Here is a 288358-nt window from a genome sequence, read left to right on the forward strand (position 1 = left end):
TCAACTTACTACAAGGGCCAAATTCACTGCTGGTGACAAGCTCTCCTCACTGCAAGTGCCAAATACACATGTTTCAAGGTGTTTTCCTACTGTCAGAGAGGTGGTATTGAGTGTGTAAAGTGTGTAGTTGTTAGGCTGTGATGTTGGGGTAATAGAGGGTCTTTGGTGTGTTAGATGCCCCCAGACATGCTTCCCCTGCTGTCCCAGTGTCATTCCAGAGGTGTTGGCATCATTTCCTGGGTTGTCTTAGTGGACTTGGTGACCCTCCAGACACGGATTTGGGTTTCCCCCTTAACGAGTATCTGTTCCCCATAGACTATAATGGGGTTCGAAACCCGTTCGAACACACGAACATTGAGCGGCTGTTCGAATCGAATTTCGAACCTCGAACATTTTAGTGTTCGCTCATCTCTATTCCTTACTGAAAAGTCATAAGTCCCCAACTTACAAATCCAGGAGAGAAGGTACACCTGGCGGGGATGGGTGGTCTCCACGTGAACCTAAGGGGAGTTGGAGGGGGGGGTTAGGAAATAACGAACAGAGGAATCAAATAAAAGCAAAACTTGGGGGAGAAGGAAGGGGGTGGGGAAAGGGGGGGTTGCAAGGTGGAAAATGAACAACAAAAAAAAACGGGCAAACGCTCTGGCGCAGCAGAGCTGAGAAACGAAGCATATGCAAAAACCTCAGAACATATGGATATCAATTATCAGAGGAAATAGGGATAAGTTGAACAGACAAAACGCACAGGGGGACATTACACAGGGGACACAGAAGGGAAGAGGGAACGGAAGTCGGCAGAATAATAAAAATGGTTCCAGAGGAGCCAAGTCTGTTGATGTTTGGTATCGTCTTGGCGGAGCTCAGCTACCAGGGTCTCCATCGTTCGAAGAGCTAGAACCTCATTCAACCAGCAAATGAGCGAGGGAGGGGTTGTGGACTTCCATAACCTGGGGATGACAGAGCGAGCTGCCACCAACAAAAATCCAAGAAGTCTACGGGTAGGTTTACGAAACGTCCGTGTTATGTCAGTCCAGGTAGCTGCAACGGGGCTAAGGAATAGCAGTAGGAAATCTCGCCCTGCACTACTCCCACTAGCTAACCCGGTCCCTGCCTCACGGGTGTGGGTCGGCTGTTCTCAGGCTAAGCCTGACCCCGACAGCTCCTCTCTCACTGATACCGTAGGCCTAGAGGGAAGTGGGAGAAGGAATGCCCTATAAGATTTCTAGGGACTGGAGACTAAAAGGGGGTCACCCCTAACGAAGAAGTGAAGCTGCTACTGACAGGGACTGACAAGGGTGTGCGCTGACTAACAACACAAGCAGCACACAGGAAAAATGTGGGAAAGGATTCCCCCAAACCAATATGGGAAGGAACCTTACACTAGGAAACAAACAAAGGGAAACTGAGTAGAAATCAAAGGATAAGGCAATTCACTCACACAGTCAATTACACACAGAGGGAGGATTGGTGAACACAGAAGGGAAAACACACAAACCAACTTGTTCACCCAAACCTCCCAAAAACCAACCACGGAACTTCCTCTATCCCAGATAACCACCTACTCCTCCTGCTAAGGCCTAGCTCTGTAAAAGCGACACTCAGCACAGAACCATGGGAGGCATGGGTTTAAATACAGAGTAGAGACCACTCCTCCCAGGTGCAAATGGGAGGACAGACTAATCAACCAGGAAATAAAGCTGCCTACCAACAGTGCGCGCGTGCAAGTCAGAAGGTGTGCACCACAATACCCACGACAGGACAACCCCGCAGCGCCAGGATGCCACCCCAGACACCGCGCAGCCAAAAACTCCCCAGGTAAGAAAAATAGAAAGCAATGAACCAAAATACTCCTAACAGTCCAGGAGAACAGGGAAAGAAGTATCATCCTCCAAGTCAATCCCCGTCACCTGCCGAATAACCTGTCTGACCCCAGTGCAAAAGGGGCGTAGGAGAGGACATCCCCACCAAACATGGGCCATCGTGCCGCGGTCGCAGAGACATCTCCAGCATCTATCAGAGGTGGAGGGGTAAATATCATGCAGGAGGGCTGGAACCCTATACCATCTGGAAAGAATCTTGAAATTGGTCTCCTGCGCCCTACATGATATGGAGAAAGTATGACATGCACGAAAGGCCGAAGACCACACATCAGGAGGGAATGAGACCCCCAACTCCCTTTCCCACCCGCTAGTAAATGACGGAAGCGAATCCTCAGCCCCATCCATCAAAAGACCATACAGAAGGGAGACAGTGTGAGGGGGAGGGGAGGAAGAGATACAGAGACGTTCGAACAGCGACAAGGGTCTATGAAGGTCCCGAGAGGGCCGTAGAGAGGAGTAGAAATGAGAAAGCTGGGAGTATTGCCAAGAAAAGAGTGGTGTATCTGAACAGGAGGTTTGGGTCAGAATCTCAGAACGGGAAAGAAGTGAGGAAGCTGAAGTGACCTGCTTGAAGCGAAAGGTGGGAGAACCCACACGATAAGATAAGAAGGAAGAGCCCAACGCTGCAGGAAAGTCCGGGTTACCCGATATGGGAGTCATGGGGCCATCATTTGTGTAGAGAAGGCGCATAGCACTATATCTGCGACACACTCCCATAGTCTGGCGCGCTACATAGGGAAGCGAACACCGTTTATCATCGGTCCAATATTTCTCATGGAGCCAGGGAAGTGCAGTGAGGGGGACAGGGCTCAACGAGTCCTCAAGGGAAACCCAGAGCTTAGTCTTAGCCGAGTGATGCCAGTCAAGAATGCGCGTAGCGACCGCCGCTAAATAGTATTTCACGCAGTCCGGGGCCACCAGGCCTCCTCTCCGTTTGGATCGGGCTAGCGTATTGCGGGCAACACGGGGGGGGGGGGGGGGGGGTTTCGATGCCCAAACAAATTTGGTAAAGGTTTTGTTAACCACCGAGAAAAAACATGAAGGCAAGATCACCGGGACAGTCTGAAAGAGATACAGCAACCTAGGGAGGATATTCATTTTCAATAAATTGATGCGTCCCAGCCACAAGAGGCCCTTGGTATCCCAGCGCTCAAGATCAGACCGCAAAGTGCGGAGTATGGGGAGAGAATTTAGTGTGTAGGTATCCCCCAGATTACGGGGCAGCTGCACTCCCAGATACTTAATAGATCTGGGAGACCACGAAAATGGAAAGGAAGAACGCAAGGAACCAAGGGTCGATGGCAGCAGTGAAACATCTAAGGCTGTGCTTTTCGTCAGATTGATCTTATAATTACTAAAAAAGCTATAAGTGCTAATCTCCTTAATAATGGACGGGAGTGAAGTAAGCGGGCTAGTGATAAACAGGAGAACGTCATCTGCAAAAGCAGACACCTAGATTTGGATATTTTTTACCCATAATCCCTAGTGGAGCAGGAATGACTTGTAAGTCTCCGTACTGCCTATGTAGGCACACACTCTCCCTGATGTGGATGAGTGTCCCCTGACCCCAATTAATGGTAGACAATGGAAAATCTGCCACTTCAGAAGTCTAAAATCTAATGTGTATAAGTCAGGTTTAGGGGTAAAGAAATATCTCTCATAAACAGAGTAAGCAAAGCCAAAAGCAGAGACTCTGAACATTGTGGAATTGTTCCACTGAGAGGCCTAGAGCATTATGGTTTGTTTTTTCCTTTATGGTTGCACAATGGCAACCTCTCATTTAATAAGTTCTGAAGGACATTTTTAGGACAGGTCATATTTAGGGGACTCCAAAGTTTCAGTTTGTTTTAAATCCCCCTCCCCAACCCTGATCAATAAAAATGACCCACACTCAGTGCTATCAGAGTTAGCAGTGGAAAGTGGCAGTCTTCATCACATGGTTATTTTGTGCTTCAGCATTGTGTTCAGCATTTTTAATTCTTACGGGCCCAAAACATAAACCTAAACCCTTTTTATGCTCATCTGACCTCTGAAACACTTTCTGATAGAGAACTACATAAGATTTTGAGGGATTTTAATTCAGCAATAGGGTGATTCAGAGGATAGGTCACAGCCAAGACCCCCCTTTTTTGGAACCATGAATCATACATGACAGAATTTGGGCTGGCTACTCAACTAATAGACAGTTGGAGACTTTGTGTTCTCATAGCAGAGACTATACACATTATTCAAACCACACAATTTGTGGTTGGGGATAGATTATATTTTCCATAGTAATGCTCGAGTGCCCAGGCTCCAAGTGACCAGTACTAAAGATTTGGTCATACTACATCACACACCGATGTTGATACAACTTTTAGACCCAGTCCCCAGGGGCACAGAAGCTATCTGGATATTATCAAGCCATCTATCTCAAGACAACAACTTTAGATATCTGCTGATGGGTGATGGCGGGAAACTAACCAGGAACATTTACAACACCCATATCTGTTCTCATAAATGATTAAGGTTGTACTATGGTGTAGATTAATAACATATGTTGCTGGAATGCGTAGAGCTATGGAACAGCAGTTCATTAAGACAAGCTTGGTGATACAGTAGGCATATATGGCTGTTCTCTCCTCCACGACCCAGGATTAGAAACACCAATAGCTGGTAGAAATAAAGTCATTTGAGCTCGCAGAGGAGGAAGAACTTTATTCATTCCCAACAAAGGGTAAATTTATATAATTTTAGAGATAAGGCGAGCTGTCTTCTGGCCAATTTATCCAGGGCAAGAGAGTGGTTCATCCCATTCAGAAAATTAAAATGACCAAAGGGAATGTCACTAATGACCCTAGAGCAGAGGTTCTGAAACTTATTTTGTCTACCGCCCACTTCGAGAATTAATTATTTTCTAGCGCCCCCCCCAATTTTTTTTACTTTACTACATCTTAAGAATCGCAATCGCAGTCATTATGTTAATAATTAAATTATGTGTGAAATGTGAAAATAAAACTTTCTGATGAGGGTAATGTAAAGAATCGAGTATTAAAAACTTGCTAATGACACCACTCACAATATTCACCACCGCACGTACAGCACTTTACCTAGTCGCTAAATTCACTTGTTTTCGTAATATCGTCGAATGACATGACTGGCTGTGACATGATGGCGCGTGCGCTATTATATGAGGCAGCGGGCGGGCCTAGTACTTTCGAGAATGAACTAGAAACTTCTCGCTTCGCATTGGAGCTTACCGCCATCTATGGTACAGTTTGACAACTTTTGGACAGGAAATAGTTACTGTCTAGTCCCCTAGATGGCGTTACACGAGGAAAGTTTGTGTTAAAAGCAAAAAAACTATTTTAAAGGGGTAGCCTCATGAAGCTTGATCTGCCTTCTAAGCTGCCTAAAAATCTTCTTCCTGTTTGCTCGCGTCAATTAGCCCCACCCCCAAATTAGCGTGTAGCTCCACCCACCACATAGCGTGATCCTATGGGATGACTGAAGGGCCTGTGATGTCATTGATGTCATCAAAAGGTCCTGTAGACTTGGATTTACCTTGTACGGAGTTTCCTAAAGGACCTGGCTCCTCTGCCCACTAGCAGCCTGCTCTATATAATAAAGCTTTATCCTAGTGAACAGAGAGACCAGGTCCTTTAGCCCAGTAGGATTTAGACTGCTTTATATAAGAAAGCAGCACTTATTCCACCCCCCCCCCCTCTATCTCACAGCAGGGAGCTAGGTGATGTGTATGTGATGTGTATTTGTGGTGCAGACACAGGCTGGCTCCGTACACTCAGCCCCCCCCTCTCTCCCCCCACACAGCAGGGAGCTACGTCATGTGGCTCCCTCAGCAATGAGCAGGGGGCCAGGTGCTAGTGTCCATAATGAAGTGAATAAAGTACGATAGTGGACAAACAAAGCAGTTTTGTTGAAGCAATGTATTTAGGAAAAGTCTTAAATCCACATTAACAAGCAGTATAGATAGAATCATTGTTATGATACCACCCCTTTAAATTAGCCATCGCCCCCCTAAACCGCTTCAACGCCCCCCAATCTTCTCTGTGCCCTTTACTGCCCCCCTATAGGCCTCCAGCGCCCACAAGGGGGCGTTATCGCCCACTTTGAGAAAGACTGCCCTAGAGAGATAATCAATATGCTAAGATATCAATTACCTAAGTTATATTGAGACGTTACCTAGAACGGGACAGTCTCCTTCACTAAGCCATCAGAAGTACAACTCAGAGTACTGAATTCTCCTATCACCACTTAGGAGATTCAGGATATTATTAAATAGATGCTAGTGGAGAAGGCACCAGGGCCCAACAGATGCACAGGGGAGTTTTATAAAGCTGACACTAGTACTTACTGGTTGGTTTAACAAGATTTTCTGGAGCTTTTTCCCAAAGTGAACTTGGAACATATAAAATTTATATCGATAAAAGGGCATGGTCCTGAGCTTATGGCATCATTCTGCCCCATAATGATTATCTATAAAAATCTTAAAATCCTGTAGAAACTCATGACAAACAGACCGGCAACCAAACCAGGTAGGATTTGTTAAAGGTTGCTCCACAATTACCAATATTTGACAAGCTTATTGGCGCTGGACACGGCAGCAGGGTGAGAGGGAGCCTGCCAGGGTCACTATAGAAGCTAATAAGGAATTTGCTAATGTCAGGTTGGGTTGATGGGGCAGGTTCTCAATGCAATGGGTTTTTCCATGACTATTTCATATCATTTATTTTTCATATCATTCTATCATCAGCATCTGCATACTCATTTGGAGACTATTCTCCTAAACTACTGCTACATTGACATTTTCTTTTCTTTTTTTGTTCTTCTTGCATGGCAATCCGGGTCTGATGAAGGTCTAATATAGACCGAAAGATGGTTCACCCTATTTTATTGGATTGCATATTTCCTTGCATATTTCCTTAATAAAGCTCAACTGCACAACTGTTCTGCACAACTAAAGAATTCTGGTTGATTTTGAGTGCCAGATATGTTTTTCCAAATAAGTCTGGGGTGAAACCCTATCACGTGAACCAGCTAAGTTATTAGGAGTGCTGTAGTTTTTTCAAACGTAATGTGATTGAAGTCACCAATAGTGATACCTTGGATACAGGAGGAGTGAGTGGGGGTTTCCATTACCAGTATAAAGAGGGCCTGGGACAAGGGGTAACCCTGATGGGTACCAATATTAATATTGTGAGGACTCTGAGAGAGAACCATAGACCTTGACATATACAGTGGGGCAGGTGAAGAGTGAAAAAAATAACTGTAATAAATTCCAAATTTTTCCAACACTGCTTTCATAAATGCCCAACTGACCCTGTCAAATGCTTACTTGACGTCGGTACCCAAAAGAACAAGAGGGATGTTTCTACTTTTTGCCAAAAGGTGAATTAGCCGAGAGGTGTTGAATTTTTCCTCCGTCCCAAGCGTGAACCCTATCTGTTCTGGGCCTATTAAGAATTGGAGGAGCTTAGAAACCCTGTGGGCGAGCAATTTGGTCTACCATTTCAGATCGAATTAAGCAAGGATATAGGGTGATAACTTTAGCATAACTTCAAGTTCTTACCCTCCTTGGGTATAATAGAGACTAGAGATGAGCGAACACTAAAATGTTCGAGGTTCGAAATTCGATTCGAACAGCCGCTCAATGTTCGTGTGTTCGAACGGGTTTCGAACCCCATTATAGTCTATGGGGAACAGATACTCGTTAAGGGGGAAACCCAAATCCGTGTCTGGAGGGTCACCAAGTCCACTATGACACCCCAGGAAATGATGCCAACACCTCTGGAATGACACTGGGACAGCAGGGGAAGCATGCCTGGGGGCATCTAACACACCAAAGACCCTCTATTACCCCAACATCACTGCCTAACAACTACACACTTTCCACATTCAAAAAAACCTCTATCAAAGTGGGAAAATACCTGGAAACCTTCTTTACTCCCCAAATGGATGGACACAAACCCCAGTTTAAGCTCAACAAACAGTAACAACCACCCCTTTAAATCACGTTCCCCATGACAACCACAAATGGAATAGGCAATGGGAATTCCAAAAGCCCTCACCCTTAACTGTCATTTTGAGTGTGTGTGTGTGTGTGTGTGTGTGTGTGTGTGTGTGTGTGTGTGTGTGATGTGGTAAGACCTTCCAAAATTCACTTTTCTAGCCCTTAACATGAGCCCTTCCAAACAAAGTTACATGACCTTAAGCTGAGCTACCAGCAGAGATTGAGGCCCTTGGCATGAGTAGAGCCTTGCACCAGCAGTGTTTTTGGCACTTAGGGTGAGTTGAGCCTTGTACCAGCGTGTGTCCCTTAACATCAGGCGGGCCCTAAGTTCTGCGCTTTGCACAAAAGTTCCACATTAACTAGGCTGAATGGTACAAAGATTAGTAGGCCCGAGAACCAGGAACAGGTCTTGCAATGGCTGTCGGATAACGCTTAAAGCACATTGTCCACCAGCCAGTCAGCCTCTACCTCCTCTTACCCAACAGTCTTGTCCTCCTTCCACCCAAAATTCCCAATCTTCTCAGAACAATAACCCCAACTGTCCCTGCTCCCCAGAGCTGTTCTCCCTTCCTTTGACTGTACCGCAACCTGCCCCTCCATTTCGCGATTCCACGGACCTAACAGACGAGTATCTGTGTCCAGATGCTCAAACACTAGAGTCTCCTCCATTCCATCTCCGGTCGATTTGGTGGCGGATGACCAGCAACCCACCCTCATCGACGACGATGAGACGCAGTTGCTGTCAGGGCAGCCAGTTGACATGCGCATTGTGCAGGAGGAGGAGGCGAGACAGGAGTTGGAAGAGGAGGTGGTGGACGACGAGGACACCGACCCCACCTGGACAAGGCAGATGTCAAGCTGGGAAAGTAGTGTGGATGTTGAGGCAGGTGCAGCACCAAAAAGGGTAGCTAGAGGCAGAGACATGTCCAGAGGCAGAGGTCAGCTGCTTTGCCGAAGCCAGGCCAGACCCGGAATGTCCGAAGATGTTCCCTTTTGTACCCAGCCCAGAAAAACTCCCCCATCGAGGGCACATTTCTTGAAGGTGTAGAGTTTTTTCAAGGAATGCGCCGAGGACAGATATAGTGTCGTCTACACAATTTGCCTCTCGAAATCGAGTAGGGGCCCTGAGAAGAGCAACCTGTCCACCACTTCAATGCACCGTCATTTGGAATCCAAGCAATGGAATCAGTGGCAGGCAGCAACGGCAGGACAAACGTCGCCCGCCGTTCATGCCACTGCCTCTGCTCACAGTGCTGGCGATGCACTCCAGAGGACGAGCCAGGACATCACTTCATCTGCCTCCGCCACTTTGTTGACTTCTCCCTCATCCTCCCCTGTTTCTGTCTTATCTCCTTCTCCTGCACCATCAAAGGCACCATCAGGCGCTTCTTTACAACAACCCACCATCTCTCAGACATTGGAGCGCCGGCAGAAATACACCGCTAACCACCCACCCACGCAAGCCTAGAACGCCAACATCGCTAAACTGCTGGCCCAGGAGAGGTTGGCGTTCCGGCTTGTTGAAACTCCCGCCTTCCCGGACCTGATGGCAACTGTGGCACCTCACTATGCCGTCCCTAGCCGTCTCAACTTCTCCCGGTGTGGCGTCCCCGCCTTGCACCAGCACGTGTCACTCAACATCAGGTGGGCCCTTAGTTCCGCGCTTTGCTGCAAGGTCCACTTGACCACCGACACTTGGACAAGCGCCTGTGGTCAGGGATGCTGCAGTGCTTATCTTTAATGACAGGCAGGGTGAATGTGGTGGAGTCTGTTCCCCGGGTGCAAACTGGGGTGGCCTATCTCCTCTCCCAGGCCAAAATTCATGGCAGGAGTAGACTGAAACCCTACGACGCTGCAACCTCCACCACAGCTACTAGCGGCAAACGCTAAAACACTGGTGTGGGGAGACGTCAGCAGGCGGTGCTGAAGCTCATCAGCTTGGGGGACAGACAGCACAGTGCCTCCGAGGTCAGGGATGCCATCCTGGCTGAGATGGCATTTTTTTTTCCCTGCTACACCTGGGGCCTGGCATTTTTACGCCTGTGATAATGGCTGGAACCTGGTAGCGGCTCTGGAGCTTGCCAGCCTCCAACACGTTCCATGTTTGGCCCACGTCTAACCTAGTGGTGCAAAGTTTTTTAAAAACATACCCAAATGTACCGAAGCTACTGTTGAAAATGCGGCGCTTGTGCGCCCACTTTTGCAAGTGCACAGGAGTCGCTGCTAGCCTAAAAACACTCTAGCAAGGCCTACATCTGTCCAAACACAGGCTGTTGTCCGTCATTCACACACGCTGAAACCCTACAATACCATATCTTGAGCAGGGTGTGTGAGCTGCACAGACCTTTGATGGAGTTCCATCTACAAAACCCAAGGGTTCCTCAAAGTCAGCAACCAAAGTTTCTGCACCATGAGTTTCCAGGGGTGGCAGAGTTATGGCTAGGGGAAGAGGCATGGATAGGGATGATGTCTAGGGGCAAAAGCAGTGTGGATGTGGAGGCAAGCTAAGCAGGAAAAACTGGGGGTACAAGCTAAGGCATGGACTGGGGTGATGTCTAGGGGCAAAAGCAGTGTGGATGTGGAGGCAAGCTAAGCAGGAAAAACTGGGGATACAAGCTAAGGCATGGACTGGGGTGATGTCTAGGGGCAAAAGCAGTGTGGATGTGGAGGCAAGCTAAGCAGGAAAAACTGGGGGTACAAGCTAAGGCATGGACTGGGGTGATGTCTAGGGGCAAAAGCAGTGTGGATGTGGAGGCAAGCTAAGCAGGAAAAACTGGGGGTACAAGCTAAGGCATGGACTGGGGTGATGTCTAGGGGCAAAAGCAGTGTGGATGTGGAGGCAAGCTAAGCAGGAAAAACTGGGGGTACAAGCTAAGGCATGGACTGGGGTGATGTCTAGGGGCAAAAGCAGTGTGGATGTGGAGGCAAGCAAAGCAGGGAAAATGATGGCTAGAGGCAAAGGGATGTCCATAGGCAGCAAGGGCAAAGATGCAAAACTCTCCCGTTTCAAGAATTTTCCTGACTTGTTTCCCCACAAAACATTCCTGGGAGGAGGGCTGAAACACCACCCTCCTCCTCCTCCGCTGTTAGATTTACCCCAGCTACGAGCTGAAAACGCTGCAACACTGGTGTGGGGAGACGTCAGTAGGCTGGGCTGAAGCTCATCAGCTTGGGAGACGGACAGCACACTGCCTCTGAGGTCAGGGATGCCATCCTGGATGAGATGGCAATTTGTTTATCCCCGCTGCCCCTGGGGCCAGGTTTTTTAGCTTGTTGGAGGGCTCTGGAGCTTGCCAGCCTCCAACACGTTCCATGCCTGGCCCACATGTTCAATGTAGTGGTGCAATGATTTTTAAAAACATACCCCAAATTAGCTGAGCTAAGGGTGAAAGTGCGGCACTTGGACACCCACTTTCCCAAGTCTACAGTACCTGGAGCTAGCCGCAATACACTCCAGCAAGGCCTACATCTGCCTGAAGCAGCTACTGTTGTGCGAGGTCACCACACGCTCTAACCCTAGATACCGTATGTTCAGCAGGGTGTGTGAGCAGCAGAGACCTTTGATGGAGTACCAGCTACAAAACCCAAGGGTTCCTCAGAGTCAGCTCCCTCACTTTCTGCACCATGAGTTTCCATGGGTGGCAGACTTATGGCTAGAGGCACAGGCATGGATAGGGGTGATGTGTAGGGGCAAAAGCAGTGTGGATGTGGAGGCAAGCTAAGCAGCAAAAACTGGGGGTACAAGCAGCCGGTGACATCATCACTGACAAGCACAGCTGTCTGTCAGCTGACAGGCTGACTTTCACCAAAATGAACAGACAATGGATAGACTCATCATATACATGTCAGTTACATGACAAATTTAGTGCAATTTGCAAGTCCAAGATGGTTTGGAGATCTGCGGAGAGGAATCTCACCACCTCTTGCGGGTGCCATCATTTGGAAGGCAAGCCCTGGGCTCAGTGGGTGAGAGCAAGCGCAGGATAATCGTCGTTTGGCCTGGCGGCCACTGCCTCTTCCACTGTTGACAGGGCTGGCGCTGCAGTCCAGACCAGGAGCCAGGACACCTCCACATCTGCCTCTGACACTTTGGGGAGTTCACCCTTATCCTCACCTTTTCCTGCCATTTCTCCTTTTGCCCGCGCCATCATGCACCTCTTCCCAGCAACTCCCCATCTCCCAAGCCTTTCATTTCATGCTAAAGTACAGCGCAACCCACCCACATGCCCAAGGCTTCAACGGCCTCATCTCAAGAAATCTGGCCCAGGAGATGTTGGAATCCCGGCTGGGGGACACTCTGCCCTTTTTGGGCAGAGTGTCTACTGCGCCACCGCACTGTGCCGTCCACACCAGCACTTTCCCCCAAACATGAGGCGGTCCCTAAATTCAGCGCTTAGCCCTAAAGTTCCATGTGACCAGTTACGAATGGACAAGTGCATGCGGACAGGGACGCTACCTTTCAATTTGGGCACAGTGGTTGAATGTAGTTGAGGCGTGGACCGGGTCGCAAAATGTGGTGGCCTGACTTGTCTCCCCACACAACATTCCTGGGAGGAGGGCTGAAACACCACCCTCCTCCGCTGTTAAATTGACCCCAGCTACGAGCTGGAAACGCTGCAACACTGGTGTGGGGAGACGTCAGCGGGCCGTGCTGAAGCTCATCAGCTTGGGGGCCAGACAGCACACTGCCTACAAAGTGAGTCATGCCATCCTCGATGAGACGGCAATGTGGTTTTTGCCACTGCACCTGGGCCCAGGCATGTTGTCATGTGTGATAATGGCCGTAACCTGGGATTGGCTCTGTAGCTTGGCAGCCTGCAACATATTCCATGCCTGGGCCACGTTTTTAACTCATTGCTGCTAATCTTTTGAAAAAGGTACCCCAATGTTCCTGAGCTACTGGTGAAAGTGTGGCGCTTGTGCGGATAGTTTTTAAAGTGTATAGTTGCCGCTGCTAGCCTCTATGCACTCCTACAACGCCTGTACCTGCTGGAACAACGGCTGTTGTGCGACGTCTCCACACTGCTGGCACTAAACATATCATGTGTTGAGCAGAGTGTGTGAGCAGCACAGACCTTTGATGTAGTTCCAACTCCAAAACCCTCGGGTTCGTCAAAGTCAACTCCCTCAGTTGCTCAACCATGAGTGGCCATGGGTGGCAGACTTATGTGAAATCCCATCCCATCCATTGCACTGGACACGAAACATTAGCATGCGCTCAGCACAACTTCGGATATGGCAGATGCGTTAAGCAGGGTGCAGGGTACAACACAGACCAGGCCCGAGCACCAGGAACAGGTGTTAGAAATACTGCAGCATCTGCCATTTCCTTCCAATTTTGGGGTTTTGGACCCGCCACCGACTTGTCTGGACCTAAGTGGGGATCATGAGACACAGTTGCCATCAAGGCAAGCTGTGGTCATGTGCGGTTTGCAGTAAGGGGGCAGTGCGCAATTGGAAGAGGAGTTGGTGGATGACGAGGCCACCGACCCCACATGGACAGGGGTGATGTCTAGGGGCTAAAGCAGTGTAGATGTAGAGGGAAGCTAAATCAACAAAAAACCTGGGTAGAAGCAAAGGCATAAACTGGGGTGATGTTTAGGGGTGAAAGCAGAGTAGATGTGGAGGGAAGCTAAGCAGCAAAAACAGTGGGTAGAAGCAAAGGCATGCAAAACTCTACCCTGTTGGAAGACTTATTCCTAGGTCTGGAACACGTTAATGGCCCCCCTGGACAAATTACTGCCACTCAGGGGCCTAGTGTCACCAGGAGGGACAAGTATAGGCGCATGTTGTGGGAATACCTGGCCGACACCAGCTCTGTCCTCTCCGATCCCTCTGTGCTCTACAGCCTAAACTTATTTTCTCATCTTTTTTTCTGAACTGCACATCTCTTGCCTGCTTCCTTTGGGATCTTAGAAATGGTGGTCCACTTCCACAGATGGTAACTTCAATAGACAGTGTAACGGGAGTAGCTGAGGGATCGCTGTCTTAACCACTTTTTGGCACAAAATTAACTTCCAAAGCCAAATATGGTGCAAGTATATGATGCAAGGACACCTACACACCTATCTCTGACACATTGGGGAGTTCACCCTCATGCGCCCTTTTGGCCTGCACCATCATGCGCCTCTTCCCAGCCACTCCACATTTCCCAAGCTTTTCATTGCAGGCAGAAGTACAATACAACCCACCCCCATGCCCAAGCCTGTAACAGCCTCATCGATAAACTGCTGGCCCTGGAGATGTTGGTGTTTGTTTATGCTTCTGGAGACCCAGGCCTTCCGTCAGCAGATGGCAGCTGGGGCACCTCCCTATGCTGGGCCTAGCCGTTACTACTTCTCTTGGTGTGCTGTCTCTGCCTTGCGCCTGCATGTGTCCCATAACATCAGTCGGGCCCAGAGCTCTGCGCTTTGCTGCAAGGTCCACTTGACCACCGACACATGGACAAGCGCCTGTGGTCAGGGATGCTGCAGTGCTTATCTTTAATGACAGGCAGGGTGAATGTGGTGGAGTCTGTTCCCCGGGTGCAAACTGGGGTGGCCTATCTCCTCTCCCAGGCCAAAATTCATGGCAGGAGTAGACTGAAACCCTACGAAGCTGCAACCTCCACCCCAGCTACTAGCGGAAAACACTGTAACACTGGCATGGGGAGATGTCAGTAGGCCGTGCTGAAACTGATCAGCTTGGGGGACAGACAGCACAGTGCCTCCGAGGTCAGGGATGCCATCCTGGCTGAGATGGCATTTTTTTTTCCCTGCTACACCTGGGGCCTGGCATTTTTGCGCCTGTGATAATGGCTGGAACCTGGTAGCAGATCTGGAGCTTGCCAGACTCAAACACGGTCCACGCATGGCCCACGTTTTCCAACTTGTTGGTGCCTTGTTTCTTTGAAACCTACACCATTGTGCCTGATATACAGGTCAAAGTGGGGCCATTTTCGTAAGTGAGAACTAGCCTCTGCTAGGCAGAAAACATTCAGAGCACACTCCTCTCATCTTCGCACCGTTGGCTGGCGGAGGAAGACGAGGGGGTTGGAGTGGCATCTGATGTCCCTATCCCACACGAGGCTAGAGGGTGCACTTCAGTGCATCCCATTGCTTCACCACAAATGGTGTGAAGGGGAGTGGAAAATGGAGGAAATGGAGAGTGACCCTTACAGTTGGGGCCAGCAAAGGCATGCCAAGTAACACACTGGCACACATGGCTGACTTCATCTTGGGTTGCTTTTCAACACATATTTCACATCATGAAGAACAAATAATACTGGATTTTTTCAAGCCTCGAACCCCGGTCTAGGTCTAATGTCTGTTCCTTTCTTATATTAGGGGAGAGGGAAAAAAAATTACTTCAGTGATACGTTTAGCGTACATAGACTGACTATTAATGTGTATCCCACTTAGTGTTGTTAGGGTTACACACCGTCACAACCTGGCTAAAGCTTCTATAGCTGTTAATAAAGTCAACATAACTTTACGGTATCCAAAAAGACAGCTGGTACCGACAGAGAGCAAGACAAATGTCACCCAAAGCTGTGAGCTCTGAACACCCACAGTGACTTTGGCGTCATCATCATTATAAGGGAGCGGGTGGTAATAAATAACTTGGCAGTGCCTAAAACCCAAAAAGCTTATACAACTATATTTACATTAAGATACACAAATGAAACTTTTCAGTAGCATGTCATGAGACAAGCTGATAAGCTCTTCCTTTGTGCAGTGCTATTTGAAAGTTAAACGCTGCCTTTATTTTAATTCTGGAGAAGGTGCAGACATTAGATTTAGAACATGTTGTCTTCATTGTCCAAATCCTCTATATAGGTAACGTGTTTTTCGGGCCGAGCTGTCTGGGAACGAGCTGGTGCAGCACTGACAACCTGGGTGAATATGGCAAGAGCCTGAGATGTAGGGTGAATGAATCCCCAAATTATTTGTGGAATTCCCAGTGAGACAATGGCACTGTATACCAGTAGCAAAAATTGTGGGTGCACGTAACCCCCATATATTCTTTGAATTCCCAGTCAGACAATGGCACTGTATACCAGTAGTAAAAATTGTGGGTGCACATAACCCCCATATATTCTTTGAATTCCCAGTCAGACAATGGCACTGTATACCAGTATTAAAAATTGTGGGTGCACATAACCCCCATATATTCTTTGAATTCCCAGTCAGACAATGGAACTGTATAGCAGTAGCAAAAATTGTGGGTGCACATAACCCCCATATATTCTTTGAATTCCCAGTGAGACAAAGGAACTGTATAGCAGTATTAAAAATTGTGGGTGCACGTAACCCCCATATATTCTTTGAATTCCCAGTCAGACAATGGCACTGTATACCAGTAGTAAAAATTGTGGGTGCACATAACCCCAATATATTCTTTGAATTCCCAGTCAGACAATGGCACTGTATACCAGTAGTAAAAATTGTGGGTGCACATAACCCCCATATATTCTTTGAATTCCCAGTGAGACAAAGGAACTGTATAGCAGTATTAAAAATTGTGGGTGCACGTAACCCCCATATATTCTTTGAATTCCCAGTCAGACAATGGCACTGTATACCAGTAGTAAAAATTGTGGGTGCACATAACCCCAATATATTCTTTGAATTCCCAGTCAGACAATGGCACTGTATACCAGTAGTAAAAATTGTGGGTGCACATAACCCCCATATATTCTTTGAATTCCCAGTGAGACAAAGGAACTGTATACCAGTATTAAAAATTGTGGGTGCACGTAACCCCCATATATTCTTTGAATTCCCAGTCAGACAATGGCACTGTATACCAGTAGTAAAAATTGTGGGTGCACATAACCCCAATATATTCTTTGAATTCCCAGTCAGACAATGGCACTGTATACCAGTAGTAAAAATTGTGGGTGCACATAACCCCCATATATTCTTTGAATTCCCAGTGAGACAAAGGAACTGTATAGCAGTATTAAAAATTGTGGGTGCACATAACCCCCATATATTCTTTGAATTCCCAGTGAGACAAAGGAACTGTATAGCAGTATTAAAAATTGTGGGTGCACGTAACCCCCATATATTCTTTGAATTCCCAGTCAGACAATGGCACTGTATACCAGTAGTAAAAATTGTGGGTGCACATAACCCCCATATATTCTTTGAATTCCCAGTCAGACAATGGCACTATATACCAGTAGTAAAAATTGTGGGTGCACATAACCCCAATATATTCTTTGAATTCCCAGTCAGACAATGGCACTGTATACCAGTAGTAAAAATTGTGGGTGCACATAACCCCCATATATTCTTTGAATTCCCAGTGAGACAAAGGAACTGTATAGCAGTATTAAAAATTGTGGGTGCACGTAACCCCCATATATTCTTTGAATTCCCAGTCAGACAATGGCACTGTATACCAGTATTAAAAATTGTGGGTGCACATAACCCCCATATATTCTTTGAATTCCCAGTCAGACAATGGCACTATATACCAGTAGTAAAAATTGTGGGTGCACATAACCCCAATATATTCTTTGAATTCCCAGTCAGACAATGGCACTGTATACCAGTATTAAAAATTGTGGGTGCACATAACCCCCATATATTCTTTGAATTCCCAGTCAGACAATGGCACTATATACCAGTAGTAAAAATTGTGGGTGCACATAACCCCAATATATTCTTTGAATTCCCAGTCAGACAATGGCACTGTATACCAGTATTAAAAATTGTGGGTGCACATAACCCCCATATATTCTTTGAATTCCCAGTCAGACAATGGCACTAAATACCAGTAGTAAAAATTGTGGGTGCACATAACCCCAATATATTCTTTGAATTCCCAGTCAGACAATGGCACTGTATACCAGTATTAAAAATTGTGGGTGCACATAACCCCCATATATTCTTTGAATTCCCAGTCAGACAATGGCACTGTATACCAGTATTAAAAATTGTGGGTGCACATAACCCCCATATATTCTTTGAATTCCCAGTCAGACAATGGCACTGTATACCAGTATTAAAAATTGTGGGTGCACATAACCCCCATATATTCTTTGAATTCCCAGTGAGACAAAGGAACTGTATAGCAGTATTAAAAATTGTGGGTGCACGTAACCCCCATATATTCTTTGAATTCCCAGTCAGACAATGGCACTGTATACCAGTATTAAAAATTGTGGGTGCACATAACCCCCATATATTCTTTGAATTCCCAGTGAGACAATGGCACTGTATACCAGTAGTAAAAATTGTGGGTGCACGTAACCCCCATATATTCTTTGAATTCCCAGTCAGACAATGGCACTATATACCAGTATTAAAAATTGTGGGTGCACATAACCCCCATATATTCTTTGAATTCCCAGTGAGACAAAGGAACTGTATAGCAGTATTAAAAATTGTGGGTGCACGTAACCCCCATATATTCTTTGAATTCCCAGTCAGACAATGGCACTGTATACCAGTATTAAAAATTGTGGGTGCACATAACCCCCATATATTCTTTGAATTCCCAGTCAGACAATGGCACTATATACCAGTAGTAAAAATTGTGGGTGCACATAACCCCAATATATTCTTTGAATTCCCAGTCAGACAATGGCACTGTATACCAGTATTAAAAATTGTGGGTGCACATAACCCCCATATATTCTTTGAATTCCCAGTCAGACAATGGCACTATATACCAGTAGTAAAAATTGTGGGTGCACATAACCCCAATATATTCTTTGAATTCCCAGTCAGACAATGGCACTGTATACCAGTATTAAAAATTGTGGGTGCACATAACCCCCATATATTCTTTGAATTCCCAGTCAGACAATGGCACTATATACCAGTAGTAAAAATTGTGGGTGCACATAACCCCAATATATTCTTTGAATTCCCAGTCAGACAATGGCACTGTATACCAGTATTAAAAATTGTGGGTGCACATAACCCCCATATATTCTTTGAATTCCCAGTCAGACAATGGCACTGTATACCAGTATTAAAAATTGTGGGTGCACATAACCCCCATATATTCTTTGAATTCCCAGTCAGACAATGGCACTGTATACCAGTATTAAAAATTGTGGGTGCACGTAACCCCCATATATTCTTTGAATTCCCAGTCAGACAATGGCACTGTATACCAGTATTAAAAATTGTGGGTGCACATAACCCCCATATATTCTTTGAATTCCCAGTGAGACAATGGCACTGTATACCAGTAGTAAAAATTGTGGGTGCACGTAACCCCCATATATTCTTTGAATTCCCAGTCAGACAATGGCACTATATACCAGTATTAAAAATTGTGGGTGCACATAACCCCCATATATTCTTTGAATTCCCAGTCAGACAATGGCACTGTATACCAGTAGTAAAAATTGTGGGTGCACATAACCCCCATATATTCTTTGAATTCCCAGTCAGACAATGGCACTGTATACCAGTATTAAAAATTGTGGGTGCACATAACCCCCATATATTCTTTGAATTCCCAGTGAGACAAAGGAACTGTATAGCAGTATTAAAAATTGTGGGTGCACGTAACCCCCATATATTCTTTGAATTCCCAGTCAGACAATGGCACTGTATAGCAGTATTAAAAATTGTGGGTGCACGTAACCCCCATATATTCTTTGAATTCCCAGTCAGACAATGGCACTGTATACCAGTATTAAAAATTGTGGGTGCACATAACCCCCATATATTCTTTGAATTCCCAGTGAGACAATGGCACTGTATAGCAGTAGCAAAAATTGTGGGTGCACGTCACCCCAATATATTCTTTGAATTCCCAGTCAGACAATGGCACTATATACCAGTAGCAAAAATTGTGGGTGTATATAGCCCCAATTCTATTGCTAGGGGACTTGCAGGGTATTTCTGAGGTGAAGGTGGGGGGGCACACCGTTGGAACGGGGATTTGGGGTGTATATATGGGGTATACGGGAATACACTGTCAGTGTGTTCCATTCAGGATCCTGGGAAAGCTGGGTTGCGGCGATTGAGCCCGTCAGTGCCACGTTACACTGACAAGCTTCTCCCTGGAATTGAAGTTATATGTAAGCCCAATATATTCTTTGAATTCCCAGTGAGACAATGGCACTATATGGCAGTAGCAAAAATAGTGGGTGTATATAGCCCCAATCCTATTGCTAGGGGACTTGCAGGGTATTTCTGGGGTGAAGGTGGGGGGGCACACCGTTGGAACGGGTATCGGGGGTATATATCGGGTATACGGGAATACACTGACAGTGTATTCCATTCAGGATCCTGGGAAAGCTGGGTTGCGGCGATTGAGCCCGTCAGTGCCACGTTACACTGACAAGCTTCTCCCTGGAATTTAGCTCTTATAAGAGCTGTTGGTTGTCTTCTCCTTCCTATCCTAGCCTGTCCCTGCCTACCCAGAATCTAACCCCTAGCTAGCTGGACGGAAACCTCCGTCCTCGGTGAATTGCAAGCTCAGAATGACGCGAAGCTGGGCGGCGCTGTTCTTTTAAATTAGAGGTCACATGTTTTCGGCAGCCAATGGGTTTTGCCTACTTTTTTCAACGTCACCGGTGTCGTAGTTCCTGTCCCACCTACCCTGTGCTGTTATTGGAGCAAAAAAGGCGCCAGGGAAGGTGGGAGGGGAATCGAGTAATGGCGCACTTTACCACGCGGTGTTCGATTCGATTCGAACATGCCGAACAGCCTAATATCCGATCGAACATGAGTTCGATAGAACACTGTTCGCTCATCTCTAATAGAGACATGCGCCTCAAGGGATTGTGCAGACCAAGACACCCCAACAGTAGGGAGTTAATAAATCGAGGAACTTAGGGAGTAAGATAACTTGAAGGTTTTTTTTATAGTAAGAAATAGGGAACCTGTCAGGGCCAGGGCTCTTGCTAGAGGGAAAGGACCTTTCTCAATTCTTGCTCAGTGAAAGGGGAGGTTAAGACTGGTATCTGAGTCAGAGTTGCGGGAGATGCAGGGAGTCTAGGAAGTCGTGTATCAAGGAGGAGTTGTCTATATTAGAGGAGAGGGAGTCCAGATTGTATAGGGAGTGGTAGTAGTTCTGGAACTGATTAGTGGTGGTAGTATAAGATCAGGAGCTATTGCGGGCTAAAAAAAAGAGGGAATGAACACTTTAGCCTTCTGTTGTCTATAAGCAGGGGCACCGTGAGCCTGGAGCCTCTGTCACCGTGGACATATTGTTTATGTCGGCAGGATTTGAGGGCCTTAGCCTCCTTGATTTTAAGAAGGATCATTGAGTTACTCTCTAAGAGAAGACAACTCCTCCTGCTTAGCCTGAGAAGAGGTAAGTTTGGCTGAATATTAGACAGTAGATCGGACATATGGGTTTCACGCTGCTTTTTAAGTCTAGAGCAGAGGTTAATGATAGTCTCCTTCATAATGGCTTTGTAGGATTCCTACAATATAGGTAAGGAGTCGTCCGGGATATCGTTAAGGGCAAAGAAGTATAATAGGGAGGACCTAATTTCATTCAGGGTGGTGGGGTTACATAGGACTGTTTCATTTAGTGTTCACATGAAGGGCCTGCAAGGAAGGGAGTTTAGATGTAGTGAGGCGGAGGTTGGAGTGTAATCGGGCACAGTAATGCTACCAATGTCTGCGTCAGTTAAGGTAGGAAGCAGAAGTTCAGAAAAATATAGGCAAGTCTACAGTAGGATTGGTGTCTGTGTGAAAAAAATTTAAAGTCCTTCGAGCAGGGTTGAGGGTCATACAGCTGTCTAGAAGGTGCAACTTTGAGCGGTCATGGCACAGCAAAGCAGAGGAGAAGTCTGACCGTCCAGAGAAGGAGTCAATCAACATATTTTCTCATTAATTAGCACTTGAGAGACCAAGATCTGGCTACACAATATAGACTTTAATGGCCAGGGTAAAAATTGCAGGATTTTAGTGTTTCTTAAAAATATAGATCTTGACAAGGAAAGTTTAAATAAATAAATATATATATATATATATATATATATATATATATATATATATATATATATCAGACCTTAAAACCTGAGAAAGCTTTCTTGCTTTAATGTAGATAATTTTTTTTTAGGAAACTGAGAGGATCAACGATGGGTATGTCATCCAATTAAGTATTGTGATTATATGATGTGCCTTGCAAAGGGTAAACATGCTGTAGTCCATGCCTCCCTTCAGTGAGAGTAGCATAAAAGATTCTGGTGTTCAAATTGTATTTTAATGTTCCAAGTAATAAAATTCTCGTCTGAAAGACCTTAATTAAGAGTGTTCATGAAAGCAGAACTAAAAAGATGGCAATTGCATGGCTTTGTATTACAATAGATCAAGGATAGACAACCTTCGGCAGTCTAGCTGTTGCAAAACTACAACTCCCAGCATGCATACTGGCTCTGCTGTTCTTGGAATTCCCAAGGAAGTGAGTGGAGAATGATGGGAGTTGTAGTTTTACAGTAACTGGAGAGCCGAAAGGATGCTAACCCCTGCAATAGATAGCATTTAGGCCAGTCTCGCCCTTGTATTCACAACAGCATTGTTTATAATGTAAAGGAATTCTCTAGCACATATGAATAGTATACATCGGATCCAGTAGTAGGTAGCCGTAGACACATTTACCCAATTATTCTGGTTTGCATTTCTGCATCACTGAAGCTGGAGGCAGTTTTGTTTCTGACAGCGCATTACTGACCTGCCATGCCAGTTCGCTTCTAACCATACAGAAACAGTGAAAGCTATGTATTTCTATTCGCAGCATAGGATTTTCTGCAGTATTCCATCTGATTAAAAAAAAAAAATCTTGAGTCTGTTTCCATGTGGTCGCCAAGCAGTCTGCATGTCCTTCCTTGAAATCAATAAATAATTTGCCGAGAGACATTTTACAAGCAAGCAAGATATTTGCTTGTGTTTTTTATTTTTTTTTCCAAAGGAACATTTATTTTTATTCTACAGGTTTATTTTTTCGGTGTTTCATAAATAAGAAAATGGAAGTCTCAATCAATAGTGAGGCCAAAGAATAGCGAATTCCTGGAGTAAATAAGGCCCTTCTGATCTCCAAGAAGCTACTGTTAAGTGTGACAGCAAAGCGAAATTTGCTTGGGGATTTGAGCTCTACTGAAAGAATCTGAAATCATAGCAGGAGCCGAAGAAAATCCAGAATAGATACAGCAGCTAAGCATGTGAACATGCAGCAATGGGAAGATACCAAGAGCATACAGAAAGACTCAGGGCAGGTGCACATATTATAGAAGGCTGAACTGAGATAAGTTAACTTCATTTTGTCTTAGCCTCATTCTGATGTCTGTCGCCTGCACATGAGGCAATTGCCTTTAAGGGAACCTTAAAATAACAGCTCTGCCTGAGAGATGTGATGAATGTAACAGGTGCAGAGATTATTTCCAGGCCATGTGTGTGCGTCTGTGTGTAACAGCAAGAGGGGGAGAGCGAAAGCAGAAAAGGAGAGAGCACATTGATGTCCCTGCTGCGTCTCTGTAGCCTGTGAAACTTACAGCAGATTGCCTCTGAGCGACCTAAATACTAAGGAAAAAGAGAGACCAGATCATAGAAGAGGAAAGGGTGTACCCCTAAAGGGCTATTTACATCAATTCTCGCAGTTGAAGAAAAAAAACCTCACTACACAAATGATGTGGCCTAATTTTTTCATGCAAGAGGAGGAGCAGCGATTCTCGGGAAGAGGTAGAGGACAACGTGGAAAAGGCTTGACTGATGCACAAGAGGGCAAGATCAAATTGGCCTTTTTTGTGGCCCTTGTGGGGGTAACACTGTCTGTCCTGGCAGTTGGGACAGAGTTTTGGGTAGAGGTGAATACCTATAAACAGAATCACAGTATGACATGTGAAGCTGCTCATTTTGGGCTATGGAAGTTTTGCTACAAAAAACTGTGGATCTCGGATGTGGATGAATATCGTGCAACCTGTGGCCCCGCAGAGCTGCCTGGAGGTATAGTACTTTCATTATACATTGTAGTTGTTCTGTTTGTATTCACAAAAAAAAAAAGAACTTACAACTTGCTTCAGGGCATATCAAAGTTTGGAGTTGAGTAGATGACTACAGAAGTAACAAAGGCAAACATTCAGCATTACAGATATTCATAACTAAGCAAAATAGTCCATAAGGAAAATCAAGATTTTAATGTTGTTTTTATTGTATATATTCTATGGCTGTGTCTTTTATACGTTGGATTTCAGACAGATTTTAAACTGTATACTGGATACTGTTATTAAGACTGGATTTAATGTAGTTATTAAAGAAACTGCAAGCTTTATAAAATATCATTAGATTAAATATCATCATATTAACACAATCTATAAAATATCATTCAGCCAATATTAAAAAAATGTTATTTTGCATACACAAAATATAGCAGAACGCCTGTTGTTATTCTTCTGCAATATAGTTATCCATAGAGTGTTTCTTTGCTTCAAATACTTATTTTTAGCAACCGACACCATTATAAGTGATGAATTTCTAAAAGTGTTATCCTACACCAGTCATCAAAAATTGAAAATGTATTGATTGACTCTGATCTTCCTGAATATAAACTGACTTACACAGCCAGAGTTACCCTAGACCATTTCATGCAAATTTAGGATCCTTAGATAAATGCACAGACAGCCATTTCCCTGTTGCTGTCTTACATCCTTCAAACCAGAGAGATGTGCAAGTGTGAATGTGTTTATATGTTAGTGGCGCCATCATCTTCTACAAACTCAGGTAATAACTTCAGCAACCCTATCTACTTGATATGATCAGGTTATTCTGCTGCTGATGCGAATATATTGTCTACATATTATTTTTACTGCTTTCTGTTATTCCTCTTTTTTTCTAGTTCTGGGAGCTTGTATGGTGTCTTATGTTATTTGTATTATTATTTTATTTTAAAAATGCTAAATAAATACTACCTGCGTAGGTGTCTTAGCCTGTGTTCACAAGGAGGAATTTGCCGCGGATTTGGGCATGGATTTCACCCCCAAATCTGGAGAATATTCCTCCCCGAATCCGCCTCCTATTGTTTTAAATGGGAGGCATACATCGCAGCAGGTTGCAGAAAAAAGAAGTCGTTCGAGACTTCCTCTTGACTAGGCCCATTCATCCGGGCCTACTCAGGAGCGGGATGCCGCGACGGAATGTTGGTGCACTGCATTGGCATGCTGTTGCAGATAGACTGTGGTGGAAAATTTTCCTTAAAAATGGAACAAACACTGTATTGCTTACAAGTTGCTCATTTGTTTTCTGCATAAAGCTACATTAAATAGCTTAAAGGGGTATTCTCATCTCAAAAATCCTATCAATACCGCTACCTTCAATTCAAGAGTTTTCCTAAATATATTGCTTTAGAAATACTGCTTTGTTTGCCTGAAATGGGAAATTATTTCCATTGTTTACCCAATGCTGTCAAGACACCTGGCCCTTTATCTGATCCAAGACAGATGAAATGACTCCCTACTCTCTGGAAGAGAGGGGGGCTGAGTTTTTAGAATCACACTTCTGTTCAGAGCTGTTATCTCCTGCTCTTTCCTTAGAGCAGTCAGTTCAGCTAATACTGCTATCGCCTATATGTAAAGACCAAGATAACATTGAGTTTATGGCAAGTTTATTGTCAGTTGTGGCAGCATGTATATTTTGTTTCTCCCAACCTGTGTAATTTAATATACATGTGATCTGAATTATTATAGATTGCTAGTAATCATAATAAATAATCGCTCATGGTAAAGGCAATGTCTATATTTTACTGAGGTACTTCATGGTATCCTGTCCATCAAACAAAGCCTATCAATCAGCTTATTTAGGATAGCAGGGAATGAGAAGCATAAACAGCAGAAAAAGTTGGTAAGGGGAGGGAAAACCCCTTTAGGCTAAGGCCCCACATATCGAGCCACATCTAAAAAGTGATATGGAAAAAAATGCATCGGAAGTGCATCACATTTTTTTCCACAGCATTTTTCAGTTTTCCTCTCCAGCCTTACTGCTTCTATTATAACTATATGGAAAATGCCAGAATTTGCAGCATTTCCACTGCAGGTTTTTTTTTTTTTGCAATGTGTGGATGGAATTAGTTAGAATCCCCTTCACTATGCAAGTACTGTAATATGGCTCAAATTTGTAACACGAGCTTCAGCCTTAACATGTTTTCACCCAGATGTGCAACGTATGCATAACATGGAGCAGCATAAACCCTGGCAAATGTGTTTAGAAAGGCCTCGAATATGTTTATGTCATCTTCAAAGCAGCATAGCACTAGGGGGTTCTGGTAAAATCTTAGGATCATAGCAACCACAATACAGCTTCAATTTTCCATGTGGAAAAAGGGTCTTTGCCACCATCAAGAAAAAAAAATAACATGATCACAAGAACATTTGCAATTTGTTTCTTTAAAGAAATACTAAAATTAGGTTGCAGCCACAATATTCAGTGATGACATTATTTCATTGTGACTCACAAGTAATGCTGTCTAGCTTTTAGTTTTTAGACAAACAAATGGAAAATCATTCTACAAAATGTTGTTTTTACTGTGCGAAATTACAAATGCAAATGTAATTGTGCAGTATCTTTCGGTGATTTAGTGGTTAGCACTGTTGTCCTCGAGTCCTGGCTCTGATTCTGACCAAGAACAACATCTGCAAGGAGTTTATATGTTCTTACCATATTGGGTACTCCAGTTTCCGACCACACTCCAAAGATGTACTGATAGGGAATGTAAGTTGTGAGCCCTATATGGAACAGTGACTTAAGCCTCTTTCACATGGTATACGGGAGGTAAGATCTGTACACAAATGAATTAGGTAGGGATAGGGGAAATATGCTCTAATTTTTCAATCAACGTTTGTTGATTGGTTAATAAGCTGCAAAAAAGACAACTAGTGCCAATCCGGTTCCTGGAAAATCCTCCAAGGAGTTGTACACTCACCGGCCACTTTATTAGGTACACCTGTCCAACTGCTCGTTAACACTTAATTTCTAATCAGCCAATCACATGGCGGCAACTCAATGCATTTAGGCATGTAGACATGGTCAAGACAATCTCCTGCAGTTCAAACCGAGCATCAGTATGGGGAAGAAAGATGATTTGAGTGCCTTTGAACGTGGCATGGTTGTTGGTGCCAGAAGGGCTGGTCTGAGTATTTCAGAAACTGCTGATCTACTGGCATTTTCACGCACAACCATCTCTAGGGTTTACAGAGAATGGTCCAAAAAAGAAAAAACATCCAGTGAGCGGCAGTTCTGTGGGCGGAAATGCGTTGTTGATGCCAGAGGTCAGAGGAGAATGGCCAGACTGGTTCGAGCTGATAGAAAGGCAACAGTGACTCAAATAGCCACCCGTTACAACCAAGGTAGCCAGAAGAGCATCTCTGAATGCACAGTACGTCGAACTTTGAGGCAGATGGGCTACAGCAGCAGAAGACCACACCGGGTGCCACTCCTTTCAGCGAAGAACAGGAAACTGAGGCTACAATTTGCACAAGCTCATCGAAATTGGACAATTGAAGATTGGAAAAACGTTGCCTGGTCTGATGAGTCTCGATTTCTGCTGCGACATTCGGATGGTAGGGTCAGAATTTGGCGTCAACAACATGAAAGCATGGATCCATCCTGCCTTGTATCAACGGTTCAGGCTGGTGGTGGTGGTGTCATGGTGTGGGGAATATTTTCTTGGCACTCTTTGGGCCCCTTGGTACCAATTGAGCATCGTTGCAATGCCAAAGCCTACCTGAGTATTGCTGCTGACCATGTCCATCCCTTTATGACCACAATGTACCCAACATCTGATGGCTACTTTCAGCAGGATAATGCGCCATGTCATAAAGCTGGAATCATCTCAGACTGGTTTCTTGAACATGACAATGAGTTCACTGTACTCCAATGGCCTCCACAGTCACCAGATCTCAATCCAATAGAGCATCTTTGGGATGTGGTGGAACGGGAGATTCGCATCATGGATGTGCAGCCGACAAATCTGCAGCAACTGTGTGATGCCATCATGTCAATATGGACCAAAATCTCTGAGGAATGCTTCCAGCACCTTGTTGAATCTATGCCACGAAGAATTGAGGCAGTTCTGAAGGCAAAAGGGGGTTCAACCCGTTACTAGCATGGTGTACCTAATAAAGTGGCCGGTGAGTGTAGTTTCTCATTACCTGGAAAGCAACATACTGCACACTACTGCTGTGTTTAATACTTTTATGTATCTAAGCTACTAGTAGTAAGATTATTGGGATGGAAATACTTTTTAGCATTTCAGATGGTGTATAGTTTTTCTTACAAAACGTTTTTTGTGAGCAATAGTTTTGTGTAGAAGCTCAATATTATAATTGAACTACCGTAATTGGTGAATAACTTAAGAGCAGGAACAGAAAAAAACCCATTAGGCCTTATCCATCCATATCTATGTTTTTGACTGCTCTAATGACCATTTTACATCATTTTTTTGTATGTTCCATTCTTTTGATTTCAGTTGTTAGTCTATCTATTTTCCCCTTTCATGTGCAGGGCCAGTTTTAGACAAAGTGGGGCCCAGTGGCGTAATTACCGTGGTAGCAGGGGTAGCTACTACAGGACCCGGGACATTAGGGGCCCGGCAACAGCCACTACCCCTGTGCGTTTTTTTCCTTAATAGGCCATTACCGACTGGAGATACTGGAGCGGGGGGGGGGGGGGGGATGGTTGGGGCAAGCTGAGCAATTTCCCAGGGTCCCCACACCCTCAGGGGCCTCATACTTTCCCTACCATAAGGAGAAGATTGGCAGCAGAGAAATCATGGGCTGCCCCTCCTCAGCATTGGAGTGTGAGGGGAGAAGTCGATGTGGCTGCTCTCTTTACTGCCAGGCAGAGCTGCACAGAAGTTTCCTCCATGTCCTGGACACCTGGCCATTCAGCAAAATGTAAGTGAATTTTTGGGTAAAATATGTATAGATGTGTATATGTGTTTACATTATGTGTGCTACATACTGTGTGAGTCCTGTATGTGTGTAGATAGGTGTGTGTATATGTTGTATATGACTGTATGTGTGTGAATAGATGTGTATATGTGTACGTATATACAGCATATCAATGTCTATCTGTTTATCTATCTGTATTTGCTTTTATACATGTCTACCGTTATACCGTATTTTTCGGACTATAAGACGCACTTTTTTTCCTCCAAATATAGGAGGAAAAAGGGGGTGCGTCTTATAGTCCGAATGCAGCGTCTGTGTCCCGTCTATGTGAAGCAAAAAGAGGTTCCGTAACAGCAAAGAAACGGTACAGCCGGCACAGGCAGAAGAAAGCCTGCGGCACCTGGACTTGTTTATGATGCCCCCCCCACACACACACACACTCCAGCCCCTTCCTGACATCTGCCGTTTCAATACGGTAGATGTCGGGTCTGAAAGATTGCTGCCACTCCTGCAGAGCGGGAGTACAGGAGACCCGATAGCTATGGCACTCGCTCTACAAGAGCGGCCACAAGTCTTAAGAGCTAATGCCTGTAATCAGGCATTACTACTACCGGAGTTAACCCTCCCTCCCCACCTTCCCCTAGAAAGTTAAGAAACAGCCCCTGGTACCTGTGCTGTTGCAGGCCAGCTCCCGCAGGGCAAGATTGCAGGAGCTGACCTGTTCCTGTGCCACGCGGGAGCCTTATGAAGGCTCCCCTGGCTTGTCATAGGGTTATTAGTATTGGTCTATGTCCAGCATATAGAGCATCTCCCATAGACTGCAATACAGTTGTATTGCAGTCTATGGGACTTGCAATCAACTTGCAAGTTCAAACCCCCTAGGAGGGGGCAAATAAAATATAAAGAAAAAATAAAAATTTATATATATGTGTGTGTATATATGTTCAAATCACCCCCATATCCCTAGAATATATATAAAACAAAAACATTACTGTGAAACGCATACACATTAGGTATCCCTGTGTACCCCCAGTTCTATTTACATTGGTGAAATATTATATTATTATGTTAATAAATATTTTACAATTTTTTTGCTTCAAATTTTTTTTTCCTATTTTCGTCCTTAGTGCGTCTTATGGTCCGAAAAATACGGTACATACTAGAATTGTATGTTATAATGTGATGCTTAGGCCCTGTTCACGTCTGTGCTCAGGTTTCCGTTCGTGGAGTCTGCTTGGGACCCCCCAAACGGAAACCTATATGCATTAAAAAGCGGTTACTTTCAGGGTCTCCAATTATTATGCTCTGGGGTCCCGAAAAGACCCTAGAGTATAATAATTGTTCATGGGTGTTCATTATGGGGCATAATGGTGTGTGCAGGGGCCACTATGGGACATAATAATGCAGCGGGGGGGTCGGTCCATCAAGGTCTTTGGTGTCGGTCAGGAAGGGGGGGGGGGGCCATGTCAAAAGTTCGCCACGGGCCTCGCCATTCCTAGTTATGCCACTGGTGGGGCCCTGGGCAAAATTAAATGTGAGGGCTCTAATGTTGAAATATTATATTTACTACATAATCATATTCTGTTAATTCCATGTGCTGCAGTGCCTATCATTGTTACTTACATGGGTGTTCCTAAGTTATTCATGGCCAGGACCCCACATTGGCAAAATGCTAAATTTTGTCCATGGCAAAAACACTGTGGCAAGAAAATGATGTATTTTACAGTGCTTGCAAGGTGGATGGGATTCTGGCTAATCTCATCCAAACATTTCATAAAAAAATCTGCAGTTGAAATGCTGCGATTTATAAAGGGTTTTTGAAAGTTGCATCATGTCATTTATACCTACGGAAATGCTGGCGTATAATATGTGCAGAGGATATCCGCAGAGGAAAACTCTGAGATTGCAATGAAAAACGCTACAAAAAATTGATGAGTTTCAAGCAGTATTTTTTCCACAGCATGAAGCCTAAGCCTAAAGAGTTGTCTCATATGTATGTACATTTTTTTGCATAGCCAAACTAGTTGCTTATTACCCTTCAAAAATTAGTTTCACAAACCACAAGGCATATGTCTTTCCTGCACACAATCAAATATTTATATACATACAGAATTATTAAATAGGACTGCTATACCAGGACTAAATACTGTCACGTCTCCCGCTGACTGCTATACCAGGACTAAATACTGTCACGTCTCCCGCTGACTGCTATACCAGGACTAAATACTGTCACGTCTCCCGCTGACTGCTATACCAGGACTAAATACTGCTATGTCAGCCACTTACTGTCAAATTCCCCTCTGACCTCATAGAATAATCCACAAATTGCTGCTTTTACTGTGTAATGTTCCCCTCATAGAGTCAAACACTTCTCTACTATCAGAGTTTCCTTCATTCCCCATATTGAGAATACAACTAGCCTCCTTTTATTTGCAGATGGTCCCCATCATGATGCCAGCGGCCAACTTACTTCTTCTTGCACTAATAGTATGCTGCAGTAAGTGGTTTGTTCCTAGGAGCCATGTAGTACTCACTGGTGTGTGCTGACGCCTTCAATGACATACACTGAAGTTTGATCAATAAGTAGTTTATTGTAAAAAGATTAAACTACTTGTTGATCAAACATCAATTCATAGAACATCATTTACCTCTGAGTGAGTACGGAACCAGTTTTTTCTGTTAGAATCCCTCCAATACTCAACTGTGTGTATACTAAGTCGACCTTGTGTTTTATACTGGTAGACGCTGCCATCCCCACTCGGCTACCCAGATGCACAAAGGTGCATTTGTGAAGTTTATTGTATTTTTGCAAGTTAACTAAGGTCTTGGAGAAGCGTGGTCACTCTTGTTTACCCCGTTTGTATCATGCCATGTTCTTTTGTCTCAATGGATCAGTGTTCATGCACATTGCCATTCCATTCAAAGTCTATGGGACAGATCAGTTCCATACACTTTGTACACAACAGCAGTGTACTCACTCACCCACCAAACTATTGACACCTGACCTTGTGACACAGTATTTGGTTATAAATTTGAATTATCAAAAAAAAAATTCCTTTAAAGGGTTATTCCCATCTCAAGGATCCTATCTATGCTGGCAGCTTATGTAAATTGAAGACTTTTCCTAAATATATTGCTTTAGAAATGCTGCCTTGTTTTCTTTTATGTGAAATTATTCCTCCCATTGTTTACTCAACGTTTCCATTATGCCGGACCTGTGTGAAAGGACACTGTTATCTACAATGCTGGCAGGACAATCAGTTAATTACAATTTGCTGATAAAGCCTGGTCTGTTATCTCTCTATGTAAACACACAGATAACACTGAGTCCATTCTGTACAAGAATCTGCATAATATCTGACCTGCATAAGTATTGTGATACTTCATAGTGTCCCTTTCAGCAAGCTTAAATTTCTTCTACTACTACCTTCTACTCAATCCACTCCTGACATTGGCTAAAAAAATTGCAGTAAAATCTGCAACAAAAAGCTATTTTCCCGTAATGTGAAACACAGTGATTACGGCAGTTGCAGAAATGAGCCAGCAAAGTGAATAAAATGTAAGCATTTAATCTCATCCACAGTATGATAATTTTAGCTGCAGAATCGCAAGCATTTCCACATATATTTAATAGGGGAAGAAAATGCATCTAAAGCTCAATGAAAAACACTGTGGGGGGAAAAAAAACAATGTGTTGCTGCTTTTTTCTCTCTAGTGTTTTTTAGCTGCATTTCACTGTGTTGGGCCTAATCTTAAAGGGGCTCTATCAGCAAAATCATGCTGATAGAGCCCCACATATGCGTGAATAGCCTTTAAAAAGACTATTCAGGCACCGGTAAAGTTGTATTAAACTACAACCCCCCCCCCCCCTTCCCCGTTTTAAAATAAAACCCTAAAACAGAATATGTTCAACTTACCAAATGTGTATGGGTCGTGGGCATTCAGGGACATCTTCAGCCACACCTCCTCTTCCAGCGATGTCCTCGGGTCCCGTCTAACTCACGAACTGACATTGATAAAAAATGGTGAGGGCGCATGCGCAGTAGTAGAAGCAGCATGCTACTTCGCATGCACCCGTGCCATTTTTTATCAATGTCAGTTCGCGAGTTAGATGAGACCCGGGGACAACGCTGAAAGAGGAAGCATGGCTGAAGATGACGTCAGACCCTGAATGAGCGCCACCCGTGCACGTTCGGTAAGTTGAACATATTCTGTTTTAGGGTTTTATTTTAAAAAGGGGGGGGGGTTAATATAACTTTACTGGTGTCTGAATAGCCTTATTCATGCATATGTGGGGCTCTTACAGTATAATTTTGCTGATAGAGCCCCTTTAAAAGAGGTTGTTCATGAATTTCAGGTTTCTGTAAGCAGTCCGGGTAAGGGAAGAAAACCAACACTCTCCTGTCCCTGGTCCTCCCACCCCTGTCCAGTTCAGCAGCACCCCAGGGTTCCAGTGGCAGTCCTCTGTAAGGGTTGGTTCACATCTGTGTTGGTATTCTGTTCGGGGGAATCCGCATATGAACCCCCCCCCCCAAACGGAATTTTTTTGTGAACTTATCCTTTTTATTCTTTATAAAGCTAGGACCCAATGTTGTGGGATTACATTATTGACATGGGGCCCTCCCGACACCGAAGATCTCGACCGAGTCCCTCCTACGCATTCCTGCACGCTCTATTATGACCAATAGTGGACCATGCACACAGTATTATGTCCCATAGTGGCCCCTGCACACAGTATTATGTCCCTTAGAGGCCCCTGCACACAGTATTATATCCCTCAGTAGCCCCTGCACACAGTATTATGTCCCATAGTGGCCCCTGTATACAGTATTATACCCAATAGTGGCCACTGCACACAGTATTATGTCCCTTAGTGGCCCCTACAGGACTAAATACTGTCACGTCACCGCTGACCGCTATACCAGGACAATTGTGCATAAAAAAATCTGGTCATGTGCATTACAATTTAGTAACTCCATGTGCCTCATATTAATAGCAGTTAACCCCATCATGTCCCTCACATTAACCCTTGTGTACCTCACATAAGAGTTACTGATATGTGAGAGACATGGAGGTAATAATAAAGTATCTTCAATATTATTACCCCCATATGTCTCACATATCAGTAACTCTTATGGTGAGGCACACAGGGGTTAATGTGAGGGACATGATAGGGTTAACTGCTATTAATATGAGGCACATGGAGTTACTAAAACAAAAGTAATCACCCCAAATGCCTGATATTAATAAGCCTAGTAACCCCAGTATGTACCTGTGTACCTGATATTAATAAGTATAGTAACCCCAGTATGTACCTGTGTACCTGATATTAATAAGTATAGTAACCCCAGTATGTACCTGTGTATCTTTAGTTTCATTTTCCTGGAGCAGCTTCTTCTTCTTCTCCTCTTGAGTGCAGGACGGCAGAAGCTCGGCAGGGATAAGCCCCGCCTCCTGGGCTCTCCTCAGCCCTCTCATTGGTGGGCAGAGGACAGGCAGAGAAAGGGAGGGGGGAGAGAGGGGAAATGTCCTAAAGCGCTGAGAGGAGCCAGACCTGCAGCTCCTGTGTGTCAGCCATTGCTGCAGCTTCGGGGCCCCCTGTTGGTGGAAAGTAATCTATTAACAGGGGGCCCCGATCATTATACTCGAGGGTCCGAAAAGACCTCCGAGAATAATGATAGCAGCGGTAGCAGCTGTCACCGGGCCCCTAATGTCCCGGGCCCTGTGGCAGCTGCCTCTGCTGCCTCCGTGGTAGTTACGCCACTGTTCTATATATTTAGAGTTGCTTTATTCATTCGTGATCTCGCTGTATCCTGAGGAGCCCACTTCAGTATATGGCTCAGGGTTGGTTCACATCTGCGTTTGTATTCCGTCTGCGGGTGTCCGCATGAGGACCCCCCAAACGGTATATGAAACGCAATTGCAAGCGCTGTGCAGTAAAAGCACACGGACCCCATACACTATAATGGGGTCCGTGTGCTTGCCACCAGATCTCCACACAGAACATGCAGACAGGAAAGTAGTTCACAATCTACTTTCCTGTCTGTATGATTCGTGCGGGCATTTTATCTCTGCTACAGTCAATAATGTTAATCCCGCAACATAGGGTCCTAGCTTTACAAAGGATAAAAAGGATAAGTTCACAAAAAAATTCCAAGGATAGCAATAAAATCAAAGAAAGTCTGATGACATAAAGTCTTCTACATGCGAAAAGATACTGTTAACCCCTTAAGGACCAGGCCATTTTTTGGTTTCGCATTTTCGTTTTTCCCTCCTCACATTTCAAGAGCCATAACTTTTTCATTTTTCAGTTCACAGAGTCACATGATGGCTTATTGTTTGCGGGACAAATTGTACTTTGTAATGGCACCATTCAATATGCTGTGCAATGTACTGGGAAGCTGGAAAAAAATTCAGAATGAGGTGCAATTGGAGAAAAAATGCATTTGCGCCATTTTCTTATGGGTTTAATTTTTATAGCGTTCACGGTTTGGTACAAATGACATGTTACCTGTGTTCTACGTGTCAGTACGAACGCGGTGATACCAAATTTATATAGTATTTGAAATGTTTTGATACTTTTAAAAAAATGATAAACTTTGCAAAATAGAAAAAAAAATTTGTGTCATCATGTTCTAACACCTGTAACTTTTTCATATTTTCATGTATGGAGCTGGTTGTGGTGTCTTTTTATGCGGGACAAGATGACGTTTCTATTGATACCATTTGGGGAAAGATCTGATGGTTTGATCACTTTTTATTCAATTTTTTATAGGAGGCAAAGTGTTGAAAAAAACGCTTTTTGGCTGTTTTTATTTTTTTGCTGCTACGCCATTCGCAGTACGGGATAAATGTTTTAATATTCTAATAGTTCGGGCATTTTGGAGCGCGGGGATACCTAATATGTTTATGTTTAATGTTCTTTAATTACTTTTATAGCTAATCTAGGGAAAGGGGGGTGATTTGAACTTTTATATATTTTTTTATTTTTTTAATACTTTTAAAAACTTTTTTTTTTCTTCTGTTACATTTATGATCAGACCCCTTAGGTACCTTGAAACCTAGGGGGTCTGATCGCTCATACTATTCACTGCAATACTACAGTATTTCAGTGAATAGCAAAATCGCAGCACTTCTATTAGACGATGCCTCTGGCATCGTCTAATAGATCTGGTGCAGAGACAAGCCTGGAAGCCTTCAATAGGCTTCCGGCTGTCATAGCAACCGATCACCGCCCTCATGTGACGTTCAGGAGGGCGGCGATCGGCAAAACATGGCGGCGCCCATGCCGCCGGCGCCGTTTACACACTGCGGTCACGTTTGACCGCAGTGTGTAAAGGGTTAACAGCAGCGATCGGCTCGGGCACCGACCGCTGCTGTTATTGGCAGGTCCTGGCTGTATGATACAGCCGGCATCTGCCGTGTATGGAGCGAGCTCAGCGTGTGAGCTCGCTCCATACAGCCCCATGCGACCCATGACGTAGAGTTACGTCAAGGGTCGCTAAGGGGTTAAAGAAAATTTATTTCAACTAGAAGAATATAGATTTTTACACTGCTGCAGTAATGTGCATGCAAGATATGAATATGCAGCAGTTCTCTTTGGCCCTAGCTTACACATTCATAACACCCTAAAATTAGCCCATTTGACCAGAGTACTTTTGGCTTGATAGGGACCTTGTTGTGCTTTAGTACACCCTCTGCCAACTGATGGACACCTGAAATTAGAAACTTTGTACTATATCTTATTTCCTTATGTCTCCTCCTCTACTTATTAAACTGTCTTCCTGCTTCTTATCTTCAATCTGGCTTCTTGTTTACATGGTACCTTATTCAAATAAGCATAAGGAGAGAGGGGGATTTGAATTGGAGTCTCCTATTGGGTAGTTAATTGATTTATTGCCTCATTCTGTGTATTCCTAGTCTCTTATCTATAAGCTAGCAGTGTTAAAAAAAGAAATGGATAGGAGGTCAACAGCAGCTATGATTTGAGTATCTTTTCTATCTCCCTCCTCTCTTCATTGACTACTATAGAGAAAGTAACTGCCTGAACAGGATAGAAGACAACATATGTCTTTAATAAGATATACTACAAAGTTTCTATAAACCTTATGTAACATCTCTGCCTGTTGTGGTCTCTGCGCCACCCTCTGCTCGAATGCTGCGGCGCAGGAGGCGTGTGCAGTTTGATAACTTACTTAGAGTTTTTGGTTGCATTGTCTGAACACTGTCCTATCCCTTCACCTTGTTAATTGATTTTCCACGACACCTGTCTCCTTCACTTTTATTTCCCTCTGCTCCTCTAAGAGTTAAGTTGTGTTTTGCCCTGTGATTGACATCCTGCCTTCCTATCAGGTTCAGGGCGGGTTCTTGCTCCCTATTTATTCTTGGTTGGCATTCACATTGTTGCTTGCTATTGCTTTGTGCGTGCTGGCCTTTTCTCTTGCTGCTAATTCTTGTATTCTGACTCTTGACCTTTGACTTTCCCTATTGACTACTCTTTTGGATATCGATTTTGACTCTGCATTGCTCGACTGTTACCGAACTCTGGCTAGCTGACCTCCCTTTGTTGTTGTTTGTCTTGTCTGCGTTTTGTGTTTCACGTACATAGGAAGGCATCGTCTCCAAGTTGCCGCCTATTACATAGGATAGGACTAGGCAAGCAGGAAGGGACAGTGGGGGGTTTCAGCTTAGGGCTCATTGTCTCTTGTGCCCCTTCCCAGGGTTTCCAGGGTTTCCAGAAGCTACTGGGGAATTGCACCTTAACTATTAATTTATGAAGCAAAATGCTGATAAAAAACATTGTGGAGTAAAAAATTTAAAAAAATTAGATTTGCTGTGTTTTTCTACATTTTTTCTCTATTAGAACTATAGGGAAAATGCTTGTGATTGCGCATGTACAATTAAAGGAGAAGAAGAAAGTGTTACTAAAGGCATGAAATGCTTGGTATGTGAATGAATGAACATAACTGACTACTTTTATGTGTGTTGTTTACATTTCCTGGTTGTGGGAGTGTCAGTGCTTTTCCAGGTATCCTTCCCCAGCATTTGCCAATTGCACTTCCTAGCAGATTTTCATTCATGCACAGTACAACCTCCTCACATTCTCTTTCCCCATCCAGTACACCCCCTGATGATGTGAGGCACTCTCCCTTGTCTTTCTAATATATATATAGATATATGGGTGTACTTACATAGGGTGTACTGAGCATGGATGAAAAACTGCTAAAAAGTGCAGTCAGACAAAGGACACTGATATAATTCAAAAAAATATTTAGCTAAATAATCATTGATAACATTGGGGTGATCCATTACAGTCTTGTAGGGCCACATGTAATGCCTCTGCCTCTTGCCAGGTTCGCCAGAAGGTTTATCCTGGTTTATCCCCATAACGTCTGAATTCCGCATCCATATAGGATCTGAAAAATATTTCCCTTTGTTTCACCACAGGTGTCAAAGGATTGTTTCATTACCTGGCAGTCCAACTTCGTTTGTGCCTTAGCAGCATCACAAAATCTTGTATATGCTGTTCTTAAGTTAGCACTGGCCCTATCAAAATCGGCAGAGGTGGTTTTATTTAAAGTGCTAACATTAGATATGATTCTGCCCTGCAAAACGAATTTTGCAGCCTTTCAAATTAGTTGGGGGTCTTGGCTATGTTCTTGATTGATCCCACTACCACCCTCTCAGGAGTTTGATAGAATTCTCATTGTGCATTAGATGAGATGGGATATAATTGTAAGGATTGGAGTCAGGGTCAGGCAGTGCAAAGTGACACAGCTGGGAAAGCAACACTGTGCAACTAATGACAAAAGGGGTCGTAGGCCCTGCAGCTATAACTATGCTGTAATATCTGAGATGAGGCAGACCCATGCACTTCCTAATTGAAGTGCGCCTACCAAGGCTCCTGACACTTCTATCCGGCGGCTAGGATAAGGGGAGAGGAGGCCCTGAAAGTCCTAGGGACTGGAGTCACGGGGGTCACACCTAAACAGAAAGCACAGTGTAACTGCAATGCAAAACAAAAGACTAAAACAGCATGGAACCAGGGAGGACCACAAGTCCCAGCAAGACACAGAAGAGAAGGCGAGGTCAGACGAGCAAGAGGTCGAGCCAGGAGATATAATAAAGGTACCAAATCAAAAGCACACCCAATAGAACTCCTAACACGTCTCCCAGGGAGACGCCGCGCAGCAAGGAGACCGCGGCGACTCCGTATCCTGACAGTACCCCCCCCTTTGAGGAGGGGCCTCCGGACCCTCAAGAGGACCCCCTGGCTTAGTAGGGCAAGAACGGAAAAACTTCTCCACCAATCTAGGAGCGTGAAGGTCTCTGGCTGCCACCCAAACACGCTCCTCCGGTCCATACCCCTTCCAATGTATAAGGCACTGAAGGGAATTCCGCACTCTGCGTGAATCAATGACCCGTTCCACCTCATACTCTAGTTCCCCCTGGACGATCACTACAACCCAAATTACCGATTTCCCTTTAGAGGAAGGGAGATCAGTAATAAAATCCATGGAGATGTGTGACCAGGGTCTATTGGGTAGCGGGAGTGGATGTAAAACACCCGCTGGAAGTTGATGGGGCATCTTAGATCTGGCACAGGTCTCGCAAGAATGAACAAAACTTTTAACATCCCGTTGCCAAGATGGCCACCAATACGTACGTGATAACAGATTCCCAGTACCAGTAATGCCTGGATGACCTGCCAGAACATAGGAGTGGATCTCCTCTAAGAGCTCCAAGCGGAGGTGACTAGGGACAAACAATTTACCTGGCGGTAGCGCACTAGGGGCAGCATCCTGAGTGTTGAGAATACGGGTTTCAAGATCCGAGGTCACAACTGCCACTACCACCCCAGGAGCAAGTATATTTTCAGGTTCCCCATCAGAACTACCACTAAGACCAAAACTTCTAGACAAGGCATCTGCCTTAGTATTCCTTGAGCCGGGACGATAGGTAATTACAAAGTGGAACCTAGGGAAAAATAGAGCCCACCTGGCTTGACGGGGATTTAATCTTTTCGCCTTGTCTAAATATAATAAGTTTTTGTGGTCAGTCAGTACAGTAATTTTATGTCTGGCCCCCTCCAGGAAGTGTCTCCACTCTTCAAAAGCCCACTTAATCGCCAGAAGCTCTCTATTGCCAACATCATAATTGGCCTCGGTAGTGGAGAACCTCCTGGAAAAGTAGGCGATAGGTTGGAGGTTGGTAAATGGTTCAGTGCCCTGAGACAAGACGGCTCCTACACCTACTTCTGAAGCGTCAACCTCTACAATAAAGGGCAATTCAGGATCAGGATGGACCAGGACTGGGGCAGAAGTAAAGAGTTGTTTTAAGGTGGCGAACGCTACCTCCGTCTCTGGTGTCCAGGAGGCAGGATCCACCCCCTTTTTGGTCAAATCGGTGAGAGGTTTAACAATAGAAGAAAAATTTCGGATAAATTTTCGGTAATAGTTGGCGAAACCTAGAAACCTTTGAACTTCTTTTAAGGTAGTAGGTTTCTCCCATTCAAGTACTGCAGATACCTTTCTGGGATCCATACCAATGGTACCAGGAGTAAGGATGTATCCCAAAAAACCTATCTCCTGGACTCCAAATTGACACTTGGATAACTTAGCACAGAGGTGGTTTGGCGTAGCCTAAGAAGAACCTCTTTTACATGTTGCTGATGTGACTCCCAATCCGGTGGGAATATGAGGATGTCATCTAAATAAATTACTAGATATCTACCTAACAGATCCCTAAAAATGTCATTCACAAAACGTTGAAATACCGCCGGAGCATTACTCAAACCAAAAGGCATAACTAGGTATTCAAAATGACCTTCAGGGGTATTAAATGCGGTTTTCCATTCATCCCCGTCTCTTATCCGAATCAAGTTGTAAGCTCCGCGGAGGTCAATTTTAGAAAACCATCGAGCCCCCACCACCTGGTTAAAAAGATCCGGAATGAGTGGCAGAGGATGTTGGTCTTTGACCGTAATCTTATTCAACTCCCTGTAGTCAATACAAGGTCGGAGGCCACCATCTTTTTTTTCAACGAAGAAAAACCCCGCCCCCACAGGAGAAACTGAAGGTCGGATATGTCCTTTAGATAGGCTCTCTTTAATGTACTGGTGCATGGACTCGCGCTCAGGAGCTGAAAGGTTAAAAATGCGACCTTTGGGTAGTTTAGCTCCAGGAACCAAATCAATTGCGCAGTCATAAGGTCGATGTGGAGGCAAGGCCTCCGCATTGAGCTCGTCAAAGACGTCTTTGAACTCGGTAATAAATTCCGGAATTTTGATATCATTTTTGATAGTACAAACAGTATTAATATGAGAAGTACAGGAATCTCCCCATCTAACCAACTCCAAAGTTTCCCCATTAAACACTGGATTATGTACACGCAACCAGGGTAAACCAAGAATAACGTCTGCAGCAAGTTTTTTCATAACAAAAAATGACACTTTTTCAACATGTAAACTGCCAACAAAAAACTGCACCTCAGCAGTACGGGCTAAGATTTTCCCTTCAGACAAAGGGGTTAGATCTGCTCCAGATACCTGAAATGGGTATTTCAAGGGAATTAATTCAATTCCTAGAGCTTGCGCCACCACTTCATGGATGAAGTTCATGGCGGCACCTGAATCCACCATCGCCTGACATGCAAAAGTTTTATTACCATTAACAAGAATAGCAGGGAGTAAACATTTCTCAATATTATTAGGAGGTACCTGTGTGCCTGAGTGAACCTCCTGGAAATCACTCAGGCATTGGCGTTTCCCGGCGGTGGTTTAGGTCTGGTTGGACAGTTTCTCAGGATATGTCCAGGTTTGCCGCAATACAGACACAGAGCGTTTTCTAGGCGATACTTTCTCCTGGAGGTGGTTGTGGACCCCAATATCATTGGTTCTTCTTTAGGTATAGGACTAGAGGTAGGGACAGCAAAAGGAGGTATAGGTTCCGAAAGGACAGAACAGGATTTAGCTGAGGACCCAGGTTTGCTTAATTTCTCTCTACGCCTTTCCCTAAGCCTCCTATCAATAGAAATAGCCAAGGACATAAAGTCTCCTAGATTTTCAGGGACTGGATGACTTACTAGAGCATCTTTTACAGAATCAGATAAGCCTTGTCTAAAAAGGGTTAACAAAGGTCTGTCTGTCCACCCTGACTGAGAGCTCCATTGACGAAACTCAGTACAATAGTCCTCAGCAGTTCTAACTCCCTGCTGAATAGACAACAGATGGGACTCGGCCAAGGCAACTCTATTAGGGTCATCATAAATCTGACCTAAAGTTTGAAAAAACTTATTTAATGAATTCCATTCAGGAGCTCCAGCAGGTAGAGCCAAGGCCCAGTCTTGTGGTGACCCTCTTAGAAGGGACACCACCAGCGCCACCTGCTCTGCTTCAGAAGAAAGGAAATTAAAACGAAAAAATAAATGGCAAGATTCCCGAAATGTTCGGAATCTGTCTGGTTTACTGTCAAAACGGTCAGGCAAGAGCATTTTAGGATCCTGACGGGTATTCAATGTGGGAAAAACTGGTGATTGAATAGAAGCACCTGCAGCGGCTGATGCTGGATCAGGCAAAGCCTCCAGACGCTGCGAGACTTGGTTAATTAACCCAGCCATGCCCTGCACCTGCCTTGACAGTTCGTCCAGTCGGTCAGTTACGGAATGTTCGGCATCCACACTAAACCGCCGGGCGGCCTGCCTAGGGTAAGGGCCAGCCATTATGTAAGGATTGGAGTCAGGGTCAGGCAGTGCAAAGTGACACAGCTGGGAAAGCAACACTGTGCAACTAATGACAAAAGGGGTCGTAGGCCCTGCAGCTATAACTATGCTGTAATATCTGAGATGAGGCAGACCCATGCACTTCCTAATTGAAGTGTGCCTACCAAGGCTCCTGACACTTCTATCTGGTGGCTAGGATAAGGAGAGAGGAGGCCCTGAAAGTCCTAAGGACTGGAGTCACGGGGGTCACACCTAAACAGAAAGCACAGTGTAACTGCAATGCAAAACAAAAGACTAAAACAGCATGGAACCAGGGAGGACCACAAGTCCCAGCAAGACACAGAAGAGAAGGCGAGGTCAGACGAGCAAGAGGTCGAGCCAGGAGATATAATAAAGGTACCAAATCAAAAGACAAGGGATAGTCAAAAATACAAGCCGGGCAGATTAACCAAGAAAACAGACCGAATATAAACAGACAGGGAATCAGACTGAGCAGGGGGACCAGGAAACCCAAAGTGAATGGCTGGCAAGGATCCATGCCTGGGTGGAGTTTAAATAGCAGCAGAGAACACACCTGATGGCTAATGACATGGAGACTGAGAGCAAGGAAAAGATTAACCCTTAATGACCTAAGCACACCCAATAGAACTCCTAACACGTCTCCCAGGGAGACGCCGCGCAGCAAGGAGACCGCGGCGACTCCGTATCCTGACAATAATATATTGCAATATATATGTACTTTTGGGCTGAAAACAGGTACCATATATACTCAAGTATAAGCCGACCTGAATATAAGCCGAGACCCCTAATTTTATCACAAAAAACTGGGAAAACTTATTGACTCGAGTATAAGCCAAGGGGGGGAAATCCACCATTATAGATAAAAAGTCTGGTCATGTGCATTACAGCTTAGTAACTCCATGGGGATCATAGTAATAGTAGTTAACCCCATCATGTCCCTCACATTAACCCCCTGTGTGCCTCACATAATAGTTACTGATATGTGGGACATATGGAGGTAATAATTAGGTATCTTCATAAATAAGGTCCTTCATTAGTACCCTCATGTGTCTCACATATTAGTAACGCTTATATGGGGCATATAGGGGTTAATATGAGGGACATGATGGGGTTAACTGTTATTAATGTGAGGCACATGGAGTTACTGAAACTAAATGAATAACCCCACATGCCTGACAGTAATAGGCAGAGTAACTAAAGGAAGGTACATGTGTGTGTCACTTTACTGTAGCTTCCTCTCCTCCATACAACAGACATCTTCCATAAGACACAATGAATCCTGGCCACTCATCTGCAGGGTAGATGCTAAATCTTAGTGTGCTAAAGGACCTCTGATGATGTTATGACCATGTGATCGGACTCTGGTGTGGGCTGTTAGACTCAACCTTATCTGCAAATGTTACATAATAGTGGCTACAGGACCTTTGATGACATCATAGTAACGTGACCTCATGACAAGCCAATCACAGATCAGCAGCACTAAAGGACCTCCCCCTTCCAGGTCCTTCCAGTTTTCTGTGCTCCATGGACCCTGACTCGTGTATAAGCTGAGGAGAGCTTTTTCAGCATGAAAAACGCGGCGTAATCACGCACCGTAAAAAAACGCGGCGTACACGCGCGGTAAACGCGCCACAATGCGCGGAGCGTTTACTCCGTGTGAAGGGGCCCTAAGGATACCAGGGAGTGGTCTGATATAATCATATCCTCTATGGTAACCTGCCTGGACAACAAAGCTGAGCTCATGCAGAGACCATCTATACGAGACCATGAATCATGTGCAGGCGAGTAATGGATGAAAGGGTCTCTGATTAATGTTTGGTGCATAAATGTTGTAAAGACTGTTAGAAGAACCAGCATATGTCAGGGCCATGTGGTGTATCATACCCTCTGTATCCTTAGATACTGATTTCAGATCTTGTCTGCAAAATTCTTGGCGAGCCATAAACCTTACCTACCCACGGTTTGTGCGTGCGGGGGAAATCAGCCTCTGTGAGAAGAGTTTCCTGCAACATAGCTATGTAAGCTGTAAGATGTTTCAAATTCCACAGTATCATCATTCTTTTATGGGGCTATTGCAACCCCTTCACATTCTATATGACAGCTACTGGCATGATGGTTAAGGTGGAAGTTGATCTCTAATGCCTAGATGGTTCACTGTAACTTTTCCCTGCCTCCACGTGTAAGTGAACAGTAGTGTAACCGCTTACCATTTGTTATTATGGAGATGCTCATGTAATTTATGTGTAAAACAACCTGATCTACTGGACCCAGTATACAGTATTAGTCCTTGGGGTGCTCTGCAGCCAATCTCCCCTATCAGATGCCCTGTATATGGGAGAGTAGGATCTATAGGTTTAGCATATAGCAAAGGATAAAGGGAAGTTTTTATGGTGGTCAAGGATCAGCCAAGTTTTGTGAATTCCAAGATCTGAGTTGATGTAAGAGTATAGCTATATAAGTACGCTAGAAGATTAGGCACTTTCATACCTCCTCTAAGCCAGTTAGCACATAAGATTGAGGTTGTTATTCTTAGTTTGCATAGGATGCATAGTAGGAAGCAAAACAGGTTGCAATATCAATTGGGTGAGTTAGCATGATATTGGTGGATTTCATGTTCAATATATAAGGAGCAGGGGTCTTAGTCCTTTAATAGACATGTAGGTTTGTGGTGGGTATAAATACTTTTCTTTAGATCTGTAATATGCTTGTCATAATCAGCCATTAAGGTCACTTATTGTTATTGACATAAGGCAATAGGTTTGTCATGTGTCTATTGGTATAGAGAAACTTTGAACTGAGAATAGGGTTGAGCGATTGGGATCTTTTCAGGCGGGATCGAGATCGGAGGTTATTTCCCACAATGCTTGGCTACTGGCCAATCATTGTGGAAAAAGCTTAGCACCCACAGGAATGAATGGAAGCGGCCGGCCGCTTAACCCCCTGCATGCAGGCTGCGTCCATTCATTTCTATAGATTTACCGTAGCCTGCCACTCTTCTGCTTCATCCCTGTTTTACTATACACTCAGCTGAATATTTTTGGACTACATGCTGTGTAGTGAATAGGATCGTTTTTAAAATCCGATCTTCGATTATTAAAAAAATCCCATTGACTTGCATTGGGATCGGAATTGGGATTGGGATCAGGTTCGAATGGAAAATGATCGGAAATCGGGTTTTAAAAACGATCCTGAAATTTCAAGATCGGCTCAACCCTAACCGAGAACCATTTGCAAATAAATCGGGGAGTAGTCAAACCAGGTGGTATCTCCTACAGATGAAGTGGACATCAAGGGCAGAGTTCCTCTATTAAAAATAATTAAATTAAAAATAAATCTATAATAGAGGAGGATTTATGATGAGGTGAATAAGAGGTATTTTCTTTGGAGAATGAGTTTAAGCATTAAAAGTTTGTAAAGGCTTTACCTGTGTAGCCATGTTAAAAGTGATGAAGTATTCCTTCTATGAAATCTCCACAGAATACTACTTTACCCTCACATACCTTGCGGACATGTTTCATAAGTTTGTTAAGGAATAGAGATGAGCGAACAGTGTTCTATCGAACACATGTTCGATCGGATATCAGGGTGTTCGCCATGTTCGAATCGAATCGAACACCGCGTGGTAAAGTGCGCCAAAATTCGATTCCCCTCCCACCTTCCCTGGCGCCTTTTTTGCACCAATAACAGCGCAGGGGAGGTGGGACAGGAACTACGACACTGGGGGCATTGAAAAAAATTGGAAAAAGTCATTGGCTGCCGAAATCAGGTGACCTCCATTTTAGACGAATAGTGGATTTCAAATCCGGGTCATATGAGAATGTGAACTTTGTGACTATGAGACAGGGATAGCTGTACAGGCAGGGATAGCTAGGGATAACCTTTATTTAGGGGGGAATGTTATTAAAAATAACTTTTTGGGGCTCTATCGGGTGTGTAATTGTGATTTTTGTGAGATAAACTTTTTCCCATAGGGATGCATTGGCCAGCGCTGATTGGCCGAATTCCGTACTCTGGCCAATCAGTGCTGGCCAATGCATTCTATTAGCTTGATGAAGCAGAGTGTGCACAAGGGTTCAAGCGCACCCTCGGCTCTGATGTAGCAGAGCTGAGGCTGCACAAGGGTTCAAGCGCACCCTCGGCTCTGATGTAGGAGAGCCGAGGGTGCACTTGAACCCTTGTGCACCCTCGGCTCTGCTACATCAAAGCCGAGGGTGCGCTTGAACCCTTGTGCACACTCTGCTTCATCAAGCTAATAGAATGCATTGGCCAGCGCTGATTGGCCAATGCATTCTATTAGCCCGATGAAGTAGAGCTGAATGTGTGTGCTAAGCACACACATTCAGCTCTACTTCATCGGGCTAATAGAATGCATTGGCCAGCGCTGATTGGCCAGAGTACGGAATTCGGCCAATCAGCGCTGGCTCTGCTGGAGGAGGCGGAGTCTAAGATCGCTCCACACCAGTCTCCATTCAGGTCCGACCTTAGACTCCGCCTCCTCCAGCAGAGCCAGCGCTGATTGGCCGAATTCCGTACTCTGGCCAATCAGCACTGGCTAATGCATTGTATTGGCGTGATGAAGCAGTGCTGAATGTGTGTGCTTAACACACACATTCAGCTCTACTTCATCGGGCTAATAGAATGCATTGGCCAATCAGCGCTGGCCAATGCATTCTATTAGCGTGAACTGAGTTTGCACAGGGGTTCTAGTGCACCCTCGGCTCTGCTACATCAGATTGCTACATCTGATGTAGCAGTGCCGAGTGTGCATCAGATGTGTAGTTGAGCAAAACTGACTCAGCACTGCTAAGTCTCTGCATTCGCATAGGAATGCATTGGCCAGCCTTCGGCCAATCAGCGCTGGCTCTGCCGGAGGAGGCGGAGTCTAAGGTCGGACCTGAATGGAGACTGGTGTGGAGCGATCTTAGACTCCGCCTCCTCCAGCAGAGCCAGCGCTGATTGGTCGAGTTCCGTACTCTGGCCAATCAGCACTGGCCAATGCATTTCTATGGGGAAAAGTTAGCTTGCGAAAATCGCAAACTGACAGGGATTTCCATGAAATAAAGTGACTTTTATGCCCCCAGACATGCTTCCCCTGCTGTCCCAGTGTCATTCCAGGGTGTTGGTATCATTTCCTGGGGTGTCATAGTGGACTTGGTGACCCTCCAGACACGAATTTGGGTTTCCCCCTTAACGAGTTTATGTTCCCCATAGACTATAATGGGGTTCGAAACCCATTCGAACACTCGAACAGTGAGCGGCTGTTCGAATCGAATTTCGAACCTCGAACATTTTAGTGTTCGCTCATCTCTATTAAGGAACCTTAATTCCATTTTGTTTCCTGCATTTAAATTGACTTTAGTGAATACTACAAAATCAATAAGACATATCAAAATTAATTATCTACCATTTATCATCAGAAATAAGTTTCTTGAGTGTAAAGATTGCAGTATCTTTCAGTATAACAGGACTCCAGCTCTTTTCTTATCAGAATTTACCTTGTAAATAGTCAGGTACTTATGAGTACAATGTGGGGGAAAGTAATTTGCAAAAGGAGTCTCTTGGACACAGATTACACATAAATGAGGAATACTTCAGCATTCAGCAACATAATCATTTATTTACTATGGTTACTTATATAGCGACATCATATTCCACGGTGCTTTACAGTCATTGTCCCATATAGAGCTCACAATCTACATTCCTTATCAGTATGTCTTTGGAGTGTGGGAGGAAACCCACATATTTATTACTCTTACTTATATAGCGCCATAATATTCCGCAGCGCTTTAAAGATATTGTCAGTCACTGTCCCATATAGGGCTCACAATCTACATTCCCTATCAGTATGTCTTTGGTGTGTGGGAGGAAACCGGTGTACCCGGAGGAAACCCACGCAAACATGGGGAGAACATACAAACTCCTTGCAGATGTTGCCCTTGGCAGGATTTGAACCTAGGACTCCAGAGGCACCATGCTGCCATAAACACATAAATACAGGGAAAACATAGAAACTTCTTGCAGATGTTGTGTCTTGGCAGGGTTTGAACCCAGTACTCCAGTACTGCAAGGCCACTATGCTACCCATAATCATATAGTGACAAGAGCTAGCAGTGGCGGGGGTCCTAGAACGTTCCTGAGAAACAAAACCTACCTTCTATCGTTCGTATACATGCATCATAGGGGTGGATAAGGTAAAGTCAGAAACAGTGTAAACCAAAATTGTCTAGGAATGATAGCCATATTCTGTAAGTGAGTATGATTACAGCAAACAAACAAGTAGTACTTTTTTTTTAATGTTTTCCTATTTTTATACAACAAACACTTTTTTGAAAAAAATAATTTACTTTTGAATTGCATCTTGTAAAAGTCATACTATATTTATTTTTCTACTGACAAAGCTAGTAGAGACCTTATTGTTCGCAAGATATTGTGTACTTTCTATGGTACAACTTTGGTGTACGTATAATCTTTTGATCCATTTTTATGCAAAGTTAGCAAAGTACAGCATCTCTGGTGTATTATTTAGATTTATTTTAATAATTGAGTTCATATTGTGGGATAAATAATGAATTACATTTAGACAAGTGATTTATATTTAGATGTTGTAAGTTTGGTTACTTTTATGCAATTGAAACCCTTTGTTGAAAAAAGTCATTGGTTTTTGCATAACCATACTCTAGAATACATAACCTTTTAATTTGTCCACTGACGGAGATAGTTCAAGGGAGTCTGTCAGCACAAAACTGAGATATAAACTAATCATAGTACCTTGTAGAGCTTTCAGAACAGTTTACAACTAGAGACGAGTGAGTAGTATTCGATTGAATAGGTATTCGATCGAATGCTACAGTATTCGAAATACTCGTACTTGATCGAGTACCACTTGCTATTCGAATGGAAAAGTTCGATGCAGAACCAGAATTGATTGGCCGAATGCTATACAGTGGGCCAATCAACGCTGGTTCTTCTCCTACCTTTAGAAGTCTTCTCCGTGCAGCTTCCCTGCGGCGTCTTCCGGCTCTTCATTCACTCTGCCAGGCATCGGGCCTGGGCAGAGCCGACTGCGCATGCCCGCTTGTAGTGCGGACATGCGCAGTTGGCTCTGCCCAGGCCCGATGCCTGGCAGAGTGAATTCAGAGCCAGAAGATGCCGCGGGCACGCTGCACGGAGAAGACTTCTCAGAGGATCCAGCCCGACCCTCATTCGTGGACTTGGTAAGTATAATTTGATCGAATGTTGCCTACCCCTGAAACGAGCATTTTCCCCCCATAGACTATAATGGGGTTCGATATTCGATTTGAGTAGTCGAATATTGAGGGGCTACTCGAAATGAATCTCGAACATGTTACTGTTCTCTCATCTCTATTTACAACATTTTTATTCAGGACCGTTGCTCCGTTCTTGTAAAAAAAAAAGTCCTTTTATCCTTTTGAAAATGAGCAGAAAAAGGCTTTAGGGGTATTGCTTTCCTTCAATGAGCTTAACTATTGGCTGCTGCTAACTGCTTCCGCTAGTTGACTACTACCTGTACTGTGCATGTCTGATGACGACACCCTTATCTAAAGCCAGCTTCCTTCATTTCCATCTGCATCATCAGACATGCACAATACAGCTAGTACTGTGTGATGAGCCTGAGGAGAGATGTCAGTCAACTAGTGGGGCTGAGCAACAGTTAATAGCAGCAAATAGTGAAGCCCATTCATTGGAAAGCAATGCCCCTAAAGCCCTTTTCTGCTTATTTGTATAGGGATGAAGAAACAAAGATAAAGATATAAGAATGGAGCATAAGAATAAGCAATAACTCTTCTGACAACTCTACAAGATACTGTGATTAGTTTATATGCAAATTTTGTGCTGATAGGCTCCCTTTTAATTTTCTATTATTTTTGTGATTAACTGTACGTTTTACTGGTTCCATTCTGCTGTATTTGCAACAGCAAAAGACAGTATTTCTCCTGTAATTCTTGAAAAACTTTTTTTTTTTTTTCCAGTAGGGAACTGGACTGAGTGATCTTCTGATCACTCATTTAAAACTCTGCAGTACCCTTATGCTGACAGACATGCTATTAGAATTTAGTACAGGGTTAAAAATGACAATGTCAGAGGCCTTAATCAGACCCAAAGGTATCATGGAAATGCACTGGTTCCAACAGAACCATGACATCTCAGGGTGTTATTGCAATTGTAGTTATTTCTGGTTCTGGGTGTTGTAGCAAGGTGTCAGCTGACACTCACTGCTACTGGTGTAAGCTAAGTTGCTGAGCAGGCACCATGCCCTTGATGTAATTGATGTCATGCACTAACCTGCTACTTTAATATAAATTTAAAATGTATAATATTTGTATTGTAATGGACCAGGAACCCTGAAATTACTAACATCCAAGGTCTGTCTTAATCAAGACGAGAGATGAGCAGCTCTTCGGAAAAATGTAAAGTTTTGTATAAGAGAACGGGCTCTTCCTTTCAGGGCAGAATATGCCTCAATATCACATAAAACAGTAAATTATAATGGGGCATATTCTGTGATATTCTATGATGACAATTATAGGACACACATCATTTTTTATCTAGGCCAGTTTCATTTCTATGTTTGTTTTTTTTAACATCTTATTTTCATTAGTTGATTTTCAGTAAAAAAAAAATTCACTTAAAAAAAAAGTATAAGATTTGTAAGGGGGTTAAGACATATGTATTGTAACAATGCAGATAAAAAATGAGCGTCCTTTTTAATCCATGAAGGGCTTGATTACATAAAAAATTTCTAAAAGCTGTGATTTTACTCAAACTTTAGTCCAACTTGTAGTTTTTCCATTTGTCCACACCATGATTTTTTTTTTTTACCTATTGTTTGGAAAATATCCATTCAAAAATGCCTTTTAGTTGTTAACTGGTAATGAACACGTGGTTTTACTAGTTTACCCTCAAAGATGTACAGGGAATTTTCTACGATACAGAAGTCAATGTGAAAACCCTTTAACTTTTTGGTGCCTCATTATTGCTCCTTGACTTTGTCTCAACCTCTTTATGGGACCATATCCTAACTTCACTAACAATTCACAAATTCCACATAGCCAATGCTTACTAGTTTAATTCACTACTTTTCATGGCACATGTATCGGGAAGGCAGTCACACACCTGTGCGTTACTGGATATCATATCTCACTGGAGCCTGGGCACTCACTCAAAGTTATGACAGCCCTCTCAATTTTCCTTCTTCTTTTCCATTCTCAAATACTACAGATAAGACTACAGATAGGGCTACATATCCACCATGTTACCAATTCAATCGTTAAATTTCTTTCCCCTGCAAGGTACAGTCACTAGATCAGTGACTACTAGACCCTAAAGGTCTCTATGACGGATAAAATTCTAAATGGAGCAAAGTAGGTCGGCGTCCAATTACAAAATTTTGTGCTATGGCCCCAGGAGCTTTAACCACATCTGTATTGCACGTTGGTTATTTCCATCCATCAGGGATCAGAGACTGTTAGAGCTGCTGGGTCTAGAGGGTCAGTGTAAAAAATAAATAAATAACTAATGGAAAAGTAAAAAATGAAAATTTAAGTAATGACTTAAGTAATAATCATGTCCCAAACATCACCCTCCAAAACACAGACAACCTGTTGTGTCACACAAAGGAAAAATGTAAAAAACAGCAACTTACCAAAACCATCTTCTGTCTTGGACTTAAATTATTATTGGCTACAAACCCCTTATGTTACATCCATACTCATTGCATCTCTTCCCTAGTTTTTGATAACCAACCTAATAGGACTACACAGAGTTTGTGATGAGATACATAGATTTACATAGAAACTACATAGATTTTCTATCATGACTATATACAAAGATAAATAATAAAAGTAAAAGTGTGCATAAACAGATTCCCCACAATGGCGCCTCCGAAATATGCAGTACAAACCTTCAGTGGGGTATTGTCAATAGCCTAGGAGGTAACTGAAATGTTCCTTGTGGTGGATGTCGTAAACTGCAGCTCTCCCTAGGACCACTTGTCTGAAGGTCAGTGATAAAAGTACATATATATTCTGGTTGGCCTGATGAAGACACACTGTTAGTGTCTGTTAGTTGCCTTTTTGCTGGAATAAAAGCTATTTGAATCACAACTGTTCTTCTGCTCATCATTACAATTTCTGCATATTCCATCTAGATACAGCAGCGCTCAACTAGTCCCTACCCTTTTTTTATCCATATATATATATATATATATATATATATATATATATATATACACCTAAAGAAGACAGCAGTGGTGTGTAGTGAAGTAGAGCATATCAATACTATGAAGTTATTTACTCCATTTATAAAGGTAGCTATATTACTGTGTCTTAGTAGAATTATAAAGTAACAGCACCAGGACTTCCGAAAGATGTGGATAAAAGTGAATGATGTTTCAGTTCAACACATATCGTTTTCGATAAACCATCGTTTTCGATAAGCCATCTTTTGTCTACATATATCATAAGTCCTGGTACTGTTATTCCTCGATGGAGAGTTAATCGACGAATTGATGCATCCTTGAGAATGTGAATATGACCTGATTTTCAGAATTGTGAAGTGCAGCATTCTTTAAGTTGTCTCTGACATAATTTACAATGTATTGAATCTCAGGATAATTGTGTAGATATGACCTTCCTATAACTGTCAAAAGAAAAAAAGTAGCTTATATGGGCATCAAGGATAATTTTTTAGTTTCTTAAAGTCCCATAGGGTGCATGAGCAGTTCATGGCTGTGGCAATCATAAGTCTGTCACATGATGAACGTGTGTGTATGGGCTCTAAAATTATATTTTGCTTTTCCAGAAATTTAAGTGCATTGGTGTAGTTTGTCAGGTCATTTAATGACTGTTATGAATGCCTTGTAAAGAAAAGATGGAACAGTTCATGCCAAAACTACTCAATCCCTACATTGTAGTCATGGTTTGTGTGGTGTGTTGTAATTGCAGGCAAGCAAACTCACTCTGACATATTGTAGCAATCAGAATTTGTAGTTTATTTCAGCAAGTTTGGATACATACATACATTGTAGTCTTTAAGTGCAAAAGCATCTCTCAGTGTCCATTTATGATTATTATCTTAATTTAATAGTGCAGATGTGAACCGGGCCTAATAGTATATCGTTGGAATGTGAGAGGAAAGTCCAACAGAGGAAACACAGAGGAAACCTACGCAAGTACAGGGAGAAGGTACAAACTCCTTGCAAATGTTGCCTTTAGGCTGAATTCAAACCTAGGACTCCAGCATTGTAAGGCAACATTGGCAAAATTGCTGTGACAGGTGATTCTGCAAACTGTAGTAGTCCATTGAGAGTGTGCTCTTCAGTTTCATCTTTGTGGTTTCAGACAGGGCAAAGCAGTGCAACAGAAAGGAACCCATGGAAGGAAGATTCACTGACGGAGTTCAACAGAACAGTTTACTGTAATGTATAAATGTATAGGAAGGATTAGTTCATTAATGACACATTAATACTAAATTCCCAAAAAAGCTACAAATACTAGATCTCATTATAAACAATGAATTGATAGATCTTATGATATGTTGCATGTTTATGTCACTGGTAGAATACTTACACAGCTTTACAACCCTTAGGAGGGTGAAATGAGAAAGGGTGAACTGGTTTTAAGTTTAGTAACATGCGACACTTCCCCAGTGCCTCCTACATATTGCTGATCAACAACCTCCTCGGGTAACAAGCAAGATTCTTACACTGAGAAGTAGGAGTCAAGTTCACTGCTGAACTTATATTCATAAAAAAATAACTCACATGCTGCATGTAAAGACTAGATGAGTCTATTTACTGCATTACAGTAACCACAGTATTATAAATACTCTTACTCAAGTAGCTCCACTTTGGATACAAAATTACTGGCTTTATTCCAGGAGGGAAACAGAAAGTGGCAACAACCCCAACAAATATGGGGTTATCTAGTTGAGAGAAAAAGACATCTACTGAGAGATCTAATCACAATGTACAAATACATAAATGGACCGTACAAAGTCCTTTCTAATGGTCTTCTAACTCCTAGGCTGGTGACATTGACAAGGGATCAGCTTCTATGCCTGGAAGAGAAAATATTTCACCATCATCATATGATGAGTATTCTTTACTCTAAGAGCAGTGAGGCTATGGAACACAATGTCACAAGATGCTGTGATGGTGGATTCATTGGTTCAAAAAGGACCTGGATGCCTTTCTTGAACAAAAAAATATTACAGGTCAAATCCAATCAAATAGGCTTTATTGGCACGTCCGAATGGATATTTGGCATTGCCAAAGCTTGTAAAGTGTGTGTGTGTGTGGGGGGGGGGGGGTGGAGTTGGAGTCGAGCGGGACAGGTTTTACATTTTTGGTAAATTTATAGAACAAAAGGCCACCTCTTCATACGCTAGGTCCCCCAGGTAAACCCCAGTAAATGAACATATCCTAGGGTCTTGTTCTGCATATGGATGTAGTGAGGAAATGTTTACATTAAAACTAGAGCAGCTCAGGGTACACCCACAAGTTTAGAAGAAGGGACAGCAAAATTGAGCTCCCAGAATACCCCCAGATCCTTGGAGTTAGTGAGAAAATAGTGTGAGATTTGCTGGACCCACTACTAAACCAAGGTTATCACCTACATGTGGACAACTTCTACACCAGCATCCCACTCTTTAGGTGCCTCAGGAACTGCAGCTTCTGGGGCATTACACAGAAATCATGGACCCAGATTGTGCAACGCCTCAGAAGGGATGAGAGTGGGGTGGTCTGTAATGAGAGTATGATGTTGGTTAAGTATAAGGACAAGTGGGATGTCCCTTGATAAAAAATGTTAAGGGGTGTAATTTCTAAATTGTGATTACTTGTTGGTGGTTTCCACTGTTCTAGTTGTTCAGGTGCTCAGTGCATGAGACATTGTACCTCAAAACTATTACAGCAAAACTCCCCACCGAGTATTGTTCTGTCCCACTGTGTGATCCTAGAGTATACGTACATATGGGACATTAGTTTAGTCAGGAAATGCTTTTTCTCCTTTAACCACTCATTTAACCCTTTAAAATGAGAAATGTGTAGCTAAAGTGATGTTTTATTAGGAAATAAGTTTTTCATTTTCATATCCCAGTAGTAAAAAAAAAGCTTTGGGGTCAAAGTGCTCATTATACCTCCTTATAGGATAAATTCATTGAATGGACTAGTTTCCAAAATGTTTTTTTTTGGGGGGGGTGGGCGGGGTTCCACTGTTCTGGCACTTCAGGGTCTCTACAAATGCAGCATGGTGCCTTGATAAAAATTCCAGCAAAATCTGTTCCAATAGTGCTCCTCTGTACCTGGGAGAAAATTGTGGGTGTATTTTCTCCTTTAACGCTTTGTGGAAATGCAAAAATGGAGGAAATGTTGGAAATATTCTTGAATATGTGGAAAATTACTATTTGACTTGTAAGCCTTATAATAGCTGAAAAAATAAAAGAGTGATTTAAGTTTGATGCTAGCATAAAGTAGAGATATGGTAAATTTAATTTCTGAAGTAATTTTGGCAGAATGACATGTAATTTCAAAGTTTGAAATCTGCATTTTGTTTCCAAATTTTCACCAAATCACTTTGATAAGTTAAACCATCTCAAAGTTATTACCATATAAAGTGACACATGTCAGATTTGAAAAATGAGGCCTGGTCCTTCAAGGGGTTTTCCGGGCAAGAAAAAAAAAATAAAAAAAATATATATATATATATATATATATATATATATACAGGGTCGGACTGGGGTGCCTAGGGCCCACCAGTGGGATTATTTCCAGGGGCCCACCCTACTGCCATATGTAATATCGCCCGTCCAGTTTTTGCCATTATACACGTTTAAAGTGCATTTTCACGCACAATACAGTGTGCAAAACAGCTATGGCTACACTACTACTTCCTTCATGCAACCAAAGATCGCAGTGTCCCTTTGGGACTCTTTCACATTAGTGAATGGAGTCGCATTGGGTCCCTCAGGTTGCAATGTGACTCCATTCACTAACATGAGTGAAAGAATCATAGGGCGACATCTTTGGTTGTATGACAAAAGTTATAGTGTAGCCATAGCCTTATGCTAGGTTCACAACAGTGGCAAGCTCTCCGTCATACAGGTCCACAATGGGACCAGAATGACGGAGAGGTGGACTATCAAAATGGCGGTTACACACAGACAGTGGCAGACCTCATTAACATAATGAAGTCCGCCAGGTGTCAGCCATTTTCAGGCAGATAAGGGTATGTTCACACATCAGTATGCCATCCGTCCGTTTGAATTCAGTTTGACACTTCAAAACGGACTGAGGCACATACTGATTGTATACTGATAGCAAACGCTCTCCGACCCCTAGAGGACAGATAAGGGGATTAAAAGTAGCAATTGTAACCAGAGTAGAGATCAGTATGTGTATCAGTCCGTTTTGAAGTGTCAAACTGAATTCAAACGGACGGATGGCATACTGATGTGTGAACATACCCTAAGTCCTCAGCGTTTCTGAAACTTGGATATTGTTATGCTGGAGCTCTAGAAAAGGGCACCAGCATAACAATAGAGTAGGACATTATCTATGGGGTGGGTGGACTACAACTCTCAACAGTTCCAGGGCATCTGGAGCTGCTGGGAGTTGTAGTAATTGAAAGATTTGGGGGCATCTCTCGATTGTCCACCTCAGACAGCGGGGGGATTGGGGGTGCTAGCAGTACCATTACAATAAATCACAACATTACAATAAATACAATGCAGTCATATTTTGTGCAGTAATACTCACAGGAGACGTCTTCCCACATTTCCCGTCTCTTCCCTTTGGACCGCCATGACCACTTCTTCCAGCTGTGACTTGACTCTGTAAAGTTTGAAACACAGACATCTTTGACTCCTCACTTCTCCACACATCCACACCCTATATATATATATATATATATATATATATATATATATATATATATATATATATATATATATAGTAATATATATATATATATATATATATACAGTAATATATATATATATATATATATATATATATATATATATATATATCACAGCAGCCCCTGCAGCCTATATTATGCCCCACGGTGGCACAATAGACTGTGGGGCATAATAGAGGTTGCAGGGGGGCCACTGTAGGGCATAATAGAGGTTACAGGGGCCACAGTGGACCTTTCAAGCTCTATTATGCCCCACAGTTGCACACCCATGAACTATTATTATACTCGGGGGTCTTTTCAGACCCTGAGTATAATAATCGGAGCCCCAGGAGAGGTGAGAGAACATAATAAACACTGTTACTCACCTCTCCGGGATCTGATGTTACTCCTAGCAGGCTTCGGGCCTATATGGTAATGTGTCAGACGTCACGTGGTCTGGGATATTACCATATAGGCCCAAAGCCTGAGCTAGCAGTAACATATAGGCCCAAAGCCTGTGGTAGCAGTAACAGCCTGTTACCATACAGGCCCAAAGCCTGTGCTCGCAGTAACAGGCTATTGCTACTACCACAGGCTTCGGGCCTATATGTTACTGCTAGAACAGGCTTCGGGCCTATATGTTACTTCTAGAACAGGCTTCGGGCCTATATGGTAATATTCCAGACCACGTGACGTCTGGGCATTAACATATAGCCCCGAAGCCAGCTAGGAGTAACACCGGATCCCGGAGAGGTGAGTAACACTGTTTATTATGTTCCCTCACCTCCCCTGGGGCCCCGATTATTATACTCGGGGGTCTGAAAAGACCCCTGAGTATAATATTAGCGGCAGTGGGATCGCGGCCTGGCCCGGGCCTATTCACTACTGCCCGCCGCGGCCTAAAGTACAAGGGGAAGCGGGGGCGGCAGTGAGCAGGTCCGGGTTGGTAAATAGGCCGCTGCCTGCTGGTAGATACTCCAGCAGGCAGCGGCCTATTATAAAACAAAAAAAAAAAGTTATTATACTTACCGTCAGACCGCGCTCTGCTGCTCCCGCTGCTGCCGCATCCTCTTCTGTCAGACGTCTGTGTATCAGCGTAGGCGGCGTGATGACGTGATGACGCCGCCTACGCTGATACGTAGATGGCTGAACAAGCGCAAGGAGATCAGTAGCTCTCCTTGCGCTGGTTCTTAGGATTAGGGGAGGCGCCCTAAGCGCCTCCCCTAATCCTCCTCTGACATGGGCAGGGGCCCGATTGAAATCATTTTAGCATAGGCAGGGGCCCGATCGGGCCCCTGCCTATGCTAAAATGATTAGCAGTATAGTCCGGGCCCGGGGGCCCACCGGGGGATTCCCCGGTGCTCCGGCGGGCCAGTCCGACCCTGTATATATATATATATATATATATATATATATATATATATATATATATATAATATATGTATATATATATATATATATATATTTTTTTTAAAAAAAGGTCTGTTAGTGCTATTAATGGGGTGATAAACCATTACCAAATACCTTTAGCAATGTTTTGTGTGATTTCTGGGTTTCTCTATGAGCTCCTGGCATCTTTTGCTTCTGTTACATGGGTAGCTTCCTGTTTTGTTTTCCTACAACTACCATGATGCATTGCTCCTCACTCATATATGCCTCTCAGTTCCTCCCCCACCCTCTGTCACTCTCTTGCACCTCCTCTCTGTTTCCTTTGGTAGCCCACAAACTGCTAGCCCTACCTAACTAACTCAGTCGACACTCCAGTTCTATTGTGCAGGTGTGGGAGGCCAGCTTCTTTGAAGGAAGTGACGTTTCCTGCACAGAAGATCCCGACATGTCATCAATATTACTATTCCAATTCTGTAAAGATAGAAACGTAACGTAACTGGAAAATCTGAAAAAATGTCTGGGGGGGGGGGGGGTTACATTTTTTATAAAGTAAGTTAGAAGTTAGGCTGAGGGAGGGTTTTTGAGTTTTGTTTAGTGCTAAAGTATCATTTTATCCTGGACAACCCCTTTAAGGTACTGTTAGGCCAGGCACTGAAAGTGGATGGGATTTTAGTGAATTCCATCCAAACATTGCAGAAAAATACATGCAGCAGAAACGCTATGGTTTCCAAAAATGTTGCACTCTATTATACCCGTTGAAATGTATTATACCTATAGATATAACAAAAAGGAAGCGAGTTGCCCTTTCTTCAGGCAGATTTCGCGGATCGCTGAGCCGCAGCTTCTGCCTGGCGGCAGCAACCTCCGGTGCCGGCCCATTCATTTGAGCCGACTCCGGAGGGGGATGCCGTGACCGCGAAGTTCGTGGCAGGCGGGTTTTGACCCGAGAGTGACCCAGCTCCCTGTGTCACTTTCAGTGCCAAAATCCACCCCACCGCTCCCCATGTGAACGAGTCCAAAGGGGTTAAATCTATACATAAAATACTTGCAATTCCTCAGCTAAAATTTACATGTTGCTTTTCCGCAGCTTTTGTTTCTAATGATGTGTGGATGATATTATCCAAAATCTCATTCACTTTGCTGGTACTGAAAAACACAGTGTTGTTTTCTGCTGTATGTAGCAGCCAACAATGCTGCATTTCTGCAATGTTGGTAATTAGTTTAATACAGCTTTGTTTATTATACTGCAATTAAGTGCTTAGTTACTAAAGAAAATCTATAGTAAATTGACATATTGCACTAAATCAACAGTAGCACACTGCCATTAAATATTCATTTTTTAGATACACAGATTTCAACACTAAATTGGCATAAGTGCTAAAACATCAGTCAAGTTTGACCTGAATATTCCAAATTATTTGTAACAAAACCAAAACTTTGCCATTTGGCTTGGATAAACTAAAATCGCGACCGCAACTTTCACTGTGCAGTGAAAATACAGAAGAGACATTTGTTACCAGTGTCATGGTGTTACCAGACATCACCTGACATCCTCTCAGTCAAATGTTAGTAGTAGGTGGACACCTTACAATGCTTATATCACATACAGTATATAAGATGCTGTGTGCAGGAACATGAGGGATTTTAGGGATGGTGAAATTAGAGGATAGATGTATTATTCTTCATTGCGTGATCCAAATAATTTACTCCATTTTTTTTTCTGAAATAAACTGCACTAACAGCAATAAAACTTGCAATAGAGCCATAAAAACATGAGTTGCCAACACTACTGGACCCGGTGGGGTACGGGGCCTGGAGCCAGCTGGAGATGACCAGGACCTTGGACCACCATCATTGTAGTTGGAGAAAGCCTGGTTCCCTGACCGTTATACATCTCCTTACTGGAAAAGGGCTTGACTTTATGTGATGTATGTACATGCAACTGGGTCTCTTTCCAATAGTAGCCTGCCCAGGGAAGGTGATTAGGTGATTAAACATAACTAATACTTAGGGTATACTCACCTGTCAATTATACCTACGGAAATGTGGGTGGCTTTCCTATAGCTATAATTGAAGCAGAAAAGTCTGCAGAGGAAAACTCTGTTTTTCTCACAGTGTTTTTTTGCTGCAAAACACTATATGGGGCCTTAGCCTTAAATGTTTTTTTTTTTTTTTTTTTTTTTTTTCACTTCACCTTGTAAACAGTTTTACAGCCTGTGATGCATCCAATCTCCATTTGTTAGGCTGGGACTCCAAAACAATGCATTTGACATTACCTGCAAAGTGTGTTTATGTAAATCACAGCATGTCCATTATACAGATGGAAACACTAGCATTTTCCATATAGGTATATTAAAGCAGAAAGTCTGCTTAGGCCTTAGCCCTAAAGAGTTTTTTCTTCACTCAGTAAAAGTTTCACAGCCTGCGCTAATCTGGAAAAATTTCTGCTTATTAACACAAGCAGACTGATATTAAAGGGATCCTATCATTCAATCACATTTTTTTCTCATTAATTAAGAAAGGCCTCGGACATAGGGCAAGCCGACTGGAAAGCCACAAGAAAATAGTTGCTTACAATACTGTGCAAGTGGCCATTTTTCTTGTGGCCGCGGGCATGCTTTGCCCTAGGCCCGAGGCCTACAAGTTACAAGCCACCACCGGAAGAAGACGCGGTGAAGACCTAGTTCCAGAAGAAGATGGAGGCGGCGCTGGAGGGTTGTCTGGCAGCATTGGGGATGCCCCCAGAGCTCTGCGTTAACTCATTTACATACCAACAAAAAACGGATTTTCAAGCGAACGGCGGCATGGAGAAGAATAGCCTTTCTTAAGGCTATTCTGGCGTGCTAATGAGAAAAAAAATGTGATTGAATGACAGAATCCCTTTAATAGTCTAATACTCACTTTCCAGGTCACCCTTTTAGTGCTTTGCTATTTTTCTTGAAAGTTTTTTCTAAAAAAAAAAAAAAAAAAACAGCAAAAAAATACATACAGGATGGATAAAAGTATCAAACAGAATTTTGGTTGGTCAAGAGATTGTAAAAACTTAGTAATACTAATTTATGAGGGTTGGGTGTGGATGTGTTGATTTGTTGATACATAGGAATTCATAATATGTTTTAAATTGTTGGACAATAATGCTAGGGTCATTTATTTTATTTTATCTTGCGGTTCAGCAAATGGCATTTAGTGTAGATCTGTTTGACATTCCTAGCTAGAAATGAGCCTACTTTATTGTTATGTAAATTGGTCTGCAGTTTAAGGTTCAATTTATTTATTGTTTATTTTGGGAGCAAAGTTTAATAAACATTCCTTGTTCTGGAATTGCCTGAAGGTAATTCCCAATAATAGCTGTTAGGGGAAGGGAAGACAGACATAGTAAGTACAGATGAGCGAACACTGTTCGGAACAGCCGTTCCGAACAGCACGCTCACAGCACGCTCCCATAGAAATGAATGGAAGCGGCCGGCACGCGGGGGGTTAAGCGGCCGGCCGCCGGCAAAGTCTGAGTGCCAGGTGCTTCCATTCATTTCTATGGGAGCGTGCTGTTCGGATCGGCTGATCCGAACAGTGTTCGCTCATCTCTAATAGTAAGCGGTAAACCTAGGCCCACCCCGTGTCCCTACCTATTTGCTGCAACTGTCCTAATGACAGGGACAACTGGATGACAAACCCTACTCTTGATAAGTGGTATACAGAACAGCAGAAGACAACACAACACAGAAGAGAAGTCAGCAAGCCAAGGTCAGACCAGAGAGACAAACAGTACAAAATCGCAATCCAAAAGAATAGTCAAAAGCCAAAAATCAGTTAGTGAATATTCTGTGAAGCTCTCAAAATTCCAGTTATGTCATATTGATGTGTGTTTGGCTATACTATGTTTGGTATAGCCATTGTGGACATTTGAGGTCATCCCAGCGGTTTTACTTAGACATTAATGTCCCTATCGGTGCGCTGTAAATACAGCATGTTGCTCCCCGCGGTCATCGCTAGTGCGCATGCGGGAATTGAATTAAGTTCTGTCAACACCATTGCGTGTATTCATTATTTATATTCAGTGAACTCAGGGCACCCGGCGCCTGGTTATATCTTGTGATCACACATAGTATGTTGACACTTTGTGAAGCCACGCATGCACAGTCTAAAGGAAAGAATGGAGCAAGCAAGTGCTTGCCGTTTGGAAACACAAGTGACATCACTCTTAGTTTGTAAGTACATAATCAAGTTGTTTTACTTTAACCAATCTTCATCAAACATTGGTTGACCGTTAATTATGAGTTTTTATGTTTATTTCTATGTATTTGTTTTCACTAATTTACTCATTGTAGACACACCCTCAGGGGAACTGACATCACTAATTTATGCATTGTAGACACTCCTTCAGGGGAAGTGACATCACTCTAGTTTTAGATATATGAACTGGCAAGCTAACAACATGTTTTTATGCTCCTGTAAATTGTGCACTTGAGAAGGGGGTAAGGGAACCCAAAAAAACGGTGTGTTGTGCTGCTTTAACAAATAAATGATGTGCCTTCATCTGACTGGTTGGAGTGTGTGGAATTTATATCCTTTGGAGTGTTTCTCCAATGTATATTTGGATCCCTTGAAAATGCTGCTATATATAAGTAATATGAAAGTAAACACAAGTAGTAATAGAGCTATTTTCACATGTGTCATAAGTGGTGTCTAAAAATGTATTTCTTGATCTGGACTTTAGATATCTGTTTTTAATAGTAACTAAGGAGTAGAATCTTGTGCTTATGTCATGAATTCTGTACCGGTTCATTGTTTTGAGCCAGTACTACCAACTCTTCCCTTGTGTTCCCTGTACTCAAAATATAGTCTTATTATAAATTAAGAAGATGAAGATGATCAGATAGAATGGTTTCCACATTTGTAAAGGTAGAAATCATAAAATTTCAATGGTGACATATTTTATCAATAGTAAATCTGTAAAGCATTTCTGCAAAAAACACTTTTTCCCATATTTGATGATGCAGGATTGTTTCTATATTGCCTTGAAGGACTACACTCTCTAAGGCTAAGGCCCCACGTTGTGGAAGCGCATCGTTTTTTGTTGTAGATTTTGCTGCCTGTTTTTGAACCAAATTGAGGAGTGGATGAAAATGAAGGGAATCAGCTAAGAGCTATCTATAAATATTCCATTCTTTTTCAAGCCACTCGTGACTTTGTCTAAAAAAACTACAGCCAAATCTGTAACAAAAACTACTGTATTTCCGCAACATCGGGCCTCAGCCTGAGAATGGGGCCCTGTGTTGCGAAAATGTTGCAATCTGCAGTTCTTTCAAAGTGGATGGATTCTGGGTAATCCCATCCACACATTGCAGAAAAATATCGGCAATGGAAATGCTACGATTTCAAAAAAGCATTTTTGTAAGTCACAACGTGTCAATTATTTCTATGGAAATGCTAGCAATTTCTGTATACTGTAGATATAATAGAGACAAGTGCTGCGTTTAACACCCACAATGTATTTCCGCAGCATTATTCCACAGCACTTTTTTTTTTTTTTTTTTAAGTCTGTAGACTTTTCCTCTGTGGGCCTTCTGTAAAAAGCACTGTGGGAAAAAAAATGCAGCGTAAACGCATTGCGGGCCTTTTCCGCTGCACTTTTTTGCTGTGGCATGGGGTCTTACACTAAAATGTTTTTCTACCATAAACAGTTGAGGAATATCACTAGTATATCTGCCTCTGGGGTCTGATTAGTATGGGTCCAACTACTTTAAAGAGGTTGCCTGGGGGTTATTCATTTACTTGATTGGCCCCGGTGATCGCTGAAGATCATCCCAGGGGTTCTGGTAACATCACGACTCCCATGTCATGTGATGTGAAGCTTCATAGTTAATTACATGTGAAATCAGGGAAGGAAAAGAACAGAGCGACCTGAGGGAGGAGGGTATTGCAGCCTCAGGTTACATGACTCGGGGGTTGTGATGTCACCAGTACTCTCAGGTCCATCATCAGTGATCACAAGGACAAGGTAAGTAAATTAATACTTCCTTAGATGACCACTCTAATGAAATCATAATGGTGGTATAAAAACACTGTGTTTTCTTCCTATTCTTTTATAGTCAATGGCAAACCATGTAACCACTCAGAAAAATCCAAGCAGAGCTGACAAGCAATTCACTGCCACAATGGATTCCTAGCAATCCTGCCACCTCATTCTAGCAATTGGGGAGGACAGCAGTGAGCCTTCACAGGACATCTGTGGCATTTCTTAGTCACATGCCAACACTGTCTACATTTGTCTCCTGACACAAACTCTTTAGGCTAAGTCTTTTTATTGCAGAAATGTAGAAATGCTCTGTTTTCAAGTACTTAGAAAATGCTTTTGAAAAGTGCATGATGTTAATTTTATTAGTTTATATATTTATTATTACCATAATTTATTTATAATTAATTAATTAGGAGAAAAAAACAGCAAAAACTCAATGAAAAATGCTGTGGAAAAAACTCTCGTGTTTTTTTTCCACAGCATTTTTAAGGTTGTGTTTTGCTATATGTGGCCTTAAAGTCACAAACTGAACATCGTAATAGATGTCATCAGGGTTTGGTAACAGCAGGGAACAGCCTATTGCTGGAACCCCAAGGCCTGTAAAAAGTAAGTTAACTTTTTTATAATTTGCACTTCCACATTTACACATTTACAATTTCTAGCCTATGACTTTCTTTTTAACTGAGTTGGAAAGCCTCTTTAACCCCTTCCCGCTCTGCACTATTCTAATACCTTGCATTGAGCATATACTTTACACTCAGCACCCTAATAGTACACAGGAGCTGTGCCTGTGGCATTACTTCTAGGTCTTGACTGTATTACACAGCCTGTATTACTAGCCTCTGAAGTCAGAAATTACACAGACTTAGGCACCTTGCATACGTCCGTGTGCTAGTTTATTGTGCTATTGGACTTTTTCTTGTATAGCACATTGACCCATTCATTTCTGTTGGCCCATGCACACAACCATGTATTACAAGTTTCTGTGTGCGGGGTCCTTGCCACAAAACTCAGGGCCGGTCCTATTTCTGTTAGGCTTTGAGGCCATACTTCAACATCTCTCATTCCTTGGATGAATGGGACTGTAAAAAACCCATCTGGTACACAGGCGGCACACATCTGACATCCGTGTACTGTCCGTGCACCGGCCAAGCCAAATGACAGGCAGCCCATGCACGGTTGTGTGCAAGGGGCCTTAACCCCTCAGATTTGTGCAAGATTATCTCCCCACAACTCCTTGGATTGAAGAATTGCCTATCCCATGCACAAAGGTAGCCTATGTACAATGTATTGCAACCTACCTTTTTATTTAAAAAAATATATATATACATAATGTGAACAAAATAAAATAAACAAACATGTTAGGTATCCCCCATGTATCCAAGTTCACACTATCCAAAATAAAAAATACAACTCGTCATGCAAAGAATAAGCACTTACATATCTATGTTGAGAGAAAATTTTTTAAAAAAATATGAATTTTGGAAGGTGATGAATAAAAATATGAAAAAAGTTGCTGAGCACTAACATCGAAACTACCCTGCATCTGTAAAGGGTTAATGTTGTATGGTATAAGTGATGCTAATAAAATTCTGAATTTCTCAACTTTCCAACACAATATAGAATTAGAAGATCTGCCTGCTATCAATCTACCAATTTACTGTCCGCTTACTTTTAGCATCTTTGCTTGTAGAAATCCTTATATAAATTTGCACAACCTAAATTGAAATTGAAATATAAATATATAATATCTAATTTTGGAGCTGTGAAATCTAGAAGCAAATTAGTTTACTTGCGACCTTCACGATTGAAGGATTTATTACGAGTGAGGGAGAGATAGAAAAAAAGAGAGAGAGGGGAAGAGAGATTGAGATTTACACATTCAAATGATCATGTTACTTATTTTCTAGAGGGTTCAAATAAGATTATAGAATTAAAAAATACAATGTCTTGTGCTGCTTCCTGAAAGCTTAAACCAACTTGCAAGGCAGACCACATTCAGAGATGATGTCATTTGCTAAGTTGCTATATAAAGGGCTCACTGATGTTACCATGGCAACAATGATTCCGAAATTAACCCAAGAAAGATGAGATAATCAATGCAAGGAACGGCAACGAGCTATAGTTTGGAAGTGTAATTGCAACCATACAATGATGTCCAACTGGAATCCAGAAGGTGGGAATCCAATTAAGAATGTCCACTCTCATATGATATACGTAATATGCAAAATACGGAATGTAAAAAATATGCACAACATATCATTAAGAGGTGATAAAAACATTCGCATCACTGCAAATGAAACTGGAAATAAGCAGGGGATATATAAAACACGATGGAATTCTTGTATTTTTCACGCTCACGAATCGATGTAAGTCTGCCCTTTATTGAGGAGTCTGTTCTGGATTTCCTCCAGTTTAGTCTCTATGGTAACTGAACATACACAGTCGAACATGTCATCTCGCAGCACTGTAACAGCACATGGAATAGTTACCAAGGAGACACAAATGAAACAGTCGGATTCCATTCAGCGAGTACCGTATATGGCCACAGGATCCACAATATAACATCATTCCTCTGCAGGGCAAACAATTACAGCTTATTTCAGTTCACATCACATTCTGAATGCAAATTTGTCAAAGGCATGAGATAAAAGAAATACTTTCATGTGGTAATGTGCGGATGATGGATATAAAACGTAACATAACCAGGATTACAATACAGTGGTTCAGCACCATTTTGCTGCCATGCTGAACCTCTAAATTCAGATAACAATGATTTACTCTTTATTTATACATCACCACTAGAGATGAGCGAACACTAAAATGTTCGAGGTTCGAAATTCGATTCGAACAGCCGCTCACTGTTCGAGTGTTCGAATGGGTTTCGAACCCCATTATAGTCTATGGGGAACATAAACTCGTTAAGGGGGAAACCCAAATTCGTGTCTGGAGGGTCACCAAGTCCACTATGACACCCCAGGAAATGATACCAACACCCTGGAATGACACTGGGACAGCAGGGGAAGCATGTCTGGGGGCATAAAAGTCACTTTATTTCATGGAAATCCCTGTCAGTTTGCGATTTTCGCAAGCTAACTTTTCCCCATAGAAATGCATTGGCCAGTGCTGATTGGCCAGAGTACGGAACTCGACCAATCAGCGCTGGCTCTGCTGGAGGAGGCGGAGTCTAAGATCGCTCCACACCAGTCTCCATTCAGGTCCGACCTTAGACTCCGCCTCCTCCGGCAGAGCCAGCGCTGATTGGCCGAAGGCTGGCCAATGCATTCCTATGCGAATGCAGACTTAGCAGTGCTGAGTCAGTTTTGCTCAACTACACATCTGATGCACACTCGGCACTGCTACATCAGATGTAGCAATCTGATGTAGCAGAGCCGAGGGTGCACTAGAACCCCTGTGCAAACTCAGTTCACGCTAATAGAATGCATTGGCCAGCGCTGATTGGCCAATGCATTCTATTAGCCCGATGAAGTAGAGCTGAATGTGTGTGCTAAGCACACTCATTCAGCACTGCTTCATCACGCCAATACAATGCATTAGCCAGTGCTGATTGGCCAGAGTACGGAATTCGGCCAATCAGCGCTGGCCAATGCATTCTATTAGCCCGATGAAGTAGAGCTGAATGTGTGTGCTAAGCACACACATTCAGCACTGCTTCATCACGCCAATACAATGCATTAGCCAGTGCTGATTGGCCAGAGTACGGAATTCGGCCAATCAGCGCTGGCTCTGCTGGAGGAGGCGGAGTCTAAGGTCGGACCTGAATGGAGACTGGTGTGGAGCGATCTTAGACTCCGCCTCCTCCAGCAGAGCCAGCGCTGATTGGTCGAGTTCCGTACTCTGGCCAATCAGCGCTGGCCAATGCATTCTATTAGCCCGATGAAGTAGAGCTGAATGTGTGTGCTTAGCACACACATTCAGCTCTACTTCATCAGGCTAATAGAATACATTGGCCAATCAGCGCTGGCCAATGCATTCTATTAGCTTGATGAAGCAGAGTGTGCACAAGGGTTCAAGCGCACCCTCGGCTCTGATGTAGCAGAGCTGAGGGTGCACAAGGGTTCAAGTGCACCCTCGGCTCTCCTACATCAGAGCCGAGGGTGCGCTTGAACCCTTGTGCAGCCTCGGCTCTGCTACATCAGAGCCGAGGGTGCGCTTGAACCCTTGTGCACACTCTGCTTCATCAAGCTAATAGAATGCATTGGCCAGCACTGATTGGCCAGAGTACGGAATTCGGCCAATCAGCGCTGGCCAATGCATTCTATTAGCCCGATGAAGTAGAGCTGAATGTGTGTGCTTAGCACACACATTCAGCTCTACTTCATCAGGCTAATAGAATGCATTGGCCAATCAGCGCTGGCCAATGCATTCTATTAGCTTGATGAAGCAGAGTGTGCACAAGGGTTCAAGCGCACCCTCGGCTCTGATGTAGCAGAGCTGAGGGTGCACAAGGGTTCAAGTGCACCCTCGGCTCTCCTACATCAGAGCCGAGGGTGCGCTTGAACCCTTGTGCAGCCTCGGCTCTGCTACATCAGAGCCGAGGGTGCGCTTGAACCCTTGTGCACACTCTGCTTCATCAAGCTAATAGAATGCATTGGCCAGCACTGATTGGCCAGAGTACGGAATTCGGCCAATCAGCGCTGGCCAATGCATCCCTATGGGAAAAAGTTTATCTCACAAAAATCACAATTACACACCCGATAGAGCCCCAAAAAGTTATTTTTAATAACATTCCCCCCTAAATAAAGGTTATCCCTAGCTATCCCTGCCTGTACAGCTATCCCTGTCTCATAGTCACAAAGTTCACATTCTCATATGACCCGGATTTGAAATCCACTATTCGTCTAAAATGGAGGTCACCTGTTTTCGGCAGCCAATGACTTTTTCCAATTTTTTTCAATGCCCCCGGTGTCGTAGTTCCTGTCCCACCTCCCCTGCGCTGTTATTGGTGCAAAAAAGGCGCCAGGGAAGGTGGGAGGGGAATCGAATTTTGGCGCACTTTACCACGTGGTGTTCGATTCGATTCGAACATGGCGAACACCCTGATATCCGATCGAACATGTGTTCGATAGAACACTGTTCGCTCATCTCTAATCACCACTACAATACTGGTAGAAATAAATAATATGACAAGTATAATTATTAGCAAGCAAAGCTGCAACTACAGCTACAGCTACAATCTATGTGTATCTCTTCAGATAACTCTGTGATGTTTTATTTACAGATGCTAGATTTTAGAATCTAAAAGCAATATTAACCCCTTAAGGACACAGCCCAAAAGTAGGTTAAGGACCAGGCCTGTTTTTTCAAAATTGACATGTGTCACTTTAAATGGCAATAACTTTGAGACGCTTTAACTTACACAAGTGATTTTGAGAATGTTTTCTCGTAACACATTATACTTCATGTTAGTGGTAAACACTAATCAATATTTTTGTATTTACTTATTAAAAAAATAGGAAATTTGATGGAAATTTGGAAAAAATTGCAATTTTCAAAATGTGAAATTCTCTGCTTTTCAGGCAGATAGTCCTACCACTCAAATACATTAATAAATATTATCTCCCATATCTCTGCTTCATATCGGCATCATCTTTTGATTGTATTTTTAATTTATTTTGAACGTTACAAGGCTTACAAGTGTAACAGCGATTTTCCAGATTTACAAGAAATGTAACTATGTTTGTTTTGTTTTACACACTTTATTATTTTTATTTTTTTTTTAAACTTTTTTACATTTGTGCTGTAAGCACACTAGAACCTGCGATCAGAGAGGATCACTGGTTCTATACTAACTATAGACTTGCAATACACGTGTATTGCAGTCTATAGAGGAAGCTAGCTATGCAGATGCATAGACTAGCTTCCACTCGTCCTGGCATCCAAGGGGTTAACCCTCCCCCCATCGGAGCTCGCTCCGATGGGGGGAGGGATTAAGGAGCAGCGTGTAGCTGTAAATTACAGCTCACACAGACTCCTGCTGCCGGCAACATGATTTATAGCCCGGCCAAACCCCTAGGCTGCCATGATCACTATGGATCATGGCACCTTAAGGGTTAAACAGTGGGGGTCGGTGCAATCACCATCCCTGCTGCTACAGGGGAAGCCTGGCTGTCAGATACAGCCGGCCTCCCGTGGAGATCGCACGGGCTCTGCTTCTGAGCCCGTGCAATCTCAATCACGTACAGGTACGTGGGAATGCGGGAACTAACCACATTCCCTGATGTACAGGTACGTGATTTAGCGTTAAGGGGTTAAACACTGTACCAAAAATAACTTGTGTTAAAGGTTATATAAGGGTCAGGGACAGACATATCACATATACCACTGGTTCAGCTGCACAGGGCCCATGGATGGAAGGGGGCCTACTTAGATGGACAATAATAATAATCCATGAAGCAGAGAGGAGGCCATTGGATGACACTGAAAACATTTGCTGGGTGAACCACCTCTTGACACTTGAACTTGAGACCCAAGAGTATAATGATCATAGGCCCAGGGGAGGCAATTAAACATAAAAAACAGTGTTACGCTAGGTGCACACTAGTGTTAGGGTCTCCGCTCTGTGGTTTCTGTCTTCTGCATGCAGAAGACGGAAACCTGTCAGATCGGGTCTGGCCGTGAGCAGTGGTGAGCATTTTATGCTCTCTGCCGCGAAACCATTTTTTTAAAAATCGGACACAGAGTACTGCATGCCCGACTCTGTGTGCGGTTAAAAAAAAACAGTTTTGCGGCGGAGAGCATAAAACGCTCACCGCCGTTCAAGGCCGGACATCTTTCAAACCCATTCAAATGAATGGGTATGAAAGAGTCCTGCAGCTTTCCGTCTCCTGCCTCTGTTTTGCGCAGGAAACGGAAACCTGCAGAACGGAGACCGGGCGCAGATGTGAACGAGCCCTTACTCACCTCTCCTGATCTCCTGTCACCATAAATAACATTAGAGCCCGCTGAAGCCTGTGATGGCACTCTGACATAATAATGGTTTGTGGGTCACAAACCCCAAAAATGTTGTAAAGAAAACCACATGGGCCTGTATAGGTCATTACAGTGTGAAAGGGCCATTGTATGGGGTTACTGTGTGAAATTATACTTTATGGAGGGACCGCTATAGAGAATTATACTATGTGTGGGGGCCACTATGTTACGTTATACTGTGTGGAGGGGTTACTGTGAGACATTATCCGGAGACCTCCTGATGAAGCCAGTGTGTGTGGTGAAACGTGCGTTGGGGTGCGTTTTTTACACCCCCTCTGACTGGGAACTTTTTGCATACTCACTCCAGCGGTCTACTACTTATAATGACTACAGGTATTGATCCTTAATATTTATTATCTTACTTTGGTAGGTTATTTGTTGTTCACAAATAAGTGGTATATCGGTTCTACATTGATTTATCATGTGTTGACATGCAACTGTATTATTATATTATTTGTTTGTGCAATATTTCCCACAGGCATGTGGTTTTAGTAGTTAGGTCGTGTTTTACATGATCCACTGCTGTAGTATTCACCTTGATCTGTACCATCCATCATTATTGTATTTACTGTGATATTGTACTAATAAAGACTATATTTTTTATATATATCTATTCCTTATGCCACATACTCTTAGGTTGTTGTAGTATCTCTGGTCTTTGTGGCTTTAAGCTTACGTCTTTTTTTGGGGGGAGCTTCTTTGGTTGTTGCTCAAATTAGAACCAGGCAGTGTCAGAGCTCACACTCTACCCTGCTCCTGCTGGACACCTTCTTCATATCACCTTCTTATGGCCTTTTACAACTCTGTGGTTACTTCAGGCATCTTTTTCGGTGTGGCCTGCTGGGGGAGCAGTATATCAACCACGGACAGAAATAGACTTGACAGGCTGATCAGAAGGGCCAGCTCTGTCCTGGGGTGCCCCCTGAACCCAGTACAGGTGGTGGGTGACAGAAGGATACTGTCCGTGGTGACCTCCATGCGGGAGAACAAATCCCACCCCATGTATGAGACCTTGATGGGACTTGGCAGCACTGTAAGTGACTGTAAGTGACATCAGCCCAAGCGAAGATCACTCCGCACAGAGAACTAAATGATTATGATTCTGAAATCTTCATTCTTTCTTTCTCTGTTCCTTAGTTGCTACGGACTCCTAGTATATCTACAATTCTCAGCTTATGTGTGACTACGTCTGTAATATATTACTGTGTATTATCCTGTATCTGGATTACTATACTACATACTGAAATTTCTCCACTGTGGGACTATTAAAGGATTATCTTATCTTATCTCTCTTACCAATACATAGCCTTAATAGCTTAACAGGCACCAAAAGTAACAGCATTGATAGCTTGGGAATGGTGGGGGCTAGAGAAGAAGTTCCAATTTTTCTAGACTCAGTGGAGCAGCAGCTAATAATTAATATAAAGATCTGAACTTGTTGAAGGCAATTGCCCCACCAAGAGACTGCTGCCTACAGAAACTTAGAAACTCACAAATTAGAAAAGGGGAGCCGCTCATGATATGAGAAAATTTAATTTGGTCAGATGAGACCCACAGCAGAAATATACAGAAGTATATAGGTGTTTTTAGTTATATCTGAAGAAGAATCTCAGAGGAAGCTTCGAAACGTCATATTCTGTCATCATTATGAGTTAGCCATTAAAAAAGGTATCACCTACTGAAGACTTGCAAAGTTTTTTTGTTTTTTATATTTTATAACCAGAAATATAGGGATGCTCATCACAGGAGGGAAATGAGGGTTGTTTGAGAAGATGACAGGCAGAGTGCTGGAGTCATGGTATATCTCCCCAGATTCCTGACGTATGTGTGGTTCAGGGCGGATCTTGAATAAGCTGCAGCCCTGGTGTAAGACCTGGGCTTGTTACTAGGCCATAAAAGGCTGCAGAGCCGGCACCTCATGGCAGATTCTGGGAAGAGAGGAAGTAGCTGGATATGCCCTGACACTGAGAGCCTTGTGTACGGTACAGTGTTGTGTTGCTTGAATCGTATGGCTGGTAGTAAGCCACACGTACAGTTAGTATTTTCTGTTTCGTTAGCGTTCAGATAAGCAGGTTTTGTTTTGCCTGAAGTTAAGGCTGTATTTTATCTTGATTACCCTGTGCTTGACGTAACAGTTTAATTATTTTGCTGTGTTTTTCAATAAACCAGTTTTTGCTGCAAGATTTGTGCCCCTTTCTTTGACTGGTTGGGTCCACACCACTGCTCCTAACGAGCTACCTTGCGCACAGTTGTTAATAAGGGGAGTCATAGGTTCCAGACAAAGAGATTGAGGGAGTGTGGACATCAGTCTGTCCTATAACTGGAAGAGAGGGGGATGAGATAAGGAAGTTGTATGGCTACTGATCTATGTGGAGGGCAAAGGTTGGATAGAGAAAGGATCAGAGAAGGACACAGAAAACGGAACAGCAAAAATGTAGTGTTTTCGCAACATGGAGCTTCAGCCTAAATAACAAATGCATTTAGTATTGACGTAACAAAATACATAGAGTATTTTTAAATATCACTAAATGGCATAACTAATTTATATATTTTTTTTATTTAACCAGTAACAAGCTGATCACAACAATCTTTTTATAGAGGAAAAACCATGTACTAATATGGCAACAAACATATAATTAATATTAAATTAATTTACTTTTATTATAGAACTAACTACTCTATATGCTTGGTATTTTTTTTTATCTAAATTGTTGTTCTTAGTACTGCTGAGTAAAACTGTGCCAAAAAGAAAACATTAACAAACAATAGAAGTGAGAGAGGAGAGTTGATATTAGGGGCTAATTTTCTGGTAATTCATCTTGAGTCGCCACTGGAGGTTCTACTTTACTGAGATCATGAAGATTTATGAGAGCAATTATTAGACGCTGGGATGTGCTGTACATATCCTACATGGCAATAAAGGCACATTCACATCCACAGATATATGTTTAGCTTTCTTGCCCAATGTTGTTTTCTCATATAAACGTCAATAAAGTTTTAGTGTTCTAACAATTAAGAAGCAAATCCATAATCCTTATACCTAGCTCAGCAAGCTTTCCAAACATTTCCTTTCATTTCCAAACACTCTTTACCCTGTGGGATTAATGATTGTAGCGTCCCTGGAGAGAATTAAAAAAAAAATTCAACACTTTACTATTCTATTTTTTTGAGTTTAGAAACAGTTTTGGAAAATAAGTAGTATTTTTTAAAAGTAGCTTTCAATTTATTTGACAGTGTTATATACTGGTTATTATAGAGTATTGGTTTTATGTGGTTCTGTAGCCTGATCCCTATGATTTGTTAAAATGTCGAAAAGGAAAACGAGGGAGATGCATGCATGTGATCATAGACACAGTCGTGTCAGTCAGGACAGTAAAAAAAAAAAAAAAAAAAAATCAGATTGTTAAAATGCCCCTTGTAATGTAGTTTTTTGAGTCAAATTCATAAGATTACCTAACAAAAAGAAGCATAAGTCCTTTATTCATATTTTTCTACTCCTTGTCAATCTATTGACATTATCTTTAAAAAATGCATAAAAAACTGTGATGTTTTCCCTGAAAATCACTTTGTGGAAATGCTGCTTTTTTTTTTTTTTTCTTTGAGCCAAAGCCAGCAGTGGATTTAACTAAGGGAAAAGTACAATCATATTTTTTTTATATTTCCCATTCCATTTCAAGCCACTCTTGACTTTGGCTCAAAAAATTGGAGTAAAATCTGCAACAAAAAATCTTCAACAGCACAGGGCCTAAGCTTTAAAGTGTCCATTTATTTATGAAAGAGGCTTCAATTCTAATATTTTCAGTGGTTGACCAAACTGACATGTGGATTGAATACAGATGATTACTATTGTTATTTATTAATATTATGCTTTTCTTGTACTTGTTTGCCAAGTACTTTATGAATTGGGCACAGGATTATTTTGGAATATATAAGACCAATTGTATATTTTGGTGCATTCATTTTTTTCCTGTTGGATTCTTTATGAATGCAAGTACATAATGTACATCCTGGCATGTAACACGGCCAGGGCGCCATGTTACAGAAATGCTGCATTTTACAGTACCTGCTAGATGGACGGGATTCTGACTAAACCTATCCACACACTGCAAAAAAATCTGCAGTGGAAAAGTTTTTGAAAATTGCAGCATGTCACTTATACTTGTGGATATTATTTCTTATTTCTGTGTCTCACTATGTGGGGTCTTAACCAAAAAGTCGAATTAATGTTTTCTACATCTGTATTTTAGAAGTTCATCGGACTATGGATGCTATATTACAGCTTTAATATGGCTTTGTGCACGAAAAGACTAAAATTGTTGCTGTTACTCACTATATTTATAAAAAAAAAACCTTTAAAACTCTATGTGAAAAAAGGTTTAATTGTCTACAAATCTAAATATGGTTATTATGGTTAAATATAGTTATATTCATGAGAAATCTCCTTAAGGCTGAGGCCCCACATGGCGGAAATGCCAAGGAAAAAAATGCAGTGTTTTACAGTTACAGCAAAGTGGATGGGCTTTGTGGTTTTGGAAATCGCAGCATGTCAATACCTATGGAAACATCGGTGCTTTCCCTATAGGTGTAATTGAAGCAGAAAGTCTGCAGAGGAAAGCTTTATGAACTTTCTGTCAAAAGTTCTGCTTTGTGACTGAAAATTGCACTGATAATGTGACACAAATTTTTCCTGAAATTCTGTAATTGTCACTCCTTAGTGCTGCATATGTTTCCATAAAAAGGTGGCTCTTTTTATAAACGCATTTCTTTATCTTTTCAGTTTTCAAAAGTCAGGCATTCTGACAGCGTGCCACTAATTTTTCTTCAAATTCTGTAGTAACCAGTGCCATTTCTCAATGACATTCTGTTGGTAACAAAATAACAAAAAATAACAAAATAACAAAAAAATAAAAAAAACAACCCAACTAGAGATGAGCGAGTGGTATTCGATCGAATACGACTATTCGATCGAGTACTTGTATCGGTCGAATACCTCGCGGGAAAAATCCATTGAATTCAATGCAAAAACCTCCTCGTGCTCCTCATCCTGCTACTTCCGGAACTTGGAGGATCCAAGGTGTCGAACTTTGCTTTCCATAGAAACCGGAACAACATTCCCGTTTTTTCCCATAGCCTACAATAGGATTCGATATTCGAACGAATACTACTCGCTCATCTCTAAACCCAACCATGGCTTCTTTCAATATCAATGCAATGTTCGTATAATATTCTGATCCCATAAAGGCATAATTTTTGGCTGCTCTTTTAAAACAAATCTTCATTTTTAAATCAGACACACAACCACAAATATTTCTCCAAAATAATAAGCCATCAAAACGTATACATTTTTATATAAAACATTGTCTCTTTGCAATATAACCTCCACGTGTGTTTAACCATATACTGTTCTAGCGCTGGACTGCTGTATGTTCTGTATCCATAGCAGCTACTATGGCGCCTGCGAACTTAGGGGGACTGGGGGGCTCCTGCTGCTTTATTATTTTAATAGGCTTTTACATGCTGGAGTACCTAGGTAGGTAATGGGACCTATTTACCTACCAATCCTTCTTCCTTCTCACGGCAACCTCAGCTGTCTTATGCCCTGGAGGGGGCGCGTGCGTTGCGATATAATTTGTGACTTACAGGGCTCCCTGGATGCCACGTGGGGAAGCAGCCGTGAGCAGTAACGATGAGCAGTATGTAAGGTTGCTGGAGATTGAAACTGCTATTATTATAATCAGGGGTCTCTTCAGACCCCCATATATAATGATTGGAGGCCCAAGGAAGGTGAGTGAAAATAATAAAAAACACTGTTACCTACCTACCCTGGGCCCTGGTGGTACTTCCTCTTGTCTTTGTCTTATTGATGTCACAGATGTCACATGGGTCAGGCTGGCATCACAACGCATAACAATAACCCACGTCTGTCACGTTATTAAAGAGGAGTTACAGCGGAGCTCAGGAGAGGTAAGTAACACTGCTTTTTATGTTTTTCACCTCCCCTGAGCCTCCGCTTATTATACTCTGGGGACTGAAACACACATTGCAGTAAAATACCTGCAGTGGACATGTTGCAGTTTCAAAACCCGTCATGGTTTTGTAAATTGCAGCATGTCAATTATACCTACAGAAACGCTAGTGTCTTCAATATAGGTACAATTGAAGTAAAAAGTCAGCAGAGGAAACTCTGCAGACTTTCCAGACACTGCATTTTTCTCTGCATTTTTCTTCCCCCACACTTCATATTTGTGTGAAAAATAACTGAAGTGCTGCAATTTTAAAAACTGTTGCATCTTTGTAAATTGCAACATGTCAATGACATCTACAGAAATGATACCTAAGGAAAACTCTATAGACTTTCTCTGAAAACTCCTGAGGAAAAAAATTGTGATACATTTCCACCGCAGTGCTTTTTGGCTTGGCTCACTATGTGGGGCCTTAGCCCTAAGCTGGTTTTTTTAAGATTGAACATGTTTTTACCGGAAATACAATTCATATTATAACTTTTTCTAGCTCTATTTGAATTACAGTAATTTGTATGACTCGCTATTGTGTGTGCCTGTTATGGAAAAAGGCATGCATTAATAATTGTACGATCAATTTTCAATGGTCCCTTGCTGATAGTCTATCACTGACGGCAAAAAATGCTTTTATAACACACAGAATGCGTCCAGCTTTAATTAATTACTTATTGTCATGAAAACAGATGGAATCAATTCTGCAGGTGATTGTGCTGAACCGTTTACTGCACAAATTCACTACATGCTAAAATGTCCTCTGCTTACAACATGCTGTAACATTGTCTCACACACCTAGCCTTTATTTGTGCTGTGGCAGTTTTAGAGTCAAAGTTAGAAATGAATTCAAAAGAATAGGACATATAAACTAAAGCACTTATATACAGCATGTCTTTGACTCACATTTCTATTGTTTAAATCAGGAGTAGGGAACCTTCGGCTCTCCAGCTGTTGCAAAACTACAACTCCCAGCATGCATACTTGCTCTGCTGTTCTTGCAACTCCCATGGAAGTGAATGGAGCATGTTGGGAGTTGTAGTTTCACAGCAGCTGGAGAGCCGAAGGTTCCCTACCCCTGGTTTAAATGAAAAAATGCAGATGCATTTTTCCAAAAAGCCTAAGGCAGATTTAGTAATCATGTTGAAAGTCAGGGCTACATGGGAAAAACAATCTGCATAATTTCCCATAATGTGAGGCCACAGGTTGTGGAAAATCTTTTTCTTATTTTGAAGGGTTGGATTTGTTTTTTGGAGGTAAAACAACAGCAGCGTACTGGGGAAGCGGGGCGAACCACGCCGGTTATTGAAATTGCGTCGTTTATGCACCACAGATTTCACCACAAAATGGGCATGGGATTCGCAAGAATCCCATTCACTTTTCCCTTACTATAAAACGCCACAATTTTTCCTGCGGTCTTTCTGCCACAGGAAAATCGCTACGTTTACGTCCTGTGGAGCCTCGACTTAAAAGGAAAATTCTGCTTAAAGTTCCTCTGTAGGTCACTGCGATAAAAACCATCTGAAATCACATAATTTTTTTCTTGTTTTTTTTTGGCATAGCTGTCAACCTTTCAAAACTGTTTTCAGTTATGGTGGGAGTGGTTATAGGAAACTCTCTAGAATTTTTTAAATGAATTAATTATGTACCTATTCTCTCAATATATATAACTCAGCTTATTTAGTTGTTAAGTATAATTCGCAGATTTTTTATTTTTTTCACAATAACTCGAAAATTGATTAGATCAGTAAAAAGATGAGAACCACTTGACATGGAATTGTGGTATACTTGTTGGAGACAGCTGCTGCACATTCCAGTGACCAAACAACAAAAAGGTGATGGTATTAAATACACAGGTGGTGGGTAGATCCCCTCTACCCACCAACCTGCACCATCTTACATGCAGCCTGCTACTAAGGGAACTCATCACCCACAGGCTGCTCCTTATACTCAGCATTCTGGACCTCTATAAGCGGTGTGCCTAGACTTGTATCAACTGGCCACCAGAATGGATGCAATTCAAACCTTCAATGATGAGACCCACAGCTATGTTTCTCAGATGAATGAGATCTCATTCCTTCTCTTTCTCCATTGTATCAAGCCCCTTGCTATCAGTTTAAGGTCAGACATCTCCAGCATTAAAATGTGCGATCATCAATTTAAAGTTTTCCTATTTGCCGATGACATCTTACTCACCCTCCACATAATCCCTCCCCAATCTTTAAACCCTCCTGACATGGTTTGGCCATCTCACTCTGGTTCACACGTCTAAGACAGACACATTGCATATCCAAATAGCATCCTCTAGTCTAGCTGGAATTCCCATATAAGTGGCAGGAATCATCCCTAATTTATTTGGGTATCCATTTGACTAAATCATTCTCCCAAATATACCAGGCAAATCCCCCCCACTCTTCAGATACAAATGAGCCATCTTTACCAAGTGGTTGGTATTCCCTTTGCCCCTCTTTGGTTGGATAACCCAATCGAAAATGACTATCCTGCCTAAACATTTGAGACCCTCCTTATACTGATCCCTTTTTGGGACCTGCCTGCTTTATAAGGCTCAACACTCTTGTTTTCCTCATGGCACTCTATGACTTGGTCAGATAGGTCAATCCCTCCCATATACTTATTATATACCAGGATGCAGTCTGACTTGGGGATAGTGGTAGGGATGAATTGTGGTCAGTACAAGGAAATACAAGTTCAGGTGGTTTAAAAAGTCTGAGACAAGAGTTTTGTGATCTGTGGGCAGCAGGGTATGGTCATGCAGGTTAGATAACTGAGCATAATAGTCTTTAAAATAGTTGACTATGTCTCTGGTGTCTGTCAATTTTGTGTTGGTATTGGAGAGCTTAAGATAGGGAATTTTAGATTGTCGAGTTTCAGTTGGCATGCCAATAGTTTACTGGCTTTGTTGTTTTGTGAGTAGGATCTATCTTTGGATTTTTGGAGCACTTGAATAAGGAGATGAAGGTGATTTCTAGCAAGGAATAGCTGAATTGCTAGATTTGGGGTGGAACGGGTTTATTGCATATTCCAAGATAGCTATTTTAGTCATAATGGCCGTAATGGATTTCTGACGGTTTTTCTTGTCTCTTTTGGAGAGTTTGAGTAGAGTACCTCTAATGAATGCTTTGTGTGCATTCCATAAGGTATACAGGTAAGGGGTGGAGGGATAGTTAGTCAGAAAATTTCATCTCAGATATAGCAAGGTTGAGTGCTCAACTCTGCTATACCTGAGATGTAGCAGAGCTGTGCGCTCATCTCGGCTATACCTGATATCAGACCACAATGGAGACTGCTGTCGACCTATCTTAGACTCTGCCTCCTCACAGACGAGCCACCGGCAGAACCAGCGTTGATTGGCTGAATGCTGTACACTGTATGGTATTCAGCCAATCAACGCTGGTAAATGCATTCCTATGTGAAAAAGTCAGCTCCTGCATTATTAGTGGTGTAATATAGGGACTTGGGCATGTTAGATGCCCCCATGCATGCTTCCCCTGCTGTCCCAGTTGCATTTCAGAGGTGTTGTCATCATTTGCTGGGGTGTCATTGTGGACTTGGTGACCCTCCTGAGTCGAATAGTGGTTTCCCCTGAAATGAGCATTTCTTCCCCATTGACTATAATGGGATTCGATATTCGTTCGAATAGTCGAATATTGAGGGGATATTCGAAACGAATATTGAATATTTCACTGTTCGCTCATCTCTAATACTCACACACAACTACCGCACGCATGGACACTTGCTTTGTGCACACAGAAACACATGGATCACACGCGCACATACACTCATACATATACATGGACCACACATGTGCATGCACACACGCATACATACACATGGATCACACGTGTGCACACACACATACAAATACACACATGCACATGCACACACACGCATACATATACACGGACAACACACGTGCATGCACACACGCATACATACACATGGATCACACGTGTGCACACACACATACAAATACACACATGCACATGCACACACACGCATACATATACACGGACAACACACGTGCATGCACACACGCATACATACATATGGATCAAACGTATGCGCACACACACATACATGCACGCACGCACGCACACACACACACACACATATACCACACACATGCATGCACACACGCATACATACACATGGATCACACGCAAAGCTGGGTTGAGCCTATCTGGCTGGACTGAATTGCTCTGTATCCCTGTTAGGTGTTTGGGGGGACACTGCCTGCAAAGCTGGGTTGAGCGTATCTGGCTGGACTGAGTTGCTCTGTATCCCTGTTAGTTGGTTGGGGGGACACTGCCTGTAAAGCTGGGTTGAGCATATATCGCTGGACTGAATTGCTCCGTATCCCTAATTTGGGGGAGACACCCCGTTGAACTCTCAACTCCTCTCCCTGCAGTATATAGCTCTGAAAAGAGCTGTTGTTGTTCTTCTGTTTTTCCCTGCCTACCAGAAGCTAATCCCTATCTAGCCCTCAGCAGATCTCTCTCTCTCTCCCTATCTCTCACCGCAAATGACACGAAGATGGCGCTGGCTATTCTTATAAATGGGAGGTCACATGTTTTCGGCAGCCAATGGTTTTTTCCAATTGTTTTCAATGCCTCCGTTGACATAGTTCCTGTCCCACCTCCCCTGCACAGTTATTGGTGCAAAAAGAGTGCCAGGAAAGGTGGGAGGGGATACAAATTTTTACTATGTTTGCCGCGTGGTATTCGATTGCAAATGAATACCTCGAACGGCCTGATATTCGATCGAATACCTATTTGAGCGAACGGTGTTCGCTCATCTCTAGTGTTTATTTTTTTTCAGGATTTTGAAAAATTGGGTACTGGCAGGTTATGGCTTAAAATTACAAACTGAGCATTTCATTGCTCATGATTGCTGACAGGGCTGCAGTGATGACACTGTCAACCACAAGTCAATAGTACACCACTGAAGCCAGTGATGAGCTGCACGGATCATGTGTTGTTGATGTGGCGACAGTTCCAAACAACCTTTTTAATCTGTGGCTGAAACTAAGGGTGCATTTCTTAAAAAGGAGGCTTTATTTTCAGCGCTGGATCTGACGCAGATTCCACACCAAATTCAGCGCCATTTTCCTACGTGTGAATGCACCCTAAGGGTCCATTCACATTGAGTTTTTTGGCAAGGATTTTAGCACTGAAAATCCATGTGGGAAAAAAGCGCGGAGAAAGGAACCCATTGAAGTCAATGGGATGCTTTTTTTTCCATGTGGATTCTGACATGGATTCAGCGTTAAAATCAGCACCAAAAAACTCTGTGTGAATGGACCTTAAGGATTTGCATGTAATTCATAAAGGTGCTGTATGTCTGCAAATGTGTCTCAGGCTACTATCCAATAATAATGCTAGCACAACCATTGGCTATTAAAAAAAACATGACCAAAAATAATCTTCATAATGGTTAAGTTAATTAGTATATTAAAAAAAGTATTCTTTTGTAGTTATGTATAACATAAGTCTGTATAATTTAATTTTATATCTATAGCATGATCTGTTATGCTGCTCAATGAGAGTGGACAAAATAGTCGCACTAGAAATAGTTCCCATAGCAACCAGCTTTCCGCATAGAACCCTGCCGATGGTGTCTCAGACTGCTTGCAGACACTTGTATTTTGCAGAACTGCAGACCCAGCTTCTGATTGGTCGATGTTGTCAATGCCCCCACTAGGGAAGCTTTTCAAGTCCCTGGATCATAGCATCATGTGGAGAAACACCTAGTTTCCCCGAAAAATAAGACTAAGTCTTATATTAATTTTTGCTCCCAAAAATGCGCTACATCTTTTTTTCAGGAGATGTCTTATTTTTTTATCGTTTACCGTACAGGAAAAATGTTTTTATAAATTTGTACAGTGGCATTTTCAGACACAGGGATACCTAATTTGTAGGCGTTTCACAGTATTTAACTACTTTTATATGTGTTCTAGGGAAAGGGGGTTCATTTGAATTTTTAATACTTTTACGTTTTCATATACAGTGGGGCAAAAAAGTATTTAGTCAGTCACCAATAGTGTAAGTTCCACCACTTAAAAAGATGAGAGGCGTCTGTAATTTACATCATAGGTAGACCTCAACTATGAGAGACAAAATGAGAAAACAAATCCAGAAAATCACATTGTCTGATTTTGTAAGAATTTTTTTTTCAAATTATGGTGGAAAATAAGTATTTGGTCAGTAACAAACAATCAAGATTTCTTGCTCTCACAGACCTGTAACTTCTTCTTTCAGAGTCTCCTCTTTCCTCCACTCATTACCTGTAGTAATGGCACCTGTTTAAACTTATCAGTATAAAAAGACACCTGTGCACACCCTCAAACAGTCAGACTCCAAACTCCACTATGGTGAAGACCAAAGAGCTGTCAAAGAACACCAGAAACAAAATTGTAGTCCTGCACCAGGCTGGGAAGACTGAATCTGCAATAGGCAACCAGCTTGGATTGAAGAAATCAACTAGGGGGACCTAGTGAATGAACTGCAGAGAGCTGGGACCAATGTAACAAAGCCTACCATCAGTAACACACTACGCCGCCAGGGACTCAGATCCTGCAGTGCCAGACGTGTCCCACTGCTTAAGCCAGTACATGTCCGGGCCCGTCTGAAGTTTGCTAGAGAGCATTTGGATGATCCAGAAGAGTATTGGGAGAATGTCCTATGGTCTGATGAAACCAAACTGGAACTGTTTGGTAGAAACACAACTTTTCGTGTTTGGAGGAAAAAGAATACTGAGTTGCATCCATCAAACACCATACCTACTGTAAAGCATGGGGGTGGAAACATCATGCTTTGGGGCTGTTTCTCTGCAAAGGGGCCAGGACGACTTATCCGGGTACATGAAAGAATGAATGGGGCCATGTATCGTGAGATTTTGAGTGCAAACCTCCTTCCATCAGCAAAGGCATTGAAGATGAAACGTGGCTGGGTCTTTCAACATGACAATGATCCAAAGCACACCGCCAGGGCAACGAAGGAGTGGCTTTGTAAGAAGCATTTCAAGGTCCTGGAGTGGCCTAGCCAGTCTCCAGATCTCAACCCTATAGAAAACATTTGGAGGGAGTTGAAAGTCCGTGTTGCCAAGCGACAGCCCCAAAACATCACTGCTCTAGAGGAGATCTGCATGGAGGAATGGGCCAACATACCAACAACAGTGTGTGCCAACCTTGTGAAGACTTACAGAAAACGTTTGACCTCTGTCATTGCCAACAAAGGATATATAACAAAGTATTGAGATTAAATTTTGTTACTGACCAAATACTTATTTTCCACCATAATTTGCAAATAAATTCTTACAAAATCAGACAATGTGATTTTCTGGATTTCTTTTCTCATTTTGTCTCTCATAGTTGAGGTCTACCTATGATGTAAATTACAGACACCTCTCATCTTTTTAAGTGGTGAAACTTGCACTATTGGTGACTGACTAAATACTTTTTTGCCCCATTGTACACTGCATTTATTAGACCCCCTAGGGGTCTTGAACCTCAGGGGGTCTGATCACTAATGCAATGCATTACAATGCTAATACATTGCAATATATTGCAAAAAATCGTCGTTTCTTTTGCAGGCTACATAGAGCAGCCTGCAGAAGAATATCACTGCAAACAGGCCTGGGAGCCATTACAAGGCTCCCGGCTGTCATGCCAATGTGACGTTGGCCCTGGAGCTTGCTCCAGGTGCCAGAGATCACCGGCAAAACAGTGGCGGGAACATGGCGCCTTAGTTAGCTTTGACTGAGGTGTCAGAAGGGTTAATGCCCACGATCGGTGTGGGCACCAACCGTGGGCATTAGCGGATGGTGTCTGCTGTATGATACAGCAGACATCAGGCGGCTATGGTAGCCGCCCGACTATGGCGGCTGCCATAGTTAGACACCCGGCATCGGTACCGGTAATGATATTACGGCGGATGTCAGGAAGGGGTTAAATCTGACTGATACAGGTATAGCGTTTTGGGATGCGATTTTTGGATCCACTGTTTACCTGACGGTACTTTGCTCCCACACACTGCCTGGAGACTGCATAGTACAGCAGCGATCTCGCTGGACCACTTGTACAGCAGGGATGGTATTGCAGCTTGCAGCCACCAGAGGGATCCCATGATTTCAAACGGGTATGTCTTACTTTCGGGGGGTGCCTTATATTAGGCAATTCAACAAAACCGCTACTATGTCTTACTTTTGGGGGATGACTTATTTTCGGGGAAACACAGTAGTAGGGCAGGGCCTATATTTATTCTAGGGACTTGAATACAGGATACGGTAAGGTTCCAGCTAACACTGGGGAGGTCACTCTTGTTGGAGCGCTTTGTCAGCCTTCCAAGTGTGTGTTGAAGGTCAATATATACAATCTCAGAGGAGCAAACACAAAAGGACTCAGTGTCACATGTAGTGAGGTGCTGAACAATAAAACGCCCATGAATAATACAAGTGTCTAGTGAGACTCAATTATGCAATAGCTCTTTGTTACTGAGTGAATGATAGTTATTGATACATGTAACTAACCCCTGCCTGAACACAAGCCGAGCTGATAAAGGCTTAAAACACTGTTTGGAGTAAAGTTGATACTGTAACACAAATCGATAGACCACTAAAAATCATTCACGATTTTATTTCACCATCTGTTCTGTCTCTTTCCTTTGTAAACTGATGCTCTTGGTTTATGTAAGTGGTATGCAAGTAATGTATTTTTATAGAATATTACAAATAAGAGCTATATTTTAATGGTTGTATTCCCTACAGACTACTACCCAGTGCTACAATTACTTTAGAGGTGAGAAATACACTGACAGAATACATTTAATGTTAATTTTACCCACAGCATGGGTGCCAGGAAATGCCACTTTACATGTCACAAACTGAAATCAATGTTTTTTTCTCAATGAATACTGTTAGTTCTGCAGAGCCAAGAGCTGACGTAGTAAGTTCAGTTCTAGCTAATAGCCCTGCCATTGAAGAAGAGGTTGTCCTCAGCAGAGTTACTAAGCCAAATAACCCCAACTTCAATGTACCTCTAAACCAGGGGTGGGCAATTAATTTTCCCATGAGAAATTTTAACGGTTCTAGAGGGCCATGCGCACCACGGCAAATTTAGCTCCACCCACTTCTCTGCTGACTCTGCTAATTCTCAATCATTTTTCCATGTGCCCCACAAAGTAAAATCCTCCTACAATCACCCTAACATTATAACACCCCCCCCCCCCCCCCCCGCATTATAATGCTTCCCTCCAAATGTCCCACAGTATTAAATCCTTCTCCTGGTGCCCCAGTATAAACTAGCAGAAACTAGAGAGGACATTAAACTGGGGCAGCTGGAGCGGGACATTAAACTGGGGGCAACTAGAGGCAGACATGTCCCCCTCCAGCTACCCCCCCATGGTTTAATATCCTTCTTCAGCTGCTCCAGTTTAATGTCACCCTCCATCTGTCCCCTAGTTTAATGCCCCCCCATGTGTATTCAGTTTAACTGCCCCCCTACATCTGCCCCTAGTTCCCCCCCTCTTGCTCACACATGCTGTCTCTTCTCTCTTCATGCTCTCACATGCTGTTTCTTCTCTGTACAGCAGCCTCCATTGCTGGCAGCCTACAGAGAGCACACAGTCCCGTGTGGCTCCGCCCACTAATGAGTCATAGCCTATCCTGGTGATAGGCTGTGATGACATCATCACAGGTCCTCTCTTTATCATTCAGCAGCCCCCATTGCCAGCAGCCTGGTGACATCATCACAGGTCCTTGAAGAATCTTACAGTAGCTATGCGGACCGCATAGAAGCAGTCAGAGGGCCGGATGTGGCCTGCGGGCAGCACATTGCCCAGGTCTGCTCTAAACTATGCTTATGTACTGTTCTGCACCTACTATAGCAAGTTGTGACTTTAGGATAAAAATCTCCCCATATATCTCATTTTTCAATTCAAATATTGTTTGACAAGATTTAAAACTCAATTATCATATCTACTACTGTAAAGAATGATGTATTATGCAAAATGTAACAAGTCCTAATTGGATGATTCCAAGCAAATAATAATAAGTAGAGATGAGCGAGTACCACTCGCTATTTGAATGTAAAAGTTCGATGCAGAATCAGCATAGATTGGCCGAATGCTATATAGTCGGCCAATCAGCGCTGGTTCTTCTCCTACCTTTAGAAGTCTTCTCCATGCAGCTTCCCCACAGCGTCTTCAGGCTCTGAATTCACTCTGCCAGGCATCGGGCCTGGGCAGAGCCGACTGCGCATGTCCACTTGTAGTGCGGGCATGCACAGTCGGCACTGCCCAGGCCCGATGCCTGGCAGAGTGAATTCAGAGCCAGAAGATGCCGCGGGGACGCTGCAAGGAGAAGACTGCACGCAGGATCCAGCCCGACCCTCACTCGTGGTAAGTATAATTTGATTGAATGTTGCCTACCCCTGAAACTAGCATTTTCCCCCATAGACTATAATAGGGTTCAATATTCGATTCGAGTAGTCAAATATTGAGGGGCCTCTCGAAACGAATATCGAACCTCGAACATTTTACTGTTCTCTCATCTCTAATAATAAGTCAATGTCAAATTTAATCCTTGGTGGTCTTTGCTCACTGGATTTATGTTTTCTTTACATTAATAAATAATTATTAATAGAGATGAGCGAACAGTGTTCTATCGAACACATGTTCGATCGGATATCAGGGTGTTCGCCATGTTCGAATCGAATCGAACACCACGTGGTAAAGTGCGCCAAAATTCGATTCCCCTCCCACCTTCCCTGGCGCCTTTTTTGCACCAATAACAGCGCAGGGGAGGTGGGACAGGAACTACGACACTGGGGGCATTGAAAAAAATTGGAAAAAGTCATTGGCTGCCGAAATCAGGTGACCTCCATTTTAGACGAATAGTGGATTTCAAATCCGGGTCATATGAGAATGTGAACTTTGTGACTATGAGACAGGGATAGCTGTACAGGCAGGGATAGCTAGGGATAACCTTTATTTAGGGGGGAATGTTATTAAAAATAACTTTTTGGGGCTCTATCGGGTGTTTAATTGTGATTTTTGTGAGATAAACTTTTTCCCATAGGGATGCATTGGCCAGCGCTGATTGGCCGAATTCCGTACTCTGGCCAATCAGTGCTGGCCAATGCATTCTATTAGCTTGATGAAGCAGAGTGTGCACAAGGGTTCAAGCGCACCCTCGGCTCTGATGTAGCAGAGCCGAGGCTGCACAAGGGTTCAAGCGCACCCTCGGCTCTGATGTAGGAGAGCCGAGGGTGCACTTGAACCCTTGTGCACCCTCAGCTCTGCTACATCAGAGCCGAGGGTGCGCTTGAACCCTTGTGCACACTCTGCTTCATCAAGCTAATAGAATGCATTGGCCAGCGCTGATTGGCCAATGTATTCTATTAGCCTGATGAAGTAGAGCTGAATGTGTGTGCTAAGCACACACATTCAGCTCTACTTCATCGGGCTAATAGAATGCATTGGCCAGCGCTGATTGGCCAGAGTACGGAACTCGACCAATCAGCGCTGGCTCTGCTGGAGGAGGCGGAGTCTAAGATCGCTCCACACCAGTCTCCATTCAGGTCCGACCTTAGACTCCGCCTCCTCCGGCAGAGCCAGCGCTGATTGGCCGAAGGCTGGCCAATGCATTCCTATGCGAATGCAGAGACTTAGCAGTGCTGAGTCAGTTTTGCTCAACTACACATCTGATGCACACTCGGCACTGCTACATCAGATGTAGCAATCTGATGTAGCAGAGCCGAGGGTGCACTAGAACCCCTGTGCAAACTCAGTTCACGCTAATAGAATGCATTGGCCAGCGCTGATTGGCCAATGCATTCTATTAGCCCGATGAAGTAGAGCTGAATGTGTGTGCTAAGCACACACATTCAGCACTGCTTCATCAAGCCAATACAATGCATTAGCCAGTGCTGATTGGCCAGAGTACGGAATTCGGCCAATCAGCGCTGGCTCTGCTGGAGGAGGCGGAGTCTAAGGTCGCTCCACACCAGTCTCCATTCAGGTCCGACCTTAGACTCCGCCTCCTCCGGCAGAGCCAGCGCTGATTGGCCGAAGGCTGGCCAATGCATTCCTATGCGAATGCATACTTAGCAGTGCTGAGTCAGTTTTGCTCAACTACACATCTGATGCACACTCGGCACTGCTACATCAGATGTAGCAATCTGATGTAGCAGAGCCGAGGGTGCACTAGAACCCCTGTGCAAACTCAGTTCACGCTAATAGAATGCATTGGCCAGCGCTGATTGGCCAATGCATTCTATTAGCCCGATGAAGTAGAGCTGAATGTGTGTGCTAAGCACACACATTCAGCACTGCTTCATCAAGCCAATACAATGCATTAGCCAGTGCTGATTGGCCAGAGTACGGAATTCGGCCAATCAGCGCTGGCTCTGCTGGAGGAGGCGGAGTCTAAGGTCGGACCTGAATGGAAACTGGTGTGGAGCGATCTTAGACTCCGCCTCCTCCAGCAGAGCCAGCGCTGATTGGTCGAGTTCCGTACTCTGGCCAATCAGCGCTGGCCAATGCATTCTATTAGCCCGATGAAGTAGAGCTGAATGTGTGTGCTTAGCACACACATTCAGCTCTACTTCATCAGGCTAATAGAATACATTGGCCAATCAGCGCTGGCCAATGCATTCTATTAGCTTGATGAAGCAGAGTGTGCACAAGGGTTCAAGCGCACCCTCGGCTCTGATGTAGCAGAGCTGAGGGTGCACAAGGGTTCAAGTGCACCCTCGGCTCTCCTACATCAGAGCCGAGGGTGCGCTTGAACCCTTGTGCACACTCTGCTTCATCAAGCTAATAGAATGCATTGGCCAGCACTGATTGGCCAGAGTACGGAATTCGGCCAATCAGCGCTGGCCAATGCATTCTATTAGCCCGATGAAGTAGAGCTGAATGTGTGTGCTAAGCACACACATTCAGCACTGCTTCATCACGCCAATACAATGCATTAGCCAGTGCTGATTGGCCAGAGTACGGAATTCGGCCAATCAGCGCTGGCTCTGCTGGAGGAGGCGGAGTCTAAGATCGCTCCACACCAGTCTCCATTCAGGTCCGACCTTAGACTCCGCCTCCTCCAGCAGAGCCAGCGCTGATTGGTCGAGTTCCGTACTCTGGCCAATCAGCGCTGGCCAATGCATTCTATTAGCCCGATGAAGTAGAGCTGAATGTGTGTGCTTAGCACACACATTCAGCTCTACTTCATCGGGCTAATAGAATGCATTGGCCAGCGCTGATTGGCCGAATTCCGTACTCTGGCCAATCAGCACTGGCTAATGCATTGTATTGGCTTGATGAAGCAGTGCTGAATGTGTGTGCTTAGCACACACATTCAGCTCTACTTCATCGGGCTAATAGAATGCATTGGCCAATCAGCGCTGGCCAATGCATTCTATTAGCGTGAACTGAGTTTGCACAGGGGTTCTAGTGCACCCTCGGCTCTGCTACATCAGATTGCTACATCTGATGTAGCAGTGCCGAGTGTGCATCAGATGTGTAGTTGAGCAAAACTGACTCAGCACTGCTAAGTCTGCATTCGCATAGGAATGCATTGGCCAGCCTTCGGCCAATCAGCGCTGGCTCTGCCGGAGGAGGCGGAGTCTAAGGTCGGACCTGAATGGAGACTGGTGTGGAGCGACCTTAGACTCCGCCTCCTCCAGCAGAGCCAGCGCTGATTGGCCGAATTCCGTACTCTGGCCAATCAGCACTGGCTAATGCATTGTATTGGCTTGATGAAGCAGTGCTGAATGTGTGTGCTTAGCACACACATTCAGCTCTACTTCATCGGGCTAATAGAATGCATTGGCCAGCGCTGATTGGCCGAATTCCGTACTCTGGCCAATCAGCACTGGCTAATGCATTGTATTGGCTTGATGAAGCAGTGCTGAATGTGTGTGCTTAGCACACACATTCAGCTCTACTTCATCGGGCTAATAGAATGCATTGGCCAATCAGCGCTGGCCAATGCATTCTATTAGCGTGAACTGAGTTTGCACAGGGGTTCTAGTGCACCCTCGGCTCTGCTACATCAGATTGCTACATCTGATGTAGCAGTGCCGAGTGTGCATCAGATGTGTAGTTGAGCAAAACTGACTCAGCACTGCTAAGTCTGCATTCGCATAGGAATGCATTGGCCAGCCTTCGGCCAATCAGCGCTGGCTCTGCCGGAGGAGGCGGAGTCTAAGGTCGGACCTGAATGGAGACTGGTGTGGAGCGACCTTAGACTCCGCCTCCTCCAGCAGAGCCAGCGCTGATTGGCCGAATTCCGTACTCTGGCCAATCAGCACTGGCTAATGCATTGTATTGGCTTGATGAAGCAGTGCTGAATGTGTGTGCTTAGCACACACATTCAGCTCTACTTCATCGGGCTAATAGAATGCATTGGCCAGCGCTGATTGGCCGAATTCCGTACTCTGGCCAATCAGCACTGGCTAATGCATTGTATTGGCTTGATGAAGCAGTGCTGAATGTGTGTGCTTAGCACACACATTCAGCTCTACTTCATCGGGCTAATAGAATGCATTGGCCAATCAGCGCTGGCCAATGCATTCTATTAGCGTGAACTGAGTTTGCACAGGGGTTCTAGTGCACCCTCGGCTCTGCTACATCAGATTGCTACATCTGATGTAGCAGTGCCGAGTGTGCATCAGATGTGTAGTTGAGCAAAACTGACTCAGCACTGCTAAGTCTGCATTCGCATAGGAATGCATTGGCCAGCCTTCGGCCAATCAGCGCTGGCTCTGCCGGAGGAGGCGGAGTCTAAGGTCGGACCTGAATGGAGACTGGTGTGGAGCGACCTTAGACTCCGCCTCCTCCAGCAGAGCCAGCGCTGATTGGCCGAATTCCGTACTCTGGCCAATCAGCACTGGCTAATGCATTGTATTGGCTTGATGAAGCAGTGCTGAATGTGTGTGCTTAGCACACACATTCAGCTCTACTTCATCGGGCTAATAGAATGCATTGGCCAGCGCTGATTGGCCGAATTCCGTACTCTGGCCAATCAGCACTGGCTAATGCATTGTATTGGCTTGATGAAGCAGTGCTGAATGTGTGTGCTTAGCACACACATTCAGCTCTACTTCATCGGGCTAATAGAATGCATTGGCCAATCAGCGCTGGCCAATGCATTCTATTAGCGTGAACTGAGTTTGCACAGGGGTTCTAGTGCACCCTCGGCTCTGCTACATCAGATTGCTACATCTGATGTAGCAGTGCCGAGTGTGCATCAGATGTGTAGTTGAGCAAAACTGACTCAGCACTGCTAAGTCTGCATTCGCATAGGAATGCATTGGCCAGCCTTCGGCCAATCAGCGCTGGCTCTGCCGGAGGAGGCGGAGTCTAAGGTCGGACCTGAATGGAGACTGGTGTGGAGCTATCTTAGACTCCGCCTCCTCCAGCAGAGCCAGCGCTGATTGGTCGAGTTCCGTACTCTGGCCAATCAGCACTGGCCAATGCATTTCTATGGGGAAAAGTTAGCTTGCGAAAATCGCAAACTGACAGGGATTTCCATGAAATAAAGTGACTTTTATGCCCCCAGACATGCTTCCCCTGCTGTCCCAGTGTCATTCCAGGGTGTTGGTATCATTTCCTGGGGTGTCATAGTGGACTTGGTGACCCTCCAGACACGAATTTGGGTTTCCCCCTTAACGAGTTTATGTTCCCCATAGACTATAATGGGGTTCGAAACCCATTCGAACACTCGAACAGTGAGCGGCTGTTCGAATCGAATTTCGAACCTCGAACATTTTAGTGTTCGCTCATCTCTAATTATTAACAAACAATTTTTTTAATCAAAACACTAGTCTAGTATCCTGTGTTTGCCATGGTCCCTGATGTTTACAAGTCCTAGCTATTATCTATGACCAGCCTGAGGTGTCCTTATGAATTTGGTATCTTCTGTCACCAATAGAAGATGACCCCCCCACAGAGCCATTTTCTAGGCATGTTAATGAGTTCAGCTAGACTCTGTGTCCTGACGTAATTAGTATAAAAATTAAAAAAAATGAATGAGAGAATGGATATAAATATAATATTTTATAATTATCATACATAAGGTTCATAAAAATTTCAGGTTTTGAGATGTAGTTTTTATGCTTGATTATTCTCAGAAATATTGTTTCCTCTAAGCTGAGCATTCTGGAAAGGAAAGAGGTAAAGCAATATGCTAATGCCTAAATACAGATATACCTTCCTGCAGGATATGGTAGGTTTTATCTCTATCATTTCCAAGCTGCATAGCTTAGAGGCAACAATATGTCTTAAAATGCATTTATCATCTAAAGGCTGTGTCCTCATTGGGAACAATATTTTTCCTAATGCATACAAAAAAATGAAACCATTTGCAATGGTCTTTTGATTGTGTTCTTGTTCAGATGAGCACTGAAGCCCTTTCACTGATCTGCAGACAGGAGATCAGCGGGGATGCCAAGTCTTGGACCCCCACTGTTGGGATTTTGATTCTCGATCCTAAGGATAGGTCATTTATATTATAGTAAAAAAAAAACACCCTTCAAGCTGGCTACGCACATTACAAGTACAGTATATTGGCTGAACCTGATGTTATTGGCTTATCTCGTTCACCACCTATAGTCTGTAGGGTCCTGAGATCATCTGTAGTCTGTATTGTCTGATGAACATTTGGACATTTTGGATTTCAACATGCCTGATTTTTTTAAAACATTTTTTTGTTGCTATATTAAACAAATCACTGCCAGAGGAGTCTGGTATTGGCTTTTTCCACTCTACCCATTTTGAACAGCGTGTATGTGTGTTATGGGGTCTGGAGAAAAAGCTCTTGGCTGAATAAAGATTTGGCTCACAGCTGTATATGGCTAATCTTAGCACTTACCTCATGGGTAACATTGCCATAAATAAATTCACATAATTAGTAAAAATAAATCTGCAGCAATGAACAGCAGAAATATCAATATATGGCGGTTCCACAACTACATGGAATTAATTTCCTTGAATAAAACTGTAATGTCCATTTTTTTGTAATTGTTTTTCCCCATTTTCAGGCTAAGGAAGAAAAGAACATTTTGTTGGGATTAAAGATTTTATCACGTAGAAAGCCAACAAACCATAGTTCAGAGAGTAATTTTGTGTATATGTGTACATAGCCTGCTATTATGTCGCAATACTGTAACACTTAAAATAAAAAATAATGCAGTAGTACACTATGGGACCCTATATCTGTCAATGTGAATATAGGACTATCCAGTGACCTAGGATTTCACTTGTGAAAAAGATAATAGGGTTAATTATAATTAATACTTCTATGCGAAGACCCCAGAAGAAATGCTGCATTTAGGGCCGCGACCTAAAAGCTGCGTTTTCACATGTGTTTCTGAAAAAGTCAACATGTCAATTTTACCTGCAGAAATTTTTGCATTTAGACTATAGATTTAGCCTAGGGGTCCATTCACATGGAGGAAAATCTTTACTTGGGGAGGCTTTTCTTTCAGCGCTGAAAATTCAGCGCCAAGTAAAACACCATTTTCCTCTGGGTGAATGGACATAACTAAGAAATACTGTGGAAAAAATGCAGCGCGTGTGGTTTACAGAACAGTGTATAATATGGAATAAGTTTATAACATAGAACAAATGCTAAATATGCCAGAATTCTGATTTCTTTAAGTATTGTAAAATTTCAGCAAAAAAAAAAAAAAAAAAAAATTATATAATGAAAAGTTACAGTTTTCCCACATGCTTTGCATATTTATTCCTCATGGCTTTCTAAATTTTTGCTTGTTTTGATTAATTGTTTACTTCCCCCAGGTTGAAATCAGCCCATTGTCCCATGATGGACAATCCATAGTCAGGTGATGGAAAAAGTAGGGATGAGCAAATTGATTTGGGTTCAAATAAATTTGACCTTCATTTTCCAAACGTTTCAGACTCGGTCCCAGAGTGTAATAGGTGGAGCCCCAGGGAAGGGGAGTAAAACACAGTTACACTTACCTTACCTCACGTCTCCTGGGCATCCTATGGCTGATATCACCTTCCCCAAAATCAACACTGAAGCCTATGATTGAGCCTCAGCATCAAGTGAGATGCATTGAAATCATGACCTCAGGGTGCCACATGTGACTGCTAAGGTCCAATCACAGGTCTTAAGGCACAATGTAGAAATAGGAAGAGGATTCCAGAGGACCACCTGATTCCACAAGGATGCTCAAGAGAAGTGAAGAAAGGTGAGTAAAAATGTTTGTTATTTTTACTTTCCTCCCCTAGGCCTCTACTTATTATACTCTGGCTTCTGAGGAGACCCTGAGTATAGAAATAGCACTTCTGGTTTATGCTGAAAAATTTTGACCCAAAAGGTATCAGGAGGCTGAACCTCACAAATATTAGTTGAAATGAATCTGTAGTAACAAGTTATGCACCTATGTGTCCAAGATAGGCCTCTGATTAGTGTACTTTCCCATAGTGGACATATCACCATACTTAGCCCCAGATTTCCACTCTTGCCAAGTGCATTAACAGAGTTCGATGAAGGCGCTTAAATTTTAGCCGTATTTTGAGTGGTTTCTGGGTGCCTCTGGGAGCTCCTGCATTTATTTACATGTTTCAACTTCCTGCTACATAACTTCCTCACTAACCCCTCTTACCTTACTCCTATTCCTTCTTCACTTCCCCCCCTCCTTCCTCTCTCCCTCCCTCCTCTCTGCCTCTGTCCCTCCCATATGCCTCCTCCCTGTCTCTCTAGCTAACCTGCCCTTCCCTACCTACTCAGCCAAACCCCCAACAGTATATTTACCTTCCTGCAAGATGGCTCCTCCTTCTTTACTATTTTTGCAGGCGCATGCTCTTCTCCAGTGCTGTTCTGTTCTCTGCATCAGTAATCCACTTCTACTACCCACTAGGAAGCTGCACAGTAGAGGTGGATTATCAGCAGCAGTGTGCAGAGTAGAGCTTGGAGAAGAGCCTTGGAGTGCACCAGCAGAATCAGCAAAGCAAGAGGAGCCATCACGCAGGAAGAAGCGTGGAGGGTATGTATAATGGGGTGGATGGCGGAGGAAGTAGTAGTGACAATCCGTTTCCAGAAATGGGGAAATGGATCGTCACTGGATAATCAGAAAATGTCCCTGGGATGGTCACATGACTGCCCCGGGGATATGGATAGCTATACATTTTTGATTAATTATGTTATTTAGAAAATAGGAGAGTGTTTAGATTAGCGTAGGGATTTCCAGTTAGCCTGGACAATCCCTTTAAGGAGATTACTGAAGTTTTATTACTTTTTATCTCTATAACCCGGTTGGGACTTTAGCTTAGTATCCATAAGGAGATTGCTAAAGTTTTATTACTTTTTTTCTCTATTACACAGTTCAGGCCTTACCTTAGTATCCAAGCTTTGACAATGCGGAGTGCCTGTTATTTATAACAATACCTCAAACTGGACAATTTAAAGATGTTATCTGGTTTCTAACAATGATGGACAAAACAAAAGGGAGGAATACTGTAAATAATTTGGGATAAAATTTATATCTTTAATTAGAAAACATTAAAAGGTCATAGTAGAAGGATTGTTACCAACAGACAAAGAAATGGGATCCCGGACACACAGAGCATCCGAACATAGCAGGGTAAATGTTAATGTAAATTAGATATAGTCACCTGTACAATAATGTATTTCATAAAAAAGTAATGGTAATGTACATATAAATTGATATCAAGGTGAGTATATAAAGAGTATATAAATAGAAAATATAGTGGACTCCAAAATCTGACCATCCCCAGAAGAAGGCACATTCTCCGAAACGCGCGTTGGGGGCGGGTCCTGTCCCACTGGGCATCCTAGATACATTCCACCATGGATATGTGTTCAACTGTCTACCAATAGTGGTATTTAGACTTCCTTCACTTGTACTATGACTATGAGCCCCCTTCCCACTTGTGGTTTCTAGGTGTGCTTCATTACTCTTTATCCTATCTACCTATATTAGAGGAACCTTCCTTATTGTCATTATTATTTATTTGCCACTATCATTACAGGAGCTTGTCTACACTGGCACTTATGACCATGTGTATTTGACCACCTATGTTATATGACAGTATACAATTTTGTGACTTGTAAATACAGTATTGTTATACAGATTTGTACCAAACTTGACCAACCAGTGCGTGTGAAGAAAAGAAAATGTGTTTAAGGTTGCATTAATTTTATCATCCAGCATAAGCCAATTTGAAAAATTTGGGACATCTTTAGAGTGCCTGGTCTCTGTTTATACTGTCATGCTGTCCTTAGCATCTTTAACCCTTTTGTCACACTGATGTATCTATACCTCATTTTGTATTCTAAAAAGTTGAATAAAAAGTGATCAAAACATCAGACATTCTCCATAATCATATCAATAAAAACAACATCTTATTCCACAAAAAAAGACAAATTAAACTATATAATTTGGTGTCACTATGATTGTGTGTATAGTTGTAAGAAAATGGATTTTTATAACAAGTTAACTCTAAGATAGTCAAAGAATGACTATAATTAGAGATGAGCGAACACCGTTAGATCGAATTGATATTTGATTGAATATCAGGCCGTTCGAGGTATTCGATTCCAATCGAATACCACAAGGCATACACACTAAAAATTCGTATCCCCTCCCACCTTCCCTGGCGCTTTTTTTGCACCAATAACTGTGCAGGGGAGGTGGGACAGGAACTACGACAATGGAGGCATCGGAAAAAAAATCGGAAAAACTAATTGGCTGGCTAAATCAGGTGACCTCCACTTTATACGAATGGTCGATTTCAGATTTGGGTAATATGAGACTGTGAACTATGTGACTGTGAGACAGGGATAGATGTACTGGCAGGGTTACCTAGGGATTACCTTTATTTAGGTGGGAATGTTACTCACACAGCTCTTTTGGGCTCTATCTCGTCGGGATCCCTGTCAGCTTGCGATATGCGGGAACTGACTTTTTCCCATAGGAATGCATTGACCAGCGTTGATTGGCCGAATGCCATACAGAGTACAGCATTCAGCCAATCAATGCTGGTTCTGCCGGAGGCTCGTGTATGGGGAGGCGGAGTCTAAGATCGGTCCACAGCAGTCTCCATTGTGGTCCGATCTTAAACTCCGCCTCCTCTGGCAGAACCAGCGTTGATTGGCCGAATGCTGTACTCTGTATGGCATTCGGCCAATCAACGCTGGTCAATGCATTCCTATGGGAAAAAGTCAGCTCCCGCATATCGCAAGCTGACAGGGATCCCGATGAGATAGTGGCCTAATACAGGTACTTGGGCATGATGTAGCAGAGCTGAATGTGCGCTGAGCTCTGCTACACCAGAGATTTAGCAGAGCTGAGTGTGCGTTGAGCTCTGCTACACCCGAGATGTGTGTGACAGGAGGAGTAGATGGAGGGATAGTTGGGTGTAGTGCAGAGCTGTGTGTGTGACTGGAGGAGTAGATAGAGGGGAGGTTGGGTGTAGTGCAGATAAAATATAAAGAAGAAGAAAAAAAACTGGGCATTCACCATCAAGAGGATACAGTAAAACTTTACAACTTTATTTTTAAAAATCCATTAAAAATATACACGGGAGGAGACACGCCTGAGAAGAGGGAACGACAGCTGTTTTGTGCTGTTTTAGCACTTTTTCAAGCTCAATAGTAGTGCAGAGCTGTGTGTGTGACAGGAGGAGTAGATGGAGGGATGGTTGAGTGTAGTGCAGAGCTGTGTGTGTGACAGGAGGAGTAGATGGAGGGATGGTTGGGTGTAGTGCAGAGCTGTGTGTGTGACAGGAGGAGTAGATGGAGGGATGGTTGAGTGTAGTGCAGAGCTGTGTGTGTGACAGGAGGATTACATGGAGGGATTGTTGGGTGTAGTGCAGAGCTGTTTTTTTTTTTTTAAATGTAGATTGTGAGCCCCACATAGAGCTCACAATGTACATTTTCCCCTATCAGTATGTCTTTTTTGGAATATGGGATGGAAATCCATGCAAACACGGGGAGAACATACAAACTGTTTGCAGATGGTTTTTTTGCCCTTGGCGGGATTTGAACACCAGGACCCAGCGCTGCAAGGCTGCAGTGCTAACCACTGAGCCACCGTGTGGCCCCTAGTGCAGAGCTGTGTTGTGACAGGAGGAGTAAATGGAGGGATGGTTGGGTGTAGTGCAGAGCTGTGTGTGAAAGGAGGAGTAGATGGAGGGATGGTTGGGAGTAGTGCAAAGCTGTGTGTGACAGGAGGAGTAGATGAAGGGATTGTTGGATGTAGCAGAGTTCAGCTCACGGCCATCTCTGCTACTTCTGAGATTGGACCACAATGGAGACTGCTGTGGACCGATCTTAGACTCCGCCTCCTCACAGATGCACCTCCAACAGAACCAGCGTTGATTGGCCGAATGCTGTACTCTGTATGGCATTCGGCCAATCAACGCTAGTCAATTCATGCCTATGGGAAAAAGTCAGCTCCCGCATATCGCAAGCTGACAGGGATCCCGACGAGAGAGTGCCGTAATACAGGTACTTGGGCATGTTAGATGCCCCCAGACATGCTTCCCCTGCTGTCCCAGTTGCATTGCAGAGGTGTTGTCATCATTTCCTGGGATGTCATAGTGGACTTGGTGACTCTCCTGAGTCGAAGTGTGGTTTCCCCTGAAACGAAGCATTTTTCCCCATAGACTATAATGGGGTTCGATATTCGTTCGAATAGTCGAATATTGAGGGATTATTCGAAACGAATATTGAATCTCGAATATTTCACTGTTCACTCATCTCTAACTATAATCACATCAAAATATAATAAAATAATAGGTGTTTAATAAATGAAAAGAGATAATACTTACCTGGGGATGCAAATCATTAAATAGTTCACAGGAAATTGGGGGCCCCGCTGCATATTATGCTCTAACATACAGCCATTTTTGTTTGGATATCGATCTTCATGATCGCAACTGAAATATACTAGCATAATAGATCATAAGAGTTGTGTAGTACTTTTTGTGGAGTGCTGAGGGGCTATCTGGATGTGTATGTCTTGTCAACTCATAACATGACCATTTGTGGTACCGCAATGTGTACACAGGTAGAGGAACAAGCAAAGCAACAAACTTATGCTATGCAGATGTGCAGAATAACATTGCAATGAAGCATAGCATAATAGATAACGGATCAATGACAGAAGTACATAAATAAGATAAGCATAGATCAACAGCCAGAACTACATACAGATTGATCAATAAGACATTAACCCTTTCATAGAACATCAATAAAACAGTCTGAGTTGGTGAAAAAATATGTCCTATTACAATAAGTGATGTGCCATTTTTTAACAGTCATTGAATGCTGTGTAAGCAAAACCCATAAGAAATTGACATTATAGTTATTTTTTTCCAACTCCACTCCATTCTGAATTATTTTTCCAGATTCCTAGTACATTGTGCAGAATATTTTAGGGAGTCTTGCTGTAGTAAATTGGCTAATTATCATATCTTGTACATGTCATTCTACAGTTTCCAAATATTATTCAGCTGTGGAGCCCCACCTTCATGTGAATTGCCATTTTATTCAATTGCAAGGGAACGGAAAGTGCCGTAGTTTGTCTTGGCATCAGCCTCTGATGTAGATTCCTGGACATAACACTTTACCCCTCATCTGTACAGTATGTGAATAAAATGGTGAATTACATGAGAATGCAGAAGTAAGAGCTGAATTATAGAGCCATATTTGTAAACCCCACTGCAAAGAAATAAAAGGAAATCTGTACCCACCCAACCGGTATGGAAAGTAGTCCGTACCGTAATTGGAATCCACAACACAGTATCTCACTACTTTCTATACCAGTTGTGTGAGAGTAGTTTACCTTTTTCTTCTTCTTCAATGGTTCTCCTGCTGACCAGTCCATTTCTGAGGACTACTTGACATCTGGGATCCTCTCTTATGGGGGTCAAAATCCTGCAGTTTTGGTACAACCAGTTTCCTCCACAATGAATTGTTATGACTTTTTACACCAACGTAAGATGATAGGCCACCTATCTATTACAATTCTAACTTTTTGTGTGCTTACCCTACACACAGTTATTCTCCATTGATATATTTGTTTCTACATTTATCTACTGCTGAGTAAAAGTGAATTAACACCGTTCTGTTATATGTTGTGTTGTGCGATTGTATCACTGCAAAGAATTATTAGAATAAATTGTGAATATTGAATATGTGACCGTGTTTTGCATTGTACTTTTGAAAACACCTGACTCATGAAGTAATGCACTGATGTAGATCTGTGCTTAACTAGTCTTGTAAAGTATTTACTCCCTAAAATACCCAGCATTGTGTTGCATTATCTAAGAATTTTGTTTTCCAATGGATTATCTCATACTGACTATGTTAACAGAACCTTTGTGACATCTGAGTTTTCACTAAACCAAGTGTTAATTCTTTGGTATGAACTCTGGTATTTTATAGAAGGTATTCTACAGCAGCACTATTGCATATACTCTTAATATACTGTATGTCAAGCAATAAGAATATAAAAATAAAATAAATACTGATAACCAAAGTGTTAGTGTCTCATGACTTGTATTCAGTGAACTGACATAAGCACTTTACAATTCATTGGGTACAGCAATGTATTGAAAGGAAGAACACCCTGCGGACAAGATTACAAGCAGTAACTATAAATCTATGTGGGTTTTAGGGAAAAAATAGTGCTGCACCACTGTTCTGGTACAAGCTCCAGTCTCCAGTAACATCTAATTTTATGATTTATACAGCATGTACAATGAGGCAGATTTATTAAGACTGCCATTCTGCATGCCAGTCTTAATGAGGGCCAGACTCTGTTCTCTCAATAGCTCAGGCACATTGTATACAAATGGAAGTCATTCCACTATTCTTTTATAACTCATGCCAGAAAAATGGTTAAAAAAGTTAAAATAAATATGATACCTTGGCCCACCTCACTTTGCCCACATTCACAGAAAGAAGCAAGCTTCTTCCCCCCCCCCCCCATTTTTACATTTTAGACTAGGTACCAGAAGAGCTGGTTGATGTGTCTGAATGTGTGAGTTTATATATAGCTGCTAGAGGAAAAGGAGAGGGAGCTGACCCAAAACATCACACAGGAGGGAGTTCAGTCTGTTCCTCAGGAAATGGACCCTGGACCACCAATGGAGCCTCAGCATAGTGCTTGTTTATACCAATTTCATATTATTTAAATTGAACCCAGACTTACCTTTAAAAGCATTGCAGTTTTTACTTAAAGAGGACCACTGACCACCTCCACCAACTTCAGTTTCCAACATCTTTTAATAGGTGCTGCTCCACTGATTCTGGTGCAGTTGTAAAGCAGGCAGACATGAGCAATAAAAGGGGTACAATTCAGAGCTCCAACCAGTGGCAGCCAGTATCAGAACTCACAATCAGCCCTTTGCTTCTTCCTGTCTGACTCTGCTCACCTTGAATTAGTCGAGCTGGTAAAAGGCCCTGCTAAAGTTTGAAACTAAAGGAGGATTAGAGGGCTTCATTATGAGGCTTCAAGGATAAATTAAAATCAAAGATTACTCCCAGGTAATGGACTTTTCAGACTGGGAAAAGTGCGGCACCATTAATTTTGATAGATGTTTCTGATAGGGGACTGTATGAGGTGGGTGGGAAATTATGAACTCTGCTTTCTCCATGTTGAGTTTGAAAGAGCGGGATGAGAAGAAGTAAGGTATGGCTGCTAGGCACTCTGAAACTCTGGGCAGCAAAGCTGTAATGTCTAGGCCAGAGAGATATATCTGAGTGTCATCAGCATAACAGTGGTTTTGAAAACCATGGAATATTATGAGTTGATCAAGGTGGAGGATATAGATGGAGAACAGGAGTGGTCTCAGGACAGAGCCTTAAGGGATATCTACAGAAAGCAGGAGTGGTGAGAAGGAGGTTTGTGAATGGGAGATGCTGAATGTGCAGTTAATGAGGGATCGAGGATAGGTCTAGTCTGTGATGTCAAGGGATGATAAAATTTGTAGCAAGAAAGAGTGGTCAACTGTGTTGAAGGAGGAAAGGGAATGAGGAGTTTTGAGGAACATGGGTGAAGTGAGATAAGGCTATAATTGGCTAGAGGATGGGTTGAGGGATGGTTTCTTAGGGATGGATGTGATAGTAGTATGTTTAGAAGCAGAAGGGAAAGTGCCTCTGGTTGTAAATAGGTTGAAGAAATGGGTTAGAGTAGGAGAAAAGACTTTAATAAGATTGGGTATAAGATGTGAATGAATTGGATCAAGCACACTGGTGGTGAGGTGGGTTTTTGAAATTAGGTTGGAGAGCTTTTCATTAGTGACAGTGGAATAGAGTATTGTGGGGGTGTAGGTGGAGACTGTCTCTGATTTGGTCAATTTTGTTTTTAATATAAAAGGCAAAGTCTTTGACTGAATATTAAAGAGGAGACATCTCAAATTATAAGACATTGACTTATTAGACGCAAATCCATTCTGATCATTATGAATAATTGTTGATATCACGTTTGCCATTCAGGCAGCCAGAATCCTGGCAACCAACTTGGCATCTGTGTTCAACAATGTCTATAAGTATTTATATGGCATAAATCCTTCCCGAACTTAACTAACACCATTATAGACACCTCCCTCCATGATACTGGAGGTTGCTCGTATAAATAGGAACTCTTAAGCTTATTACAAAAAAAAAGACAAACTTTAAACTATAATTTCGGAATCAAAACCTCTAATACCATTTTACCCTGGAGCCTTATTTGTAGAGGCAGATGATAAAGCTTCTTTAAGTTCCTCAAGACTTACATCAGCCCCAAGCATCCGAGCCTGAACTGCAGAAAAATAAGTATATTTTATCTTATACAATATCAGTCCAGCTCCACATCCATAGATCTAACACCAGATTGGTAAGCTTGAACAAAAAAAAGATCAAATATATAATTTATGTTCCCCAAGTCCCTTTTCAGAGCACTGTCTGGGGAATAAATAGAGCAGATACAATTTCTAGAGTTTTGATTATTTATAAGTGAAGAAAGAAAAGCACTTGGATGACCTTCAACTCCATATTTAACACTACAATGGAAACTTAATTGTTGTTCTGCTTTCTCAAACAAAACCACTTTATACTTCAAACAAGCATCATTAAACTTTTCATAAGTGTCAAGACTGTAACTAAAACATTGTTGTTACCAAACACCTCTAATAAATCCTTGGAAGAAAAAGTTGGTGGAATATATAGAGCAAAAATACATTTCTTCCATAGGCCATAGCTGTTCTGCTACTACATTCCTGTTTTAAACATAAAATTACAAAAACACACAGACAGGAAGTTAATACTTTCATTGCCAATAATCAAATTTTGTCTGTCTGTTGTGCAATAGAGCAGTTCATAGTTATACACAGTCTATAAATAAACTTTTTTTTACTAACAAGACCAATCCCGTAAGTGATTTTTACTGCTCTGGTCACCAAATACATGTAATGGAGTGTTGTTATTTTGAATATGTACAGCCTTCACTGATCTAAAAAAAAACAAAAAACTGTTATTTCAGCAATTTGTTTTGGTGTGTTCACCCAAAATGCAGTCTAGCCTATGCTAATCTGAAAAAGAAAGTACTTTAAATGTTTTTTTTTTTTTTTTTTTTTTATGCTCTGGTCACTAAATACACAATGTTATGGAGTGTTGTTAATCAGAAAAAAAGAATTAATTGCCTTAGTGTTGTAAAGCTGACTTTTCTTGAAATAGCCATTTGGGAAAAAACAAAACAAAAGCATAAACAAACAAAAGAAGACACGTGCAGTAAAAAATAATGACTGGAAAAAAAACAGGGCAGGGAAAAGACAAAAGAATGTCTGCAACTCTTCTTCTGATTTTAGTTGCACTGCCAGTAGCAGCAGGATTCTTGTACTTTGTAAAAGTTAAAAAGAAGATTTGGATTGTTTAGCTGGGTCACATCTCTGAGAGGAAGATATTGCATCCAAGAGTATATGATTTTGAGTCAGTCTTCTGTGTGTTACTCCTCTCAGTCCCCTATATAATACATAATTTACTACAGGGCTTTAAGATTAGATAATCCTTTTATTTTATTAATCCTTTTATTCCCATCAGGGGAAATTCAGTGTGTTACAGCAGCATGGATAATACAGTAATATATTACAAGAAAAGAACACATACAAGCTCAGAATAGCAGATAGAAAAAGATACTAGGAGTCTGTGTCCATTTTCCTTATTAATCATCCGTTATTTACCAGTTCTGCAACCTCTCCTTCTATGTATTTTCCTTAACTCATTGGAGATGGTTGTTATAGAAGCATGCATTCCAGCTGAGCTCCTAAGCTGTAACAAAGCCTCCACTGTGTACACAAGAATCCCGGCTGCAGGCATCTTCCAAGCATAACAATAGACACAAAGGATTCCTCTGAAAGAGTACTGCAAGTTTTAAGTCCATAAAAAGTAGTTATCCATAGTGCAATGTTCCTTGAGTAGAGGAATATTAGAGTGATAAGCAAAGACTGAAAAAGGAAAGAGGTCATTTTAGCTTGGAGCTGCAGTAACAGGATGCCACTCAAGCGGTGCCATCTTGAAAAAACAACCCTTAACGCTATTTCGCATACCTGTACGTCAGGAAATCTGGGTAGTTCCTGAATCCCCATGGACAGGTGCGTGAAGGTGATCAAGCGGACTCAGAAGCAGAGCCCATGCAACCACTACAGGAGCCCAACTGTATCTGACAATACCTGCTGTTGAACCCTTAAGATGCCATGGTCAATATTGACCGTGGCATCTTAGGGGTTTCTAAATGAAACTAAAATTATTGGCTGTATCAGGAGATGGTGTTACCTGTAACTCGAAGCTAATAACTTAACCCTCAATCGAAGCTGAGCTTTGAGTGGGCATTTTAACCCCTTGGGTACCGCAGTCAAACAAGGGGTTCCACCTAGTAAAATGTCCCCTGGGCACCCGCCGCCGTGAGTTTGGGGGGTGCCCCATATGTATTTTCAGCAGCCCGGGGTCTGACCAGTGACCCCAGGCTTCCTGGAGCCTGCACATACCTGGTTGATCCTGCCATGCATCTGCAATAGGCTGACTTCCTCTATAGACTGCAATACACATGCATTGCAGTCTATAGTGCTGAATCAGTGATCAAGTGGATTGCTGGTTTAGGTCCCCTAGTGGGACATCAATAAAAAGTTTTTAAAAAAGGTTGAAAAAAAAGAAGTGAACTGTTTGAAAAAATAAATAAATAAATTAACTAATTAATGGCAATAATGATTTTTTTCCATCTCGCCTTGAAAATACACCATAAAAAGAGATCTACAAGTCACAAGTACCCCAAGATTGTCCCACAAAAATAAACCCTCAAGCAACTCTGTCAACCGAAAAAAAAGGTACACATCTCAGAAGATGGCGATGCAAAAATAATTTATTTCTTTCCCCAAATAGTTTTTGTTCTGCAAAACTAGTAATGCATGAAAAAACAATATAAATAAAGTATCGCCATAATCGTACTGACCCTCAGAATAAAGGTAACGTTACTTGTACTGAATGTCTCGTGGGAAAAAAATTAAAAGGTATAAAGCAATAGAAGAATTGCTGCGTTTTTGTGTAATGCTCCAAGGAAGAGTTAATAAAATTTATTCTAAAGGTTATAGGCACCCAGAAATGTTGTCATTACAAAATACATCTCATCCCGCAAAAAACAAGCCCTCATATGGCTACATCACCAGAAAAATAAAGAAAATATAGCTTGCACAATGTGAAGAGAAAAACCGAAAAAAATCACTAATTAGTACACAGCTAGCTGTAGCAGGAAGGGTATGTATAAGCTGTATGTGCAGATATCATTGACACCCCAAATTTACAACTGACAACGGAAGTGACTCCCAGAGTGACTTCTCCAATCTTAGGAGCTATTGGGGATATAGTGGGGAATTTGGTGTTCCCAATGTGCTCCGCACAGTTTACATATTCACTCTTCTTGATCCACTGTGCATTCACGCCTGAGATACTAATTTTTATTACACACTCTGACAAATTCTTTGAGGGGTGCAGCTTTCAAAATGGGGTCACTCCTTTGGGGATTCCACTGTAGTGGTACTTTACAGGTTTTGCAAACAGGACATGGTGTCCAGATAGGAAACATCTAAATATATACTTCAAAAAGTCAAATAGCGCTTCTTCCATTCCAAGCCCCCAATACCCATACAGCAGACTATGACCACATATGGGGTATCGCTGTGTTCAGGAGAAATTGCGAAACAAACTGTGGCGGGCTTTCTCTCCTTTAACCCTTGTGAAAATGAAAACTTTGGAGATAAGGTAACGTTTTAGTAATTTTTCATTTACTCATCCTAATGTTAATAAAATCTGTGAAAAGCCTGTGGGGTTAAAACGCTCACTATACCCCTTGATGAATTCTGTCAAGAGTGTTGTTTCCAAAGTAGGCCATTTTTGGGGGGTTTCCTTTTATTGGTACTCTAGGGGCTCTACAAATGAGACATGACACCTGAAAATGATTCCAGCAAAATCTGCTTTTGCAACACCTAGTGTTGCTCGTTCCCTTCCATGCGCCCCGTTTATACCCACATATCGGGTATTTCTGTGCTCGGGAGAAATTGTATAACAAACTGTGATATGCATTTTTTCCTTTAACCCTTTGTGATTGTGTTAATTGTAGGGCTAAATAAATGTATTTATGAAAAAAAAATGAAATGTCTAAATTTCACCTCCATATTATTTTTATTCTTATGAAATGCTTAAAGGTTTAACAAACCTCCAAATGCTGTTTTGAATTACTTGAAGGGTGCAGTTTTAAAAAGTGGGTGATTTGGGGGGTTTCTAATATATAGGCCTTTATAATCTCCTTCAGAACTGAAGTGGTCCCTATAAAATTAGTTTGGGAAATTTTCTTGTAAATCTGGAAAATCACTGTTACACTTCAAAACCTTCTAACATCCAAAATAAATTAATACAGTCAAAGATGCTGGCAATATAAAGCAGAGATATGGTAGATAATATTTATTAATGTATTTGTGTGATTTGACTATCTGTTTGAAAAGCAGAGCATTTCTCATTTTGAAAATTGCGATTTTTTTCTTCCAAACTTCCATCAAATTTCCTATTTTTTTTTTATAAATAATTCCAAAAACATTGATTAGTGTTTACCACTAACATGAAGTACAATGTGTCATGAGAAAACAGTCTCAAAATCACTTGTGTAAGTTAAAGCTTCTCAAAGTTATTGCCATATAAAGTGACACGTCAGTTTTGAAAAATGAAGCCTGGTCCTTAAGACGCTTTTGGGATGTGTCCTTGAGGGGTTAATAGACTGTCAGCCATGTCTTCTTCAAATTCTTCACTGGCTCAGATACTTGGTACTGATGTCTCACCTGTTAAGCAATTTATTCCTCCTAGTCAGAGCAGTCTTCCTGCTCTTTTTCATGAACTTAATGAGAATAGTCAGCACTGTGTGCAAGCAGAGGAGAAAGATGTGATAACTAGAGATGAGCAAACAGTAAAATGTTTGAGGTTCAATATTCATGTCGAATAGCCCCTCAATATTCGACTACTCGAATCGAATATCGAACCCTATTATAGTCTATGGGGGGAAAATGCTCGTTTCAGGGGTAGGCAACATTCAATCAAATTATACTTACCAAGTCCACAAGTGAGGGTTGGGCTGGATCCTCCGAGCAGTCTTCTTGCAGCGTCCTCGCGGCATCTTCCGGCTCTGAATTCACGCACTACAAGCGGACATGGGCAGTCGGCTCTGCCTAGGCCCGATGCCTGGCAGAGTGAATGAACAGTGAATGAAGACGCCGCGGGGAAGCTGCAAGGAGAAGACTTCTAAAGGTAGGAGAAGAATCAGCGTTGATTGGCCCACTGTATAGCATTCGGCCAATCAATGCTGGTTCTGCCTCGAACTTTTACATTCGAATAGCGAGTGGTACTCGATCGAGTACGAGTATTTTGAATACCATAGTATTCGATCGAATACCTACTCGATCGAGTACTACTCGCTCATCTCTAGTGATAACTATTAGTGGGAAGAATATGCAAATCTGTCTTCCATGATGTAATTAGGAAGTCAGAAGCTGCCTCATTGTTGCAAACCAATAGAGGTCGCTCACTGGAATGTGCAAGCCTGTCTTCCCTGATGTAGTTAGGATGACAGAATTCCAGTGAAATAACCCAATGAAGGCTGCTCCCTTTAGCATCATGCCCGACCTTCCAAGAGGCCTTTATTTTGCAATGACGCTGGGATTATTACCAGGTATAGTCTCTCAATCGAGGACGGCCGTTTCGATGTACTTGCATCTCATCAGCTCGATGTAGAGAGGACTATAACCTGGTAGAGGTGAGAGGCTTAGACAGGGTTAAGGGGATATTGTCACTCCTTAGGGAGAGACCACCATATAGGTTTGTGGAGATTTATTAAGCCTTTAGCACTCCACTTCGCAAGGAACCATGGGAAGAACTATTAGTGGTGGAAGTGGCAGGGGCTAATAGTAGTAATTCTGGCCATAGCAATGAATCTAGCCATTGTGCAGGTTCTACTTCCAAAAAGCATGGTGGTAGTGGCAGTCACATTTCCACTACTGCTAGCAACAGGAACTACATGCAGTCATCTCCCATGTGCAAATTTTTTTGTATGTTGTCAAATAATAAATCCATGATGATGTGCAAGGGGGGAGGGGGCATGTCAAATGTTCACCTTGGGGCCCTGACATTCCTAGTTACACCACTGTTTTTTCCAACTGATGGCTTGCACTCAACCTAGATGGAGAATACCTAGCCACCATGATTTCTATAGGAAAGCTATTCGTGCTTTATATTGCCATGTGTTAGAGAATGTGAACCTTTCATTGTCTACGTAAATCTGGAGGATGGTGCACACCGCCGTACATTATGCAGAAGGCCAATACAAGGCTTTTATGGCCCACTCGGTCAATGTTTTAAGCAGCAGCCGCCACAATACAGAACTGTAGCAATCACAGGAGTTACTTCAACCCCGATTATACAGGCCCAGTTGCAACACCATGCAGGGCCCAAATACACAATTAATGAGCCTGAATCAGAGGAGTCACACAGCAGAGGTTTTGCTTTGATCCTTAAAGTGGTGATTTGCCTGTCAGGATTTTCAATTCAGCTGCTATTCCTTTGAGGTTATGATTTCAACCTGGGAAGCTTCTGCAGTTTCACAAGTCCCCTGGGCTTGTCCAATTAGCTGCTGAGGAGGCAAATATGAGACCTCTCCCTCCTGACAGATTGTCTGCTGATGTATTTCTCTAGTTTGGCTTAAGACCTGTTTGTGTGTGTATTGGATTGCTTCATTCTGACCATGTGCTGATTTTCTGGCTATTCATTTGCCTGCCGATTCTGCCATTGATGTACTCATTCAGAATAGATATTGGATTTCGGTTTTGTCTTCTGATTCTGTCCCTGACAACTTCTTCTGGTTTTGACGCTTTGCCTAGACGATTTTTCTCCGGTTTCTGATGTTCCTTGTAAATTATTAGTTCTGGTTTGGTTTGAATTATCGGAGCATTTATTTCTCATACAGTTTCTGTAATAATCATTTTCCATTAGTGAACAAATTCAGACTCCTGTGGAACAGATGCAAGGAATAACCCAGCTGGTTCAAGATTTGGCAGAGAGGGTTCAACAGCAGGAGAGATCCAAGTTCCAATTGGTACTGCTGTTCCCAAGGAACTGAAAACAAATCTACCTGACTGGTTTTCTGGAGATAGAAACTTCTTTTGCTATTTTTTGTGAATGCTGCAAGCTGTATTTTCATCTCCAACCTTACTATTTAGATAGGAGCAGAAACGGGTTGCCGTTCTTATTTTTCTTCTACAGGGTTACCCTCAAGCATGGGCCTTTTTTCTAAATCCAGAAAGCTCCAGAATTGTTTCCTGTGGACCTTTTTTTTTTTTCGTTGCGATTACTCTACAATGAACCTAACCTTGCAGCTGTCACTGAATCTAATTTGATAGCCCTCCACTAAGGTCGCCATCTAGAGGAAGATTATTGTTCTGAGTTTGGCATTTGTGGGTAAGAAGAAACAATCTTTTGACTCCACTCATCTGCCTCCTTACTCTTGAGTCATAATTAGTGGACCACACTTAGAAATGGATTCACTATGTCGACCTCTGACAAAAGAATTTATTAAAGACAAAAAGGACTTTCTATTGTGTAGATGCCAATAATTGGCTTTAGAACTGTCTGAAATATCCATGCCAAGAAAATCTTCAGCGCCTAGGTGGTTAATAAGAGAGCCACCTAGGTAACCAGGTATTTCCATGTTTGTCTAGAAAATTCTGTTATTTCCTCAGGTATCAGATAATAGTAAAACAGTTGATGGCAAAGCATTTATTGATCATGACTAATTTTTTAGCAATTGGGGATCTCTATGTATCCACTTATGACTTATGTCAATGTTACCGTTGTGGACAGTACCCCATTATCTCAGGGCATGGTTAACTATGTTATTCCACCAGTCACACTGGAATTAAACTCTGCGCTATTTCTATCTTAATTCTAGATAATTTACCTGCTGAAATTATGTTGGGGGTTCCTTGGTTACACTCCCATAATCTAGTATTTGGCTGGATAAAAGGGGAGCTGGTTAAATGGAGCTCTAAATGTAATGTTTCTTATTTTACTTGCCGATCTCTACTATATCATGTGATTCCTGATTTTTATCTATAGATGTTCAAGATTCTGTCCTTAATTCTGCAGAGATGTGTAATAATTTTTTGCCACTTGGGTCTTATAATAAGGTCAATGGCTCTGTTGATGTTACTTGCACTAATACTGCTAGTTATGACTCTCTTTCCACCTACACAGCAAAAAGTTCTGAGGTGGAGATAGTTTAACATGGTTTTGTGCATATGCTGGCAGATTGTATGCTCTGCTGCTTACACAGCGACAAGCATATTATTAGCACCAAGCAGAGGGATGAGTACCGTATGGCAGTGCTCTTAGACCCTTGCTATAAAGACATAATAAAGCAATTCTTCCTTGCTTTCTAAAGAGAAAAAAATAATAATACAATATTATCAGAATAGACTGTATACCCAGCTTGCCACAGCATTTATGGAGACCACTGCATGTATCCGTGAAGATGTTCAAATACTTAGTGTTTATGTCTCCAAATAGTGGTGTCAGCGTCCATTCCATGTACTGCTGCTGATGCTGCCTTCTAAATAACTATCACCACTGCCACCATTCAGGCATGTCTTGTGGCCTGGTCCATCATATCATAACCTGCGACACTGCCACATATGTTGCCACAGCTTCCTACCATCACTGTCACCACTCAGCGAGACATATCATGTCATTCCACTCTACTATACTGTTGGTGCCACAGTGTCACAGATTTCTTATCTGCTCTCATGAAGGGATAATTTTTAGTGGCTCTTTTTTTTTTCTGAAAAGCCAATTCTTCATCTCTTTCCAAGTGGCTCACAGCCACAAATTTGTCTCCAAACTAACAAGCCTGTAGCACTTATATGTCATCAAAACAGGCTACTTTTTCTACAAAACCATTGGTTTTTGCAATATATCTGCCAAGTGTGTCTAAAAAAAATGTGGGCTAGCGCATTTTTCCTTAAAAATTGGTAATTTTTGTTGCATTTTAAATGTTAAAATGTGTTACACAGTGTGTCAGTGTAGAGTTTGGTTAAATTTGGTGACTGTATCCACTGCTTACTGTTCATTTTTTCATAGACCTACATTTTTACTACTTTTACTTTGACATAGCTCCTGCTTTGTGTGCCTTAGATAGATAGGTCCCTCTGCAGACTTTCTGCTTCAAGTAAACATATATGGAAACCGTCAATGTTTCTGTAGGTATAATTGATAATTTGCAGTTTTTGAAGTCACAGAATGAACACTGCAGATATTTTTCAGCAATGTGTGGATGTAATTCGCTAGAATCCTCTCCACTTTGCAGGTACTGTAATATGCAGTACAATGTGTCAACTCACTTAGGTGAGTTAAAGCATCCCAAAGTTATTACCACGTAAAGTGACATATGTCAGATTTTAGAAATGGGACTGTGTCTTTAAGGTATTAAGATTGCAGTATGTCAGGGCAACATGGTGGCTCAGCGCTTAGCACTATAGCCTTGCAGCGATGGAGCCCTGGGTTCAAATCCTGCCAGGGTCAACATCTGCAAGGAGTTTGTACGTTCTTCCCGTGTTTGCGTAGATTTCCTCCCGTTCTACAAAAAGACATACTGATAGGGAAAAAAAGTACATTGTGATCCCCATGTGGGGCTACAAAAAAAGAAAAAAAAAAGATCACAGTACGTCAGTTACTGCTATGGGTTTCACCTGCAAATTTCAACCTTTGTAATACAGCATTTTCTTTTCATGTGGCCCTACCCTTAAACTTGTAATAAAATTGGTCTACAGCATGTGCTATCTGTGCCAGTATTATACTGTCAGAGAAAATCTGCCTTGACACTTTCCTATATTTAGAGGAAATTATTTTTGTCAGCTGATCCTGTGCTTACAAAATGTATTATACTGCCTCTAAAATTTCAAACATCAAATAAATAAAGAAAACAAAGTAAACCCAAACCAATATAAACCCCCCTCCCAATTAACCACCCTATCAAGTAAGTGGCTGAAGGGTAGATATAGCAATTTAATATCTTCATACAATATACAAATAATTGCATTTTTGATATCTCAGTATCGACTTCTTACATAACGTTTGTAAATATTTTATTTATTTATTTTATATATTTATTTACAAAAGTTATATGTGAAGTCTGACATAAGTATAATTATTTGAATGTTAATTATTTCAATATATTAATTTGTTAGAGCTACCCTTTAACTAATCACTTGACAGATCGGTTAATTGGCATCAGCTGATGACTTCTAAGTGCTAACTAGTGTGGAGGAGCATGGATCCTGATGTTTCCTTGAACTTTTTGTTAAGCTTGCCAAAGTAAAACAGCACTTTATACCCACCTGTCATTGTTAAATGGGTGATCCCAGGTACAACAATGTCACATATATATGAGCATAATCTGCTGTTTGGGCACAGATTTAGAGTGTAGTTTTGGATGGTTTGTTTTTTCGGATGTCATGTCACATTTGCAGAGCACATTTGCAGAGCCCCTGTGGTGTCAGGAGAATCCCTGAAAAGTGACCCAATTTTTAGAACTGCACTAATTGTGCTCAATTAATTTATCATTGTGAATAGGGAGTGTACTATTCCATTATCGGGCCAGCAGCAGCGCAGTTCAGCACCTGCATGGGGACAGCAGCGGTCAGCAGTTCAGTTCAGCAGCGGGAATTACAATGACATTCGAGGACTGCTGGCCCGATGCTTATGCCTAGTAGCCAGTACATTGATGCCCCCATCCTCCCATTGCTTTCCGCCAGCTCTCCTTACATCTGCCCCGTATCCTCTCCCCGCCACATGACTAGGTCAATGCTGGCCTGATAACAGAGGCCAATGCTTGGGTCTAGTAGGCAGTACATTGATGCCCCCCATCCTCCCATTGCTTCCCCCCAGCTCTCCTTACATCTGCCCCATACTTACTCCCCGTAATAGGCCTTATCGTAAATCCTTAGCAACGAACGCTACTAGCTAGTCGCTGGATGCTGCAGATGTTTGTCCCTCCGGCTTGCCGTAGCTCCCCGTTTCTATGGTGTGCATTGGCGCGTCCCTTGTCAGGCTCTGGATTGAGCCCCGGTGTCTTTCCTTTTGGTCTCCGGTCTCGGTACCAGCGCCGAGGTGAGGCCTAGTCATGTGGTGGGTAGAGGGTGCGGGGCAGATGTAAGGAGAGCTGGGGGGCAGCACTGGGAGGATGGGGGAGGGGGGGCATCCATGTACTGGCTACTGGGCACAAGCATCGGGCCAGCAGTCCTCAGATGTCATTGTAATTCCCACTGCTGAACTGCTGACCGCTGTTGTCCCCATGCTAGTGCTGAACTGCACTGCTGCTGGCGCGATAACGAATAGTACCATAGGAAAGTATTGGTTTTCCACATATTAATGTATAGAGGATAGTGAAAAGTGAATATATAAGCTATGCAGAATACATTGGATATGCCAAATTCCCCACTATCTTTCCACTAGATACCAAATATGTATTTATTTATTTATTTTTAACACTAACTCATTTTATATGGAAAACTGGTATTTTGTGGGGGATTATTTATTCATTTATTTATTTCATATTTTTGAACATTTGGTCCTAGACCTATGGCATTATCTAAAATACAGTGTTAAAATCAGGAACTATATAGGGTTACTAAAAGGAATGCCCACTTTACTGACCACAGTACCAACGACCCACCTGGACCATTGATTGGCTGATTGATATTTCCTATATCTATAGTACCAATGGGGGGGATCAGATCAGTGTAACTGTTACTTGTTGGTTGTTTTTAAATATTCAATACTAAACATTTGTAAGAAAAAACCCTTTATAATCTGAACATTATCTCAGTACATATCTAATTAAGAACATCTTCAAATTAGATGCATGCACTTGAATTCTAAGGGCTTACATTTGTAACACTTTAATTTTTATGTTCTTCCAGGTTCATAAGGTTGTAATGTTGGTGTTCTTTATTTATTATTTATTTTACCCTTAATTGTAATGGTCTTTAAGGAGTAATCATAATCTTTGGTGATTTCCAAAACTGAATTTATGTACATTTTCAAAATCATTCTTTCACTTTAAGATTTTTAAAGATGGTTAGTTCTAAAATAATTTTATAGTAAGATAGAACATGTAGATAAGCAAACAAATTAAAGAGGGCAATAGGACAGACAGTACACAAATAAAAAATAAATACATTTCCTAAATTGGCAAGATGCAGTTAGACTATGGAAACCTTTACAAGTATTTGTTTTGGTTTGTCCAAAAAGTGTTCAACTGTTTGACTTAAGGAGCTTCTGTGTATCACAATACATAACAAGCTGCAGAGTTCAGTGCCAAATTCATTAGTCACATGACTCAGTCTGCACCTGTCAGTACCAAAAACAATATTAAACCAGCTCCAGTACATTATAGTGCTCAGAGCCGTGAGCACAGCGTATCATTTATTTGTAGAATAGCTGCTTGATTTTGACAAAAAAACCTGCTTTCTATTCCTATATAGATGAGACAAATGCATCAGGAGAATGTTGATGGGTGGCTGAGCATCATAGCAAATCTTCCTCTTACTAAGTACATCTCCCAGCAAGACTGAGGTAATTAGAGCTTTCCTCCTCCTCCACCTTAGCAAGAGTAAGGTCTTTCCATGATGCTCATCTGGCCCAGAATACTCACTCGATACATTCTTAGCTAATTTGCATAGGAATAAAAGCAGCTCTTTGTCAAAATTGAGCTGTCATTCTACAAGAAAATTATAGGACTGTGCTCCTGCCTCTGAGCAGTCTAAGACTGGTTTAATAAAGATTTTGGGGCTGACGGAATTCTTTTAAAGAGGACCTTTTACCACCTCCAACAACTCCAGCTCTTTATATCAATTAATAGCTACTGCTCCATTGATTCTGGCACAGCTGGAATTTTTTCCTTCTTTTTCAGGATGGTGGTATTGGTTAGGAGCAGGCGAGAGATGTGTGAGTCTGAGCTCTGACACTGGCTGCCTCTGAATGGAGCTCTTAATCTCACTCCCTTGCCTGATATTGAAAAGCTTAAATAGCACATCAGGTGCTAAAAGGCAGGTAGATTATGACATTTTTTTCTGAACTTGACCTTTATTTATTTACAGATATATATTTGAAGAGTTCAACGGAAAAATGGCCTAAGTCCAAAAATCAATATTGTGAGAAAAACGAAATTTAAAGTTTTAGCCTAAAGCAAACGGGCATTATTGTGGAATATATCTATCCAATGTAATCAGCTAATGAACACCGTTAATATATATACACGTATCTTTATGGTTGCCGCAGCAGTCGGCTTAAGTGCAATCTTATGCTAATATCGTCAAAAATACCGTAAAAATTATTAAACGATGAAGAATAATAATTACCTGCCTCCCTTTTCGGCGCTAAATATGTGCAAAAGTCGATTTAGAGCCTTTTAAACAATAAGACAAAGTTTTTACACTAATATAAACAACAGACCGGAAGTCACGATTTCAATGAAAAAATGACCAACGAGAGTGAAGTAAGTAAGTTTGTATTGGACTTAGGCCATTATTCCATTGAATGTAAATTCTTCTGCATTGAAATATATGGACTTAGGTCATTAATCCTAGGTACCTTGTAAACCCAATGCATAGAACGAGGTACAAAGAAGCTTTCTAGGTAATAATTTGAAATATGACAAAATGTGGACTTAGGCCATTTTTCCGTTGAGCTCTTCATTTGTATTTTAGAACAAACAGGTTGGACAGTATGGTACTTAAGAGGACTTTTCACCGCATTTGCCAAGTCCAGATCTTTTAATCATCTTTTAAGCATCATTTAATAAGCACTGCTCCTCTGATTCTGAAACAGTTTGAATTTATACCCTAGCCTCCATCATTCCTGAGCAGTGAGTGCTGTAAATTTTGGCACCTGGCATGCTATTTAGGCTTTATTTTAGGCTTCCTGAAGGAATTTATTCAGGGGTACAGTGAGCATTTTTAACCCCCAAGTGTTGATATGCAGCTGGTTGTGAGAGGTGAAAATTAAAATTTTTCCATGAATACGTCATTTCAGTGCGCAATATGTTTTCCCTGGCTTGTATCAGAGACAAACTCTCCAAAAGCTGTTGTGCCCAGAATCCCCGCTTAACAATTTTTGGAGTGTGTATCTCTGCTGACATAAGCTTTGCACAACATATCAGGTACTGAAATGGCATATTTATGGAAAAAGTTCATTTTTAACTTTTCATTATCAGCTGCGCATTCATTTCTGGAAACTAAATGAATGCAACACCCAAGAGTTAAAAATATGCGCTACTCCACTTGAAAAATCCCTTCAGTGGTTTAGTGTCCACAATGGGGTGACATTTCTGCAGATTCCACTTTACTGGCAATTCAGAGGCTCTACAAAAGTGACATGATATCCTAAAACCAACTGTGCTCCAAAAACTAAAATAGCGCTCCTTCCCTTTTCTGCAGTTCTTACCCAAATATGACATGGTTAAGTAGATTATCCAGGGTACACCATTGTCATAAATGTGCCCAAGCAGTTTATATCACATATGGCATGAAGTACATCATCCTGGGTACACCAGTGTCATACATGTGGGCATAAACTGTAGTTTGGGCACACAGCAGGGTGCAGATGTGAAGGAGCACTATGTGTTTTTAAAGCGCATATTTAGATTGTTGGTTTTTGGACACCATGTCACATTTGCAGAGACCCTAAGATTGCCCCTACAAAATGGGGTCATTTTGTGGGGAATTTACCATCACCTTCAGGGTTCTGCAAAAACAACATGGCATCTAGAAAGTCCTTCTAAATCTATATTCCAAAAGCCAAAAAGTTCCGAACTTCTTTCCTTCTGAGCCCTGCTGTGTGCCCAAGCAGCAGTGTATACCCACATATATAATTTTTTGACTCCCGGACTAGCCTACTTAATAGTTTTAGGAGTGCATGTCTCTGATGCCCCAAAGTGGATGCAACATATTAGTCACTGAAATTACATTTTCTTGAAAAATTTAAATTTTCATTTTGTACATTCATTTTTGGGAAGCATTTTTAGGCTCAAAATGATAATACCCCTTGATACATTCCTAGTTTTTAAAATAGGGTTACTTTTGAGGGGTTTCCATTGTATTGATACTTTAGGGGCTCTGCAAATGCGACATGGGACCTGAAAACTATTCCAGCCACATCTGCCCTCCAAACGCTAAATAGCACTCTTTCAATTCTGAGCCCCACTATGTACCCATACAGCAGATTATGACCACATATGGAGTATTGTCGTATTCAGGAGAAATTTTGTAACAAACAGTGGTGTTTTTTCTTCTTTAACCACTTTCAAAAATTAAAAATATGGTGCTAGATGGACGATTTATTGGAAAAAAAAGTAAATTTTCATTTTTAAGTACTAATGTTACTAAAATCTGTGAAACAGCTGAGAGGTAAAAATGTTCTCTCTACCCCTTGATGAATTCTGTGCGGAGTGTAATTTCCAAAATGGGGTCACTTTTAGGGGGTTTTCATTATATTGGTACTCTAGGGGCTCTGCAAATGTGACATGGCACCTGAAGACTATTCCAGTAAAATCTGCCCTCCAAAACCAAAATAGTTCTCTTTCATTCTGAGCCCCACTATGTACCCATACAGCAGATTATGATCACATATGGGGTATTGCCTTGTTCAGGATAAATTGTGTAACAAACTGTGTGGGGCTTTCTCTCCTTTAATCCCTTGTGAAAATGAAAGCTTTGGGGATAAAGTGACGTTTAATAATTTTTCATTTGCACATCCCAATGCTAAAAAATCTGTGAAACGGCTGTGGGATCAAAATGCTCAGTAAACCCCTTGATGAATTCTGTGAGGCATGTAATTTCCAAAATGGGTGCACTTTTAAGGAGCATTCACATGGAGTTTACGCTCCGCTCATTCTGAAGGTAAACTCGTTCAGAATGAGTGGCGTTAAAACAGATCCCATTGATTTCTATTGGTGTCGGCATTTCTATTGGTGTCAATGGGAGGCTTCTTTACCTATTGCTTTCAATGTGAGGCTCCCTTTGGGGGTTTTAATTATATTGGTACTCTAGGGGCTTTACAAATGAGACATGGCACCGAAAAATTGTTCCAGCAAAATCTGCTTTTCACACGTCCAGTGTCGTTTCTTCCCTTCTATTTGCTGCCGTATGCCCAAACATCAGTTTACACCCACATGTAACTGTTAGATACATTTTCTCCTTTAACTCTTTGTGAATGTGTCAATTTTAGGTCTAAATGAATGTATTAGTGAAAAAAAAATGAACTGTGTAAATTTCACCTCCATATTATTTATATTTTTATGAAATGCTTAAAGAGATAACAAACATACCAAATTATGTTTTGAATTTGTTCGAGGGGTGCAGTTTTGAAAATGGGGTAATTTATGGGGGTTTCTATTATACAGTCCTATGAAAAAGTTTGGGCACCCCTATTAATCTTAATCATTTTTAGTTCTAAATATTTTGGTGTTTGCAGCAGCCATGTCAGTTTGATATATCTAATAACTGATGGACACAGTAATATTTCTGGATTGAAATGAGGTTTATTGTACTAACAGAAAATGTGCAATATGCATTAAACCAAAATTTGACTGGTGCAAAAGTATGGGCACCTCAAGCGAAAAGTGACATTAATATTTAGTAGATCCTCCTTTTGCACAGATAACAGCCTCTAGTCGCTTCCTGTAGCTTTTAATCAGTTCCTGGATCCTGGATGAAGGTATTTTGGACCATTCCTCTTTACAAAACAATTCAAGTTCAGTTAAGTTTGATGGTCGCCGAGCATCAAATCATCCCACAGATGTTCAATGATATTCAGGTCTGGGGACTGAGATGGCCATTCCAGAACATTGTAATTGTTCCTCTGCATGAATGCCTGAGTCGATTTGGAGCAGTGTTTGGACATTGTACTGCTGAAATATCCATCCCCGGCGTAACTTCAACTTCGTCACTGATTCTTGAACATTATTCTCAGGAATCTGCTGATACTGAGTGGAATCCATGCGACCCTCAACTTTAACAAGATTCCCGGTGCCGGCATTGGCCATAAAGCCCCAAAGCATGATGGAACCTCCACCAAATTTTACAGTGGATAGCAAGTGTTTTTCTTGGAATGCTGTTTTTTTTGGACACCATGCATAACGCCTTTTTGTATGACCAAACAACTCAATCTTTGTTTCATCAGTCCACAGGACCTTCTTCCAAAATGAAGCTGCCTTGTCCAAATGTGCTTTTGCATACCTCAGGCGACTCTGTTTGTGGCGTGCTTGCAGAAACGGCTTCTTTCTCATCACTCTCCCATACAGCTTCTCCTTGTGCAAAGTGCGCTGTATTGTTGACCGATGCACAGTGACACCATCTGCAGCAAGATGATGCTGCAGCTCTTTGGAGGTGGTCTGTGGATTGTCCTTGACTCTTCTCACCATTCTTCTTCTCTGCCTTTCTGATATTTTTCTTGGCCTGCCACTTCTGGGCTTAACAAGAACTGTCCCTGTGGTCTTCCATTTCCTTACTATGTTCCTCACAGTGGAAACTGACAGGTTAAATCTCTGAGACAACTTTTTGTATCCTTACCCTGAACAACTATGTTGAACAATCTTTGTTTTCAGATCATTTGAGAGCGGGCTGTCCATGCTCGGCGCCCATCAAACTTAACTGAACTTGAATTGTTTTGTAAAGAGGAATGGTCCAAAATACCTTCATCCAGGATCCAGGAACTGATTAAAAGCTACAGGAAGCGACTAGAGGCTGTTATCTTTGCAAAAGCAGGATCTACTAAATATTAATGTCACTTTTCTGTTGAGGTGCCCATACTTTTGCACTGGTCAAATTTTGGTTTAATGCATATTGCACATTTTCTGTTAGTACAATAAACCTCATTTCAATCCTGAAATATTACTGTGTCCATCAGTTATTAGATATATTAAACTGAAATGACTGCTGCAAACACCAAAATATTTAGAACTAAAAATGATTAAGATTAATAGGGGTGCCCAAACTTTTTCATAGGATTGTATAGGCCTTTATAATTCATAACTGAAGTGGTCCCTAAAAAAATTAGTTTGGGGAATTTTCTTGCAAATCTGGAAAATCACTGTAAAACTTGTAAGCCTTCTAATATCCAAAATAAATTTAAAAAATCAATAGATTATGCCAATATAAAGCAGAGATATGGTAAATAATATTTATTAATGTATTTGGGTGGTATAACTGTGTGAAAAGCAGAGAATTTCACAATTGCAATTGCAATTGCAATTTTTTGAAATTTTTATAAAATTTCCTACTTTTTTAAAATAAATAAATACAAAAATATTGACCATGTTTACCACTGTTTTGGTGGATTTTTGACTTATTGTAGTACATTTAAGCCACTTCCCCTTTTATGAGAATCCACACCCATGTGTCTATCATGTCAATAAGGTTGATCACAAGTTAGATGTCCCAGGATGTGCCAAAGATGTGCCCGATTTGTCAAAAGATGTGCCGCATTGTGCCCTGTTTATTCCAGGGTTTAGTCGTTACCACATTAGTAGATCTGTGCAATGTTCAAACTTAATCTTTGCTCCTCTAAAGAAACTTTCTGGATTGCAAGCAGTTACATTGTAAAACCTAGATTTATTTCAAAGCAAAATAGGCTCTGGTTGTATGTACCTGGCTATATACTCTACTCTGTACACCTAACTGTTAATTCCAGTACTGAACTTGCTGCTGGTCTTAGGCTGTTCCTGGACTTATTTCTTACTTGTGCAGTCATCATAAGTCCTATTCTGTCTGACTATTCTTTACAGTTTCTGCTGGCTGGTCTGAAACGAAGCTGAGATCTTCAACTTGCTGTGTTTCTCTCCTAGCAGTCCTGCTGACATCTCCCACCTGCTGCACTCCCATGGTTCTCAGTGACTGTGAAGGGAGACCTTGTTACTTTGCCCTGACTGCTGAAAAATTGGTCTGACTGCGACAATGTTCCTCCTAGAAGCTCTCTGGTGATGCAGCTCTTATTGGCTGAGCCCTGAGCTAACTGAGCACTGAGCAGAAATGTAACTCCAATGGTAAATATTGTTTCACTGGGATCCTGCTCTTCTATCACTTTTCTATCCTCACTTCTGAAAAAGATGTGGATGTACTCACTGTAGCCATACAAAAAATTGTCTTTTTTCTTTTAACTCCATCTCTGTAGTGAAATGTTCCCTGTGTCCATCTTTCCTATGTAGTTATGGCTTATCAGTCTGAGGCTGGTTTCAGGAGACCGTGCTGCAACCTGCCTGCTGTGAATTAAAAACATGGGCTGCATATGGGGGACACGGGGATGTCCCCATGTACTACCCATGTATGATGCTTCCATTGCTCCTTTCATTAAATGAATATGAGCCTCGGAAGAACGGGCCGCAAAATAGGACAGGAATAGGACCTGTCCTATCTGATGCAGCCCGGACTGTTGGCCCGCACACAGGACAGTGAAAATCATGGTCGTGTGTACAGGCCCATAGAAAAGAATGGGACAGTGTGCTATCCGTGAAATACTGTGCTACTTCCATATGCAACCTTTACTCATAACAAAGTGTCCTCCAAACGTTATAATAGTATAATAGTATACCAAAAAATGTCCAAGAAATATAGATATGTCATTATAAAACATACAAAAAAGTGTATAAAAAATAATAAATAGATAGATAGATAATTTATCAAGAGAGATGCAATATACAGTAACTGAGATGACAAATGAAAGTCTCTATGACTATACAAAAACAAATCAGAATACTAATGGCTTATGAAGATGTAAGAATAGTATTACTACTACAGCTACAAATTTTAAATTATTGGTAATGGTGGCACTCTGCAGTCTCAAAAAAAAGTATTATCAGGTATATGGTTAAATATGTATATATATATATATATATATATATATATATATATATATATATATATAAATGTGCACAGAGTAAACCACTGCTTCTGAACAATTACAATAAGTAGTAGAACGACTGCCATAGCAACATGGCCTGGTCCCCCATTTTTATTTTTTTTTTAATATATTCAGTTACTCGTCCCCTTCCTGTGTACTGCTATGGCCACTTCACCTTGAGCCTCCTGTGGGAACCACACATTATGCCCCAATACTGAACAGCTTCAGGGCATTGATAGTAAAAGTTAACTGCATGGTGGGCAATAAAGTAAGCAATAAACTGCATTGGAGACATTAAATGGAAGACATTACATAATCTGGGGGTAATGGAAAGGGGGACATTATACCATGTGGGCGCCAGGTAAGTGGGTGATACACTCTGTGTGTCTGGTTGGGTGATCAAAATCTTGATATGGGGCCTTTTTTTCTGTAGCTACACTAATGTTTACTATATATATATATATATATATATATATATATATATATATATAATTATTTATAAGAGCTGTAGAATAATGAAACTAAATAGAACATGGTGGATTTCCAATGCCTTCCCCATGTCACATGAAAATATTTTGCTGAATTGGAAAAAGAGTTTTATTAGGAATATAATAGAATTCTATGTAGTAGCAAATTGTGCCTTGAGAGTATGAATGAGATGTACATGTCTTGCCAAAAAAAAAGCAAAAGGATGTAATTTTGTATAGTTAACAGAAAAAAATGCCCATCCTGTGTAATATAGAGAACATGTGTATTAGAAGTAGGAAGAGATAAAGCTTTAGAAAGCGTTGTGATTGTACTTCCTGCCACAACAAAGTTGCTTGCGCTTCTATTTTCTCTTATTCTGATGAATGATTTTCTACTTGGACTTCCGACTGCAGCAGTGCGCTATTATCTCTTGTACCATTTGCAGGTAAAGCTTTAAGCAGAACGCCCACATAGGCAAGTAAACATAGAATTGGTATAAGCAGAATAAAGAAGCCAGCAGCAGGAATATTACAAACCTGAGTTTGCAAAAGACCTAATTTACATTTGCTCACATTCCAGCAATGACTGAGCTAGGCATATAAATACGTTTTAAGTATAAATACCAATATAAGCATTGTTGAAGCTGATCTTTCTTGAAGATTAGAGGAAACTTTTGTTTATCCACACAATTATTCTGTGTTCCCTGATGAGTCCTGGTGGATACAGGACAAAATGTGTTGGGATCAATTAATACAGTGTAGTATTGGAAGTGCTCTTGTTAGGGTGGGAGTCATATTTGGAAAGGAGCATAGGGCATTATTATTGCCATAGTTTATTAAAGCATAACGTACAGTTGATTCCCCCGGTATTGTAACTATTTTCCCACATGGCTTACTTGAGGTCTTGAACCAACAGTTTTGTACTTAGAAGACCATTATGACAAAGCCACAGCTCCAGTCATTCTTAATAATGTAATTTTCTAATTCATGTAACACTGGGTAATACTACTGATAAAAAAGACTTGGGGACATTGGTGGACAATAAGCTTAACTTTAGAAAGCAGGACCTGGCAACTGCTGCGGAAACAAACAAAATCATAGGCTGCATTAAGAGAGGAATAGATGCTCAAGATTATCGTTTAATCATAATCACTAAGGTAAGGCCTGGAAAGGCCAAATGTAGAATTCATGTATATAGAAACAATGTAGCTAGAGTGGGTACAGAGGAGAGCGACCAAGTGAATAATGTGGTTGGGTGGATTAAAGGGATACTATCATTCAGATGGCATTTTTTGTCCCTAACACGTCGGAATAGCCTTAAGAAAGGCTATTCGTCTCCTACCTTTAGATGTCTTCTCCGCGCTTACTGAGTAAGCAGCCATTTTTCTTGTGGCCTCGGGCATGCGCAGTAGGCTCTGCCCGAGGCCTACTAGTTTCACCACCTCCGCCGGAAGAAGACACAGGAAGATGATGTTTCTGAAGAAGATGGAGGCGGGACTATAGAGTTATCAGGCAGCATTGAGGACGCCCCCAGTGCTGCGGGAGAATTCATTTGCATACCGGCAAAATCCAGTATTTCTACGGAACGACGGCGCGGAGAAGACATCTAAAGGTAGGAGACGAATAGCCTTTCTTAAGGCTATTCCGACGTGTTAGGGACAAAAATGCCATCTGAGTGATAGGATCCCTTTAAAGTATAAAGATACAAATGTGGGGTTGTTCCACTTATGTATAAAATTTGTTTTCTGCTTAAAACATACATGTATAACAACATTTTAGAATTTCTACAGTAACATTAAAATGGATAAACTGAACAGTAGTAAATGTGTAATACACTGTATATACTCTACTTTGTAAAATTTTTCCAATTATAGAGAGGAGATTCTATACATAGATTACATGGTATGAAGAATCTTATCCCAGAAGAGCTTATTTTTTAGTTCTCACTGCAAACAACTTATTTTAAACATAAATGACTCTAAAATACAGATGAAATTAATGTTTTATGACCTATTATTTGAATTTTTTTTACAATTATATATATATATATATATATATATAAAACATTTTTTTGTCATTTTTCATGTCACTATTTAGATTTAAAATACTCAAAAAAATACAATATTCTGATGCTTTCTGTTCTGTAAAGATATCCTTTCAGTAGTCACCTCATTATCATCACAGACATGTTTGAAATGGAAGGTAACGCTTACAGTATCTCACCAAAGTTAGTAGACGCCTCACAATTTTTGTAATTATTTCATTATATTTTTTCATGAAGATATGGCATGTTGATACAATGTAAAGTAGTCAGAGTACGCCTTGTGTAACAGTGTAAATTTGGTGTGCCATCAAAATCACTCAACAGACAGCCATTAATGTCTAAACCCCTGGCAACAAAAGTGAGTACATTGCTAAGTGAAATGGTGCCCAATTAGCCATTTTCCCTCCCCGGTGTCATGTGACTCGTTAGTGTTACAAGCTCTCAGGTGTGAATGGGTGGCAGACGTCTTAAATATGTGATGATCACAGCTCACCTTCTCCCATTTCATATGCTAGTCTTAATGAATCTCCTCTACTATATTAACAAAAGTAGAGCTTCAGTATGGCATAAACTGTATGTATGAAGGATATGTTCAGTATATTCTGCATATACTTTATTCTGTTTCAAGTGCTAATCCAACTGGCACCACTATAACCATGATGACAAATGGAAGCTAGGAAAAATGTCTGCTTTAATGTCAGTGATAACAAGATCAGAGAGTGTGAAATTCATCATGAGGACTGACTGACAAGTTGTTCCATAGTTCATGGCGCTCAGCCCATTTAACAATTTTACATCATTACACAATATATATTAACAGATTTTCTCTCTTAGAACTGGATATGAAAACCATATACTTAGCCTAAATTACAGTGTCAGAATATTCTTCATAATTCTTGCTTTTGGAACATTTTCAAGTTTTCAGTCAGTATGCAAGCCTTAGATAAAGGTTGGAAAAAAAAACCATGATGTTTTACAGTCACTGCAAAGTGGATGGGACTCTAGCAAATCCCATTCCCACTTTGTGATAAAATATGCACAGCGGACACGCTACTATTTCCAAAACCGTTGGGGTTTTGGAAATGGCAGCATATCAATTATACCTATGGAAAAGCTGGTGGTTTCCCTATAGATATAATTAAAGCAGAAAGTCGGCAGAGGAAACCTCTGCCGAATATCTGTGCTAAACTCCACTCGACTTTTGGCTCAAAACACAGCAGCAAAAATCTGCAACAAAAAAGCTGCTTTTTAGCCTTAGTTTTAAGCTTCCATAACAGAAATGTTTTTGTGAAAGTTTTTTGGGCTTGCTTAAAAAAGCAAACAAAAAATGAAAACCTATGCGTTTTTGGACGTCGTTCAACAGCAGAACAAGGCCCGTATTGTGCTGCTGTTGGCACTAAGGGAAAAAAGATTATCTACGTAATCAACAATTTATTTTAGTATAGCAAATCATATAAATGCATTGTTAGGTGAAAAAAGGGGAAAAGAGGAAAATACTCAGCCCACTTGCAGATATATTTTCACGATTTCACTTCTCATCATATGTCTTTGTTAAGCCTTGCCCGGGTGAAAACTCCCACGGTTTGGAGCAAAAGCGATGAATCCACAAATAAAGGGGACATCCAGCACGGCCGAAGTTGTAATATTAAAACTTCTTTATTTTTAACTTAGTATAAAAGTCAAATCATCGCACGTGTCACAGGAAAAACACGTGTGATGATTTGACTTTTATACTAAGTTAAAAATAAAGAAGAAGTTTTAATATTACAACTTCGGCCGTGCTAGATGTCCCCTTTATTTGTGGATTCATAGTAAATCATATAATATGCAATGTTTCAGTCCTCCTGAACTTTTGTTAGACTACTTTCACCATTAGTAGCTGGAGATAAGCTGGAGGAGCCAGAAAGCATCATGTCTAGCTCCTCCATTCTATTTTCTGCTAGTGGAGATCCAATTGTCTGCCAAAAGTCCAGGAGGACTGAAACGTTACATATTATATGGATTTCTATACTGTACTGCGATAGTGGAGGAAAGTTTTATGTGTTAAGCTCCGGAGTATGGGGTATGCACAGGAGAAGTTTTAGAGGTGGTTGTGCAAAGAGCGGTTAAGACCTAACTGGAGTAGGAGGTCTTAAGAGGACCAGAGGGGATGTGTGGGTTGGTAGCAGGAGATTAGGTCAAAGATGTATGGAGTGGACAAGTTGTGAATGGCTTTATATGTCAACAATGATAATGATGGACTGACTAAAGAATTGTCCTTACTTTACACTGGATATTAGATATCTGTTGGCATATTAGCTGCACTGGAGAGCAGGTACTATACCTATTTGCCACTTCCCACATGTATTTACAAAAAAATAATAGCAATTACTCAACCAGCAATTCTGTTGTTTTATACATGCACACAGAATGCAATGAAAGGGGGATACCCATTGTGAAAAAAGGAGTCACCCAACCTCTGTCTTAACATCACAGTGAGAAGAGAGGTGGATGCATGTGTTTTGCTTTATTCTGTACTTGCATAGAAGTGAATGGTGACAACAGCACATGTGCAGGCACCTCCACACATATTGCAGTTGTAAGTTGGAAACCTTTTCATAAACATGGGTTCAAGATCTGGGGCCTGCAACTATTGTACATTTTTGGCATATTCACAAAACATGCTATAAATGTAAGGTAGATGCATGTCCCATTTCTGGAACCTATATCTGTATGCAAGATGGGAATACTCTTTTAATTCAGTTTAGTCTGACATTGTTAAACAGATCTGTACTGTAATATCTGAACTATGCTTTTATGTATTTATGAACCTCTTTTATAGATGCATTTACTGTAAACTTGTTATTTACTTCAGTATTTTTATTTTTTTAGATTCTAACTGTACATATTTCAAGTTCTTTACTACGGGGGAAAATGCATACATATTTCAGCGTGTAACACACAAGGGTAAGTTTTACTACTTACAAGCTGTCCTTTATTCCTTGTGACAATGTAAACATTTTATGTATGAGTTAAAGAGGTGGCATAAAAATGTATATTTAAAATACACTTCTATTTTTCTGTCTATGTATTTCTAGATATGTGGCTATATACATAGAGGAAACCCAGTCTTTTAGGTACCACACTATTCCTAGGCAATATATTCTGGCTTTCCTGCAAATCTTTCTTAATGTCCTGTCCAGAAGAGCTTTACTTAAACAAAGACTCACTTGTCTCATTCACACAATGGAGTTTCACCTCCATCTGTGTGTTCACTGGATTTACTGGCTGAACATCATGCCCAGAGAGGGGATCCTAGCATAATAGTCATCTCTGATGCTAAGAGTCCCTGCCTCCCAGCAACACATTGTCCTGTGTTGTAATAGGTATAGGACAGTATATCCCTGTGAGGCAGGGACTCTTAGCATCGGAGATGGCTATAATCCTAGGAGTCCCTCTCCTGGCATAATATTTAGGCTGGGAAATCTGACACACTCATGATTATGTTGCTTAAATATTAGACATATTAGACATATTAGACATAGCTAGCAAATATACCCCACTTATAGTAACATTTAATAACTTTGAGGAATGTGAGCAACATTTTTTGTGCTCTTGGAACAATTTTTCCTTGGTCTGCACTCAGAGCTGACTCACTTTCACTCTCTTTCTCACTTACCGTATTTTTCAGACTATAAGTCGCACCTAGGTCTTAGACGAGGAAAATAGGGAAAAAATTTTAAAGCAAAAAAATGGTAACATTTTTATTACATGGGATTTGTAGTTTTGCAACAGCTGCAAGGCCACATTGACAGGTGACCCTGCAGTGTTTTATTGCGTTTTTTTAGTTATACCATTTTGGGAAATGTCTATTGCTTAGATCTCCTTTTATTTAAATCAGAGGAAAAATGGTAAAAAAAGTGGCAGTTTGGCACTTTTGATTTTGACGTTCACTGTAAAGGAAAAAATATTACTAGATCGGGTATTTTCAGACACAAAGATACCTAATGTGTATATGTTTTACAGTAATGTTCTACTTTTATATGTATTCTAAAGAAGGGAGGTAATGTAAAACGTACTATTTTATTAGCCCCCCAAGGAGGCTTGAATCTGCAATCATTTTCTTGCAAGTCCCATAGACTGCAATACAAGTGTATTGCAATGGAGACATGGTTGCTATGGCCATTATTCTTACAGACACTGCATCCACTGTAATAGAACAGCCAATGCTGTGGGGGGGGGGGGGTTAGCCACTGGAACAAGTGCCGGGGCCCGCAGCATCACCACACTCCTGCCACTGCAAGAAGCCAGAGACGGCAGGAGCGTGGCAATGCTGCAATTCCGCTCCTCCACCCCCCTGTTATAGTCTGAAAAATTTGGTATTCCTCATCCCTTTCTCACTCACTCCCCTTTCCTATTTCCCAAGCTATCCTTCCCACTACACCCTCAGCAGCCATCTTTAGACTCCTAGTTCCCACTCACTCAATACATTTCTCCTTTGGCTGTAATATTTTAATCACCTCCATATATCATCATTACAGTTACAGTGAAAAAGCTTCAGGACAAAAATGAATTCTTCATGCTCTTTTTTGGTAATTAAATATATACACACATTCATACATACAACAGAAAAATGGTCCCCAATGACCCCCACATAGTATAATATGCTCCACAGTGGTCCCCGCACAATATGATGCTCCACAGTGACCCCAGCAAAGTATAATGCTCCTCAGTGGCCCCTGCATAATATAATGCTCCAGAGTGGTGCCCCGCAGAGTGGGACAATTAAAGGATTATCTTATGTTATTAATAATAATAATAATAATAATAATAATAATAATACATTTTGTTTATATAGCGCCAACATATTCTGCAGCACTTTACAATTTGTAGGGGTCAAGTACAGACAAAATGAGGCATTACAGAGTAGTAAGTAAATTCACACAGTGTGACTGAGAGCCCTGCTCACAAGAGCTTACAATCTATGAGGTGGGGGCAGCCTGTGTCTTATAATTTGCAGATGGTACCTGGGCATATAAAGTTACAGCAGTGAGTTGATACCCAGCACTCTGAGACTTCTTTATATTAAAAGATATAAACTTTATTTCGGAGACATGCTCCCTTTAAAATCCATATGTACAAAATATGCACGAGTGCAGACAGGATGGTAAAGTGTAACCCGTAAAAAACCAACTTTGGTTGTTTTTTTTCGGGTTACACTTTACCATCCCGTCTGCACTCGTGCATATTTTGTACATATGGATTTTAAAGGGAGCATGTCTCCGAAATAAAGTTCATATCTTTTAATATAAAGAAGTTTCAGAGTGCTGGATATCAACTCACTGCCATTTCCCCGTTACCTCACCGGAAGACTCTCCGCACACTCTTAGGACACTTCTTTGGTCTCGTTACATCCGACAAGTAAGCCAACAAAAAACCTTTTTTTATATATTGTGTGGCTGTGACCACCTTTTTGTATATAAAGTTACAGTCTGATACAGCATCATATCCTATGGAATAATGTGGGAGCATGAAAAGTGGAGGTTTAGTTTCAGGGATTCTAACTGCAAAAGGATTTAATTTAGAAATTGTGATAGGCCAGTCTGAAAAGATGTGTCTTTAGGATTAATTTGAAGCTGTAGAAATTGGGAGTTAATCTGATTGTCTGGGGTAGAGCATTCCAGAGAAGTGGAGCAACTCGGGAGAAGTCTTGGATACTAGAGTGGGAGGGTCTGATTATAGAGAATGTAAGTGTTAGGTCATTGATTGAATGGAGAGTACAGGATGGGCGATAGACAGAGATGAGGGAGGAAATGTAGGGAGGTGCAGTATGATGGAGCCTTCTGGATAAGGGTGATAAGTTTATAGTGTATTCTGTAATGAATAGGCAGCCAATGCAGTGACTGGCACAGACCAGCGGCATCGCTGTAGCATTTAGATTGTTAGCTGAACCTGGCGGCTGTGTTCACAATCGATTGTAGAGGGTGGAGTTTAGTAAGAGGAAGATCGGTTAGCAGGAAGTTATAGTAAAGTCAAGTCAAGAGTGAATCGGGGCAATAGTAAGGGTCTCTAATGTTTCTGCGGTTAGGAAATGGCGTATTTTGGAGATATTTTTAAAGTAGGGACAATATGAGTGTGCAAGTGATAGGATATGTGGGGACAAAGAAAGGTCTGAGTCACACATAACCCTGAGGCAGTGGGCATATTGCTTAGGAGTTACGGTAAGGCCAGAGACTGAAATAGAGGTATCAGGGTTTCGTCTTTTAAATTGTAGAAACAGCAGTAGTTCAGTCTTTGAGAGATTCAGTTTCAGATAAAGCGAAGACATCTTTATCTTTAAGATAGCAGAGTAACAGTCACGGGTATTCTGTATTAGTGCAGGGGTGATGTCACAGGATGAATTATATAGTTGGTTGTCATCACCATAAAGATGGAAGCCAAATATTGTGATGGTTTGTCAAATAGGTGCCTTATAGAGAGAGAAGAGCAGGGGGCCTAGGATTGAGCCCTGAGGAATGCCAACAGCAAGGGGAAGAGACAGAGCCCACAAATGATACACTGAAAGTTTGGTCTGAGAGATAAGAGGAGAACCAGGAAAACGCCCTGTCTGTGAGGCTGACAGAGCAGAGCATAGTGAGGACAAGTCGGGAGTTGGTGTTCAACAGTATCAAATGCTGCTGAGAGATCCTGAAGAACTAGAAGAGAATAGTCACCATTAGATTTAGCTGTCAGAGATTGGAGATTTTTGTAAGGGCTGTTCAGTAGAGAGCAGAGTGTGGAAGCCAGATTGTAAGAGGTCAAGAAGACAGTTAGCGGATAGCAGATGAAACGAGAATTGACCATGCGTTCCAAGATTTTGGAGATGAAGGGGATGTTAGAGATTGGTCGATAGCAGCATCGGATGGGTCAAGGGACGTATTAAACACAATGCTAAAAAGATGACTACAATTGAATAACATGGTCTAACCATTAATCACCATGGTTAGTATTCCTCTTATAACCAAAATGTATTATTGCCAAAATCAATATTAAAGTCAAAATTCTCTCTAATATGGGGGGTTATGCAACTCAACCCACTGATTTATTCTATAATTACACAATGGTCACCTCATGAATTTGTGGAACAAAACATAAATAATAAGAGTATATAGCCTGGTTATGTATACAGAATGAATGCTAGACTCCCCAAGTAAAGGGAGAAAATGTAAAATCTTTGTTTAATCCACTGGGGATTAAGTTATTTTTTTACTATGTAATAGTACGGTGCTATAATGCTGTGAGCACAAGAGATTCTCTGACTCTGGCGGATTAAACCTCTGATTGCCGTGATCAATAGTGATAGCGGCATTCAGGGGCTCTATGGGCAAGATAGTCCCTCATGTTGCCCCTGGGACCCCACTGAGATAAGATTGCAGGTCTGTAGGGGATGCCATGACAGCCTAGAGGCAGGGCCACGGCCTCCTGACGGCCTATGCATAGTTCCAATATATTGCAGTACATTGAAAGGGGGATATGAGATCTCAGCTTCAAGTTCCATTGTGGGACATGTAAAAAGTGAAATAAAAACATGCACATAGTGAAACACACAAATAAATAAATAAATAAATAAATAAATAAATAAATAATAAAAAGTGAACACTTTTATTTAAAAATTTATATATTGTAAATAAAAATTAAACAAATATGTTGAGTATCTTTGTGTGGGTATAAGTCCCCACTATCCAAAAATAGTGTCAATTATCCTGTACATGAACGTTGTAAAAAAATATTTTTAGCGCAATGCACAAATTAACGTATTTTGGTCAATTTGCATTCCCCCAAAAAATAACAATAAAATGTGATCAGAAAGTCATACATACCAAATATTGGTACCAATAAAAAGTACAACTTACCCTGCAAGTAAAGATCTCTGACATAACTCCATCAACAGTACAGTAGAAAAGTTATAGACTAGAGATGAGCGAACAGCATTCGATCAAATTGGTATTCGATCAAATATCAGGCTGTTCGAGGTATTTGATTCCAATCAAATACCACGCAGCAAATGCAGTAAAAATTTGTATCCCCTCCCACCTTCCCTGGCACTTTTTTTGCACCAATAACTGTGCAGGGGATGTGGGACAGGAACTACGACATCGTAGGTATTGAAAAAAAATCTGAAAAAGCCATTGGCTGCCAAAATCAGGTGACCTCTGATTCATAATAATAGTGTCAGCCATGTTCATCTCATTTTAGTTTTGGAGAGCTAGGGAGAGCTTGGTCTCAGGGCGATACACTTATTTTAGCCTTGTTCTTATAAAACAGCTCTTTTCAGAGATACACTGCAGGAACACTGTACACATACAGTGAACCTGCCAATCATGCAGCAGGGTAGCAGCAGAGGATGTGGGCGAGGACATGGACATGGATATCCAGCTGGGTATCCAGTCCACAGTCCAGGTACTGGAGAGGGGCTGCCAGCAGTGCCCCTCATCAGTAGCAAAAGGGGGCAAGGACGTGGACGCGGATATCCAGCTGGGTATCCAGTCCACAGTCCAGGTACTGGAGAGGGGCTGCCAGCAGTGCCCCTCGTCAGTAGCAGAAGGGGTGAGGACGTGGATATCCAGCTGGGTATCCAGTCCACAGTCCAGGTACTGGAGAGGAGCTGCCAGCACCCACGTTACTCATCTTCCTCCTCCTCCTCCTCCTCCTCCTCCAACCCCAGCCCCTTCACCCTAATGTAACACTTAAAAAATCTCACTGAGGTTACCTCATTAATTTTTTAGGGCTCCCCCCAAGGGCCTGCAATGCAATTTTTAGGGCTCCCCCACAAGGGCCTGCAATGCAATGTTTTAGGGCTCCACCCCAAGTGCCTGCAACTCAATGTTTTAGGGGTCACCCAAAGGGCCTAACACTCTGCTGCTACAAGGCTCAATTCACCATAAGGGCCTACCATTCTGCTGGTGCAGGGATCTACTCACCCCAAGGGCCAAAAGTAAAATACTGCTGGTGCAAGGCTCAACTCACTCCAAGGGCCAAAAAGTAAAACGCTGCTGGTGCAAGGCTCAACTCACCCCAAGGGCCAAAAAGTTAAAAAAAAAATGCTGGTGCAAGGCTCAACTCACCCCAAGGGCCAAAAAGTTAAAAAAAAAATGCTGGTGCAAGGCTCAACTCACCCAAAGGGCCAAAAACTAAATCTCTGCTGTTTAAAGGCTCAACTCACCTCAAGGGCCAAAAGCACTGCTGGTATAAGGCTCAACTCACCCAAAAGGTCTAACATTCTGCTGGTGCAATGCTCAACCTAATTAAAGGTGCAACGTTTAGATGGCTTTTTTCCAAACCGAGGGTAATTCCTTTCGGTAAGATGTGATGGCTGTTTCCAGCCCTGATTATTCTGGTTGATCTTGTTCAGTAATGAGGCCAGCTCAGCATGAGGATCTATGTTAGGTTGTCAATGCCCACTAATATGCATGAAGACTCGATCACAGTAAATGTTCTTATTTTTCTCCAATTCAATCTCTGAATGAACTGCTCTGAAAGATGGCCTAGACACTGCTACAATGGCTTCACTGGCTTTTCCCCTTCCGGTTCCAAAGAATCTTGTGTCTTACTTGAAGAAGAGACAATCTTAGGGCCAGTTCACATGGAGTTAACGGGCTCGCATTCTGGCACGTATACAAGTGTCAGAATGTGAGCGCTCAAATCAGATCCCAATATTCCAATGGGTCGTTACGGGCGTATAACGCGCATAATTTTCGCACGTAATTTTGCGGCCGCAATATTCGAATAGTTGAATATTGTGGTGCTATTCGAAACGAATATCGAATATTTCACTGCTCGCTCATCTCTATTATAGAATAAGGTGACCCCAGGAAAATCATTTATTTTCAAAAAGTTATGTTTTATTTGTAAAGTAAAATGTAATATTAACCAATATAAAAATTGTATCACCGTTATAATAATGAACCTCCAGACAAAGCTGCCATGTCATTTTTAATGCAGAATGAACATCATAAAATTATTTCATATGGACTGCCAAAAAATACCCCAAAATGGTGGCAAATGAAAGTACAATTAATAATGAAAAGTATAAGCCCTCACATAACTATTTGCAATATATTATATACTGTATAAATAATAAAAGTTATGATATTTGAAAGACGGGGAGGGAAAGGAGGGAAGTTGCCATGCTTTACCGTACAAACAATGTTTTCATCGTGCTTCTTCTTGCAACAAGATCTTTAGCTCTTCTTTTTTAGGACCTGGTTTCTTCTGACATATACCCCAAAACATAAGTTATTTCGTATCACCTTGCCCTAGAGATCTGACTTATTGTTACTAGAACTCACATGCTGGGAGATATGCCTATGAAATTATTGGATGGTTTTCTAAAAATACATCTCAGGACAGAGACAAGTGGTTGCGTACACAATTCCAGTGGGTTTCATGGTTAATAAACTGTCTGATGTCATATTCTTTATTATCCACTGAATTATGAAAGATCTTTTTCGGTAAGTAATAGCGGAAAGTAATAGCAACCACCTCAGAAAAAAACATATTATTGTGTATGTAAGCCAATACTTATCTTGGATATGGACAGTGAGTAAGCATAGGAGACAATTCTTCCCCCAAAATAATCAAAAATAATAAAATTTGGAACTTAAATGTTGGCAGCGCTATAAAAACCTTCAGTCAGCCCTGAGGTGAGTGTGGCATTTATGCAGGCACGGGTTTGTATTTGGACGGTTAGTATTCTTGGACAGACCCCTGGGACTATGCACATTCTGGCAAGCATTACAGACTGCATGCTCTGCTGCTTACACAGCGACAAGCATGTTATTAGCATAATACAAACATAATACACATAATACATTGTCCTTGTGGTTTAAGGTGGAGTTCCACTGAGTAAGAATGTCATAGATAAGGCGATGCAAAGTCAGACCATTTTTTCGCTGCAATTCGAGCAGGGTGTTTTTTGCAACATAAAAACTGCAGAAATGTGCAGAGACTTTTCTTCATATTTTTTTAAGTCACTATACAGGTAAGTATTGCATTTTATTGTTTTTGTTTTATAGTGGCCTGAAGAAGACACCGGCTCGGTGTCGAAACGAGTAGCCACCCTCTGCCTGACTTTTTTGGAACCAATAAACAAATAATTTATTAAGTTTTAGTTTCCTTTGCATTCCCTCCAGTGGCCCTCCCTTGATCCCGGTTTTTGTCTCATTCATTCAATGCATTTTTCACCGCCCTCCGGGTAGGTGTCTGGGTAGGAGCTGACACTGAGCCACATATCCGTGCTAAGGACATTATTGGGGTGTCGGGGCTTTTTCATTTTTTATACTTAAGTTTAGATAAATACAGCCACAGATGAACAATTGACTACAGATTCCATAGTTTCATTATTTAAGAAAAATTATGCCAAAATGGAAAAGCCATTTGCAAAAAACAAGCACAACCTAGAAAATGATTTGGTTTGAAGAATTAACTGCAACAATTTGAAGTAATAGGTTTATGTATGACTTCATATCAGTCTCTCACAATGTTTGTCAGTTTTTTGAGGTTTGTGGGCATTTGTTTATGCATATCTCACTTCAGTACCCAATACAGCATTTTCAACTGGGTTCAGGTCTGGAGTCTGGCTCATGCAAACTCCACTTTTTCAGCCATACTGTTGTAGATTTATTGTGTACTTTGGCTCATTGTCCTGTTACAAGTCACAATTTCAGCAAAGCTTTAGCTGTTGGGTAGATGACCTCCTAATTAACCTTAGATTACTTTGCTATGGTTGACTATATGGCTCCGCTCTCACGGAGTAACCCGCCGCTCATTTAGGCACGTACACACGTGTCAGAGTACAGCGCTTCAAAACAGATCCCATTGATTTCAATGGGTGCCGGCTTACATGTAAAACATTGAAATCAATGGGAGGCTTTGTAACCCATTGATTTTAATGTGTTGCGCGTGTAAGCCGGCACCCAATTAAATCAATGGGATCTGTTTTGAAGTGCCAAGCTCTGACACGTGTATACGTGTCTAAATGGGCGACGCGTTACTCCGTGAGAATGGAGCCGATGACTGCAAGTTAGGCAAGTTCTATGACTGCAAAAGAAAAAAATTGAGTGAGGGAATTAGTCGGTTAGTGCTAGGATATAGAGAAAGGGGGGGGGGAAGGGGGTGGAGAGGTGGCAAATTAATTAGAGAGAGGAGTTGATTCAGCCATCAGTAAGTTGCAGCCAATGGGGCCATATCTTCACATAACAAAGATGGGTTCTCCTCTATAAACTGATTAATTCTTCAAAACATGCCTTTGATGAACTCTCATACTTGGACAGAAGAGGTGGAGATCTGAAACTAGTGTTGTGGAATCACTGATTTTGCAGCAGCAAGCATACGTGCAACTAATGGGTCTCTCAAAGGCTTGAAGTCAGTGGATGGCAAGAAGAGGAATATTTTCTCTGTAGTCAGTGTAAATGTAGTGGTAGCAGCTTTGCTTATATGATCCTGAATGTGGGACCAAGAGGTAGAAATATCCGAACAAGTCCACCAAATATCGTAATTAGTTTATAACTGCAATCGTCAACAGCAGCTGTTATCATCAGTGAATTTTCTTGTGGAATAACAAGTCGGGGTCCTGTACCATCTGGATAAGAGCTTATAGTCAATATACAAGGGGAAAAACCACAAGAGTACTTGTGGATCTTTTTAACGTTATCAGAAGACAGGGACTTATCCAGATCCTTTTCCCAGGAAGTGAGACTTGGTTACAGTGAGTGGATCAATGTAAAAGTGCATATCAAAATGCTGGTCCAGAGGAAGAGGTAATCTAATCTGTGGTGAGTAGAGATGAGCGAGTAGTATTCGAACGAATACGACTATTCGATCGAATACTCGTATCGGTCGAATACCACGTGGGAAAATTCCATTGAATTCAATGCAAAAACCTCCTCATGCTCCTTGTCCTGCTACTTCCGGAACTTGGAGGATCCAATGTGTCGAACATTTTTTTTTTCCCATAGACTATAATGTTATTCGATATTTGATCGAATGCTACTCGCTCATCTCTAGTGGTGAGATTTCCCAGAGTGAGAATAGAATGAAAAGTTTGTAGCCTGATGCTCGGAACATCATCTATCAGTTAAACCCAGGTCTTGAAACATATTTGTGAATTTACTGAGTGACTTCTGGGAGTGAGAGGAGGGTGAAGATGAAGAGTCAAGAAACAGGTTGAGGGCTAGCTTAAGGTTGCCACCTAGGACAATCTGACCTTCTGCAAATAGCTTTAAAGTTTCCAGAGTATTGAGCAGCCAAGCAACCTGTTCTTTATTTGGAGTATAAAATACATATAACATGTACACAATACATACATATAACAGAACCAGAGGCACAGACAATAAAAACAATAAATGCAGTGGCACTCTGGGACGCTGCATCTGTAAGTAAATTATTATAATTTATATAGCAATAATATGGACCAATAATACAAATGTGTCATATATTTAACACCATTTATGATTTTTCATGTAAAGTACTGAAATTAAGTTCAGTAAAGAATTTACTTGCACCTTTGAAAATGTTTGCTCACAGTTACCCTGGGACTTAGCCTCTCTGGTAAAGTTTAAATCATTTTGTGTTTGTATATAAACCAATGATACATTTTTTTAGTTATAAAGCAACCGTTAAAGTTTTGGATTAGCCCTACATACCTGTAAGTATTAATATATTTTCCCATACTTTAATCCTTTTTTACATTTCTATTTTCCTTCCACAGATTTAAATATTACTGCAGCAGTTCTGTCACTTTTGAGTATAACTTTTATGATAATGGGATCAATATGTATCACTATGGTTTTGAGCAAAGGTGTGGAGTTCCTCTTGAAGCCTGCATCATTCTTTTTCATCCTTTCTGGTAAGGAAATAAACAAATGTATACCTGTATATTAAACAGTTTATGGCCTCATTCACATCTGCGTCAGTAATCTGTTCGGGGGAGTCCACATGGGGACGGACTACCAAATGCATTTGCAAGCGGTGTGCAGTGAAAGCACACGGATCCCCATAGACTATAATGGGGTCCGCGAGATCTCCGCAGGGAATATGCAGACAGGAAAGTACTTCATAATCTACTTTCCTGTCCGCATGACTCATGCGGAGATCTTGCGGCAAGTACACTGACCCCATTATAGTCTATGGGGTCCGTGTGTTTCACTGCACGCCACTTGCAAATGCATTTGGTAGTCCGTTCGGGGGGTCCCCAGGCGGACTCCCTAAGTGGATTACCAAACACAGATGTGTGGCTAATCCCATCCACACATTGCAAAAAAAAAATTTAAAAAAATTGCAGTGGAAATGCTGTGATTTCAAAAACATGAGTGTTTCTGTAAATCACAGTATGTCATTTACACAGATGGAAATGCTGGCGTTGTCCGTATAGGTATAATAGGGGTAGAAAGTCGACAGAGGAAATGAAATGCAATGAAAAATGCTTTGGAAAAAAATGCATGTTTCGCTATGTGGGGCCTTAGTCTAAAGGAGTTGTCTGGGATCAAACAAAACATTCATTGAGAAAAATGCCATAAGACAATAAAGAAACATTCCTATTTGACCCCCACCACTCCAATGCCACTGCTCCAATGCTGCCCTCCAGTTTGCTTATTGTTTAGCAGGACTGATGTCATATGAGACCGTTGTACTTGCAATGTGTTATGTGATATTCACAATGCTCATATTCCCTTATAACAGGATTTTATGTGTACATGTAGCCTTTATCAAACAAAAATTTTTTGCTCAAAATAAATGTTAGTTTCTTTAAATGATTCAATAAATAAATACAAAGTGTATTGGCAGTGACACTATGCAATTATCATCAGCACGAAACAAGGTTTCTTTAATGTGGTGGTGAATGCAAAACAAAAACAAAATAAGAAAATATCCCTTTTCACTATTGCCCCTATTTAATCTGTGCTCTGAATTACAGATATACAGTACTTGTTTTACTTTAACTTTTTATTTTGTATGTGGGTTGACTTTAAGGCTGAGGCCCCACATTGTGGAAAAGCAGCTTTTTTTGTTGCAGTTTGCCGTGGGATTTTTTTGAGCCAAAGCCAAGAATATCTACAAAGAGAATGGGAAATATATAGGAAGTTCTTATACTTCTCCTGTCTGCTCAATCCACTCCTGGTTTTGGCTTAAAAACTACAGCAAAATCTTCAACAAAAAGCTGCTTTTCCGCAACATGGGGTCTTAGTCTAAAGAGTTTTTTTGGCCTAAAATATTGATGGGTGATTCAATGAATAGACCATCAGAGGTCGATAGGTTTCAGTGTTTCAGTCTAAACCCCCAAATCCCTGCCTATCTTCATAATGAAGGCTCTGAGCTTGAGCACTAGGAGCAGCCACATGGGTAAGCTTTAATAGTCAGTAAAGGTCCTCAAGTTAATATCCCCACCTATTAAACATTGATAGCCAGTCCTAAGGCTGGGGCCCATGGGCCGGAAACGCTGCGATTTGGCCGCGGTGAAAACGCTGTGGGAAAAATCGCGGCATTTTACAGTACTTGCAAAGTGGATAGAATTCATGTGAATACCCACTTTGCGGCAAAAGATCGCAGTGCGGACATGCTGCGATTTCCAAAACCGTTGCGGTTTTGAAAATCGCAGTATGTCAATTATATCTATGGAAACACTGGTGGCTTTCCCATAGATATAATTGTAACAGAAAGTCTGCGAAGGAAAACTCCATGAACTTTCTGTTCAAAGCGCTGTGGGAAGAACCGCAATGCGTTCACACAGCGTTTGTTCCCGCAGTGCTTTAGATCGGCGGTTCCGGCCCATGGGGCCTTAGCCTTAGTCTGGAAAACCCTTTTCATTCTTAAATTTAGGCTGAGGCCCCACATTGCAGAAATGTAGCTTTTTTTTGTTGCAGATTTTATTATAGTTTTTGAGCCAAAGCCAAGAATGGCCACAAAAGGAATGGGAAATATATAGTAAGTTGTTATACTTCTACCTTCTGTTCAATCCACTCCTAGATTTGTCTCAAAAAACTGCAACAAAATCTGCAACAAAAACAGTTGCGTTTCTGCAATGTGGGGCTTTAGCACGAGGCCGGGGCCCCACAGAACGGAAACAACACGATTTGCCTTTTTAAATCCCATACCCAATTCGATAAAAACCGCCAAGTGGACATGCCGCAATTTCCAAAACTGGCGCTTTATTGCTGTGGGACATTCCGTGGGACCCCGGTCTTAAAAGGTTTTATTTTCCTCATAACTTATGCATTATGAAATTTTATTGCCTTAGTAATTGTGTTTGTGAAAAACATTTTTATTTAAAAATGGAACTATAGATTTATATGTTTTTCTCAGAAAGGCTGTAAAACTAATTAACATAATTTATATGATTTTTATGTTTACCGATCTCTTAGGTAAAAATGTAGCTCATTCTTTATTAGTGATAGTTTCCTCTCCCACCTTCTAAAAGCCAGAACTTTGTACCTATCCATTATCATGAGGATTTACACACACAATAGATTTTTTTTCCTACAGCTTTAGTTTTTATGTTATTCACCTTGCATTAAAAATTACATGCTTCCTTTATGTGTTGATCACAAATTTATATAAAATATATATTTGAATGAATTAAAAAATGAATGAAAGTTACATTGTCAGAAAGAATTCTCAATATTTATATATTTTTAGAGTTCTGGCATTTTTGGTTGCGGGGATGCCTAAAGTTGTTTGTTCTAGGGAAATGTAATTTAATGTTATATTTTTTTTTATACTTGAAACCAAGGAGTCTGATAATTTATACAGTATACTGCAATACAACTTAGTTGCAATATATTGTAAAATGCGTTTATTTCTATTACATGCTGGCCATGGTGAATTGTAATTGTAATAGCAGAACCGGGAACCTTCAATAACAACCATGGCAAGTAATAGGCTCCCAGCTGTCATGGGACCAATATGGATGTGCCCATATACGCTGCAGCAATATACCAATGCGTCTTTTTTTTTTTAATTATTATTATGGTAGAGTTGGAAGGGACCTCAAGGGCCATCGGGTCCAACCCCCTGCGAGTGCAGGTTTTCCTAAATCATCCCAGCTATATGTTTATCCAGATTCCGCTAAAGGGTTAAGAGCCATGAATGATATAGGCACTGATCATGGCTGTTAGGGGCAGTGCCTTATGTATAATACAGCTGCCGTGTATGAAGAGGGCTTATCTCCTGACTCCTCTCCATACCAACTTAGCAACACTATGACTTAGTAGTTTGTCATATGTCATTAAGGGATTTTTGGGAATTGTTGTTTAACTTTATACTTTTTTTTTTAGCCCATTCAGTTTATCGCTTTCATTGTTTTATAGATACCAAAAGTTTTATCACTATGGGGTATTATGGGAAACAACATTTTGAAATATATAAATTTTTATAATTATTTTCCATTAATTCCCTTAATTTATGTTTTTCAGGTGTATTTGTCCTAATCACTATGGCAATATTTCATCAAGCTGTTGGCTGGCTAATGGCAAGCAATGAGAATGTGCAGCTAGAATATGAATATTCATGGTCTGTAGCTTGTGCAGCAGCAGCAGGAGCCATCTTGATATTTGGGGGAATATGTTGCATTTTCTTAGTTTTGCCATCACTGCCCAAGAAACCATGGGAGTACTGCATGAAAAAAGGAAGTAGTTCATAAGGCAAGAATCGGTGATCACAATTGCTTATTCTCCTGGCAAATGAGCTAGAGAACATTCACACATTGCCTGGTTCCCAACAGTAATGTCCTTTGCAAAATGAGGACAGTTGTTTGTTTACGTCATTGTAATTTTAATGCGCCTGATCCAGAGTAACAGTCAGTATTCAGACTACAGGAGTTATGGAAAATGTATGAGGCTCCAACATGAGGACAGACTATTTCTATCCTATTTTGAACTGGTTGTTTCTATTTTTCCTTTTGTAAATAAGCTTTGTAGCATCCAGAACTCTGTCAATGTATTTTATTTGGGGAGGGTTATTGTATAGAACCTATTAATATTTTGGTGTTATAATATATTGTGCTATTAAAAGTTATTTTTATTCTGGTGATTGTGCGTGTTTAACTATGCTTATATCTACTATTTAAATGTCCATCTTTTATGTAAATATGAGCAAATATGTTATGATTTTATGTGTACTGCATGTAAACCAAAGAAAAAGGTACATACTGACAAAAAGTGTGATTGAGCAAGGAAAAGGTTTGAGTGGTTGCCAGACTATTCATGTAAGGCCTTATTCACACATCTGTGATTTATATACGTATGCTATTTGCATTTTTCATGCAAGAATATTAATTTTCTCGACTGATGCAAATGCTTCATGTCAATGCAAGTCTATGGGTCTGTAGAAAAAAATTCCCCCAAAAAACACATGGAATCCTTTTTTCATGAGCCAAGACACATTGAAAGTATAGGAAATGTTAAAAACAGATGAAACATCACATGTCTGCAAAATGCAGATGTGTGAATATGTCCAGAGAAAAAATGAATGGAAGGGGTCATTGCAGAGGAAAGTCAAAGGTATCTTAACTTTACATAATGTGCATAATTAAAGAGACCACCCAGGACAAAATTCTATATAGTATATCTCTATTAAATGTCACTGTGAGGCTAAGGCCCATGTTGCGGAAGCGCAGTTTTTTTGTTGCAAATTTTGTTGCGGTTTGTTAAGCCAAAACCAAGAATGGCTACAAAAGGAATGGGGAACAAATAAGGAGTTCTTACTTCTACCTTCTGCTCAATCCACTTTTGGCTTTGGTTAAAAAAAAACAAAAAACGCAACAACAATCTTCAACAAAAAAAAGCTGCATTTCCGCAATGTGGGGCTTTAGCCTGACTCGACTGCATTGATTCATTCATGGCTTTTGGAAGGTTTTATGTAAATTATCTTTTTCTCTCCAAATCGTGATAATTAGAGATGGATGCACCAACTTGTCACAAGCCGTGTAAAGCCTCGTTCACATCTACGTCAGTAATCCATTCAGGGAAGTCCACATGGGAACCCCCCGAATGGACTACCAAACACATTTGCAAGTGGTGTGCAGTGAAAGCACACGGATCCCCTTAGACTATAATGGGGTCAGTGTGCTTGCCGCGGGTTAGACCCGAATATTACAAATTGATTTTTTTTTTTTTTACCAAACAATGGAGATATGTGTCTGGAAAACTAAAAAGGCCACCATATTATATATTTTCAGACCTCAGAGTATAATACATGGAGGCCTAGGGAAGATGACAAAAATTTGAAATAAAAACCTTTCATACTAACCTTACATCTGTTGGGCTTCCTAGTGGCCTTTTCCTGTGACGTTATGTGCCCAGGGTTACTACTGTGATTAGGCCTCAGTGGTGACATGGGCACATGCCAGATGCCACAAGGAGGCCCAAATGAGGTAAAGGAAGGTGAGTATGCAGGCTCTATTTTTATTTTTTACATCTCCCCTGGGTCTCCACCTATCATACTCTGAGGTCTGAAGATAACCCAGAGTATAATAATGACACTTTTACTTTGACATAATTTTGGCTATGTTTGCCTTAGAGAGCTAAAATATAAAAAACAAAAAAACTTGAGAGTCTTCGGTAGTTGATACCTTTTTTAATGGCTAACTTAATAATGATGACAGATTACAAGCTTTCAGGATCAGAGTTATCCCGCAAGCTTGTAATCAATCATCATTAAGATAGCCATTAAAAAAGGTATAAACTACTGAAGACTCTCAAGTTTTTTTTTTTTTTTTTTAAATATTTTATACCCACTGACTAACACATATACAAATTAGAGAGCTAGAAATTGGATAGATAAGTTTCTAGTAGCCCCGACACTAGGTCCACTTGGGGACCCAAAAAACGGAAATCCAAACCGCTTATACCATAATGGGTTCCGCCGGGTTTCTGTTCGGTTTCTGTCCTAAAAATGCAGAGAGAATAGTCGTGCTTACACTTTTCAATAAGATTTGGGAAGGGAATTCTTGAATGGAACCCATACGCAGGTGTTCTACACCATGTTCTAAACATTTTAAGGTATAGTACATACTGAATTTATTCAACCCAAAACAAATCTTGAACCTGAGCCATCTGAACCCAAAATAAAACTAATCATGAGAGGTCTGCACATCTCAAGTGATAATCTTTTATATTCTGAGAAAAAAAAAATCAAAGTTTACACCCATGTAGAAAACAAGAGCGAATTTACCTATAAAGTTACAGGGGCATATTGTTATGAATTAGTAGATGGATTAAAAAAAAAAAAGCCATATTGATCAAGGGTACAGGAGCAATGAAATGAGTTATACTATTTAGCATTTGGTACATTTGGTGACATGTCCTCTTTCATGTTATATAATGACAAGGTTGCAAAAATCTATGAAATCAACACACAAATCAACTAAAAGCCCTACTTTCCCAAAAGTAAAAATGTAAAAGAAAACCTTCACTTTTTCATTTGTATACAGACTGACATACTGTTCTGAAGCAAGCTTAGCAAATCTACTCAGCAATTCTCCAGTGCGCCCTTATATCTTCCTGTATAATGGGAACCCGCTGTACTTTTTGAGAAGTTAAGGACTGTGTCCATTCAAAAAACCATTGACCTATAAAAAGGCTTTAGAAATACCTATCTTGTACATCTAGGATTATATGGGTTATATATTTTCCATGATATAAATGTGAAAGAATTTTAAACTTGGCTGTCACTGTTCCTTATCCAATGAGGTGATCAGTGTTTGTGCTTTTAGCTGTTAATTGCGCAATTTAGTCTTTGCTTCATTCCACCTAAGTTTTATAACACTAACCAGAGTTACTGTCGAAGGCTCAGCTCTGTTGAAGGTTTTTGGCTGCCTGTGTGGCAGTGCTAACGTCAACTGATACTACTCATGTCCATGAATGGAGCTGGAGCTTAAAATAACTCTTTACCACTTTTAATTTATCTTAGTTTTTTTTTGTTTTGTTTTTGAAAACTGGAAGTCAGCCCGGTGTACTTGAATGCTATTCTCATTGAACAGTAGCACGGAACCTTTTGGTAATTTTGGAAATTTTACCACTGTAATTTTTAACATAAAGTTTAACATATCCATTAAGATACAGATCACAGTTTATCAATTTGTACTAATTTATGCTGATTTTAAACAACACAAGTCATGTCTTAACTCCAAATGGCCCCAGTTGTCAATTACATACAATTCCAAAGAAGACGTACAATTTTTTTTATTTTTCAATCAGAGCAAAAGTAGGTTTGTTTCTCCGTCAGTATTGGCATTTGTCAGCTATTATACATTTACAAATGACCACTTATTGTCTAGCCTCTGTTTGTACAAGTGTTTATGTTGCTATAATTCTGCTATGCATGATCAGGAGAAGGGGGCAACAAGCTTATATTATGCCACTTTATTTTCTGTAATAAACTATTATTAAACTATTGGTTATTAAACTCTAAACATTTAACATCTTTACTTCAGTTCCTGAAAATGTACACTTTGTGGTACCTAGGATTTACATTATACAGTGTTGGCCAAAAGTATTGGCACCCCTGCAATTCTGTCAGATAATACTCGGTTTCTTCCAGAAAATGATTGCAAGCACAAACTCTTTGGTATTAATATCTTCATTTATTTTGCTTGCAATGAAAAAACACAGAGAATGAATTAAAAAAAGTCAAATCATTGATCATTTTACACAAAACTCCAAAAATGGGCCGGACAAAAGTATTGGCCCCCTCAGCCTAATACTTGGTAGCACAACCTTTAGACAAAATAACTGCAAACAACCGGTAACCATCAATGAGTTTCTTACAATGCTCTGCTGGAATTTTAGACCATTCTTCTTTGGCAAACTGCTCCAGGTCCCTGAGATTTGAAGGGTGCCTTCTCCAAACTGCCATTTTGAGATCTCTCCACAGGTGTTCTATGGGATTCAGGTCTGGACTCATTGCTGGCCACTTTAGAAGTCTCTGGTGCTTTCTCTCAAACCATTTTCTAGTGATTTTTGAAGTGTGTTTTGGGTCATTGTCCTGCTGGAAGACCCATGACCTCTGAGGGAGACCCAGCTTTCTCACACTGGGCCCTACATGATGCTGCAAAATTTGTTGGTAGTCTTCAGACTTCATAATGCCATGCACACAGTCAAGCAGTCCAGTGCCAGAGGCAGCAAAGCAAGTCCAAAACATCAGGGAACCTCCGCCATGTTTGACTGTAGGGACCGTGTTCTTTTCTTTGAAGGCCTCTTTTTTTTTCCCTGTAAACTCTATGTTGATGCCTTTTCCCAGAAAGCTCTACTTTTGTCTCATCTGACCAGAGAACATTCTTCCAAAACGTTTTTGGCTTTCTCAGGTAAGTTTTCGCAAACTCCACCCTGGCTTTTTTATGTCTTTGGGTTAGAAGTGGGGTCTTCCTGGGTATCCTACCATACAGTCCCTTTTCATTCAGACACAGATGGATAGTATGGGTTGACACTGTTGTACCCTTGGACTGCAGGGCAGCTTGAACTTGTTTGGATGTTAGTCAAGGTTATTTATCCACCATCCGCACAATATTGCGTTGAAATCTCTTGTCAATTTTTCTTTTCCGTCCACAGTACCATGGGCTTTAAACTTCTTGATGACACTGCACACGGTAGACACAGAAACATTCAGGTCTTTGGAGATGGACTTGTAGCCTTGAGATTGCCCATGCTTCCTCACAATTTTGCTTCTCAAGTCCTCAGACAGTTCTTTGGTAGAGATGAGCGAACAGTGTTCTATCGAACTCATGTTCGATCGGATATTAGGCTGTTCGGCATGTTCGAATCGAATCGAACACCGCGTGGTAAAGTGCGCCATTACTCGATTCCCCTCCCACCTTCCCTGGCGCCTTTTTTGCTCCAATAACAGCGCAGGGTAGGTGGGACAGGAACTACGACACCGGTGACGTTGAAAAAAGTAGGCAAAACCCATTGGCTGCCGAAAACATGTGACCTCTAATTTAAAAGAACAGCGACGCCCAGCTTCGCGTCATTCTGAGCTTGCAATTCACCGGGGACGGAGGTTTCCGTCCAGTTAGCTAGGGCTTAGATTCTGGGTAGGCAGGGACAGGCTAGGATAGGAAGGAGAAGACAACCAACAGCTCTTATAAGAGCTAAATTCCAGGGAGAAGCTTGTCAGTGTAACGTGGCACTGACGGGCTCAATCGCCGCAACCCAGCTTTCCGCGGATCCTGAATGGAATACACTGACAGTGTATTCCCGTATACCCGATATATACCCCCGATACCCGTTCCAATGGTGTGCCCCCCACCTTCACCCCAGAAATACCCTGCAAGTCCCCTAGCAATAGAATTGGGGCTATATACACCCACTATTTTTGCTACTGCCATATAGTGCCATTGTCTGACTGGGAATTCAAAGAATATATTGGGGTTACGTGCACCCACAATTTTTGCTACTGGTACATAGTGCCATTGTCTCACTGGGAATTCAAAGAATATATTGGGGTTACGTGCACCCACAATTTTTGCTACTGGTATATAGTGCCATTGTCTCACTGGGAATTCAAAGAATATATTGGGGTTACGTGCACCCACAATTTTTGCTACTGGTATATAGTGCCATTGTCTGACTGGGAATTCAAAGAATATATTGGGGTTATGTGCACCCACAATTTTTGCTACTGCTATATAGTGCCAGTTTCTGACTGGTAATTCAAAGAATATATTGGGGTTACGTGCACCCACAATTTTTGCTACTGGTATATAGTGCCATTGTCTGACTGGGAATTCAAAGAATATATTGGGGTTATGTGCACCCACAATTTTTGCTACTGGTATATAGTGCCATTGTCTGACTGGGAATTCAAAGAATATATTGGGGTTATGTGCACCCACAATTTTTGCTACTGCTATATAGTGCCAGTTTCTGACTGTTAATTCAAAGAATATATTGGGGTTACGTGCACCCACAATTTTTGCTACTGGTATATAGTGCCATTGTCTGACTGGGAATTCAAAGAATATATTGGGGTTATGTGCACCCACAATTTTTGCTACTGGTATATAGTGCCATTGTCTGACTGGGAATTCAAAGAATATATTGGGGTTACGTGCACCCACAATTTTTGCTACTGGTACATAGTGCCATTGTCTGACTGGGAATTCAAAGAATATATTGGGGTTACGTGCACCCACAATTTTTGCTACTGGTATATAGTGCCATTGTCTGACTGGGAATTCAAAGAATATATTGGGGTTATGTGCACCCACAATTTTTGCTACTGCTATATAGTGCCAGTTTCTGACTGGTAATTCAAAGAATATATTGGGGTTACGTGCACCCACAATTTTTGCTACTGGTATATAGTGCCATTGTCTCACTGGGAATTCAAAGAATATATTGGGGTTACGTGCACCCACAATTTTTGCTACTGGTATATAGTGCCATTGTCTGACTGGGAATTCAAAGAATATATTGGGGTTACGTGCACCCACAATTTTTGCTACTGCTATATAGTGCCATTGTCTGACTGGGAATTCAAAGAATATATTGGGGTTATGTGCACCCACAATTTTTGCTACTGCTATATAGTGCCATTGTCTCACTGGGAATTCAAATAATATATTGGGGTTACGTGCACCCACAATTTTTGCTACTGGTATATAGTGCCAGTTTCTGAGTGGAAATTCCCCAAATAATTTGGGGATCCATTCACCCTACATCTCAGGCTCTTGCCATATTCACCCAGGTTGTCAGTGCTGCACCAGCTCGTTCCCAGGCAGCTCGGCCCGAAAAACACGTTACCTATATAGAGGATTTGGACAATGAAGACAACATGTTCTAAATCTAATGTCTGCACCTTCTCCAGAATTAAAATAAAGGCAGCGTTTAACTTTCAAATAGCACTGCACAAAGGAAGATCTTATCAGCTTGTCTCATGACATGCTACTAAAAAGTGTCATTTGTGTATCTTAATGTAAATATAGTTGTATAAGCTTTGTGGGTTTTAGGCACTGCCAAGTTATTTATTACCACCCGCTCCCTTATAATGACGATGACGCCAAAGTCACTGTGGGTGTTCAGAGCTCACAGCTTTGGTTGACATTTGTCTTGCTCTCTGTCGGTACCAGCTGTCTTTTTGGATACCGTAAAGTTATGTTGACTTTATTAACAGCTATAGAAGCTTTAGCCAGGTTGTGACGGTGTGTAACCCTAACAACACTAAGTGGGATACACATTAATAGTCTATGTACGCTAAACGTATCACTGAAGTAATTTTTTTTCCCTCTCCCCTAATATAAGAAAGGAACAGACATTAGACCTAGACCGGGGTTCGAGGCTTGTAAAAATCCAGTATTATTTGTTCTTCATGATATGAAATATGTGTTGAAAAGCAACCCAAGATGAAGTCAGCCAAGTGTGCCAGTGTGTTACTTGGCATGCCTTTGCTGGCCCCAACTGTAAGGGTCACTCTCCATTTCCTCCATTTTCCACTCCCCTTCACACCATTTGTGGTGAAGCAATGGGATGCACTGAAGTGCACCCTCTAGCCTCGTGTGGGACAGGGACATCAGATGCCACTCCAACCCCCTCGTCTTCCTCCGCCAGCCAACGGTGCGAAGATGAGAGGAGTGTGCTCTGAATGTTTTCTGCCTAGCAGAGGCTAGTTCTCACTTACGAAAATGGCCCCACTTTGACCTGTATATCAGGCACAATGGTGTAGGTTTCAAAGAAACATGGCACCAACAAGTTGGAAAACGTGGGCCATGCGTGGACCGTGTTTGAGTCTGGCAAGCTCCAGATCTGCTACCAGGTTCCAGCCATTATCACAGGCGCAAAAATGCCAGGCCCCAGGTGTAGCAGGGAAAAAAAAAAGCCATCTCAGCCAGGATGGCATCCCTGACCTCGGAGGCACTGTGCTGTCTGTCCCCCAAGCTGATCAGTTTCAGCACGGCCTGCTGACATCTCCCCATGCCAGTGTTACAGTGTTTGCCGCTAGTAGCTGGGGTGGAGGTTGCAGCATCGTAGGGTTTCAGTCTACTCCTGCCATGAATTTTGGCCTGGGAAAGGAGATAGGCCACCCCAGTTTGCACCCGGGGACCAGACTCCACCACATTCACCCTGCCTGTCATTAAAGATAAGCACTGCAGCATCCCTGACCACAGGCGCTTGTCCATGTGCCGGTGGTCAAGTGGACCTTGCAGCAAAGCGCAGAGCTCTGGGCCCGACTGATGTTATGGGACACATGCAGGCGCAAGGCAGGGACAGCACACCAAGAGAAGTAGTAACGGCTAGGCCCAGCATAGGGAGGTGCCCCAGCTGCCATCTGCTGACGGAAGGCCTGGGTCTCCAGAAGCATAAACAAACACCAACATCTCCAGGGCCAGCAGTTTATCGATGAGGCTGTTACAGGCTTGGGCATGGGGGTGGGTTGTGTTGTACTTCTGCCTGCAATGAAAAGCTTGGGAAATGTGGAGTGGCTGGGAAGAGGCGCATGATGGTGCAGGCCAAAAGGGCGCATGAGGGTGAACTCCCCAATGTGTCAGAGATAGGTGTGTAGGTGTCCTTGCATCATATACTTGCAACATATTTGGCTTTGGAAGTTAATTTTGTGCCAAAAAGTGGTTAAGACAGCGATCCCTCAGCTACTCCCGTTACACTGTCTAGTGAAGTTACCATCTTTGGAAGTGGACCACCACTTGTAAGATCCCAAAGGAAGCAGGCAAGAGATGTGCAGTGCAGAAAAAAAGATGAGAAAATAAGTGTAGGCTGTAGAGCACAGAGGGATCGGAGAGGACAGAGCTGGTGTCGGCCAGGTATTCCCACAACATGCGCCTATACTTGTCCCTCCTGGTGACACTAGGCCCCTGAGTGGCAGTAATTTGTCCAGGGGGGCCATTAACGTGTTCCAGACCTAGGAATAAGTCTTCCAACAGGGTAGAGTTTTGCATGCCTTTGCTTCTACCCACTGTTTTTGCTGCTTAGCTTCCCTCCACATCTACACTGCTTTCACCCCTAAACATCACCCCAGTTTATGCCTTTGCTTCTACCCTGTTTTTTTTGTTGAATTAGCTTCCCTCCACACCTACACTGCTTTAGCCCCTAAACATCACCCCAGTTTATGCCTTTGCTTCTACCCTTTTTTTTTTTTGTTGAATTAGCTTCCCTCCACATCTACACTGCTTTCACCCCTAAACATCACCCCAGTTTATGCCTTTGCTTCTACCCTGTTTTTTTTGTTGAATTAGCTTCCCTCCACATCTACACTGCTTTAGCCCCTAAACATCACCCCAGTTTATGCCTTTGCTTCTACCCTTTTTTTTTTGTTGAATTAGCTTCCCTCCACATCCACACTGCTTTTGCCCCTACACATCACCCCTATCCATGCCTGTGCCTCTAGCCATAAGTCTGCCACCCATGGAAACTCATGGTGCAGAAAGTGAGGGAGCTGACTCTGAGGAACCCTTGGGTTTTGTAGCTGGTACTCCATCAAAGGTCTCTGCTGCTCACACACCCTGCTCAACATACGGTATCTAGGGTTAGAGCGTGTGGTGACCTCGCACAACAGTAGGTGCTTCAGGCAGATGTAGGCCTTGCTGGAGTGTATTGCGGCTAGCTCCAGGTACTGTAGACTTGGGAAGGTGGGTGTCCAAGTGCCGCACTTTCACCCTTAGCTCAGCTAATTTGGGGTATGTTTTTAAAAATCATTGCACCACTACATTGAACACGTGGGCCAGGCATGGAATGTTTTGGAGGCTGGCAAGCTCCAGAGCCCTCCAACAAAACAAAAAAGCCTGGGCCCAGGGGCAGCGGGGATAAACAAATTGCCATCTCATCCAGGATGGCATCCCTGACCTCAGAGGCAGTGTGCTGTCCGTCTCCCAAGCTGATGAGCTTCAGCCCAGCCTGCTGACGTCTCCCCACACCAGTGGTGCAGCGTTTCCAGCTCGTAGCTGGGGTCAATTTAACAGCGGAGGAGGAGGGTGGTGTTACAGCCCTCCTCCCAGGAATGTTGTGTGGGGAGACAAGTCAGTCCACCACATTTTGAGACCCGGTCCATGCCTCAAGTACATTCAACCACTGTGCCAAGATTGAAAGGTAGCGTCCCTGTCCGCATGCACTTGTCCATTCGTAGCTGGTCACGTGGATCTTTTGGGCAAAGCGCTGAACTTAGGGACCGCCTCATGTTTGGGGAAAAGTGCTGGTGTGGACGGCACAGTGAGGTGGCGCAGTAGCCAGCAGGCCCAAAAAGGGCAGAGTGTCCACAAGCTGGGACCCCAACATCTCCTGGGCCAGAATTTTTGAGATGAGGCCGTTGAAGCCTTGGGCATGTGGGTGGGTTGTGCTGTACTTTAGCCTGGAATGAAAGGCCTGGGAGATGGGGAGTCGCATTGCAAAGTGTGTAAACCACACTCAGTTTGTCCTCGACCTATACATTTAGAAATTATCTCCCCCAGCGAGGAACGTGGCCTCGATGGGGGAATTTTTCTAAGGAAGCTAGAAAAGAGGGCATCTTGGGCCTTGCTGGCTCAGGTCTAGCTTCTGTCATGCAGCTGTCTTCTGCCTCTGGACATCCCTTTGCCTCTAGCCACCTTTTTCCCTGCTTAGCTTGCCTCCACATCCACACTGCTTTTGCCCCTAGACATCACCCCAGTCCATACCTTAGCTTGTACCCCCAGTTTTTTCTGCTTAGCTTGCCTCCACATCCACACTGCTTTTGCCCCTAGACATCACCCCAGTCCATGCCTTAGCTTGTACCCCCAGTTTTTTCTGCTTAGCTTGCCTCCACATCCACACTGCTTTTGCCCCTAGACATCATCCCTATCCATGCCTCTGCCCCTAGCCATAACTCTGCCACCCCTGGAAACTCATGGTGCAGAACCTTTGGGAGCTGACTTTGAGGAACCCTTGGGTTTTGTAGATGGAACTCCATCAAAGGTCTGTGCAGCTCACACACCCTGCTCAAGATATGGTATTGTAGGGTTTCAGCGTGTGTGAATGACGGACAACAGCCTGTGTTTGAACAGATGTAGGCCTTGCTAGAGTGTTTTTAGGCTAGCAGCGACTCCTGTACACTTGCAAAAGTGGGCGCACAAGCGCCGCATTTTCAACAGTAGCTTCGGTACATTTGGGTATGTTTTCAAAAAACGTTGCACCACTAGGTTAGACGTGGGCCAAACATGGCACGTGTTGGAGGCTGGCAAGCTCCAGAGCCGCTACCAGGTTCCAGCCATTATCACAGGCGTAAAAATGCCAGGCCCCAGGTGTAGCAGGGAAAAAAAATGCCATCTCAGCCAGGATGGCATCCCTGACCTCGGAGGCACTGTGCTGTCTGTCCCCCAAGCTGATGAGCTTCAGCACCGCCTGCTGACGTCTCCCCACACCGGTGTTTTAGCGTTTGCCGCTAGTAGCTGGGGTGGAGGTTGCAGCGTCGTAGGGTTTCAGTCTACTCCTGCCATAAATTTTGGCCTGGGAGAGGAGATAGGGTACCTCAGTTTGCACCCCGGGACCAAACTCCACCACATTCACCCTGCCTGTCCTTAAAGATAAGCAGCATCCCTGACCACAGGCGCTTGTCCAAGTGTCGGTGGTCAAGTGGACCTTGCAGCAAAGCGCGGAACTAAGGGCCCACCTGATGTTGAGTGACACGTGCTGGTGCAAGGCGGGGACGCCACACCGGGAGAAGTTGTGACGGCTAGGGACGGCATAGTGAGGTGCCACAGTTGCCATCAGGTCCGGGAAGGCGGGAGTTTCAACAAGCCGGAACGCCAACCTCTCCTGGGCCAGCAGTTTAGCGATGTTGGCGTTCTAGGCTTGCGTGGGTGGGTGGTTAGCGGTGTATTTCTGCCGGCGCTCCAATGTCTGAGAGATGGTGGGTTGTTGTAAAGAAGCGCCTGATGGTGCCTTTGATGGTGCAGGAGAAGGAGATAAGACAGAAACAGGGGAGGATGAGGGAGAAAGGGAGAAGTCAACAAAGTGGCGGAGGCAGATGAAGTGATGTCCTGGCTCGTCCTCTGGAGTCCATCGCCAGCACTGTGAGCAGAGGCAGTGGCATGAACGGCGGGCGACGTTTGTCCTGCCGTTGCTGCCTGCCACTGATTCCATTGCTTGGATTCCAAATGACGGTGCATTGAAGTGGTGGACAGGTTGCTCTTCTCAGGGCCCCTACTTGATTTCGAGAGGCAAATTGTGTAGACGACACTATATCTGTCCTCGGCGCATTCCTTGAAAAAACTCTACACCTTCAAGAAATGTGCCCTCGATGGGGGAGTTTTTCTGGGCTGGGTACAAAAGGGAACATCTTCGGACATTCCGGGTCTGGCCTGGCTTCGGCAAAGCAGCTGACCTCTGCCTCTGGACATGTCTCTGCCTCTAGCTACCCTTTTTGGTGCTGCACCTGCCTCAACATCCACACTACTTTCCCAGCTTGACATCCGCCTTGTCCAGATGGGGTCGGTGTCCTCGTCGTCCACCACCTCCTCTTCCAACTCCTGTCTCGCCTCCTCCTCCTGCACAATGCGCATGTCAACTGGCTGCCCTGACAGCAACTGCGTCTCATCGTTGTCGATGAGGGTGGGTTGCTGGTCATCCGCCACCAAATCGACCGGAGATGGAATGGAGGAGACTCTAGTGTTTGAGCATCTGGACACAGATACTCGTCTGTTAGGTCCGTGGAATCGCGAAATGGAGGGGCAGGTTGCGGTACAGTCAAAGGAAGGGAGAACAGCTCTGGGGAGCAGGGACAGTTGGGGTTATTGTTCTGGGAAGATTGGGAATTTTGGGTGGAAGGAGGACAAGACTGTTGGGTAAGAGGAGGTAGAGGCTGACTGGCTGGTGGACAATGTGCTTTAAGCGTTATCCAACAGCCATTGCAAGACCTGTTCCTGGTTCTCGGGCCTACTAATCTTTGTACCATTCAGCCTAGTTAATGTGGAACTTTTGTGCAAAGCGCAGAACTTAGGGCCCGCCTGATGTTAAGGGACACACGCTGGTACAAGGCTCAACTCACCCTAAGTGCCAAAAACACTGCTGGTGCAAGGCTCTACTCATGCCAAGGGCCTCAATCTCTGCTGGTAGCTCAGCTTAAGGTCCTGTAACTTTGTTTGGAAGGGCTCATGTTAAGGGCTAGAAAAGTGAATTTTGGAAGGTCTGACCACATCACACACACACACACACACACACACACACATACTCAAAATGACAGTTAAGGGTGAGGGCTTTTGGATTTCCCATTGTCTATTCCATCCGTGGTTGTCATGGGGAACGTGATTTAAAGGGGTGGTTGTTACTGTTTGTTGAGCTTAAATTGGGGTTTGTGTCCATCCATTTGGGGAGTAAAGAAGGTTTCCAGGTATTTTCCCACTTTGATAGAGGTTTTTTGGAATGTGGAAAGTGTGTAGTTGTTAGGCTGTGATGTTGGGGTAATAGAGGGTCTTTGGTGTGTTAGATGCCCCCAGACATGCTTCCCCTGCTGTCCCAGTGTCATTCCAGAGGTGTTGGCATCATTTCCTGGGGTGTCATAGTGGACTTGGTGACCCTCCAGACACGGATTTGGGTTTCCCCCTTAACGAGTATATGTTCCCCATAGACTATAATGGGGTTCGAAACCCGTTCGAACACACGAACATTGAGCGGCTGTTCGAATCGAATTTCGAACCTCGAACATTTTAGTGTTCGCTCATCTCTATTCTTTGGTCTTCTTTCTTTTCTCCATGCTCAATGTGGTACACACAAGGACACAGGACAGAGGTTGAGTCAACTTTAATCTATTTCAACTGGCTGCAAGTGTGATTTAGTTATTGCCACCACCTGTTAGGTGCCTCAGGTAAGTAACAGGTGCTGTTAATTACACAAATTAGAGAAGCATCACATGATTTTTCAAGTGCCAATACTTTTGTCCACCCCCTTTTTATGTTTGCTGTGGAATTATATCCAATTTGGCTTTTTGACAATTCTTTTTGTGGTTTTCCGTTGAAGACATATTAAATGAAGATAATAATACCAAAGAATTTGTGATTGCAATCATTTTCTGGAAGAAAATGAGTATTATCTGACAGAATTGCAGGGGTGCCAATACTTTTGGCCAACACTGTACATGTAACATAATGGAGCACACAAACACCAGTTTAGTGGTGCGCCATATTCTCTAACATGATGGACTCTACTCAAAAATATAATAAATACTGTAAATATAAATCTCCCATTGCCATTAGTATAATTTTTCATTTTAACAGTGGTAGTGAAATAAACACTGTTCTTTAGGCTAGGGTCATTATGGACATACAGCCATGGTCAAATGTGCTGGTACCCTTGAAATTTTTCCAGAAAGTAAAGTATTTCTCCCAGAAAAATATTGCAATTACACATTTGTTTACTTAGTGTGTATTTGAACAACACAAAAAAATTGAGAAAAAAAGTCAACAGGGAGATCTTTTTTGATCCAAAAACTACAAAAATGGGCCAGACAAAATCACTGGCACTGTCATCTTAAAGGGGTTGTCCCATGAAAAGCATCCTATCTATACTGCTAGTTTGTGTGGATTTAAGACATTTCCTGAATACATTGCTTTATCAAAACTGCTTTGTTTGGCCGCTATCTTAATTTATTCACTTCATTGTTGACATTGCGTTTCTATGGCCACTGGGTTTATCTGCTCAGATCCCAAGTGATGTAGCTCCCTGCTCTCAGGGGGGGGGGGGGAGGAGGGGCTGAATTCTGGCAGCAGCTCTGAGCTGTGTGTGCCTGACAAGCAACGGAGCTCCTCAGATGGAGGAGGTGAGAGCTTCGGGATTACTGTGCTATCTATCTTCAGCTTTTCCACTTATCAGCCGGTTTAATTGAATTTGGCTGATAAGGGCTGAGATAAGGAGTCCTTTACCTCTGTATGCAATGCAAGCTGACTCAAATCCAGCTCTGCTACATCAGCTTCTACATCAGCTTCATACTGTGGTAATGCATTTACAACCAATCCCTCATTACTGACTACAAACATAGCAGATAGCAGAGCAAGTGAAACCCTGCCCACCAATGTGCCGAGAAATTCAGGAAGTGAACAGAGCCTGCAGGCAGCAGAACAAGAGTTATGGGAATACCCCTTTAATATTTGGTTGAACACCTTTTGAAAACAATAAATGAAATAAATCACTTCTTATAACCTTCATCAAGATTCTTACACCTCTCAACTGGAATTTTGGACCACTCTTCTTTCGAAAACTGCTCCAGCTCTCTCATATTTGAATGGCACTATGGAATTAATGGTGCTATATAAATAAACAATAATAATATTAATTATTATTAATAATAATAATAATAATAATAGACCTTCTCTTAACAGCAATTTGAAGATCTCTCCGTAGTTGTTCAATGGAATTTAAATTTCAGCTCATTGCTAGCCAGGCCAAAACTGTCCATCACTTTGTTTCAATCCATTTCTGGGTGTTTTTTTTTTTAAGTATATTTGCGGTCATTGTCCTGCTGTCCTCCTCCAGCAGAGCCAGTGTTGATTGGCCGAATGCTGTAAGACTGGCCAATCAACGCTGGTCTATGCATACCTATGGAGAAATGAAGTAGAGCCAGCCGTGCGCTCAGCTTGGCTTTTCCTCCTGTCATACACATCTCTGGTGTAACATAGCTCGGCACACACTCAGCTCTGCTACATCTCTACACTCTGTTGTACAGATGTAGTAGAGCTGAGTGTGCGCTGAGCTCTGCTACACACGAGATGTGTGTGACAGGAGGAGTAGATGGAGGGTTGGTTGGGTGTAGTGCAGAGCTGCTACACCAGAGATGTAGCAGAGATGGCCGATGTTAGCAGAGCTGAGTGTGTTAGTCTGCTGCATATCTGCCAGCTCTCCTACATCTACATCTCCTACACACTCAGTTCACCTACATTGGTCACTACACACTCAGTTTATCGGTATAGCCAAGCTGAGTTTGTAGTATCGGACACTACTGTTTGTTGATTAAGCAGAGCTGGGATTGTAACAGCTATCCTATTCACTACACAGCATGTACCCCACGCTGTGTAGTGATTAACCCCTTCCCCCCTACCCCCACCGGTGTCTGCTTACCTGCAGCTCTTTGCTCTTGGTCCACTTTGATCCATGGTCCCAGTTTCAGAGCGCCCTGCCCCCTCTCCCTGACTATTATTATAGAGAAGGCGGGGCTTAGGAGAGTGTGGGCGGGTACTGGGCGGGGAGAGTCCCCGCCCACACTCTCCTAAGCCCTGCCTTCTTATCGGACACTACTGTTTGTTGATTAAGCAGAGCTGGGATTGTAACGACTATCCTATTCACTACACAGCATGTACCCCACGCTGTGTAGTGATTAACCCCTCCCCCCCACCCCCACCGGTGTCTGCTTACCTGCAGCTCTTTGCTCTTGGTCCACTTTGATCCATGGTCCCGGTTTCAGAGCGCCCTGCCCAGTCTCCCGAATAGTATTATAGAGAAGGCGGGGCTTAGGAAAGTGTGGGCGGGGAGTCTCCCCGCTCAGTATCCACCCACACTCTCTATAATAATAGTCGGGGAGAGGGGGGCAGGGCGCTCTGAAACCGGGACCATGGACCGAAGTGGACCAAGAGCAAAGAGCTGCAGGTAAGCGGACACCGGGGGAGGGGGTTAATCACTACACAGTGTGGGGTACATGCTGTGTAGTGAATAGAATAATCTCCCACACTGCACACTCAGCTGGTTATTCCTTAGTAGTAATAACACGCTCAGCTCAGCTATTCCTTTAGTAGTTCCGAGCCATAGGAATGCATTGACCAGCGTTGATTGGCCACTGTACGGGCATTCGCCAATCAACGCTGGTCAATGCATCCCTATGGGAAAAAGTCAGCTCATGCATATCGCAAGCTGACAGGGATGCCGACAAGATAGAGCCACAAAGAGCTAGGTGAGTGACATTCCCCTCTAAATAAAGGTAATCCCTAGCTAACCCTGCCTGTAGATCTGTCCCTGTGTCAAATTCATATAGTTCACAGTCCCAAATTAGTCGAATGGTAAATCCACCATTCGTCTAAATTGGAGGTTATCTGTTTCTGGCCGCCAATTCCTTTTTCCGATTTTTTTTCACTGCCTACCTTGCCATATTTTCTGTCCCACCTCCCCTGCGCAGTTATTGGTGCAAAAAATGTGCCAGGGAAGGTAGGAGGGGAATCAAATTTTTAGTGAGTTTGTCACGTGGTGTTCAATTGGAATCGAACACCTTGAACGGTCTGATATTCAATCGAATATCAATTTCATCGAACGGCGTTCGCTCATCTCTAGTCATTTTCATGATTATGTTTTTAATGAATTTACTGCCGATAGACCTTCTTTAAAGCTGTTTTCCTACAGGATACTATATACATATCTATTAGGTGGTTGTTCTATCTCTGGGACTGCCACCTTTGAGGAGAACTGAAGTCCCTTCTACTATCTGCAAACGTAAAGATACCAGAACATGTACATGGCTCTCTCCATACAATCTTTGGGAGTACCTTTGAGACTTCAGTTTATTAGACATTTGTAGCATATCCACAGATAGGAATAATTATATAGGGATTTCAGCAAACTAATGTCTTTCACATTACTGCCATACATAATTATAAAATAGCCTTTATCTGCTAATAGCTGGCAGTGCAGCTGAAAGGTACTGATATTTACTGACTAGAGATGAGCGAACAGTAAAATATTCAATATTCATTATTCGTTTTGAATAGCCGCTCAATATTCGACTATTCGATCGAATATCAAACCCCATTATAGTCTATGGGGAAAAATGCTTTGTTTCAGGGGAACCCACCATTCAACTCAGGACATTAACAAGCACCCCTTTAACCATAGATGGAATAGGCAATGGGAAATCCAACAGTACCCACCCTCAACTGTCATTGTGGATGTGTGTGTGTGTGTGTGTGTGTGTGATGTGGTAAGACCTTCCAAAATTCACTTTTATGGCCCTTAACGCGAGCCTTTCCAAATTAAGTTACAGGCCCTTAAGCTGAGCTACCAGCAGAGACTGAGGCCCTTTAGGTGACTTCATCCTCTTACCAGCAGAGTTTTAGGCCCTTAGAGTGAGTAGAGCCTTGCACCATCAGAGTTTTGGGCCCTTGGAGTTAGTAGATCTTTTAAAAAGCAGTGTTTTTGGCCCTTACAGTTAGTAGAGCCTTGCACCGACAGTGTTTTTGGCCCTCGGAGTGAGTTGAGCCTCTAACCAGCAGAGTTGGAGGGAATCCGTGTGGATTGAGACTCTAACCAGTAGAGTTAGGGGGAATCAGGGTGGATTGAGACTCTAACCAGCAGAGTTGGGGGGAATCAGGGTGGATTGAGCCTCTAACCAGCAGAGTTGGGGGGAATCAGAGTGGATTGAGACTCTAACCAGCAGAGTTGGTGGGAATCAAGGTGGATTGAGACTCTAACCAGCAGATCTGGGGGGAATCAGAGTGGATTGAGACTCTAACCAACAGAGTTGGGGAGAATCAGGGTGGATAGAGACTAGTAGGAGCAGAATTGTGCAACACTGATGGGGGAGGAGTAGTATGAGGAGGACTTGTAGAGGTTGAGTTCACACATGAAACTTCATGTCAGGGTGCTTGACACCGGTGGATATGAAAATGATGGGTCTATCCAGAGGCTGTTCATTTTGATCAGCATCAGCTGGTCAGCACTGTCAGCTGACAGCCGACTGCGCTTATCCATAATTATGCCACCGGCTGCGCTCAAGACCCTTTCAGATAGCACGCTGGTGGCAGGGCAGGAAAGGACCTCCAATGCTTACAGCGCAAGTTACAGCCACAAATCCAACTTGGAGACCCAATAAGTATAGGGCACAGAGGGATCGGAGAGGACATGGCTGGTGTCGGCCAGGTACTCCCGCAACATGCGTCTATACTTGTCCCTCCTGGTGACACTAGGCCCCTCAGTGGTGGTAGTTTGGCCATGGGGTGCCATTAACGTGTCCCAGACCTTGGAGAGTGTGCCCCTGCTGGGTGTGGACCATATGACAGTTGTTTGCCTGTTGGAGGAACTCTCCTGTGTGCCGCCAACGAGAGTTGATGGAAACATCTCCATCATATTCTGCACCAGTTGCTTATGGCAATCACTGATGCGACTGGCCCTCCTCTCTACCGGAATAAAATTACAAACAAAATTTTTATACCGGGGGTCGAGGATTGTAAAAATCCAGTAGTCGTTGCTCTCCAGGATTTTGACAATGAAAAGCACTCCAACATGTATTCAGCCATGTGTGCCAGAGTGTTACTAGGCTGCCCCCACCGGAATGGTCACTCTCCATTTACTCCTCTTCCTCCTCCATTTCACCCGAACCGCGCTGCAGCAATGGGATGCAATGAACTTCCCCACTAGCCTCCTGTCTGACAATGAGATCTGCCACTTCGTCATCCTCCTACTCCTCCTCCCTCAATATACGCTGTGAAGTGGACAGGAGTGTGCCCTGACTATTCTGCTGGGATGGTTGTGCTCCTATGCCCGACTCCTCAGCATCCAATGCGCTATCCCTGAAGGAGTGCGTCATCACAGCTGACCCTCATGGTTGACTCCTCAAAGACACGCAAGATCTCGCCTAAGTCTGCCATCCATGGCCACTCATGGTGCAGAAACTGCGGGAGCTGACTCTGAAGAACCCTTGGGTTTTGGAGATGGTACTCCATCAAGGGTCTCTGCTGCTCGCACACTCTGCTCAACATGTGGTACGTCGAGTTCCAGCCGATGTTCTGGCCAATGGTGGTGTTGCTGGAGGCTTCGGAGGCTAGCAGCGGCTACTGTAGACTTGCAAAACACTCTTGCGAAACACAATTTCACCAGTAGCTCGGGTACATTTGGGTACATTTTTAAAAACCATTGCACCACTAAATTAAAAATGTGGGCCAGGCATGGAACGTGTTGGAGATTGGCAAGCTCCAGAGCTGCTACCACGTTGCGGCCGTTATCACACACGACCATGCCTGGGCCCAGGTGCAGCAGCGAAAACCATGTTGCCGTCTCATCGAGGAGGGCATCCCTCACCTCAGAGGCAGTGTGCAGTCTGTCCCCCAAGTTGATGAGCTTCAGCACGGCCTGCTGACTCCTCCCCATGCCAGTGCTGCAGCATTTCCAGCAGGTAGCTGGGGTCGATGTGATGGCGAAGGAGGAGGAGTTGGGTGGTGGTAGAGACCCGGCCAGGAATGTGAGGTACACCGCCCCAGATTGTAACCCGGTCCCAGCCACAACTACATTCACCCAGTGTGCCGTCAGTGAATGTAGCGTCCCTGTCCGCATGCACTTGTTCACGCATTGGTGATCAAGTGGACCTTTGTGCAAATTGCGGAACTTAGGGCCCGCCTGATGTTGTGTGACACGTGCTAGTGCAAGGTGGGGACGTCACAGTGGGAGAAGTAGTGACGGCTAGGGACGGCATAGTGAGGTGCTGCACTTACCATCAGGTCACAGAAGGCCTGAGTTTCCGCAAGCGGGAACAGCAACATTTCCTGGGCCAGGAATTTGGAGATGTGCGCTTTTAAGGCTTGTGCATGGGGGTGGGTAGCGCTGTATTTTTGCCTGCGCTCAAAAGTCTGGGAGATGGTGGGTTGCTGTGAAGAGGCGCATGATGGTACAGGAGAAGGAGCTAAGGCAGGAAAAGGAGCTGAGGCAGGAAAAGGGGAAGATGAGTCTCCAAAGTGGTGGAGGCACATGTGGAGGTTTCCTGGCTGCTGGTCTGGACTGCAGTGCCAGCACTGGCAACAGTGGGAGAGGCAGTTTGTCTGCATTTGCTCTCTGCCACTGAGCCCAGTGTTTCCCTTCCAAATGACAGCGCATGCCAGTGGTTGTAAGGTTGCTCTTTTCAGAGCCTCTACTCAGTTTTGAGTTGCAGAGTGTGCAAACCACATTATATTTGTCCGCCGCACATACATTAAAAAAATTCCACACCACCGGAGACCGTGGCCTCGATGTGGGAGTTTTTCTAGGCTGACTACAAGAGGGAACATTTTGGGCCCTGCTGGCTGTGGCCTGGCTTTGGTGAAGCAGCTGTCCTCTGCCTCTAGCCACCCTCTTTGGTGCTGCACTTCCCACCACATCTACACTGCTCTCTCCGCTTGACATCCTCCCTGTCCAGGTCGGGTCAGTGTCCTCGTCATCCACCACCTCCTCTTTAAATTCCTCTGATGGCTCCTTCTCCTCCTTCTCCTCTTGCACACCACACATGGCAACAGGCTGCCCTGATGGCAACTGTGTCTCGTCATCATCGTCACTGAGGGCCGATTGCTGGACAACAACAACAGGAGATAATGGATGCTCCAGTGTTTGTGCATCAGGACACAGCAACTCATCTGTTACCTATGGTGATTCAGGACGTGGTGGGACAGAGAGAGGGACAGTGAATGGAAATAAAAACAGCTCCTAGGAGGTGGGAAAGGTGGGATTAGGTTGCTGGGAAGATTGGGCATGTTGTGAGGAAAGAGGACCAGACTGTTGGGTAGGAGGAGGAGTTGAGGTAGAGGCTGACTGGCTGGTGGAGAATGTACTGGAAGCATTGTCCGCCAGCCATTGTAACACCTTTTCCTGGTGCTCGGGCCTGGTTAGGGTTGTACCCTGCACCCTACTTAATGTGGCCATCAAGCCAGAGACTGTGGGGAAGCGCAATGCTTGCTGCCGCAGAGCAGTAGGTACATTAGACGCTGTTGGTTGATTGCAACCTTGCTCCACGTCTGCATTTTCACATCCCCGTCCTCATCCCCGTCCTCGTCCCCTTGCGCTAGCCTTACGCATTTTTTGATGTATACTAATGCCCTCTTTATGGTCTATACACCCCTGAAAAAAGCTGTTTGTCACGTATATAGCAAAACGTAACTGCTGTGGATTCCTGCTATTTTGTGTGGGGACACCCTTGAGAAAAGATGTTTGTCACGTATATAGCAAGAAGTAACTGCTGTGGATTCCTGCTATTTTGTGAGGGACACCCCTGAGAAAAGCTGTTTGTCATGTATATAGCAAGAAGTAACTGCTGTGGATTCTTGCTATTTTGTGGGGGACACCCCTGATAAAAGCTGTTTGTCACGTATATAGCAAGAAGTAACTGCTGTGGTTTCCTGCTATTTTGTGGGGGACACCCCTGAGAAAAGCAGTTTGTCACGCATATATAGCAAGAAGTAAATGCTGTGGATTCCTTCTATTTTGTGGGGGGATACCCCTAATAAAAGCTGGTTTGCACGCAGCCGACCGCTTCAGGCGGCACTATGCCAGGGCCCCAGGGAGGGCGGAATTTTTGCTTACCTAAGCCAGTCCAGGACAAGCTGTCCTGGACTGGCTTAGCTCCGAGCGGTGGATTGGGCAGGCCGCTGGAGCAGTGCTGCTCCAGCCGCCTCCCCTCACGCTCAGGCAGAGAGCAGGTCCTCTCCCTGCCTGTGGATGCTGCTAAGCCACACCCCCTTCGCTTCGCCCCACCCCTTTCGCTCTGTCACGCCCCTCTGCTCCACCTCGGGCGGCAAAAAAGGCAGGTTCACCCCTGTTTGAACGTATATAGCAACAAGTAACTGTTCTGTATCCCTGTTTTCAACCGTCCGTGGACAACTCCACTCCTCTCCCTGCAGTATATAGCTCTGAAAAGAGCTGTTGTTGTTCTTTGGTTTTTCTCAGCCTATCTGAAGCTAATGCCTATCTAGCCCTCAGCAGATATGTTTCTCTCCCTATCTCTAACCGAAAATCTGGCGAATATGGCGGTGGCTGTTCTTATAAATGGGAGGTCACATGTTTTCGACAGCCAATGGTTTTTTTTCAATTTTTTTCGCTGCCTCTGTTGTCGTAGTTCCTGTCCCACCTCCCCTGCACAGTTATTGGTGCAAAAAACGCGCCAGGGAAGGTGGGAGGGGATACGAATTTTTACTGCGTATGCCGCGTGGTATTCAATTGGGAACGAATACATCGAACGGCCTGATATTCGATTGAATACCTATTCGATCGAACGGTGTTCGCTCATCTCTATTCCTGACACTTTCTTGTTGTATGTTTTTATCCTTTACATTTCCGACTAATCAAAATGACAATAAGCAAAGAAATATGCTTTAAAGTTAGTCCAGACTTTACACCAATTTATCTCCACAAAATGGTGCCAACTTCATTGAAAATCATATAAAGCTAAAGTTATTCTGAGTCTAAATCGTTCCAACTGTATGATTATATAAAAGATACATACATTTACTAATATTATTACAGTCTTCTCCTGAAATATAAATGTACATATTGCAGAAACGTGCACATTGTAAAAAGCTAGTATGGAAGGGTAATGTAATCTTTTTTTAATCCCTGCACATTAAATACCCTTTCAATGGTAGAGACTTTACAATAATAGAATTGCTTATGCTGCAGTAATACAAGTCGCTGCCATCCTGCAGGTTCCAAAACATGCTGTTCAGGACAGGCTCCCTATAGAGAAAATGAATCAAGGTTAAATCCTTAGGTAAGCATTTCTGTACTATATTTTTGAAAAATGATCCTTAAGGATTTGGGATCTAGATGAAGACTGGTTAAAGCAGGAAAATCATATCAGTCTTAACTGGAAACTGTTAGAGAAATAGCTGTGGTCTCAGCCAGTCTCTGATTATAGGGCAGTAAACAGGTTCCATTTCAATAAAGTCCTCCTTTCCATGTGTGCATCTTGTCAGTGCTTATTTAAAATGGCATTTTTACTATGTCAGGTGGTCACACTTGACTATATATTACATCACATAATATTTATAACTCGTACATCACGTGGAAAAATATATACAGTAATATTTTTTGAGGGCTGCTAAAAAATTATTTAAAATCCAGTTGGTTGCTTTGAACCATTACTCACATAATTCTAAGCATTAGTTTTTATAGATCTTACAGATCTGTGTAAGGCCTTGTTCACATCTGCGTCAGTAATCATTTGGGGGAGTCCACATGGGGACCCCCCCGAATGGACTACCGAACGCATTTGCAAGTGGTGTGCAGTGAAAGCAAGATCTCTGCAGGCAACATGCGGATCGGAAAGTACTTTACAATTTACTTTTCTGTCCTCATGACTCGTGTGGAGATCTCACGGCAAGCACACGGACCCCATTATAGTTTACAGGGTACTTTCACTGCACACCGCTTGCAACTGCGTTTGGTATCCCATTCAGGGGGTCCCCATGCGGACTCCCCGAACGGATTACCATATGCAGATGTGAACCAAGGGTTACTCTGAAATGCTGTGTGGAATGTGATGAATAGTATCTGCTGGATGTTTCCCTTCTGGCTTTTCCATGTGCAACTTGACTCTATGTGCAACTTGAAAGATTAGAGATGGACATACTCCCCCCAAGACTTGTTACGTTTTAGGTTCAGGTAGATCTAGTCACCTATTTATTTTGGGTCAAACTACACCTTAAATTGGCTTAAAACATAGTGTTGAAAACTCTTGGGCTCGGATAGATCGGTGTCTCTTCTTCCTGATGTCTCTCGCCGTACCCTGGCCATGCGACGCCTCCTGAAGCCTGTTCTCCAGTTGATCTTTAACTCGGGCGCCACGTACAGGTGGGGTCACCCTTTCCATCTCCAGATTCTCCGCAATGGGGCGAGGTTCACCCTCCACTCACCTGAACAGGCAGCCTCGCTGGCACAATTTCTGGACTTGCCCGATCTGCGCCTCCCGGACTGGCTCGAGTATCCGATCCCGTTTGCTGCTCGTTCTTCCGCTTCTTCCCTGGCTTGCCAGCTGCGCCAGGCAGTGGACCCTTTACCGACTCCTCCATGATGTGGAATGTCCTTTTATTTGTTCTCCCCTTAGGCTTTACTTCACTCTGTTTTACTGCTTGAGGACTGGACGGCTCTCTGTTTCTTATCTACTGCGCCCCCCTTTTGGTTAGATTTGGCAGCTCTCCGAGTGTATACTGCGGTGTGCCTCTGAGACCTGCATTAGTAGGCTTTCCCACTGTTCGGTGTTGTCCGTTGGTCTAGCTGGGCTCGGTTTTGTGTATTTGTTCTATTGTTTACATTTTGTGTAAACTAATTATTCTTCTGTGTGGGCTTATCTTTCTCTGGCTACTTCTCCTTTTCCTTTTTCCCTCCTTTTTTTTTTTTTCTCTTTCTCACTCTTTCTTCCTTCCTTCCTTTCTTCTTCTTCTCCTCTTTTCTTTCTTTCCTCTTCTCGGGGTTCCGCCCCTCCGCCTTGGATCCCTTTGTCTCCTCTTTTGTTGCTTCCAGACACTTTTCAGCGTGAGAGCGGCCTCTGCTTTCTCCCCATTTATTTGCCCTTTCTGCATTTCATAGTTGCTCCCGCTCTATCGCTCCCTCTTTGACTCTCTTTGGCTCGGTGTTCCCCCCCCCCTCTGGGCTACGGGCCTCCCTTCGTCGTCAAATTGAGGGTGGATCTGCATTTGTCTCTCCCTGACTCCCGGAATTCTAGGACTTTAGACTTTGCTCTTTCTTATCAGGTTGCCAATTAATTTCGGGAGGTAGGTTATACGCTCTTGACCTTTACGCTGCATATATTGTGCTCTGCCTCCTTTGTTACCTACTGGTCCTGTGGCCCTGAGGTTGGGATTCTCTTACGTGTGTGTGTGTGTGTGTGTATGTGTGTGTGTGTGTATACATGTGTATATTTGTGTATGTATGTATGTGTGTTGGGAGCGCGTGGATCATGGGGTTCCCTGGGTGGGGGTTTAGCAGGGTGCCTTGACAGGTTTTCTAGTTTCCTCTCTTTCGCTGCCTTCCTTTCCTCTTTCTCTTTTTCTTTCCCCATTTCCCTCCCTCTCTTCTGCTCCCCTCTCCCTCTTTGAGCCCGTCTTTCTTGATTTTGCTGTGTACGGTTTAGGTGTTGCTCATTTTGGTTTGTTTTTGTTTTTTCTTTCCGTCCATGTGGGTGGGTACTGTGTACCTTTGTTTTTGATTTGTATTCTCTTATAAATAAAGAATTTATAAAAAAAAAAAAAAAAAAAAAAAGAAAACTCTTGGGCTCCTAGGAAGCTATCTATCTAAATTCCAGCTCTCTAAGGCAAACTTCTGCAAAAGTGAAAGTGTCATGTATATCTGTGGAAAAACAAATGGCAAGCAGTCAACAAACTCTGCATTTAAAGGGGTATTCCCACCTCACATACTCATCAGTGTTTACTGCTGTAAAATCTTCTTTCTTTCTGTTTTTTTGCATAATTTGGTGGGTGGGGTTTCACATGCAACCTGCCATTTAGCTCCGCCCCCAAATTTGTGTGTAGCTCCGCCCACCCATATTGGACTATGAAGTACAGGCAGCAGCAACCCCATTCTGTGTTACATACAGAGACTGCCTGTCTCTGCCATAATGAACACAACTGAATTAGCTAGCCTGATAACTGGAAGAACAGAAGAAATGAAAGCAGCTCCTCTCCCCTATCTGATAGCAGGGAGTTAGGTCACGTGGTGTAGACACAGGAATAGCTAGAAACACAGGCTCGCTCCCTGCACTTAGCCCCTCCTCTCTCCCCCCTGAGAGCAGCAGACACATCACTTGACTCATGAGCAGCTAAGTCAGGGCTGTGGCCACAAAGAATTGAGTAAAGTAAGATAGTGGACAAACAAAGCAGTTTTGCTGAAGCAGTGTATTTAGGAAAAGTCTTACATCCACATTAACAAGCAGCATAGATAGGATCCTTGTGATGGGACAACCCCTTTAACCACTGTGAGAAGGCGATTGGCAGAGTGCTGGAGTCCAGATATATCAGCCCCAGGTTTCTGGCATATGTGTGGTCCAGGGCAGATCTGGAGTAGGCCTCAGCCCAGGTGTAGATCCTTGGCTCATTATTGGGACAGAAAAAGGCTGCAGCTCTTGCATTGCAGTGCAGCTCAATGAGGTGAAAGGAGTTGTATGGTTCTGTCCTGTAACCCTGAGTCTGGTGAGACAATATTGCTCCTGTTTTGTTCGTGTGGCTAGAAATAAGCCACATGTATAGTTAGGTTATCAGTTCTGTTTAGTTAGTTGCTCAGACAAGCAGGTTTTTATTTAGTTTTTATTTTCTGGTTTATTATTCTGTACATACTGGACCTGGCTGCTGCTGCTTTTACGCCTTCTGAAACTTGTGGGACTAGTAGAGGAGATGGAGTGCTGGGTGAGTGAGGTGAACAAGGGGCAGGCAGAAGTCACCTGGGTACGTGTGTGACTGGCAGTTGCAGTGGTCTCCCTAAATGCTACAGTGAGTTGGGTATACAGCCTATCCTGAGAATATTATAATGTTTCTTCCTTTTGTAAAGCAACAAATAATTCTTCAATTATAGCAGGTCTTTATAGCAACAGTCTAAGATCATTGCCATTCAGTACTCATTCTTGAGTTTGATGTTAATAATATGTGTTATGGAATTGCTAGAACCGCAATTCCCCAGTAACTGTTTGAACCCTGGAAAAGGACACAAGAGACAGTGAGCCCTAAGCTGAAGCCCCTAACTTTCCCTTCCTATTGCCAGGCCCTATCCTACGTAATAGGCGGCAACCACAAGGACAGTCCCTTCCTGTACAGGTGAGAACACAAAACGCAGACAAGACAGACAACAAAAAAGAGAGGTCAGCTAGCCAAGGGTCAGTAACAGTCGAGCGATGCAGTGCCAAATTGGAGTCCAAAGAATAGTCAGTGAGGAAAGCCAGAGGTCAAGGATAAGAAGGCAAGCAAAATAGTGACAGTATGGAGCAAGTATGCATAAGACAATAAAAAGCATAGTTGTGAATGAGAGCCAAGGTTAAATAGGGAGGAAGAACCCGCCAATGGAGTTGACAGGAAGGCAGCTGTTAATCACAGGGCAAGGCCAGATTAACCATTAGAGGAGCAGAGACAAACAAGGGCAGAAGACGGGTGTGGTGCAAATACAATCACAGCAGTAGAGCCATGTTCACACGGTGCGACCAAATACTTTAAGCCATGAACCAAACTGCACACGCCTCCTGCACCGCAGCACACGAGCAGAGGGCAGTGCAGAGACCCGAACAGGCAGAGATGTTACAATATGCTTGTCTCTCAGTGAGCAGTAAAGCATACAGCCTGACATGCTTGCAAGTGTTATTGTGGAAACAGGGGCCTGCCATGATTAGTGTTCATGGCCAGTGGGGTCGTCGTTATTATAATTTTTTTTTCCTCGTTATTATAATTGCCACCTTTTAACAGATAAGTATCAGCCTCCTACTGTGAGATACTGAAACAGTCGCATTTACCTTTAACCCCTTCCTAACATCCGCCGTAATGTCGCGGTTAATATCGCGGTTGCCGGGTGTTTAACTATGGCTCCGCGTGGGCGCTGCCATTTTTGTTGTGATCACCGGCACCCGGAGTACTCTCCAGGGCTGTTGTCACGTCGCTATGACAGCCGGGAGCCTTGTGAAGGCTCCCCGGCCTGTCATTCTATATTTTGCAATGTATTACAATGCATTAGCATTGTAATGCATTGCATTTGTGATCAGACCCGCTGGGGTTCAAGATCCCTTACGGGTCTAACAAATGCAAAAAAAATTAAAAAAAAAAAGTTAAAATTTTTTTTAAAAAAAATATTAAAAGTTCAAATCACCTTCCTTTCCCTAGAATACATATACAAATACTTAAATACTGTGAAACACCTACATATTAGGTATCACTGTGTCTGAAAATGCCCACTCTACAAATCTATACAAATATTTTTCCGGTAGCAGGAAAAAAGTCAAAGTGCCAAACTGCTGTTTTGCCTCTGATAACAAATTGAATAAAAAGTGATCAAAGCAAAAGCATTTTCCCAAAACAGTAAAACTAAAGAGTACACCCGGCCCCGCATAAAAGACGCCCTATGCATCCCCATACATGGAAGTATAAAAAAGTTACAGGTGTCAGAATATAGTGACTTTTAGAAAAAAAAATTTAAACACAGTTTTAGATTTTTGTTAAGAGGTTAAAATGTAAATAAAACCATATAACTTTGGTATCCCTGGAATCATACCATAACATATAATACAGATGACTAGAGATGAGCGAACACTAAAATGTTCGAGGTTCGAAATTCGATTCGAACAGCCGCTCACTGTTCGAGTGTTCGAATGGGTTTCGAACCCCATTATAGTCTATGGGGAACATAAACTCGTTAAGGGGGAAACCCAAATTCGTGTCTGGAGGGTCACCAAGTCCACTATGACACCCCAGGAAATGATACCAACACCCTGGAATGACACTGGGACAGCAGGGGAAGCATGTCTGGGGGCATAAAAGTCACTTTATTTCATGGAAATCCCTGTCAGTTTGCGATTTTCGCAAGCTAACTTTTCCCCATAGAAATGCATTGGCCAGTGCTGATTGGCCAGAGTACGGAACTCGACCAATCAGCGCTGGCTCTGCTGGAGGAGGCGGAGTCTAAGATAGCTCCACACCAGTCTCCATTCAGGTCCGACCTTAGACTCCGCCTCCTCCAGCAGAGCCAGCGCTGATTGGCCGAATTCCGTACTCTGGCCAATCAGCACTGGCTAATGCATTGTATTGGCTTGATGAAGCAGTGCTGAATGTGTGTGCTTAGCACACACATTCAGCTCTACTTCATCGGGCTAATAGAATGCATTGGCCAATCAGCGCTGGCCAATGCATTCTATTAGCGTGAACTGAGTTTGCACAGGGGTTCTAGTGCACCCTCGGCTCTGCTACATCAGATTGCTACATCTGATGTAGCAGTGCCGAGTGTGCATCAGATGTGTAGTTGAGCAAAACTGACTCAGCACTGCTAAGTCTCTGCATTCGCATAGGAATGCATTGGCCAGCCTTCGGCCAATCAGCGCTGGCTCTGCCGGAGGAGGCGGAGTCTAAGGTCGGACCTGAATGGAGACTGGTGTGGAGCGATCTTAGACTCCGCCTCCTCCAGCAGAGCCAGCGCTGATTGGTCGAGTTCCGTACTCTGGCCAATCAGCGCTGGCCAATGCATTCTATTAGCCCGATGAAGTAGAGCTGAATGTGTGTGCTTAGCACACACATTCAGCTCTACTTCATCAGGCTAATAGAATACATTGGCCAATCAGCGCTGGCCAATGCATTCTATTAGCTTGATGAAGCAGAGTGTGCACAAGGGTTCAAGCGCACCCTCGGCTCTGATGTAGCAGAGCTGAGGGTGCACAAGGGTTCAAGTGCACCCTCGGCTCTCCTACATCAGAGCCGAGGGTGCGCTTGAACCCTTGTGCAGCCTCGGCTCTGCTACATCAGAGCCGAGGGTGCGCTTGAACCCTTGTGCACACTCTGCTTCATCAAGCTAATAGAATGCATTGGCCAGCACTGATTGGCCAGAGTACGGAATTCGGCCAATCAGCGCTGGCCAATGCATCCCTATGGGAAAAAGTTTATCTCACAAAAATCACAATTAAACACCCGATAGAGCCCCAAAAAGTTATTTTTAATAACATTCCCCCCTAAATAAAGGTTATCCCTAGCTATCCCTGCCTGTACAGCTATCCCTGTCTCATAGTCACAAAGTTCACATTCTCATATGACCCGGATTTGAAATCCACTATTCGTCTAAAATGGAGGTCACCTGATTTCGGCAGCCAATGACTTTTTCCAATTTTTTTCAATGCCCCCAGTGTCGTAGTTCCTGTCCCACCTCCCCTGCGCTGTTATTGGTGCAAAAAAGGCGCCAGGGAAGGTGGGAGGGGAATCGAATTTTGGCGCACTTTACCACGTGGTGTTCGATTCGATTCGAACATGGCGAACACCCTGATATCCGATCGAACATGTGTTCGATAGAACACTGTTCGCTCATCTCTACAGATGACGTCATTTTGGCTGCAAAGTGAACGTCGTAAAACCGAAGCCCGTAAGAAAGTCACACAGATGTATTTTTTCTTGAAATACACCCCATTCTGAATTTTTTTCCAGCTTCCCAGTACATTATACAGAACAATTAATGGCAGCATCATAAAGAAAAATTTGTCTTGCAAAGATTAAGACCTCATATGGCTCTGAGAGCAGAGAAATAAAAAAGTTATGGGGTTTGGAAGTATAGTTAGTAGAGATGAGCGAGTAGTACTCGATCGAGTAGGTGTTCGATCGAATACTACGGTATTCAAAATACTCGTACTCGATCGAGTACTACTAGCTGTTCGAAGTTAAGATTCGATGCAGAACCAGCGTTGATTGGCAGAATGCTATACATTGCCAATCAACGCTGGTTCTTCTCTTACCTTTAGAAGTCTTCTCCCTGCGCAGCGCTCCCGCGTCCTCTTCCGGCTCTGCATTCACTCTGCCAGGCATCGGGCCTGGGCAGAGCCGACTGCGCATGTCCACTTGTAGTGCGGGCATGCGCAGTCGGCTCTTCCCAGGCCCAATGCCTAGCAGAGTGAATTCAAGGCCGGAAGAGGACGCGGGGACGCTGCGCAGGGAGAAGAATCCAACCCGACCCTCACTCATGGACTTGGCAAGTAGAATTTGATTGAATGTTGCCTACCCCTGAAACGAGCATTTCCCCCCATAGACTATAATGGGGTTTGAAACCCGTTCAAACAGTCGAACAGTGTGCGGCTGTTCGAATCGGATTTCGAACCTCGAACATTTTAGTGTTCGCTCATCTCTAATAATTAGGGTTGTCTGTGAAAGGCCACATTTTCAGAACATCACAGCTGTGTCACATTGAAATAAATCCTCCACCCGTGAGACCAGCTCAGCAAACAAACTCCTCCATTTTTTTTTTTTTACACTGTTATTTATGGTTTGAGAATATTGTGAATAGTTTAGAAGATTGTAAGCTGCTGTACTACACCAGAAGCACAACCATGAGATGTACCCTATATAATTGTTCTTGTGTTTCAAGGGATTAATAGGTATTTGGCGGCCGGTCTATCCAAGCACGCCGATCGGTAAAGTTACCTTGTAATGTATATCTATAGCACATGTTTTCAGGCGACACACTGTGTAGCAACAAAGCCAGAGTCGGACTGGGATGTTTAGGGCCCACCAGTGTAATAGTTTCTAGGGGCCCACTGCTTGTACCAAGACAATACAACTACAGGTAATAACAATGCCATGCTGCTCACCCACCATACGATAAGCAATACCTAAACCAACTTCTATACCCTGTATGGCAAGAGAACAGTAGGGCTCCTGGAAATTTTACCAGTACCTGCACTGTCCTAAAAAAAAAAGCTGTTCAGGCTGTTGTACCCCTCAGATGTAATATTAACGGCCTATCCTCAGGACAGGCCATGAATATTAGATACATGGATGAATCTATTAAAGAGGTTGTCCAGGTATTGAAGCAACCCATGTGGCAGGCAGGAGGTGTAAACTAAAAAAAAATAAATAAGAAGCATACCCACCTGTCTCCAGCGCTCCACTGTCCTCAGTGTCCATTCGTTCTTGTGCCGGCGCCTTCTTGCTGGGAGTTATGCACTTCATGCGACCGCTGAAACCAATTACTGGTACAAAAACTAAAACACTGCTGGTGCAAGGCTCAACTCACCCAAAGGGCCAGAAACATTGCTGGTACAAGGCTCAACTCACCCCAATGGCCAAAAACTATACACTGCTGTTGCTAGACTCAACTCACCCCAAGGGCCAAAAACATTGCTGGTACAAGGCTCAACTCACCCCAAGGGCCAAAAACTAAAACACTGCAGGTGCAAGGTTCAACTCACCCCAAAGGCCAAAATCAAGGCCAGTACAAGGCTCAAATAACCCCAATGGCCAAAAACTAAAACACTGCTGGTGCAAGACTCAACACACCCCAAGGGCCAAAGAAATTGCTGGTACAAGGCTGAACTCACCCCATGGGCCAAAAACATTTCTGGTACAAGGCTCAATTCAAACAAAGGGCCAAAAACTAAAACTCTGCTGCTACAAGGCTCAACTCATCCCAAGGGCCAAAAACTAAAACACTGCTGGTGCAAGACTCAACTCACCAAAAGGGCCAAAAACATAGCTGGTGCAAGGCTAAACTTACTCCAATGGCCCAAAACTAAAACACTGCTGGTGCAAGGATCAACTCATCCCAAGGGCCAAAAACACTGCTGATGCAAGGCCTAACTTACCCCAAGGGCAAAAAACACTGCTGGTGCAAGGCTCAACTCACCCAAAGGTCTAAAAACTAAAACACTGCTGGTACAAGGCTCAACTCACCCCAAGGGCCAAAAACTATACAATGCTTTTGCTAGGCTCAACTCACCCCTAGGGCCAAAAACATTGCTGGTACAAGGCTCAACTCACCCCAAGGGCCAAAAAAACATTGTTGGTACAAGGCTCAACAAACCCAAAGGGCCAAAAACTAAAACACTGCTGATGCAAGGCTCAACTCACCCAAAGGGATAAAAACATTGCTGGTAGAACGCTCCACTCAACCCAAGGGTCAAAAACATTGCTGGTGCAAGGCTCAACTCACCCCAAGGGCCAAAAACTAAAACTTTGCTGCTACAAAGCTCAACTCACCCCAAGGGCCAAAAACACTGCTGGTGCAAGGCTCAACTCACCCCAAGGGCCAAAAACTAAAACTCTGCTGCTACAAGGCTCAACTCACCCCAAGGGCCAAAAACATTGCTGGTGCAAGGCTCAACTCATCCCAGGGGCCAAAAACTAAAACTCTGCTGCTACAAGGCTCAACTCGCCCAAAGTGCCAAAAAAATTGCTGGTAAAAGGCTCAACTCACCCCAAGGGCCAAAAACGAAAACACGGCTGTTGCAAGGCTCAACTCACCCCAAGAGCCAAAAACTAAAACACTGCTGGTGCAAGGATCACTGAAGGGATGTCACTCCATGTATTATTGTCACTGAGGGAGTAACTAAAATATAACTTTTATTAGTTTTAATTTAAAAATGATTTTACTAATAAAATTAGTCCTAAAACCACTTGTGTGAGTAGACAGATTCTTATAAGATATGCTCATGGTATTTATTTTGACCACTTAGATATATGAGCTCCTCTGTCATAAAAACACACACACTAACCCCCCAAGATGCAATTAGGGAGTATTAACTTCATGTGCAAAGCACATTACACTATCAGAGTCCCATGGTAGCAAAAGGGGCTGCTGACATACAGGCTATGAGGCCAGAGGCTCGGACATTGTAAGAGTACCCGGCCCTCCCCTCCGTAACAGATATAAAAGTGGAGAGAATCTGCCCAAATAACACCGCCCTTATGATAGCAGGTAAGTGCGAGTAGGTGCGGTAAAAAACACAATTCTCCTGCCCCTGATGGTGGGACAGGGTACTTCGATCTAGGAGAGGAGAATTGTAGTTTTTACCGCTTATTTGTCCTGACTGCAGCACAGCAATAATATTGGTGCCATTGTTGCTAGCATTGCTGTCTAGCTGGAGTGGGCAAAGAGCCCTCCAGTGGGATATTTGCTACAGTATACAGTAAAGTAATTCCTCAACTGTATGATTTTCTGACCTAGACTCGTTAATTGGAAAACTGTATGGTAGATGCTCACCTTACTCCTATGAAACGAGCATTGGCTTACCCTGGTTATGTTGTCAATGGGAAAGTTGTCCATGGAACTGGGCCTGCACAATCAAAGTGGGACTAGCACCTGGCCTTGCTCCATTTTTGGACTGTGGCCACTGCCACTCCAAACATTGACCAAGTGGGCTGTGAAAACCATGTATTATCCGTGTCCATAATTGATGCTTTACCTGTCAATGTTAGCGTGCACCTTTCCCTAGACTGACGTATCCAAGGAAAGTCCCACATTCTCCAACACATGCCAACACATGGCAACACAAGGTAGGGACAGCTTCCCTAGAGAAATTATGGTGGCTTAAGTATTCTCCATCGACGTCGAGTGCATGTCTTCAGTTGGTAAAACACCAATCAACTAAATAATATGGCAACTACCGGACTGCCAGCAGCTTGACCAGGTGCAAGTTAAGTTGAACCTCCATTTGACTAGGTAGATATTGCTGTCTCCTGCCCAGACATTCCCTTATGGGTGACTGACGTTGGCGTGGAAGAGAAGGAAAAATGTTTGGGGTCGATGATAATAAAAACAATGACTATGTGTTAGTTCTATATGTAGATGTGGCCTGCCTACCAGGAAGAACACAGGGCGGAGTAGGAGAACAACTGTGCTCACTTCCTTTGCCAGTGCCACTGTCAAATCTATTTTTTCCAAATAAGAGAGTGATGCCATTTCATGTGAGCACGTAGAGATGTCATTCCTATGTTTTTTCCTGCACAGCAATAAATTTATAATTTAGTAATGTACAAAAAAAATTCTAACGGGATATGACCGCGTGTAGTTGCCATCATCAGCGGAAGCGGAAGAATCAGTGCCAACACCCCCACTGTTTGAGGTTCTCTTAGGTCTTCCCCAGGTAGGCTTTTTTTCACCTTATCACCCTGACCTTGTTGCCAGGTCCTATCCAATATTTTTCTTGGCCTGCCACTTCTGGGCTTAACAAGAACTGTCCCTGTGGTCTTCCATTTCCTTACTATGTTCCTCACAGTGGAAACTGACAGGTTAAATCTCTGAGACAACGTTTTGTATCCTTCCGCTGAACAACTATGTTGAACAATCTTTGTTTTCAGATCATTTGAGAGCGGGCTGTCCATGTTCGGCGACCATCAAACTTAACTGAACTTGAATTGTTTTGTAGAAAGAAATGGTCCAAAATACCTTTATCCAGGATCCAGGAACTGATTAAAAGCTACAGGAAGTGACTAGAGGCTGTTATCTTTGCAAAAGGAGGATCTACTAAATATTAATGTCACTTTTCTGTTGAGGTGCCCATACTTTTGCACCGGTCAAATTTTGGTTTAATGCATATTGCACATTTTCTGTTAGTACAATAAACCTCATTTCAATCCTGAAATATTACTGTGTCCATCAGTTATTAGATATATCAAACTGAAATGGCTGTTGCAAATACCAAAATATTTAGAACTAAAAATGATTAAGATTAATAGGGGTGCCCAAACTTTTTCATAGGACTGTACCTACTAGAGATGAGCGAACACTGTTCGGATCAGCCGTTCCGAACAGCACACTCCCAGCACCTGGCACGGCGACCGGCCGCCGGCAAAGTGTACGTGCCAGGTGCTTCCATTCATTTCTATGGGAGCGTGCTGTTCGGAACGGCTGATCCGAACAGTGTTCGCTCATCTCTAATCCCTACCAATTTGCTGTTGCCTTTTTAGGCCTTTTACCTCCAACCATTAAAATGACATACTCTATCAAACTTGTCATCGCCCTCTATGCCTCAAACTGGAATTCTAGAAATTTTTGTCACTGGAGGAAGTGGCAAATTGGGTGAATATAGACTATAGTTTTAACATGGAAACATTAGTCTGCTATATTATGATGTGCTGCTTGGTTGGACAATAGTTTTTTTCCACTTATAGGTAGATGTCGATCCAGGAATAGATAAATAAGATAAAATGGGAAAATAATAAAAACATAAGCACAAATATACATCAACTCATTGCAGACAGAACAATTTTTAATGGGCCAATCATTTTCAAGGTGAAATTGTCACCAATTTAAACGAGTAGGTATTCGATTGAATGCTACGGTATTCAAAATACTCGTACTCGATCGAATACTACTCACTATTCAAATGGAAAAATTTGATGCAGAACCATTGGCCGAATGCTATACAGTCAGCCAATCAACGCTGGTTCTTCTCCTACCTTTAGAAGTCTTCTCCGCACAGCGTCCCCGTGGCGTCTTCTGGCTCTGAATTCACTCTGCCAGGAATCGGGCCTGGGCAGAGCCGACTGCGCATGCCCGCGCTACAAGAAAATGGCCGCTTTAACTGTAAGCAGCCATTTTCTTGTAGTGCGGGCATGCACAGTCGGCTCTGCCCAGGCCCGATGCCTAGCAGAGTGAATTCAGAGCCGGAAGACGCCGCAGGGACACTGCACGGAGGACTTGGTAAGTTCAATTTGATCGAATGTTGCCTACCCCTGAAATGAGCATTTTTCCCCCATAGAGTATAATAGGATTCGATATTCGATTCGAGTAGTTGAATATTGAGGGGCTACTCAAAACGAATATCGAATATCGAACATTTTACTGTTCGCTCATCTCTAATAATTATTAATGAATGTAGATCAATTAGTGTTTTTTAGATTGTGGTTTCCTATGTATAAAGTGAGGTAGCGAGAGTTAGACAATAGAGATGAGCGAACACTGTTCGATCGAATAGGTATTCGATCTAATATCAGGCTGTTCGAGGTATTTGTTCCCAATCAAATACCACGTGGCATATGCAGTAAACATTTGTATCCCCTCCCACCTTCCCTGGTGCGTTTTTTGCACCAATAACTGTGCAGGGGAGGTGGGACAGGAACTACGACAATGGAGGCAGAGATAGGGAGAGAAACATATCTGCTGAGGGCTAGATAGGCATTAGCTTGAGATAGGCAGAGAAAAACCGAAGAACAACAACAGCTCTTCTCAGAGCTATATACTGCAGGGACAGGAGTCCAGCTTTCCACGGACGGTGGAAAACAGGATACAGAACAGTTACTTCTTGCTATATACGTGCAAACCAGCTTTTATTAGGGGTGTCCCCATACAAAATTGCAGGAATCCACAGCAGTTACTTCTTGCTATATGCGTGCAAACCAGCTTTTCTTTGGGGTGTGCCCCCCCCCACACACACAAATTTGCAGGAAGACAAAGCAGTTACCTCCTGCTATATACGTGCAAACCAACTTTTATTAGGGGTGTCCCCCACAAAATAGCAGGAATCCACAGCAGTTACTTCTTACTATATACGTGCAAACCAGCGTTTCTTTGGGGTGCATCCCCCCACAAATTTGCAGGAATACAAAACAGTTACCTCCTGCTATATACGTGCAAACCAGCTTTTCTTTGGGGTGTCCCCCTCCCTACAAATTTGCAGGAATACAGAGCAGTTACCGCCTGCTATATACGTGCAAACCAGCTTTTATTAGGGGTGTCCCCCACAAGATAGCAGAAATCCACAGCAGTTACCTCCTGCTATATACGTGCAAACCAGCTTTTATTAGGGGTGTCCCCCACAAGATAGCAGAAATCCACAGCAGTTACTTCTTGCTATATACGTGCAAACCAGCTTTCCAGGCAGTGTGTAACCCCAAAACAGGGATACAGAGCAATTAGGTCCGGCTATGTACGCTCAAACCAGTTTTTCACGGTGTGTAACCCCAAAACCAACCTGGGAGACACAGAAATTCAGTCAGGCTATGTATGCTGAATCCAAATTTTAAGGGTCTACCCCACAAAACTAAGTGGGAGACACAGCAATTTAATCAGGCTATATCAGATCAATCCAATTTTTAAGGGTCTACTCCCCAAAGCTAAGTGGGAGACAACCGTTAATTTAGTCAAGCCATGTATGGTCAATCCAATTTTTAAGGGTCTACCCCCCAAAAACTAAGTGTGATACACAGCAATTCAGTTACGCTATATCAGCTCAATCCAATTTTTGTTCAATCCAGTATTGCTTGCTGTCCATGATGTGAACTATGCCTTTGTCTCTTGAAAAGCAACCCAACATGAAGTCAGCCCTTTGTGCCAGTGGGTTACTTGGCATGACTTTGCTGCCCCCAACTGTAAGGGTCACTCTCCATTTCCTCCATTTTACACTCCGTGTCACACCATCCATGCTGAAGCAATGCGATGCACTGAACTTCACCCTCAAGCCTTGTGTGGGACAGTGACATAAAATGCCACTTCATCCCCGTCTTCCTCCGCCAGCCAACGGTGCGAAGATGACAGGAGTGTGCTCTGAATGTTTTCAGCCTAGCAGAGGCTGCTTTTCACTTACGAAAATGGCCTCACTTTGACCAGTATATCAGGCACAATGGTGTAGGTTTCAAAGAACCTTTGCACCAACAAGTTGAAAACGTGGGCCATGTGTGGACCGTGTTTGAGTTTGGCAAGCTCCAGATGTGTTACCAGGTTCTGGCCATTATCACATATGCAAACATGCCTGGGCCCAGGTGCAGTGGGGAAAACCATATTGCCATATCATCCTGGATGGCATCCCTCACCTCAGAGGCAGTGTGCTGTCTGTACTCCAAGCTGATGAGCTTCAGCATGGCCTGCTGACATCTCCCCACGCCAGTGGTACAGCGTTTCCAGCTCGTAGCTGGGTTCGAGGTTGCAGTGCAGGAGTAGGCTTTCAGAGAAACCCTGCCATGAATTTTGGGCTGGGAGAGGAGATAGGCCACCCCAGTTTGCACCCTGGGCCCAGACTCCACTACATTCACCCGGCCTGTCATTAAAGATAAGCAGCATCCCTGATCGCAGGCGCTTGTTGATGCGTCGGTGGTCAAGTGGACCTTGCAGCAAAGCGCAGAACTTGGGCCCGACTGATGTTATGGGACACGTGCAGGCACAAGGCCGGGACAGTACACCAAGAGAAGTAGTAACGGCTAGGCCCAGCATAGGGGGGTGCCCCAGCTGCCATCTGGTGATTGAAGGCCTGGGTATCCAGAAGCATAAACACCAACATCTCCAGGGCCAGCAGTTTTTAGATGAGGCCGTTAATGAGTTGGGCTTGCGCTTTACTTCTCCCTGCAATGAAACGCCTAGGAGATGAGGAGTGGTAGGGAAGAGGTGCATGATGGTGCAGGCCAAAAATGCAGATGAGGGTGAACACCCCAATGTGTCAGAGACAGATGTGTAGGTGTCCAGGCTGGTGTAAACAGTGGAAGAGGCAGTGTCGGCAATGCCGGGCGACGATTTTCCTGCGTTTGCTCTCTCCCACTGAGCCCAGGGCTTGCCTTCCAAATGACAGCGCACGCAAAAGGTGGTAAGGTTACTCTTTTCAGAGCCCCTACTCAGTTTAGACTTGCAAAGTGTGCAAACCGCACTAAATTTGTCATGTAACTTGTGACACTAGGCACCACAGTGGTGGTAGTTTGGCCAGGGGGTGCCGATAGCCTCCTGTGTGACAATGAAATCATCTGCCACTTCGTCATCCTCCTCTTCCTCCATCAATATACGCTGTGAAGCAGACAGGAGTGTGCACTGACTATCCTGCTGGAATGGTTCTGCTCCTATGCCCAACTCCTCAGCGTACAATGTGTTATCCCTGATGGTGATGAGGGATTGTTGCATCACACACAGGAGCGGGATTGCTAAAATCAGCAATGCGTCGTCAAAGCTGACCCTCTTGGTGGACTCCTCAAAGACACGGAGAGATCTCGCATAAGTCTGGCAACATGGGCAAGTTTTGCATGAGTGGCTAGTACATGGAAAATCTTTGGCCTTGCTGCCTCTGGACATGCCTCTGCCTCTAGCCACCTTTTTTTCCTGCTTAGCTCGCTTCCACATCTACACTGCTTTCCCCGCTATACATCACCCCTGTCCATGCCTCTGCCTGTAGCCACCTTTTTTGCTGCTTAGCCTGCCTCCATATTTACATATCATTTGTCCAATTTTTTCCTTTCCTGTACCAGAACAAAGGATGAGATTTTTAACTTATACCGGGGGTCGAGGATTGCAAAATCCATTATTGTTTGCCCTCCATGATGTGAACTATGCCTTTGTCTCTTGAAAAGCAACCTAACATGAAGTCAGCCATGTGTGCCAGTGTGTTACTTGGCATGACTTATAATGAGCTTCTAACCAGCACAGTTGGGGGAATCAGGATGGATTGAGCCTCTAACCAGAAGAGTTTGGGGGCATTAGTGTGAATTAAACCTAGTAAGGGCAGAATTGTGCAATGCTGATGGTGGAGGACTATGAAGAGGAGTAAGAATTGTAGAGGGTGAGCACACACATCAAACTTCATGTCAGGGTGATTGACACTGCTGGACATGAAAATGATGGGTCTATCCAGTGGCTGTTCATTTTGATCAGCAACAGCCATTCAGCACTGACAGCTGACAGCTGGCTGTGCTTATCCATGATGATGCCACCATCTGCGCTGAAGACATTTTCCGATAGCACGCTGTCGTCAAGGCAGGAAAGGACCTCCAATGCTTACAGCGCAAGTTCCAGCCACAAATCCAACTTTGAGACCCAAGTTGGATTTGTGGAGGGCCAGAAAAGTTAATTTTGGAAGGTCTTACCACATCACACACACACACACACACATCCACAATGACAGTTAAGGGTGGGGGCTTTTGGATTTCCCATTGCCTATAACATCTGTGGTTGCCATGGGCAAAATGATTTAAAGGGGTGCTTTATTTTTCTGTGGTTTTTATCTTTGCATTTGTTTACATTTTTTTATATCTGCAAAAATATAAACAAAAAACTTTATAAAATAGTTTTTCCTCTCCATTACGGTAATTTTTACTTTGTATGGTGTCATATGGGGTGAGGTTATAACATTTTATGATGCCGTTTAATTGACATATTATTTTATTTTATTTTTTTATTTTATTTACATTTTTAAACTTTTCTCTTATTTCTTTTTTCTTTTTTTTTTACATTGTGTTCCCATAAGATTATAATAGACCTTTGGGGACATCTGATCACTTTTTTATTTGCTGTATTGGAGATTGATTTCTCCTGCAACTGGGGCTGGTACATTTAGCCCCAGTTGCAGGAGGAATACAGCCTCCTGCACATTAGTATAAGAGTAATAGAGCTGATTTGGGTCCTATGGGACCCAGCAGCTCTTGTAAGATGCTGATCTCAGCGGATCATGTGACCTCCGAGTCAGAGGGCAGCCGCATCATGGCGGCGCCCATAGCCTCTGTATACAGCTCTGAGTTTGATCAGATTTCTGTTCCTCAATGGGTATACTGGACCTGGATCTAAAAACTCCTCTCTAGACACCTGGGGAGAATTAAAGTGACCTTTCCCCCTACCACGATTACTTCTGCTTCAGGTTCTGTTTTTACTGTTAGAAGAGGTATCAGAATCAGAAGCCTCAGTATCAGTTGATGAGTGCCCACCTAGGTTCTATTAGGAGCACCCCAAAAAGAATAAACACTGTATTTCTCTTTGAAGCCAGCAAAATCATGGAAGAGTTGTCTGTGTTTTCTCTCCTTCGACTATACTGAAAGCATCCTAATGTTAATTGCAATTGTTTCTCTTGATTAACAAAGTCTGTTTCAAGGGATAATTTTTCAGTAATTGCAATCTGGTCCTTCAGTTTTGTATTAAGACGTTCAAGATTTAATTTCTCTTCCTTCAGTAGAAGATGCTTACACTGAATGATTAGTAGTGCCTCATTCCCATTTCCGAAGAGAAATCCCCAGACCCTGAGGATCAATGTTTGGTTTAATGTATTTATCCAGACTATGCACCTCCTACCAGGTACTTACTTGCTCCTTCCAGATTTTAGTTAATTCTCTAAATGCACCTTTAAATGTGGGAGTGTACTGTTGCTATGTACAACTGCAGTCAGAGAAGATACTTCATTCATTCAGCCATTGAGCAGTGTCAAGACCCAATTTCAGAAATCCTGCCAGTAAACCACCATTGTGCCGTTGTGCACCTGCAGTTTATGGTCCCAAGCCTGTAAAAAATAACCTGAATGTCCCCACAATATGTAGAAAATTAAATTGATTTTATAAAATTGATGGCCTATTCTAATTCCTAGGCGCAACTTGATGTAACTATACTTTTTGGAGAAAGCTAAGCTAAATTAATGGAACATGACATGCAGTTATGTTGTGGCTCCAAGAGCTAATTGCTAGAGATGAGCGAACACTAAAGTGTCCAAGGTTTGAAATCTGATTCGAACAGCCGCACACTGTTCGACTGTTCGAACGGATTTCGAACCCCATTATAGCCTATGGGGGGAAATGCTCGTTTCAGGGGTACGCAACATTCAATAAAATCATACTTACCAAGTCCACGAGTGACGGTCGGGCTGGATTCTGCTTGAAGTCTTCTCCCGGCGCAGGGTCCCCGCATCCTCTTCCGGGTGGAATTCACTCTGCCTAGGCATCCATCCTAGGCAGAGCTGACTGCGCATGCACGTGTATGCGCGTGCATGCCCGTGCATGCGCAGTCGGCTGTGCCTAGGCCGGATGCCTGCATCGAACATTAAACTTCAAACAGCTAGTAGTGTTCGATCGAGCACGAGTATTTCGAATACCGTAGTATTCGATCGAACACCTACTCGATCGAACACTACTCGCTCATCTCTACTAATTGCAAACTAAATGAACATCTGGATAACAGGAAGCACAGTGTTTAGTAGTACACTGCTGGGGTCCTGGTTTGGAATTCAGGTAAAATCAGCATGGATGACAAAGAGATGGAGGATCTGATCCCTCAATTAAAGTTTTTTGTCATAAATTTTTTTATATATCAGCAATCGTATCAATTTGCCATTGCAGTTGTTAAATTGTGTCGCTGTCAATCCATCAGTCTGTCATTATCAATTGATTATGTCTGCTGTCAGTCCATCACAGTCAATTCTTTGTCTTATCATTGCATCAGTTGTCAGTCCATGAGCCGCAGTTGTCAATACGTGTACACAGTATATCAGTTAGTATGTGTTAAAAAAAAGAAAACCTTTAAAGAGGACCTTTCACCACTTTTGGGCACATGCAGTGTTATATACTGGCAGAAAGCCGACAGTGCGCTGATTTCAGCGCACTGTCGGCTTTCCCGATCTGTGCCCGGTGTAAAGAGCTTACGGTGCCGGTACCGTAGTGCTCTATGGTCAGAAGGGCGTTTCTGACCATTAGCCAGAGACGTCCTTCTGCCTCGCGGCGCCAATCGCGCTGTACTGTGGAGCCGGGAGGAACGCCCCCTCCCTCTGCTCACACAGCTCGTCCATAGACGAGTATTATCAGGAGCGGGAGGGGGGAGTTCCTCCCCGCTCCAAAGCACAGCGTGATAGGCGCCGCGAGGCAGAAGGACGTCTCTGGCTAATGGTCGGCTTTCTGCCAGTATATAACACTGCATGTGCCCAAAAGTGGTGAAAGGTCCTCTTTAAGTATGTCAGTGTTATCAATAACTAGCATTATTATTACAGTAATCTACGCTCCTCAAAAAGAAATATTTCTTGATAAGTCACTTTTCCGCTTTAAGAGCAGGGTGAAATTTTGCCAATGTTTGCCCACTTGTGTGAGTCAGAAACCCAATACAAACAAGCATTCCTGGCTTATGAGGGGAAATACAGTAAAATGTAGCCCTGATTCTTCATCCTTCCTAAATACAAGCAGAAAGATGATGTTGCCTGAGGACCTTTCATGTCCTCGGCACATGCGGTTTCATACTGTTTACTGCTAGAGAGCCGACAGTGTGTTGAATTCAGCGCACTGTCAGCTTTCCCGTTATGTGCCCCGGGGCTGGATCTCTGTTCACTATCAGAAGGGTGTTGCTGACAGTCTAGCTGGGCTATGGGATAAAGAAGGGGAGAGTCAAAAATGAAAAACGAAAATGAAAAAATGCCTGCGGCAGGAGGCGGTTAAAGAATGGTTTGGGAAGGTTGATGGGGATAGCATGAAATAAATACAGAAGACTAGGCAGTATATTCATTTTTATAATATTTATACAGACCAGCCATGAAAATCCCTTAGGATCCCAATGAAAGATGTTGAGCAGGGGGAGAAAGCTAAGTGCATAAGGATCCAAGGGATTTGAAGAGAGGTAAAAGAGTGGATGGTCCGGGTGCTGGTGATATCAAGAGAGACATTTAATTCAATAATCTTTGACATCTTAATTTTGTAGTTACTAAAGTAACTATATTTTGCAATGTTTGATAAGAGGGAGGGAAAGGAGTTCAAGGGTTGCATCATATTTTAAAAGTATTGTCTCTCGCTTCAGTTGATAGCATAAACCCCACTTGATCTGGGTGGATCAAAGATCCCATGAGGCCATGCAACTGGTTTGCAACAAGTTTTGCAAAAGGTTTTGCATCTGTATTGATTAAAGATATGGGCCTGTAACTTGTAACAGCTGGGGATCTTTGCTCTCTTTAGGGAACACTGTGATATGAGCATGTAAGAAATAAGGAGTTGCGGAATTGAAAACTGAGAAGAGTAGTTGGGAGACTGTCATGCGGAGTACTTTATAAACTACTTGCCTGATGAGAGGGCACTGATGGCAAGATCTAGCTCTTCCATCATGAAAGGGTCTTTCACTTGGAAGATTGTGTCAGGATGTAGTTATGGTAGGGCAATATCTGTAATATATTGAGCTTGAGACCTGTGAGAAGTCGATGTTGGATTTGTAGAATATGGTGATAGGTTATAAAGCTGGTCATAGAAAAGCTTTAGCTATTTCACTAGTCATATGAGTCACTGTCCCATGTGGGCACTTGATGGATGCAACATAAGATTGTCTTTTGCGCTCACGTAGTGCACGTGTAAGATATCAACCTAATTTATTACCCTATTTGTAGAATACTTAGGCACTAATTTTTGCAACCGTTGTTTCTTGTGATCTAGTAGGGTGTGAATCTCATCTCATATAACAATACGTTGAGACAACGTAGACAGCTGAAGATTGTAGATGTATTGAAGATGTATTGCATTTCAACAAGTAGCAGATTTAGATAGAAGATAAGATAAGATAAGATATTCCTTTAATAGTCCCACAATGGGGAAATTTCAGTGATACAGTTTCATAGATGGTACAGTAGTATATAACAAGAGAGAAAAACACATACAAGCTCATGGCAGTTAGAGAAATCCTAGGACTCATAGCAACTAAAAAAGAAAGAAACACAGACACACTGCAGGATCATTTAGTTCTCTGTGTGGAGTGATGTTAATAATAATACAGCCGACTGTGGTTGGAGGACACGACGAGGGGTCACAGCATGTAGATATAACAGCCAGAAACGTTTTTGCAAAGGTGGGAGACATATGCAGCTACCATGATAACATGTGGTAGTTCCTTTGGTAGGTGGTGAGAGCTCATGCTCGCAGCTGATAGTTCGGTATCTTGCATCAGCACTATTGTCCATTAACCACAAAAAAATGCCCCAAATGTCCTTCATCACAAGCCCTCCTCCTCCTTCCTTCTTACCACTGTGTTCTACTGCCCAGAGAAGTCCGAAGCCATCCAGGTATACATGGTGCTGCTCTCTTGCCAAGCTTCCATAACTCCTGGAGTAGGTGGGTGATGGTAGGTTCCCAGGCTGTAACAGAGTCCCACGTGTCCACAGTAATAGAAAGAAATACCAGTCAGCTGTAGCATCTTCACACATCAGTAATAGACGCCAAAAATCATCTCATAGAAGGTCTTTTGCACAAGTATTAGATTCTTTTTTCCTTCCTCAGAGTCCCTCTAAGAATACATTTGAGAGTTTTCCATTGTTTGGAGGAGGAGGTTTGGTTATGCAAGTGATCCTGTTGAAAGTGGATGAAGTTTTGTTTAAGCTTGGACATGCAGCCCCATCCAGCAGAAGAAAGACTCATGAAGCCTCCAGCAAAACTGTTTAGGAAGCATGTTTATGTTTGAAGTGAAAAGAACACAATTTCATGTTCCATTAAGTAGATATTGCCCATACCGCAGGATACAACCCATTGGTTGTGAAGGACATAGTCTAGTCTGCTGTATGAGCAACGTGCATGTAAATTAAATGAATAATCCCAAAACTCTGAGTACAGGATACACCATGCATCACAAAGTTGCATGATATTTACAGACTTTGTTCAGTGTGTTATAGACTGATTAGGATTTTCATGGAGTTCATGATGAGCTTGAAATCCCCAAGGAGAATGAGATGATCTGGAGTGAAGTCCTGTAGTTTCCTGAGGCCATGAAGAAGGAATGAGGCTTTATCTATGTTAGGAGCATGGACATTGGCAATGGTATATATATATATAGAATTCTGAATTTCACATTTAAGGAATAAGAACCTAGCATTGGGGTCTATGTAAGAGTCTATCATCTTGTGGGTAGGTTTTTTTTATTTTTATTTTTTTTTTAAAAAAAGATTGCAGAAAAGTAACAAAACTATATAGAGATGCAATGGCAATATTAAGCGTCTAGTAATATTGGAGAACTTGAAACAAGCAACATACATGTAATGAAACCATATTTGAATAAACAGACCGGATCACCCGCTGGTGAGGGTGGACACTAAATGAAGCATACAGGTGGCTTCAGGATGTACATTTTGCTGGAGAGTAATGCAAGGAGGATTTGAAGATCCAGGTGGCTTTGTAATATGTGTACAGCATCTTCCAAAGATGGTAGGTGGTGAGAGGCTTCAGACAGGGTTGGGGGGATATCGTCACTCCATAGGGAGAGACCACCATTTAGGTGTGTGGAGTCTTATTAAGCTATTAGCGTTCCACTGTGCAAGGGAACATGGGAAGAATATGCAAATCTGACTTCCATGATATAATTAGGAAGTCAGTGCCTCAGTCATGCACACCAATAGAGGGCGCTCACTGAGGATGTGCAAGTCTATCTTCCATGATGTAATTAGTAGAGATGAGCGAACACTAAAATGTTCGAGGTTCGAAATTCGATTCGAACAGCCGCTCACTGTTCGAGTGTTCGAACGGGTTTCGAACCCCATTATAGTCTATGGGGAACATATACTCGTTAAGGGGGAAACCCAAATCCGTGTCTGGAGGGTCACCAAGTCCACTATGACACCCCAGGAAATGATACCAACACCCTGGAATGACACTGGGACAGCAGGGGAAGCATGTCTGGGGGCATAAAAGTCACTTTATTTCATGGAAATCCCTGTCAGCTTGCGATTTTCGCAAGCTAACTTTTCCCCATAGGAATGCATTGGCCAGCGCTGATTGGCCAGAGTACGGAATTTGACCAATCAGCGCTGGCTCTGCTGGAGGAGGCGGAGTCTAAGATCGCTCCACACCAGTCTCCATTCAGGTCCGACCTTAGACTCCGCCTCCACCGGCAGAGCCAGCGCTGATTGGCCGAAGGCTGGCCAATGCATTCCTATGGGAATGCAGAGACTTAGCAGTGCTGAGCCAGTTCTGCTCAACTACACCGTGTGCCGGTCAGCCCATCTGATATAGCAGAGCCGAGTGCGCAGTCGGCTCTGCTATATCAGATGGGCTGACCGGCACACTCGGCTCTGCTACATCAGATGTAGCAGAGCCGAGTGTGCCGGTCAGCCCATCTGATATAGCAGAGCCGAGTGTGCACATCTGATGTAGCAGAGCCGAGTGTGCACACTCGGCACTGCTACATCTGATGTGCCGGTCAGCCCATCTGATATAGCAGAGCCGAGTGTTCACACTCGGCTCTGCTACATCAGATGTAGCAGAGCCGAGTGTGACGGTCAGCCCATCTGATATAGCAGAGCCGAGTGTGCACACTCGGCTTTGCTACATCAGATGTAGCAGAGCCGAGTGTGGATATAGGAATCCATAGGAATGCATTGGCCAGCGCTGATTGGCCAGAGTACGGAATTCGACCAATCAGCGCTGGCTCTGCTGGAGGAGGCGGAGTCTAAGATCGCTCCACACCAGTCTCCATTCAGGTCCGACCTTAGACTCCGCCTCCTCCAGCAGAGCCAGCGCTGATTGGTCGAATTCCGTACTCTGGCCAATCAGCGCTGTCCAATGCATTCCTATGGGAAAAAGTTTATGTCACAAAAATCACAATTACACACCCGATAGAGCCCCAAAAAGTTATTTTTAATAACATTCCTACCTAAATAAAGGTTATCCCTAGCTATCCCTGCCTGTACAGCTATCCCTGTCTCTTAGTCACAAAGTTCACATTTTCATATGACCCGGATTTGAAATCCACTATTCGTCTAAAATGGAGGTCACCTGATTTCGGCAGCCAATGACTTTTTCCGATTTTTTTTCCATGCCTCCGGTGTCGTAGTTCCTGTCCCACCTCCCCTGCGCTGTTATTGGTGTAAAAAAAGCGCCAGGGAAGGCGGGAGGGGAATCAAATTTTTTTGGAGTTTGCCACGTGATGTTCGATTCGAATCGAACATATCGAACAGCCTGATATCCGATTACATCTCTAGTAATTAGGAAGACAGAGCCTCAGTCATGCAGCCCAATAGGTGGCGCATCATGGAAGTAAGATTTGCATATTCTTCCCATGTTCCCTTGCACAGTGGAACGCTAATGGCTTAATAAGACTCCACACACCTAAATGGTGGTTCTCTCCCTATAAAGTAATGATATCCCCCCAACCTTGTCTGAAGCCTCTCACCTCTGCCAGGTCAGTCCTCTCTGCGCCAAGCTGACGAGATGCAATAACATCAAAACAGCTGTCCTTGGCTGAGAAACTACCTGGTAAAATCTCAACATCATTGCAAACAAAGGCCTCTGAGAAGGCCAGGCATGATGTTAAAGGGATCGCCACCTATTGGGATGCATGACTGAGGCTCTGTCTTCCTAATTACATCATGGAAGATAGACTTGCACATCCTCAGTGAGCGCCCTCTATTAATGTGCATGACTGAGGCACTGACTTCCTAATTACATCATGGAAGTCAGATTTGCATATTCTTCCCATGGATACTCCTAGTAATTGTATATTTGAATGTGACACTTTAAAGGAATTTTCTACTAAATAAAGTTGAATTGTGTCCTTTATCAAGACTTGTATCAGATCATCTTATGTACCTTGAAGTTCATATTTTCTATTAGTTGAGCCTTATATTTATAAACAATCGTGGAATGCCTTTGATAAAGTAACCAATTACATTTCATAAACACAGATAGACTACTTTCAGGACACACCCACATATTTTATGGCAGACTTTCTAGTCTAAACAGACTAGCCGTCTCAGGAAACAAAATGACACCATTTTCTACTTGGTTTCTTTAAAGATACTAGGTCATTCTCAAGCATTAGCCTGAATTTCTGTCTGCTCTATTAATCACAGACTAGAATCACACTTTAGTCTCTCACTCTGAGTCCTTCTTTGGAATCATTTTGGCATCGCTGGCAAACAGAAAAAGCAGCTTTTGTATTTAAATATGTGTGGAAGTGTATAAAATGAAGAGAGAAAACCAAATTTACAGCAGCTAGGGAAATAAGCATCAATAAAGCAATAATCCATGAAAAAATGCAATTCTAAATGAATAGATTTACCAAAAAATTTAAAAGAATTGTTTTTAGAAGGATAAAAATGAATCATAATTTTAGAGATGAGCGAACAGTAAAATATTCGATATTCGTTTCGAATAGCCGCTCAATATTTGACTATTCGATCGAATATCGAACCCTATTATAGTCTATGGGAAAAAATGCTTCGTTTCAGGGGAACCCACCATTCGACTCAGGAGGGTCACCAAGTCCACTATGACACCTCAGCAAATGATGCCAACACCTCTGCAATGCAACTGGGACAGCAGAGGAAGCTTGTCTGGGGGCATCTAACAAGCCTAAGTCACAGTTTTACCCCAACATCACAGCCTATCAACTATACACTTTCCACACTCAAAAAAACCTCTATCAAAGTGGGAAAATACCTGGAAACCTTCTTTCTTCCCCAATTGGATAGACAGAACCCCAAATTTAAGCTAAAGGAACATTAACAAGCACCCCTTTAAATCACGTTGCCCATGACAACCACAGATGGAATAGGCAATGGGAAATCCAAAAGCTCCCACCCTTAACTGTCATTGTGGATTTGTGTGTGTGTGTGATGTGGTAAGACCTTCCAAAATTCACTTTTATGGTCCTTAATGTGAGCCCTTCAAAATTAAGTTACAGGCCCTTAAACTGAGCTACCGGCAGAGATTGAGGCCTTTTAGGTGACTTCAGCCTCTTACCAGCAGAGTTTTAGGCCCTTAGAGTGAGTTGAGTCTCACACCAGCAGTGTTTGGGGAAATGAGGGTAGATTGAGACTCTAACCAGCAGAGTTGGGGGGAATCAGGGTGGATTGAGCCTAGTAGGAGCATAATTGTGCAATGCTGATGGTGCAGGAGGAGGAGGGGGAGGAATTGTACAGGGTGAGCATACAAATGAAACTTCATGTTGTGGTGCTTGACACAGGTGGACATGAAAATGATGGATCAATCCAGTGGCTGTTCATTTTGATCAGCGTCAGCCGGTCAGCACTGTCAGCTGACAGCCATCTGCGCTTACCCGTAATAATGCCACCGGCTGTGCTAAAGACCCTTTCCGAAAGCATGCTGGAAGCAGGACAGGAAAGGACCTCCAATGCGTACAGCGCAAGTTCCAGCCACAAATCCAATTTGGAGACCCAATAAGTATAGGGCGCAGAGGGATCGGAGAGGACAGGGCTAGTGTCGGCCAGGTACTCCCGCATCATGTGCCTATACTTGTCCCTCCTGGTGACACTAGGCCCCTCAGTGGCGGTAGTTTGGCGAGTGGGTGCCATTAGAGTGTCCCAGACCTTGGACAGTGTGCCACTGCCGGGTGTGGACCGGATGGCAGTTGTTCACCTGTTGGAGGAACTCTCCTGTGTGCCGCCAACAAGAGTTGATGGAAACATCTCCATCATATTCTGCACCAGTTCCTTGTGGCAATGACTCATGCAACTGGCCATCCCCTCTACCGGAATAAAATTATAAACATTATTTTTATACCGGGGGTCGAGGATTGCAAAAATCCAGTAGTCGTTGCTCTCCAGGATTTTGACACTGCGTTTGTCAGTTGAAAAGCACTCCAACATGTATTCAGCCATGTGTCCCAGAGTGTTACTTGGCATGACTTGGCTGCCCCCAGCGGAATGGTCACTCTCCATTTCCTCCTATTCCTCCTCCTCCTCCATTTCGCCCCATCTGCGCTACAGCAATGGGACGCACTGAACTTCCCCGCTAGCCTCCTGTGTGACAATGAGATCTGCCACTTTGTCATCCTCGTCCTCCTCTTCTTCCCTTAATATACGCTGTGAAGCGGACAGGAGTGTGCCCTGACTATCCTGCTGGGATGGTTGTGCTCCTGTAAGAGGGTGAAACAGCCCCTGTGTAGTGAATGTGCAATGTGTAATTAAGTTGGTGTTTTAATAACCTGACATTTTGTTGTTTGACCACAAGAGGTCGCTGTTGCAAGATAACAAGTAAAAGGAAAAAGGCTTTATGCCCCTGGAAGATTGATGTGGAAACCCTGATCGTTGTAGGAGGGTTCTAGGAGCCATTTTGAGTCAGAGTGTGCTAGAGCCTGAAGCAGAAGAGAGAGCTGTGGAGACATCTCTGTGCAGAGACGGTCCTTGGAGGGAGAAGCCACAGCAAGAATAGCTGAGAATTTGAGACTTTCAGAGTCTGTCCAGACACCATCCTAAGGAGAAGATTACTGTCAGAGACTTGGCAGAGAAGTGAGACTGTCAGTGAGACCGCATACTGTCCGAGGAGCTCCTCTTCACCCTGATGCTAACAGAGACTAAAAGGTACCCAACAGAAGTAAGCGTGCACGCACCACACTGCAAGTTTGGCACCATAGTGCTGGGGACTGAGTAAAAAGCCTGTAGTTAGTTAGTTAGGTATAATCATCACCCCAGGCTGCAATACTGGTGAACTATCTACCTGTCTGGTAAAAGGACTAAGTCACAGAGGATTTCTACAGTTATATCTCTAAGAGAGGGACTTGTAAGGAAGTCTGGGAGCAACATTTAGTTTAACTTTACACTGTTTGGCTTGCAAGCTAACCAACTATTATACTTGCTTAGTTCTACTTGGTTTGGGGGGAATTTAGTAGTATTGTGATAAGATTGTAAACCCTGGTGTTACACTGCCGGATGCCTGTGTCACACACACTGAATTGTTCCTGTGTAATAGGGTACCGTATTTTTCGGACTATAAGACGCACTTTTTTTCCCCCAAATTTGGGGGAAAAAGAAGGGTGCGTCTTATAGGCCGAATGTGGCGCCTGGCATCCGCTGTAATAGAGAGGCGGAGGCCGGCAAGTGATAGACGCCATTACAGGTGCCGGGGCCTGCGACATCGCTGTGCTCCTCTGCCCTGCATGAAGCCAGCAGCAGCTCCTCCGTCCCCCCGCCGCTGGCTTCATGCAGGGCAGGGCAGCGATGTCTCAGGCCCCGGCGTCTATCCCTCCCCGGCATCCGCCTCTCTAGTACAGCGGATGCCGGGTCTGCAGTCTGTATCAGCCCCGGGGGGGAATAAAATAGTTTAAAAAAAAAAAAAAGCTTTAAAAATATATAATAAAAATATGAAATAAATAAAAGTTATAAATCACCTCCTGTCCCTAGAATATATATATAAAAGTAGAAAATCATATATAATAAACCACCGGGTTTTTTTTTCAATAAAAGGTGATCTAAGCAATAGATATTCCCCAAAATGGTATAACTAAAAAGTACTTCTGGACCCGCAAAAAAAACCACTCTATGCATCCCCGTACAGCTGCAGGGTCACCTGTCAATGTGGCCTTGCAGCTGTTGCAAAACTACAACTCCCATATATTAAATATTTTACCAGTTTTTGCTTCAAAATTTTTTTTCCCTATTTTCCTCCTCTAAAACCTGGGTGCGTCTTATAGTCCGAAAAATACGGTAATAACAGGTAACAGGCAGCTGCATAGGCGCAGCCTGCATGTAGGTAAAAGCTTGGAGTATATTGAAGGCCACATTAGTGGGCACCGGGCTGTATAACACCAGGGTCCCAGCCTCTAGGCTGTGTAAATGTAATACCTGGGAGTGTTCTTTTGAACAAAAGAGGTTAACTAAACTAAGTAAAATCCTGTCTTGGTTAAATTGAATTGGACTCACTTCCTTTGTTCATGACTTCGCTGTATCCTGGGGAGCCTACCTCGGTACACGGCTTACACTCCTATGCCTGACTCCTCAGCATCCAATGCGTTATCCCTGATGGCGATGAGGGATTCCCGCATCACACACAGGAGCGGGATTGTGACACTCACGAGTGCGTCGTCACAGCTGACCTTCATGGTTGACTCCTCAAAGACACGCAAGATCTCGCCTAAGTCTGCCATCCATGGCCACTCATGGTGCATAAACTGCGGGAGCTGACTCTGAGGAACCCTTGGGTTTTGGAGATGGTACTCCATCAAGGGTCTCTGCTGCTCACACACTCTATTCAACATGTGGTATGTCGAGTTCCAGCGTGTGGGGACGTCGCACATCAGATGTGACGGCAGATGGTGGCGTTGCTGGAGGGTTCAGAGGCTAGCAGCGGATACTGGAGACTTGCGAAAGCGGGCGCACTAGCGCAGCACTTTCACCAGTAGCTTGGGTACATTTGGGTACATTTTTAAAAAACGTTGCACCATTAAATTGAACACATAGGCCAGGCATGAAACATGTTAGAGGTTAGCAAGCTCGAGAGCCGCTTGCCAACATATATAGAAGGCGGTAACTGCTCTGTATTCCTGCAAATTTGTGGGAGGGGGGACACCCAAAAGAAAAGCTGGTTTGCACGTATATAGCAAGAAGTAACTGCTGTGGATTCCTGCTATTTTGTGGGGGGACACCCCTAAAAAAAGTTGGTGTGCACGTATATAGCAACAAGTAACTGTTCTGTATCCCTATTTTCCACAGTCCGTGGAAAGCTGGACTCCTGTCCCTGCAGTGTATAGCTCTGAGAAGAGCTGTTGTTGTTCTTCGCTTTTTCCCTGCCTATCTGAAGCTACTGCCTATCTAGCCCTCAGCAGATATGTTTCTCTCCCTATCTCTCACCGCGAAATGACACGAATATGGCGGTGGCCGTTCTTATGAATGGGAGGTCATGGGTTTTTTCAATTTCTTGTACTGCCTCCGTTGTCGTAGTTCCTGTGCTACCTCCCCTTCACAGTTATTGGTGCAAAAAAGCGCACCAGCGAAGGTGGAAATACGAAATTTTACTGCGTATGCCGCATGGTATTCGATTGGGAACGAATACCTTGAACGACCTGATATTCGATCAAATACCTATTCAATCGAATGGTGTTCGCTCATCTCTAATAATAATCATTAACCTCTCCTACGATGGTAAAGAGTAGTGGTTATAGTACAGTATGTGGCAGGTTTAGCTGTAATGTGGGTGAGAAATGGAAGGAAAAAGAAGTGTCTGAGACTGGTGGATCTCAAGCTACTAGAACGACAATTCAGCAGGATTTCTGCAGAGCTCAGAGATGATGACTTGAATTCCAATGAAGTGCTGCAAGAAAACCAACGTCATTCCCCAAATGCTCCCCCTCCCTTCCCTGCTTCTTCATAGCAGTCCTCCATTCACTTCACACTCTGTATGGAGATATTTGTGAGCTTGCAAAAAGCAGATAAATTAGAAAAAAAAACTGCTCTGTTGAAATTCTGATGTGGACAATAGATGAAAACAAAGCTGCTGCAGTTATTAACATGTTCATCAATCCACTATGTATCCACAATCAGAGCAAAGATTGATGTCCAAAATAAATCATGTGAAGAAAATGTAAAAAAGATACGGCATCAGATATAGAAAACAGCCTCTATTAACCCCTTCCCACCACAGGCAATTTTTGTTTTTGACTCCCCCCCCCACTTCCAAAACCCATAAAGTTTTTTTATTTTACCGCTCTCAGAGCCATATGAGGTCTTAATGTTTGCAGAATAAATTGTTCTTCATGATGCCACCATTAATTATTCTGTACAATGTACGGGGAGGTTGGAAAAAAAATCGTATTGGTGTGGATTTGAAGAAAAACTGCATTTGTGTGACTTTCTTATGGGCTTCGTTTTTCTGACGTTTACTGTGCAGCCAAAATGACATGCCACCTGTGTTCTATGTTTTGGTATGATTCCGGGGATACCAAATTTATATAGTTTTATTTACATTTTGACCCCTTAACAAAAATAAAAACTGCGAAAATTTTTTTTTCTAAAAGTCACCATACTCTTGACAGCCGTAACTTTTTTCTACTTCCATGTATGAGGATGCATAGGGCGTCTTTTTTTGCAGGACCAGGTGTGCTTTTTAGTTACACTATTTTGGGGAATTGCTATTGCTTTAATCACTTTTTATTAAAAAAAAATTTCAGAGGCAAAACAGTAAAAAAATGGCAGTTTGGCATTTTTTTCCCCCACTACAGCGTTTACTGTATGGGAAAAATATTTTTAGAGATTTGTAGAACGGGCGTTTTTGGACACTATGTATGTGTTCCACATTATTTAAGTACTTTTATATGTGTTCTCGGGAAAGGAGAGTGATTTAAACTTTTAATATTTTTTATACGTTTTTTTTTTTTTTTTATTTATTTATTACATCCCCTAGAGGTCTTGAACCCCAGGAGGTCTGATCACTAATACAATGCATTACAATACTAATGCTTTTTCTTCATCTGTACCAACAAGTATTCGATTAGGTTGAGGTCTGGGGAATGTGAGGGCCAATTCTTCACCTCTATTTCATTGTCATTGAACATTTTCTTCACTAATCTCAATTCATGCTTTGTCCCGTTGGACCACTATGTCATCCTTTTCATACTCATAGTACTCGAGTCTACTAAGTAACTCATCTTGTAGGATACTCACATTTAGCTCAGCATTGAGACCACCATCAATCCTGTTCAAGTATCTAACACCTTTGGCTGTGAAACAAGCCCATATCATCAGGCTTCCTCCATCAAACTTGACAGTTTTTTTGGGTCCACAACATGATACATGAGTTCTTTAAGTACTCTTTTGTGTAATCCAACTACCCCCTGTTCTTCTGTATACACAGAGCTAAAGAACTAATTTAGTAGCTCTGATATTTCTTATTAATACTAAGTGCAAGGGTGTAGGGAAACTACAGTCCTTAAATAGCGGGGCCAACCACTGTGGCCCGCGAACTGCGGTTATTACCGCACATCATTTGTAGGCTTTGAACTGCTGAGATCTTCCCACTGATTAACTATTTTCTAGGGAAACGCATAGGGGAATATTATATATGGTAGGGTGAGGATAGTGCTACTTCGGGCGGCATCTGGTGCGTTCAAGTCAGCTGGCACTAGGATTGACCAGGGGATGCCAAATTGTAGGCTGACTGGAGCATCATATTTACCCCTGAATCTAATCACCTCACCGGTGCATCTGTTAGCAGTATACCAGCAACTGTTTTACCTAACAGAGTGGTGATTGATAAGGGAAGCAGGGCAAAGGAACATGCAGGATATGTAAAAACCAAACTGCAAGCCAAATATTCCCTGATTAAACTAAATAACCACACTGTTACATTATCCCTCTGAGATTTTATACAGAGGCTAGGATTGGACTATTTATAGGGATTGGCTAGGGACGTTTTTAACAAATTTAATAAAAGTTACATCTTAATTATTGTTTTGATTAAAGTAGGGACCATTAGTGTGCTCTGATATTTATTGACCCCTGTGACCAACTCTCCTTTACCATTATTATAGCAGACCTACTTGTTCTGTCCTTGGTGTCCTTTCATTTTTTGCATTTATATATTTCAAGAATTTTGGGGGGTTAGTTTTGCTTTTCATAGCCACATGCCTTTTGTTATGTATTTTAGCTGATTTTATTTCTCTTTTATAGATTTTTTTCCGACTTTGTAATTCTCAAATGTTAAAGCTAACCCTTCGGATTTATCTTTTTGAAATACCTGTTGGGTTTTTTTATTATTGTTTTTTGCCCTTTTAACCAGACCTGTAAGTCATGGGGGTTAAGTTAAGACATTTAGATTTGGTCTCTAGTGCTATATATTTTTCTATATACTTGCTCAAAGTAGATTTAAATGTCTCCCACTTAACCGCTGTATCACTCAGCTGCTCCAAGTCTGTATTCTAAAGTGCAACCCTAAACCTGGGAAGATTGGCTTTTTTAAAATTAAGGGATTTTGCTCGCCTAAGTCTGATGACATTATGGTCACTGTTACCAAGGATTTCATCAATAGAGACATTTCCAACAAATACTGTATTATTTGAGATGATCACATCCAGCAGAGTATCCACTCCTAGTTGGATCTCCTAAAAGCTGGACCATAAAATTGTTCTGCAATAAGTTGATGAATTTCCTCTCCTTCACAGATGATGCAGTACCATGACCCCATTTAATATCCATGTAATTAAAATCTACCATCAAGACCGCGTACCCGCCTGTGTCACTTAATTTCCTTATACAACTCCTCGGTTATGTTGGCGATTCCATAGATTATACCAAAAAGTATTTTATCAGTGGTCATGTCTTTATGCAATTTTACACACAAGTATTTCATATCCTCACAATCTTCACCCACATTTGCCTCTTTCACGCTCACTTTTATGCCACTTCTGGCATACTCCACCTCCCTTCCTTTTGGTGAAACAAATAAAGAAGGAGTATAGTTCAGCTCACCTCTGTATATCTGTTTTAAATTCTACCTCTGCATATCTGGTTGTTGGTTCGATTCTTCGGGGGGCACGGCATACACTTACAGTCCTATGAAAAAGTTTGGGCACCCCTATTAATCTTAATCATTTTTAGTTCTAAATATTTTGGTATTTGCAACAGCCATTTCAGTTTGATATATCTAATAACTGATGGACACAGTAATATTTCAGGATTGAAATGAGGTTTATTGTACTAACAGAAAATGCGCAATATGCATTAAACCAAAATTTGACCGGTGCAAAAGTATGGGCACCTCAACAGAAAAGTGACATTAATATTTAGTACATCCTCCTTTTGCAAAGATAACAGCCTCTAGTCGCTTCCTGTAGCTTTTAATCAGTTCCTGGATAAAGGTATTTTGGACAAACAATTCAAGTTCAGTTAAGTTAGATGGTCGCCGAGCATGGACAGCCCGCTTCAAATCATCCCACAGATGTTCAATGATATTCAGGTCTGGGGACTGGGATGGCCATTCCAGAACATTGTAATTGTTCCTCTGCATGAATGCCTGAGGATTTGGAGCGGTGTTTTGGATCATTGTCTTGCTGAAATATCCATCCCCGGCGTAACTTCAACTTCGTCACTGATTCTTGAACATTATTCTCAAGAATCTGCTGATACTGAGTGGAATCCATGCGACCCTCAACTTTAACAAGATTCCCGATGCCGGCATTGGCCACACAGCCCCAAAGCATGATGGAACCTCCACCAAATTTTACAGTGGGTAGCATGTGTTTTTCTTGGAATGCTGTTTCTTTTTGGACGCCATGCATAACGCCTTTTTTTATAACCAAACAACTCAATTTTTGTTTCCAAAATGAAGCTGCCTTGTCCAAATGTGCTTTTGCATACCTCAGGCAACTCTATTTGTGGCGTACATGCAGAAACGGCTTCTTTCTCATCACTCTCCCATACAGCTTCTATTTGTGCAAAGTGCGCTGTATAGTTGACCGATGCACAGTGACACCATCTGCAGCAAGATGATGCTGCAGCTCTTTGGAGGTGGTCTGTGGATTGTCCTTGACTGTTCTCACCATTCTTCTTCTCTGCCTTTCTGATATTTTTCTTGGCCTGCCACTTCTGGGCTTAACAAGAACTGTCCCTGTGGTCTTCCATTTCCTTACTATGTTCCTCACAGTGGAAACTGACAGGTTAAATCTCTGAGACAGCTTTTTGTATCCTTCTGCTGAACAACTATGTTGAACAATCTTTGTTTTCAGATCATTTGAGAGTTGTTTTGAGTAGCCCATGATGCCACTCTTCAGAGGAGATTCAAATAGTAGAACAACTTGCAATTGGCCACCTTAAATACCTTTTCTCATGATTGGATACACCTGGCTATGAAGTTCAAATCTCACTGAGGTTACAAAACCAATTTTGTGCTTCAGTAAGTCAGTAAAAAGTAGTTAGGGGAATTCAAATCAATAAAATGATAAGGGTGCCCATACTTTTGCACCGGTCAAATTTTGGTTTAATGCATATTGCGCATTTTCTGTTAGTACAATAAACCTCATTTCAATCCTGAAATATTACTGTGTCCATCAGTTATTAGATATATCAAACTGAAATGGCTGTTGCAAACACCAAAATATTTAGAACTAAAAATGATTAAGATTAATAGGGGTGCCCAAACTTTTTCATAGGACTGTAACTCCTTAAGTGTAGTCAACATTCAAAAATGTAGAAAAAAAGGTCCTCCGGCAACTCTACGATTATATATAAAATTAAACTTTTAATATAGCATCATAAAATGACAAAAATAGTAAACAGTGAAAAGAAAAGAAAAATTAACCCCCTTTACTGTTCCTTCCTCATAGCTATTCACTTTCCACCGTGAAAACCAACATCATCATCCAATCACATAGATGAAAGGTTCTAAGTTTAGCTGTTCTGTTATAGACATGGCTCAGGGCGATTTGGGCGTGCTCCATATTTTCCTTAAAGGGATTCTACCACTAAACTAACATTTTTTCCCGGTTTCCCGGTTTTAACCGGTATGCAAATGAGCTCTCCGCAGCAATGAGGGCTGCTGCTGGGGCCTGCCCTCATTGCTGCGGAGAGCTCATTTGCATACCGGTTAAAACCGGTATTTCTATGGAACGGCGCAGTGGAGACCACGTCTAAAGGTAAGAGACGAATAGCCTTTCTTAAGGCTATTCCGACGTGGTCATTAGAAAAAATGTTAGTTTAGTGGTAGAATCCCTTTAACAACAGGCATTACCACTGCAATTCTGTCCTGCATCAGGGTAATATGTTCATTTAAATTCCTGTAAGTAGTTTGCTCTTGTTTCCAGGCTACCGTGGCTATGTCTAGGAGACCACGTGGGTGTCTACCATATGCCATTACCCCTATGTTCAGGGTTGGAGATAGCTGGAATGATTGTGTTCAACCTTTAATATCCCCAGATGTGTACCCTTCACAGGAGTACGAAACGTGTCTGGTACAGGTGTATTTAGGACTACTTAGGGCAAGTTCTGGTACTGCCCCTTGTCAGGGTGGGAGTCAAATTTTTGGGGGTGGTAGGACTAGTGCAGGATTAGTTCACTGCCCGTTGATGTTGGACTTTGACTTCTTTGATGACATGGTGTGATTACTCTCACTTTGGTTATACGTATTGTTTTATTTTTTATGTGATTTGAGTGTCCTATAGGACTTTAATATTGTAACCTAAATATTAAATGTTAAGTTTTATATATTTATCTCTATTTGTTGAGGATCTTTGCTTCCTTTTTTCCAGGACATAGGAGAGGGAAAAAATAGGTCTCTTTTAAACTGTGTAACTTGGGTGTGCCCGCATCTGAAACACCATATGTGGGGAAGGTAGCTCTGTAGAAGCAGTGGTGCAGACCCAACCATTCAGAGACAGAGACACAAATCTTGCAGCAAAGCTGTTTAGTTAAGAAAAACAGCAACATAAATAAACCTTTACATCAGGCACAAAAATGAGCAAAATAAAATACAGCCTTCATTTCAGGCAAAATAATGTCTAATAAATCCTGTTTGTCTGAGCGCTAACTAAAAAGAAAATACTAACTGTACGTGTGGCTTACCACCAGCCACAAAAATCAATCAAAAAAATTGCACTATAACACAAGGCTCTCAGTATCAGGACAAACTCAGGCGCTTCCTCTCCTCCCAGGATTCGGCCTGAATTTCAGGCTCTGCAGCCTTTTATGGACCAGTAACGAGCCTCAGGACCCACATCTGGGGCTAAAACCTATTCCGAAAACACATAAGTCAGGAATATGGGGTTGATATAGCGGGACTCCAGCACTTTGCCTTTCACCTTCTCACACCTCTTATGAATGTATACATTTTAGAGATGAATGAATATACTGTCAAAAAATATGAAATATTAAAATTTAACTTCATTATTGCTTTATTTCCTGTGAAATGCATAAAGGGTTAACAAACTTCCCAAATGTGATTTCTGAATAAGTGGGGTAGTTTTAAAAATGGGGTGATTTATAGGGGATTTCGAATATATAGATGTTTAAAATCTCCTTCAGAACTGAAGTAGACCCTAAGAAATGTATTTGAGAAATTTTCTTTTAAAGGGGTTCTATCAGCAAAATTATGCTGATAGAGCCTAATTTTAACCCCCCTGCCCATTTTAAAATAAAACTATAAAAACATGATACCTAAATGTAAATGATACCTAAACGTGCACGCTAGGCAGTCGTGCACGATCCGACGTCATCTTCGGTCCCTGCTTCCTCTTCTTTCTTCTTCCAGCGACGTCATCCTCTTCTGAATCTTCTCCGCCCTCATCTTCTGTTTTTCCGGCAGGTTGTGTTCAAATCCCACGCGTGCGCAGTAGCGCTCCCTCCGGAGCGCTACTGCGCACGCGCCACTGCCATTTTTGTTGTGGTTCTAAGTATCCTTAGAACTACACGAGCATGTGCAGAACGCTCGCGAACGTCCTCATATCCGGAAGAAAAGAAGATGAAGGCAGAGAAGAGCCAGGACAGGAGGACGTTGCTGGAAGAAGAAAGAAGAGGAAGGAGGGACTGAAGATGACGTCGGATCGCACACGACCACCCAGCGTGCACGTTCAGGTATCATTTTAATATATGTTTTTATAGTTTTATTTTAAAATGGGCAGGGGGGTTAAAATTAGATTACCGGTGCCTGAATAACCTTTTTAAAGGCTATTCACGCATACATGGGGCTCTATCAGCATAATTTTGCTAATAGAGCCCCTTTAAATCTGGAAAATCGATGTTAAACTTGTAAGCTTTCTATCTAATAAATTAAAGGATGATCAACCTCTTCCCAACATCTGCTGTACTAATACAGTGGATGTATGAACATGTGTTTGAACATGGTGTCCACCATAGCCGCTGGATGTCTGCTGTTTTATACAGCAGACACCCAGTGCTAATGCCCGTGATCAGTGTGGGCACCAATCGTGGGCATTAACCCCTCTGGTGCCTCAGTCAAAGCTGACCAAGACGCCACTTTCTTGCTCCCCAGCCTGTTATTCAATGGATTCTATTGCAGGCTAGAATCCAACAGAATTACTGTTTTTTTGCAACGCAGCAAATGAATTTGTTTTCCCAATTCCACCTCATTCAGTATTATTTCCAGCTTCCCAGTACATTGTACAGTATATTGAATGGTTCCATTACAAAGAACTATTTATCTAGCGAACAATAAGCCATCATGTGAACTGAATAATGAAAAAAATCTTGCTCTTGGAATGGGGAGAGGGAAAAACGTTGATGCAAAAACAAAAATTGACAGAGGAATGAAAGGGTTAAACTCTCAAAGCAGGTTTACTTTAGCACTGCTAGACCATAGAGTGATAGAAGTAAAAAAAAATTGTTTAAGATCTAAAGAATTTATCAACATTTTGTTTTACCTGTACTGTACTCCCATACAGTTAAGTTGGTAAATTGCAATATTTCTCAAAAGCAGACATCTGGTGTTATCTTTTCTTTTAGCACACAATGTTTGAAGTACACAAAAAAATAAAGAAAAACTAAAGTTAAAATTAAAATAATGGCATATAATGCATATGCTACATCCGGTCTCTAAAAAACTGAAATGTAACAAGCCACATTACTTAGCAGTGCCATCTGTCATCAGGCACAGCTTTAAATAAGATGTACAGATATCAGAAATGATTGAATTCAGGATTTACCCAAGGGACCGCTAATGTATGAACACTGGGCTAGATGAAATGTGCTTCTTCTTTGAAATAATGATTTATTTGTGGATTAATGAACTTGGGTCCTAGCAAGGCTTTACTTATAGTCTGCATGAATTACTATAAGTGCTGAAAATATTCATTGTTCATATTTTCTTTTTTTTATTTATACAGAATTTATATAAATTTTTTCATAATACAAAAACAACTTAAGTTTGACAAATTGAAATTTGGAACATGTGTTCTAGATACATGTTTGTCATATAATGCACAATTAGCAAGGAGCAAATTCAAACCCTATAAGTAAGAGTCAAAAGTGATGAGTAAGTTAAACTACCAGTAGCGAGATATTTGTATATGAAGAGCAGTTAGGCGCTATGGGGGGGGGGGGGGAGGAGGATAAGAGGAGGAATGAAGAATGTCATAAAGGAAGGGTGGGGGGATGGAAATGAAGAGGATGGTAGGAGGCAGGTATTCAGAGAATGGAGAAGATTAAGAAAAAGGGTGGGTAGGGGGAGGTATGAATCAAGATGCCGAATCTCTCCAAGGGGACCATATCTTGAGAAAACGATCGTGTGATCTCATTTTCTAACTGCATAATTCTTCAAAGCGACATATTTGGTTCACCTTCCTTATCCATTCCCACTTAGTGGGGGGGTTCTTTGCTTATCTATTTTGTGGGAATGATTGAGTGTAGACAGGTTGAACTTGGAAGGTTCATATTCTGTGTTCAAAAGGGCCAGCAGTACCATTGGAGCTGTTAGGGTGAAGGTCATGGAGGAGGTAAGTTTCCTAATTGTGTTCTGAATATCTAACCAGAAGTCAGCCAGTTTGGGACAGTCCCACCATATGTGAGAGAGATCCAGTGTGCAGGCCACATCTCCAGCATAGATCAGAATCAGTCAAACCTTTCTTGTGAAGCCAATGGGTGATAGGAGTTTGTAATGTGTCTGGAGTTTGTAATGGTGTTAGGTTAGTTCTAATTTTGTTCCCCAGGGCCCAATCCTGGGCTGTTTTCGAAACATGCTCAGTGAGGAGAAAGGGCAACGGTCTAGCAGGTAACAAAGTCTCTAATTTAGAGTAGTCTATTGCGTAGCAAAAATCGAGAATATCTACTAGCCTGTGTGGAAGTAGATTTTGCCATATATTGAGAGAGGACACACCTGTTCTGCCCAGCCATTCTGGTAATATGCCCAGCGGAAAGATGAGGGATGGGGTGGGAGCTAGTTTTTCTCTTAGATCTCGCCACATTTCGCAGACACCTAGTATTAACTGGTCTAAGGATTTGGGGCTGAAACCAGGTACGCCATAAAGCCAGAGGTGAGCTATTGAGGAGAGGCCAAAAGTATTAAGAGAGATGTCTGCTAGCAGGGAGTTTGTGCCAAAAGGGTTGATTTCTATCCACCTTTTCAGTTGTACTGCTCTATAGTAGTCTTGAGCATAGAGGTCATGAGTTTCCCTCCCTTATCCCCATGCACATAAAGACTGTGTTGAAAGTGGAGGCAGTGTTTGGCTGTGCGGACATTTATTTTATCTTTAAGAGTTTCCCTTAAGTGTCGAAGCTCGTCATCTCTTGCCAATCGAAGGCTCGCTTTCCTGATCCGCTCAATCACGGAAATGTCTGACAGGATTTTGTCTAAATCAACTTGTTTTTGACAGCAGATGAGCCGGATGATGAATCCAGGCTCAGGTTAAGGTAACGTTACGGTCACCTGCCAGGATGATCTGACCTTCTGAGAACAAGTCTAGCTTTTGCAGTGCATCCAATAGCCATGGTATTTCACTTTGGTTGGGTGCATACAAATTAGCAAATGTGGGAGGTGATAGAGCCCTTTAAGAATAGAATTCTGCCTTCAGCATCCATATAGCTCTGGGAGAGTTGGAAGGGAACTGACTGGTGAAATAATATGGATACTCCTCTAGAGGAGGCCTTGGGGCTGGTGGAGTAAAAGCATAGAGGAAAATTTTGAGTGGGATGCGGGGAATTTTGCCAGTTTTGAAATGTGTCTCCTGAAGAAATGCTATTTGAGTGTGCAATTTATGGAGCACAGTGCAAACTTGAGATCTTTTAGTGGGAGAGTTCATACCCTTTACATTAAATGTGGAAACGATGAGTTCAGACATGGTCACTCAGGAAAGAAAGGTTTAAAGAAAAGATGAGACGATGAAAATAGGGAAAGAGAGAGAGAGGGGAGTGAAGTTGGGGGGGGGGGAGGAATGTACAGAACAGTGAGTGTTATGATGTGTGGGAGGAGGAGGAGAATATAGCACCTTTAGAGCACTGGAGTTGGGCAAGGGGGCGTAGGCCCACTTAGAAATATGCCAAATATGAGCTGGTAGTTTACTCTGTGTGAATTGAATGTAAAAGTGAGGAGTGAAGGAAAGGAGAGAAAGGTGGCAAGCCTGAGTGCCACCTGGTAACGTAAAAACCAGCAAGTGCTGTCTCAGACAGTGGAGGAGGTTATGGAGAAGTTCCTAATTGTAACAAGTGTGAGGGGTTAATTCCAGTTCCTAAAACTGTAACTTAAAAAAATAGAGAAAAATAAGCTACTGTAACCACTAACCCAGAGCGTATAGCCAGAAGTAACAGATAAGATGCTTCCCAGTAACCCTGAGCCTTATATTTTGACTAAATGTGCTGATCTTTGTGTCTATGTGCGTATTAGAATATATCTAGTTAAAACCAGTTATTCACCGCCCCTTCGTACTACATGCTGGCGGATGTAAGTTACCATATTTGTACATCACAATACGTGATGGCCATAACAAGACGCAAAAAGTTCACAAGCTATGAAGTCAGTTCTAATCTCTTGTTTTGTCTGTCATCCATTAGCATGAAACCTGGAAGGTCATGGCATCCATTTCATCGGACTGTGCTAACATAATTACACACTACAATGGATGACACGGACAACCATGTGTTAACTCATGTATTGTCTATATACATATTAATAGTCTGTAAAAGACCATTTTTGTACTTTGACCAATGATAATTCATATTTCTGTATGATGTAGTCTGTTATGCCTAAATTAGCATACAGCCATTATTTCTCTATAAAAGCTAAGTAATATGTAATAAACTTGGGAACATCCTGATCATGATAATTGTGTGTCTGACTGTGTGTTCTCCGAGCGCTCGCTGTGACGTCATCAATACACATATATTGATTAATTAGGACTACGGCAACATATCCAGGGCTGATTGCCCCTAACACAAGAATTATCCAGCTTCTTATAGGTTGAGAAAGAAAAACGGGTAGCCAAAACAATTATGTAAATGTATGGGTGTGTGAAAAAGGGGGGGGGGGGTGAGGGAGAAAGGGGGTTCGGCTAGCTGTTTCTGTGTGATATGTGATGGGTATGTGAAATGAGGTACATACAGAACCCTTTTGAGCTTGGGCCGAGAGTTAAGGACCCGAGCCACAGAGACTCAGAAATATCAAGTGCAAATGTAGCGAGGAAGATGTGAAGGGCTTGTGGTTTGTCCAGGGCTTCCTAACCACCCTGATCCGCAGCGTTCAAAGGAAACCCGAGAGCCAGGGCGGGAGTCCACCCCAAGGTAATACATAAAACACACACCTTGTAAAACTATTGCCATAATCACACAACTGCACCTTAGCGACTTGAGGGAGGAGGGTGAAGAGAGAGGAGGGGGGGAGAAAGGGGGAGAGGGAGTTGACAAGGGAAGGCCGGAGCTCTCTCACCACCCAGGGCCGCGAAGCAAAACAAAAAACTGAACAGTAAACGGCCTCGCCACCACGAGCAGGAAGAGGAGACCCCTATGATACACAATCAACTTTCTGGTTAGTGTAGATACGTCTCTAAAATGCAAGGATGCAACCGGTAACAATAAACACTCAAAAAACATTCAGTACTCATCGGTAGATGAAGTCCGAAAGATAAAGCTCTATGTTGAGAGCCGTGCTTGGTGCATGATCCAACGATGCCATGTCAGTATTGTGTGGTCGTGGAACACCATCAAGAACATATAAATCGGCAGAGAGAGTCTAAAGTTCTACCTATTGTAATGGGAGACAAAAAAAGAAAAAGAGAATTGCCAACAGATGCAATTTGGAAAAGTTAAATGAGGCGAAGAACCAAAGAGTTTCTGTTGCATTTTATCCTGGATCCTGTAGATTCCTCTGCATAAGGGCTTTGCAGGATTTAGGGGACTTCATTCTCCTTGGAGAATCCCTTTGATCAAAGCTGGGGAGAGCAGGCCAGGAATTGATGTCTTCTGGTAAAGGATGCCAGGAAGTGATATCTAAGGGCTCAATCCCTAGAATAGGCCAAAGTGTAGATAGATCATCAGGGGTGTGAACAGTCAGTCTCTTTCCTTGATACTGAATTGAAAGACCGAAAGGAAACAACCAAGCATAGTTTATACCTTTGTCTCGTAGTGTCTCCAGCAAGGGCCGCAGCATCCTGCGTTTCGCTGGGGTCGTAGGTGCTAAGTCCTGGTATAAGTGTATCTCCACTTGTTTGTACATCACAGGCCGGTTCTCTCTTGTAGCAGAGAGGATTGCGGTGGTGTCGATAGAAGATAGTAGCCCACATATCACATCTCTTGGGGGATCATTTGGAGCAGGCTTCGGCCTCACTGCACAGTGGACTCTCTCAATCTGTATCTGAGAGGCTTTTTCTTGCCCTAACAGAAAAGAGAAGATGGCCCCATATGTGCAACTCATATGTGCGGTTGAGATGATCATGATGCTTAAAAAGATGCAGCTCTACCATGGACGAGTTCTGGGTGAGTGAGGAACATGCGGTTTCCAGAGTGTCAACTTGTTTGCCTATGCGTTGCATGTCTGCTCGGAGCTCCGCTAGCTCCGCCATGATCGACCCCACTGCCTGTGCTAGGGCTTTTCGGAGGTATGATTTGGAAATAGTCGAAGGTATGGAATCAGTGCGGTCCGTACCTGAAGCACTATCAAGATCCGAGTCCTCTACGGCATCTTCTAGCGTGGTCTAGGCAGCCATCTTGAGCACCAGGGCTGGAGACTGGAGGGATTTCTTCATAAAGAATTTGTGAACCTACGTAGCTGTGTGACGACCCAGCGGGGTACCCGGTGGGTCACCCCCTCTTTTGTTTGTAGGTTTGCCCATTTTAGGCTCCCAAGGCTAGAGATAAGAAAAAGGGGGGAGAGAGACACCGAGCGCACTGAGTGTAGTCGTATTATGATTATTAATTAGATGAAAAAGAAGAAGATAATGACCAATAGTCTCTCACCTGGTGGGGTTGTGATGAGATCACAACACTCTAAACTTCCAAAGGACAGTAGTCACTTCTGGTGAGAGTGGCAGCGGTTCCAGGACTGAACACCGGATTGACCGGGGAGATATATGTGGAAAAGAAAAAGGCGTTCAAGGATCCGCGCTCAAATGGTCATGGCAGGAAAGATACGATCAACAAGTGGAATTGAGTTGATTATTTAATAGTGACAGGTACAGAAAAAAGCACAACGCGTTTCGGGTACAGTGGACCCTTTTTCAAGTGCGTAAAATATCAGAGGCTCGTCGGGCAGGATCAACTCAATTCCACCTGTTGATCGTATCTTTCCTGCCATGACCATTTGAGCGTGGATCCTCGCCTTTTTCTTTTCCACAAGGCTAGAGATAAGGCTGAATTTAGGCTGGTGATAGAGCTGCAGGCTCTGTCGTCCATCCGCATTGATTGTTAGGCTCCGCCCTGTTCATATTTTCTTTTACAAACAATTACCAATTATTTTAGATAACTTTTACCCATTTATTTTTTACATGAAAAAAATTAGACAATAAATAAATTAAAAACTTTAGAAAAAAAACCAAAACACTTTCTTGGAGTCGCCTGTAGATTTTTTTTTATATTTCAGTATATCAGGCTGCATAAGGCCTCTTTCTTTTTTAGGGCTCAATCTACTTTTTAAATACACCAATTTTCAGAATGTCTGATGTTTTAATCGCTGGTTAATCAAGTTTTTATGGAAAGCAAAACGGCATAAAAAATGGTCATTCGTGTTTTTAGATTATTTTTATCATTACGCCACTCACAGTAAGAGAATAATATTTTTATAAGTTTGTAGATCGTGCAATAATGCATTAAAATTTATTGCAAAATTCCTATACTTCTATAATAACTGTAATGACAAGCTGTCATAGTAATTGGGGACCGTGAACTCAGGCAAAATGGCGGTGCCTATATGCCAACAGTAAAATGTTACCTCAATCAGTTTTAACTGAGGTATCGTAAGGGCTAACGCCTGTTATCAATTCAGATCTTGGTGTCACAGTTTTGCTTATATATATACAGTCCTATGAAAAAGTTTGGGCACCCCTATTAATCTTAATCATTTTTAGTTCTAAATATTTTGGTGTTTATAACAGCCATTTCAGTTTGATATATCTAATAACTGATGGACACAGTAATATTTCAGGATTGAAATGAGGTTTATTGTACTAACAGAGCGCAATATGTATTAAACCAAAATTTGACCGGTGCAAAAGTATGGGCACCTCAACAGAAAAGTGACATTAATTTTTAGTAGATCCTCCTTTTGCAAAGATAACAGCCTCTAGTTGCTTCCTGTAGCTTTTAATCAGTTCCTGGATCCTGGATAAAGGTATTTTGGACAAACAATTCAAGTTCAGTTAAGTTAGATGGTCGCCGAGCATGGACAGCCCGCTTCCAATCATCCCACAGATGTTCAATGATATTCAGGTCTGGGGACTGGGATGGCCATTCCAGAACATTGTAATTGTTCCTCTGCATGAATGCCTGAGGATTTGGAGCAGTGTTTTGGATCATTGTCTTGCTGAAATATCCATCCCCGGCGTAACTTCAACTTCGTCACTGATTCTTGAACATTATTCTCAAGAATCTGCTGATACTGAGTGGAATCCATGCGACTCTCAACTTTAACAAGATTTCCGATGCCGGCATTGGCCACACAGCCCCAAAGCATGATGGAACCTCCACCAAATTTTACAGTGGGTAGCATGTGTTTTTCTTGGAATGCTGTTTCTTTTTGGACGCCATGCATAACGCCTTTTTTTTATAACCAAACAACTCAATTTTTGTTTCCAAAATGAAGCTGCCTTGTCCAAATGTGCTTTTTCATACCTCAGGCAACTCTATTTGTGGCGTACGTGCAGAAACGGCTTCCTTCTCATCACTCTCCCATACAGCTTCTCCTTGTGCAAAGTGCGCTGTATAGTTGACCGATGCACAGTGACACCATCTGCAGCAAAATGATGCTGCAGCTCTTTGGAGGTGGTCTGTGGATTGTCCTTGACTGTTCTCACCATTCTTCTTCTCTGCCTTTCTGATATTTTTCTTGGCCTGCCACTTCTGGGCTTAACAAGAACTGTCCCTGTGGTCTTCCATTTCCTTACTATGTTCCTCACAGTGGAAACTGACATGTTAAATCTCTGAGACAACTTTTTGTATCCTTCCCCTGAACAACTATGTTGAACAATCTTTGTTTTCAGATCATTTGAGAGTTGTTTTGAGTAGCCCATGATGCCACTCTTCAGAGGAGATTCAAATAGGAGATCAACTTGCAATTGGCCACCTTAAATACCTTTTCTTATGATTGGATACATCTGGCTATGAAGTTCAAAGCTCACTGAGGTTACAAAACCAATTTTGTGCTTCAGTAAGTCAGTAAAAAGTAGTTAGGGGAATTCAAATCAATAAAATGATAAGGGTGCCCATACTTTTGACCGGTCAAATTTTGGTTTAATGCATATTGCACATTTTCTGTTAGAACAATAAACCTCATTTCAATCCTGAAATATTACTGTGTCCATCAGTTATTAGATATATCAAACTGAAATGGCTGTTGCAAACACCAAAATATTTAGAACTAAAAATGATTAAGATTAATAGGGGTGCCCAAACTTTTTCATAGGACTGTATATATATATATATATATATATATATATATATATATATATATATAGTGTACGCCTTGATCTATTATTTCATATGTGTTTTGTGTGTGAATGTGAAATTGAATATGAGTTTTAATTTCAAATATATGGTTTAGTGCATTTTTCCCATAAATATTTTGTGTTCATCTCAAAGTTACAAGAGGGTGGACATGGCTATTGATAACCCATTGAGGCACATGTAATCTTGAGGTTGTCTACTTTCAAGAAATATATAGTGTTTAGAGGTGCACATGCTTTTCACAATGTATAATTCCTACATTTTATAGCATGATATACTTTTTTAACGTTCTCAGCTTCAAAGCAGATTTTTGTTCCTTCTAATTCTAGTGATTTTATTAAGACATGTGCATGCAGGTGTAGGCCTTAGTGATGTGAATGAACTTTGCACATGTTGAACATGTTGAACTTATTTTTAGGAGGTGTGGTGGATATAAATTTTTGTTTGTTTTCCACTTTTAGGAACAAATATAAATTAATTTGCATTTTTTTGTAACATTTTACATCAAAATTGCATGAAGGTATACAGTACCAAGTGGGATCTTGACAATGCTACAGGTGTCTACTTTCAGAAAATATATAGGTATGGGGGTTTAGTATGGTTTTTAACATTGCAATTTAGGTTTCCATCCCAAAACTGTGAAAATTGTCTTGTCAACCAGAATGGTAAAATATCTGAAAACTCCTGGCACTGAAAAGGTTAAAGAGGAACTGTTCAGCAAACCAAAACTTATGAGTGATGTGATTTTTCAGCCAAGATTAACTTTATTTTGTCAAAAAGAACTAATTGTAGATGTAAAGATGTTTCACTGGTTTAGAGAAAAATAATGTAGTAAAGTAATAGTGTAGTTTACTTCATAGAAGATTCCCCTTTGTTGGCAACTCAGGGACACAGTAAAAAAAAGCACTTTTCCATGTCTGGGGTGCTTACAGTGTTCACATGTTAGGGAACACGGTCATGTACCCATATATTGGTCAACCCTATCCACAGATACTGCACTTGTGATTCATAGCATGTTGTATCCTTGTCCATGTGGCCCCGTGTATGTGGGTGAGACCACCCAGCATATATGTAACTGGATTTTGAAACATATTTCTACCATCAGGAATAAGAACTTATTGCTCCCAGTACACACTCCTTTTCACACAGCAGGACTCTCAGTGTCACAATAACGGTTTGAGGTACTGGATTGAGTCCCCTTACCCTGCAGGAGTGGCGACCGCATCAAAGCCCTCAAGACTAGAGAGTCCTATTGGATACATAGACTGAATACTTTGAGGACAAAAGACGTGAATTGCAAATGTGATTTTTTTTATCAATATGTAATTACTCATAATCTTTAATTGCTTTCCAGGTTTTCACTCCCCACAAGTTCACTGGCTGTGTCTCTCTTGGTGAGATCTTTCATGTATTGGTGATACAGTGCCTTACAAAAGTATTCATACCGCCTGAACGTTTTTTATATTTTGTCACCCTACAACACCAAACTTAAATGTATTGTATTGAGATTTTAAGTGATAGACCAACACAAAGAAAAAAATACATAGTCTTCAAAATTTTAATCAAATAAAAATCTGAAAAGTGTGACATGCAGAACTATTCAGCCGCCTATATCAATACTTTGTAGAGCCACCTTTCTCTACTGGAAATAGTTATTGGGGTCATGGTGGCCTAACTATGGGGAATGGGGGGGGGAACTATGGGCAAAAAGTGAGAGAGGGAGACTACTGGGCTCATATGTGAGAGGTAGAGGAGGAGCAGGGAGGCTTTTAGACCGTAGAAGTAGGACAGATGAGGGTATCCAGACTTTTGTAGCTTGTACCAGCGCCACTTCGCTGTCCGACCCTTATGAACCTGCTCCCTTTAGCTCCCCTGAAGCCTTTCACCAGCAAAGAAAACATACATGACACTAAGCTTCACACTGTGGCTTCTTCTATACTATAGCAGATGTTTGAGTACAGCAGGTTTTTACGTGGTTAACACACGTAGGGTAACAGAGTTTGGGGGACACTCGTCCACATCAGGGAGAGTGTGTGCCTACATAAGCAGTACGGAGACTTACAAGTCATTCCTGCTCCGCTAGGGATTCTGGGTAAAAAATATGCAAATCTATTCTCCTGAATGGAATTAGGAGAACAGAGTGCACTCTGTACACCACCCTATAGAGGGCAGCATCCTTAACATCATGAACGACTCAGTTATAAAGTCTTTTAATCATGATGTGGATTTAATTGCCAAATCAGTATTTCTGTCCCAAAAGGAACAGATTTCCAGCTATGGACTGCGCTGTTTCGGCCTATTGGGCCATCCTCAGCATAGCGTAGGGATAATGATTTGCAGAGTGAGAGACTATAGACCAGGGTTTGGGGACACTCGTCCACATCAGGGAGAGTGTGTGCCTACATAGGCAGTATGGAGACTTACAAGTCATTCCTGCTCCGCTAGGGATTATGGGTAAAAAAGACTTGTAAGTCTCCGTACTGCCTATGTAGGCACAGAATCTCCCTGATGTGGACGAGTGTCCCCAAACCCTGGTCTATAGTCTCTCACTCTGCAAATCAGTATCCCTACGCTATGCTGAGGATGGCCCAATAGGCCGAAACAGCGCTGTCCATAGCTGGGAATCTGTTCCTTTTGGGACAGAAATACTGATTTGGCAATTAAATCCACATCATGATTAAAAGACTTTATAACTGAGTCGTTCATGATGTTAAGGATGCTGCCCTCTATAGGGTGGTGTACAGAGTGCACTCTGTTCTCCTAATTCCATTCAGGAGAATAGATTTGCATATTTTTTACCCAGAATCCCTAGCGGAGCAGGAATGACTTGTAAGTCTCCGTACTGCTTATGTAGGCACACACTCTCCCTGATGTGGACGAGTGTCCCCCAAACTCTGTTACCCTATGTGTGTTAACCACGTAAAAACCTGCTGTACTCAAACATCTGCTATAGTATAGAAGAAGCCACAGTGTGAAGCTTAGTGTCATGTATGTTTTCTTTGCTGGTGAAAGGCTTCATTTGGCAATTAAATCCACATCATGATTAAAAGACTTTATAACTGAGTCGTTCATGATGTTAAGGATGCTGCCCTCTATAGGGTGCTGTACAGAGTGCACTCTGTTCTCCTAATTCCATCCAGGAGAGTAGGGTAACAGAGTAATTTTGAAGACTTCTAGGCTGTGACAGCGAACAATGTATCACTCATTACACTGTATTACTCCAAGACATGGACCCCTACTTAACCAATGCATGCTTGAGGTGAACTTGCTCACTGAAGCAGCTGATGTCTTGACAGCTGTGTCCCAACTGTTTGATGCAGCACGCCTTAGCTTCCCTGACCTGCTACATGTCCTTGCCCACTAGCTGTCCTCTAGCAGCAAGTTGATTCTGAATGATGTCTCTCATTTTTCCTGTCTTCAAACCATGGGAATGACCAGATTATTGATGACTGTAGTAAAGCCAGCCACATAGCACAGGTGATATCAGGAAAGGAGGAAAAGGACAGGGAGACTCGGACTGGTTTAGATCATAGGACCCATGGGTTGGAACCAAGCCCAAGCACCCTGGTTCATCACGAAGAATTCACCTGATGAATTAATGTAAATTTAACTTAATGGACAAACCCTTTATGTACTAATCCATCTCCCACTCTGATGTCAGTGAAATCCCACCATCAAGGAGCAGCAAATAACTACTTCTGTGGTCCAACTACTTGGCACTAGTTTGTTATGTTACTAAGGTATCTTTGCACGACACAGCTTTTAGAAAATACCAGAACATTGTGATAACATTAATTAAAACAATTAGCATGTATATGAAACATCATAACACATGATGTAACACAACCAAGAGAAATTAATTCCTAAAGGACTCAGGCTCACAAACCCCATCTTATATACCTACAATACTCACTATGCACAAAACTTGTGTTATAGAACTTCAGAGAGACTGCGGAATCACCTCATACATCACTTCTACAGCATCAAGAGCAAAGTCCAAATGGAGATTAAAACAAAATGGAACAATATCAAGGAGAAATCCAGGATAAGGGCCCCTTCACACGGCGTATACGCTCACTGCTTTGGAGCGTGTAAACGTTCCGTAGCAGCGGCGTCTAAAAGCAGATCGCATTGTTTTCTATGGGAGCCGGCAGACGCGCGCTCGCCATAGAAATGAATAGGCTGCTTTTTCCATTCATTTCTATGGGGAGCGCGCATCTGCCGGCTCCCATAGAAAACAATGGGAACTGCTTTAGACGCCGCTGCTACGGAACGTTTACACGTTCTAAAGCAGCCAGCGTATACGCCGTGTGAAGGGGCCCTTACATTGCTACAATACTATGAGAAACTGCAGAAATCTCTAATCCACAACAAAAAAAAGAAACTCCACAGACTGAGACTTGCTGCAGGATTCTACAAGAATACACACAAAGCAAAATATATATCTAACAACAACCAGGACCACTCACACGTGGATTTGGAAACACCGAACTGTGTTATCAATCTCTCCACTTATGAACCCACTGAAGCAGAATTTGGGGTACTCTCCAGGGGACTCTCATTTTGTCCTTCTAAAACCATGGATAAAATTGAACTGTGCAGTGACATGGAGGATTTTTTCAGGAGACTGCGCCTGAGGGAATATTTTTCATGACACAGATGACACAGAGTAGACCCAACCCACCCCTTCAGAGGTTCCAATCTTAGCAAAAAAGGAGACATCTGATTGGACACCTCCAACTGGACGAAATTTTGATTTGGATAATTACATAGACTGTTTCAGACACATGGTCAAATCCACTATACTGGATACAAACAAAGCACTGAGGTCTAACATCCGTGCCCAGGAAAGAAGGGCTATAAAATCCCTGAGAAATAATAAAGACATCATCATTAAGCCAGTGGACAAGGGTGGTGCTATAGTCATGATGAACACATCAGACTACATACAGACACGCACTACTACTCCAAGTTGGATTCAGACCCCACAGTGGAATACTCCAAAAAACTGAAAAAGGTGATCTCCGGCCTATCTGATGGAGCAATAAGCCTAAGCAGCCTCATACCAGCAAGCCCAAGGACAGGAGCCTTTTATATGCATCCAAAACTGCACAAACCTGGGAACCCAGGGAGACCGATCATCTCATGTGTTGGCACCCTCACTGAACAGATCTCTGGATGGGTGGAGGGTACTCTTAAACCCTTAGTGAAAGATACAGCCAGCTACCTTCAGGATACTACAGACCTATTAAATAAACTATCCACTATAGGTCCCCTTCCAGATGGAACCATCCTGGCCACCATGGATGTAGAATCCCTGTACTCCAACATCCCACACCAGGACGGTATAAATGCCTGCCAGTTTTTCATGGAAAAGCGAGGTATGAACGCTGAATCGGTGGTGAAACTGACAAAATTCATCCTCACTCACAATTACTTCTCCCTTGGTGACTGCATCTATTTACAACGGACCGGCACCGCAATGGGGAGCAAAATGGCGCCACAGTACGCTAATCTCTTCATGGCCAAGCTTGAGAGTGACTTCCTATCCACCTGCACCATTAGGCCTTGGGCCTACTATCGCTTCATTGATGATATCCTAATCATTTGGACCGGGTCTGAGGAACAGCTGAAAACCTTCCATGAACAGTTCAACCAGTTCCATCCCAACATCAACCTGACGCTCAATCACTCCTTCTCCGAAATAAACTTCCTGGATGCAGTCATCAAGATACAGGACAAAATTGAGACATAGCTGTATTGGAAACCAATTGACCGCCCTACGTACCTAAGATGGGATAGTTTTCATCCTAAACACATAAAGAACTCCATTGTATACAGCCATGCCATCAGATACCATCGCATATGTTCAAACCCTGCAGATAGAGACGAACACCTTGGGGGCCTCAAAAACACATTCTTGAGGCAGGGTTACCATCCAAGATCAGTTGATAACCAAATCACAAGGGCCACCAGAATACCAAGATCGGAGTTATTAAAATACAATACCAAACAGGAGAACAATCGGGTGCCCCTGGTCGTCACATATAACCCCCACCTGGAGACGCTGAGAGGAATCACATGCAAATTACATCCACTACTGCAAAAAGACAACCGTCTAAAATCCATATTTTCAGACCCCCCTCTCCTGTGCTACAGACAGCCACCAAACCTCAGGTATATGATTATTAGCAGCTCACTGTCACCTCCAACTAACAAAGGAACATTTCCATGTGGACAGAAGAGGTGCAAGACCTGCCTCCACATACTGACCACCGACAGGATAGAGATACCAAACTCTAACAGGGAATATAAAATCCCAGGTGTGTTCACCTGTAACACACCTAATGTGGTGTATTTGATCATTTGCACCAAATGTTCCACTGAAAATCTGTATGTTGGAGAGACCAGACAGAAACTCAGAATGAGAATTAATTCACATTGCCATACAATCAAACAACAGAGAACTGATCTTCCCGTGCCAAATCATTTTTGCCAGGAAGATCATAACATCATCAATGACATGAAAATCTTGATCTTAAAAGGGAACTTTAAATCAAGGAAACAGCGACTGATTTATGAGTACAAGGCCATGACCCTATTCCAGACGATGGACAATGGAATGAACATCTCACGTGGGTTTATGTCTTTTTATACAAATCATTAAGACAGCCATTAAGATAAGAACCTGGGATCTGGCAATTGATTGTTTGTTTTTATAAGTATATAGTAATAAGCCTCTTCCCCCCTCCCTCCTTTAATCCTACCCCTGTGTCCAGTTATAAATATGCAGCCTCTAGAAGGGGTTTTTAGTTATATCTGAAGAAGAAGCTCAGAGGAAGCTTCGAAACGTCATATTCTGTCATCATTATGAGTTAGCAATTAAAAAAGGTATCACCTACTGAAAACTTGCAAAGTTTTTTGTTTTTTTTAAAATATTTTATAACCACTGGCTAACACGGTACCAAAACAAACATTTTCCTTGTAACACAACCAGTAAACCATATTTCATCAAGTTGTGGTCACTAACTTTCCTGACACTGTTCTTCATCCTAAGTACAGTCAGGACTGGGGTTTAACCCCAACTGTTCATGATGGGCATTCACACCACCTTACATCAATCCCATCCTTTTTGATTATCATCCCTGATAATTGTATCAAAAGGGGAAAACATTTTTTTCCAGTGTCTCTCCCTACACTTTGAAGTGCTCCATAGCTCATTACTGCTAACAGGGGTGATTCCACCTCCATATACAAACAAGGTCACATACTCAATGACTTCAAACCAGCCCATCTGGGAAATTGCCAGTCCTCCAGCATCAACCACCAGTATCCAAGGGGATTTGGAGGGAGGGGACTTCCTCCTGGAGGCATCAGAACCCCAAATGTGCCCATCTCAAAATGTTTAACAAATAATATAAACATACACGTTGGGCATTGCTGTGTCTGTAAAGATGTGAGTAATACTGCTGTAATGTTATTTTTAGAGATGACCGAGTACTGTTTGGATCAGCCGATCCGAACAGCACGCTCGCATAGAAATGAATGGACGTAGCCAGCACGCGGGGGGGTTAAGCGGCCGGCCGCCATCAAAGTGAAAGTACCAGGTGCATCCATTCATTTCTATGGAGCGTGCTGTTCGGATCGGCTGATCCGAACAGTACTCGCTCATCTCTACTTATTTTACCAGCATACTGGCAAGCATAAAAAAAAATAATCCAGAATTGCCCGTTTTTTGTCTGTTGACTACTGAAAAAGTGTTATAAAAAGTGATTTTGAAAAAAGAGTTAGGTTTCCCAACATCAATAAAAACATTAGGTAGTGTTGTGAAAATTGTCAATAAAGACTTAAATGAAAATATTAAAAAACAAAACATCAGTTCTTCCCCAAAATAATAGTAAGTAGTAAAAACAGACAAAAACTCTTGAACTTTGATATCCCAGTGAATAAATTTATCAGGTTATTTAAGTTGCATGGTGAATGGCATAAAATTTATAGCTAAGTAAACATATACCATGAATAGGTACAATCTCTGGTGTAGTTAAGTGAAAAATTACAAAAAACCACCAGGTAAACAAGTTTAAGCAAAAATAGAAAAAGGTTTTATTACATAAAATCCACATATAACAATACAACATATAACATACAAAATATATAGAAAAAATGGAGGAGGCAACTGAGTTACCCAATAAATAGGAGTGAGAATGGGAAAGGTGGAAAGTATGCCCATAAAAGATAAATGAATATATTTAGCAGGATCATAGGCCCAAAAATATATATAGAGCAGTGGATATATAGCAAATGTAGCGTAACAAGACTAAATATGTTGCTATAATAGCAGAAATGACATGCCACAATTGTAACCCTCCTACAGAGATATGGTAAACATATAGGCCCATGAGTGATGCAAAAAATACTTTACTGCAATGGTATTAGCATACAGACCGTGTAGGCCACAAGGCCAAATGTCCCAGACCACTCCACACCCGACGCGCGTTTCGCCCGCTAGGGCTTTGTCAAGGGATACCAAAGCTAGATATCATGGGATATATATAGTTTAAAAAATGACATTCAGCTGTGTTCCATAAACCTGTATGGTCCATACATCAGGCCACATACCTAATTAGTAGCGTCTTCATGAGACGGCCGCGTCGCTAGCAAATGCGCATGCGCAAATAGGTAATACAATCCACAAGAGGAAAAAATGTTCATATAAAGACTCAAGCAAAATGGCCGCCAAATTTGCGCATGCGCACAATCAAAAAATCGATGCGCGACCAGCCAAACCTATAGCGATTGAAGCGTATATATAAAGCTGAATATACAGGCCACACTAAAACACCACCACTGCGCTTGTATGCACATAGGATAACAATAGGTATGTTTACTGGAAAGATTTGTCAGCAGACTGTTTAATCCCCAAGAGGCAAAAATGTTATGAGTAAAGACTCAAACAAAATGGCCACTAAGTAAACACTTGCACACAAACTGAGCAACCAACTCGATACAAATGACAAATACGTGTATGTAGATCTTAATACAAGATGCACACTGAAGTAATACTACTCAGTTCACATGTATATAGAATCTTAGTGCATATGCCTGATAGTAGTATAAATAGCCAAAATGTGATGTATATTTTTTAAAAATATATATAAATATAAACATAGTGCATGTGATAATAGGGGCACAATTGTGCCAGAAATAAAATAAAAATAAAGAAATAAAAAATAAAAAATAAAAAAATAAAAAAATTAAAAAGTGAAAGTGACAAACGTGCGCAGTGCGAGTGATAAAGTGATAAATGAAAAGTCATAATGCACAGTTTCATATAAAGACTGCTAATAAAGAGAATAAAGAGGAATTCTTCTGCAGACAGATGGATGACTTGTCTCGTATATGATGGACCAACGGGAGAACACAAATCTGAAAAAAACAAAACTGAAGACAGTAAACTAATAACAACAACACACGATAACCAACATAAAAACATAAAAATAAAATGGTTAAAATAACGCTACCAAAAAGACAACCGATACAAAAAAGAGTAGTAGACACAGGATCAAAGCAATACTCACAAAAATGGAGAAAAACTAATATTTTCATTAAGGCCTCTGGGGTGAATAGTTTTTAGAGTATAAATCCACCGGCTCTCTTTCTGTGCTATGAGCCTTTTCCAATTCCCCATCCGTGGACCTGGAGTGACTTGGTCGATTGCCCAAGAGGTCTGTCTATATATTTTGTATGTTATATGTTGTATTGTTATATGTGGATTTTATGTAATAAAACCTTTTTCTATTTTTGCTTAAACTTGTTTACCTGGTGGTTTTTTGTAATTTTTCACTTAACTACACCAGAGATTGTACCTATTCATGGTATATGTTTACTTAGCTATTGTGTTCCTGTTTTTTCAGGTTCATCCATTTATCATAATGGATTATGAGGCCAGGGTTGCCTCATGGCAGTCCCAATTGGATACTGTTTTTGGAGGCACTGAGTTACCCATGGAGACAACCGATCAGAAAACAACTCGTGAGTCTAGACACAGTCTTAAGCAATTATTACATTGTCGCACAAAAATTTGGTGGAACAAGGCGTCACTTGGCAATTACATTTCAAAAAAACTTATCCCTAGGGGATTAAGGGTACAGGTGTTCCCCTCATTTGGTAATGACAACCAAGAGTTCCTTAAGAAATGGGAGGAGATTTGTACACGTTGTAGCTGTGAGTTAATGCAGCTTATTATTGAACAAAATAGCAAAACACTTGAAGATTTGGCAATAGATATCAAACGACTGGAGGCGGACTTACAAAAAAAGTTAAATACTAATGAATTTGATGCATTTAAGAAGGAATTAGATGACGCTGCCGCCCTATGGGAGAAACAGGTTCAACAATTAAAAAGCAAAAAGTATCAGAGGGATTTAAATGATCTGAGAAATAATCGTGTGTACAAATGGCAGATGAAGGACAGAAATACCAGGGCACGTTCATCTTCCGTCTCCTCTATTGCTTCAATGAATAGTGAATCCAGTTCTTATAGACGTGAAAAACACTTCACACGCCAAAATAAACGTAAACAGGATGGAAATGAAGGCAATTCTAAGAAGAAAACAACGCTCCATTCGACTGGCCCTGAGGTAAGTTGTGATACTGACACATTACAGGTGGTCAATCTGTCTAACATTTGTCTATCTGAACCACAATTAGAGGTGCTTAAAATGGGTCTTAATTTTGTACCCTCTAACAAATTTGATTGTTTCACAGCTGTGAAGGACCTCCACTTATTTGCACGCAAATTATTTTTTAAAAGGATATTCCATAAAGATGAGTCTCAAGGGGTCCTCACAACCTTCGAGGACCGACAAGCAGTTCATACACTTCAATCTTTGCTTGAGGAACAAGAACCTTCAAATCCCAAACTCTTTCCAGAATCGATTGTTCCTAGGTCCACTAGGTTTCCTGCTTTCAATACCATACATCATATCGATACATTTGTACAGATGGTGACCAGGGATTTGGAAAGAATTCCACAGACTATCATTGACCATAATATCACTAGGGACCAAAGGCGAGCGATAGGTGAGTTGTCCTCCTTAAAGGAGGTCCTTATCAAACCATCCGATAAGGGAGGAAATGTGGTATTATGGCCTAGAAGTATGTACAAGAAGGAGGCCCTTAGGCAACTGAGGAATACATCGTGTTATAAAAGGTTGACTTATAACCCTATGAAACAATTTTCCTCTGAGTTATCCCTTATTTTACAGGATGCGGTTGATCAAGGGGTTCTATCTCAAACTCAATCTTCTTACCTGTTGCCGGAATTTCCAACCTGTCCCACCTTTTATATGCTGCCTAAATTACACAAAAATCGTGATTGTCCACCAGGTAGGCCCATTGTGTCAGGGGTGGGGGGTTTATGTGACCCTGCGTGCAAATTTATAGATTTTCACCTTAAGAACTTAGTGGAAACTCTTCCCTCTTACATTAGGGACTCTTCGGATATCCTTTTAAAGGTAGATGGAATACACCTAGATGACAACATGTATCTTGTTACATGTGATGTGGAGGCATTGTACACATCGATTCGCCATGATGATGGCCTGTCTGCAGTTAAAACTTTTCTGGAAATGTCAAGCATCGACAGACCTCTTGGTGAGTTCCTCTTACGTCTCCTCAGATTTGTACTTACGCACAATTTCTTCCTCTTTGAAGGTTTGGTCTACCTGCAGCTCCAGGGGACGGCTATGGGGGCGTCTTGTGCGCCCTCGTATGCCAATCTTTCCCTGGGGCTGTGGGAGAAGATTATTTTTTCTACTGATCCTGTTCCTCTTGTAGACCATGTACAAAATTGGTGGAGATATATAGACGATATTCTATTTATCTGGCAGGGTTCCATTCAAGAATTGAATGAATTCATGACATTGTTGAACCAAAATGATAGGAATATCTACATTACGTGGTCGTACAGCCGGTATCAAGTGGAATTTTTGGATATTAAAATTACTGTCAATGATGACGGTTACATTAATACAAACCTATACCGAAAACCCACTGCCACAAATTCTCTTCTTCATTACAGTTCTGCACATCCCCGACCACTTCTTCGAAATATTCCTACTGGACAATTTTTGAGGGCTCGTCGCATCTGCTCCACAGATGAATCCTTTGAGTCGGCTGCAAGCGACCTACAGCGGCGCTTTCAGGCACGCGGATATGATGCACATACCATCAAACGAGGTTACTATTGTGCCAAATCAATGGACCGATCGACTCTTCTTAGATATCAAAAGAAAAAAACCTCAGATGGAATGGATACTTCTTCTCAGGTTAGATTTATCACCACCTTTAATTCACACTGGGGCAGAGTACGAGCGATTTTACAAAAACATTGGGGCATTTTACAACTTGACCCAATTTTACGTCAATACTTGAATCGAGTCCCCAATATTACATACAGACGTGCTAGAAACCTAAGGGATTCCTTAGTTAGGAGCCATTTTGACGAACATTCAATCCAGAGAACCATTAGCACACATGGCCCTAGGCCTGGATGTAGGCCTTGTGGCCATTGTGTGGCTTGCACTAATGTTGAGTCGGTCAATACCTTTATGGATTCATCAGGAACTCGTAATTATGATATACGAGTTCCTCTTAACTGTATCTCAGTGGGAGTAATCTACGCCGCAATTTGCCCTTGTGAACTTATTTATATAGGCATGACTTCACGTGAATTCCGACAACGAGTAAGGGAACATGTATTGGGAATATCTAATGCTAGGGATGTGGAGAACACCGATACCCTTACTACAATTCCTAAACATTTTAAATTATTTCACAATTCTGACCCTGCACTTTTTCGGTTCAGGGCAATCGACCAAGTCACTCCAGGTCCACGGATGGGGAATTGGAAAAGGCTCTTAGCACAGAAAGAGAGCCGGTGGATTTATACTCTAAAAACTATTCACCCCAGAGGCCTTAATGAAAATATTAGTTTTTCTCCATTTTTGTGAGTATTGCTTTGATCCTGTGTCTACTACTCTTTTTTGTATCGGTTGTCTTTTTGGTAGCGTTATTTTAACCATTTTATTTTTATGTTTTTATGTTGGTTATCGTGTGTTGTTGTTATTAGTTTACTGTCTTCAGTTTTGTTTTTTTCAGATTTGTGTTCTCCCGTTGGTCCATCATATACGAGACAAGTCATCCATCTGTCTGCAGAAGAATTCCTCTTTATTCTCTTTATTAGCAGTCTTTATATGAAACTGTGCATTATGACTTTTCATTTATCACTTTATCACTCGCACTGCGCACGTTTGTCACTTTCACTTTTTAATTTTTTTATTTTTTTATTTTTTATTTTTTATTTCTTTATTTTTATTTTATTTCTGGCACAATTGTGCCCCTATTATCACATGCACTATGTTTATATTTATATATATTTTTAAAAAATATACATCACATTTTGGCTATTTATACTACTATCAGGCATATGCACTAAGATTCTATATACATGTGAACTGAGTAGTATTACTTCAGTGTGCATCTTGTATTAAGATCTACATACACGTATTTGTCATTTGTATCGAGTTGGTTGCTCAGTTTGTGTGCAAGTGTTTACTTAGTGGCCATTTTGTTTGAGTCTTTACTCATAACATTTTTGCCTCTTGGGGATTAAACAGTCTGCTGACAAATCTTTCCAGTAAACATACCTATTGTTATCCTATGTGCATACAAGCGCAGTGGTGGTGTTTTAGTGTGGCCTGTATATTCAGCTTTATATATACGCTTCAATCGCTATAGGTTTGGCTGGTCGCGCATCGATTTTTTGATTGTGCGCATGCGCAAATTTGGCGGCCATTTTGCTTGAGTCTTTATATGAACATTTTTTCCTCTTGTGGATTGTATTACCTATTTGCGCATGCGCATTTGCTAGCGACGCGGCCGTCTCATGAAGACGCTACTAATTAGGTATGTGGCCTGATGTATGGACCATACAGGTTTATGGAACACAGCTGAATGTCATTTTTTAAACTATATATATCCCATGATATCTAGCTTTGGTATCCCTTGACAAAGCCCTAGCGGGCGAAACGCGCGTCGGGTGTGGAGTGGTCTGGGACATTTGGCCTTGTGGCCTACACGGTCTGTATGCTAATACCATTGCAGTAAAGTATTTTTTGCATCACTCATGGGCCTATATGTTTACCATATCTCTGTAGGAGGGTTACAATTGTGGCATGTCATTTCTGCTATTATAGCAACATATTTAGTCTTGTTACGCTACATTTGCTATATATCCACTGCTCTATATATATTTTTGGGCCTATGATCCTGCTAAATATATTCATTTATCTTTTATGGGCATACTTTCCACCTTTCCCATTCTCACTCCTATTTATTGGGTAACTCAGTTGCCTCCTCCATTTTTTCTATATATTTTGTATGTTATATGTTGTATTGTTATAAAATTTATAGCTTAAAAGACAGCGGCAAAATTGCTAGTTTTTTATTATTCTTTTCCTGAAAGAGTTAATAAAAGTTAATCAATGAGACACATCTACCCAAAAATAATGCCATTAAACACTATCATTTGTTATACAGTTACATTGATGAAAAATGTAAACATAGGACTTGGTATGTGATGATGGAAAGACCACAAAAAATGCAGTCAGGAGCTCAAGACATTGTTTTGTCCTAAACATAGTTATTTCAGGGTCAAAAAGGGATTGCTATCAGTTATTACAGTTCAATGAAGCTGTGGCCACTCTTCTCCCAATAAGAAGTCTGGTTTAGGTCAAACAAAAGACAATTAGCGTTCCCTCCATTTCAAACACTGCCATGTTCATACAATGCACCAGCACATATCGTGTTCAGGAGGAATTATGTAAGAAAATGTGGGCTGAAATTACTCCTTTAACAATGATAAAAAATGTCCCAAACGTAAAAAATTCTGTGAGAATCCTTTAGGGTCAGAGTGCTTACTATAACCTATATAAATTCCTTACGGGTCTATTTTCCAAAATGGGGTCATTTTGGGGGAGCAGGGGGTTTCAACTGTTCTGGTACCTCAGAGACTCAGTCTGCAAATGCAACATGGGATCTTAAACAGATTGTAGAAAAATCTGTCCTCCAAAATTAAAATATTTGTATTAAGGTTTTTTCTTTTACGTAACAAAGCATGACAAATACAGGTGAGTATGCAAAGTTTACATATCAACGAACATATAAATTAGGGATACAGTTAACTTTTTTAAGAGGATAACAAAAACATTTTTAGATATCACATTAAATACAAAGAAGATTTGGATGAATCTGGTAGAATAGTGACTTGGTGTGAAGTGAGATATTGGTCAGTTTTCATGTACCATCTGCATAAACGAGTTTACATTACAGTTGAGTGAACAGTGAAATATTTGAGATTCGATATTTGTTTCGAATAGCCACTCAATATTCGACTATTCAAATGAATATCAAACCCCATTATAGTCTGTGGGGAAAAATGCTTTGTTTCAAGGGAACCCACTCTTCGACTCAGGAGAGTCACCAAGTCCACTATGACACCCCAGGAAATGATGCCAACACCCTGGAATGCAACTGGAACAGCATGGGAAGCATGTCTGGAGGCATCTAACATGCCCAAGTCCCTGTATTACGTTGTGATCCCTGTCAGCTTGCAATATGCAGGAGCTGACTTTTTCCAATAGGAATGCATTGGCCAGCGTTGATTGGCCGAATGCCATACAGAGTACAGCATTCGGCCGATCAATGCTGGTTGTTCCGGGGGCTCGTCTGTGAGGAGGCGGAGTCTAAGATCGGTCCACAGCAGTTTCCATTGTGGTCCAATCTCAGATGTAGCAGTGTTGAGTGCACAGCTCTGCTACACCAGAGATGTAGCAGAGCTGGCCGTGCGCTGAGCTCTGCTACACCGGAGATGTAGCAGAGCTGGCCATGCGCTGAGCTCTGCTACACCCGAGATGTAGCAGAGCTGAGTGTTCGCTGAACCCTGCTACATCTGAGATGCAGCAGAGCTGAGTGTGCGCTGAACACTGCTGCATCTCTGATGTAGTAGAGCTCAGCGCCCGGCCAGCTCTGCTACATCTCAGGTATAGCAGAACTCAGTGCATGGCCAGCTCTGCTACATCTCGGGTGTAGCAGAGCTAAGCGCACGGCCAGTAAATCACATGACCATGGTCAGAGTTTTATCCCCTAGAAGTAACAGAATGAATAACAGCAAGGCGAAATCTAGGAAACCGTGATGAATTGATACAGAAAGTATATTGGAAAATTGTATATCTTTTTATTGTATATTTGTTTGTCAATATTGGTCTGAAAGTGGCCAGCCCCTTTAAGGTTCTTTTAGACTGTGTCCTTAAGGGGTAAAAGATAGAGGCCACTCTACAGCAGAGTGACTACCATATCCAAAGTGTCCTCTGATTTTGGGCATTGCTTTTAGCTCTAGCTCCCCAAAGTTAAAAAAAAAAAGGCATCCGGGGCCAGTACCGGGAGTATTGTGATGTTACTTGAATGCACAGTACATACGCATTGCGCCTGACAAGGTTTGCCGGAGCTCAGGCAGAGTAGGCTTGTACTCTGTACACTGTAGGCTTACAATTGGGCTTTAGGGGCTTATAGTAAAAGCGTTCAGAGCCCATAGCAAAAATTACACGCCACTAAAGCCCATTACAGCTAAATTGTATAACTATAAAACTGATTAATGCAGCTGCAGACAGGAAAGAAGCTAGAAACAGGTTTAGAAGCTGTATACAACAGCCAGGAAGATACAGTGAGTACTTTATAATGCAATTTCTTGCTGACAGACTCCTTTCTGCCTTCCAGCATATTCACTATCAACATATAAATGGTGAACAATAATAGTACAAAGATTTATATTCCATACATATACAGGCTTTGCATGTTGCCAGGGAAAGGCTGCACACTGCATCACTTTATTTCAGCTGACAAGACAAGACATTATGTCATGTATGTACCACAGGAAACCCTAGTTTAAGCCAGAAGTGTATTCTATGGCAATGACTGAATACATCTGTGGGGGAAGCCTACAGGCTCATCAGCTGCTTGTACTAAGTCATCATTAGCAGGTGTTGCCCTGGCAATGGGAAAATGTGTGGGTTTAAGGAAATTTCAAAGCTTTAGAAATGCGTGGGATTAGTTTGGGAATCTAAATACAGTATGAGGTGACATTGCCATCTAGTGTTCAGTTCTGCAATTTCAGGGGATTTAGAAATGTTTGAACTGCAGTTATAGCAAAGCCACGTTATTCTGAAATAATGTATAGAAAATATATGTTTTCTTAAGGTTTTTATTCTACATTACAAGCACAGTTTATGCAGTGCACATGACAGGTAACTTAACAAATGCAAACAAAAGTACATTGGAATGAGAACTGCAACTGAGGGGATTTCTTACTTTGGTATTTATCCTCTCCAGCAACAGATTGAGGCGCTGTGAGGTTTTCACTTCAGTACTTGAGTAAAAATTTTGTTAGTTGTCCTTCTCCCATTTGTCCTAGTCATTGACTACTGGCATTTGGCTTCTTGCCAGTAGCCATACCCAGGTTACATCTGCCTCCCAGGGACCACCACCAGTATTGGCCCTTGGAAACTGTATAGAAACTGTATAGAACTTCTGGAGGTTCACCATCAACCAGGTACCACCATTAATTGGCCCCTCAGTCTGGGTGCATTTTTTAAGGTCCCTCCTGCTCGCAAGACACTCCATGCCAGTGATGATGGGCCATCAACCAACAACTCCTACTGTACCTACATTTCCTCCATCATTTGTAAAGCAGTAGTCCTCTCCTGGCTGGTATCCTCCGTCTGGCTGGTCTTCTCTTTCGCTGACTCCATTTAGCCACCATGCCTTTATTCTATGCTCATCAGCTTGCTTCTGATCCTGTTCCCAGAAACTCATCCTCTTTACTTCTAGTGTCCAGGGTCTGCAGGGAATGAGCATGAGGCAATACTGCAAAGTCTTTCTAGATGCTGGGAACATGCCATTCCTCCAGTAGGGGATGATGAGGTACATTGCATGAATACATTTTTGCATGTCTCACTATCAAGTCTTGCCCTGGATCATAGTACATCACCATATCTCTGTTCATGCCCAATTTCCGCAGCTCCTAGCGATCACACAGGGTATGTTCTCAAAATCCACCTGCAAAAAGGCTCCCATTCATTTGAGTGGGAGCCATTCACTTTTTTCCCCACTAGTGCTTTTTTGACGCTAGCTAGGAAAAGAAGTGAGATACTTCTTCCCGCGGATTCCACGGATGAGAAAGCCGCGGCGTCCATGGTGTGAGACTCCCCCCAGATTAGGCCCATTCCTTCAGGCCTAATCAGTAGCAGAATGCTGCAAATCCCAGTGCATTTCATCGGCATCCCGTTGCGCAGAGAGTGAACATACCCTTAGGCCACTTTTCCTGCTCCTCCTGGAAAAGACAGTTTTTATAGACCTTACTTGTTCGCTTGACCTTTCATGCCTGCTGGAAAATAACAAGGGGGCTTCTCAGCAATTGTCCTCAGTGGACTGCCCAATTTGGTCTCCCTGTGGATCCTACTGACTACACCAAATTGCAAACAGGCATCGGCAAACAATTACTGTCACCAGTAGAGATGAGCGAACAGTGTTCTATCGAACACGTTCGATCGGATATTAGGCTGTTCGATGTGTTCGATTCGAATCGAACATCACGTGGCAAACTCCAAAAAAATTTGATTCCCCTCCCACCTTCCCTGGCGCTTTTTTTGCACCAATAACAGCGCAGGGGAGGTGGGACAGGAACTACGACACCGGAGGCATCGAAAAAAATCGGAAAAAGTCATTGGCTGCCGAAATCAGGTGACCTCCATTTTAGACGAATAGTGGATTTCAAATCTGGGTCATATGAGAATGTGAACTTTGTGACTAAGAGACAGGGATAGCTGTACAGGCAGGGATAGCTAGGGATAACCTTTATTTAGGTAGGAATGTTATTAAAAATAACTTTTTGGGGCTCTATCGGGTGTGTAATTGTGATTTTTGTGACATAAACTTTTTCCAATAGGAATGCATTGGACAGCGCTGATTGGCCAGAGTACAGAACTCGACCAATCAGTGCTGGAGGAGGCAGAGTCTAAGATCGCTCCACACCAGTCTCCATTCAGGTCCGACCTTAGACTCCGCCTCCTCCGGCAGAGCCAGCGCTGATTGGCCGAAGGCTGGCCAATGCATTCCTATGCGAATGCAGAGACTTAGCAGTGCTGAGCCAGTTCTGCTCAACTACATCAGATGTAGCAGAGTCGAGTGTGCATCAGATGTAGCATCATGTGTGCATCAGATGTAGCAGTGTGCACACTCGGCTCTGCTGCATCAGATGTAGCAGAGCCGAGTGTGCACACTCGGCTCTGCTACATCTGATTGGCCAGAGTACGGAATTCGACCAATCAGCGCTAGCTCTGCTGGAGGAGGCGGAGTCTAAGATCGCTCTACACCAGTCTCCATTCAGGTCCGACCTTAGACTCCGCCTCCTCCGGCAGAGCCAGCGCTGATTGGCCGAAGGCTGGCCAATGCATTCCTATGCGAATGAAGAGACTTAGCAGTGCTGAGCCAGTTCTGCTCAACTACACCGTGTGCCGGTCAGCCCATCTGATGTAGCAGAGCCGAGTGTGCATCAGATGTAGCATCATGTGTGCATCAGATGTAGAACTGGCTCAGCACTGCTAAGTCTCTGCATTCGCATAGGAATGCATTGGCCAGCCTTCGGCCAATCAGCGCTGGCTCTGCCGGAGGAGGCGGAGTCTAAGGTCGGACCTGAATGGAGACTGGTGTGGAGCGATCTTACACTCCGCCTCCTCCAGCAGAGCCAGCGCTGATTGGTCGAATTCCGTACTCTGGCCAATCAGCGCTGTCCAATGCATTCCTATGGGGAAAAGTTAGCTTGTGAAAATCGCAAGCTGACAGGGATTTCCATGAAATAAAGTGACTTTTATGCCCCCAGACATGCTTCCCCTGCTGTCCCAGTGTCATTCCAGAGTGTTGGTATTATTTCCTGGCGTTTCATAGTGGACTTGGTGACCCTCCAGACACGGATTTGGGTTTCCCCCTTAACGAGTGTATGTTCCCCATAGACTATAATGGGGTTCGAAACCCGTTTGAACACTCGAACAGTGAGCGGCTGTTCGAATCGAATTTCGAACCTCAAACTTTTTAGTGTTCGCTCATCTCTAGTCACCACGACATTGACAATCTGGATACTCTGCATTTGACTCCATGGTCAACATGACGCTACAGTGCTGGCCAAAAGTATTGGCACCCCTGCAATTCTGTCAGATAATACTCATTGTCTTCCAGAAAATGATTGCAATCACAAACTCTTTGGTATAAATATCTTCATTTATTTTGCTTGCAATGAAAAAACACAAAAGAGAATGAAAAAAAAACTCAAATCATTGATCATTTTACACAAAACTCCAAAAATGGGCACCCATATACCAAAATGGGTGCCAATACCAAAAGTATTGGCACCTTCAGCCTAATACTTGGTAGCACAACCTTTAGACAAAATAACTGCGAACAACCGCTTCCGGTAACCATCAATGAGTTTTTTACAATGCTCTGCTGGAATTTTAGACCATTCTTCTTTGGCAAACTGCTCCAGGTCCCTGAGATTTGAAGGATGCCTTCTCCAAACTGCCATTTTGAGATCTCTCCACAGGTGTTCTTTGTGGGGATAATGTCTTTCCTTAGGGAGAGACCACCTTCTCAGACTTGTGGAGACTTATACAGCCATAGTTGCTCCACTGCAAAGGAACATGGGAAGAATATGCAAATCTGTCTCCCAAAATGTAAACAGGGAGACAGTGCCTCTGTTATGCTGCCCTCTATAGCAAGCACCCTGAACAACATGCCCGACTTCCCAGAAGCCTTTGCTGCATGATGCGAGGTTATAACCAAATCAATTTCTGAGAAAGCTGAGAAATTGATTTGGTTATAACCTCGCATCATGCAGCAAAGGCTTCTGGGAAGTCGGACATGTTGTTCAGGGTGCTTACTATAGAGGGCAGCATAACAGAGGCACTGTCTCCCTGTTTACATCTTGGGAGACAGATTTGCATATTCTTCAGGTGTTCTTTGGGATTCAGGTCTGGACTCATTGCTGGCCACTTTAGAAGTCTCCAGTGCTTTCTCTCAAACCATTTTCTAGTGCTTTTTGAAGTGTGTTTTGGGTCATTGTCCTGCTGGAAGACCCATGACCTGTGAGGGAGACCCAGCTTTCTCAAACTGGGCCCTACGTTATGCTGCAAAATTTGTTGGTAGTCTTCAGACTTCATAATGCCATGCACACGGTCAAGCAGTCCAGTGCCAGAGGCAACAAAGCAACCCCAAAACATCAGGGAACCTCCGCCATGTTTGACTGTAGGGACCGTGTTCTTTTCTTTGAAGGCCTCTTTTTTTTTTCCTGTAAACTCTATGTTGATGCCTTTTCCCAAAAAGCTCTAGTTTTATCTCATCTGACCAGAGAACATTCTTCGAAAACGTTTTTGGCGTTCTCAGGTAAGTTTTGGCAAACTCCAGCCTGGCTTTTTTATGTCTCTGGGTAAGAAGTGGGGTCTTCCTGGGTATCCTACCATACAGTCCCTTTTCATTCAGACGCCGACGGATAGTAAGGGTTGACACTGATGTACCCTCGGACTGCAGGGCAGCTTGAACTTGTTTGAATGTTAGTCGAGGTTCTTTATCCACCATCCGCACAATCTTGCGTTGAAATCTCTCATCAATTTTTCTTTTCCATCCACATCTAGGTAGGTTAGCCACAGTGCCATGGGCTTTAAACTTCTTGATTACACTGCGCACGGTAGACACAGGAACATTCAGATCTTTGGAGATGGACTTGTAGCCTTGAGATTGCTCATGCTTCCTCACAATTTTGCTTCTCAAGTCCTCAGACAGTTCTTTGGTCTTCTTTCTTTTCTCCATGCTCAATGTGGTACACACAAGGACACAGGACAGAGGTTGAGTCAACTTTAATCCATTTCAACTGGCTGCAAGTGTGATTTAGTTATTGCCACCACCTGTTAAGTGCCTCAGGTAAGTAACAGGTGCTGTTAATTACACAAATTATAGAAGCATCACATAATTTTTCAAACAGTGCCAATACTTTTGTCCACCCCCTTTTTTTATGTTTGGTGTGGAATTATATCCAATTTGGCTTTTTGACAATTTGACAATTCTTTTTGTGGTTTTCCATTGAAGACAAATTAAATGAAGATAATAATACCAAAGAATTTGTGATTGCAATCAATTTTCTGGAAGAAATTGAGTATTATCTGACAGAATTGCAGGGGTGCCAATACTTTTGGCCAACACTGTATAGCTTTCATTCTGCCATCTGCCATTAGCCCTGGGTCCTACTTGCCCTGAAATTTGTAGACCTGTTTTGGGTCAAAGAGAGGCATTTTATTTAGTGTAGGGTCCCATCTGAATGAGGTTAGCCTTGTTGTGACAGGTGGACTTTTTACTCTTTGATCAAATATGTATAACAAAGAAGCTCTAATTTGTATGTATTAGTTTATAGTAACAATAGTAGTAATGGTTTTCTATTTTACTATTGTGCTGTGCGCAGGGTGTTCCTACATTTTCTATATTCCTATACATAGTTATAGGCCAATATGACTGTTTCACCATCTTACACACTTCCCATCACTACAGAACCTGTCCCCTTACTCACGGGTATATGTAAGTGTTCAGTTCTTAGAACCAAATGATGTCTTTGAGTAAGAAGAAGCATACCTTCTCGAGCTGTCCATCAAGATTTCAAGTTGGTCACCCATTCTGTCCTTACATTGTCAAATTTGATCAACCCAAGCAATTTGCATAAGTTCCCCTGACATGGGGTTATCCCCACAAGAACGTTTTCACCTAGCTTGGAGACAAAAGGCTGTGATGTCTTCCTGCCTTATTTCCCCTTCTGTAAAGATACTGGCAGTACAGGAGTCAGTAACCTGAGCAGCTTGATCTGTGATTTTAGGCTCTGCACTAAACAAAATCCCACACAACTAATGTAAATCTTAAAATCAATTTTATTAATGTTCTAAAAAAATACAAAGAGGTAGGAAAGAAGGAGAGAAAACACAGAGCCCCAGTTACAGAAAGCAATCAGCAGACGGTTAAGCATGCAGTACATGAATCAAAATGGCGGAAATAAATGTGGTAGTAAAACAAAAGGCTACTATATTTAGGAAGGCTTTGAACAGGATAACAGTGCTAGGTAAAAACAATATATGAACCAAGTCAGGGAGGTACATAAACCAAAATTGGGATAAATAGTGTAAGTGTAAATTACCAAACTATATAAAAGGATGGATACCACAATAACCAACAAATAAACCACCAATAGAACAATACAGACTAAATCTAGCTGATGATCCCTAATACACATTTCGCTTAGATGGCTTTGTCAGGGTGATGTCAAACATATACAATCATGGAGTATATAAAGGGGAATCACAATTGAAGAAATGAAAATCACCTGTATACAGAAAAACCAAGATGGACGCTATGTGTGGTTGGGCTATAGAAACCAATACTGCACATGTCTGAATATCACAGATGACATGCATGATAAAGATCATGTGACACTATGAAACACACACGTTTATCGATTTTTTTAAATACAGTATCAGATTTGCCAATATTAATGTGGTTTGCTGTACTGTCATCTGTACATTGTTTTACTGACTACAGCCAGTCCATTCAGTGCAGAATATAATTTCCTTAAGTTTTTTTGTTAAACATTGCAGAAAAACTGCTATTATGTTTCACTGCAAAAATTTAAGTTGACTCATGCAGTATGTCCTAGTCCAGTGATGTCGAACCTTTTAGAGACCAAGTGTCCAAACTGCAACCCAAAACCCACTAATTTATCACAAAGTGGCAACACGGCAATTTAACCTTAATACTGTGCAGATCCACAATTTCGGACTATTACAGACATGCAAAATACGGTCATGTGAATGGGACTTTTCAGATATTTCAATTATACAAACAACTTTGTACTGCATTTGGTATAATTTTGAACATTTAATGTTCACTATTTACATCATACAGACACATGTCTGCTGTAAAACAGATACTGTGTGATATAAATAGTAAAGGGTCCCCACACAGTACAATCTGCTACACAGTGACCCCCACACAGAACAATCTGCTCCACAGTGGCCCCCACAGAGTACAATCTGCTACATAGTGACCCCCACACAGAACAATCTGCTCCACAGTGGCCCCCACACAATACAATCTGCTCCACAGTGGCCCCCACATAGTACAATCTGATCCGCAGTGGTTACCGCACAGTATGTGTGGTATAGGTTCGTGCCATAGGTTTGCCATCATGGTCCTATTCTAACAATCACTGACCAGGACAACTTTTTAGTCACAAGTTTGATCTTCTTGTCAGTATGGTGTGGTTCTCATAAACTTTAGTGCCACTCCCATTAATTGAATCTATGTGATGGACCCTGACAAACCGCATACTGTAGATCCTATTCTGTATATAAGTCATGAGTATTATAATTCAATTTGGAGCAGTGAATGGTCATTGTCAGTAATATTATCATGTCCATCTGCTTCTCCTCCTCCATTCCAATGTCATTCATCCATAAGGGTAAACATTTCCTGGAAATCAGCAATATGCGCGCAGTTGTCCAGCTTGTCTGAAACTAATTTGCAACTGACCAAATTACTGGTGTAGTTGCTGCACCGCTGTGTTATACAAAGTGATAGCATTCAAATAATATCAATGGAGAATGGGGCCACATGGTGGCTTAGTGGTTAACACTGCAGCCTTGCAGAGCTAGAGTTCTCGGTTCAAATCCAACCAAAGGGCAAAAAAAACATCTGCGACGAGTTTGTATGTTCTCCCCATGTTTTGCATGAAATTCCGTCCCATACTCCAAAGACATACTGATAGGGAAAAATGTACATTTTGAGCTCTATGTGGGGCTCACAATCTACATAAAAAAAAATCTCAATGGAAAACATACTCTACTGTAGAAAAGCTGTCCCAGTTTGATATTGTCATCTTGGCTTCTCTTTGGATATGTCCATGTGGGGAAAGGTGCACACTTGTGTAAAGATAAGATAGTCCTTTAATACTCCCACAATGGGGGAATTCAGTGTGTTACATCATCATGAATAGTACAGTAATATATTACAAGAAAGAACACATACAAGTCCATAGCAGATAGAAAAGATAATAGGAGTCATAGCAGCTAAAAAGAAAAGAAAAAAACTTCACGATCATTTAGTTCTCTGTACGAGGTTATGTTGAAAATACAGCCAGACTGCGGTTGGATGACACAAGGAGGAGAGCATAGCGTGTAGACATAACACAGTGAATATTTACTATATGCAGCAAACCTCAAGGACAGTGTGTTATAGACCTAAGAAGAATCAGCTTTTTGCAGAAGTGGGGGACATATTCAGCTATCACGATAACATGTCATAGTTGCTTTGGTAGGTAATAAGATCTCATGCTCACAGCTGATACTTTAATATTCTTGCATCAGCACTACTGTCCTTAACCACAATATGCCCCAATATGCACCATCTTTGCGAACCCTCCTCGTTTCTGCTTACCACTGTCAAATGTTCTATCCGTCCGAAAAAGTTTGAAGCCATCCAGGGAGACAAGGGTACTGATTATTTTTCCATACTATCTGCCACTCTTGCCATGCTTCCCTTAATTCGTGGGGGGTGGTAGGTTCCTAAGCTGTAACAAAGCCTTCCACGTGTACACAGCCTGCCGGCTGCAGACATCTTCCAAGCATAAACAGTAGACACAAAAAGGATTTTGAAAGAAGGATTCTTGGAAAGAAATAGTCCGCAAGTTTCATGCAAGTTTCTCCTCCATACTTTATCTGCCTCTCATTGTCCATGGTTTCCTTAGCTCGTGGGGGGATGATTGGTTCTTAGGTTGTAACAAAGCCTGCATGTATACACAGAAAATTCCAGTCTGCCGACTGCAGGCACCTTCCAAGCATATACATTAGACACAAAGGAGACCTTTGAAACATTCTGCAAGTTTTTTTCAGTCCAGATAGTTAGCTATTAGAGATGAGCGAACAGTGTTCTATCGAACACATGTTCGATCGGATATCAGGGTGTTCGCCATGTTCGAATCGAATCGAACACCGCGTGGTAAAGTGCGCCAAAATTCGATTCCCCTCCCACCTTCCCTGGCGCCTTTTTTGCACCAATAACAGCGCAGGGGAGGTGGGACAGGAACTACGACACCGGGGGCATTGAAAAAAATTGGAAAAAGTCATTGGCTGCCGAAATCAGGTGACCTCCATTTTAGACGAATAGTGGATTTCAAATCCGGGTCATATGAGAATGTGAACTTTGTGACTATGAGACAGGGATAGCTGTACAGGCAGGGATAGCTAGGGATAACCTTTATTTAGGGGGGAATGTTATTAAAAATAACTTTTTGGGGCTCTATCGGGTGTGTAATTGTGATTTTTGTGAGATAAACTTTTTCCCATAGGGATGCATTGGCCAGCGCTGATTGGCCAAATTCCGTACTCTCGCCAATCAGTGCTGGCCAATGCATTCTATTAGCTTGATGAAGCAGAGTGTGCACAAGGGTTCAAGCGCACCCTCGGCTCTGATGTAGCAGAGCCGAGGCTGCACAAGGGTTCAAGCGCACCCTCGGCTCTGATGTAGGAGAGCCGAGGGTGCACTTGAACCCTTGTGCACCCTCGGCTCTGATGTAGGAGAGCTGAGGGTGCGCTTGAACCCTTGTGCACACTCTGCTTCATCAAGCTAATAGAATGCATTGGCCAGCGCTGATTGGCCAATGCATTCTATTAGCCCGATGAAGTAGAGCTGAATGTGTGTGCTAAGCACACACATTCAGCACTGCTTCATCACGCCAATACAATGCATTAGCCAGTGCTGATTGGCCAGAGTACGGAATTCGGCCAATCAGCGCTGGCTCTGCTGGAGGAGGCGGAGTGTAAGATCGCTCCACACCAGTCTCCATTCAGGTCCGACCTTAGACTCCGCCTCCTCCAGCAGAGCCAGCGCTGATTGGCCGAATTCCGTACTCTGGCCAATCAGCACTGGCTAATGCATTGTATTGGCGTGATGAAGCAGTGCTGAATGTGTGTGCTTAGCACACACATTCAGCTCTACTTCATCGGGCTAATAGAATGCATTGGCCAATCAGCGCTGGCCAATGCATTCTATTAGCGTGAACTGAGTTTGCACAGGGGTTCTAGTGCACCCTCGGCTCTGCTACATCAGATTGCTACATCTGATGTAGCAGTGCCGAGTGTGCATCAGATGTGTAGTTGAGCAAAACTGACTCAGCACTGCTAAGTCTCTGCATTCGCATAGGAATGCATTGGCCAGCCTTCGGCCAATCAGCGCTGGCTCTGCCGGAGGAGGCGGAGTCTAAGGTCGGACCTGAATGGAGACTGGTGTGGAGTGATCTTAGACTCCGCCTCCACCAGCAGAGCCAGCGCTGATTGGTCGAGTTCCGTACTCTGGCCAATCAGCACTGGCCAATGCATTTCTATGGGGAAAAGTTAGCTTGCGAAAATCGCAAACTGACAGGGATTTCCATGAAATAAAGTGACTTTTATGCCCCCAGACATGCTTCCCCTGCTGTCCCAGTGTCATTCCAGGGTGTTGGTATCATTTCCTGGGGTGTCATAGTGGACTTGGTGACCCTCCAGACACGAATTTGGGTTTCCCCCTTAACGAGTTTATGTTCCCCATAGACTATAATGGGGTTCGAAACCCATTCGAACACTCGAACAGTGAGCGGCTGTTCGAATCGAATTTCGAACCTCGAACATTTTAGTGTTCGCTCATCTCTATTAGCTATTCATAGTGCAAAGATACTTGAGTAGAGAATTTTGTAAATACAAACAGAAAAGAGTAAAAAAAGGAAAAATAAAGGTAGCTCTCAGTTTGGAGCTTCTGTAGCAGGCAGCCACTCACATGGCACCATATTGGAAATTCGTGGAACATAAATGCAGAGCAGAGACTTATTGATTTCATGGCCTACAGGGTCAATGTTTTCAGCAGCAGCTACCATAATTCAGAATGACTCCAACCCAGACCTAGTTTCAACCTCCTCATTGAACCATTCCTGGCCTCCAACTTCACCAGGGCAAGCCATTGCTTCACTGCTCCTACCTCATTTTATAGTTGTAAAGTGAAGCACAAATGGTGGAGTGTCTATATGAGCAGCAGAAGGCAGTGAATAATTACTACATTCAACAAACCTCAAGGACAATATGTTATTTTTAAATCCTTCTATGAGGAAAAAAAAGGATAGCAACCTCTATTTCTTGGTCATTCTTGAAAGATATTCCGATGTTCCAGCTTTTTTATTTGACAGGGCAAGACACTGACAGTGCGGCAGAAATTTTTCTTGAAACACTGTATATTGCCACTTTGTCAACGTTATGCTTCTGTGGGATTTATTCCCATGAAGGGATGATGGACAAGACAGTCAAAGTTCTCTTCTGGCTCTCACATATTGTTCTCATCAGGCAAGATATTCCATCTATAACAGCTATTCCAGGCACTGGCAGTGTGCCTCAAATTTTTTTCTTGAAATTCTGTAAATTGTCATCCTCCAAAGTATTTTTCTACAGCATTTGCTTCCATAAAGGGAGAAGTGGCAGGATCATCCAGGTTCTCTTCTGGCTTCCAAGTGATGTTTTCATTGTCATAAAATCCATTCAAAAAATAAAACAATTTTTACTTTACACTTGCCATAGTTCTGTAACGCCCACTTGCAAAGAACCTGAGCATTGCCTCTTCCAATATCAAAATCACGTTGATGCAGCATACTGCCCCCAAGAAGGGATAATGTTTGGTGACTTTTTTTTTGGAAAGCCACTTCTTCTTCATTGCTTTTCAACTTGGCACATTGCCATAATTTGTTCTTGGTGAATTTTTATATTAAATCATAACTTTTTTTCATATAACCACCATGCTTGTTTAAAAAGCCATGGGCGAGCAGTTCTTCTCAGAACAGGCTAACTTTATGGGAGTACAGTATATTGTTAAGCTAGCAGTTTGTATCCACTGCTTAACATCTGTTTTCTCATGGACATACATGTCACTGTCACTTTGACATAACTTTGGCTGTGTTTGTCTTAAAGAACTTGAAATGGGCCAAATAGAATCATAGGAGCCCTGACATTGTCCTACACTATGTTTTAATCCAATGTATGCTCTGATTTGTGACAACCTTATTTGACCCGAAAGAAATAGTTGAATCACCGGATCTGAAGCAAAAAAATAATAATTCTTCATAGGTTTTCCCATAGATGGTAAAGGAAGCCAGTGTAAGGCAAACACCTCCAGTAGAGATTGTTGTCTGAGAGTTTGTATGCATTCACCAATTCCAGCATCTCATAAGAAACTTGTAATATGTCTCCTGGAGGAGTACACAAAAGGACAAGCCTTGGAAAACAGAAAGGATTTGTTTGACTTCTGTTTTTGTAGAGACAATGCTTAGTTCCTTCTCCCAGGAGATTGCTTTCCCAAGGACATTTAGTTCAATAATTTTGCAGTTATGAAGGTCAGCCTTGATAGACTAGAAGAGCCTGCAATCAAAGCTCTCGGAAAAGGGAGCAAGCTCTCTTGGAGTACAGCTGAGTTTTGAATTTCTCACAGCATTTGCTCAAGTAAAGATAAGTAATTGAAAGGTTATGCTTCACATCTGCATCGTGACAAAAATCGGCAGAGAGAAAGGTCTTCTGTGCAGGATGGTTTCAATATAAAAATGGCAGAAACATCATGGATGCCTGGAGGGCCCCATTACAGTCTATGGGGTCTGCGGGTGTCCCTGGGTAACTGCTGTTTTATCGTTTGGTCCCCCAACTAGACCTGAACGATGGAGAGCCCAGGACAAATGTGAACCTATCCTAATTTAATAATGAACACAGAGTAGTCACCTTTTGTTCACATCTGCATTGGTGTTTCATTTGGGGGAGTCCATATGGGGACCACCTGAACAGAATACCAAATGTAATTGCAAGCGCTGTGCAGTGAAAGCACACGAACCCCATAGACTATAATGGGTCCATGTGCTTGCTGCGTGCCGCCTTCACGAATCATGCAGACAGGAAAGTAGATTGTGAACTAATTTTCTGTCTGCATGTTCTGTGCAGAGATCTGGCGGCAAGCACATGGACCCCATTATAGTCTATGGAGATTCATGTGCTTTTACTGCACAGTGCTTGCAATTGCATTTGGTATTCCGTTCGGGGGGGGGAGGGGGGCCCATGTGGACCCCCCTAGACGGAATACCAACATAGATGTGAACCAACCCTTAGATCTAGGACTGCATCATTATTCAGCACAAAAGTAAAGAAAGTTTGTAGCTCACCGTTTGTAGAACTTCAATGTGATATGATGACGTTGGATCGTACATCTCCGCCCAGTGTGCACGATAGGTATGATTTACATATATGTTTTTATAGTTTTATTTTAAAGGCTTTTTAAAGGCTATTCACGCATATGTGGGGCTCATACAGCATAAGTTTTCTGATTGAGCCCCTTTATTAATTCTCATTGTTTCAGTTTTGATAATATAATTTGATTTATTTAATTGGTATATATAATTAATTGTTCAGAAATAAATCAATAAATAAATAAATGTATGTATATAATGAAATAAATAAATGAAGAAAATAAGATGGAATTTTTTAGTATTTAATTAATTCAAAGAATGACTATTCAATCCACATTACTTTGTACAGGATACATTGGTCCTGTTGAAATGCAATGTCTTTACTGATAACTATAGCAACTCCCCATTTCTTAGCTACAACTAGAGATAGAAAGATAAGTGGAAATAGTTTGTATTTTAATCTATGGGAGTCAGAGTCATTAAGATGCGTCACCGGTAAACAAAAAATAGCTGGTTTAACCACTTAGCTTCTTGCCAAACTAGGTCTATTTATATGGTCTACTAGCTGGTACCCGCGACTTCTTCTGTGGTGATTGTAGCAGTGGGTATATACAGGCGCGGGTAAGGTTTTCGTACTGTGTATAAGGTATGGGATATGAAATGTAAGTTTGTATCTTGTTTTTGCTGTAATTCAGAGAATACGTGAGACTTTTGTGTTGAAGTTAATTTGTATTTGAGCTGCTATATATACGGTGTTGTGAGAAACTTTACATAGTGACTTTGGGACAGAAGTATTTGAAGTTAACCCTTTCCCGTCGATGGCATTTTTTGATTTTGGTTTTTCATTTTTGACTCCCCTCCTTCTAAACCCCATAACTTTTTTTATTTCTCTGCTCCCAGAGTCATATGAGGTCTTAATTTTTCTTGGGACAAATTTTTCTTCATGATGCCACCATTATTTATTCAATATAATGTACTGGGAAGCAGGGAAAAAATTCTGAATGGGGTGGATTTGTCAAAAAAATGCATTTCTGCGACTTTCTTAGGGGCTTTGGTTTTACGGCGTTCACTGACATGTTCCCTGTATTCTGTGTTTCGTTACGATTCCGGGGATACCAAATTTATATGGTTTTATTTACATTTTGACCCCTTAAAAAAATCCAAAACTGTGTTAAAACATTTTTTTTTTGAAAAATCATCATATTCCGACAGCCGTAACTTTTTTATACGTGCGTGTACGGGGATTTATAGGGCGTCTTTTTTTGCGGGTTCGGGTGTACTTTTTAGTTCTACCATTTTCGGGAAATGTTATTGCTTTGATCACTTTTTATTCAAATTTTTATCAGAATCAAAAGAGTGAAAAAACGGCGGTTTGGCACTTTTGACCATTTTTCCCGCTACGGCGTTTACCGAACAGGAAAAATATTTGTATAGCTTTGTAGAGCGGGCGATTTCGGACGCGGGGATACCTAACATGTATGTGTTGCACAGTTTTTAACTACTTTTATATGTGTTCTAGGGAAAGGGGGGTGATTTAAATTTTTAATCCTTTTTATTTGTTTTTATATGTTTTTTACTTTTTTTTTAACTTTTTTTTTGCATTTATTAGACTTCCTAGGGGTATTGACATGGGTGGGCGGTGTCGCAGATTGTCAGAGCGGTGGGGGTCGGTAAACATGGCTGCTCCGGAGCGTTAAAGAGAGCCTCCTGGAGTATCGTTAAGGGGAGGGGCAAAGTGGTAAAGTATATGTATATGTGATTGTGTGGGGTTAGAGGCGAGGCTGCAGAGGGCAATATGAATTTTGTAGCTTGCTATGGTCCAAAGTGTGTGAGATTGCAGAGATGATGGTGTGAGTTTGGGTTTTGTGGGGGTCCTGGCACAAACGTATGTGCGCTGTTGTGACGAAAAGTAGCCTATTGCGCAATTGGGTGTATTAACTATGTTTGTGGAAACTTTCAGCCAAATCGGTAGAGCAGGTTTTGCGTGATTGAGGAACAAACATCCAAACATCCAAACATCCAAACACACAAACCCACAAACATCCAAACTCACAAACTTTCACATTTATAATATTAATTTAACCCATTCACATTAAGTGATGACACATAAAGGACCATGATACCAGTGAGATATTAACTTGGCAGAAGATACGATCCCTCCAGAAAAGTGGAAACCATGAAAAGTAGTAATTGTGCATAAAACAAACAGTGCATACAAACAGTTAAAAACTAGCTAAAAACATCTAAACTATAAAAAACATAATAAACAAAATAACAACCAAACCTGGGATGGTAAAAATTGGGAGGTGTTCACACTTGTGTCACTGTCCATGATTCTGGCAAAATTCCAGGAAAAACAGCTTGTTATGACTTTGCATCTGTGATAAAAAAAAAAAAACTGTTTCACAGTGGATGGGTTTTTTAAAATGGGTTTTTAAACTCACCACCAGCATCCCCAAGCTGTTTTTCCTGGAATTTCAGTGAAATCACAGTGGGTGGACAACAGTGCAAGTGTGAACGCCCCCTTGCTCTGCTACAGCAATGACGTGGTCCAGGGCCTATTACATTAAATATGAAAAGCAGAAATTTCTTAGGTAGTTTATCAGTCATATGGATACTTAAAGGGAATCTATCCGCTTTTATTGATATAAGTCATCATCATAATCATCATCAGCTTTCTCTGGCTCTCACCTCCGGCTTGTTTACACATTTTATTCAAGCAGTGCTCAGGGAACATCACAGAGACTTCTGAAGTACACCATGGTGGCTAATTAGCATATCAATAAAAGTGGGCTAATTCATAAATGGCTGGGAGGATTAATGAATAAAAGGTATGCTTGTAATAGCCTTTCTAAAGGCTATGCAAAAGATGAGCGAACACTAAAATGCTCGAGGTTCGAAATCCGATTCGAACAGCCGCTCACTGTTCGAGTGTTCGAACGGGTTTCGAACCCCATTATAGTCTATGGGGAACATATACTCGTTAAGGGGGAAACCCAAATCCGTCTCTGGAGGGTCACCAAGTCCACTATGACACCACAGGAAATGATGCCAACACCTCTGGAATGACACTGGGACAGCAGGGGAAGCATGTCTGGGGACATCTAACACACCAAAGACCCTCTATTACCCCAAAATCACAGCCTAACAACTACACACTTTACACACTCAATACCACCTCTCAGACAGTAGGAAAACACCTTGAAACATGTGTATTTGGCACTTGGAGTGAGGAGAGCTTGTCACCAGCAGTGAATTTGGCCCTTGTAGTAAGTTGAGGTTGGCACCAACATTTGTTTTGAAAATCAGGGTGGATTGAGCCTCTAACCAGCAGAGTTTGGGCAAATTCATGGTGGAGGGAGCCTCTAAACACCCCAGTTTGGACCAATTCATGATGGAGGGAGCCTCTAAAAACCCCAGTTTGGACCAATTCATGGTGGAGGGAGCCTCTAAAAACCCTAGTTTGGGCACATTCATGGTGGAGGGAGCCTCTAAACAGCCCAGTTAGGGCAAATTCATAGTAGAGGGAGCCTCTAACCAGCCCAGTTTGGACCAATTCATGGTGGAGGGAGCCTCTAAAAACCCCAGTTTGGACCAATTCATGGTGGAGGGAACCTCTAAAAACCCCAGTTTGGCCAAATTCATGGTGGAGGGAGCTTCTAAAAACCACAGTTTGGCCAAATTCATGGTGGAGGGAGCCTCTAAAAACCACAGTTTGGACCAATTCATGGTGGAGGGAGCCTCTAAAAACCCCAGTTTGGACCAAATCATGGTGGAGGGAGCCTCTAAAAACCCCAGTTTGGACCAATTCATGGTGGAGGGAACCTCTAAAAACCCCAGTTTGGCCAAATTCATGGTGGAGGGAGCTTCTAAAAACCACAGTTTGGCCAAATTCATGGTGGAGGGAGCCTCTAAAAACCACAGTTTGGACCAATTCATGGTGGAGGGAGCCTCTAAAAACCCCAGTTTGGACCAAATCATGGTGGAGGGAGCCTCTAACCAGCCCAGTTTGGACCAATTCATGGTGGAGGGAGCCTCTAAAAACCCCAGTTTGGACCAATTCATGGTGGAGGGAGCCTCTAACCAGCCCAGTTTGGACCAATTCATGGTGGAGGGAGCCTCTAAAAACCCCAGTTTGGACCAATTCATGGTGGAGGGAGCCTCTAAAAACCCCAGTTTGGCCAAATTCATGGTGGAGGGAGCCTCTAAAAACCCCAGTTTGGCCAAATTCATGGTGGAGGGAGCCTCTAAAAACCCCAGTTTGGCCAAATTCATGGTGGAGGGAGCCTCTAAAACCCCCAGTTTGGACCAATTCATGGTGGAGGGAGCCTCTAAAAACCCCAGTTTGGGCAAATTCATGGTGGAGGGAGCCTCTAACTAGCACAGTTGTGGGAAATTCATGGTGGAGGGAGCCTCTAACCAGCAGAGTTGTGGGAAATCAGGGTGGAGGGAGCCTCTAACCAGCAGAGTTGTGGGAAATCAGGGTGGAGGGAGCCTCTAACCAGCAGAGTTTGGGAAATCAGGGTGGAAGGAGCCTCTAACCAGCAGAGTTGTGGGAAAGCAGGGTGGAGGGAGCCTCTAACCAGTAGAGTTGTGGGAAATCAGGGTGGAAGGAGCCTAGTATTAGCAGAATTGTGCAACGCTTATGGTGGATGAGTATGAGGATGTGGAGGAATTGGAGAGGTTGAGCACAGACATGGAGTTTCATGTTGGGGTGCTTTACACAGGTGGGCACGAAAATGAAGGCTCTATCCAGTGGTGGTTCATTTTTATCAAAGTGAGCCGGTCGGCACTCTCAGCTGACAGACGGGTGCGCTTGTCAGTGATGATGCCACCGGCTGCACTGAACACCCTCTCAGATAGGACGCTGGCGGCATGACTGGACAGCACCTCCAAGGCATATAGGGCAAGTTCAAGCCACAGGTCCAACTTCGACACCCAACACGTGTAGGGCACAGAGGGATCGGAGAGGACAGGGCTGTGGTCGGAAAGGTATTCCTGCAACATGCGCCTATACTTCTCACACTTGGTGACACTAGGACCCTCCGTGGCGCCACTTTGGCGAGGGGGTGCCATCAAGGTGTCCCAGACCTTAGACAGTGTGCCCCTTGTTTGTGTGGACCGGTGAGAACTTGGTCACCTACTGGAGGAACTGCCCTCCCTGCCGCCAACGTCACATGCTGGAAACATTTCCATCATATTCTGCACCAATTGCTTGTGGCAAGCATTGATGCGATTGGCCCTCCCCTCTACCGGAATAAAAGAGGCAATGTTGTTTTTATACCGGGGGTCAAGGATAGCAAAGATCCAGTACTGGTTGTCCTCCATGATTTTGACAATACGCTTGTCAGTTGTAAAGCACCCCAACATGAACTCAGCCATGTCTGCCACAGTGTTAGTTGGCATGACTCCTCTGGCCCCACCGGAAAGTTCAATCTCCATTTCCTCCTCATCGTCCATGTCTACCCATCCGCGCTGCAACAATGGGACGATTCAAAGTTGCCCGGAAGCCTCCTGTATCACCATCACATCATCGGACAACTCTTCTTCCTCCTCCTCCTCCTCCTCCTCCATTAAACGCGATGAAGCGGACAGATGTGTGGACCTACTCTCCAGCTGTGACGGATCGGATGCTATCCCTGACTCCTCTGTGTGATCTGAGTTATCCCTGATGTCAATCAGGGATTCTCTCAGAACACACAAGAGCGGGATTGTAAGGCTCACCATCGCATCCTCAGAGTTCACCCTCCTTGTGGACTCCTCAAACACCCATAGGATGTCACAAAGGTCTCTCATCCATGGCCACTCATGGATGAGAAACTGAGGCAGCTGACTTTGAGGCACCCTAGGGTTTTGTAGCTGGTATTCCATCAAAGGTCTCTGCTGCTCAACCACTCTATTCAACATCTGAAACGTTGAGTTCCAGCGTGTGGGGACGTCGCACAAAAGCCGGTGTTGTGGCACATGCAGGCGTTGCTGGAGAGATTTTAAGCTAGCAGCGGCTACTGTCGACTTGCGAAAGTGGGCGCACATGCGCCGCACTTTCACCAGTAGCTCTGGAACATTGGGGTAGCTCTTTAGAAAACGTTGCACCACTAGGTTGAAGACGTGGGCCAGGCATGGAACATGTTGGAGTCCGGCAAGCTCCAGAGCTGCTACCAGGTTCCGGCCGTTATCACAAACGACCATGCCTGGGCCCAGGTGCAGCGGCTCAAACCATATTGCCGTCTCATCGAGGAGGGCATCCCTCACCTCAGAGGCAGTGTGCTGTCTGTCCCCCAAGCTGATCAGCTTCAGCACGGCCTGCTGACATCTACCAACGCCAGTGCTGCAACGTTTCCAACTTGTAGCTGGGGTCAATCTAACAGCGGAGGAGGAGGCGGTGGCGGAGGAGGAGGCGGTGGAGGAGGAGAGGGGTGTTCTTCTCGTGTCCCTGCCAGGAATGTTAGTCGGGAGACGAGGTACACCGGGCCAGTTTGGGAAGCAGTCCCAGCCTCAACTACATTCACCCAGTGTGCCGTCAGTGAAATGTAGCGTCCCTGTCCGCATGCACTTGTCCACGCGTCGGTGGTCAAGTGGACCTTTGTGCAAAGCGCGGAACTAAGGGCCCGCCTGATGTTGAGTGACACGTGCTGGTGCAAGGCGGGGACGGCACACCGGGAGAAGTAGTGACGGCTAGGGACGGCATAGCGAGGTGCCGCAGTTGCCATCAGGTCCAGGAAGGCGGGAGTTTCAACAAGCCGGAACGCCAACATCTCCTGGGCCAGCAGTTTAGCGATGTTGGCGTTCAAGGCTTGCGCGTGTGGGTGGTTAGCGGTGTATTTCTGCCACCGCTCCAATGTCTGAGAGATGGTGGGTTGTTGTAAAGAAGCGCCTGATGGTGCCTTTGATGGTGCAGGAGAAGGTGATAAGACAGGAACAGGGGAGGATGAGGAAGAAGTCAACAAAGTGGCGGAGGCGGATGAAGTGGTGTCCTGGCTCGTCCTCTGGAGTGCATCGCCAGCACAGTGAGCAGTGGCAGTGGCAGAGGCAGAGGCAGTGGCGTGAACGGCAGGCGGCCTTTATCCTGCCGTTCCTGCCTGCCACTGATTCCAGTGCTTGGATTCCAAATGACGGCGCATTGAAGTGGTGGACAGGTTGCTCTTCTCAGAGCCCCTAATCAATTTCGAGAGGCAAATTGTGCAGACAACACTATATCTGTCCTCGGCGCATTCCTTGAAAAAACTCCACACCTTCGAGAAACGTGCCCTCGAGGTGGGAGTTTTTCGGGGCTGGGTATGAACTGGAACATCTTGGGAGATTCCGGGTGTGGCCTGGCTTCGCCTAAGCTGCTGACCTCTTCCTCTAGCTACCCTTTTTGGTGCTGCACCTGCCTCAACATCCACACTACTTTCCCCGCTTGACATCCCCCCTGTCCAGGTCGGGTCAGTGTCCTCATCATCCACCACTTCCTCTTCCAACTCCTGTCTCATCTCCTCCTCCCGCACAATGCACATGTCAACTGGATGCCCTGACGGCAACTGCGTCTCATCGTCGTCGATGAGGGTGGGTTGCTGGTCATCCACCACCAAATCGAACGGAGATGGAGGAGACTCCAGTGCTTGAGCATCTGGACACAGATGCTCGTCTGTTAGGTCCGTGGAATCGCGAAATGGAGGGGCAGGTTGAGGGACAATGAAAGGAGCGAAGAACAGCTCTGGGTTGCAGGGACAGTTGGGGTTATTGTTCTGGGAAGATTGGGAATTTTGGGAGGAAGGAGGACACGACTGTTGGGTAATAGGAGGAGAGGAGGCAGAGGCTGACTGGCTGGTGGATAATGTGCTGTAAGCGTTATCCAACAGCCATTGCAAGACCTGTTCCTGGTTCTTGGGCCTACTAAGGTTTGTACTCTGCAGTTTAGTTAATGTGGCAAGCAACCCTGGCACTGTGGAGTGGCGCAATGCTTGCTGCCCCACAGGAGTAGGCACGGGATGCCCTGTGGCTTCACCGCTACCTTGCTCCCCAGAACCATTCCCCCAACCTCGCCCACGGCCTCATCCACGTCCCTTTCCGGGAGCCTTGCGCATTTTGAATTCCCAGGCAGAAAATGACACTATATGGCAGTAGCAAGACTTGAGGGTATTTGTAACCTCAATATATTCTTTGAATTCCCAGTCAGAAACTGGCACTATATGGCAGTGGCAGGACTTGAAGGTATTTGTAACACCAATATATTCTTTGAATTCCCAGTCAGAAACTGGCACTATATGGCAGTGGCAAGAAATGAGGGTATTTGTAACCCCAATATATTCTTTGAATTCCCAGTCAGAAACTGGCACTATATGTCAGTGGCAGGACTTGAAGGTATTTGTAACCCCAAAATATTCTTTGAATTCCCAGTCAGAAACTGGCACTATATGGCAGTAGCAAGAAATGAGGGTATTTGTAACCCCAATATATTCTTTGAATTCCCAGTCAGAAACTGGCACTATATGTCAGTGGCAGGACTTGAAGGTATTTGTAACCCCAATATATTCTTTGAATTCCCAGTCAGAAACTGGCACTATATGGCAGTGGCAGGACTTGAAGGTATTTGTAACCCCAATACATTCTTTGAATTCCCAGTCAGAAACTGGCACTATATGTCAGTGGCAGGACTTGAAGGTATTTGTAACACCAATATATTCTTTGAATTCCCAGTCAAAAACTGGCACTATATGTCAGTGGCAGGACTTGAGTGTATTTGTAACACCAATATATTCTTTGAATTCCCAGTCAGAAACTGGCACCATATGGCAGTGGCAGGACTTGAAGGTATTTGTAACCCCAATATATTCTTGGAATTCCCAGTCTGACAATGGCACTATATGGCAGTGACAGGACTTGAGTGTATTTGTAACCCCAATATATTCTTTGAATTCCCAGTCAGAAACTGGCACTATATGGCAGTGGCAGGACTTGAAGGTATTTGTAACACCAATATATTCTTTGAATTCCCAGTCAGAAACTGGCACTATATGGCAGTGGCAAGAAATGAGGGTATTTGTAACCCCAATATATTCTTTGAATTCCCAGTCAGAAACTGGCACTATATGTCAGTGGCAGGACTTGAAGGTATTTGTAACCCCAAAATATTCTTTGAATTCCCAGTCAGAAACTGGCACTATATGGCAGTAGCAAGAAATGAGGGTATTTGTAACCCCAATATATTCTTTGAATTCCCAGTCAGAAACTGGCACTATATGTCAGTGGCAGGACTTGAAGGTATTTGTAACCCCAATATATTCTTTGAATTCCCAGTCAGAAACTGGCACTATATGGCAGTGGCAGGACTTGAAGGTATTTGTAACCCCAATACATTCTTTGAATTCCCAGTCAGAAACTGGCACTATATGTCAGTGGCAGGACTTGAAGGTATTTGTAACACCAATATATTCTTTGAATTCCCAGTCAAAAACTGGCACTATATGTCAGTGGCAGGACTTGAGTGTATTTGTAACACCAATATATTCTTTGAATTCCCAGTCAGAAACTGGCACCATATGGCAGTAGCAAGAAATGAGGGTATTTGTAACCCCAATATATTCTTTGAATTCCCAGTCAGACAATGGCACTATATGTCAGTGGCAGGACTTGAAGGTATTTGTAACCCCAATATATTCTTGGAATTCCCAGTCTGACAATGGCACTATATGGCAGTGACAGGACTTGAGTGTATTTGTAACCCCAATATATTCTTTGAATTCCCAGTCAGAAACTGGCACTATATGGCACTATATGGCAGGTATTTGTAACCCCAATATATTCTTTGAATTCCCAGTCAGAAACTGGCACTATATGGCAGTGGCAGGACTTGAGTGTATTTGTAACCCCAATATATTCTTTGCATTCCCAGTCAGAAACTGGCACTATATGGCAGTGGAAGGACTTGAAGGTATTTGTAACCCTAATATATTCTTTGCATTCCCAGTCAGACAATGGCACTATATGGCAGTGGAAGGACTTGAAGGTATTTGTAACCCTAATATATTCTTTGCATTCCCAGTCAGAAACTGGCACTATATGGCAGTGGAAGGACTTGAAGGTATTTGTAACCCCAATATATTCTTTGCATTCCCAGTCAGAAACTGGCACTATATGGCAGTGGCAGGACTTGAGTGTATTTGTAACCCCAATATATTCTTTGCATTCCCAGTCAGAAACTGGCACTATATGGCAGTGGAAGGACTTGAAGGTATTTGTAACCCCAATATATTCTTTGAATTCCCAGTCAGACAATTGCACTATATGGCAGTAGCAAACATAGTGGGTGTATATAGCCCCAATTCTATTGCTAGGGGACTTGCAGTGTATTTCTGGGGTGAAGGTGGGGGGGCACACCGTTGGAACGGGGATCGGGGGTATATATAGGGTATACGGGAATACACTGTCAGTGTATTCCATTCAGGATCCTGGGAAAGCTGGGTTGTGGCGATTGAGCCCGTCAGTGCCACGTTACACTGACAAGCTTCTCCCTGGAATTTAGCTCTTATAAGAACTGTTGGTTGTCTTCTCCTTCCTATCCTAGCCTGTCCCTGACTACCCAGAATCTAAGCCCTAGCTAAATGGACGGAAACCTCCGTCCCCGGTGAATTGCAAGCTCAGAATGACACGAACCTGGGCGGCGCTGTTCTTTTAAATCAGAGGTCACATGTTTTCGGCTGCCGATGGGTTTTTCCTACTTTTTTCAACGTCACCGGTGTCGTAGTTCCTGTCCCACCTACCCTGCGCTGTTATTGGAGCAAAAAAGGTGCCAGGGAAGGTGGGAGGGGAATCGAGTAATGGCGCACTTTACCACGCGGTGTTCGATTCGATTCGAACATGGCAAACAGCCTAATATCCGATCGAACATGAGTTCGATAGAACACTGTTCGCTCATCTCTAATAGACTCTATAACATCATGCAGTGATCCCTGTGCAAGACCTTTGGGTTTGGGAATGCAGTGAACTCTATATATCAGATTGTTGTTCCACAAACAGGTCTGTAATTGCCTCAGGGAATTGGAATCGCACATTGTTCCTCCATGAGGAATTTTGATGGGGAGGGTCCTGAAGTAATATAAAATCTTTGGAACAAGAAATTTTTTGCTGCTGAAAGCCTACTCAGCCATGATTTCTGGACCTTGGAGTAAGAGGTAATATTTTTTTGTATGGTCAGTAAGAGTTTCAAGTAATTGGTCCTGCAAAGTTGTGAAGGTGGGTATGTCAATTATATGCCCAGATAGGGTATTGCTCCCTTTGCCCAGGGAAAGGATTGGTGGAGATGTTGTTGAATAGGGTGGGGATGCCCATATTTAGAATTAGGGATTTTGAGGTGTTTACTTTGAAGTAGCTTGCATTATTAAAGTCATTTTTAAGGGTCATCACAGTAGTAAGTGAAAATAAAAAGAGAGACAGCACCGAGCTGTATCTGGTGTAGTAATTTGGGTGAAGGAAAACCACAATGCGTGTAAAATAAACTCTCACCTGATGTAGTTGTGAAGGGTTCACAGTTACCAATTGCGCATGAGAACCAATTACAGGGGGTTCCTCCCTGAATAGATGGCAGCAGCAGATTCCTTGTCACCGGTGGTGAATATAGACATATCAAAGGAACAAAGTAAATAATCCGCGCTTCACCCAGTAGATAAATTTCAAACCTCTTTATTAGTTCGGAACAGCACAACACGTTTTGGGCAAGGATTGCCCTTTTTCATGTGTATATAAACTGCTGTGGATGGTTGTGGATGGATTTTTCAAGTTCATGTACACTTGAAAAAGGGCAATCCTTTCCCGAAACGCGTTGTGTTGTTCCGAACTAAGAGGTTTGAAATTCATCTACCGGGTGAAGCGCAGATTCTTTACTTTGGTCCTTTGATTTATCACAGTAGTAAGGGATTGTTCAGGCTTTGAGAGTGACATAATTATATTGTCTGCAAACAGTCCCATGCAGTGATTAGTTGCGCTCACCCCAATGCCCCTAAGATATGGAGAGGATCTAATGATTTGGGTGACAGGTTCCATAGTTAGTGCAAAAATCAGGGGAGATAAGGGACATCCTTAATGGCTTCCATTAGTGATATAGAAAGGGGTAGACAAAACTCCTGCAGAGTAGAATTTAGCTGAGGGAACAGTGTACTGCACCATAATAGCAACCTGAATAGAGGGGGAAAACAAAACTTTTGCAACACTGCTTGCAAATATCCCCAATCGACACGGTGGAATGCCTCTCCATATCCAAACCCTGGAGAAGACGGCTGTAGGCATAGCTATGTGCTAGCTAGGGTTTGCCTTCCATTTATGAAGCCTACTTAATCTTTATGGAAAATAGTAGGTAAGATATCCATAAGTCTCCTAGATAGGACTTTGGCATACAGTTTCAGATCTGTGTTTAAAAAGGAGATGGGTCGGAAGTTAGGTAGGGTGTCAGGGATTTTCCCTGGTTTAGGAAGGTAATTACTAGAGATGAGCGAGTAGTGTTCGATCGAGTAGGTGTTCGATCGAATAGTACGGTATTCGAAATACTCGTACTCGATCGAACACTACTAGCTGTTTGAAGTTTAAGGTTCGATGCAGAACCAGCGTTGATTGGCAGAATGCTATACATTCTGCCAATCAACGCTGGTTCTTCTCTTACCTTTCCGAAGTCTTCTCCACGCTGCGCCCCGCGTCTTCTTCCGGGTGGAATTCACTCTGCCTAGGCATCCGGCCTAGGCAGAGCCGACTGCGCATGCGTGGGCATGCACGCGCATACACGCGCATACGCAGTCGGCTCTGCTCAGGCGTCGGGCATAGTCTGCTATGTTGCCACCTCTGGGTCCTCTACACAAAAAATGTTGGAAGCATTGGTAATTACTAGAGATGAGCGAACACTAAAATGTCCGAGGTTCGAAATCCGATTCGAACAGCCGCACACTGTTCGACTGTTCGAACGGATTTCGAACGCCATTATAGTCTATGGGGGGAAATGCTCATTTCAGGGGTAGGCAACATTCGATAAAATCATACTTACCCAGTCCACGAGTGACAGTCGGGCTGGATTCTGCTTGAAGTCTTCTCCCGGCGCAGGGTCCCCGAGTCCTCTTCCGGGTGGAATTCACTCTGCCTAGGCATCCGGCAGAGTTAGTCTTCATGTATGTATTGGCCCACTGCAGCCATTTCTGCTTGTGAGTATTGTTTAGGGGTGGCTGAATAGTAGATTTTTGCACAACTGAAAGCCTCTGGAGGATCCTACACCTTGAGGTTTGTGGGACTCCAGAAACCCCAACAGCTTCAAATATCTGTTTGCTGCTTTGTAATGATATTTTATCTGCTCTCTTAATTCAATTAATCCTCATTATGTCTTCTGCTTATCAGCACAAACCCATGTATGCTCTGAATCAGCCACAAATCTTTTCACAGTACGATTATCACACTAATGTTTTCATGAAATATCTCATCTTTTCATAACTTGTCCAAGGTATTGCACTATTTGACGCTTTTCAGCAGCTTATAAATCCTTCTCTTTCTCATATTGCTTGAAACCTGTGGCCTGCTTAATAATGTGGAACATTCCTCTTAAGCAGTTTCCTTTAATTGCACTCGCCTGGCAGACGAATTATCACATGTGCTTGAGATTGATATCAGTAATCCAAAGAGACCTGAGAGACAATACCATCCATCAGCTTCATTGAAAAACAAAAAATGACATCTTTTTGACAATCAAATCCAATTTGCATAATTATTTGCACTGTGGTGTATTACATGTAGGGACACTGTGTGAGCCATTATACTAAGTGTGGGGGCACTGAGGGGGACATTAATGAAGGCTCCAGACAGAGCCTTATTTTATTAACATTTATAAGTGATTGTTATTTTGGGGCACTTGGGACGTTTCCTTACTAGGGGATACTTTGAAAAGGTTGAGAAATACGTTTCTAGAATATCTTTTGTAAAGTCGACAAACACTAAATATTCTTCAATGCATCAATGTGCCTAACAATTATAATTGTAAACTGCAGTTAATTAGTCGAGCATATTTTTATATTTATTTCCTTTTAAGATTTTTTTTTTGTAAGGTATTTTCTCAATCTGCAGGGAATTCTGAACTTTTTACCATTATTTTAGCATTGGAACATATAATACATTGCTCTTCATTTTAATAATCTGCAGTTCTAAACACTAAATTTCTTCACAATGTTATGAGCCATTAGCACCTATGAGTCATGCTACACCTAAAATACAGACACTAATATTTTCATATTAACACATTTCTTATCTGTTAATTTTCTGCATATTCTGCATCTGTTGTCTAACTATATTTTGAGAATATACATTTAATGCTCTATTTTATCACTTGCAGACTTTGTAATCTCTCTAGTACAAAACACTTTTAAAAGATCAATATGATCACACTTTCTCCAAGACTGCACCACTGGAGGCTTTCATCATGACCTAATAGGGACAGGAAACAGAAAGGTTTAAAGGGATGCCCTTCCCCTCAATAAACTGTGATTTCCCGCTCCTATGTGGTATAATCAAAAATGTACAAGCAAAGGGAGAAAATAATGTTTTCTCCTTACAGCAATGGCAGATTAATTTCTTTGCCTTCCACCAGTTTCTATGCTGCTGGTAACCCTCTCACTTAGGCATTTTGGCTAATTTGGCAGATATAGTAGGTGTAATCTGGGTTCCTTTGTGTTCCCAGTTAATTTGTTTTCCCATGTGGACTGCCATCGCTATCATCTCTTGGACCCTGCACCAGACTTGCGTTGACCAGGCTCCCAGGTATACACCAGAGTAATGTGTATTGGACCCTATTCTGTTTTGTGTCTGACTTCTATCCTTCCTACCTACCTTTCAGTCTATGGAACATAGTATGTCTTCTAATCAAAGACTGGGGTCATCCTTCTCCCCATCTGGCTTCTAGGTGATCTTCTAATCCCTGTATCAAAACTAAAGTCAGTTAATGAAGTGATTCCTGGAATCCGCAGCAAGCGGTCTTCAAGTTGCTGTAACTCACATCTACAGGAGCCATCTTCAGTGGCTTGTCAGAAGGGGAAGTGTCTCTCATGGATTGAGGCAAATATTTAATCCCACTGTCAAGTTGTATTGTTGCCTGATTTGAAGATACATTGGTCAAGGTAAACTTGTTTGCACCTGACTTTTTGTGTCAGTCTCTGACTGTCTAGGTCCACTGTTGCTATCACTGAGTCTATCCAACCCAGAATAGATAGTGTCAGGGTTTGGGGTTGCTAGGTGGGGTGGCATAGACACTCAAGTCCAGTTTCTTTAGTCCAAAACAAAGGTAGCGTTTTATTTTCACTCAAAAATATAGTGCAGCAACAAAAGGAAACAATACAAAAATAAATACTTTCTCGGCTAGGCTCTAACTAAACACAAGAATAGGTTACCTCACCTAGGATAACAGAAATCAAAAGCCAGTTGAATCACTCAGGACACAGTTCCAAAAATATGACCTCTTTCTTTGGCTCTCCAGCCAAGCTCTGCCCAAAGTCGTCTGCTGGAGCTGACTTCTTAAGCCTCCTTGACGAGGAGACTCTCAACAGCTCTGTCACTGCTGGAACATTCCCAAAGTGTGGACTGGAGGGGGGTGGAATGACAGGTCCCACTACCAGCCTCCCTGCCATTCCTAAAAATCCAGCCCAGTAACCGGAACTTTGAAATAACACTCAGAAGACAGAATTATCTGCTGAGAAACATTCCTTCTAGAGTTTACTCATCTCACCCACCTTAGTAATCTGGGTGAGATGTACACCCCCTCCATTACCTGGCCGGCCATCAGCTTACAATAGATAGATAGATAGATAGATAGATAGATAGATAGATAGATAGTATAGATAGATACTTCTATCTATAGTTACAGCAGAAGCAGAAAGAAGTGGGGAGGTGCCAGAGAACAAGTATTGGTACTTAATTTGTAGACCTAAGGCTCAGTGTAGCTTGTGGTTTACCAATAGCAGAACCAGGTTGTTGGAGCTACAGAATCAGGGAAAGCCAGGCTGTATTCACTTGCCATGTCTGCTCACAGCCTCCTCTTTCCTCTTCAGCCTTCAATGGGCTCTGTGTGCAGGCACATCAGGTCGCAATGACATAATTTGTAGCACATTAGGGGCCCCCTGTTGGCTGATGAGGGAAGAGGAGGCCGCGAGCAAGAGCGGAGATAGGTAAGTTAATAGGGCCATTATTGGATCCACACTGCCTATTAAAAGGGTATTGGGGATTCGGTAGGTCTCTCTAAAGGCAACACAGACAAGCTGATAGGAATTTGGCTCACAAACAGGACTCTGGATATGCCCGAGATAGTGACTTCTATCTATATTTATAGCAATTCTAACTCAATCTAAAATCTAAAATTTAGATTATTAGAAAAAAAAACCTGCAGCCAAAAAAATTAAGCATGGGCCCAAACAGTAACCTGTATCACTGAACTGGGTGCTGTGGCACAAGGATGTGGCAACAAATAAATGGAAGCAAAAAAAAAAAAAGGAGGTCTGGTGTTGGTTAGGCCTATTATGTAATCAGCAGCTAGTGGGGTGGGGGAGTTTGGGTGGAGAATAAAAAATAAAATTTGGAGATCAGGGAAGGTGGAGAAGGGACAGAGGGAGCAGGGATGGAGGAAGATGCCTGGAGGTACAAAACAAACTTTCAGGAGTCCTGACAGTTTCCATGCTTTTTTGTGAGCTTGATTTCTGTGCAATTCCTATCCCAGAGGGTGTAATGTAAGCAGGTCAGTAACCATTATTTTAAAATGCCCACCTTGGCTGCAATTGGTCGGTTTGCACAGACTGACCAATTGCAGCAATTGGAGATGGTGCCCCTGGTTCTGATTTTTGAATAACCTGCAAGTTGCTATTGGCCAATCAGATTTAACAGTGACCTCCTTATTATTACAGCGCTTTGCCATACGTCCTGGACAGTTGTGCCATAATAGTACGACACCCGTCTCCTAGGTTACCGTGTCAATCTGGGAAGCTTCGTCAGTTTCAGAAGTTTCCTATGATTGTCCAATTAGTAGCTGAAGAGTCCTATATAAGATCGCTTCCACCTGATCAGGTACCAACTCATTTAGTTTCACTAGCTTGGCTAAACCTGATTGAGTGAATTGGATTGCTTTACTGATCCTTGATTGCTCTTTGGTTATTTGCCTGCTGATTTTGCCATTCAAATACCCACTTGACCCTTTGCTTTCTACTGGATTTCGCTTTTGTCTCCTGATTCTGCCTCCAACAGTTTCTACTGTTTGTTTTTTTTTTTGTTTTTTTTTTTTGGGGGGGGGTTTACCAATATAACATTTATTGAATTTTAAAGAGGAACATGGAGTATAAGTGCAAGGTAACTAAGAAGTAGAGAAAAGAAAAATAATAAACATGGAACATCTGAAAAGGAACCATTTCATAAGACAAAATTTTTTTCTGAAACATAGTGTTGTAAGACGTCTCAATCAGTAACGAGTGCAGAGGAGGAATGGGAGATCTCCAATGTCTGGCTATTAATAGTTTTTAAGAAAGTAGGATATGGAGGAGTAGCTTGCGTTCCTCTGGTGGGTGAAATTCTATCCCCAGAGAAAGCGCAGCGAGTGATGGGGATACATGTATGGGTCGTTAAAAAAATACATGAGAGCATTTGTATGGTCCTGCACCACTCAGAAACGATATAGGGACAGTCCCATAATATATGAATAAGAGAGCCTTTATGGCCATACATTCTCCAGCATAGCTGAGAGACTTCAGGGTAAATTCTTAGTACCATGGGTGTGAGTTGAGTTAGTAATTTAAGATGTACTTCTAGGAGATTGCAACAACAGACCAAATTCTTCAGAGGGAATGGCAAGGGGAAGCGCTCACCCAAATGGATAAAACGATAAGTTTATTTAAGCACGACGTGTTTCGGGCACCTCAGGCCCTTTATCAAGTGCAATACAATCACCTGTCCCTGGTAGTCACAGGTATGTGGAGTAGATTCAACCTAGTCACGCTGATCACGTGTTGATACACCTCCTGTACATTTCCCTTGTGACATCAGGGTCTGAGGGGACTTTGAGCACCCATAGTTTCACTTTCACTTAGCTGGAGTCCATTTTCTAGTAGTCGCTTGTAGAGAAGGAAGTGCAGGGAGCACAAAGAAGAAGCCCGAGAACCCGGGAGTACAGGGAGGACGAGCACCGGGGCACACTGCAGTATCGCGGACACTAACGCACGGTAATAGCGGAAGCTGGGACGTATAACCCGACCACAGAGTCCCTCACCAAGCCCAGGACGTTCTGCGGCTCTGAGCTGGAAATGAAGCATTTACTAATAAAGATCGCACAGCTGGTAAGTGCCCTGAGACCCAAAGAACTAAGAACAGTCAGAATTCCACCACCCCCCAGGTGACCGTAGTGTCAGACAAGGGGTCTGATTGATGGGGTTTGTGATGGGACTCTCATTGTGTAAATACCAAAGATGAGACAGTGTCTGGACCTTTTCTCTGCTCCCAACACTGCCGAGTTTGAGCTGGAAATGTGTATCTTCGTCTTGTGCAGGAATTTATCGGTGTGACTGTAGGATGTCCTTCTGGGAAAATATCATCATAGAACCATATTTCCTTTGTAGTGTGGCTACAGACACAAAGAAAGTCTACTTTCTGTTTGTGCAGAGGTCTCCCAATCCACAATTCCAGGATTACCCCCTGCTGTGATAACGAGTTTAGTACTTGTGTGCCAACAAGGGCGTATGTAAGGGACTCTCTGAGGATCAAAGGGATTGATTACAAACCGCAAATACCAAAAGGGTTAATATGGAAAATTGAAAACACACCAAAAAAAAATATTGAAACTACAAGGGTCCTGAAAACATATAAGATCTTTAGCAGTACAACCATCTTATATAACATTATCTTACCCATTCAAGATGCCTGTAGGGGTGCCAATATGTATCTTGTTCAACCCAGGGTCTGGCCAGTGACCGCAAGCTGCTAGTAGCCTCCAGTACCTGGTTGATCCTGCGCAGAAGTGAGCAAGTCAGTCTATGTGTGTGCATAGGCTGACTTTCTCTATAGACTGCAATACACGTGTATTGCAGTTTATAGTGCTGAACCAGCAATTAGTGCATCGCTGGTTCAAGTCCCCTAGTAAGATATCACTAAAAACCACTGCAAGATACAGTGTTCTACACTGGCTCTCTGCAGCCAGGAAATAGCTGGGTTTTTTTAACGTAATTCGCCGCAAATTAATTTGGATCGAATAGAATCATATCGGAAACTTCAGCGAAGCTGAATTAAATTGTTTAAAAATTCACTCATCTCTATAGATAATACATACAGGGCAAAAATTACAATGCTCAGGGTTGCAGACACTGGGTAACTTGTCTAGATATCCAGGAACATCTTCTCATACCTTATGTACACCGCCATACAGAAGTATGCCCACACAATCAGAGCAAATTTGCGCTGTAGGCCTGCAAGCACTGGAGCCCTAGGCTCAAATCCAGTCCAGAGCAACAAATGCAAAATGTTTGTATATTCTCCCCGTGGGTCTCCTCCAGGCATTCTGGTCACCTCATACCCCCCAAGAATCTAAGGAGTTTAGATTCTCCCATAGGGACAGTGACTAGTAAATGCTTAACATTAGTTATGACTGCCAAATCTATGCTCCAGCCTTTGATTTATAGTATACAGTACATAGTACCAACTTTTCTCAGCATCATCTACACATCTCTCCTGCAGAACCGAATTTTCCCTTTCCTTAATGCAGAACTATATGTCCACCTGCCCATACGGCACCTATTTTCATTCCACTCTCCCAACAGATCTCCCATCTTTACTCATAAAGCATGTTTATCCCCTCTCATTCACATTATCTATCCTGCAGAGATCACCCCAAGTTCTCATCTATAGTATCTCTCCATTTCAGCAGCACATCTCATCCCTCTTAGTCACAGTATCTCACTTTTCCTGCAGCTCATCTCACCCCTCTCATCCACAGTATCTCTCCTCCTGTACAGGGCATCTTCCACATCAACTCTGTCTATCTCAAGTAAAGTTGCAGGTTACCCCATGTTATCTGCATAGCCTGTGTTTCCTGTGTCTTAATCCTAAACTACCTTCATGGGCAGTCTAACTCCTATCCAGCTAAAGAATGCTGATCACAACTAGGACATGTCCTTGTTGTGCTCAGTCAACCACTACCATCAAGTACACTGCAGGCCCCCTCAGCCATATACTAACCCAGGAGGAGATCTGGAGGAATTTGTAGAGTTCATAGCTACTTTTACAAGTACTACTACTTCCAACCTCATAGGCTTCTCCAACAGGCTTATGGACATGTAAAAAGGATATATGTAAATCTTATTAGTTTGTGTGGAAAGAGTATTACACTAATCAAATATTCACAGAATCAAAGAGGTAAGCAAGTCTCCAAAATATAAAATAAACAAATGTCAGTCCATATAACCTCAGGCTGCTGGCCTTGTGCCATGCCAACAGGATCAGTGGCTACGTTAGCTGCTGTTGGTAATAATCCTCCTGTTACTCCATACTGGCCAAACTAAATTAGGTATAATCAATGTTACATGTTTCAGTTTCAAATCATCAGGGGTTGTGATAATGCTGATGATAGCGGTGAAAACTGCTGTTCCCAAGATATAATACAATGTGATGATAAGGTGGTATTGTAGCATGACCGCCGATATCACAGCATTTATTTAGTTTTGCTGCATATATTAAATTTGGGAAACTTCCTCTGTTGACATTTATTGATATTGGACAGGGAGATTAGTTGGTTTAGAGTCAGTGTGGTGTGGAGGTTGTGTACATTCCCATTCCTCTTGAGAAGAGGGGTCCTACTCGACCACTCTCCAACAAGGTATATCCGCCTTACTCAGCGATGTGATATCTTTATTGATTTGCCCTTTATACTTTATGATTTAGTTCATTACCATTAAAGACTAAGTTTTAATTGTATCAATGTCTTCTAGAAAGGAGCGAACACTGTTCGATCGAATAGATATTCGATCAAATATCAGGCCGTTCGAGGTATTCAATTCCAATCGAATACCACAAGGCAAACACACTAAAAATTCGTATCTCCTCCCACCTTCCCTGGCGGTTTTTTTTTGCACCAATAACTGCGCAGGGGAGGTGGGACAGGAACTACGACAACGGAGGCATTGAAAAAAAATCGGAAAAAGTAATTGGCTGGCTAAATTAGATGACCTCCAATTTATACGAATTGTGGATTTAAAGGGATTCTACCATTAAACTACCTTTTTTTCTAATGAACACGTCGGAATAGCCTTAAGAAAGGCTATTCATCTCCTACCTTTAGACGTGGTCTCCGCCGTGCCGTTCCGTAGAAATACCGGTTTTAACTGGTATGCAAATGAGCTCTCTGCAGCAATGAGGGCGGGCCCCAGCACTGAAACACCGATGAGCGCATCCCCATTGCTGCCCAGAGCTCTTTCCTGCACCGCCTCCTTGTTCTGTAGCAACTCCGCCTCTTCTGGCTTCTCTTGCTCTTGTAGTTCTATACAGGAGCATAGAGAGGCCACCCCAAAATGGCCGTCGGCCAGCTCCTGTATTGAATTGCAAGAGCGGCTACCCCAAAATGGCCGCCGGCCGGCTCCTGTATAGAACTACAAGAGCAAGAGAAGCCAGAAGAGGCGGAGTTGCTGCAGAACAAGGAGGCGGCGCAGGAAAGAGCTCTGGGCAGCAAAGGGGACGTGCTTATCGGTGTTTCAACGCTGGGGCCTGCCAACGTAGTAATTAGAAAAAAAAAGTAGTTTAATGGTAGAATTCCTTTAACATTCGATTAATTTGAAACTGTGAACTATGTGACTGTGAGACAGGGATAGATCTACAGGCAGGGTTAGCTAGGGATTACCTTTATTTAGGTGGGAATGTTACTCACCCAGCTCTTTGGGGCTGTTTCTGGTTGGGATCCCTGTCAGCTTGTGATATGCGCAAGCTGACTTTTTCCCATAGGAATGCATTGACCAGTGTTGATTGGCCGAATGTAAGGAGGCGGAGTCCAATATCGGACCAGAATGGAGACTGCTGTGAAATGATCTTAGATTCCACCTCCTCCGGCAGAACCGGTGTTGATTGGCCGAATGCTGTACTGTGTATGGAATTTGGCCAATCAACACTAGTCAATGCATTCCTATGCTGAGGTGTAGCAGTGCTGGCCATGCGCTCAGCTCGCCTACACCGGAGATGCAGCCAAGCTGAGCGCACGGCCAGCACTGCTACACCGGAGATGTGAACCCTGCTGCACACTCAGCTCTGCTGCATAACAGATGTAGCAGAGCTGAGTGTGCGCTGAACCCTTCGGCAGGGTTCATATCTCTGGTGTAGCAGTGCTGGCTGTGCGCTCAGCTTGGCTGCATCTCCGGTGTAGGCGAGCTGAGCACATGGCCAGCACTGCTACATCTTGGCATAGGAATGCATTGACCAGCGTTGATTGGCCAAATGCCATACAGAGTACAGCATTTGGCCAATTAACGCTGTTTCTGCCGGAGGAGGCGGAGTCTAAGATCGTACCACAGCAGTCTCCATTCTGGTCTGATATTAGACTCCGCCTCCTCACAGATGAGCCTCCGGCTGAACAAGCGTTGATTGGCCGAATGCTGTCCTCTGTATGGCATTCGGCCAATCAACTCTGGTCAATGCATTCCTATGGGAAAAAGTCAGCTCCCGCATATCACAAGCTGACAGGGATCCCGACATAATACAGTGACTTGGGCATGTTAGATTCCCCCAGACATGCTTCCCCTGTTGTCCCAGTTGCATTCCAAGGTGTTGGCATAATTTCCTGGGGTGTCATAGTGGACTTGGTGACTCTCCTGAGTCGAACAGTGGGATCCCCTGAAACGAGCATTTTTTCCCCATAGACTATAATGGGGTTCGATATTCGTTCAAATAGTCGAATATTGAGGGGCTATTCGAAACGAATATCGAATATTTTACTGTTCGCTCATCTCTAGTGTCTTCAATTTTGACCTCTCTGAAGATTATTACACTAATCGCTGTTAATTTAAGGAATATATCCAGGTACTACCAGGTATAATGGATCTTTAAGAAATGTAATTTATATGACAGAAGTGTGGTCGTAGCCTGAGTTAATTTTATAATATACAGTAGATGACTTCTTAGCACATATTAGTCTTATTGTCTTACACAAATGCACTATAAGTACTATTAATGCTACTGTAGAAGATTAACAAATAATAAACTGTTGAATATTTTAACATCATTAACATTTCATAACTTTATTTCTTTATGGATTGTCTTTACTTAATGTTTGTCTGCACACAAAGCGTTGATAAAACACTCATTTACAAAGGCTTTGACAGCTCATCAAAGAGCAGCCGAGAAGTGTATAAACATCAATGATTCTTTTAGCTCTATAGCTTATTTTTCAATTTGTAAGATGATTCAGTTGAAGCTTTCAACACTTAAAGAAAACATGTTTTTTTGAGTTTTCCTTGGTAATGGTAATTCAAATAATGAAAACTTTTTTGAACTTCTTCTACTAGGACTCTATGTGCTCTCTGAGCGCCATCCATTCTATCACAATATTCATCATTCACCCTTTATATATGCCTAGCGCACTGTACTGTTGACACTTGTAATACACACAGAATCCCTGTGTTATGAATGATCTAATGGTCTGTGTTTTTAGAAGAGTTATGTAAAATCACATTCTTACAACCAAGCTATATTATAAGACTATTTACTTGTTTATATAAAGAAATTCATGATTTCTCTGTAATACAACACAACTTTAGAAAAAATCTAATGTCATGAGATAAACTCAGCATACCATTAGATATGGGCAACTAATTTGTTCTGAATAAAGTTTGACCTGAATATTCCAAACTGTTTGATTTTTAACATAACCAAATGAATAGTGATTTGTCTTAGAAGAGCTAATATGGCCACTAATGGTCTCTAATCTGAGCTGCTGTTAACCTGTGATTTCTGAGGCTGGTGACTCGGATGAACTTATCCTCCGCAGTAGAGGTGACTCTTGGTCTTCCTTTCCTGGGGCGGTGAGCCAGTTTCTTTGTAGAGCTTGATAGTTTTTGCAACTACACTTGGGGACACTTTCAGAGTTTTTCCAATTTTTCGGACTGACTGACCTTTATTTCTTAAAGTAATGATGGCCACTCGTTTTTCTTTACTTAGCTGTTTTTTTCTTGCCATAATACAAATTCTAACAGTCTATTCAGTAGGACTATCAGCTGTGTATCCACCTGACTTCTGCACAACACAACTGATGGCCCCAACCCCATTTAAGGCAAGAAATCCCACTTATTAAACCTGACAGGGCACACCTGTGAAGGGAAAACCATTTCCGGTGACTACCTCTTGAAGCTCATCAAGAGAATGCCAAGAGTGTGCAAAGCAGTAATCAAAGCAAAAGGTGGCTACTTTGAATAGTTTCAGTTGTTTCACACTTTTTTGTTAAGTATATAATTCCACATGTGTTAATTCATAGTTTTGATACCTTTAGTGTGAATCTACAATTTTCATAGTCCTGAAAATACAGAAAACTCTTTGAATGAGAAGGTGTGTCCAAAGTTTTGGTCTGTACTGTATATCTGCAGGCTAAAATAAAAAAAATAAAAAAAAGCCTAATAAATAATTTTTTAAAAAAAATTAACTCTTTGTCACACTGTATTGGTTGTGCAGTGCAGAAAAGAAACACATTAAACAACAAGTTTTTACTTACAGATTAGCACAGTCTACACTATATGTGAGGGAACACAACACAACCCCCACCCCCCACTGAAATAACAGATTTTATTTTTTTTTAATTAGCAGAGAATGCAATACTGCATTTATGCATAGGGAAAAAATGCTTAAGAAATTAATATTTTTTTCAGATACCCATTCTGTTTCACTGTATTTGGTGAGCAGAGAAAAAAGAGAATCAATTAAAATAGTTTTTTTTTTTCAGATTAGAGTAGGCTAAGTTGTAAAATTTGGTGAAAAACAAAAACAATTCATTCAATAACAAATCAAACCAAATTAAATCAAATAACACAGTATTTTTTTTAAAAAAAAATTGTACAGGCTTTGCTGTTAGAACAATATTATGTATTTAGTGAAAAAAAATTAAGTTGCCAAAAAAAGCACCCTAACAAAAGATTATCACTAACAAGATTGTTTTGTCAGTAAAAAGTGTGTTTAAAGATTGTGTATACAGATGAAACTGCTCTATTGCACAACAGAGCTCCTTACCAAAGTTAGCCTGAATGCCATTAGATACAGAGATGAGATCCTCAGACCCTTTGTGAGACCATATGCTGGTGCAGTTGGCCCTGGTTTCCTCCTAATGCAGGACAATGCCAGACCTCATGTGGCTGAGGTGTGTCAGCAGTTCCTGTAAGATCAAGTTATTGAAGCTATGGACTGGCCCGCCCATTCCCCACACCTGAATCCGATTGAGCATATCTGGGACATCATGTCTTGCTCCATCTCCCAAAGTCACGTTGCACCACAGGCTGTCCAGGAGTTGGCAGATACTTTAGTCCAATATTTGGCCATAGCTTTAGATATGACATTATACAGCGGGAAATATATATCCATATCAGATACTTCTATGGTAAAAGGTATGGCCAGTTTATGGTTACTACTGGTGCTGTCCCTCAGCATATAGCACCCCTGTGCAGATTCCACAGGGGTGTATATATTTAAGCTCAAAAATGTTGGAACTGTGGAAGGACCAGCATGGGTTATTATTCTAACACAACGGGCCACAGTATTTTGTTGGTAATAATGCCCACAGATACAAAATGTAAAGTATCCACTCAATGATGATTAAAGTAAAAAATGATATGGTTAGATGAATCAGGAATATAAAATTGCATCATTGAGACCCAGTGGTTGCAGGCTTTTAATTTTCTTTTGTAGGAAAAGTCTTTCCAAATTGCCTCTTCTCCAATAGGGAGGGGAGTTGTTCCACACCTTGGAATGTGAGAGTTCTAGGATCCCTGATATGATATTCCCAGATGTACCAACTGAGTGGTCAATCTTCATATCTTAGTATTGGGGACATATTCGAGAATACATTGCCTAAAATCCCTAGTTTAAGTATTCCCGCATGTTAGAGGTCTTGCCAGTGGCTACACTTGTGATTGACAGGCCTTGGAGAGCATACTCTCACTTCTTACATGAACTACATCAGAACGTACCTTTGTATTTCTACTTTCTGTATTCAACCAGGTGTTGTGTGCAACCACTGGTTGCAGGTGGCTATGAAAAAGCCGCTCACTCAGATTCCTGCAAACATCAGTAGCTAACTACTGGTTTATCACTAATGAGCCCTTGCAAATCGGGGTCCAGATCAAGATATCCCCAATAGGACCCAAGCATCCATCTAATATCATTAACACCATTGTCAAATGAGCTAATAATACGTAATTGGATTTCTGCTCGATATGTATAGGGATACAGTCGTGGTCCCGGAGTGTGAAGTTAGGGTCCCACCCTGTCTTTTAAGGGCCCCTTCACACGGAGGATACTGTGGCTGATTCGGAACGTGTAAACGTTCCGAATCAGCCACAGTATCCTCCGTGTGAAGGGGCCCTAAGATGACAAAACTTCACACTGGATTGTGTAAACCAATCACCATTTATTGTAAAGTTGAGTAAACATTTTCGGTCCTGAGACCTTCCTCAGACTCTACATTGAGATACAGAAACCATAGTGTAAGCAAACAAATATAACATAAACAATTCACACGCAGGTGATAGTAATGTATACATTACATACAGAGAGCCATGTATATAGTAAGGTAGGGTATTAGAACAGGTTCATTCTTTGGAGATTCTTTTGTATGATAGAGTAGTTAAGGAACAGTGATACTCCGTTGTAACATGATGGTAAGAATAAGCTTAAAAGGTTTCCTCTTTTTTTCATAATGCCGGAACAAGGCCAGTGCGCCTGCGTGCGACGGACCCATTAGCAGGGTCTGGTGCCATTTTTAATACACGCAGGAGACTTTATACTTTTGTGCTTCTCCCTGCTGCCATAGGCATTCGTTTCACTGCGCTACAACTCAGAATCTTGTATATTCTTTCTTCCAAATGGATTTTTTGCGGGCCTGGTGGTAAGGACCCCTAGGCAATGAGCTTCTCGGTCGGTGTCTTAATTTGGTTTGCATATTCATACCTACCATGTGCTGCATTGTTTATAGGTAGACTGGACTGATATATCTGGCACAGCCACTGATTGACTTTATCTACCTTTACATATCAGGTGAACATGCCGTTTTATCTTTTTATTCCTTATGACACCCTGACCTTCTGTACACCATTGTATATACACATATGCATGTTTATAAAAAATTAGGACTGTGTCTATGCATCTTAACCATAAGGCCCCAAATAATGCCCATCCTTCAATCTCCTCCAAGAAGACAATTCTCTCTTCCCACCAGCCCAAAAATAAATTTGTGAAAGTGGTTGCAGCTGGGCTCACAGTTGCAGTCCTGACCAACAATAGAAAGAACCGACTATAGAAAAGGAGGTAGTTTATGGTAAGCATGAACTGGAGTAGATTCAAGGTAAATTCGTTAAGCGGTCTCATATGACTATCCCAAAAGCCCAGATAGTGTCATACAGCTCCATATCTTATGTCATGGGGTATGGAGCTGTACAAGGCCTCCACATCTAGGCTCACCACCAAGGTGTCAGGAGGAAAGTGGACCCCTCTAGGTGACACAACTCATCCCTCCTGTTGTGCACATAAGGCAGTGATGCGATGGGATGTCTCCTAAGAGGGGTGAGCCACTTATACACTGTCTACCAATAAGTATTTGGACACCTATGCAAATGAAGATATCTGCGGTTGTGATGTATGTCACCTTCTGCCATTAAATAGGAAACAGCATTGGCATTAGTGCATTGGCATTAGTCACATGCAAAATGCCACGAAGTGCAGAGTTGTCCGATTTTGAGAAAGGGGTAATTGTCGCGTACCACCGAAATGGTCGCGCCTTAAGGGTCATAGCAAGCAAACTGAATTACCCAAAATCGACAGTGGTCTATGTAATTACGAAGTGGAAGGTGAACGGCGATTGTTGGAATGTGCCCTGAGTCAGCAGAGCCCCGAAACTGGGAGATAGAGACCAATGGGTGCTGGCCAGAGAAACCACAACCAACCAATGGCTCACATACACCAGGAGTTTCAACAGGCAACCAGGAGTATTGTGTTGATCAATACCATCCGTAAGGAAGCATCTGCTGGGGAATACCAACTATTGAATATGAATAAATGTTGTTTTTCTATTCTATCTGTATAATTTCGGAAGGCAGTAGAAGTTGGCTATTTGTGGCTTATTAGGTCTCATATACAGACACTCTTTCTTTCTAACACAAGAATGAGGTACTGTCCAAAATATTGATGAGTTCAGTCTAAAAGGTATCTGTAGCGTTGGGCTCTAGTATTCAATACGTGAAAATGTCAAGGCACATTTTTACATTATTCCCAGAGATGTGTTAGCCAGACTCAGTTTCTTCCAAACTAAAGAACAAATGATGCTAGCTGAGAGGAAACTGGAACAACTACCTTCTCCATTTCAAAATCTGATGCTGTACACCAACCTTTCTGCAACGACACTACAACAGAGAAGAAACCTGATCCCCAACACATTAACTCTCAGAGACAACAAGATTCTCTACAAGCGGGGGTTTTCCCACTCATCTGATCATTTTAAAAATACAATGTAAGACACATTGTTACATCATTACATCATTGGAGAACAGGATTCATTTACTGAGGAAGTCGGGCCTATCTTCCTCTAAGTCACCTCACCACTCCCCAAAAACAAATACCTGAGGAATGAAACATTTAAAAGCATTGTGGTTGGAAAACAATGTTGAGCATCCGTCACGATTGCTGAGGCTCCTATGTTCTGGTAATAAATGACTGTCTTTTCCCTGTCTCAATACCGTGGCAATGTTCTTTGCTGCAATGTCCTATGCTAAGCTGACTACAGTTGTTTTTGTAGTTCTATGGTTCAATTGTCTGTTATCTCAGTGGTATTGCATATATTGCTTTGTCCTATATGTCATACCTTATGATGCTTTAAATTCTATATAGTGGTGTACTAGCTGGCCTCTTACCCCAGCATTATATGACCTAATGTTATTTAACCCTTTAAAGAGGAAGACATTTTTTGTTTTTTGTATATCAGTTTTTGCCTCCCCACCTTCAAGGTCTTATTTTTTTTTTTTCACTTGACAGTGACTACTAACATCATGTTAGTAGTTAGAAATGAGTGAATTTTTCAAAAAATCAATTCAGCCGCATTACCAATTTTTGCAGAAAGATTTGATCTGGTGAATCACATTAAATAAAAATTTCCTGGCTGCAGAGAACCACTGCACACTTCACTTATTTGGCCAGTTACAGGGCCAAACCTGACCAACTAACTTAAGTGTGAACTCAGCCTTACAGGTCGATGTTAGTGCCAGGTACTGTATATAGAACCATGTAGTGGCCCAAGATCAAATCAAATCAAACAAGCTTTATTGGCACGTCCGAATAGATATTTGGCATTGCCAAAGCTAGTAAAGTGAGGGGGGGGGGAAGTTGGGGTTGGGGGGAAGAGTGGTGGGTATGGGGGGGTGGGGTGGGCGATTTGGGGTATAAAAGTTCATGGGGTCTTATCTTCTTCTTAGTTGGTGACGACTGTATGGGGGGTGAGGTGGGTGATTTGGGGTATAACAGTCCGTGGGGTATCATCTTCCTCTTAGTTGGTGACAGCTGTATGGGGGGGTGGGGGGATGGGTGATTTGGGGTATAACAGTCCGTGGGGTCTCATCTTCCTCTTAGTTTGGTACAGCTGTTTGGGGGCAGGGGGTGATTTGGGGTATAACAGTCCTTGGGGGTCTCATCTTCATCTTAGTTGGTGACAGCTGGACATGTATTGGGCAGCGATCTCCACAGTGGACTCCTCTTCTCCCAGTAGGATGGAGAGTTTCCTCTTCTCATCTGCAGATGTGAAGTCTGGGATGTGGGCAGAGAGTCTTTGGAAGTAGACAGCCCTCACAACTGAGTATTTGGTGCAGTGTAGCAGGAAGTGGGCCTTGTCTTCTAGGGCCCCCTGGTCACAGTGCTGGCACATTCTGTTCTCCCGTGGTTTGTATGTCTGCCTGTGTCACCTTGTCTCCATCTCCAGGCTGTGGGCGCTCAGTCTGTTCAGGGTCTGTCTGTGTTTGGGGTGGGGTATTTTCTCCAGGTGGGGGGCCATGGTGTAGTCCCTTTGCAATGACTGGTAAATGGTGAGTTTCTTGGAGTTATTTATTGCGCTTCTCCATTCCTCGATGTACCCGCTCTCTCTCAATGGCTCCTTTAATTTGAGCCTTGTTCAGGACATGTTGGGGGTTTTGGTTTCTCAGATGGCTGATGCTTAGTTGGGGGGTGTCGGGTTTGCTCAGGGCTCTGTGGCTCAGCCAGGCTTGGTGGTGGTAAGAGCCGGGGCTACTGTAGCATGAAAGAGCGCACTCCTTTTACATCGTCGTCTACTGATTCCACATAGATGTCTACAGAACATAGTTCTATTAATTGCTTATACAAGTAGAGCCCCCCTGAGAGTGTGGAGAGGGTGTCAACAGTAAGTTTGTGTTGACGGCACGGATTATTTTGCCCTTCCTCTGATCCATCAGAACAATAACCCCCCAAAATCCACCTTCACTCAGTCAGGATTTGGTCAGTAATCTACTGTATCAGTATTACTGATGCCAAAAATAAACAGGAGTGGATCCAAAACAGAGATGACATGTGAATGGAATATTTGCATGTCTTCTGTGTTTTATACCCACTACTGCTTTTGGCTACCAAATCATAAGCCTATTCTGATGGGACCATACAGGCCTTACAGCTGATACACAGACAGGATCTGTTGTGTATCTAATTTTTCCTTCCTTCTGACAGATCAGAAAAAAAAGTCAAATAAAAGATTATTAGAGATGAGTGAGTAGTATTCGATCGATAGGTATTCGAAATACTTGTACTCGATTGAGTACCACTCGCTATTGGAATGAAAAAATTCGATGCAGAACCAGCGTTGATTGGCCGAATGCTATACAGTCGGCCAATCAACGCTGGTTCTTCTCCTGCCTTTAGAAGTCTTCTCCGTGCAGAGTCCCCGCGGCGTCTTCCGGCTCTGAATTCACTCTGCCAGGCATCGGGCCTGGGCAGAGCCGACTGCGCATGCCCGCGCTACAAGAAAATGGCCGCTTTGACTGTAAGAAGCATAGAAGAGGTAAGTAACAGTGGTTTCTTCAACGCTCCTGGGTCTCTATAATTATACTTGGGGGGTCTGAAACCCCCAGTGTAATGATAGTGTTTGTAGGGTTCACAGGCCCATGGCCTTACTTACTGATCCCAGCTGCTGGAACACTAATCATTTTTTGCGTATCCTGGGTGAGATAGAGTGGCAAGAGGGTTAGAGCCTGGCCTCCATCAATGTGGTTAATTTATATACCCACATCCTTCATGAAATAGGAATAAAAGCGGTATTTCATACCCTCGACTCTGCTGGAAAAAGTTAAAATTATATAGATTTTATTAAGGCTGCATTATTGTTCATTTTGAGACCTAACGCGTTTCAATTTGGAAACTGTTGGTACCTTCAGAATACAGGTACCGCTATGGGTATTCAGAATTTGAGAAGTAATATATTTTTACCACATCTAAACCATTTTTGAAAAATATTGTACATTTTTTAAGGTATATTGATGACATTCATTGTTTGAGCAGAGTCATCATCTGAATTTATGAATTTGCTAAATATTTAAACAAAGATGAAAAATGAATATGCAATTTACTTGGACCAAGGACCATTTAGATTTTCTGGATGTCACGGTGCTGTTAGAGAGAGGTTCAATCATCACTAAATGTTATAAAAAACCTACGGCTACTAATGCGCTATTGTATTATGCCAGTTTTTGCTCGAAACATGTCCAGACTGCGTTCCTTATGGCCAATTTCTGTGCCTTAGGCAAATAAACAGTGATGATTACACCTTCAATCAGCAAGCTGACGATCTTGAGAAAAGACTACTACAAAGAGATTATAATAAAAAACATGTTAGAGGAGTCTAGGAATAGAGCCTCATTACTGACACTAAAGGAGTTGTTATATAAGTCCAAAGTCAGACAAGATAATAAAGATCATGATAGGGCTGGATTTTTTTCAATACAGTCCACAAGCGAATATTATACATACGGCCATATTTAATAACTAGAATACTATTCAAAGAGATCCTGATTTAGTTAAAATATTTCCTATGCAACACTTATTCGCGTTTAGAAGAAGTATCACTTTAAGGAGCAAATTAGTATGTAGTTGGTTTTCAGATAAGGACACAAATAAAGATTGGTTATGACACTGTTGCCCAAAGGGAATTTTGCCTGTGGTCATTGCAATTTCTGCAATCAAAATTTGAGGAGTAGAAAATTCTTCATGGGGGGTGTACAATGGATTGTAGAACAATTTTAAAATTGTAACACCAAGTTCTTGGTATATGTAATTTTTTTTTTCCTTTCTAGCAGTTTTACATTGGTAAGACTGTTATGAATTTACATACACATTTTAGGGAACATATTAAATCTATTTCCACAGGACATTGTTGTCCCTGTTTAATAATACGTGAAAGAAGCCCACGGAGGGGATGCGAAAGTTCTGCATTTTGCAGGTATTGAAGAAGTCAGAAGGCATTGACCCCGCAAGAGGTGGCTGTAAACAAGATGTATTGAAATGTGAGGGGAAATAGATTCTTAATACGCAGGCCCTAGATCCATTAGGCCTTAATGATAGAATTGAGATGAATGTGTTTTGTAACACTTTTGTCTTCATATATATATATATATATTTGTTGGTCTTTCTACATTTATGGTGTAACAATAACTATTTTCTTTCTTAGTTTTGTAGGTTTTCTGATGGTTTGCCAATGATTTATTTATTTATCTTTTTGGAAATCCATCAGCTGGTATTTTTGCAGCATATATACTGAGAATGTTCTTGTGCATTCAAATAATCAATTAGCTTTAGCATGTTAGAAATATTTAGGAATTGAAGAAAAATATTCAGTTAGTGAGTTTACATAAATACAGTTGATCTGTGACTACCATAAGTTTTGCATTACTAGATTGTAGCGCTTATGTTTTTAATTATTGTTTTTAACTAAGCGCAGCGTCGGGAGCAATTCATACGGTGCTTGTATACTGTCTTTGAGACCTTCATTGTCAGTCATTGGTTGTTAATGACACACCCTCAGGTTAGGGCATCACTATATTATGATGCTACAGGGGGTTTCACATGTCAAGTCTGTAGAAGGGCAGTAGCACAAAATGACCCGTCACCATTTGTTTGATCTCAATCATACCTGTCTGCGCTTAATTTAATAAAGAAGTTTCGATGCCTGGATTTGTGTGTTGCTGTTCTACTCCTTCTGTTTGAATCTGGATGATGTTGCTTCCAGAGTGCTCCCGGACTGTCCTCCAAAGCATCAGTGATCAGCTAAGTACTCCTGCCTTTGCTAATTCGGCCTCTGTAATTCTGAGCGCAATTTTGTAGTGTCCGTTATCTTTTTGCTTTTGTTCTGTGACACTTACTTCTCATTGGAACATCGCTGTCTGTTTGATCCCTGCCATACCTATCTGCACTTAATTTAATAAAGAAGTTTGGATGCCCAGATTTGTGTGCTACTCTTTTTGTTTGCAGGGGATATAGGGGTGCATCAATAGCCATGTGACAAGCTGTAGACTGGTCAAGGTCTTATTGAGTTTTGCTAGAGATTTGTACGATGTGTGTCTAGTGCCAGAAGAGTCTAGGATGGGGTTTAATAGCAAATTCCAGTCACCTCCTATTATCAGTATCAAAATCTCTCAGGATGTTTAGGATCTGTGCAAGCCACTGGGCTTGAGGCTGATTCTGCACATATAGGATTGCAAAGGTGTAGACCATGTTACCGATGAGACCTTTTAGGAAGATATATCCTCTACAGATGGCTATGCTCACTCCCGTAGCTTATTTGGTGTATGTGCTGTGAAATCATGTGGTATAGTCCTGAGAGGGGAGACAGGAGATCTTCCCACTCTTTCTCAAGTGTGTCTCTTGAAAAAATGTCATGGAAGCTTTCTATTTGTGAAGGAACGTAAAGAGTTGAGATCGTTTTTTTGGGAAACTCTTAGGCCGGGTTGACACGATGTATTATGGCACGTAATGTGATACGTAGACGGTGCGGGAACTTTTGCGGGCCGTATACGCTCCCATTGTTTTCAATGGGAGCCAGTACCGTATACGCGGCGCTATTTTGTGGCCGCCACAAAATCACGGCCGCAAAATAGCGCCGCGTAGAGCAGATGCGTAGCTGAGCTGCCATAATTGAGTGATGGAGCATAGGGTCCCAGCAAAGTTCTTATTGTATCTCAAAAAAGGAGGGGGTAGAAAAATAGTGTAGCTACGTGGATGTAAGTGGGAATGTACACAGCTTCTTAGGGGTAGGCTAATTTCAGAACACAGTTAACTCAACATAACTTGAAAATGGAAGATTTACGTGATCAGTGTAAAATTAGTCCGGAGACCAGCCCAGGGAGTATGGGCAAACTACCCAGGAACCTTTATCCTGCATAGAAAATTTCAATGTGAAATGAAGAGTAGCTCAGTAGAAGCAGTGATACTGACCCAAACAGTCAAAGACAGGAACACAAAATAGCAGCAAACTAGTTAATTTAGGAACAAAAAAAGGAGGAAAATAAATAAACTTTGACATCAGGCACAAAATGAGCAAAACAATATACAGCTTTAACTTCAGGCAAAAACAAAACAAAATCCTGCTCATATGAGCAACTAACTAAACAGAAATGTCAACCTAACTATAGATGTGGCTTACTATCAGCCACAAGCACAACTTTGTCTCAACAGACTAAGGGTTACCGGACAGACACATACTCCTCCTTTCTCTCCCTGGATCTGCATTGGAGTGCAGAATCTTCAGCCTTTTTCTGGCCCAGTGAAGGACTCACACCTGGAGTTGAGGCCTACTGAAGACCCACACTGGACCACAAATAAGTTAAAAACCTGGAGGAGATATAGCATGATTCCAGCACTCTTCCTGTCACCTTCTCACAACATGCAAGCCCTGGATATGGGTGAGTCAGGTAATAAAATTTAAAAACAGGTGCTGAAGTCTAGGGACTACCTGAGAAATATCACTATGAAGTGGGAAGGTATCATGGTGGCGGATGACAAACCTCTACCAGGTGGTCTTATGCAGTTTAATTTTCATTCTCTGCTATTTAGGAGTTGTCTGTTCCCAAGGTGGTGGTGTAGTCAGGAGCAGCAGAGTGTCAATGTTAGTGATAATGTCCCAATTTTCAATTTTGAAGCGTGGAAGGTCACACTGGTCACACACATGTCTCAGGTGATCCATATGTCTCAGGTGATTGGAATCGAATATCTCGAATGCCCTGATATTTGATATTCGAACGAACGGTATTCACTCATCTCTAATTACAGTGCATCAAATGAAAGTAACATAAAGCTGTGCTCTTAGGATAACATGCACCATCTGCAAAGATAATGCAAACTTTACTTTTAATTGCCCTCTAACGCCAGGTTCACCCTAGCGTTCGGGTTTTTGTCCTTCGGGTCTGCTTGAAAAGGCTACTAGGGGATCCTCCGAACGGAAACCTATATGCATAAAAAAGCAATTATCTAAGGAAACTCATGGACCCCATAGACTATAATGGGGTCCGTATGGTTTCTGCTCAGTTTCCACACGAAACATGCGGAGAGAAAAGTCCTTCATTAGGCAACCTCTATTTTATGTGCATAGGTTTCCGTTTCGTCCCCAAGTGGATTTCCCAAACCGAAATCTGAACACAGATGTGGACCGGGCCTCAGACTCAAATGCTAATGTGAACCTAGCATAAATCTCAAGAATTAGGTCTTATTCATATGTCCGCATTTTCACACACATGATAATTATGAACAGAACTCCACCCTATTATGTGTGGACGGTGTGCTGGCAGTACTTGATACATTTTTTTATGTGCATGAAAAACAGATCAACATTTTTACATTTTTCTTAATCCTATTTAATGTTTCTGTGTTGTAAAGAAACAGATGACATTTTGCAGGGGGAGAGGGGAGCTCAGCAAAAAATGCTGCGTTTTACAGTACCTTTAAAGGGTATGAGATTCTGACTAATCCCATACACACATTGCAGAATAAAATCTGCTGTGGAAAAGCTGCTTATTCAAAACTGATTGTGTCTTTAAAAATTGCAGTATTTCAATGTTACCTTCAAAATGCTGGCGTTTGCTGAATAGGTATAGGACAGCTGTTTCGAATAGCTGCTCAATATTTGACTACTCGAACGAATATCAAATCCCATTATAGTCTATGGGGAAAAATGCTTCGTTTCAGGGGAACCCACCATTCGACTCAGGAAGGTCATCAAGTCCACTATTACACCTCAGCAAATGATGACAACACCTCTGGAATGCAACTGGGACAGCAGGGGAAGCATGTCTGGGGGCATCTAACAAGCCTAAGTCACAGTTTTACCCCACCATCACAGCCTATCAACTACACACTTTCTACACTCAAAAAAACTTCTATAAAAGTGGGAAAATACCTGGAAACCTTCTTTCTTCCCCAATTGGATGGACAGAAACCCAAATTTAAGCTAAAGAAATGACAACCACAGATGGAATAGGCAATGGGAAATCCAACAGTACCCACCCTGAACTGTCATTGTGTGTGTGTGTGTGTGTGTGTGTGTGTGATGTGGTAAGACCTTCCAAAATTCACTTTTATGGCCCTTAATGTGAGCCCTTCCAAATTAAGTTAGAGGCCCTTAAGCTGAGCTACCAGCAGAGATTGAGGCCCTTTAGGTGACTTCAGCCTTCTACCTGAAGAGTTTTAGGCCCTTTAACTTAGTTCAGCCTTGCATCAGCAGACTTTTTTGCCCTTTGGGTGAGTTGAGCCTTGCACCAGCAGAGTGTTAGCCCCTTTAAAATTGTTAGCCCCTAAAACGGTGGTTCCAGAACCATTACTGTCATTGTGTGGGATTGATGCAGTGGATTGGAGCAAGGACGCAGACATTGACCTTGATTTTGATTGGGAAATTGATAACATTTTGGCATCAAGTCCTGGGGGTAACTTTTATTTAGAGGACCGCAAAGGTGGAGAACTGGCTGCAACCAGTGGCGTAACTACCGTGGTAGCAGCTCCCACAGGGCCCGGGACATTAGGGGCCCGGTTACAGCCGCCACTGCTGCTATCATTATACTCGGGGGTCTTTTCGGACCCCCGATTATAATGATCGGCGGCCCGGGAGAAGAAAGCAGGGCCGGAGTTAGGGGGGGAAAATTTGACTATTGCCCAGGGTCCCAGCACTTGCAGGGCCCCCCTGTTGCTGGAATACCTTCCCTATTTATATAAGGAAAGTATATGTCCGAAGCTGCAGCAACGGCTGATACACAGGAGCCGATGCAGGAGCTGCAGGTCTGGCTTCACTCAGCGCTCTCAGGACGCTTTCTCTCCCCCCTCCCCTCTGTTTCTCTGGCTGTCCTCTGCCCACCAATGAGAGGGCTGAGAGACCAGGAGGTGGGGCTTATCCCTATAAAGAAAATGGACCCCTGCCAAGCTCCTGCCGTCCTGCACACAAGAGAAGGAGCAGAAGAAGCTCCAGGAAAGTGAAACTAAAAAAAGAAAACACAGGTACACAGGACATACTAGGGTTATTATGCTTATTAATATCAGGCATTTGGGGTGATTAATTTTGTTTTAGTAACTCCATGTGCCTCATATTAATAGCAATTAACCCCATCATGTCCATCACATTAACTCTTGTATGCCTCACCATAAGAGTTACTAATATGTGAGACATATGGGGGTAATAATACTGAAGATACTTCATTATTACCTCCATGTCTCTCACATATCAGTATCTCTTATGTGATGGACATGATGGGGTTGTCGGGGGAAAATCATAATTCCCCAGAGATATGCTGTCTGTAAAGGAAAATTAATTAACAGGCCAAGATCGGCCTCCGCCATCTTTTAGCCTGGAGAATCATGAAGACACATGGTGGTCGTGTATCAAAATGGATTCTGGTTTAATGGTGGCTAGAACAAAGTATATATCACATGGCATAGACAGAACAGGATTGGCTAGTATAATTAGCATACATCCATTGGTGGAGAAGTTTGTAACAATAGCCCTGATGCATATCTATTGGATAAGAAACTGGAGAGAGGTCACACCCCCCTGAGGACTCTAAAATGGAGTCTTGTGAGCACATGGTCTGGTGACCGCAAACTTCACACAAAATGGCAGCCATCAGCACATGTCTCAAATACACACCCTAGATGTCTATCTCATGGTATTCTAAAGACAATAGGCATCCTGTTGGAGACAATTAGCTTAATTACCCTTCTCTTGTCCCTTTATCTTAAAAAGGGTCTTTGGTCTTTGATCCTTTCCTAACAATGCCCGTGGTTCCTGCCGAACTGTCTCCATTTTAATTAGTTTCTTTGTAAGATAGCATCACCCAATACACAGAGCATAGTATTTACATAACCAGTCTGGCAAGATCCAAACTGCATCTCTCTGGGAGAGAGAGATGGACAGATAGAACCATCTCAGCCCCCACCTCTATACACAATTTTTCATAAGATATTATTGTTCCCCCACAATTCCCCCATTAAGACATTTATTATTTTTCATATCAGATGAGTACGTTCACTTAGTTCCCTAAATGCCAGCCCTGCTGGATTCCCCATCTGATATTTTTTTTTATAAATGTCTACCACTTATATCTATCTTTATCATAACATCTATTAAAACATATCAAAATTAACTTGAAAGAAAATACTATATACACAATATGCCCATGGCAATTTGTACAATGTTTTGCCATATCCCCATTATCCTTTTAGGAAAGCAAAACAAAAAAAAACAAACAAATAATGTCCATTTCTTCATTCCTGCCGTGATTCAGGAATCTTTGTATAATCGGAAGCAGGTATCCTCCAATTTGACGAAGGTGGCAGTTGTCATCAGCACTTAGGAGGGGCCGTCTTTCTGATATGTCTTTTCACTATCACCCAATTACCACCTGCAAGCTATGTGCTCCTGGAAAAAATCAAAAGATCAAACAGGGTCTAGAATAGAAGAAAACGCCTGTTCATGTGTTACTTTCAGTCTTTGACACAAGTTCTGGACATAGCTGGCAGTACTTATCATACTTAAGTTGTGAAGTCTGGGGAAAATACAACCCTTAGTCTAAGCACCCTTCCATAAAGCACCTTGAGTGGTGACAGACCTGTCTTAGTATTAGGAGTGGTTCCTACTGAGTATAATGCTACAGACTCTGGCCTGGGCCTTCCTGTCTCTGCCATGGCCCTTTAGATTTTTAACTTTAGTGTGCACTTGAACCTTTTCTACTTTGCCTGAACTCTGCTCAATCCCCAATACATACATTATTTTCTTCATTATTTCACCTGTGACATGTGTACCTCTATCAGACTCTATCCTCTCAGGTATCCCCAATCTACACACAAGCTCAGATATCAATTTCTTGGCAGTTACCTGCGTCGTTGCTCGGCTGATCCAACCTGAGACCAAATCTCCACACAGACCAACACATTTGTACGTTGTAAATTCAGGCAATTGTATGTAATGGATACAGGGGTTTTGGTGTGCATGCGGTGTGTCTTAACTACCTGCCCTGGATTGTGTAGAGCACCTATGTGACATGCTTTTACGTGATTCCCTGCAGCCCTTCCAACCTGAGGCAAACTATAGTTTACCCACTAATGACTCCATGGCATTTCAAGAGGCATGCACCTTACCGTGGGCCAAACCAGCCATTTGGGGGTACACTGATTTATCCCCCATTTTCACATTCTCTGGCACCAGCCTTTGTCCATTTCTCAATTTCCTCACCAGTCACCTTAGAGTACAGCCCCTTGGGGTCTGCTATTTTTCTCACCTGGTTGAGACCCTTCCATGGTGGTAGCACCGCTGCTCAATCAGCCTTCTAATTTCCAATACTCTCAGGGTCTCTTCCCTTTGTGTGAGCTCTGACTTTCACAATTGCCAACTGCTTAGGGAGCAATATGGCCATATCTCAACTGACTTGCTAAGTTTCCTTTCTTAATTGGTTTGCCCTGTGCCATCAGGAAGTTCCTAGACCTCCATATTGGACCATAACCATGTGCAATGCCAAACGCATACCTGGAGTCAGTGTAAATGTTTGCTGTGCTATCAGGCGTCTATAAGGTCAGCATCTTATACTGACATGTGTGGTGGAAGGGCTTCTTATACTATGGTGTCACGTATAATGACTACAGCATACCCTGTATTCAAATTTGCCTTTTTCTGTTAGGTACCTGGAACCGTCCACAAACATATCATAGTCAGGATTCTCCAATGGGGCGTCAGTGACATGACCGAAGCCGACTCTTCTGAGAGGGAGTTTAAAAATATCTCATCTACTAATATCTCATCATCTACTCCCCCTTTGAATCATGAACTCCTACTGGTATAAGAGTTGCAGGATTCAAAAGTCAAATAACGCTGAAATGAGATGTTTGAGGAGGATGTAGAGCAAATTCCATGTTACTCTATCTTGCCAAAGAAATATGACATCTGTCTATCTGTGTGAGGATTGCCTTACCACCGTTCTGATAGAGGAAAACACATCAGGTTCAGGTTTGTCTATCTGTAGCACAAAAAAAAATAAAATTATCAACATATCACAATAATATTCACTTAATTTCCCATAAAACATTTGCCTAATCTTTTAATACTCTGCCTATTTCTGGCAGTGTCACATCCCCTATTACTTCTCTTGACTCTTTTTAGTTAAGGTGACAATAAGAGACACTTCTAATTAGATTTCCAGTGTCTCACTTTAAGCTATACAGGGCAATACAATACTCTATTTGCCCTTTAGCCGTTATACAATAGGACTTTTGAGACCTAATTAAGACACTAATTAAGACATGAGGGTACAGCCATTGTAAATGGCTGGCTGGCTAAAACTTGCCAAACCTGTATTCAGACTTATTTATACAATCCTAAGTAAATTCAATTCTCTACAACTCCTAATTATTCCAGAATTACAACTAATTCATTAAATGCTCAAAATATATCAGCAGAGAAGGCAAAAACTTTAAGGGATCAATCTATCTCCCCCCTCCCCCGTCATAACAAGAATTTATACACAAAAACACATTACAGAGCAGATATTCGAGTGACTTCTAATCTACTTAGTCAGATGTCTATCACCTTGTAGCAAACAATGCCACAGAAATACCACTTTTGTTTTGCAAAACTACGATTTATCTTTACCTGCGTGTACATATTAAGATAGCTCACATGCATTGCCTACCCCTTATGGTGCCTAATCCCATATCAGAAGGATCATCTAAATAGAAATGACCAATAACATTTTACAAGTATTAGATAAAACTTTTTCACAAAATAATTCCCGATTGTTAACATTCATGGGTTTACAGTATAAACTCATAACCAATAAACATCTAGTTTAGAGTACCTAGTACATGTACATGGTATATCAAGTACATCTCATATTCACCAGAAGACATATATATATATTCAACGATGGAAAAGAACTCATATCTACTTGTCACCACCCTCTGTGGGACTATCAGCATTCAATTTCTTCATCTGCTCCCTGTGGAGTCTAAAAATGTAACAATATAAACATGAACAAACAGAGCATGTGCATATTGCAATACATGTAACACATATGGGCCCATTCATATACATACATGCAAACTTCACACTGGAGCTCCAGACACACACACATCCATTAAATCATAAAGAACTTGTCAAATTTTCATATTTTCCTACAAATAATCACAGAGTTAGTTATAATTCCTGCACAGCTCAATATTGAAGAAAAATAAACAAAACATGTGATTTAGATGCCTTCGTCTTCTCCTCAATGTGTATATCACTGGAGAATAAACATAATGATGATTATCTAAAATTTATGCCAT

At 42.5% G+C, this 288358-nt stretch overlaps 1 protein-coding gene across 1 annotated transcript; it reads left to right on the top strand.

The window, feature by feature from the left end:
* The first annotated feature begins 23121 nt into the window (after window positions 1–23121).
* CACNG6 (calcium voltage-gated channel auxiliary subunit gamma 6) lies at window positions 23122–148325 on the top strand. Its single transcript, XM_075276807.1, has 4 exons — window positions 23122–23798; window positions 129712–129786; window positions 140567–140704; window positions 144267–148325. The coding sequence occupies exons 1-4, from the start codon at window positions 23480–23482 to the stop codon at window positions 144491–144493; spliced, it is 759 nt and encodes a 252-aa protein (XP_075132908.1). The 5' UTR covers window positions 23122–23479; the 3' UTR covers window positions 144494–148325.
* Window positions 148326–288358: the final 140033 nt, after the last annotated feature.

The sequence above is a fragment of the Leptodactylus fuscus genome, chromosome 6, assembly GCF_031893055.1.
Source record: "Leptodactylus fuscus isolate aLepFus1 chromosome 6, aLepFus1.hap2, whole genome shotgun sequence".
Lineage (NCBI taxonomy): Eukaryota > Metazoa > Chordata > Amphibia > Anura > Leptodactylidae > Leptodactylus > Leptodactylus fuscus.

What these genes read in the sequence shown, in the direction of transcription:
- CACNG6 (XM_075276807.1), top strand. Translation starts at nt 23,480, where the DNA reads ATGATGTGGCCTAATTTTTTCATGCAAGAGGAGGAGCAGCGATTCTCG. An exon ending in CCCCGCAGAGCTGCCTGGAG is followed by an intron (nt 23,799 to 129,711) that starts GTATAGTACTTT and finishes TTATTTTTTTAG; the next exon opens with ATTCTAACTGTACATATTTC. An exon ending in TCAGCGTGTAACACACAAGG is followed by an intron (nt 129,787 to 140,566) that starts GTAAGTTTTACT and finishes TTCCTTCCACAG; the next exon opens with ATTTAAATATTACTGCAGCA.